This window comes from Sorex araneus, chromosome 4 (assembly GCF_027595985.1).
Source record: "Sorex araneus isolate mSorAra2 chromosome 4, mSorAra2.pri, whole genome shotgun sequence".
In the NCBI taxonomy this organism is placed as follows: domain Eukaryota; kingdom Metazoa; phylum Chordata; class Mammalia; order Eulipotyphla; family Soricidae; genus Sorex; species Sorex araneus.
In genome coordinates this window covers 94629948-94918305 of record NC_073305.1, presented here as the reverse complement: position 1 = coordinate 94918305, position 288358 = coordinate 94629948, and the positions used below count along the sequence as shown (strand labels likewise).

At 35.4% G+C, this 288358-nt stretch overlaps 2 pseudogenes; both read left to right on the top strand.

Annotated features, from left to right (window-relative positions):
- Positions 1 to 92284: 92284 nt before the first annotated feature.
- LOC105942855 (uncharacterized) lies at positions 92285 to 268902 on the top strand (annotated as a pseudogene).
- Positions 268903 to 276216: 7314 nt separating this feature from the next.
- LOC105942854 (craniofacial development protein 2-like) lies at positions 276217 to 277168 on the top strand (annotated as a pseudogene).
- Positions 277169 to 288358: the final 11190 nt, after the last annotated feature.

The window sequence follows — 288358 nt, the reverse complement described above, 5'->3', positions numbered from 1 at the left end:
CCTCTGTGGCAGGGAATTCCCATTTGCTCGCTCTTTTTTTTTGGGGTGTTGTGGTTTGCTGCAAAGGTATTAAGTAGGCATCATGTTCGGTCTATAGTCTATTTTCAGCCTGTATCTCCTATCCCTAGTGGGCCCACCTAGCACCCTTTGCTTGGTGATCCCGTCTCTATCAGAGCTGCTTCTTCACCTAGCATGTGAGGTCAGCTTCCAAACTGTGGAGTACTCCTCTTGGTACTTATCTCTACTATTCTTGGGTTAACACCCAACTCTCCCATTCTATTAGTTTATATTCCACAAATGAGTACAATCTTTCCATGTCTGCCCCTCTCTGACTCATTTCACTTAACATGATACTTTCCATGTTGATCCCCCTACATGCAAATTTCATGACTTCATCTTTTCTAACAGCTACATAGTATTCCATTGTTTAGATGCACCAGTTTCTTTAACCAGTCATCTGTTCTCAGGCATCTGGGTGTTTTCCAGATTCTGGCTATTGTGAACAGTGCTGCAATGCACATATTGGTGCAAATGTCACTTTTACTATACTTTTTTGCATCTCCGGGATCTATTCCCAGCAGTGGTATTGTTGGGTCAAATGGGAGCTCAATTTCTAATTTTTTGAGAAGAGTTCATTCTGTTTTCCAAAAGGGCTGAACCAGTCAGCATTCCCACTAGCAGTGAAAGAGGGTCCTTTTCTCCCCACATCCTGGCCAACACTGGTTGTTTTTGTTCTTTTGGATGTGGGCCAGTCTCTGTGCTGTGAGATGGTATCTCATTGTTGTTTTGATCTGCATCTACCTCCCTGATGATTAGTGATGATGATCACTTTTTCATGTGTCTTTTAGTCATTCAGATATCTTCCTTGAGAATGTTTCTGTTCATTTCATCACCCCATTTTCTGATGGGGTTGGGTGTTTTCTTCTTGTGGCATTCAACCAGTGCCTTGTAAATCCTTGATATCAACCCCTTATCCTATGGATATTGAGTGAATATCCTTTCCCATTCTGTAGACTGTCTCTGTATTCTGGTCGCTGTATATTTTGAGTTACAGAAGCTTCTCAGTTTAAGATAGTCCCATTTGTTTATCTGTTTCCATTTGCCTGGTCAGTGACAAGTCCTCTTTAAAGATATCTGTAGCTTCAATGTCGTGGAGGGTTTTGCCGACCTTGTCTTCAATGTATCTTATGGATGCTGGTCTAACGTTGAGGTCTTTCATCCATTTTGATCTGACTTTTGTGCATGTTGTTAGGTATAAGTCTGAGCCCATTTTTTTGCATATAGCTTTCCAGTGTTGCCAGCACCATTTGTTAAAGAGGCTTTCCTTGCTCCACTTTACATCTCTTGTTCCTTTTCAAAGATTAAATGATCATATATTTGAGGGTAAGTGCAAAGATATTCTACCCTGTTCTATTGGTCTACTTTTCTGCCTTTGTTTCAGTACCATGCAATTTTAATTATTACCGCTTTGTAGTAGAGCTTGAGGTTGGGGAAGGTGATGCCTCCCATCTTCTTTTTTTCCCAAATTGCTTTAGCTATTCGTGGCGGTTTGTTGCTCCATATGGATTTTAAGAGTGTTTGGTCCACTTCCTTGAAGAATGTGACTCTTCATTTTAAAAGTAATCCATAATCACAATAACATTTATTTCTATTTTGTCATGTATGTTTTTTTTAATTTTATTGAATCACCATGTGGAGGGTTACATAGTTCTCAGGATTATGTCGGTTATACAATTCTCAAACACCCTTCCCTTCACCAGTGCCCATCTTCCATGACCAACCCCCCAGTATACCTGCCGCCCCCTCCCACCTCCCCAGTCCCCACCCTTGTACATGATAAGTTTCACTTCGTTTACGCCTTATCTCGATTACATTCCATGTTTCAACACACGACTCACTACCGTTGTTGGGGTTTCCCCCCAAAAAGAAAAGCAGTCCTATTGCCAAGGAGGCCTTTGATAGTTCTCCACTGCTAAGAATATAGAGAAATTAAGTCCCGCTGTTTGTTACATAACTTTTCTTTTTCCCCCTTGCCCCGCGCCACCGAGTTCATGCCTGTTTAGTAATCGCCACGCTGCCTGACAAGGGAAAAAAACCCGAAAAGGATGGTTATTTCCCATCATAATCAGGCGTGGGGCTCTGGCTTAGTTGATAGACTAGTAGAGTGTCTGCAAGCAGTTTCTGGAACCGAAGGTCTTGCGCTGGTATCAGCTCCGGCTTGAGATTCCACCAGCGTCCCACTGTTCCATGTACATAATTTTTCCCCTTATATCCCATTCCCACGCCACCAGGTCTGTTTGCTTAATGGACATCACACTGTAGTTGACGACACGCCGTGTTTCTTCCTGAGAAAGAAGAAAATTTCTTCTCAGCCGGCGTGGGGATATAGCTTAGTTCAGTCTAGAGAGATGGCTACCACTTTGATTGCCTTCAATATTTCAGCAACAGACTTACTATTCTTGTTAGGATCTCCCACAAAAGTCCGACCTATTAAAAAGGAACCATTACATATTGCTGATGCTAAGATGACATTAGGTCGCGCGGCCGCGGCAGCAGCAGCGCGGTTTTGGGTTTCTGTATAAAGTCCAGGGAGAGTACAACCAGAAATAACATCACTACAAACTTTTACCCTTTTATGGTGCTCATAAGATGGAGAAACCTAGAGAGAGGCTCAGCGTCTCCATTTTGCGCTCAGGAAAACCGCGGACCCTGCGCTGTGCTCAGGGGGGAGGAGTGGAGAGAGAGAGAGGTTAAAAGAATTGGGGGATGCCCGGTTCCCACTGTTTCAGCGTGCCGTGGGGTCTCTGGTCCCATGCCGGAATTAGTTCAGTGGGCTGCTTGGAGTCCAAGGGCGCTCCCTTGGGCTCTTCCATCATGCTCGCTCCACAGCAGGGTCCAAAGGGTATTTTGTCATGTATGTTTAATACGAATTGTTATGAGTGGATTATGAATCAAGACACATTTTAGTGAAAGAGAAATCAGTCTGTTTATTACCCAAGGTTTTGTTAATTTCTTAATTCATTTTCTGTTATAATACCATCTTGGTAGTTTACCAATCATAAAACTTCAGGCATAGAATGTCTGTATATTAATTTTGCTTAATATTTTTCAAATTCACTGTAAATCATCTACAGAATATCAATATGTTATTTCAGGCACTTTGAAAAGCATATAGATACAATGCATTTGGAAACTATACTTCTTGTAACTAGATTACAATATTGGGCCTAATTGTATTCCTATTTATTTGGTTTTATATAAAATTATCTATGGGTGTACTCTAAACTAAAATGTCTACCAGTTTGTTTCCTCTTGAAATCACATTTAATATTTCCCAATTTCCTACAAATGTTAAGTCAAGTTCTGAGAGAAGCAGGTGCTGTAAACAGGATATTACATATAGCTTTCATTGATTTGATTTCTCTGACAGAACTTCTAATTACTTTCACAAGGCATTGATTGAAAATGCAATTTTTTTCTTTCAACATCAGATGTGCTCTTGCTGTTTTCATATTTTTGTAAGGGCAACAGATGATCATGTTCTTGTAAACTTCCCAACCATCCTGCCAAGGACATTTAAAGATGAAATGATTTTCATTTGTGTCAATTACTAATGTCAATCATTTTGTATAAAAAAATCTTTCTGTTCTTAATAAGGAGAGTATGTTAGTATAGATGATTTGAGCTTGATATATATGAATTTTTAAGAATGTCATATTTCTCATCAAGATGGTTATAACTATCAAGAAGGAAGATATTAATATAAAAACAAGTTAGGATATGTTTACTGTAGCTATTTTCATCCCATGCTGTAGAATCTATCAGAATGAATATTAACACAAATAGAGAAGTTTTCATTATTCACTGGTATGTATTTTGAATATGTAATACTTAATTCACATGTTGCTATCATTTTAATAACAATAGTTTAATACAACATAAGGATAATTGCTATTTCTATTGTTAATGAAGCTAATGAGGACCAGTTAAATTGTTTTATAAGTTTATTAACTGAAAAAATGATATTATGAACAGAGCCCCTAATCTGAACTGTTCTCTGAGGGTATAGGATAGTTTGAGGACATACAGGGAGTGTCTCCTCATGACTATGTCCTTTATACTTTGACATACAACATTATCTCTAGTCTATTAACCCCCAAATACACACAAAAACTTTACAAATTTTTGTAAATTCCCTTATCTCTTTATGTCACTGTTATTGTCATCCCGTTGCTCATCGATTTACTCAAGCAGGCACCAATAATATCTCCATTTTGAGACTTGTTGTTACTGTTTTTGGCATATCATATAGGCCATGGGTAGCTTGCCAGGCTCTGCCTGGTGGGCGAGATACTCTCAGTAGCTTGCCAGGCTCTCCGAGAGGGGTGGAGGAATCAAACTCGGGTCGGCCATGTGAAAGGCAAACACCCTACCGCTATGCTATTGCTCCAGCCCATCTCTTTATGTACATGATTTTATTGTTATTATAATACATTTAAGAATATGATGTACTATTTATACATTCATCAGTAGGTTGATATCAGTGTTGTGTATAATAGAAAAATGAAGAATTATATAGTAGATCTTCATTCGATGTTCATATCAAATTAAGAATGGATAGCACAGTGGGTAGGGCATTTGTCTTGCATGTGGCCAACCTGGGTTAATTCCTCTGTCCCTCTCTGAGATCCCAGCAAGCTACAAAAAGTATCCCACCACATGGCAGAGTCTGGCAAGCTACCTGTGACATATTTAATATGTCAAATACAGTAACAAGAAGTCTCACAATGGAGATGTTACTGGTGCCTACTTGAGCAAATCGATGAACAATGTGATGACAGTGCTACAGTGTTATGAAAATTACAAATTTTAGGTCTTTAAGTTTCCAAAGCACTAATACTATGAAAATTACAAATGTCTATGTCTCTAGGTTCCCTATCAGAAACTTATGACTTATCATACATATAATTAAAAAACAGTATTTTAAGATAGAGGTCTATAGTATATGTTAACATGAAAAACATAGCTTGCATTTAAATATTTATAAACATATAAATAATAGTGAAAGTGTGTCAAATGTTTCTTATAGTGCACAGACCTCTTAATTTCCTAACTTCAAATATATAGTATTTTGAATAATTACATGTACTTTAAAATATCATATTTTTCTTACTCAAATATAAATTGCTAAAAATCACCAAGACACACTTAAAAGAAGAATTGTGATAAAAAATGCCAATACTGTTCAGTAGAGCACTCAGGTCATATTGTAAGTGAGAAATTCTTAAAGATTAAAAGGATTCTGTACATTATCTATAAAAATATCTGATACACAACCAATATGAAACAATATACAATAAAAAATGAATGACTACTGTAAACAATGTTACAAAATAAAATTTTAAAAAATATATAGACTCATCCAATTCCTGTTTTAAATCAAATAAATAACATCCATATCTTTCAAAAATTATCAGATAAAGGTAAAACAACAAATAAAACAGGTAAAATGACTATATCTTGAGGAAACGTATAAATAGAAAAAAAACACAAACTTTAGAAAAAACTTATTTTATTTTTCTAATTACAGTCAAAATAACAATAAAACCAGCCACTAAATCACTGTCACTGTCATCCTGTTGCTCATCGATTTGCTCAAGCGGCCAGCAGTAACATATCCATTGTGAGACTTCTTGTTACTGTTCATGCCATATTGAATACACCATGGGTAGCTTGCGAGGCTCTGCCATGTAGGTGAGATACTCTCAGTAGCTTGCCATGCTCTCCAAGAGGGAGCCAATAAATATCTAACATTAAAAGTATTTTTAAACAGAGTTCTGAGAGATAATTATGGTATTTTCAAAATTAAAAAAAAACAAATTAATATAATCTAGATCGCACTGCACTGTTGCACTGTCATCCAGTTGTTCATCCATTTGCTCGAGTGGGCACCAGTAACGTCTCTTATTGTGAGATTTGTTGTTACTGTTTTTGGTGTATCAAATACAACAGGGATAGCTTGCCAGGCTCTGCCATTCAGGAGGGATACTCTTGGTAGCTTGCCGGGCTCTCGGAGAGGGACAAAGGAATCGAACCTGGGTCAGCCCCATGCAAGCCAAATGCCTTACCCACTGTGCTATCATTCCAGACCTTTTATCAGATCAGGTTACAAAAATTTTTTATAAAAAGCATTTTTATATTCATACACAGCAAAGTCAAAAACTATAAAATCATGAATCTAGAATGATAGTACATCAAATAGAGCACTTGGCTTGCCCATTTTCCACTCAAGTTCAATCCCCAGGCCCAATGTGGTCTCTTTAGCCTGCCAGGAGTGATCCCTGAGTTCAGAGCCAGGAGTAAGTATCAACCACAAAACAAACACACAAAATCCTGTAATCAGCCACAATTACATATTTATGAGTGAAGTGTGTACGGGTGCATTAGTAAAAACTAAATAATGGGAAAGTAGCTCTTTAACATATCTATGCAGCATGTATTTTGTCCTTTTACTTTTTTTTATGAGGTGACATTAGTATATACCACTCTTCTAAATAAATGTTACCAAACTACACATATCACCAAAGTGTCAATATCCTTCCACCAAAATTCATGAAACCCTTCAATTCTCTTCTTTCTCAGGAGTAACCTTACTTCTGAAATTACAGTCCTAGGGTTAGTTTCAATTTAACTTTGTTCTCTTGCTTTGCTTCTCTATATCTCACATAAGAATGAGATCATATTTTTCTTTCTCCTTATATGTTTTGCTTAAAATGGTCTCCTCCAGTTCTATGGTCTTACAAATGACAGTATTTCATAAATTCGTATAGATTAATCAATATATATCACATTTACTTTTTTTTTTCCTTTCAGGGGGAATGATGTGGGACTACAGAGCAGGCTTAGAGTTACTTCTGGTTCTATGCTCAGGGGTCAGTCAGGGAAATGCCCAGGGATCCAAAACCAGTGCTAAGGATCAAAACGGTGTCGGCCACAAAAATGGCAAGCAGTTAGCCATGTGCCATCTGTCTGGCCCAATATACCACGTTTTCTTTATCTACTCATCTGCTATTAGCTATCTGGATTGTTTCCAGATCTTAAATATTACATCTAGCACTGCAATGAACATACATCTGCATAGTTATTTTTAATTGACTGGTTTTATAGTTTTTAGGAGAATATCCACAGCATATAGACTTCTACATTTAATATTTAATATTCTGAGAAAAATAGGTACTATTTTCCATAAAAATTGACTCTATACAAAATTCCATAAACCTATACAAGGATTCTTTCTAATACACTAATGATTTTAATATCACCCGAAAGAATAGTATACTAGGAAAACATTTAGATAGACAAAAATAAGTCCAACAGTTCAACATTAAGTCCCTCACACCAAAGGTCAATATGTATTCTAATGTATTAAAAACACTAAAAATAAAATTATACTTGAGAAAAAAGTCATTTCCCATTGAAGTCAGGAAAGGGCTTCGAATAAAAAAGCAAATATAATAACCACATATTAAATAATTAGGAAAAAAATAAAGAAAACCTTTAAAAATCTATCTCTGAAAATATGCAAGCTTGTCTATAATAAATAGAAAAAAGACATGAAAAATGTCAATATTAACATTTTATAAAAATTAATAAACTATTCTGTTGTTTAAAATTATAATCAAGCTTTTATATAGATAATTTTCTTGGGTGTTTCTTACAGAAATGAATTTATTTGTTGTTAATACTTAGAAATCACATTCTTGTGCATTTTAACAATATTTGAGGATATTTGTTCTGCTGGGACATGTCCTAAGCTCATTTATTAATCATTTCCCACTGATTTTGGATTTCCTACTCAATTCAGCAAGAGTAGAGATGTCTTTAGGGATAAGACATCAAGGGTGGTGACAAATATGAATCACATTTTGTAAACTGTTAGAATTATGCATTATAAATTAGCAATTTGTAAATTACAATTTTATGACTGATAACAATTTTATGACTGATATTTTACACAGTGCATATTCTATTCCTAATTCTATTCTCATCAACTCAGCACTTCACATACAGTTCTAAAATATTTTTTTATTATAGGATGATTTTCTTTTCCACAATAAACAAATTTTTAAGTGTTACATCTTTTTTGTTAGTTTATTTTAACCTGAAATTATAAAGCTTGACTACTTCTTAAGTTTTAATGCATTCTTTATCAACAATGGCCACAAACATGTAATTGATGTTTGTGTAGAAATCCAGCTTTATGATGAGATTTTACTTTATCTTGCATGACAGTGAGTGAAAGATTGCATAACTCCCATTTGCTTTAAAAAGAACTCTGGCTTGCTGACACAGCTGTTATGATAATGGTAATTTGGTACAAAATGAGAAAGGAGCTATCCAGGGAGAGAATTTCCATAACTATTGCATCTTATATCAAATGTAAGAAGTAATTTTTTCCCATAAACTACATTCAAAATATCCTGCGAGTTCATGGCCAAGAACTACATTTTTACTCTACATACCCACCATTAGCTTCTAGGATTCTTTTGTTCATCTTGTACATTTCATGACAGAAAATTGTGATAGGAAATTGAAGTTTATAGAAAATTAAACCAAGGCATTTTGAATTCCATACATTTTCAAATATTTGAAACCAAACACATCAATACAGACAGATAATATAGACCAACTTATTATAGTATAAAAATAATTTCCCTTACCTTATTTATAAACAGGTAAGGGAATAAAATAATCTTCCTATCATTTTTCTTTACAAACTATAAAAATACTAGCACTGTATCACTATCATCCCATTGTTCATCTATTTGCTCGATCGGGTACCAGTAACTGTTGTGAGACTTGTTGTTACTGTTTTTGGCATATCGAATACACCATGGGTAGCTTGGCAGGCTTTGTCATGTGGGCAGAATACTCTCGGTAGCTTGCCAGGCTCTCCAAGAGTGATGGAGGAATCAAACCCGGGTTGGCCCTGTGCAAGGCAAAACGCCCTACCCGCTATTCTATTGCTCCAGCCCCACAAACTGAATAATTTTAAAACTAATGGGCTTTATTTGCATCTTTGTTTGTTTTTGTTTTGGGGGCCACAGATTCAGGGATTACTCTTGACCTCTGTGCTCAGGAAATATTCTTGGTAGAGCTCCAGGGACCGGATGTGGTGTCAGAGATGAAAAACAAGTTTGCTGGGGACAGAGCAATAGTACAGATGGTAAGTATTTTCCTTGCATGCAGCCAACCTGGGTTCAAACGCTGGAATCCCATATGATCCCTTGAGCACTGTCAGGATTAATTACGAAATGCAGAGCCAGTAGTAACCCTTGAGCATACCAGGTGTATGACCCCCCAAAAAAAACAAAAAATAAAACTAGGTTGGCTGTGTGCAAGACAACTTCCTTCCCTGCTGAAAGGATATTCACCCAATACTTATCCAATAAAGGATTGATATCAAGAGTATACAAAGCAATGGTTGAACTCTACAAGAAGAAAACATCCAGCCCCATCAGAAAATAGGCCGAAGAAGTGAACAGAAACTTTTCTAAGAAAGAGATACGAATGGCTAAAATGTACATGAACATATGCTCTGCATCACTAATCATCAGATCAAAACTACCATGAGATACCACCTCACACCACAGAGAATGGAACACATCCAAAGGAGGAAAAGCAACCCTGTTGGAGAGGATGTGGAAAGAAAGGGACCCTTCTACACTGCTGGTGTAATGCCAACTGGTCTAGCCCCTTTGGAAAACAATATGGACAATTCTCAAAAAATTAGAAATTGAGCTTCCAATTTATCCAGCAATACCACTTCTGGGAATATATCCTGGAGAAACAAAAAAGTATAGTCAAAATGACATCTGCACTTATATGTTCATCGCAGCACTGTTTACAATAGCCAAAATCTGGAAAACCCCCGAGTGCCTGAGAACAGATGACTGGTTGAAGAAACTTTGGTACATCTATACAATGGAATACTATGCTGCTGTTAGAAAAGATGAAGTCATGAACTTTGCATATAAGTGAATCAACATGGAAAATATCATGCTAAGTGAAATGTGTCAGAAAGAGAGAGACAGACATAGAAAGATTGCACTCATCTGTAGAATATAAAATAACAGAGTAGGAGACTTATATCCAAGAATAGTAGTATATAATGCCAGGAGGTTGGCTCCGGAGCTTGGAAGCGTGCTCACATGCTGGTGGAAAGTCAACCCAGATAGATAAGGGAACACCAAGTAAAATGTGATTGGAGATCCTGTGTGGGGAGGGAGATTCGTGCTGAAAATAGACTAGAAACTGAACACGATGGCCACTCAATGCCCCTGTTGCAAATCACTACACCCAAAAGGAGAGAGAGAACAAATTGGAATGCCCTGCCACAGAGGTGGGGTGGGATGGGGGGATGGGACGGGGGTGTGTGAGAGATACTGGCGTTATTGGTGGTGGAGAATGCACACTGGTGGAGGGATGGGCTCTTGAACATTGCATGAGGGAAAAAGAAGCACAAAAAGATGTGCATCTGTAGCTGTACCCTCACTGTGATTCACTAAAAAAAAGAAGAAATAAAAAAATAAAAAACATAAAAAAATAAAAAAAGGAAAAAAAATTAAATGTGGTGGTCTATTGCATGCCCTCTGCCCAGATAAGATCCGGAGCTTCCACACGAAAAACAGACCCTTTGCTCCTGAAGACTATGATCCAAGAGATCTTCTAACCCATTTTGACACCCAGACTGACTTCTTACAGAAATGCATCTAGACTGTGAATTGAGCTAAAATATCAGAAATCCAAAACCCCATGGCTGCTGTTGCGGCCATGCAATCTCATAGAGTCTTCACTCTCAACAATGAAAATAAATTATTAAATGATGCCTTTTCAGCATGCCTGATTGTCAGGGGAAAATTCCAAACAATAATAGTGAGTTCTCTATTAAAATATTGAATGTATTCAAAATATAGAGAGAATAAAGTGAAGATCATTAGCTACTTAGGTGGGGGCTGGGTGGGAGGGGGGTATATTTGGATTCTTTGGTGGTGGAACATGTGCACTGGTGAAGGGATGGGGGTTTAATCATTATATGACTGAGACTTAAACCTGAAAGCTTTGTATTTTCTTCACGGTGATTCAATAAAATAAAAACTTTTAAAAAATTAAAAAAAAAATTCCTTCTCTGCTGTCCTATAGATCTAGCCCTGATTTGATTTTTGTTTTTATTTTTAAGCAACACCCTTGTGGTGCTCAAGGATCCCTCTTAGCGAGACTCAGGTGACCATATGTGGTGCTGAGGATTGAACTCAGGTCAGCTGTGTGCAAAGCAAATGTCCTGCCCACTATACTATCTCTTCAGCTCCTAAAGAGAACATGATTTTGTTTGTTTGGTTTTGATTTAGGGACCACACCTGGTGGTGTTCAGGGATTACTCCCAGTGGACTTGGGTGTTCACCTTAGGTGCCAGGTATCAAACCTTGGTTGGCTATGGGCAAGATAAATGCTATGTCTCTTGTACTATCTCTTTGGCCCTAAAGATAACATTTTATGTCAAGTTAATAGTGATGACTACATATATGACTATATATATATATTCTTTTTAATTTTATTTATTTTATTTCTTTTTTTTTGCTTTTAGGGTGAAACCTGGCGATGCACAGGGGTTACTCCTAGCTCATGTATTCAGGAATTACTTCTGGTGGTGCTCGGGGGACCATATGGGATGCTGGGAATCGAACCCGGGTCGGCTGCATGCAAGGCAAATGCCCTACCTGCTGTGCTATCTCTCCAGCCCCGATATTCTTTTTTAACATTTATTTTGTTTATTATTATTTTGTTTGTTTTGAGGAGTCACAATCAGCAGTGCTAAGGGCTTATTCCTGAGTCTGCACTCAGGGATTAATCCTGGTAGGGCTCGAGGGACCCTATGTGGTGCCAGGGATCAAACTCTGGTCTGCTGCATACAAGGCAAGCCTTTTACCTACTGTAGTCACCCTAGTAATATGTACATGTCTCAACATTTGTCCTTCCTGCATTTGCCAGTTTGAAGAGCCAAGATCTTGATTATCTGGATACTTCTGACTTACTTTTTACTGTATGATAGAGGTATCTCTAATAGAGAAAATTATATTTTAAGAAAGATAATTTGAGAGGAGTTACCATTTGATTTTGTTCAACAATTTTGCTTTTCTTGTCTGTCATGTATTTTTAGCTTTCAGGAAGTCATACCTCTAACTCTTACCTAATCATATATTTGTATAGATGTATATACCTGTCCTCTTTTTACCAGTACTTTTGTTTGGATTTTGGGTTATAATGTTAGCAGTGATTTGGGTTGCTCCCATTTCAGTAGTTGGGGGTCCCTGGTGTGCTTGTGGTACATTGCAGTGCCAGAGATCTTACATGGGGCATCTGCATGCAAAGCCATCCTTCTAGCACACCCAACATTAGCTATGGAAGCATGAAAGTACACAACTCAAGGGGGTGTGCACATGTGGCCACATGTGGCCACATGTGGGCACAAGCAGCACATGTGCTCAGGCACCACATGTGCTCAGCCATGAGCCCACACATAAGCAGCACATGGGCTTGGGCAGCATATGTGTGCCCTTCCTTTGTTCAAGGTGGCTTTTATAGGGTTTTCCAACCTGCCTCCCTTGGGGGCTTCTACCTAGGCAAAAGTCCATTGCAAGGGAGGTTGCCAAAGGGTTAAGGTGGGAGTGATGATGGTCTTTTTTGAAATTCCTTTCTTGGCCTTTTGTTCCTTCTGGAGCTTCTGTCTGAGAGGGTGGGGGGCAGCCTTCCCTGGGTTGATAGATGGTCAGGTGAAAGTCTTATCAGCTTTTAGTTCCTGTTTTCTGCAAAATTGGCTTTTTGCAACTTCTGGTCTACTGATATTATTTCCCAGAAATTCATCGCCATTGCCTTGAAGGAGGGGACCTTCCCTATCTACCTGCCTGCCTACATCAATGCTCAGGGCTTCTCCTGGCTTTGCACTCAGGAATTAGTTCTGGCATTGTGACGCCAGGCTCCAACCTAAGGTTGGCCATGTGCAAGCCAAAGGCTCTACCCTCTGTAGTCTCTTCAGCTCCCACCCCCACTTTTTGTTAAGCCACATTTGACAGTGCTCTGGGCTTTCTCCTGTCTTTGCACCAGATCACCTCTGGCAGGCTCAGGGGACCAGACGGGATGTTGAGAATAAACCAGGCCAGCTGTATTGCCAGCAAGCATCTTACCTATGGAGCTATCTCTCCACTAGGGGTACTGTCACTATAGCACTGTAGCACTGTCGTCCCTGTTGATCATCAATTTGCTCGAGCAGGCACCAGTAATGTCTCCATTTTGACACTTGTTGTTACTGTTTTTGGCATATCAAATAGGCCATGGGTAGCTTGCCAGGCTCTGCCGTGCAGGCGGAATACTCTGTCTTATTACTGAGCAATAATTACAGTAAGAGTGAGATTTTTCTCCCAGACTATATATTTCTCAATGTCATTATTATCTCATAATTATATACTAAATTTCTGGTACAATGTCTATTGAACCACGAAACAGCACCTTAAGGCAATAGGATTTAAAAATTAGGCAGAGGGCCTGGAGTGATAGTACATTGGGTAGGGCATTTGCCTTGCAGGTTCTGACTTAGGTTCAATCCCTGGCATACCGAATGATCCCCCCAAGAACCATTAGAAGCTATTCCTGAGTGCAGAGCCAGGAGCAAGCGCTGCTGAGCATTGCCGGGTGTGGCATAAGAACAAAGAAGAAACTGTGGGGGGGAAGAGTTTGGGTGATAGTGCATAGAAATACTATGGAAAAAATAGTCTATGTAGTTAATATTTCTTAAAGAAATACAGAAGTAATTATTGTTTAATATACAATATTTTGAATACAGAACTCCATCACTAATTTCATACTGTACTGCCTATAGAACACATCTATAAAAGTTAAAAGGCCAAGTAAAATAAAGCTTTAAAGTTGTCAACTATTTTGAGATATTAAGATTTAAGGGGCAAAGATCATGGTGTTACAAAAATAACATCTATCCAAGTAATGTTTTCTGCATCATATTGTCTGAGTATTTGCTAATTCATACCTAGAGACATAGAAACGTCACAGAAAAATATCTATATAGCATTTTTAACAGCTTTAGTGGAATTGGGAACATACACACACACAAACACACAAAGAAAAGGAAAGAAAAGACCTCCCATAAATGAACCAAGCATAATAATACTGAAGATGTATGGCAATTATTACTTTGCACAGAAATTGCTGATATAGCAAACAGAAATTTTTGTGTTCTAGAAATATATCAAAAATAGATTTATTTTATTATTATTTTATTATTATAATACTGCCCCAGCAGCTGACCTCCACTACCCAAATGCTGCAATGCTCAGGCCGCTCACTTTCCACACACTCAGGCAGAGTCTTACGCATGAGTGAACATATTCCTGGACTGTGCAGCTGCTTTATAGTCATAAGACACTCCCTAACTATTTCCCATAAAAATCATAGATGGAAACATATATACGCATATATATATATGCCTCTTGGACAGCTCAGCAAGCCATCGAGAGTATCCCACTCACCACGGAGCCTGGTAAGCTCCCCATTTCATATTCGATATGTCAGAAGCAGTAACAATAACAGGTCTCATTCCCCTGATGCTAAAAGTGCCTCCAATCATTGGGAAATATGAGTAAGGAGAGGCTGCTAAAATCTCAGAGCTGGGACTAATGGAGATGCTACTGGCGCCTTCTCGAGTAAATTGATGAACAACGGGATAAAAGTGATACATGACAGTGATTATAATATTGAGAATTACTAACAGTTTAAATGTCACTTGTCACTTGTCATCCTGTTGATCTTCGATTTGCTAGAGCGGGCTACAGTTATTACGTGTCCATTTGTCCCTGTCAGGTGCTAGTGTAGCCCAATGGTATCTGCTTGCTCCAGGAAGGTGATTAGGTTCAAACCATTCGTTTACGGTTTTGACGAAGTCTGAGTATCTTGTAGGTGGGCAGCCACTCGGTCTTTTGACGTCTCAAGGAATCCAGTTGGTAACAGCCCTAGTCCAGCGGTTGTCTCTGAATTGCATTATGTGTCCAGCCCATCTGATTTTTGACGCCTTGGCAAAGGAGACAGCATCCTGATTCTTGACCATCTACTGAGGTCGAGACTCTGGATTCCTTCTCTCACTTGAGTGAAACGTGATATTCCAAGCATAGCCCTTTCGATTCCTCTTTGGGATACCAGAATAGCATTCTCGTCTTGTTTTCGTAGGGCCCAGGTCTCTGAGACATATGTTACTGCAGGAAGAACAGTGTAGTCAAAAAGCTGTGCCTGGAGCCGGAGTTTCTTCGTCCTCTTAACCACTTCTTTGACACTCTTGAAGGCGTTCCACGCTGCTCTTTTCGTCCTGCGCAGTTCTGGCACCAAGTCATTCCTCATGTTGAGTTCTCGACCCAAGTACACATAGCTGCTGCATTTGGAGATGTTCATTCTATTGAGAGCAAATGGAAGGTCAGGGACCAGTTCATTTTTCGTGAACATTGTCTTGGTGAGATTCAGCTGTAGTCCGACCTTTCCACACTTGTGGAAGTCAGCCAGCATCTGTGCCGCTTGGCTAATGTTTGGTGTTATTAGAACGATGTCATCAGACAAGCGGAGGTGGTGTAGTTGCCAACCATCTATCTTCACTCCCATTCCTTCAGTTTAAATACTGTTATTAATTAGAACTCTAGTAAATATTCTAAGCTTTAATTGACATATCTAAGATAAAAGATAGAAACTTAAAATATGGAAAAAAACTAATTAAATTATTTCAGATAATATTTAATATTAGTTCAAACACTATTTTTTTTTTTTTGCTTTTTGGGTCACACCCAGCGATGCTCAGGGGTTACTCCTGGTTTTGCACTCAGGAATTACTCCTGGCGGTGCTTGGGATGCCGGGGATCGAACCCGGGTCGGCCGCGTGCAAGGTGAACACCCTACCCGCTGTGCTATCGCTCCAGCCCCTCAAATACTAATATTTTTAAGATAATATTTAAGATAATATATCAGTATCCCTGGAACTGAGCCAGGGGTACCCTGAACACTGTTGGTATGCCTTCCAAAGCAAAAAATATATAAATAAACTTGAATTTTATTTCAATTTGAATTTTAATTTACTCCTGGAATTAACTGACTTTCATATGTGTATATTTGCATTTAATATATCTGACAACATTAATCTTTATTTTCTTCTAAGTAACTCTCTAACTTTTATGTGCAAGAACTCATCTAATTTTAACTTATTATACATAAAGGGGGGTGTTTTTGAATTCTCTTTTCTTAATTGTTTGCCAATAATATAATAATTAAGGTAATATTTTAGATAACTCTTGGGGAAATCAATTTTCCATTGCCGGTAGTTCTAACATTTTAGTGTGATTTTCTTGCCTTCTATTCATACTGAGATTCTTTGAATTCATTTCTGAGATACAGAATTGACTGGTTTGGTTTACCAATGCAGGTTAACACCTGCCTTAATCTTCTAGATAAATTTTCTCATTTTATAATCCTTAGCAACAGTCAAACTTCTCACCCAAAGTGAAATAGTTCCTTCAATGAAAGATTTTTATCATGACTAGAATTACTAGAGAGGCAAAGCACTTGCCCTGCCAGCAACTGACCCAAGTGTCATCCCCTGAACCTCATAGTTTTCCCTGAATATCATTATGGGTAATCCCTGAGCATCACTTTGTCTGGCCCCTGAAACAAACAAACTGCTACACCTTATCTTTTATCTTTTCTACCTTTTTCTAAGACTGTATTTTATTTGTTGAGGGGTCATTGTTTGTCCAATTTAGGTCTCCTCCCTTGTAAATCATTCCATATACAACTGTAAATTTGTTGTACGCTTTCAAAATAAATGAGTTTCCTGGAAAAAATAATTCTAAATGTGTTCCTTATAATCAAACTAACCGTGCAACACATATTAAGGGATCCTCTTTAAAATGAAATAAAATGGAAATGGTACGAAAGTCTTGAAACAAAAAAAAATAGGAAAAGATAAGATAAAGTATTACATTAATCACTTATAAAGCAAACATTAAGATTGAAAGTCATATTTTAAAAAGAACAAACAAATTAAGAACCATGCTACTTAATCAAGAGATGTAACTATGACATCAAAATTTCAAACTTCAGGATAGGAAGAAAACAATTTAAGTTTTGAAGTGTGTTTAAAGTTAAGAAGTTGACAACCCCAAATCAAATGCTATACACACATTATTAAACCAGTGCCAACCATGTTGAAGGCAAACATCTTAAAATTTGTATTCTCTCTTTGTTCTCTATTAAGCACATAAAATAGTAGTAATAGTAATACTACTACTATAGTAATAGTAGCAGTAGTAGTAGTAATAGTACTGGTAATAGTAATAGTAATAACAATAATAAAATAATAATAATAATATAACAAATCCAGAAAGTTTAGAAGTAAAAAAAATAAAATTATTAGTTTGCAATCCCATAAACCTTATACAGCAAATACTAAAATATATATTTATTTATGCTTACATTTTTATTTGCTTTGTTCTCATTTATTGTATATGAAGTACTTAATCAAAATATTGGATATCATGTATTCATTACTTTTACATTTTGTTTTAAGTTTTCAATATTTCATAATGGGAGAGCCTGGCAAGCTACTGAGAGTATCCCACCCACAGGGCAGAGCCTGGCAAGCTACCAGTGGTGTATTCCATATTCCAAAAACAGTAACAACAAGTCTCACAATGGAGAAGATACTGGTGCCTGCAGGAAAAAATTGATGAACATTGGGACAACAGTGCTACAGTGCTATTCTAAATTCTATTACACACAGCAGAAACTTATGTGATGTCATAAGTCACACTCCTTAAAAAAATAATAAAAATTAATAAACTACTCTTTACAATTCACCAACTTATTAGTAGTCATTAAACTTTATAGTTTATTTGTTGGGATGTTAATCAGCATATTGATTTCAGTGTTTTAAAATTTTTTGCACAGTGACAACAAAAATATTGTGAGGACTTTTATGACAGAAATGAAAAAATATAAGTTGCATAGTCTTATTTTAAAAATTATATAGCAGTATTACACATGCCCCAGACATACCATGTTTTACAAACAATATCTTATACTATACACAGAATAGTATGGTACACCATGTTTTTAAAATATATCCTAAAATTTTCCATATATTAATAATAAACATGGAAATAGTCTTAAGATATATACTAGTTTTATTTATTTATTTTTATTTTTATTTTATTTTTTCTTTGGAGGTCATGCATAGTGGTGCACAGGGGTTACTCCTGAAATTGTTTCCAAATATTCACATAATATTATCTACAATAATGACTTGTAATACAGAAAGTGATGTAGTTATAAATCTGTAATCATGTTTCCTTTTTCCAAATTTGATGGCATTCTTGATTTAAGAATATCTTGTTGATTAAACCTCATCTCTTCCATACTGTCATTAATCTCAGAGGTTGTTCCTAATTGCATTCAGATATTTGGAGAGTTTATAAAATGAGAAATAAAGTTTCTCATAAATACCTTAGTCTATTTTCATAATGTTTTCATTTAATGAAAAAATAAATTTAAAATTTGTAAAGCACAACTCCAAGCTGCCCAAGAATGGATCTTTCCTCTCCACCCTGTTTTTCTGCAAGGAAAATGGCGGCGGCAGCAATATCCACATGGCAGGAGCAACCTTCTAAGACTCCTAACCCAGAGGTATACAGTTTTTACACTTTGGGGCTCCTAGGAAATCATGGGAAGTGGGTGTTACCAGCACGCCCTCGGCCCAGATAAATCCAGAGCTGCTGAGAGTGAAACGGATCCTCTGCGCCTAAAGACTTTGATTCCAGAGACTTTTGAACCCATTTTAGCATCCAGAGCAGCTTCTTGCAGCAATGCAGTGGGACTGGGAGCTGGGCTATGCAATTCCTGGCAGAATTTTCCCTGGACTTTATTCAGAAATCCAAAACCGCTGCCACAACCACTCAACTTAACATCTCTTAATTGTCAGCAATGTGAAATGATTCCTTTTTAGCAGGTCTGACTTTGGGGGGAAACTCCAAACAATAACAGTGATTTTTTTGTTGAAATATTGAAGGTAATCAAAGTAGCAGCCATTTCTCTAGACTGTGAACTAAGCCATAGCCCCATGCTGGCTGAGAAGAGAAAATATCCCTCTTTCCCGGTTGTTTCCCATTTTCGGGGAGAAACTCAGTGTGGCATCCACCATACTATGAGGTGCGGGAAGGGGGATGAGAAAATAAAAAGGAAAAGGAAAAAGGAAAAAAAAAAACGTTATGTACTTGGAGCAGTGGGGCTACATATCTCTTCATTCTAAGCAATGGAAAACTAATTATCAAATGCTTCCTTGGCAGTAGGGCTGTCTTTCTTGGGGGGAAATTCCAACAACAATAGTGAGTTTTTTGTTGAAATATGGAATGTAATCAAGGTAAAGAGAAAATGAAGTGAAATTCATCAGTTATACAGTTGGGGGTGGGGGGGTGGGTTGCGCGAGGTATACTGGGGTTTTTGGTGGTGGAATATGGGCACTGGTGAAGGGATGGGTGTTTGAATATTGTATAACTGAGACATAAGCCTGAGAACTTTGTACCTTTTCACATGGTGATTCAATTAAAAAAACATAAATAAATAAAAATAAAATAAAATAAAATTTGTAAAGCATTATTTCCAGAGGGAGGGGATTTGTGAGAGGAATAAGCAATCTCCTACGGAAGTAGATCACAATAATTATTCTTCAAAGTAAACATAAACTATGTAGATGAGATTTTAAATAGTTATCTAATAATTACGCACCTACATTTTTTATTTATTTAAAATTTTACCTACATTTTTTAAATCTTATTTTGCTGTTGCTAACACATCAATGATAACTGTAGAAAACAAAAGCAATAATTAGGAGAATAACTTTGGGAATATTTCAAGTAGAATGACTACAGAGTATCATAATTTTTTATCAGCAAAATCACCACAATGCTAAATGTGACTAAATTTTTCAAATACTATAAATTTCTCCCAGTCCTCAATTATTTAACAGGTAACAAGCAAGCTGGAAAGGTATCATTTACCAGATGGGCCTTTTTGATCATGCAATAGGAAGGAAATATCAAGTGATAGAACCTAGTGCCTGAAGAAGAGAACAGTTTTGAAGCAAAGGAAAAGCATGTCCTATGCAGAAATAAGAAAAGATGAAATATTTCGTTTTGCTGTAACTTGGATAATACCTGAGGATTTCAGTGTAAATTAAATATATCAGAGAGAGAAAGGCAAAAAGAAAGCAAACAACAACAACAAAAGATTACTTCATTTATACATGATTACAGAGAAATAAAATAAGGGAAGCAGCAGTAGTATCAAATAATGACAACTCTTGTACTTTTATTATAAAACTGAGTTTAAACAATTCCATTTTCTTGGCATTTACCCTCAGAAAATAAAAACTCCCAATATAAAAATGTAAGTATATGTTTATATCAGAATACTATGCTGCTGTAAGAAAAAAAAAAGCACACATGTCCCCTCCCAACAGATTCTGTGGAGGGCTGGGTGTTTGATCATTGTGTGATTATAACTCAAACATGAAAGCTTGTAACTGCACCTCACTGGTGATTCAATAAAATGAATTTTTTTAAAGTTTTTATTAAATCACCATGTGGAAAGTTACAAAGTTCTCAGGTTTATATGTCAGTTATACAATATTCAAACACCCATCCCTTCACCAGTGCCCATATTCCACCACCAAAAACCCCAGTATACCCCCCGCCCCCACCCCCTACCCCCTACTGTATAACTAATGAATTTCACTTCATTTTTTCTTTACCTTGATTACATTCCATAATTCAACACAAAACTCACTATAGTTGTTGGAGTTTCCACCCAAGAGAGACAGACCTACTACATTTGATAATTAGTTTTTCATTTCTGGAAATGAAGAGATATGTAGCCCCACTGCTACAAGTACATAACTCTCTCTCTCTCTCTTTTTTTTTTCCTTTTTCCTTTTCCCTTTTTCCCCCTCATCCCCCTTCCCGCGCCTCATATTATGGTGTACGCCACGCCGCGTCATCCAGCGTGGAGCTTTTACTTAGTTCACAGTCCAGAGAGGTGGCTGCTACATTAAAAACCTTCAATATTTCAACAAAAATTTACTGTTATTATTTGGAGTTTCCCCACCAAGTCAGACCTGTTCAAAAGGAACCGTTTCACATTGCTGACAATTATAAATATTAAGTCGCACGGACGCTGCTGCGTCCACGCGGTTTTGGATTTCTGTATAAAGTCCAGGGAAAATTCTGCTAGAAATTACATAGCCCAGCTCACAGTCCCAGAGCATTTCTGTAAGAAGTCTCTGAATTCAAAGTCTTTAGGCGCAGAGGGTCTGATTCTCGATCAGTGGCTCCGGATTTAACTGGGCCCAGGGCATGCCGGTTACGCCCCCTTCCCATGAGTTCCTGGGAGCCCCAAAAGTAAAAACCGAATACCTCTGGGTTTGGAGTCTAGAAGATGGCGCCTGCCACGTGGGAGCCGCCAGCCCGCCGCTTTCCGTGCAGGAAGACAGGGTGGGGAGGAAACAAATCCACCCCCGGCAGCACAGAGTTGTAGCCCAGTTCGCAGTCCCAGTGCATTGCTATCGGATGCTGCGCTGGATGCCCAAATGTGTTAGATCTCTGGAATCAAAGTCTTTAGGTGCAGAGGGTCCGATTCGCGCTCAGCGGCTCCGGATTTATCTGGCTAAAATGAAAAAATTTTAAAAAAAGAAATTAATTCATGCAGTTCACTGAAATTTGGATGGGATGGTATGCTGAATAAAATAAGCCATGGGAGGACAAGCAAATTCATGATCTCATTCATTTTTGGAGTATAAGAATACAGAACAAGGGTATATATAAGGTCAATTATATATTAGGGTATAAACTAAGAATGCCAAATTGGGGGTACTTGAGGTGCTGAGGTTGCATAGTTAAGGGGTGGGTCTTTGGCACTTTGGTGATGATGAGGTGAGATATCTATGTGCATAAAAACCGTAAATATCCATACCGTCATAAATTCATTACATAAGTACACAAAATTTAATATAAGTATGGACCATGGCATGGAGCAATAGTTCAATAGGTTTGCCTTGCATGTGGTCAAATAGTGCTCAATCCTCAGGATCCCAAATGTCCTATATTTTTATTAATCACTGCAAGGAGTGGTTTGTAAGAACAAAGCCAGGAGTAAGCATGGAACACAGCCAGGTGTAACCCCCCTAGTCTAAACAAACAGAAGCATGGAGCAGAATATAAATAAATAAGCAAGTCTGATTTTAACAAGCAACAGAGGTTAGGGATGGCCAGGGGTGGGGGGGGGGTGCAGGTGGTCTAGAAACAACACAAACTCCGTGGTGGAGAATCTTTGGGCATTTGGTGGTGATTAAGGCACAGTAACTTTATACAGGAGAAATATAAATGTCACCACCACTGTTACTATGCTATCTAAACATAAATAAGAATAAAATAACAAAAGTCTATAACCAGATGACAATGAAAGAACAAAGGGTATTTTTTTTCCCCTCACACAGCAGTAAAGAACTCTGATTCCAAACAGTTTAACAGTCTGATTCCAAAGGAACAACCATGACAGCACTAGGATTACTTAGTGTTCTCGGAGATAAGACCAAATATAGCAAAGATTCTCAGAATTTCTAGGAACAATAATTGTACCTTCATTCTCTATTTGGTTAGTTAGAAATATTTATTATGATTATGTTCACTTGGCGTTCGCCTTTCACTCGGCCGACCTGAGTTCGATTCCTCCGCTCCTCTCGGAGAGCCCAGCAAGCTACCGAGAGTATTGAGTCTGCACTGCAGAGCCTGGCAAGCTACCCGTGTGTATTGGATATGTCAAAAACAGTAACAATAAGTCTCTCAATGAGAGACGCTACTGGTGCTTGCTCGAACAAATCGATGAGCAACGTGATGTCATTGACAGTGATGTTCACTTATATCACTTGTCATCCCATTGATCTTAGAGTTGCTAGAGCGGGTGCCAGTAATTTGTCCTTGCCTCCTGCTAGTGTAGCCCAAAGACTTCTGCTAGCTCCAGGAATAGGAAGAGCCTCAAATCATTCATTCAGGGTTTTGATGAAGAAGTCTGACCATCTCGTAGGTGGGCGGCCACTTGTTCTTTTGAAATCCCTTGGAATCCAGTCTGTAACAGCTCTAGTCCAGTGGTCATCTCTGAATTGCATTACGTGTCCAGCCCATCTGATTGTTGATGCCTTGGAAAAGGAGACAGCGTCCCTGATTCTTGACTATCGACGGAGGTTGGAACTCTGGATTCCTTCTCTCACTTGAGTGAAACGTGATACTCCTAGCATGGCTCTTTCTATTCCCCTTCGGGATACCCGAATAGCATTCTCATCCTGTTTGTGTAGGGGTCAGGTCTCTGAGGCATATGTCATTGCAGGAAGAACAGTGGAGTCGAAAAGAGGTGCCCAGAGTTGGAGGTTCTTCATACTCTTAACCACCTCTTTGACACTCTTGAAGGGGTTCCACGATGCTCTCTTCCTCCTGTGCATTTCTGGCTCCAAGTCATTCCTCATGTTGAGTTTTCGACCCAGGTAAACATAGCTGCTGCATTCGGAGATGTTCATTACATTGACAGCAAATGGAATGTCAGGGACTAGTTTGTTTTACATAAGCATCATTTTGCTTATATTCCCAATATAAGGCTCTCTTAATAAGCATATTCTTGATTATGGCAGATACATGAAGAAATTGAGGTGGAACTACAGCTGAGTAGTGTCTAAATTTCTGATTTACAGAACTTTAAGGGAATGAAATGGATCCTGCAAATTACTTAATATTAAGAGTATTTACATCAATCTTAACTGATATTACCATGAATGCTATTACCGAGAACTTTGTGTATTTTCAATGGAGGTCATGGAATTGAATGGAGATATTCACTAATAGCAAGTGGAATTATTTTTCTGTTAATATATCTTTATGAATTATCTTAAAAAAATATTCAGTGTCAGAAGATGACTAAAGCTGCTATGTTTTCAAATCTAACTTGTGGTATCGAGCAACTTAAACAATGGAAATAAATAGATGTTAATGCATTATATTATTTAAGTTATCATACACTTTAATTACAACATTTAATTATTATTCTAAGAGGAACAATTTATTCATATCCCTAATTACCTATGAATGATTATGACTTTTAGGCAACAAATTATATATATATATATATATTTCGGAAAGCCCAGCAAGCTACCGAGAGTATCCTGCCCACACAGGTTCTGGCAAGCTACTGTTGCATATTTGATATGCCAAAGACAGTAACAATACGTTTCATTCCCCTGACCTTGAAAGAGTCTCCAATCATTGTGAAAGATGAGTATGAAGAGATTGCTGAAATCTCAGGGCTGGGAGGAATAGAGACGTTACTGATGCCCGCTTGAGTATATCGACAAACAACAGGATGACAGTGATACAGTGATACAGTGATATTATGACTCATCTCCACTGTGAATTATAAAATAGTGGATATTAAATATATATTCTTTATTTATGGAAGAAATAGCTTATATCTATATCAATAGTATAATGACAAATGCTTAATATTATTTCTTAAAATAATTCTCCTAGCTCTGAAGTACTGAACCTAATGAAAACAAATAGAGAAAAATGTAACGAAAAAAGATTCTCAAGTTTAAGAGAAAAAGTCATATCCCTTTTAAAAAATAGTAATTCTCAGCATCTTTAGAGCAATCTGGCTATTAGCAATGTTCCAAAAATGTTTACTGAGTAAATAAACAGAAAACGTGATGTGCCCTTTCTTTGAATCTCACATTGGTGGAAGGAAAATATTAGTTTTAATAAGAAATATGGCCAGCCATCAAATCTATATAAATAGTAATTAATCATAGTCTTTTAAATTACTAACATACACAATTATTAAAATTTATTAATGTTATGCAATTATGTTAAGTGCCAGGTACTATGAAATATGTAGTATGTTATTTCTCCCTTTTTATAAATAATAAAACAGATTGGAATAGATTAATTTGTTTAAGAGCATTTAATTAGTTTTTCATGAAGTATAAAATCAGCCTATTTTTGTTTTTTTTTCCACATTATATCTAAATGATAAAATAAACTTTTTCTTAATAAATATCATGTAGTTTTTAATGTTGGCAAATGTTAGTATGTTGCTCACGCACTATTCCCATTGAAGATAAAATAGTTGTTATAATCTTGTGTTAAACAAAGATATCTAATATCCAGACCTCTTGCTTTGGAATGCAGTTTTTCTACAGTATATTTTGCTATAATTATCAGTATGTCTGTTGCGTAAACGTTCCTGCAGTTGGAGGCGCTGAGATAGGAACTCAGGAAGAAATGCATTGATTGGAGGACTAAGGCTCGCTCTGGCTCTTAGCAAAGGCAGAGGGCCTCAAGGATCTCCTTTTATTGATCATGGCACTTCCTAAGGGCGAAATACATTGACCAAATGGCACCAAAAGATGTTACAGAAAGAACATTGAGGCAACATTATTCTCTTGTATCTGCTGGCCAGTAATCTAGGCCTCCAGAAAGAAGATACAAAACCAAAACTGAAGCCTTCCTTGGGCTGAAAGCACTTGGATTTACATCCGAAAGACCGGGCTGGGCTGCCACATGAAATCTACATTGTCAATTACAAACTAGGCAGCACCTGAAATCTACATCCCAAATAGTAGGCTGGGCCAGAGCCAGGAATCTACAATGTCAAGTCAGGCCTGGCTAGCACCTAAGATCTGCATGTCAAAGACCAGCCAGGTTTCTGTGAGAAAAGGAAAACTGTCTCTGAAATTATTTCCAGAAGGCAGCTGAAAAAGGGGAAAATATTCCTGTCTGTTGTACAGTGTCCCCAACATATCAATTGGACCTTCTGTATTCTTGGTTTTCATTTGTAAAGTGAGCGGATAAGTTTTTTATACTTTGGTTTCTTCCATATAAGCTTATTTAAAAACAACATTTTATGAAGTACAAGTACTGTTTCCCTATTTGTAGGTGGGAATAAAGAAAGAATTTCTATATTATTGTTCCTCTGTTACTCAGGTGATGATTGTACATCTCCTTTTAACTAGGGTTCAGCTGGAACTCAGAAATGTTGAGACCTTGGCATCCTCCAACATTTTTCTTTTATGAGTTAATTATAGTTACTTAAAAATCCATTAGATCTAGCCTGGAGTGATAGTTTATTGTGTGGGGTGCTTCTTGCAGACAATTGATCTGGTCTCACAAATATCATTGTTCTAACTTCTGGCATAGGACTAAAGAACATGTTATTCATTAAATAAAATAGCTAAATTGAAATATAAATTTAGGGAATGTGACGCTCTTTTTGTTTGTTATTTTTTGTTGTTGTTTTGTTTTTGTTTTTTTTTCTTTTTGGGTCACACCTGGCGATACACACGGGTCACTCCTGGCTCTGCACTCAGGAATTACCCTGGTGGTGCTCAGGGGACCATATGGGATGCTGAGAATCGAACACGGCTCAGCCGAGTGCAAGGCAAAGGCCCTACCCGCTGTGCTATCGCTCCAGCCCCTCTGTTTGTTTGTTATTGCTTGCACTTTTGTTCCATTAAAAAGCACTTGGATTTGCAAGTGCTTTTTGTAAATCCAAAAAGCAAATTGAAAAAAGCTTTTAACAAATTGAAAAAAGCTCTTCCTTCAAAAAACTGTGACCCACATAAAAATACTCAGACTTTTCACATGTGAGGTCCTGAATTCAAGTCCAGTTATACATCAGTAGGGATCCCCAGCACTGGTAAGGCAATCCTTAGCAACAAAGAAATAAAGGTAATTACAGTTTGATTCTCCTTCTCTAATTTACATATATATGTAATATATATATACATATATGTGTGTATATATACATATATATATTTCTGATTCCTAAAGTCACAGACCTCCCGAATGGTTCTTTTTTAATACTTCTCAAATTTGCATTGACTTTGCTAACTTTATAGAAAAAATTCCATTTCCTAAGTAATTACCATTTCTCATGAACATGGTCAAATATATCTTTGTCTTAAGACTAAATGGGTGAAAGTAAAGTGTTTGCCTTACTCCTTTAACATGTATCTTTATTTTAAGTTTTCAAATATTCTATTTTTAAGTCTTTTAATTCAGAAAATTTGTATTTGTTCTTTGTTGAATTTCTATCATCTTCATTTTATAGAGATTTATTGTGTGACCCAATATGTGTTCTATTTAAATGTATGTCCATATGTACTGGAGACCTGTGTTCAGCATTTTAAAAACAAATGGACACTACATAAATCTAGGCCTATGTCTTCCTTTTCTACTTTTGTTAGGGGCAGCAGATCTCTGCCCAGGGGAGGCTCAGAGAGACAAAAGAACACAACCAAGACAACTCTTTCCGCAAATGCATGGGGTTTATTTAAGCCAATATAGCTATATTGGGACCTTCAACTGTGCCTCAATAGCGTGGCATAGCCAAGGCCCTGGACTCAAAAAGTGAGCTGTTTTTATACCCTTTTGGGGGAAAAGGGAAAATCACACATATTGCAGCATCAAAGGGGAATCACACCTATAGATCAAAGGGGATTACAGATAGGTCCCTTCATTTGCTTATCTCAACATTTATTGACTGTTAACTGTTTCCCTGCAAATGTTTGCATACATTTCCTAGGGCAGTTTGTTGACCCATTTGCTGACAGTTTTCTGCCCAGTGGTAGGTCTCTTTCAAAGCATCTTTCAAAGCATCTTTCAAAGCAGCTAAACAGTTACAATGGCAAATTTAACCCTTAACCTGCCCTCCTCTTCACTTTTAGGCCAGGGTTTCCTGTGTGAGATATTGCCAAGTTTATCTATTCAGCAGTCATAAAGGAATTTTTAGTTCTTCTATTACTGTTTCGCTGCTGCCAGTATCTTTATTCGGATCTATCCATCCTATTTCTTGATTGCTTTGCTTATTATTTATTTTTGTGACTTCTTTTAAGCTTAAGAAATGACTACAATTTGGCACAATAGGAATCTAATAAATTTTGCATGATGGTATAAAAACTTAAGTAGTGATAGCATCTTTGTATCTCTATTGCAAACCATAATGCCTAAAAGTTGAGAGAGAATATCTACATTTGAAGTACCAAAAATAATTAATGCTTTTATATAGATTTAACATGGCAGGGCTCCACAAGTAATGTCCAGAAGAATGTGATGTCCTTGAATCTTATCAGAAAAAGGTGGTCTGGGCTGAAAACTCTGGGGACTTCTTAGAATGGTGGTATGCAGACTCCCTTTCCTTCCAGAAGGCACAGCATCCCTTAACATCACTATATACAAAGGTCCCATATCCACAACCAAAGCTCATCAAGCCAGCAACCAAATCATAATAGTCTAGCTTCTTACCCTAAGGGTCACAGTGCTCAAATTGTTGCATTACTGGATGTAGGGACATGAACTAACTGGCAACGGTAGAAGAGATCTAAGCATGTGGTAAGGAAAACAATTCAAAGTCAGAAAAAAATTTAGGTATTGGCAACACTCATCCGAAAAAAGGCTAGCAGTGAGAATAAAGTTATGTTAAGATTTGGTTTCTAAGCTCTTTTAATATTATTGCAGATTGACTTTAGTAATATATATTAGATCAAAGTACTCCTATATTACAAAGCAATAGTAATAAAGACAGTGGGATAATCTTACTATGTCAAAAACTGTGTATTTAGTGTATTTTGATAAATAAATTTTATGAAAGAAAACATGAGATCATTTAATAGTATTTTAAAACCAAGGAATTTTTAAAGTCTATATTTTATGAATAACTGCAATTGAGTTAGATAAAATTTAACACCACAAACTCCATGTTTTGAAAATCATGAATGACCTCATCTGTAAAGGAACAGAATCAAAGTTAATTTAGCTTGTACTGGAGCGATAGCATAGCAGGTAGGCTGTGCACGCGCCCTACCTGGGTTTGATTCCTCTGTCCTTCTCGGAGAGGCCAGCAAGCTACCTAGAGTATCCCACCAGCACGACAGAACCTGGCAAGCTACTACCCGTTGTGTATTTGATGTGCCAAAAATAGTAACAACAAGTCTCACAGTGGAGATGTTACTGGTGCCCACTCGAGCAAATCGATGAACAATGGGACGACAGTGTTACAGTGCTAAACTGATGAGGAATCTCCATTAAATCAGTGCTAGTAACAGACTGGGCTTCTGTGAGAAAAGGCAAAACTGACTCTTTTAATATACTGAATTTTATGAAATTATTTACTGAAGGCAGCTTAAAGGAAAAAGATGTTCAGCTTCATCCAAACCAGTAAGGACATACAAAAAAAATCTTGCCCATTCAGGGTCCCTATGTTCTTGTCCATTGTATGGTATAGTCTACATGGGCTCACCCTGATGGTTCAGTCCAGCCTCAACAATCCTGACTCTCATAGATGAGTTTGGTAAGTGATGAAAGTGCTAAAAAAAAAAAAAAATATTACCTTAAGATCCGGGCCTGGATCGATAGCACAGCGGTTGGGATTTCACCTTTCACTTGGCCAACCCGTGTTCAATTCCTCCGCTTCTCTCAGAGAGCCTGGCAAGCTACTGAGTGTATTGAGCCCACAAAGCAGAGCCTGGCAAGCTACCCGTACGTATTAGATATGCCAAAAACAGTAACAATAAGTCTCTCAATGAGAGACATTACTGGTGCTTGCTTGAACAAATCGATGAGCCACAGGACGACAGTGACAGTGACAGTGACCCCAAGATCCACAAAATTGGTCTCTTCAAATCTCAGTTTATCGTGAGGGAATTTAAAGTTAAAATAATTGAGACCCTCAAGGAATATCCAAATGTCTGTGTATACCACATTTTTATTCACTCAGCTATCATTGACTTCCAGCCATGCTGCTAAGGGCAACAGATTCTGCACATGCTGGGTGTTGCCATGGGGCTCTGCTTTCTGGCTCTGTCAGAAGAGTTCTCTTCCCAGACACTTCCCTGTTTCACCCCCGGGTTGCCCCTTTGGTGTGTCTCATTCTTCTCAGCAGCCAGTGCTCTGAGATGGGCTGATCTTCCCATCTCTTTGCTGTTAGCACTCACACCAGCTGACTCTTCTCAAATAGGGCCCAGATCCATTGGGTTACCCTACAGAAACTCAGATGAGGTTGGTACTCTATTGCTACATGAAAGTTTTATTGTCCCAGAATGTGTCAGGAGTTCCTGTTTATTGGGAACATCATGGTCACTTCCCCTAATTTAACCTTTTTTCTGAAAGTTTTTGACAACTGAGAGGAATTAGTAAAAATAATTACTCATATTTCTTAGACTATTTTCTATATTGGTTTTATAGTCTTTATTTTTGCTATTTCAAGTTCTTTCTTTCCCTGTTTTTAGTAAATTTCCATATAAAATGACAAGATTAAATTTCTTAAATCACTGTTTTTGAGGTACACGGCAGAGTCTGGCAAGCTCCCCATGACATATTCGATATGCCAAAAACAGTAACAATGATGGGTCTCATTCCCCTGACCCTGAAAGAGCCTCCAATATGACACCATTTCGAAGGACAAGTAAGGAGAGGCTGCTAAAATCTCAGGGCTGGCTGGAATAAATGGAGATATTACTGGTGCCCGCTTGAGCAAATCGATGAACAACAGAATGACAGTGATATAGTGATACAGTGATATATGTGTGTATATGTGTGTATAATTAAACATAATACACTGTGAATACTGCACGCAGTATTTTATTCGAAATATTAACTCCTTGTTGATTCGGGGGGCCTCATCTGTCAGTGCTGAAAACGTTATTCTTTTTTTGTTTCAGGGATTACTCTTGATGGTGCTCATGTGAGATGACAGGTTTCAAATTTGGGTCATCTATATGCAAGGCAAGCAGTGTACACTATGTACCAACCCATTGCTATTTATTATTTCTTACAAAAACAACTATAAACTTAAAAATGCCCATATATTTTACACTTTTAATGTACTAATGTAATCTAATATTTTAGTCTTTTAATTTGTATATTAGTGTTGCAAAATAATTGTTGATTTATTTCTCACTATTATCATAGTGAAACATAGGAAAAAGTTTCTTAATAGAGTTTGAAGGGTAGCATAAGCTGAGACAAGTTGCTACCTAGAATACATTTAAAACATATATTTTCTTTGAACACATAATCTATAGAATGATAGATGCAGTTCTTATAGGATGAGATTAAACTGATATCATGTCAACATTTTATGTTTTATCTTACATTTTCTCAAGAAGTCATCCATATTGGTCCTTGAAAAATATGTGAGACATTTAGTGAAAGACATTTATATTGGCTAAACATATCAATTCAGTTATGAAACATGAGCTTTCTGACCATCATAGAGCATAAGAGAGATTAGAAATTTGGCACATGCTGGTTTCCATTACGTTGAATGATATGCTGAACACAGCAATTTGCTGTCCTAGAATTTTGTCAGAAAAATTCATATCTCTAGCACCATTTTTTTAATCCAAATAAACTCATACAAATATCTAAAATTTTACATAACCAGCTCTTTAGATTTTGAAAATCATCTAATTAAGGCCTCTATCTTTCAGGGGAAATTGTTTATGTCAGGATTAAATAAAGAATAGTAGTATAAAGATCTTCCTTCAGATGTTTAAATTCAATAACTTCACTCAGTTTCTCTGAGTTTGCCAAATTTGAAGTAAAAACAGTTTGCTTCTCATCATTGCAGCAAATGGCAAAAGATCCAATATTAAGTTTTGAAAATACTTGAAGATAGGTTTTTAAGGAAAAAAATCCAAAACCTGCGATGCCTAAAGTAGTTGGACAAAAACAAAAATTTAGCTACCAAAGTGGCAGATTTGACAGGATGAAAGCTACGAGGAAAATTCAAAATTTTTCACCTGGTGATTTTATATTTAACTTACCTTTAAATTCAAAGATAATCAGGTACATTTTTCTTTTAAAATTGTCAAAAACTGATACATTGGATAGTTACATACTCAAAATATATGTTCTCCAAAGAGTAAAGCCTTGTTTGGTTTAAAAAGAGAGGGCCAGAGAAAGACAAGAGTTTTGCTATTACCTCAGTGTTTCTCAATCATTTTCTAACCAGGATTCCTTTAAAACTTTGTTTCCTTCTCTCTCCTACTAATTTGTCCACTAGTCTGTGACATGGCTGTCATCTACATATATTCATATATGTCCCCTTAAACATTCCACTGGTCCACAGTGTGCCATGGATATTTCTGGTAGAGAAATGCTGATCCATATTATCAAGTTACTAAAAATATATGTATTTTTTACTGATTGTATATTCGAATATTATGTGGACTGGAGCAATAGCACAGTGGGTAGGGTGTTTGCCTTGCACTCGACTGACCCAGGTTTGATTTCTCTGTCCCTCTCGGAGAGCCTGGCAAGCAACCAAGAGTATCCTGCCCACACACAGTGCCTGGCAAGATACATGTTTCTTATTCGATATGCCAAAAACAGTAAGACAAAGTCTCATAATGGAGAAGTTATTGGTGCCTTCTCTAGCAAATCAATGAACAACAGGAAGACAGTGCTACAGTGCTACAGTTTCAATGAAACAGAGGCACAAAAGATGCTCTATGCTATACAACAGGACAATAATACTAATAAGAAGAAATGCACTGCATAATAATAAAAACATTGAAAGTTTCATATTTTTATACAGAACAGCTAAATATGTAGAAAAAATAAATAAAACTTATAAAAATTAAAAGATTTAAAGATTGGTAATAATAAATAGCATTTTAAAGTGAATTTGGGCAGAGACCACGAAGATGAGAAAAACATGGATTATCTTTTCCGAGAAACATATTTCCAGAGGAAAATGAAAAATAAAGATATGAAAAAGAAATGAGTTAGTGCATTCACAATTAAATATAGTTAGTCCTCTACAAGTGTGAAAGCAGTACTTGTACAAATAAGATGGGGCTGACTTAAGTGGGTTGTCTGTTTGGTTGGGGTTATGACTGGAGTTCGGCCTTGATACCTGTAAAGGCCAGTAATATCCAGAGAAGAGAGAGATCATACCTTCTGGCCTTTTCAAGGCTAAGTGGGAATAGTGGCAGTTGGCCCAAAAGAATTTTAAAGGGAACAGAGTTCCTCTGTTAATGGGGTTCACACTCACAACAGGGCAATTGGGATTTTCAAGGCAACAGGGGCTCCCTTTATCTATCTATATCACATTCCCCTAGAGATTTCACCACCTTTAATCCTTAAAAGGAAAATGGTCAAAGTTCCATCTTCTGGAGCTGCTTCCTGCTGACACAGGGATGCTGACCCTGCCTGCACAATGGGTGAAACCTCAAGCTACCTTTCTTCCTTCTTACAGCCAGGTCCAATCCTTTCAATATTTCACTCTATTATTCTAGGGATCTATAATTTTCAACTTCTCTTTAGATACCTCATCCCAATGCCCATTCTTCCTCTTCTGCAGAGTGTTCTGGCTTAGAGGAAACATTCTCTAAATGGGCTATTAATCCCATGATGGAACAAAAATTAAGAGCTGTTAAAAAAAAAAAAAACTCTGTTCTCTCTATATGTATTAACCAAGAATAGATACTTAGAACCAGTTTAGGTGTCCACTCTCAGTACTTCAGTCAATTTACAGGTTGGGGAAAGCAATTGATCCTGCACTTTAGGCTGAATTTCCCCCACTTTGGTAAAGCTCTCTCTTCCGCTTTTCTGGCCAGACTTGTGACAGCATGTACAACAATGAATATCTTTATAGACCAGACAGTTTACTTACTGAATGACCCAATTATTCAATCACTTTGTATAACTAGAATCTAATTGTCACAAAAGAGGCAGATTACAGAAACATGGTTTTCTCTCCTCCTCCATTTTAAATTTGCCGGACACCATAAAAAATCTGGCTTGTTCTTTTGCACAAACACAGGAAGATTGGAGAACTCTCCATTTGGGGTACCCTGTTATTTACTGAATATTCCTAGGGACTGGTCAAAGACAGAGCAGGAGACACACCAATCATGGCATTTAATGTTTTAACTCGTGTCAGGGATCTCAGGCTCGACCTTTAGTTCATCGTGGGGTCAAGTCCCATGATGAACTAAAGGTAGAGCCTTCAGGTTAAACTGGATGTGGCTTCAGGCCTCTCGCTCTCCATAGGAGTGTCCTGGCAGTCAGGAGTCCATCCCATGCACTGAGGGTGGGGCTCAGGCTGAGTCAGTCATTGCAAATAACCTTTCTTCAAAATCAGTTTTTCCAGCTTCCTCATATTCCATGGCACAGATGATGTCCACTCCTTCCTTGAGCCGGCTTGCCTTTAGGGTTTCCTGAGTTTTGTAGTGTACTTGAAACAATAACTGTTAAATATCTGCTCTTCTCATTTAACCAATCCCCTGACTCTTTTCCTTGAAGAGGGTTTTTTGGGTCCCATAGCTGGTTTTCCTGTCTGTACCTGGGCTACACTCTTTTGCAGGGAAAAAAAGTTTTTGTCTGGGTTTATGCAAACACACATAGTGCTTTAATGCTTCATGACACTGAGGAGAGAAAAGCAAACAACAAACTTATGATGAGATCTGCCCATTTACTATGGGTTCTAGTCAAATGAAGCATTATGTTCTGTAGAGAGAGAATATGCAGTTTAACAACATCATAACTAACTTATTTAGTTCCAAAATGGAAGCCTTGATTTTTAATTCTCTAAGAGCACTGTAACAGGAGCGTGTATACTAGACCAATTCTGCAGATAATTTAAAGAGTTTCTTATAAGAATACAGTTTGCTCACAGCTTTCTTTCTTAAAACACAACCTCAAACCTACACATATATTTCTTCAAATACTCTAGCCTTCTACACATTCCTTTAGCTGGATTCCTTTCCTTTTTCCCACTAATGATATCTTCGTTCGTCATCCTTTTTACTTAAAATACACACTTATATTCCTTCCTTATTGTCATGTCTCACCGGTTTTAACCTTATTTTTATTGAACTTAATATAGTTTGATCTACCAAGAAATTTGGGAACAAGTTGCTAATATATTATCTCAATTACCATAACTAAGCTGTCCTCTGCAGTACTCTTTTAAAAGCATTAGATCAGTCCCACAGATACCCAAAATGTTCATAATTAAAGATCTTATAACATAGAATTCCAAATTCTAGTTAAAATACTCGCAAGATTCATATATTTCATTTACCTACATTTTATCTTTTTTTTTTCCCCTCATCCCCCTTCCCGCGCCTCATAGTATGGTGTATGCCACACCGCGTTGGCAGCGTGGGGCTTTTGCTTAGTTCACAGTCCAGAGAGGTGGCTGCTACATTAATAACCTTCAATATTTCAACAAAAACTTACTGTTATTATTTGGAGTTTCCCCCCCAAGTCAGACCTATTCAAAAGGAACCGTTTCACGTTGCTGACAATTATAAATGTTAAATCGCGTCTGTGCGGTTTTGGATTTCTGTATAGTCCAGGGAAAATTCTGCCAGAAATTGCATAGCCCAGCTCACAGTCCCAGTGCATTGCTGTAAGAAGTCTCTGGAATCAAAGTCTTTAGGCACAGAGGGTCCGCTTCACGCTCAGCGGCTCCGGATTTATTTGGGCCGAGGGCGTGCCGGTTAAGCCCCCTTCCCATAAGTTCCTGGGAGCCCCACTGCTCAGAAGTCCTGAGAAGGACCCTCTGCGCCTAAAGTCTCACAGTGGAGATGTTACTGCTGCCTGCTCTAGAAAATTGATGAACAATGGGACAAGAGTGCTACAGTGCTACTTAATAATAATAGAATGTAGGATATTCTATTTGTAGTAGTAAGCTTATAGTTTGCATATTCTCTTTTTAAATCTGTATTGACTAAAGTATTGTGACTTAGAATCCTGTTAATGATGCTTTCCTGTGTACATAGTCCCAAGACCACACCAATCACCAGAATCCCCTCTTCCCTCTTTTGAAATTACCTGACCACTCCCCCATGAACTTGTTTATGTCTGCTTCTTTGTCTCTGGTCTTTTGTTACATTGTTGTGTTTCTCTCTGTCCCACAAATGTTCTCTTATTTTAAACTACAATAGTAGCAGTGTATGTCCTAGATAAAACTCCAAAGTAGGCACTTAAAATAGGGTTTATGCCATCCAGCTCATGCCTAATAAATGCTAGCCGGTTGATATCCCCGTAGACATAATTAGAAGTACAATGTTGTTCTGTGGGTCAGCTTTACTAATAATTCTAGAAAAATCTATACTGCTTTATATCACTGTCCATAAAAATCAGGACAACTACTAGCAAGACTTCCTAAGCCCGTCAAAAAATTAGTTAGTGAAGTCCACACAAAAACTCATGACATCACTTTTCCCAAAACGCCCATTCGTTTATTGTCATAGGTAACGAGCTCTCTTTCTGAGTCTAAAATAACCTAAATTCATTATAGTTATGAACATTATCCCATTATTTTTCCCCAGGCAACCAATTTGGCACCAAGAAACATCAGATAAAATAGAGAACTTAATTTTTTTTCAATAGAAAATGAAATGGAGGGGGCTGCAGAGATAGCATAGCAGGGTAGGGGCTTGTTTTATATGCCCAACTGGGTCAATCCCCCAGTCACACGGTCCCCAGAATCCAAAAAGTTGTGAACACTTTTCACGGAGCCAAGAAAAAGCCCTGTGCACAATCAGATATATTTGGGGGATCCCAAACATACAAACCAAAATCAAAATGACATAAATAAAATTATTGTCCAGATAATTCATGGAAAAGGTTTCTTATTTAACTAGAAATAGATCAAAGGTATTTAACTGATTTGAAATAAACTCAACTTTATTTAACAAGCAATTTTTCTTAAATTTCTTCACTTAGGATTTGAAGTTAACTGGAAAGATCAATGTACTTATCTATACTGTGTAGTCATATTAATATTTGCACTTTGTCATTTAATTTTACAATAAGATTTTAAATTAAAATTTAACCATTTCTTTTCATATTCATACACACCTTTTTGATATACTTTATACTTTATTCATTTAATATTAATGGGATAAGATACTATAGTACAAGGAACACTGCTCTAGACCTATATTTTATAGTAGATACAGAGCACATATTTGAGACCACATAGTCTATACTAATTTTAAAATGAAAAAATATAGGTAGTGAAAGGCTAAATAAGGTTTGGTGAGCACAGTATCGAACTCAATATGGTCAATATTTTTTTATTCTTTCAAAGTAAATTATTTTTTCAAAGCTTTTAGAAAAACATATATGTATATATATATATATATATATATATATGTTAAGGCTATCTTGAAAGTAAGTAATGATCTTTCCTCTATTACTAGAAATAGTGCACTGGAAATTCCAAAAATGCTGAATATACATTATTTTTATGTGCATGATTATTTAACTAAATATTGAAAGGAATTATAGAAGTCAAGATAAATTTTGTGGTTACACTTTTGTGATTTGTGAGTAATATTTGGAGATGTGTTAAAGATTGTAATATGCCAAAATGGTGGTGAGGGTTGGAGGTGAAGTTTGAGGTTTCTTTATCATCCCATAAGGAAAACTGAGTCAAAAATACCCATATAGGATATTAGCACTCAAAATATAAAAACTTGTGACATAAATTTCTGTCAGCCAAATTATCATTATTTCAAAATATAATTAGATGTTGTTTTAAAATGATTAACACACCAGACCAAGAAATCACAGGATACATTTTTCACAACTAAAGCAGCAATGGATATTTTTTTCCGAAGTTTTTTACGGTTCTTGATTCCTAATTAAAATACTTTACCACAACACAACCAATTTCACCACTATAGAAAATTAATGTTTGTTTTTTATGAAAAATTTAATTTTAGTTAAGTGACATCTTAACTAATAATTTAAAACTTTTAAGAAACTGATTATTATTTTATGACAAGCTAAAGCAATAATTACAGGTCACAAATTTTTTATTTAAGTTAAGCCAAAACGACAAACATCAAAACTATGCAATTTTAAATCTTACCTGTGTTTTATGTATACCAACATTTTTACTTTAATGAGATTCTATGAAAGGCCAGACCCGACTTTGTGCCTTTTTTTTTTTTTTTTTTGCTTTTGGGTCACACCCGGCGATGCACAGGAGTTACTCCTAGCTCTGCACTCAGGAATTACCCCTGGCTGAGCTCAGGAGACCATATGGGATGCTGGGAATCGAACCCGGGTCGGCCGCGTGCAAGGCAAATGCCCTACCCGCTGAGCTATCACTCCAGCCCCCAGCGACTTTGTGCCTTTTGATTGTTCTCTATGTTAATAATTTTAGTTTGTTTCTTAAAATGAGTTTCTCAAAAAGAATATCATTATTCTTTTTGTTGTTTGGGGCCAACTGGCACTGTCAGCTACCATTGTCTCCTTGCTGTCTACCAGTATACTCCATTGTTCAGTATGGCTGAAAGATGTCCTTAAAGCATTTCATTTGACCTCACTCCATTTCCTTAGTTCATTATGTTTACTTAAAGATTTTGATTGCCAAAAGTGTTCCACAATTTCATTATATATGACAATCTAAGTCTTAAGTGAATTTGACTCGGAAATATTTAGATTATTTATTAGTGTTATCATCTTCATGGCCACAGCCATGCTCAGGACCACTCTCCACACACTCTGAGGAGCCTCACACATGAAGGAACCAGTAAAGGAACCCAGGTGTGCGGGGGCCGGGGCTGAGATCTCCAAGCCTAGCAGACCAGGATTGAGGTTCCTCCACCCAGATCACCCACTCCCCAGTAGCTTCTCAGTCACACCCACAGACTGCCACCAGCGCCATCAAAGTCCAAGCAAGATCCAGAGACTATAAAACAAAGCTCCCAGAAGCGCATGTACCAAAAGCAGCACACATGTGTTTGGGTTTTAACATACTTGCTTGTATTCTCTTATATACATCCTCCGTCCCTCTCGAAGCGCCCAGCAAGCTACTTAGAGTATTGCGCCCACATGGCAGAGCCTGGCAAGTTCCCCATGTAGTATTCACTATGCCAAATACAGTAATAATAATGGGTCTAATTCCCCTGGCCCTGAAGCGCCTCCAATATGGCACCATTTGGAATGACAAGTAAGGAGAGGCTGCTGAAAATCTCAGGGCTGGGATGAATGGAGATGTTACTGGCACCCGCTTGAGCAAATTGATTAACAAGAGGATTACAGTGATACAGTGATCATCTTCAAGGATTTTTTTACTAACCCTAACAATAAATTTTCTAGCATAAAATATACTGTGGGTACATTTATTTAATTGTGTATTGTATTTAGACATGCATGAAAAAACTTGATCATTATAACCCCCAGAAATTAAATGAAAATAAAATAATCATGATCATAAATGTATTTTGAAGATACTTTTAGAATAAAAGAGGGTCTGCTAGTACTGTAAAATATTTATTGCTAAATGAAAATTATAATTCAACAGAAATTATATGGTATTATTAGGTGCTATGGTTCAAAACCATGTGGTCCATTATTTTCAAAAGTTATGTAGAATTGTAAAGCCATATTCAGAGTTTATAGTCATATCTGACAATTATTTAAAATAAGGTCATTGTTTAGATGTAAAGTTTAATACATTAAAATTAAGTTAATTTCTTACTGTAAGAAGATATAGCATATTCTATTTATTTATACAAATGGTTCAAATTCACAGACAAAAAAAAGGCACATTTAAGAGGTAAAATTTCTCTCACCAATTTTATTTTTCAGAATAATGTTTTTCTACCAAATCATGTAGAAAAACAGAATTTTCCTAAGGAGCTCTTTTAAATAATTGTATCTTTACTTAGAGATTCCTTTGGACAAATAATGCATGCATTATTAACATTTTTGATATACCTTGAGAAAAATTATCAAGGATTTTTTTTTTACCTAGAAATTCCTTTGGACAACTAATACATACATTATTAAAATTTTTTATCTTGAGCAAAAATATTGAGGTTGCTTTTTATCTACTGACTTATTAAATCTTTGTGTCTACTTGATTCCAAGTGTTATATAATTTATTAAAGTACACATACAAAATATTCATATTAATATTTTAATAATGTTGAAAAATTTAATTTTCAATTCCATAGTATATTATTTAAACTGATATTAGCCATTTATTTTTACAAAAACAAATATAAATATATACTATCTTGTTATTGAAGTTTTTATCTGAAATTATTAAAATAATTTCATAAATAATACATTTATACCGTGATAAATATACAAGTTCCAGATAGTATTTATTTTGCCAAATTTTGATAAATAACTGCAAATTAAATAAATTGAAAATAATCTATCTTTACCTTAAGGATTTGTTTTTTTAAGGGAAGACATAGTGATTCTAAAATTAATCTTTCCTTATTATGTATTGGTTTTTGTGCTCCATGTTTTGTGTTTCAGTGAGTCTGCAGTAAAACATGTTTATCAAAATACTTTTAAATTGAATCAATACCTATTTTAGAAAAAAAGATTTGTCTTGTAGTTTGTGTTCTCATTCCATAATGTATTTATATATAAAATATGTAGCATCATTATTTTAATTTTATAAGTCATTTTGTATGCATACCTAACATATTCCCTTCTATGTACACAGTGACTTCTTCTCTGCATTTTGCCTGTCACTCAGGAATTTCATCTATCTATCACTGACCTGTACTAATGCTCTGCACAAAATGTTTTAAAAGCTTCTCTGCCATTTTCTTAGAGAGAAGCATCCATCTGTTCAGAAATCACTAAGTTTAATCTGTTCTCTATGTTGTGTTAGCAAATGTCACTCCTCACCCCACTGGCTATACTAAACAGAGCTTCCTATGCATTTTTAGTTTGAAACAATTAAATTTAATACACATAGAATTGCATACTAAATTGCATGAGGATTAAAAGTGAAGTCATATATCCATTACACAAAATTCAAACAACTTGTGAAGTTAAGGAAATCAAGTTTCCTTAAAAAGCTGTTTTGAAAAAATAACCTTTCGCATAAAAAAATTATGTGCATTTCTTGTCATTTCTTTGTTTGAGTTTTGGCCTTTGCAGGCTATGTTTAGGGCATTTTCCATTTCAGAGATCACCAATTGTTACCGGAGGAGCTTAGGGAGCCATAAAGGGCTCTGAACATTGAACCGTGCTCAACTATATCAATGATTTATTCTTGTTATATCTATTCTATTTTTTGTGTGTGGTTTTGAGTATTTTCAGGAGCATATGCATGCATGTGAGGTGATCACTGTATCATTGTCATCCCGTTGTTCATCGATTTGCTTGAGCAGGTACCAGTAACATCTCCATTGTGAGACTTGTTACTGTTTTTGGCATATCAGATACACCATGGGTTGTGGAGAGCCTCCACGGGACCGTGTTTTGCAACAACAGTTGCACTGTGCTTGTAAATTGCACCTTTCTTGGTAAACAACACCTGTGTGCTTCGAAAACCATTCCTAATAAGGAACAGGATGTCTTGCCACGCCCATAAGCTGTAACTAACCTATCAGATGCAGACACGTGGGCGAAAACAGGCAGGGAGAGGTATATAAGGAGGGAAGCTGCCTAACTAGGGCGCCCCCCTGGTTCCTTTTCCTTAGTTCGTCCTTAGTCCATGCTTCGTTCGTCCTTTTTCCTGTTTGCATGAGAAGGTTTCTTAATAAATAGCTGGAAGAAGAATCTCCGGGTTGCGTGTTCTCTTACAATGGGTAGCTTGCCAGGCTTCGCCGTGCGGGCGAGATACTCTCGGTAGCTTGCCAGACTCCGAGAGGGACGGAGGAATTGAGCCCAGGTCGGCTGCATGCAAGGCAAACACCATACCCGCTGTGCTGTGATAAATTATTTAAAATTTTAATCGAGGGCCAAAGAGATAATGCATCTGGGAAAGGGCAACTGCTCTGGACCCTGCTTTCCTAGGACCTAGGAGGAGATTGGTATAGTCTGAAACTGGGGGAAGGTCTTCCTTCTCTGACAGTAGAATACGCCCTAAGCTGACAGTAAGTGCTGTTCCTCCCAAGCACAAGGAGGTCTGTGCCCTCAGCATTCTATAACAGTAATCTCTTTGCTTACCAAGTCCTCTACCTTGTCTCATAGGTTGAGCTCTTGGGCCACCACCTCATGCTGTTTCTTGAGCTCCCTTTGTTGTTAATTACCATCTAATTTGTTGTTATTATTGTGATGATATTTGCATACCATATATGCAAATACCATATACATGAAAAGAAGTTCTTGTCCCAAGTATACAAAGAATTAATGAAACTCAATAATAATCATAATATTATATGAAAGTGGGCAGAGAAACTGAATAGAGAAATTTCCAAGAATACAAACATATGCCTTGTTCTCCCTCTTGGTGAACCTGACAAGCTACCAAGAATCTATTCACCACAAGGGAGAGCATTGCAAGCTCTGCATGGCATATTCATAACTCAAATACAGTAAGAGACATATACATACCTCTCAGAGAGCCCGGCAAGCTACTGAGAATATCTCACCCGCACGGCAGAGCCTGGCAAGCCACCCATGGCATATTTGATATGCCAAAAACAGTAAGGATAGGTATCATTCCACTGACCCTGAAAGAGCCTCCAATCATTGGGAAAGACGAGTAAGGAGAGGCTGCTAAAATCTCAGGGCTGAGTGTAATAGAGACGTTAGTGATGCCCGCTCAACTAAATTGACAAACAATGGGATGACAGTGATACAATGATACATACATATGACTAACAAATTCTCATTATCTTATTATTAAATAAATGCCAAAAACCCACAAGGATATATTATTATATACCTATAAAATGGTGTTATCCATAAAAGAAGAAAATGTGTGGAAAGATTGGGGGAGGGAAGGGTATTATTCTGAAGTATGTATAAACACAGACTTGAAAAGATATATGGATCACGAGATACCACCTCACACCACAGAGACTAGCACACATCCAAAAGAACAAAAGCAACCGCTGTTGGAGAGGATGTGGGGAGAAAGGGACCCTTCTACACTGCTGGTGGGAATGCCGACTGGTTCAGCCCTTCTGGAAAACAATATGGACGACTCTCAAAAAATTAGAGGTTGAGCTCCCATTTGACCCAGCAATACCACTGCTGGGAATATATCCCAGAGAGGCAAAAAAGTATAATCGAAACAACATCTGCATATGTATGTTCATCGCAGCACTATTTACAATAGCCAGAATCTGGAAAAAAAACGAATGCCCTAGAACGGATGACTGGCTGAGGAAACTTTGGTACATCTATACAATGGAATACTATGCAGCTGTCAGAAAAAAGGAGGTCACGAATTTTGTAGTTAAGTGGATGGGCATGAAAAGTTTCATGCTGAGTGAAATGAGTCAGAAAGAGAGAGACAGACATAGAAAGATTGCACTCATCTAGGGTATATAGAATAACAGAGTGGGATACTAACACCCAAGAATTGTAGAAATAAGTACTAGGAGGTTAACTCCATGGCTTCGAGGCTGGCCTCACATTCTGGGGAAAGGGCAACTCAGAGAAGGGATCACCAACTATAATGTAGTCGAAGGCCATATGGGGGAAGGGAGTTGCGGGCTGAATGAGGGCTAGAGACTGAGCACAGTGGCCACTCAACACCTTTATTGCAAACCACAACAGCTAATTAGAGAGAGAGAACAGAAGGGAATGCCCTGCCACAGTGGCAGGGTGGGATGGGGGGAGATGGGATCGGGGAGGGTGGGAGGGATGCTGGGTTTACTGGTGGTGGAGAATGGGCACTGGTGAAGGGATGGATTCCCGAACTTTGTATGAGGGAAGCGTAAGCACAAAAGTGTATAAATCTGTAAATGTGCCCTCAGGGTGATTCACAAATTAAAAATAAATTAATTAATTAAAAAAAAAGAAAAGATATATGGATCTGCATTTCCAACACAGAATTATTGACTATAACCAAAAATTGAAAATAACTTTTATTTATCAACATTCAAATTGATAATTAAGGTGCAGAATATACCATTGGATATTACTTAGCCAGAAAACATTTGAATCTTGCCATTTTCAACAACATTGAACTATCGAATATGCCACGGGTGGCGATTGCCAGGCTCTGCTGTGCAGGCGGATTACTCTCGGTAGCTTGCCGGGCTCTTCGAGAGGGACAGAGGAATCAAATGCTGATAGCCATGTGCAAGGCAAATGCCCTACCTGCTGTACTATCGCTCCAGTCCTGTACTATTGCTCCAGTCCAGATCTCTCTCTATAAATGCATAAATATACATGTATATATTTGAATACTATAGTTATTACAGAATTATTGCAGGCCAATAATTTTGTAATAACTATGAAAGTGTCAATATTTTTAAAGATGTGTCTTAAATACTTTTGGAGGTATATCAGTTGTAGGATTATTGAATTATATGCTCTATGTTTAATTAAAGCATTTAATAGAATTAGCATTATATCATATTCAATATGCCAAAAACGCTTACAACAAGTCTCACAATGGAGATGTTATAATACATAATCTAAAGTTGGGATTTCTGACTGTTATCACAATTGCAGCAATGAGTGATAAGTTTACTTTCTCCAAGTGGATACACTAAAACAAAAAGAACTCAGAGTTCTTTCTAATGCCATGCATAAAAGTCATATCAAAATTCATTAAAAGACCACAGAGCAAACCAGAATACGTAAGGTATATGGAAGAAAACTTAGGCAAAATCCTCCACGACACTGAAGTTAAAAGTATCTTCAGAGATGAAACACCATTGACCAAGCAAGTGAAAGTAGAGATAAACAAATGGGACTACATTAAACTAGAAAACTACTGTACCTGAAAAGAAATGGTGGTTAAGATACAAAGACAGCCCATGGAATGGAAAGAATTTGAAAACAATACAGACTCTCATTATTTCCACATGACATGAAACTATACTTAGAAAATCATAAAGACATTACAAAACAAACAAAAATTTCCTAGAAACAATATTCTACAATAATGTGGCAAGCTACAAAGTCTATATGCATATGTAGCTTCCTTATCTGCAAACAATTAAACAGAAAAGATAAATAAAAGGATACCATTCATAAATGCACTTTAAAAATTCAAGTACAGAATAGAAGAAAGGTGTCTACAGAAAGCTATATTTCACTACTAAAATAAGATGTAAGCAAATAGGAAAGCATTCCCCTTTCGTGGATTGAAAAGATTAATATTGTCAAAAGACAATTTCACCCAAAGCTATTTGCAGATTAACTGCAGTACTTACAAATATACCCACAGCATTTATTATTTTTTACTAAAGGAACCACAATTTACAAACTTACTTATATTTTAGTATAGTGATATACTTTATTTTAGTATAGTGATAAACAGCACCAATCACACCACTGGTGTCAGTGTCAACTTTCCTCCATCAATGCCTCTGCTGTCCTCCCATACCCTGTATGCCTACCTAATTGTCAAATTTTCAAGTTTGTTTGCTCCAGTTTATATCTACTGACTACAGTATGTTGATCATGTGATTTATAAATACACATGTAAGACACCTCTATAACACCAATGTACCAGAGACTGTTGATCCCTGTCTCCGTGATCCACGATAATCTCTAAGAAAGATCAGACCAAATGCTACTGAAATTTATATGGTTTAATGAAGAAAAACCTTAATAGCTAAAGCAATTCTAGGAAAAAGAAGTGAAGCATCACTTTTCCCAACTTTAAAATATACTATAAAGCCATAGCAATAAAAATAATACAGCAATAGAATAAGGAGAGCCTCTTAGACCAATGGAACAGAATTGAGAGCACAGAGATAGACACTCACTTGTACTGCCATTTAATCTTTGACAAAGAAACTAGGATTATGAAGTACAGCCAGGACAGCCTCTTCAGCAAATGATGCTGGGAAAATCAGTGTTATAAAAAAAAGAAAAGAAGTTAGATGCTTTTCTCACACTATTCACAAAAGTAAATTCAACATGGAATGAAGGCCTTGATATGTGAACTGAATCCAAAAACCATATAGAGAAAATATAGGCAGAACCCTTCTGACAGCAAAGTTAGAGCCATCTTCAACAATACATTGCCATTGGCCAAGCAAACAAGCACAAAGATAAACAAAAAGAAGCACATCAAATTAAGAATCTTTACAGAGTGAAAGAAGTGATAATCAAAATTAAAAGATACCTTACAGATTGCACTAATCTTGAAACATATCTACAGATCTCATGGTATTGTTTAAACAATGAAGATCTTGATTCTAATTTATCCAATATCTCTGATTCCATTTAACACTTTCCGGCAAATTTCCACAAATGATTTAAAATTAGTATGTTGCAAGAGGGAATTAGTATAGTTCATTTGTGTTAATAGATTTTACCCACATTTTGCTTAGAATATAAACTGATACTCAAGTATAATTCACTGTCACTGTCACTGTCATCCCGTTGCTCATTGATTTGTTCGAGCGGGCACCAGTAACGTCTCTCATTGAGAGACTTATTGTTACTGTTTTTGGCATATCCAATACGCACGGGTGTCTTGCCAGGCTCTGCCACGAGGGCTTGATACTCTCAGTAGCTTGCCAGGCTCTCCGAGAAGGGCGGGGGAATCGCACTTGAGTCGGCCGCGTGAAAGGCAAACACCCAACCACTGTGCTATTGCTCCTGCCCAAATATTACATCGCACACATTTTAGAAAATTCTCTATCGTGTTGACATTTTGTTTTGGTTGGGAGAGTTGGCATACGTCTGGCTGTACTCAGGGTATACTACTGACTGTATGCTTAGAAATCAGCACTAACAATCACTGGAGGTGCCAGAATCAAACTGGGTTTGACTGACCCAAGGCAAGAACTCCTGTACTCTATTTCCAGCGTAATGGTAATAATTCTATCTGAATTTTATAGTTCATTATGACAGTCATTAATTTGTAATTTTCTTCATTCTGTTTTATATATCTTAATAGTATCCTTGATTTTCATAGATATAGTCATGATTGCAAATTATTTGCTCTGATTTATTTGATGAATTGTGTAAGAATAAATTAAAAGCATGTACAAAACAAAGTACATATTTATTTCAATTTTTTTTTATTACTGGGGACAGAAGGGTAGTAGTGCCTGCTCTGAATGTTGCCAACATGGGTTTGGCAAGTCTGATTCCCAGCACCCAATCTGGTCCCCTGATTCCCTTAGGAGTCACTCCTTGATGCAAAGCCAGAAGTAAGCACTGAACACCACCAAGTGTGGCCGAAAAACAAACAACAGGGAAATTGCAATAAATAGTAAGTTATCTAACTGGTGAACTGTAAGTGAATGTTGCTCATGATAAAAACACAAGAGTAATTTTCAATATAAAAGTAACTGAGACATCATTTTAAATCCTTACATTTCCCAATGTATGTTGTTATTTATAAATCAAAGTATTTTAGCAATTTAAAATGTCTCTCAAATGGAAGAACAAAAATTATGAAGTCTTTATAACTATTACTTTTCTAAAAATATACAATTAAAATTATAATGACTAGTATATTGCTTTACTTTTAAAATAAACAAATGCAAATAGGAGAGGCATGCCTTATAAGTTACAAAGTCACAAAAGATTATAAAGCAAAATCTTTTGAAGTGCAGAAAGAATATATTTGACATATATATTATACACATTAAATCAGTGAAGTTTGAATAAAATATACTTTATCCTTTTAGTTTTAAAAGTATTGTGATAATTAATTGCTAATAATTAAAATGATACATGAAAAAATCAATTTTTACAGTATATTTGTCATTATGAATAGCTACTTCATCATGTACTTAAGACATTTTTAAAACAATCTTTCACAAGCTAATGTGAATTTCATGTTAAATGCATTTTTACACCAAGGTGACTTTTACAGTAAGTTTTACCACAGGCATGTTTTATAATGTAGATGTGATCATCAGGGCTTCGGTGACTGATTGGGTTCTGATCTGTTATTGTGTTTATACAGGCAGTTTCTCAATATATCTGACATTGATCATATGTCAATATGATTTTCTAATCTTCTGAGACTCATTGTAAACAAAATAAGTAAATGTTTTCAAACCCAGTGAGAAAACACTACAGCTATTCATTTTACTTGTTTGACATAAGCATTCTTTTTCAGCAACTCTTAAAATAGAAGTACACAACAACAACATTTTTCTTTTGTGAGTTCTTACTTGTTGATTGTATTTCAGGTATTAAAAATTTGGAAGCAACAGAAAAACTGAAGAGCCTGAATTAGAAGTGATTAAAAGTAGGCAGAGAACTAATAATAAATATTTACCAATGAAAATGTAAAATCATTATGTCATTTCATCTCTCTTTGTTATAACCTGTCAATATTTCAGTGACTAATAAATTATATTCTTAGCCAAAGTTAGCAATGAAAAAATTTGTAACCAAAATTATGCCAATATTTGACATAGAAAAATTACAGAATTACTAACATTAGTGTGTTAATAATTAGTGTGATAAGTAACACACTCATTACACTTCACAAAGATCAGTTTAAAGGCACATGAGATCCCTGTGTAGAGTCATACAGTATCTATGCATGTTCACAATGAGTAGTTTTAAATGAGGTGTGAAAAGATCAGAGCAGTTTAAAAATATACAATTTCATACACATAGAGTTTCTGAAATGAATGTGGAGAGCAGTTACTAAATAAATTGTACAGGATTATCCATTTCCTTTTAAAGCTTTGAGTTTTTAAATAATTTTGGTTATCATAGATCAGAAGAGTAGATCTTGTTCATCAAGAGTTCAATACTGAAAGAGTTGAAATGACTGAAGAAGGGAGGACCAGCAACAGTAGATGGTATAATATGGCAAAGAATTACATGGTAATCAAAGATCAAACAACTATCATGTAATAACCAAATAGAGCTTGGATTTTACTCTTCAGACAGTGCAAAACATCAACAGAATTTTAGAAAGAAAATTAAGCACATCATCTGATGGAAAGATAGTACAGATTTATATCTGTGGGTGAGACCAGACATTATGAGACCAATTGGGAAAACTGCTGCAATTAATGCAAGGGAAGGACAATAAAGATTCAGAGTAAGAATTGCATCATAGATAAAGAAAAAGAAATGTTTTAGAATTAGCTATCATAAAATGAAATCTCTCAAGCACATTACAACTGGAAACCAGTTTTTTTTTTAATTTAAGCCAGTGCTATCCTAATATTAAGTGGGAAGATTGTGGTTACATATACATTGAATATCCCATGCAATATTTTAATTGTGAAAACATTGATTTTTTATGTTACTGTTAATAAAAAGATACTTAACTATTGATTTTACATTTCTAATTAAATGATTATGTATATTGTTTAAATTTAATATTTACTATACTCATACTTACTATGCTCATCAAATCTAGGGAACACTTTTTCACATAAGTCATTTTTGATTTTGGAATGCTTCTTGAATTTTTTCTTACTGTTACTCATCACAATCACAGCTCAGCAAGGCCTGCTTCAAATTCTATTTTGTCTCTTCTTTCCCAATTACTACTGCATTGTCTTTCACTTATGGGAAATGGGTGTTTGATATATGATCATACGCAAAGATGTATCCTTATAAAATATGGTGAGTTTTTGTGCAATTCCAGTTCCATTAAGGGATTTATAAATCCCACTTCTGCCTTAGTTTTCTCATACAGGCTTGTTTAGGGACCAATTCACATCACATATCTGGTTTATGACTTCTTATTTTTGTATTATATTTCATAGTTTGATTTACTACATTTTTATACATCTATTGATTCCACCTCTCTGTTGTCTTATAGAACATCCATATATAGGTTCATTGTGAGAATTAACCTACTACGTATAAAATTACACCTATATTTTTAAAAATATTTTTAAATATATATTTTTCTCAAAAAATTCTGAATAATGTCTTTTATTATGAATTTAAAAATCTGAAAATGAATACTGTTACTCAACAAATATCATAGAGGCATCAATTTAACATGTTAAAGATTATTAATGTTCTCTTTACACCAAAATAAATTCAGTATGGATGAATTTTAAGAATAAATATCATATTAACTAACTGAAAGAAAGCAGGAGAAATTTTTATAAAACTCTATATAATTTTCTATCCCCATATTATCTTTCTATATTCTTGTCCATCTGTCTGTAATCCATTCCACAATTTCCAGAGTAATAATTTTTAAGACTAAACCAATACTAAAACTCCTGTTAAAAATGATCTCTATAGGTTTATTTTGTCAATATCACATAACACAGATCTTCCACTACAGTTTAGCACAGGCTCTGACTCCTCTCTTCTCTTTAGATTTGCCAGCTCTGTTACAGCTGTACAGAAATCCTCTTTATGCCAAATTATTTTCTGCTTCAGGGTATTTATATTGCTTGTGCCATTTGCCTGGGGTTCTTATCCCGTTGCTATTTGGATAGCTGACAGATTTTCTTTCTATTATGATTACACTTTAAATATCAACTTTTAAAAACCCTTTCAGACCACACAAGCTAAAGTCTCTACCCAGGTCTTTATATGTGGATTTTTTTGTGTGTGTGTGCAATGCTTATTTTCTGTCTTATTTATATGTTGGTTTTACTGCTTCTCTTAAAAATGAAAGCTTAACAATATTAAGAACTTCAGGGGGTGGGGAGAAGAGCACTTTAAATCAGTGCTGATCCACCACTTTCAGCAATATTGAGCAAACTTGGAAGATTGCTGAAAGTTTGGGCCAGTGACACGATGATGCTCAAACCCGGTACTGCTAGAAGTCACCAGCGTACAAACAGTAGTGCTTAGGTGCAGAAGAAGGAACTCAGGACCTTGTACATTCCAAGTATACCCCACCCCACCACCGTCATTGAGTCATCTCCCTGGCCCCTGGAACTTTCCTTGTCAAAATGATTGCTTTTCAAATGAATCTAGAGAGATTAGGAATCATAATTGAACCTCAAGATTATTTGTTGGAACAAATAAATAAAATGTTATACATCTCTGACATTTTTTATCAGTAAATTTTGTGGTTTCACTGTAGTTTAGGTAGATTTTAAATATATTAGTTGCATTGCCTTTAAGCTTAAAGTGTTCTTTCTGCATCCAGTATAAATCTACAAAGAAAATATTGAACATCTATAAATGCAAGCTGAGGCAAAATTCAGATTTAACAAGCTAATCTAACATATTGTACCCTATCAGCTAAGGACTGGCATGTGTTTAAGAAGCCATAGTCTTCAGAGGTTAGTGAGGTGATTAGGAACAATTTTTTACCCATTATTTCATCAGTAATTCTCAGTTGTTGACTCTGTTCTAGAAGCAATGCTTTTCTATTTGTCTCTTTCATTTCTTCCAATAAAAGTTTTTTTTTTTCTCAAAGTGTTATTTTCTGGACCTACTCAATTTAATGCTAAATATCAAATAGTTTCAATATAATAAGGCACAGATAAAAATAATTAAATTACTGACATAGTATTTAAAATCATATGATATGACTGGCTCTTATTTCCTGAAAACTCAACATTAGTTTATCAATTGCATATCATAATACATATAAACACATAAATAAATTTATTTGCAGAGATACAACATAGATATACTTACATGTATGTAGATATTTATAATTGTTTAACTTGAAACTATATTTTCTAATTTAATGACAAGTTGATGAACTGCAAATTTGTATCTTGTTTGAAAATAATTAAATTGAATATTTTGATAATTTTGTTAATACAGTAAGTAAATAAATACTAGTTTTTCATATAGAAAAATAATAATCAAACAAATAAAAATATTGGTTATATATAATTATTGTATTGAGATAAAATTTATATTTTATTCATTAATATCTATTCTTTTTTAAAAATAAAAATGAACCCACTTGTTATCTCTGTTCACATTAGACATCATTCAATAATATCAGAGAGTCATTTTAGAAGTAGTAGAGAAATTCTCTATGTAAGTTCTAATGAATGTGTTAAGATAAATTTGTGAGAAACAGACATTTTCATGAATTAAGTAAGTTATTCATATTTGAAGACCCTAATATGTTCAATCTCTAACTTGTGAAGAGAATTAAAATAATTGTCTTACAAATATTAAAAACGAATCTATCATCTAATTAACTGAAAAGGAAATTCAAAGTCATTTTAGAGATTTAGCTCAAGGTTGTCACCTCTGACACACTGCAATATTTGCATATTGAAGAATAAAGGAGTAAATTGGAAGTTTGGGTCCTCAAGAAGTCCAAAAGAATCATAAAGGCAATCAAATTTTAAGGAGGGAAAAATCTTGCCATCAAAAACTTATCTGAAGGCCAGAAATTTGGCTCAGTGATGAGATTACACTTATCTTCATATGCAAAACATTGGGTTAGATTCCTTAAAGAAAAAAGGAAGGAAAGAAGGAAGGAAGGAAGGAAGGAAGGAAGGAAGGAAGGAAGGAAGGAAGGAAGGAAGGAAGGAAGGAAGGAAGGAAGGAAGGAAGGAAATAAGGAAGGAAGGAAGGAAGGAAGGAAATAAGGAAGGAAGGAAGGAAGGAAGGAAGGAAGGAAGGAAATAAGGAAGGAAGGAAGGAAGGAAATAAGGAAGGAAGGAAGGAAGGAAGGAAATAAGGAAGGAAGGAAGGAAGGAAATAAGGAAGGAAGGAAGGAAGGAAGGAAGGAAGGAAGGAAGGAAGGAAGGAAGGAAGGAAGGAAGGAAATAAGGAAGGAAGGAAGGAAGGAAGGAAGGAAGGAAGGAAGGAAGGAAGGAAATAAGGAAGGAAGGAAGGAAGGAAATAAGGAAGGAAGGAAGGAAATAAGGAAGGAAGGAAGGAAATAAGGAAGGAAGGAAGGAAGGAAGGAAGGAAGGAAGGAAGGAAGGAAGGAAGGAAGGAAGGAAGGAAGAAGCAAAAACAATATGCTAAAACTGCAGTATCAAATTTGATGCATATAGAAGCTTTGATCATTGTTTGTGTTCATATCATGCATATTATATGATTATTCATAACCTCTAACATTTACTGAGAACTCAATCTTGCTACACATATTTTAGATAACCCTTAAATCAAGCAAAGAGATATTCACTATTATTTCGATTTCATAAATAAGCAACATTATTTTTGCTTACACTGACAAAGTTAGAGATTGAGGCGTAAATAAGTTGTGTCTGACTTCAGAAGCCATGCTTCATTCATGATTAACTACTATGTCTCTTTTTCAGTTTCTAAATTTAAAAATTACTGTTAAAAATTTAAATCATGATTTTATTTTCTGAAGGTACAACATGTATATGATGGAGAATTTATATAACTCTTCAGATTCTGATTGTTTCCAATTGTAAGAAAATACATTGGCATATATTTATAATTTTACCTTGAACTATATTTTATTTGTGATTAGCTTTCAAAATACACTGTAAGATAAAAGGAATAATGTTTTCTATTTCTTTAAGAATTTGCCACTCTAAATTAAAATTACTCAATTATCAAATATACATTAATTAGGTAATACTACGGTCAATTCCCAATTTACACACTTGGCCACTGTGAAAGGTCACTGACTTACACAAAGATAAACTTTAAGATTATTGACCACTTCACTAAAATTAACTTAGCACATTTTCACCATCAGATGACAGTGGCAAAATTGCTGTCAAAACGCAAGCCCATATTCCCCTTTTGGGTAAAAAAGTATTAATTTCACACAAGAAACTCCAAAACAATTTCCTTATTTAGTTACTAGTCACTGTAAAACCTCTCACATGAAACCCCAAAGACATTATTCCTAACACGACTCCCTCAAAAAGGAATAATAACTCCCCCAAACTACATTAGAGAAAGATTTAGTTTTTGAGTCTCTCCTCTGTATCCCTCTCTCACAGTGCATCCTTTAACAAATATGCTTTTGCTCTCCCCTAGATGTCTTTTAAAAAGGTACATGTTTTTTACCAAGGCTATCTATGCTCATACCCTTAAACGTTGGGCTTGAGAAGCTCCCAATTCAGAAACTGCTCTTGGTTAAATAAGTATGTCCTAGGAAGTTTGATCACCATATGTTTACAAACTGGTTTTTGGTGAACAGCAGAAGGCCATTAAACTTTTCAAGAAAACAATACACTCCACACTTGCTTTTAAAAAATTCAATGTAAGGCTTGTATTATAATTTAATAACTCATTTTTCTATTTATTAAAAAACAATAGCTTCTTCATCACTGTTTTCAATAAAGGCTTTTAATAGCTGTTTTTTTGTTTATTTTTAAAATGTAATGTCCTTTTATATAGTGCTGATGACATGATTTATTTTCTTATTTTTAATATTTTAAATTTCATTACATTGATAAAGTAAAATAAGTTGAAATATTAAAAACTAAAATTATATTGAGATTGGAGTGATAGCACAGTGGGTAGGACGTTTGCCTTGCATGTGGCCGACCCGGGTTTGAGTCCCAGCATCCTCTATGGTCCCCTGAGTACCACCAGGAATGATTCCTGAGTGCAAAACCAGGAGTAATCTCTGAGCATCGCCGATGTGACCTAAAAAGTAAAGAATAAAATAAAATAAAATAATAAAGAATAAAATTATATATATATGATTAGACTAACTTTTTGAATAATGTTTGGACACTACTAAATAAAATTCTTTATGCTTTAACAAAGATATATAACTTGGCAGCGGCAGAGGGCATTCCACTCATTCTTCACCAACTGGGTCTTTGGCTCAATACAAGTTTTAATGAGGGTACAGAGATGTGCCTAGGCCCTCCTAAGCAATGGGAGGAGGGCTCTTGCCTTGCAGGTGAATGACCCAGGTTTAGTTTTAGGCACTCCAGATGATGCCCAAAATGACTTCAGGAGTGATCACTGAACACAGAGCCAGGGATAAGCCCTGAGCACCTCTAGGTGTGGCACTAAATTAAAAAATGAAAAAAATACAATAATCTTTATTAATTTTATTATGGAGTCATATCAAGCTGTGTTCAGGGCTTACTTCTTGCTCTTCACTCAGAAATTACACCTGGCATAATTCAGAAAATCATACATACATGGTGCTGTGTATCAAAACTGATGTCCTTGTGCAAGGCAAGCACTGTACCCACTATACTCTCTGTCCAGTTCCACAACTCTTTTTTGTGTTTTTAATACAAATAAAAAGAAATCCCTTAAGCAGTGTTTTAAAAATAACATTATGGACAGGTTTTGGGAAAAAATAGTAAAATTGCTTGGTTAGACAAATACTTATGATAACTAAAGATTTTGGCAAAAAAGGTAAAATTACTTGGTTAAACAAATACAATGACTATTAAAGACTGTTGCATTCATATTCATCTAAATTATCTTGTTATCTTGTTATCTCTTTATGGAAAATTAATATCAAACTGGAAGTAAGTACAACTTACCTCTGAGTTTTAACCATCAGGCAAAAAACTGACAACAAATTCTTGATTTCTGTTAATGTTTACACATATCTAACATACATTATTTGCTTTTCAGAATCCTCATCCAAAAAGGCTTCTCACTATGTGGTTTTGAAATGTATCACTAAAAACCCTAACCTGTTGCAGTAAAGTTAAACTTATTAAAGCCTTATGCAGGCTAGCATAAGGCTTGGCCTTATTTAGCAAATCTGAAGATAAATACAACAAACCACCATCTGGAACGCTGTATGATTTTATAAGCACCATATTTCTGTATAAGTCAATTATTTCCAATTTCCTTTGTAACTCAACATTTCACTGCTACCTTTATATGTTTTTGGGGATTATTAAAAATTGAATTAGAAAAAATCAGATGCAGACAGTGGGAGCAAAAAAGGCCTTGTGTTGCTAGGGTACTGATGCTGAAGACTTAGTGACAACCTCAGATGGTGTATAGCAAAGGCTGTCAGGATAAGAAAACAGAAAGAGAGCCTGCTGATGCGAAGAATGAATTTAGAGTGTTATTTATTGATTCTCTGATGATCTATATAAAAGAAGTACTGCAGATTCTGTCCTTTTCTAAAGAAGAATCATGGGACTATAATAAAGAAGGCCTCAAGGAATTTATATCATTGAAAGGTAGAATAAATAAAATTTCACCTCCATCTGTGAGTTTATATAGAGAGCAAGTATTACTGAATACTTAGCATTTGTCAAATTAAAATTCTATTAGCATATTCTGAGCAAGCCAGTTCTTTTTGAGTACTTGCTTTACTTTTATCTTTATTTTTAAAGTTACTGAATTAAGCATAAATAATTTATAGTATACTTGACTATGAAGCTTGTGGAAAATAAGTTTAATATTTCAATGCAATATGACAAATACTATTTTAAAACATAGATCCTCATGGTAAACAAAAGCTTATTCTGTTATAATAATATTATATGTTGCATATTTTCATGTAATTTGTATTTTATAGCATGCAATTTATATCACTGTATTTACAGTATGATCTTGAATTAAGATGCTATTAATTTTTCTAAATAGTGGAGATATTGTATTGAATAGAATAAATGAGTTACTAATAACTGTATGTCTTTTGTATATGGAAGCCTCCCTAGATACTAAGCCACTTATAAATAGAACATTAAGATGCTATAGACATTAAAATCTGGGAAAAAATCATCTATTATTTCTTAACCTTTCATGAGATTAGTAAAAAATTCCTTGAATAATATATATACCTTTATAAATTTATCTGTTTTATTGTCTTTTTTTCTCAGTTTATCTCTTCTGTGCTTCTCTCAGTGTCTCTGGATCTTTCCAACTCACACATTCCTTCTACTGATTTTCAGTCTTTCTTTCTTTCTTTTAAATTCTCAGAACACTCTGACAAGGTGACATTATAACAAAACCTAACGTTATGTTTGAGTAGTTCAATTAGGCAGATGTCTGTTGTGGAGATAAAAGAAGAGTTATAAGCGAATACCATACAGAAAGTTAGAAAAGTTAAAATAGAAAAAGTTTGGAAAGAAGAGATAATAAATGTGAATAATGTTAAAACACATATATTTTCAATGGTTATTTTATTGACTAAAAATGTGGAAAGCTCCTGGAAATTTTGAAAGAAGAAATGATAGAACATTGTATCAAATAACCTCTCTAATTATATGACTCAAAAGACAATGTGGATGAGATGACTTTAAACCAAAAAGGAGGCTTTTGTGGTCATTGAAATGCAGGTAAAGTAAATATAACATCCAACAGAACAAAAGGGAATGCCCTGCCACAGAAGCAAGATGGGGTGCTGGGGGTTGAGATGGGGATGGTGGGAGGGATACTCATATCATTGGTGGAGGAGAATGGGCACTGGTGGAGGAATGTAAACTAAATACAAACATGAAAGTCCATAAGTGTCTAACTGTACCCCAAAGTGATTCGCTAATAAAAAATTTAAAAAAAAAAGCAAAAAGTAGAAACAGGATCTACTGTATTAACCCTACTTATCTATCATGGTGATTTTGATCAGTAGAAACAAAGTAGAGTAGAGAGAACCAAAAGCTAACCTCTTTACTTTGTTTCTACTTTTTGCTTCTATTTTATCCATGTTTATTCTCAGTAGACTAGCCAGAGTTTTCCTTTCAAAACTTGAGACACATTGGGGCCAGAGACTTGATACAGAGAATTAAATGTTTACTTTACAAACTGCTGACCCAGTTTGATTCTTGTACCCACATCAGGTCCCCATTGTCAACAGTGTAATAAACCAGAAGGGATACTTGATGAAGAGCCTGGGCATAGCTGAGTATAACCCCCCTCAAGTCCCCCTCCACACACAAATTAAAATGATACAAATAAAATTTAAGATATGCATATTCCTTACCATTTTATTCAGAGTAAAAGATCATGATTGTTACAAAGAACCTACAGAATCTGTCACCTTTTCAGTTTTGTTTTCTTGGTGACCCTCTTTTATATACATTGCTTTTCTTGCTATTTTTCAAAGAAAACCATGTTACTCCTTTTCTCCTTTTATCTTAGATGACTTTTTTCTCAGTTTTCTTAATTCCCTCAGGTTTGTTTCACTGCCTGACTGTCTCACTGTGTAACCTTCTCAGTGAGGCCTATTTTAACTTTCTTGCTTACATTAAAATTGTTTTTCTTTCCCCAATATGCCTTTTCTAATCTTTTCTCTCCTTCCTCTCACCCCAAAGCACTTAGACATGTCAGCTTTTGTGACAGTGCATTATCTATTTATGAGTGTGAAGTGTGTGTGTGTGTGTGTTTATTACTATTCTGTGTATTTTCCACTTTATTGGGTAAGAAGATAGGGAAACTTTATTCCACTGTTGTACAGTTTAGTGTGTGGCACACATTTATTAATTGCCACACCATCAATATTTTTTCTGAATAAATTAAATAATGATGAATGCAGTTTATGACCTATTTAATTGGTGAAATAGAATTATTTGCCACTGGAGAAAGAATATGGCAAAAAAGCTCAGGGTGAGATAAAAACAGATAAAACATTAATTCCTCACACATTAAATTTAAGCGGACTCAAGCACACAAGCAAAAATATCCTTGAGAAGCCAAAATACCCATGACTGGAAGTCAAGAAATGTATCTAACTCAGTGACAAAACAGTAAGAGTTAATCACAGGCAAATTGTTCATAAAACAATGGGAGTAGATGAAAACTTTAATTCGAGTCATGGCAATATTTTGAAGGGTTGGAATTAGGAAAAATAGGAAAATGAAAATTCAGGTCTAAAAAGAATAGGAGGTAAAGTGCTTACCTTGAACATTCTTTGAACTCAGTCAACCCTAGTTCCATCCAGTCCTATGTATGTTCCCCCAAGCACTTCCAGAAGTGACCCTTGAGCACAGTAAGACATGAGCTTCATTGCATATGATCCCAAAAGGAAAAATAAAAGCCATATGAAGTGCACAGAAAACTTAGGGAGAAAAGTTCCAAAATACACATAAAATAATTTTATTAAATTGTATTTTAAGCGTAATGGCTTACAATTTTTTTGTTATAATTTCATACATAAAACTTCCAGCACTGCAACTAGAGCAATAGCACAGCGGGTAGGGCAATTGCCTTGAATGCAGCCGACCCAGGTTCAATTCCCAGCATCCCATATGGTCCCCTGAGCACCCCCAAGAGTAATTCCTGAGTGCAGAGCCAGGAGGTAACTCCTGTGTGTTGCCGTGTGTGACCTAATAAACAAAAAGTTCTGGCACTATAGCCATTACCAGTGTATATACTTACCCCCATCACTGTCCTAGTCCCCCCAAGCCCTGCCACCACACACATGCGAACACACAAACACACACACACATCACCCCCCCCTACACACACACACACACACACACACACTCCCTTGCTGTGGTAAGCTTCCTTCTGAAAATCATGTTCGGTTTCTGTTGCCTTGAGGCATTTGTTGTCTCTCCACTATGTTTCTTTATACCCTGTTTAAGAGTGAACATTCTGTATCCATCTCTTTTCTTTGAACTAACTTTACTCTGTATGATGCTCTCAAGAGTCATTCATGTAGCAGCAAAATAAATGGTTTCATCTTTTCTTGTAGCCAAGTATTATCTCAATATATATAGGTGTGTGTATGTGTGTATACATATATAAATGTGTTTGTGTGTGTTTGTATGTGTGTGTGTGAAATTCCAGATTTTGTCTATTATGAATAGTTCTGCAGTAAACAGGCAGAAAATGTATTTTTGAATATATTTTTGAGGTCCTTTTGAATATATTTCTGAGGTCCTTTTGAATATATTTTTGAGGTCGTTTTGAATATATTTTTGAGGTCCTTTTGAATATATTTTTTGAGGTCCTTGGGGTAATAAATATACCAAGGAGTGGCATTTCTAGGTTATATAAAAGCAAAATTTTTAGTTTATTAGAAGTGTCAATACATAGTTTTTGGATATATAAATCTAGTTTTGGATATATAAAACCTAGATTCAGTCTAGCCTTTCTAAAGCCCACATTTGTGAACCTTGGCTAGTTTTAAACAGATTATTTATAATCAGTATAAGTATCAGTATATAACTAACAGCATAGCAATGTTACAGGACTAAGATTTCTTTAGTTCTAGAGAAAAAGAATATTGCATAAGGCCACAACATTTTTAAGACAGTTTTACCAAGGACTGGTGCACATGCTGGGGCTAAGGAAATGTGGCATAAGAAAAGCATCCTATTTGATTCTCCAGAGAAGTCAGAATAAAGGCTTTCAAAGTAGCACTGTAGCACTGTCATCCCTTTGTTCATCGATTTGCTCAAACGAGCACCAGTAGCGGCTCCATTGTGAGACTTGTTACTGTTTTTGACACATTGAATATGCCACAGGTAGCTTGCCAGGCTCTGCCATTCGGGCAGGATACTTTTGGTAGCTTGCTGGGCTCTCTGAGGGGGACAGAGGAATCGAACCCAGGTTGGCCGCATACAAGGCAAACACCCTACCCGCTGTGCTATCACTCCAGTCCAGAGTACTGTGGAAAGTCTATGATTTCTGGTCAATAGGGTTCTTCTTCTGGTGCCAAATGTGTGCTGTCCTAGGTATTTCTGGGCTCTGTACCTGACAAAGGTTGACAGGAAAGGGCAACGTGATCTTATCACAGCTCTCCTCTTTCTCACTTAATACTTGGCAGTCGTCAACTATCTTTATTCTATGCCAAATAAAAATATAATTTCCAATTTGCAACTCTATATGTCTTATATAAAATGGTTAATCCTTATTAAAAATAAATTTTATATTTTTAAAAGTCTCAACACAAATCTTTATCCTGTCTCTTTCAGACTGTTTCTTCCCATAAAATAACACTAACAAAGATTGTCATTCTCTGATCACTATACAATATTACAGGACTCATTTTATATAATTTAAAAAAAACAGGATAAATTAAAATTCACATTAACACATCAATGCTTTCTTGAACCAACAGTGTCTCACATTTGAATGAGGCTAAACTAAAACAAACTGCATAACAGGCATCAATGTGTTAAAAAATATTCTGTTCAGTTCGCTTCTGATGCCAAAATATTCTATTTACTTGTAAGTTGAATGCTACTTGTATGAATAATTATCTGCTTTTTACTTTTTATTATGTTAAAATATTTTATATTATACCTTCAAGTAAACAAAATAAGTTAAAGATGTACACACAAGAGTTCATTTTCTAAATTATAATTTTAGTTACTAATATTATATTAAATTAATCATAATCCATTGTTTATATTCATAAATAAAGTACATTGTAAATGTTAAGTCTTTCTGATATACACTGTTATGGTTATGTGACATGCATCTGGAATGCACCCACTTTCAATATTCCAGGTTTGAAAACACCAAACATAGTATTTATAAGTTCCTGGGGAGAATATTTTCTTCTTAATGTTTCCTTCAATCAAAAAACTTGACAATTTCTATCTCTTCTATTAATAGTTAGGGAATTTACATTTCCTGGTAAGTCATGAAGTCATAGATTACACAGTCAGTCAGTCTTAATCAGTTTGATTAACTGCGTATCCTCTCTCAAAAAATACTCGGACAAAAAAATAAAGATGACTTAAACAAAACAGTAGTCTATGGTATCTGACTAAGGTTCTTTAGTGAGTCATAGCTATGATGCCTTTCTATGTTCTGCTTTGTAATTCATTTTAATCTGTGCAAAAGAAAAAAGTCCTTTGATGTCCTATGTAACAGGCATCCAAATTACTCCAAGTTACAAATTATTCTTTTCCCTAATGAACATGTAAACCCACAGCAAATTTCCATACTTTAAATCTTCTCCTACATTAATTTGCTACATATTGAACCTTCCATTATCTGTCAATGCTTAGTTTGTGGACATCTAATGAAACATAGAAAATATATTTATTTTTTAAAATATTATAATTTGTGATCAATTTTTTGTTATCTTAATACCATGAGAACATTTTTCAAATATTTTTAAAGTATTGTGAATAATAATGGGGATATTTATAATCAGGCTTCTAAGTACATCTTAAATAAAATTGCAATATTGCCAAAACCTAGCAAAATTCTTGTCTCAAAGATTTGCAAGGAAATAGAAGATCATGTGTAAGTTCTTCTAATTTTCCTAATCAGATATCTATATAATTAGCATTACTTTTATTATAGATCTGTTAAAACATATATTTATTGTGCCTTGAAATTTTCTTTATGATAGCAAGAATAATTTCTTTCTCTTATTAGTTATCTGGTATGATTTTTAAATGCTATTTCAACAAAGACCATACATTTTAAAGAATTTCCATGTTCACAACTTCTAAAGTGGGGTGTTCTGAGGACATATATATTTTAAAATGAAAAAAGAGAGACAGACTATGGGACATATGGAGGACATGACTCATTTATTATTCTGGGAGCAAAATGAGTTTCTCAGGTAAGGAGGATTGGTAAAACTGAAAGATATCTGAAAAATTCTACTGGGTCTGCCAGATAACTCAAATATCCAAGAGATCACTGGGAAGGTCTTGAGTCTGATCCACAGCACTTTATACTTTTAGCAATATGTTCCTCTCCAAGCTCAGAAGATGTAGCGCTGGTGGCCTCAGAACTTTCAAGTGTGAACTGTAAATTCAAAAGGAAATGATAACTGTTTCTTCTATTAGAGAAAGGTAAAAACACAAGAGAAGGGGCTTGAGCGATAGCACAGCAGGTAGGGCATTTGCCTTGCAGTCGGCCAACCCGGGTTCGATTCCCAGCATCCCATATGGTCCTCTGAGCACCGCCAGGGGTGATTCCTGAGTGCACAGCCAGGAGTAACCCCTGTGCATTGCCAGGTATGACCCCCCAAAAAGCAAAACAAAAACAAAACAAAACAAACACAAGAGAAGACTTTGTGTCCCTAGGATCTTCACCGCTCTTAACTTTATGTACATTTATTAGTATCATAATAGACTTCCCAAAAATTGTAGGGCCTTAACTGCTCTTGAGGCCACTTACTAAGGTAAAAGAGGCCAACTCTGGCATATTTTTAAAATCCCATCAACACTTGCAGGCAGAAATCAGTAAAAATATTTAGGTTTTTTTTTTGTAATTTAATTTACAATTAGGAGTTCACAGAAAAAGGTCACTGAAGTGAATACAAATTTATGACCAAATAAACATCAATCTTGGATTTTCAATCACCTGTCTGTAGACTGGCGCTGGAATACAGATGCAGAAAAGTCAAGAACAAGTGGTTCTAACTCTAAATTGTAGCTGCCGGTCCTTGGAGCAGTCTGCAGGAGAGATGCCAATTCTCAGGCATAAAAGACTTAAAGAGAATGTTTTTCTAACTAAATGTTATATTTCAATTTTTATCAGCTTTTTCTGATATTGTCACAGACAAATTAAATTCTAGTTATCATACTCAGGCAAATGCGGATCAATTCTCTATTTCTTTAGTAATATATGAGATAAGTAATTGAAATGACATAAATATCAATTAGATCTTAAGTTAATGATGTCAGCTGCTATTATCTTCTTTAATTCAGAAGGAGGAAATTGTGCTGCTGACTCTGTACTTGTGTATGTGTGTGTGTATGTGCGCGCGCATGCACGTGCTTCTTCACGCGCTTCTTCTTTTAGTGTAAATGTCAACTGGATTCTAGCTTTATAGGCTCACAAGACAAAGAATACTATTTTAAGTTTTTAAACATTTTTAAAAAGTAATTTTCTCTAACATTATTCATAAGGTATGAGTTACATTATTTTCTTCTTTCTCTAGAACTGTAGCACTGTTGTCCCATTGTTCTTCGATGTGCTTGAGCAGGTACCAGTAACGTCTCCATTGTGAGACTTGTTGTTACTGTTTTTGGCATAAAGAACACACTAGGGATAGCTTGCCAGGCTCTGCGGTGTGGGCAGATACTCTCGATAGCTTTCCAGAAGGGTCTCTGAAAGGGATAAAGGAATCGAACCCGAGTCTGCTGCATGCAAGACAAATACCCTATCCACTGTACTATTACATTCTCAAACTCACCCAAAGTACAAAGAATATGCTTTTTGTCTTTTGTGCTAAAAGAGACTAGTAGATGTAGTAATTTAATTCAAAATAGTGGACTGAATTTCTCCATTATTAAACTTATTAAACAAATAAATTGATTTTCAAATTAGCCCAGAATTCAGAAACAACTGCAATCCCAGACCTACACAATAAATTTCCAAAACGGTTTGGAAAATTTTGACATCAAATTAATCACTTAATTTTTTTCCATATAAGACTTTACATTCATTTAACTGCAAAGATTCTTCTCTATTAAAAAACACCTTTTAAGGCTTTTACTTTTTAATAAATTTTTAAAGTTATTTTAATAATTTTTTAAACCTTTCTTTCATTTTAGAGATTTCCCATTTTTTTACTTTTGCCTAGAAATATCATGTTAACTTATTATTGTTTCTATCACTTTCATTTAAAAATATATTTATATATTCACATAAAAATATTTCTTCACTGCTATGTTATTTATATTTAAGTTCTCCACAAAATTACATTTTTTGACATATCTATAAATAGTAGTATGAGTCTCATATATCTATGTCAAGGTGAAAATTGTACCAGATCCATCAACCCCCAAAAAAGAAAAAACTTTAGTTAGAATAGATCAAAATTGAAAAGAACAGAGTTTTTAAAATCAACTCTACTAAAAAGGAAGGGCAGGGAATTTACTGGTTTTCACTGTATCCTTGTTAGACCCTATTTTCAGTTAAGTAACTGAAATGAAGAAATTCAATAACTGGAACAATCAAAGAAAAAATAATAAAGAAACCCTAAAACGTGTGTTCCCAGAGACCCTCGTGGAAAATGTGGGCACCTGGTACTGCTGATACTTTGACTTCTAGTCCTTCCAGCAGTGTGAGAGAGCGGTACTCTGTCTCGCCCTCTTATGCCATCTCAGAAGTCTAGTTCCTCAAAACTGCAAGCACCTCACATAATCATAGTTCTGTTTCGAGGTCACAAGAGCTCTCTGCAAGCCCTACTTGTGCTCTGAGGGCTACCAACCTAAAAATTGTCAAATCCACCAATGACCACACCTTTATTGTGTCAAAATCTTGTTTTCCTGGCCAGACCCCATTGGAAGCTGGACCCTTTAATCTTGGGCAGGCATTGGCTAACTATAATGCACATCTTTGCCTGCAGCATTACTGCAGCATTCAGGTCAGGAGACCCGCCCACTCTTCATCAAAGCTTCTTTGTGCCACTCTGTCCTGCCTCTTCCTGTCCTATTATGGTACTTGAACTTATGACTCTGAGGGATAATGTCCCCATTGGTGAACATCAGTCAGGTGAGTTGTACCTATTTACCTAGAAGCTGCTTCATTTTGGGGATTGACAAGAACCATGTGGATTCGTGTGGTCTCGAACCTCACAGGACACATGCAAACCTCCCACAGTGACCTTGCAGGCTCAGATATAGCCCTGTCTATCCCAGGGACTGAATGCTAGTAGTAACTCATCACTAGTTTCATCCAGTAAGTAAATTGACAAGACTGTGCCAGGGCTGAAGCAGTAGCACAGTGGGTAGCTTGTTTGCCTTGCACGAGGCCAACCAGGGTTCGATTCCCAACATCCCATATGGTCCCCAGAGCATCACCAGGAGTAATTCCTGAGTGTATGAGCCAGCAGTAACCCCTGTGCATCACCAGGTGTGACCCAAAAAGAAAAAAAATGAAGGCTGTGCCAATAGTAATAATTCATAGCCCTAGTTGTATTGACCCTTAAAAATCAGCACTGTAATTTGTAGTAATCAATCAACAAACCAAAATCAATCAACAAATCAAAAGAGAAAAATTCTACTAAGTTACTGCAAACAGAGATGGAAAAGAGCAACATTCATAAAATCCACAGAGAGCTCCCTGGGGGAATATATCAAACCCTCCAGATCAAAGCAGACACAATGAGGAAGCCTCAAAACGGCTCACCAAGATTAGTAACTGAAGATAACAACCCAGAAGTCTCTCTTAGTATCAGTGCTCTTCCTGAGAGGAGCTAACCCTCACATTATTTTATCTCTGATGGAGTTAAAGCAAAATCATCCAAATAACTGTGCTGATAGAGTACAAATTATGAAATCATGAAATGTGTGGCAACGTGGTTAGAAAGGAAGATAGCAAGTTAAGTGGAGTAAGCCAGAAGAAGAAAGATAAAAGCAGGATGATCTCACTGTGGTATATAGAATACTGGATGAGGAAATGTACTACAGTAAAAGGGGTTGCCTAGGTAACCCTTGATCCCAGTGCTTAGAAAGACAAACAGAGAAGGAAATAAATTAAAAGTAGGGGCAAGAGCTATAGCAGAGTGGCGAGGGCATTTGCTTTGCATGCAGTCAATCTGTGTCCCATCTCCAGCATCCTATATTGTCCGTTAAGCACTGCCAGGAGTCATTCCTGAATGCCGAGCCAGGAATAACTCCTGAGCATTGCCAGGTGAGACTCAAAAAGCCATTAAAAAAAAGAAGAAGAAAGAAATCGTAAGAGGAAGAAGGCAACAGAAAGTCAACAGGAAGTAATATATAAACAGGCATAGGACATTAGTTATATTGGTGAGATTGGCAAATGACATAGCTTTGTACCGAATACACAGATTCATCAAAATCCAAAACATAAGATCTCAGCTGCAACCACTGAAACTAATGTGCCTGTCAAATAGACTGGTTGCGTGAGGAGGGGCTGGGGTGAATGGAATATGGGAACACTGGTGGAGAGAAGTTGACAATAGTGGTGGGATATTTGTTGAAATATATGCCTAAAACTCAACTACAAATACATTTTCAGTTATTTTATAAAAATAACTTAATTTTAAATAGTTCAGACTCCTGGGCAGGAAAATGATTTTTCACAGAGAACACATACTGGACCAATATCTACTTCTTCCTTCATTACCACACTAAAGGATAAAACCATGAGGATATTTCTCCAGAAATTTCTATACATTTTCTATATGGTTATGCACAGTTGTTACCATGGTTCAATTACAGAGACTGTTTTCCTTCAAAACTTTGCATATATTTCCCTGGAAATCTCCTCAATATGCACAGTCTATGACATCATGATATTTGGCCTCTGGTCAAATTTTCTCTTCTCTTCATCGGTTGTTCTACAGCATATGCTGGGCAGACTTGATTCATAATTTACAAACTTTTTTTGCCAATATATTTTCCATTCTCTATTCGACTTTTCCTGTGATATTTTCTGGTTCCCAATATTACCAGGTAGGAAATCTGGTGTTGAATTAAATTAAATAACTTCCATAAACGCACAGAGCCACTGAGTGTTGAAACAGATTTTATTGATGAAATCAGGTTTCATTCTGAGCATTTAAAAATTTCCCCAACCAAATATAACATTGTCTTCTTTGTTCATAGGGATCTTCACGATGTACATGTTTCCAATACTTTTATTTTCATCTCATTCAGTTCTCCTCTTAATCTAATATACTTTATCTCTAAGACAAATTTTAATAATCTCAAATATCAACTACTTTTTGTCTCTGCCCTTCATTTAAATACATCCTTTTGAGAAGACTTTATCTGTTACAGCCATCTCCATGACAAGTGACAAATTACAAATGAGATTTTCTTCATTTCTCAGACCTCAGTCTAAAGGTCTTCGCCTTATATCTAAAAGTATTCTCTTATTTATCCTCCCACTGTGCTTTTTTTTTCTTCTCATATATGTCCTTCATTTGTCTTATTACAACTAGAAATTACACATGTTTATCAATCTACTTGCACCTGGCTATCTTCACCAGGGCTCCTGGAAGGGAACAATTTGAGTTTCCCTCCCCTCCCCAAGCATATCCCTGGCAGCCGAAGACCTCCAGAACTCAGCCACAGCCATGCTCAAGGCCACTCTCCATACGCTCGGATGAACCTCATGCATGAAGGAAACTGCAGAAGAATCTAGGTGTGCGGGACCCGGGGCTGAGATCTCCAAGCCTGCTCGAATCGAGACTGGGCCTCCTCCACCCACATCCCCCCTTTTCTAGTAGCTAGGCAGTCACACCCACAAACTGTCCCCGGCGCTATGTAATTCCATCAACAGCCAAAATCCAGAGAGGATAAAACAAAGCTCCCAGAAGCATTTGTGGCCATGCAACCTCTTGTAATCTAGTTCTCCATCTCAGAGAAATTGGCAAATTACTGAGAGTATCCTGCCCACGCGACAGAGCCTGGCAAGCTGCCGTGCCATATTTGATATGCCAAAAATAGTAACAATGATGGGTCTCATTCCCCTGGCCCTGAAAGAGCCTCCATTCCGGCACAGTCGGGAAGGACGAGTAAAGAGAGGCTGCTAAAATCTCAGGGTTAGGACAAATGAAGGAAATTGATTAAGGAAATCAATTAAAGAAATTGATTCCTAGCAATATAGAACTGTAATATTTAATGTCAAAAATAATGAAAACACAAACCCAAGAGGAGTAAGTATGAATGCACCTAGACTTTATACTTAACCCAACTGAAAATTTGGCCTGCTTCAAAAGTGGAATTTAAACCAATCTGGAGATAAGTTGGTTGGTAGATGTAAGTGAACTAATCTGCACAAGCCCGCTTTGGTATCCCCTTAGGAAAAGTGGGAGCATAAAATGATCATTCTTTTGATGATAAGCATGCAGTGCTTAGGAGACCACTTGCGGTGGTGGTGAAGGGGGGTGGGGTGGCTGGGCGGTACTAAAATTTATGTCAAGACAATTACTTAAGCTCATGAGCTATTTCCCCAAGCCACAACTTTTAACATAGTTAATTACACATGATATGATGCCATTGATATACTTACACATTTATAGAGATAAAAATACATTAAATTCATATAAACTTAATAAGGAACAGAAAAAAGATTTAGTTCTGTTTTCTGTTGGGTTATAGGCTAAAGAGTTGAAGTGAAAAACAAATATATCCTTTCTACTACATTATGTTATTAGCTAGTATTTGTCTGGTACTACCTCCTAAAGCAGGGTGGGTATTGATATAAATTTAGAACCATTTCATCTCCATGTCCTCTTAGTTTCTAAGATGCATCAACAATGCAACAACTCCAAAGGACCTGAAGACAAAGCTTTGATGCTGCAACTACTAAGCATAAATACCACTATGTACTTGCTTTGAATGTGGCTGACCCTGGTTTGATCCTTAGTATCACATATGGCCCCTAGCATTGCCAGGTGTAATCTCTGAGCACAGGAGTATTAAGCCCTGAGCTTCACTGGGTGTAGAGCAAACTCGGCTCCACGAAGTAAGCAAACATGCCACATTGAAGAGACACTGCTGCCACAAATTTAATGCTTCTCCAGGACTTTTGTTGACATGACCACTATCGATCTCTGTATTAAAATTGCTCTCTATATTATAACATTCACCACTAATAGTGCATAGGGGTACACTGCCTCACACCCAGGGTGTATATGTACAATTTTGACACCACATCTTTCTCTTCCTTGTTTTTGTCCAACAAAGCAGAAATTGTTTTCACTGCTTTTGTTCTTTGTATCCTGAACCTCCAGACCAAAACCTTCCGAATCACTTAAATAATTCATGTCAGACAATATCTTACTTTAGCTCAAGGTTGTTTGTAGGGCTCTTTACTATCCTTCTCCTTTTAGCCCCGGAGGATTGACAGAAAGCACATTGATCCTCTTGCTTTTGTTTCTCAGTGAAGAAAAGCTGAGTGAGCTCTGAGAAGGGATGATCAGTCCAGGGTTTGCAATATCCCTTGCTGGAAGCATGACTTCTTACCCGACCTGTTTCTTGTTGGCTCTATAACCTTGAGTTTGACTGCCACGATTTAAAGGAATTATTTCCCTCTATCTTTAAACCTTTTGCTATAAATCATAAGCTAAATATTATAGGATTTTAAGAATAATTAATACCTAGAATGTGTAGAATTATTTGAAAGCAATAGATCTAAGAGAAAAAAGGGAGAGAAGAAAGTGAATTTGATTATAGAAATGAAGAAGCTTGAAATTTAAAAAAGAAAACAAAAGGTGTATTTGGTGGAAATAGAAGGAAGCAGAAGCAAATTATACATGGTAATCTAATTAATTTGTTCTTTTCAAAATGTAGCCTCTTTAACAGTTAGCCAATCAGAAAAACAATGGAAATAGCTAAAGGGCAGGAAAAGTAACATGTCAAAGAGAATACATGCCTTTGACCTCATGTGCACCCCTAGTGTACAGCCTGCTTTTGATTGTTTATTTGGTGTTTTGGGCCACAGCTAACAGTGCTTAGGGGTTTTCTCCTGGCTCTGAGCTCGGTGATCACATCTCAGGGTTCTTAGGAAACCTATGTTTTGCCAAATATTGAACTCAGGTTGATTGAGCTTCTTTGTGCTAAGATGGAAAGCAGGAGAGGAGCAATTCTCATCCACTTATACATGGTCAGAAAACAAAGTAATGACAAATGGTCAAAGACAAAGATCTTGAGAGGCAGCCCAAAAAACCCAAAACAGACAGCAGTCCAGCAGGCACCAGCAAGGAGATACATGTTATAAGGTTCCCATTACAGACCACATACATAGAAGAAAGCAGTACAGTGTAGGACAGCATCTAGTATTTCTACACAAGTAGAAATAACTTTATAAAGGTATTGGATCTTGCATTCAAATGACAGGATGGTGACAAAATGAGTACCATTGTGCACGGGTAAAAAAGAAAGATCATACTGCACAGACATTGGGGTGGGGCGTTAGAACCACATATATCATCAAAACAATAAACTATAATTTATAAATATACAGACTTCTGTATGCAATTTTTTCATACTCCCTCAAGGGCCCACAAACTCATGAGACAAATCACTTTCTGCTGACAAATCTGTACTAATTATTCAGCAGAGAGTATAAGAGAAACTGAAAAACATAAGGAATCAAGTAAAAATTTTGCATACAGAAAATAATAGTTATTGAACTTACTGGCTCAATTTTATTAAAACTTTTAAAAGTTTTAGTTATGTTGTCAAACTGCTTGAACTTGGATTTTTGACTTTGTGGTTAACTAGTTTCAACATAAGTATTTAGATCCCAATTTACATATTATTTGAAAACTTAAAATACTACAGAATTCACAGTCTCTAGCATTCCCCACCATTTCAATGGACATGACGAAGTGGGTTTCTAAGGTAATATAGGATAAAATTGGTCACAGAAATAAGAGAAAGTACATCTGATTCTCCACAAGAATATGACCAATTGGTTCATTTTGGGGTATTATTTAATTTTCAAATGAAATACTTATTGGCAACATAATGAAAAAAAATACACAAATTGAATTGGGGGGTTGAAATTGAGGGCCTTTGGAGTTTTTAGGGGGCAAAGGTAGGCACACTGACAACAGACATAATGTTGAAATTATGTGGATGAGAAATTTATTAGCAGTTTTGCAACTCACAGAATTTCAAATGATAATAAATAAATAAACTGTCTTCTGCATTTAATAGCTAAATGCCTTTTGGAAGTCCCAACTGTCTTTGTGACTTTGGCATTACATTCAATCTCTGTAAGTTGCAGCATACTTATGTTAGTAAAATCATACATGATGCACTACTTTATCTTAATATAAACACATGCCTAAATGATTCATTTTTTATTTGGTTCCCACTTATAGTTGCTGTCATTGTTATATTATCAAGATTGATATTTGGATTTTTTGTTTGTTTGTTTTTCTTTTTGGTTCACACCCGGTGATGCACAGGAGTCACTCCCAGCTCTGTTCTCAGGAATTACTCCTGGCAGTGCTCAGGGGACCATATGGGATGCTGGGAATCGAACCTGGGTCAGCCTCCTGCAAGGCAAATGCCCTACCCGCTGTGCTATTGCTTCAGCTCCAAGAATGATATTTGGGACAAAAAGAGAAGCAATGATATTTGACTGAAAAGGAAGAATAATCATCATGAAGATTTTAGGTATCAGAAATGCATCACATAACAAATAATTCAATGTGCATTTAAGGAATAAACAAAAGAAATTTGTAGAATATTGAAAAAAAAGACACTTGAAAAATTAAAAAACAGACTTTGACAAGCAAGACAAACACATTTCCCATCACATAAAATGTAAGAATCATAATCAGGATGTTGTGTTAAGCAGCAGTGTCATGAAATTAAACACACATTGGTAATCAACTTTCTGTCTAATCCCTTGACAGAAAAGTAAAGGAGTAAAATTTGAATATCTCTAAATATAGTACTTGCTTGTTATTTACAGTTCCCCTTAGTCATCATTTAATTAGAAAAGCCATATATTAAGAAGCCAAAATTCATAGTGTTGTCTCATTTTATCCAGTACTTTATATAAAGCAAACCTTTAACTGAGGAATAACCTGAGAATACCTTAACATTTTAAAGTTATGAAACAGTTATTCAGACTCATGGGCTTTATATTCTCTCAGCATAAACAGCTAAAAGAGACATTTCCCAAATTCAAAATTATAAAAAAAAAATGTCTGGGGAGCTGCTTCTCTAATTCTTTGATCTTAATCATATATATAGAGAGGGTAAACGGGGGAATAGCCTCAGATACTGACTGAAACAGACTGTAGCCTCTGCATGTTATACTGCTAGTATTACTTCTCTAGGTCTACCACACTAGGAATGCTTATTTTGAAGGCTAGAACAGTAAGTGCAAGCGGCCTTTGAAACTCTCTCCAAAGCATCCCCAGGCTCCCTGATTTAAGACCTCTCTGATTCTATCAGCAGGTAATTTTTCAGGGTTAAATTAGGGAATAGAATTAAGAGACAGCCATATCTTAAGAAGATTGTCATTAGAGTATGGCTGGAATAAAATGTTCCTTGCATGAACATAGGTTTATATGTCACATAATAATATCACCTTTTAATTTTTTAAACTATAAATTGAATATGAATTATTTGACCTTCATATCTTGCTTTTTTGCCCTAAGGAACTCAAATATTATGGACATTAGGTAGTAGAATATTTCTGTTAAGAAAAGAAGTAATTTTTCCCCTAAAGAAAACTGAGTTTGAATGACCCAAATTTTCTACAAGATCAAAAGGAATCCCCATGTAAAATTGATTTTAAACCGTAATAATTTTCATAATGAAAAGATTAGACTGGCTCTTGGGTATTACTATGAGTGTTCCCTCATGTGCCAGGTACAATACAGACCTTAAGGACCTACCCTTTATGTTTCAGCTTTTTTAGACTTCTCTTAAGATATTTTTACATTTTTATTTGGTTCCTGAAACTTTTCTCCATACATCTTATTGTCTTGGCTTCTCCATATGCAGATCTTTTTACAGCTTATGCTAGACCACACACTGAATTTATCAACATTTAAATGAAAGAGCATTAAAGTATTTGTTAACTCTTTTGGGTTGCTACCTCACAATAACGCTTTGCAACCATATTACCTATTCTTGGAGCATTATACTTGGTATTTGAAAATCAAGAACTTCAATTATTTTTACTTTTATGAGATGTTAATTGAAATTTTAATGTATAATTTTTAAATTAATAATAAAAGTTGATATATCTAAATAAATTTAAACTGCAATTTACATGATCGTGAACTCCAAGTAAACAGAATAATAAACATTTTATTTACAATTTCTTTTAAAAAACTGAACATAAAAATCTAAGAATATAATACAAGGTTAGAGGTTCAAACTAAAATTTAATCATGACTTGGGGTTTGAAAATTCATTGACTATTAACTTTGTTATAGTGACAAGTGCCTCAACTTATGCCCAATTGAGATATAGATCATGAAAAATAAAATCAATATATTTGAAGAATCATTGAAATGAAAATCTTCAAAGAGTTTCTGGTATATAACAAATATTCAAGAATACTAATCATAAATGACATAATTTAATATCTTTTGAGAAAGTACAATTCTACTGATTGAGTGGTTGTAGAAGAATGGCCATACACAGTTAACTTAGGCTGACATATTAGTGAACAGACCATCACTGGTACTATACTACATTCTGACAATGCAAATGAATTGTTAATATTTTCCTAAATGGTTTTAATCACTTCTAAAATCTGTGTGTGTGTCTGTCTGTGTTTGTGCATGTGTGTATGGGAGTGCAAGATAATTAGCTAGAAATTATTACAGTAGATTGCATATAATTTACATGACTGGGCTTTTAAGCTAAAGCTTCTGGCAGGCGATGAGTTACAAAAAATAAAAATTAACCAGAGCAAACAATTTCCTTCTAGGAACTATGAGTCACAACTAAAAATGTCAGATATTAATATAGGGCTGTGCAGGGTTGGAGGGATAACACAGTGGGCTGGGTCATATGCCATACATCCAAATGATGGGTTCAATCCCCTGCACTATCCTGGGCTTCACTGTGGGCAAATCCCCAGAACAGAAGCAGGAATAGACTCAGAATCAACAGAAGTGGAAAAACAAAACAAAATAACAACTATTATAATAATGTTATGTGAAATCATTGCATATATTTCAGTATCATTAGAGTAGAAATCTTTTGAAATATGCACAAAGAAAATAAATTTAATCTAAGTTGTAGAGACATTAATTCTGCAATGTTTCTGATTAAGAACTTGATTTTACTCTGTAAAGTATTGAACACTTTTATTGCATTGTCAAATAACAATTTAAATGTTTTAGAAGAAATTTTAAAAGCTATAAGAGTAAAAGAAGTATGACCATAAATGAACAAGTTAAACATTAAACATAAATATTCAGAAAAAAATTATGTCTTGTGTATCCTCAATATTTTTATTTAATGTTCCAGAATAGCTACTTAACACCACTGGAGATACATAATGAATTAAAACAGGTATAAAAAAGTATAGAAAATTAATTTTTGAATTTATCTATGAAGAAAATGTTTCTGTATATATGTAGACATATATGTTTGTGCTATATAAGATAGCATATATATGCATATACACATATGTATCTTGATGTCAAGAAGGTATGCAGGACTCTGGAAATGCCTGAAAATATGTATTAAAATAAGTTCAGTGAAAAGGATGCTAAGATGAATGTGGAGACAGAAAAGCAGTGGACAGGATCAAATATGGAGAACCACAATCTACTAAAATAAAGACAAATTTTATGTCTACAAAGGAAGAAACAAAATGGTCAAAAATTTAAATGAAGATACTAGTAAATGAGGAACAAAAACTAAAGGGAAGAAATCAATGCAGACACAAATTATAGATATATGAAATGATTCCAGCAATACAAAAACCTCTTATAGGAATTTTAAGTAGGAAGTAGATTCCTAGAGTTGATCTAGTAATATTAGTAGATTGTGGAGGTAGAAATCAAGTGAATTGTCTGAATTAGTAGGAACTGGTGTGGGAGAAGGATGAAATAAAAGAGTATAAAACTTGGTTTAGAAATCTTGTTAAAAATGGAAACTGCTATGTACAGGAAAAAAATCCTGCACTCCATGCAAATTCTTAAAATGGGCAAATTAGAATCAGAAAACTTAGTATAGAAAAAGCTAGCATTGATAACACATATAGAGAATTTATATGGCTGTATTTCTAAAACAAAGTGTAACAAAACAGGGACATCGATATTATTATATTTAGGAACTTGAAAATCAATGGGAAAGGAAAAGTAGATTTCATATGATAGGAAGGGTAAGACTGACTCTTTTACTCACAGAAACTCATGAGCTTCTTAAATGAGAGATCATTGATGAACATACTCGGTAATATTCATCTTCCACAACCTCACTTACTATTTCTAAATCATCAAAAAGGGTGAGTCTTAACTTATTTTCTTTGATTGGGAAAAGGAACAATGGCAAAAACAAAGATAAGTGTTCTCCAAATCTATGGACTAGAATGTTTTTTTTTTTAATTTATTCTTTTATTGAATCATCATGTGGAAAGTTACAAAGCTTTCAGGTTTAAGTCTCAGTTAAACAATGCTCGAACACCCATACCTTCACTAGTGCACATATTCCACCACCAAGAATCATGGACTAGAATGCTTTTAAGAGACAAAAAGCATTTCATCACCCACTGGGCCTCATTAATCTTAGTTTCCTATAGATACCAAGGTCACATTTATCTGATGAAATCTCCTTTGACCCTATCTGACTCCTGAGATTGATCACAGAGAGAGAGAGAAAAGGATATTGAAAAAAGACTGGTCCATGTTGATTATTGGAATTTAAAAGTTCATGAAAAGAAGATATTATAAGGGTACTAATATTAGTATAAAGGTACATGATGTCCTTTATGGAAATATCACTTTCATCCCACTGCTCATCGATTTGTTCAAGTGGGTGCCAGTAATGTCTCCATTTGTCCGAGTTGCATTAGGGTTAGGGGAATGAGACCCAATAATGTTACTGTTTTTTGGCATATCGAATATGCCACAGGTAGCTTGTCAGGCTCTGTCATGCGAGATTCTGTATCACTCTCTTCCAGGAGCTTTGTTTTATAGTCTCTGGATCTTAGCCCTTGATGAGATTACATGGTGTACAGGGCAGTTTATGGGTATGACTGCCAAGCAACTGGAAAATAGGGGATCTGGGTGGAGGAGACCTAGTCTCAATCTGAACAGGCTTGGAGATCTCAGCCATGGGTCCTTCATACCTGGATTCCTCAGTTGGTTCCTTCATGTATGAGGTTCATTTGAGCATGTGAAGAGGGGCTTTGAGCATGGCTGTGGCTGGGTTCTGGAGGTTTTCAGCTGCCAGGGCTCTGCTTGGTGCTGGGGAGAGAAACTCAACTCACCCTTCTCCGAAGGGACCTCCATGAAGAAAGCCTGTTTCTGGCTTATTATTTTTAAGACATAGCATAAATGTTCCAAAAAACTGAAGCTATACCTTTCCGAAGAGACCTTTATATGACTACAGAAAATGTTCATTGGTAAGAAGTCACCTTTCTTACATTAGAAAAAAAAAATAGAAACAACTAAATTTATCTCTTGCCCAGGGATACAGCAGCAAATTATGTTTGCATTTCAATTAAATCTGCATAAAAATCATACTTTTGTTTAAGGTGACTTTCCGGGAAACCTTTCTTTTATATGTTACATTTCTGGAGTGGCTGCTTCCAATCCTTTAACTTTAGCTGAAGAGGCTATCTACGGTAGGGATTTATGATTATTATATGGTTTTCTCAGTTTTCCTGTCCTTTTCATTTGTGTAACAGAGGCATACATAGTAGAACAACAGAATGTGTGACACCTAAAGGCACAGGCACATTTTGGAAGTGCTCTTCTTCATCCTTAGTTTCTTAAATTTACAATGGAAAATATAATATCTTTAGGCACAAAGCTATCATGAAAAATATCTCTTCACTTAAAAAAGTTCTAAGTGACAAAGCAAACTTTGTTTTCTCAAACCTATCCTAGGTTTATATGAATTGGCTTTTCTTTGCACCTTTAAGTACTTATATTTAACTCTATTTTCTGACATTTGAACTTCATATCTTTGGAATTCCTGTACTTAGAAAATTAGATTGATATTTTAACAGGTTAATCTGTTTTATATCAGTTTTGTTTCCAGTTTCAAAAGCTTAGAATGTAACATTTTCTTGATAAGATGTTATGAGAGCAATGTAAAGTCAAACAATCCAGTACTTCCATAAGTGGGTAGAATAGCTAAAATGGTAGCAAAAGAAGAGAGAAAATATTGAAAGAACCATGACCAAGACTATAGCAAAAACAATTGAGAGAGCAGAAATAAAAATGAAAAACAAAAAAATATATAAACACCCAGGAATAAGTAAAAGATAGATAGTACCCTTAAAATGTGTGTTATCAAGTGCTTAAAAGTTAAGGAACAATAAAATATCTGTAATATCTAGAGAAATTAAAATATGTATATTTTAATGCACTTACATATGAGGGTATCAAATCAAAATCTTCCATCTTACAACTAAGATACTTCTCAGTAAAAAAATAATTAGCAGCCTGTAACAAAGACATACAATAATAACAAAAATAAGATCATCTACTGTTCACAACTACCCCCACATTCTGAAGTCCTTTCTATGTTAACTTTTGCTGACCAATCAAAGATAGGTTGATAAACTTAAAAAGCAATTCAAAGGTTTCACACCAAAAGATTTTAATCCAAACTACTTTCCTACCCAGCTTGTCCCTATTCTCTGACCCTGACGGTATATGTCTTGAGAATACTCTTGGACCGGACCCTCTCCATGGTTCCTGTTCTCAAGTAAAACTCTTGATTATAGTACAGATGAACTATTTCTTAGTCAACAGAGATGAATTACATAATTGTTACTACACATTATCAGAAGCAGAAAGAAAGTAAATAGGATGAGGAAACAGTGATATAGCAAATCAAGTAAAAGTTATGGCAATTTATTTAAGGATGGAAGATAGTAATAATTTTTTCCAAAACAAATTTGAAATCTAAATGTTCTGCTTTATTATTTTTCACCATTCATGTTTTACTTCATATCAATTTTTATAATCTTATCCACAACATTATTAATGACTCAGTATCAGTTATCATCAGTCTTATGGTATTTCCTGTCCACACTTCTGTGTCATGTGTTTATTTTTGTTTTGTTTATTTGCTTTTTTGGGTCACACTGGGCAATGTACAGGGGTTACTCCTGGCTCTGCACTCATGAATTACTCCTGGTGGTGCCCGGGGGACCATATGGGATGCAGGGAATCGAACCAGGGTCGGCTTCTTGCAAGGAAAACCCCCTACCCACTGTGCTCTTGCTCCAGCCCTTGTGTCATGTGTTTAAATACTTATGTTGTCAGTGACTTGGGTGAAGCAGGGAGTGAGAAAGATAGCCTGGAGAATCCGATGCTTTTCCATACCTTGGCATCTGGAGAAATATCTTGCATGGTCAGAACTGGTAAAATCTCCCTTAAAAACATATGAGCACAGACACTCATATCCAACCAGCCTCACCAAGCAGCATCAAGCTGCACCTGAAGCCCATTTGCTATGCTTGGCTCAGGAACTGGTGCTACCACCTGAGTCTTAGGGGATCTGTGGATTCAAGCTAAAGTGCAGAATTGCTCTTGTAAAAATGGAAATGTTCTTTACTTGGCAGAGGCATTTCAGGTGTATTGCTTTTCCCTCACAGAAAAGAATTTCATGAAGCAAATAGTAAAGCAAAATAGTTTTATTAAAAGACAATTACTTCAAGGAATGTCAGTGGAGAGAGAGAGAGAGAGAGAGAGAGACAGGTTTAAAAGATAACACAGATTTCTCCACAGGGGAAAATTAAATGCTGAGAATGGCTTTCAGGAGAAGGTTATATACAATTTCTTTAAATTGTTTTGACCTGGATTTTTCTATATTCATAAAAGATAATCTGGGTGTTGTCACAGAGAAAGTTTTGGGCTCTTGCTGGTACTTTCATATTTTTATTATGACCTTTAGATTCTGTTGGATTTTTCTTTTTCTGAGGAGAGCTACCCTTTTCTGAGTGGTGTCTCAGTTCCTCTATCTTAAAAGAGGTCAGGTTTTTTTTGCTCGAAAATGGATGTGATCTTCATTGCTTTGGGCTACTTCTTCTGTGCATTTTATTCGGAAGTTTTAGCATGTAGGGTGGGGAATTTTTTCTCAAATTTTAGTATTTAAAAAAAAAACTCTTCACCACACTTTTCTATTTATCTACTTGCATTACTTTGATCATGATAAACCAGATTTTTTGCATATTCTATGTATGTGTTAGGTACATGGCCTCCTCCAAACCCGGTGCAAACTGTAGGTGTGAACTGTGCATGATTACAGCCACAGGAGTAGGGGTTGTTACCTCCTAAACATTCTTTCCTGAAAATAAGTTTTCCACAAAAAGAAAAAAAAACTACCGAGAGTACCCCGCCCACATGGCAGAGCCTGGCAAGCTACCCATGGCATATTTGATATGCCCAAAACAGTAACAACCAGTCTCACAATGGAGACATTACTGGTGCCCACTCGAGCAAATCTTTGAACAGTGGGACAATAGTACTCCTGTGCTAAAGACTAGACTGTGGGAGGGAAAGTTGTTTAAGACAAAGGGAACAGAACAGACAAGGACAGAACAGAACTGGACAGAACAAAACAGAGCAGAACAGAGCAGAACAGAATAGAAGAATAAGACTAGACGTTGGGGAAGGAAAACATAACTATGTTGGAATAAGACTCCGGGACTGGCCTCTGAGAAGGAGATGTTGGGAAGGAGATGAAAACTAGACACTGAGGACTAGATGTTGAGGATGAGAAGGTCATGGATAGGACATTTAAGTCAAGGAGGAGAACTGAGACTTTGGAGACCTTGAGGTCTGCGAGGGGACTAAGATGATGAAATCCTGATGACCGGGACTACAGAAAATGATGACTATGATAGTTTTCCAGGCTCTCTGAGAGGGACAGAGGAATCAAACCTGGGTAGGCTACATGCAAGGCAAATGCCCTACCCACTGTGCTATCACTCCTCATGCTGTAAGGGGCTAACACAGAGACTTGTAGGTTGACAAAGAGACTTGTGGCTGGTACAGAGATTTATAGCAGATAGACTAGAGTCATACATATCTCTCTGCCAGCCCCTTACAACATAGTTATATTGGAGTCATGTATGATTCATGTAGGATTCATACAAAGGTGGGGTTGAACATTAACATAACAAAGAGAGGCAAAGACCACTCCTTCCAGAGATTAACTCAAGGACAAAATCTCATCTAAGATTATTCAAGGTTACTAGGAGATCCTGCTCAAGGCCAGGATTTCATCCAGGGTGTATTGTTTTTTCCTTTCCTCAGCTAATAATCCATTTAAAAGATTATAGTAAATTTTCTTCTTATAATATTTCTAGCAATGTCATTTTTTATGAGTACATTAAGAGATATATTATGCTTAAAGATTGGCTCTTCCTGGGGACATCTTGCTATATATTCCAGACCACAATCTTCAGGCCAGGTTAGACCCCAGAAGGGTCTTTATTCAGTTACCTCTTTTTTGGGTCATAACAGAGTTTGCCTATGTTGTGCTTTTAACTATAAGTTAAGTATTATGTCACTTAGCCTGGTCCATTTTGATGCCAGGGTAATGCACAGCTTGCCCTGGATCCATCAGTCCCTCGTCAGGACCCTGCTCTTGGAGTGCTAGAAACTAAGAGAAACTGAGGCTTAAGTCAAGTAAATATGAATTCCCAGGAGTAAATATTATTTTGGAGTTAAGTAACTCCTATGTTGCATAGCATTGCATCAATCATCTTCCTATGTCTTAACAAAAAGGACATTACTAAATAAACCATGCAAATGATATAAAGGAAAGAGAAAAGAAATTTAGGATTATTAGTGCCTGGTGGAATTGGGTGTGCCTCTGTTGCACTGTTGTGGGAGTGGCTCAATACACCTTAAGCAGCCGGCAGAAACAGCAAGGACAACCCAGTGGTGGCCAACATATGCCTAAAATTGAAATTTAATATGCCTGGTTAAAAACAAATAAATAAATAAACCAAGCATTTTTAAGTGCCTTAACTTTAAACTTTAATAATGTTACCATGAAAAAGAATTTATTCTTGAGTGCATTTGTGTGTCATGTATAAAAGATTTGCATACAAAGCTTCAGATATTTAAGAAGTTATAAATATTTATTTCGTAGCTTCAAGAAGGTCATTTTGGGTTGCTCAGTGTTCTAGATCTCAGCGTCACAATAGTGTATGTGAGTCCTGTTGTTGTCCTTCTAAGCTCATGCTGCTTTCTGGAAGGTCACTCTAGAAGCCAACCACTGATATCTCACTGGTGTTCTATAGCCTTTCATCAGTGCTCTGAGCCTGTCACTGGAGAAACATGCCTATTTCTCCAGGACTATGACCCCGTGGCTCCTTGTCTCAACAATTCTAGTTTTCCAGTGATCACACGCTCATGAGTCAGAACCTTGCTGTCCTGTAGTTTGCTTTGATGTACACTCCCACTAGAAAACTGCACAAATCTTGAAAATACATGTTTCTTTCTTGAGGTATTTTTTTTTTTCTTACTATTACCGTGAAAGTACAATTCAAATGCTTCTTCATGGACAACCAAATGAAAGAGATGGTGATAGGTTGACAAAATGGGTTTTATAGACATTATACTGGCTGGTTAGAAGCTTGAAAATTTATGCCTCAAAACAAGCATTTTGTCTGCAAAACATAAGATTTGAGAGAAAAAGAACAAGGAAAAAAGGGTGGGTGGCAGATAGGTGGTTTCTAGAACAGTGGCTTGCTTCAAGATCTTGTCTCCTGAGGTATATTTCATCTTACCCGCAAGCTTAAACCCATAAGAACATACTGAAGAACATTATTCTTACTTTTAAGAACTTTAAACGAGTATGTTGAGCAGTTGCAGATAAATGGAAAAGGGGCATTCGTAATGCACTTTTGAGAAATAATAAAATGTACAGAAGACATTGCCTAGGGGCTGGAGATATAGTACAGTGGGTAGGGCATTTGCCTTGCATGTGGCCAACCTGGGTTAAATTCCAAGCATCTTATATGGTTCCCTGAGAATCTCGAGGAACCAGGAGTAATTCCTGAGTGCAAAGTCAGGAGTAACCCCTGTACATTGCCGGGTGTGACCCCAAATGCCAAAAAAAAAAAAAGAAAAAAGACAAGAAAACATTGTCTTACCTTAAAGTGGCTCCAAGGCATAAAGATCACATATGGCTTTTCCATGCAAATTCCAAGCATTTTGGAGAGAAGAAACTGAAGCATGATAAGATGCAGAAATCTAAGTTTTCACCCAGAGAAGGGTGGACATTTTGGAAAAGAAAAGTTAAGGAAGAATCTATGAGATTATGAAAAGCTGGAAGGCTGAAAAATATGGAATTATGAAACCACTAACAGTGCAAGGCTTTTCTTGCTATAAAGCCCAGAATAATTCAAGAAAAAATCCATTTGGAGAAAATATTTAATACTTTTCCTAAGAGCCATTTGGGTTCAACCCTGTGTTTTCCCTTGAAGATATATCTAGCTTCTTGCCACTTTGTTTCCTTTATTCACTCTGTTGAAGCCTAGGTTCTCTCTTGAGCACATACTTCCTGTCTTTTCCTCCTCCTTACATCTTTCTAAGTTTTGGACAATATAAAACTTCTTTGCTTCACTATCTTGTCTGCTCCTTAAATTATTTTCTGTGAGGAAAGGCTGAGGACCCAGCACATCAGGGCCATCATGAGGATTGTTTTTCCTTTCCTGCGAAGAGCAATTCCTCACCTCAATCTGAGGCCATGACTTCCAAAAATAAGGCTTAGAGTATCTCTGCTGGGCAGAACTAGTGAACTTCAGGCATAGGTGAACAGCTGCCTGCTGGGGCTGGTGGGAAAAGGCAATATGTCAATGTTTACAACTGACTTTACCTGTCCTGAGCAAAGTCAGGTATTTTATAAACTGCAGGTTGCTGAGTTGGGTAGCAGAAAAGTAAAGACACTCTTTCCTTGAATCTGCCTCCCTCTCTCCCCTCTTTATCAACTCACTATAACAAAGCCATTCACTCCTTTTTAGATTAACTTGATCACAAAGATATTATCCACTGCATAAGTGTGAGGTATACATATGCCCCTAAGCCAAAGAAAGCAGGTAAGCTAGAATTAAAGATTTATTTGGGGATATGTGAGATTGTGAGAAATATTTATGAGCCTACACTCATGCGGTGCATACATTTTCTTTTCAATTCCTGTGACGAAATCTTAATAAAGTTGGCCCATCTAGATGCAAAGCTTAAAAATAATGTCTATTCTTCTTTGGCAGATAATAATCTGTACAACTCCATAAACCTTAAATGTCTAGTCTATCTACCCACAGAATAGAGTAGGATTTCTGAGATTGAAATATCAGACTATGTACTGTTTGTATTGATACAGGCCGCCGCTTACTAAGAGTATTGAAGTTGGAAAAGAGCACCCCTAGTCATTCAGCACAGTCTGAAAGCTAATGATGGCATATCTATTATATGCACAGAAAATACTATTAATGACACTCTCCGTTTTAAAAAAAGACTAAAAAAACATTGAAATATTAAGGATGCATTTGAATTTTCATTTTCAATTAAAATAAATAGAATATAATTTTTGTAATATGGGGAAATAGTGATAGCAAAGCGGTTGGGCTTAAGCCTTTCACTCGGCAACCTGAGTTCGATTCCTCCGCCCCTCTCGGAGAGCCCGGCAAGCTACCGAGAGTATCAAGCCTGCGTGGCAGAGTCTGGCAAGCTACCCATGGTGTATTGGATATGCCAAAAACAGTAACAATATGTCTCTCAATGAGAGACGTTACTGGTGACTGCTCGAACAAATCGATGAGCAACGGGATGACAGTGACTGGTGACAGTGACTGGGGAAGTAGAAAGGTCATATGATATATTTCTAAAAAAGACTTACAGAAATGTTTTTCAAAGAATGAAAAACTATGAAATGAATATTAATTATTACATTCACACACATATATACTTCAAAATTACACAGGAATACAAGGGATGTCTAAAGCATCATTTCTTATAGAAAACAGTGTTAAATGACAATAAACATTAGTGAGGAGGATATGTATAATTTTTTTAAGTTATAAACCAGTCATCAGAACTCCTACCATAAACATATGGAATAGAGAATGATACAACGCAAGACAAGATAGAGCACAGATATCAGACTACAAGCTCATCTTTCAAAAGCTTTCACTATTTATTTTGCCATAGTATCAACAACAACAACAAAAATACTCCCACATATATGACCCTGTAGCACTACAACTGAATTTATTTTTTGTGGGGAGGTATAAGGGGTCATCATACACAGCAATGATGAGGGGTTATTCCTGGATCTGTACTCAAGGATTACTCCTAGTGGACTTCAGAGACCATATGAAATGTCAGAGATTGAACCCATGACTGTGTGCCACGCAAACACTCTACCCACTGTACTATTACTCTGGTCCCTACAACAAAAAATTTCTTAGTTGTTGAGGTTATATAGTGTTATTTTCTTGTCATCTCAAAAAAGGCAAACCTTTATAATTAGAGGGCAAATTGTTCCAATTTAAAATTGTAGTCACATTACACTTGATTTGTAATTGCTGATTTTTTTTTTAATTGAATCACTGTGAGAACAGTTACAAAGCTTTCAGGATTAAGTCTTAGTCATACAATGATCAAACACCCATCCCTTCACCAAAGCACATGTTCCACCACCAAGATCCCCAGTATACACCCCCGACCACCCCCAGTCCTGCCTGTGCGGCAGATGATTTTCACTTTACTCTCTCTTTACTTTGATTACATTCGATTTTTGACAGAAAACCCACTCTTATTAGTTGGAATTTTCCCACAAAAATCAGATCTGCTGAGAAGGCATCATTAAATCATTTGTTTTCTATTGCTGATAATAACGAGCGTATGATGTTGCACAGCCACAGGTATGGAATTCTGGTATTTTAGTAATTAAGTTCAGAGGTATTTTTACCAGCAGCTGCAGCATTCCGAGATTGGTTTGTGTGTCTCGGGAATCGTGGCTGTTAGGAGAAGAGGAGCTGTTCATGGGTGGCCACTTTGGATCTCATTTGAGCATGGGCTGGGATCTGGGCCGCTTCTGACCCCCTCCACCCACCTTATCGTAAGATTTCCTGTGTGTCCCATCCCTGCAAGTTCCTACCTCTCTTTCCAATTGGCTCTGAAAGGTGGCATTCGCCATGCTGCCACAAAGGGGAAAAGGCCGAGGGACAAAACCCTTCCCCTCCCAGGGCTGCATGGAGCCATAGCTTAGTTCACAGTCCAGGAGTATACCTGCCAGCCACGCTGCATTCTGAGATTGGTTTGTGTGCCTCTGGGATCATAGCCGTTCAGGAGGAGAGGAACTGTTCCTGACCGTTTTTTTGTATATCAGGAAAGGTTTGGAGAAATAGTACCGGTCCCCATATAGCAGAGGCATGTTAGTAGAAGTTCAGTGTCACCGGGATTCCATCTGGAGAAGGTGGGGAGACTGCACCTTCTCTGTCTGGTGGCCCCTGGTGTTATCGCTCATTTTGGGGTCCAGAGCATTCTCTGGATTTATTGTGGTGCCTGCGGGCCAGGGTTCTTCACTCCTGAGTCAGTTGCTGATAACTTTTATTTTCATGACATGTTCTCAAAACTAAATGTTTTAAAGCTTGAAATATATAATAATAATTTTCATATTGCCATATTTCATATAGCTTGCTGATTTTTATTTTATATAGATAGCAGGCAGAGCCTGTCAAGCTACCCGTGGCATATTCAATATGCCTAAAACAGTAACAACAAGTCTCACAATAAAGACATTACTGGTGCCCACTTGAGCAAATCGATGAACAACGGGATGACAGTGCAGTGCAGACAGTGCTTTATATAATATACATCTATAGGTATAAATTTAACATTTCCATAGATATGTAAATTCTGCTATATTTTTAAATTAGGTATATTAATTTACACAAAAATTACCTGTCAATTATATAGATATTAAAAGGTGTATAGAAAACAATAAATCGGTATTTAAAAATGATTTGTATAGTAATAATTGGGCTGATGAGGGAACCAAAATATTTTCACTAAAAGTCAAATACAATTAATTTATACTACAAAGATCCTTTCAACAAAAAGTTTAAACCCTAAGTTGTATGATGGAGAAATGTCAATTTTAAGATTTATAATTTCAAGTTTGGAAAGGATATTAAAAGGCATTTGATCTAAAGTTCAATTTGATGTTAAAATCCTTTCACTATCTTTGCAGAAATATTATACAATTTCTTATGGGTTAAAATTACAAAGTTACTCTAATCAATAACTGAAATCTTGCTAAAGAAAACCAATCTTTCTTTAATATTGGAAATTCTAAAAACTGCTTTCTTAAAGTTAATGTCTACCAATATTGTGCAAAGAGCTGTTTATCCTTCTGTATTGTTTCTGGTTCATGCATCATCTACCAGAAATATAGTTTTTAAAGCCTTACTCTTCTTCACCTTGAAATGCTCAGGTACTTGAAGATGCAATGACTCTACTTCCAAGCTGCGAGTCCTCAATGGAGACCATCTCAATACTATTCTCTTTCAGTTCTTGTAATGGTCTATTATGTAGTTATTTTAATGCTTCTGCATAATGAGTTTCACAAATTCTTAAGTTGTCATTAATTCAATTTGAGCAATGTCACTTGTTAAAACACTATCAACTTTAAGAAATAGTATTATCTGCCAATGATTAAATGTCAAATTAGTAATCATACTCTAAAAATACAATAATTTGAAGTGAATACAGAAAAGAATGTTTCTAGAGAATACATCATTGAATTATAAAAGGACTTAGGGCCCTTATTTTTCCTAATTTTCCAAAAATGAATCTAAATAATCACTTTTCAGTTCTGGTTCTATGTCACAGACTACCATAATGTATAATGTATGCCCCCAAAAAAGCAATTTCATTGAATCCAGGCAAATGAATGAGAGATTACAAATTCATGTATAAAAGATAAAAGATATAAACAACTTTTCCATATAAAAATGGACTTTATTTCTGCATAAGAGTTTCTGGCTGTCTTTGTTGTTCTTTGTCAAATCTCCAAAGACCTAGAAAAATGCCTGCAGCACAGTAAATTCTGAAAAGTAGATAACAGTAGAAATGACAAAGTTGGCTTGTCTACCACATATTTTATTATATGGTGTCAGAATCACATTCTTTTCCCATACACCCTGAGGCATAGTCAAAGGCTTTCTTAAAGAAGGAATTCTAAATGATAGAAGAAAACATTACTCTTAGAAGAAGGGCAATGGTGATGTCACAGTCTTAATGAACTCTATTCCTTAGAAGACTATTGTATTGTTGCTGGTTTCCAAAACGACTGCATTTTATTGACCAAGATAGCTCCTGGTTTCTTATTATTGCTTCTTTTCCTAAGAGTAAGCAACAGTTGCACTGTTTTGTGAAATATTACAACAGTTATTCAGGTAGAACATGGAGAATTTTTTGTTTTGTTTCAGTATCTTAATGTCAATTTTATATTTTATTATCATAAATATTATGTAACATTGTCATATTTTGTGTAATATAAATTTCTAGTTTCTGAAAATATGGGCTTTAAATAGGGCCCCCTATTATTTCTCTATATTTTAGAATTGGGGAGTGCTTTACAATTTATTGTATCAAGAACATAAAGATAGAGAATTGCTCTTCAGATCAGTTATGAAGTGTGGAAAAATGATGCAATTTCTATTGGTGCTCCTAGTAAGCTTTTAAGAGCTATATCATCTCTAGTTCACATAAGAGCCTTTCACTGCCAAAACATGGAAAAAACATAAGGTGACAATGAAGTATTTTGTGAGAATGGATGCTGGCAGTAGCAACTGAAGCATCATGTTTAAAGTTCTTCAAGGATAGAGAATCTATGACTCTAATAGAGTCCATTTAAAATACTTTACTAAGACTTGTTTGAAATATTATTCTATTCATAATGTACCATCCTGCTGCACAGCAGGAATTTGATTTCTGCTTTCTGAAAATAATCACCTGATATGCAGCATAAGTCTTTATACTTTAAAAATTGTTTTACCACTTGTCTCCTGGATGCTTATTTTATAATCCAATATAAATATAATAATCTGTATATGAATTTATGGAGCTCTCAAAATTTAGAAACAAGAACTCATAGGTGTATTATTTCACTAATATTAATGTTATAATTCTTTCAGTATTGCATACAACAACATTTTAGTAGTACAGAAATATGTGGTATCTCATTTTTCTTTAACACGCAACATTTCATGAGATTCTCTGTGTCATAACCCATGGAGGACATATAAGTTTTATAATGGAAAAAGTTCAGCAAAACTGCAATCACCAGAATGCCTACATAAGTAACACCAATGTTGAAATTCAACCAATAATTCACACTTCTTCAGTGCCACTGAATCACAGTAGAAATAAGCATTGTATAAGGACTTACTCAAACATGTAAATTAGAAATAGTCATACCCAAACATGATTCATGTTATGTTCTCTCCCTCTTTCTCATACCATGTGTAAGAGATGCTACTGCTTTCTTTCTCATACTAAATTCTGAGAAAACAAAGCAGTGTCACATACTGGAACTTCAGTATTAGAAAAATGTGCATGCTTTAAAATGGCATCTCAGAAATATTTAAAACTGAAACATTCATTTGAAGTATTGAAATAGGTGCTATTTTAATAATATCACTTTCCAACTTGTTTATATCCAAATATTTCCCCTAACATCATGGAAAATTTCTTTTGACAGTGCCTGAAAACTTGTATTCTTTTTGTTTTATTGCCAGGTCAAAAAAATAAGATGTTAACTTTGGCTTACAAATCTTTAATATGTCCTTTTGTTACATGTTCCTCACACAACGTGATGTTGATATTCTTTTCACTGAGAGAATGTATGTAATAATGTATTCTTCCACTTAAATGTTCAGGGTTTTCTTTCATAAAAAGGGTACATTGCTAACTTCCAAGGATAACATAAAAAGTGATTCCTTTTATTCTTAAAATCTTTTAATGTCATGTTAACAGTTCAACTTCCCTGAGGTCAACTACCTCTGGACAAGTCCAAAACTATTCCACGGAGACTACAGTTGCTTAGAACTATATCCAAGTAATCCTTGGTCTTTCAGTCCTTCCACTTGTTTCAGCTCTAGTCACATCTGACAGGAATTATCTTATTATGGGAGTGAAAATGTGTCAGCTACCATCCAGTATTTTAAAATATAAATATTTTTTCTGTAATTGCCACTGGGGCAATTACAGAACAAATTAATTGAAATAATGGACAACAACAACAAAAATAGGAGACTCATGCCCAAACTCAGGATATGTATTATCTTATTGACCACCTATAGAAATAGAAGGCAATATAAATTAAAGAACAATCACAAAAAATTAGTAGAATTATGCCAATTACAGGAATGTATTCTCATACCCCAGTCTCTAGAAATTCCAAAACATTTATCACCACATTTCTTGTCTATAACTTTATTGGTTCCTAGTAACTGTCAAATGAAGACAAGAGGCGTGATATTAAAACCTTTATATTTGAAAATCAGACTGATTATCCAACTTTTTATATAATTATTTTAAATAATCCATTGCTAGAGAGTAAAAAAAGAAATAAAAACATAAAAGGCCCCAAATCGGGACTGGAGTGATAGCACAGGGGTTAGGGCATTTGCCTTGCACGAGGCCAACCCAGGATGGATTCCCAGCATCCCATATGGTCCCCCAGCACTGCTAGATGTGATTCCTGAGTGCAGAGCCAGGAGTGACCCCTTTGCATTACCGGGTGTGACCCAAAAAGGAAAGAAAGAAAGAAAGAAAGAAAGAAAGAAAGAAAGAAAGAAAGAAAGAAAGAAAGAAAGAAAGAAAGAAAGAAAGAAAGAAAGAAAGAAAGAAAGAAAGAAAGAAAGAAAGAAAGAAAGAAAGAAAGAAAGAAAGAAAGAAAGAAAGAAAGAAAGAAAGAAAGAAAGAAAGAAAGAGAAGGAGGGAGGGAGGGAGGGGAGTGAGGGAGGAAGGAAGGAAGGAAGGAAGGAAGGAAGGAAGGAAGGAAGGAAGGAAGGAAGGAAGGAAGGAAGGAAGGAAGGAAGGAAGGAAGGAAGGAAGGAAGGAAGAGGGGGCTGGAGTGATAGCACAGCAGTTAGGGTGTTTGCCTTTCACGTGGCCAACCCGGGTTCGATTCCCAGCATCCCATATGGTCCCCTGAGCACAGCCAGGAGTAATTCCTGAGTGCAGAGCCAGGAATAACCCCTGTGCATCGCCAGGTGTGACCCAAAAAGAAAAGAAAGAAAGAAAGAAAGAAAGAAAGAAAGAAAGAAAGAAAGAAAGAAAGAAAGAAAGAAAGAAAGAAAGAAAGAAAGAAAGAAAGAAAGAAAGAAAGAAAGAAAGCCCTAAATCCCCCCAATTCTTTCATTCTTCAGGTTGGGGGGGTACAATGTTATTCACACACTGTTAATTTCCAATGCATCAATAAAGTATAGTTCAGTGTTTCCCATATATGCACTGTATTAGATTTTAAATTCAATTCTGTTGCAGAACTTAATGACTATGGCTAAATTATACCTATCACTGGTATAATAAATTACTATAACCTTAGAGGTTTTTAACAACTAAATTGATATTTTCCACCTATATGTATCAGAAGTATGACAAGGGTCTCATGTAGCTAAAATCAGAAATCAGAGAGTAGAGATACATTTCTCTCCGAAGATTTTTTTAACTGTATTAAAGCACCATGATTCACAATAATATTTATCATTTATTTTTAGATACACTATCTCCTGCATCAATCTTACCACTAAAGTCTTTTTTCTTCTACCAGGTTCCCAGGTTCCCTCACAGTCCACCCCTCCTATTAGTCAGCTCCTGTTAGTCACCCTAACAGGCAACTTAAGAAAGAATCCTTCAAAGTCTTCAACTCATTCCTTTTGCCAATGTATCTTTCTCTGATTTTCTCTTCCAGGAAACTTTCTTAATTTTCATGACATTAGACTCATTTTGATAATTCATTTAACAATATCAAAATTGTTAATATTTACTGTGTCTTTGAATACTTTCTTGCTATGTAAGATAGTATACCCATAGAAATCTGTGTATATTTGAATGAGCATTATTAATATGACTTATAATTATAATTTGAGTGAAATGCCATCTTTTATTCTAGGAAGAGACAGTGGTCAGGGTCACACTACTCTGTGATGCACTGTGATGAGCAGAGGGTGTGATGTGGCATTTATCTTTGAGGACCACTGCATCACCACCAGGCAGAAGGTGGGATTAGGATCATGTGAAGTGCACAGTCTGCTGCTAAAATGTGCAAGTTAACTGGCATTCACTCTTATTTAAACTGGTCTTGGTTGCTATTGACTTACATAGGAACATGGAAGAAGCAGAAGTCAGCAAAAGAAACTCATCCCCCCACAATGGCCACTGAGCAGATAGGTCATTTAAGGTTAAAAAAAAACTGACAGTAGAGGTGAGGTGCTTATTACTGACTTGGCTAGGTTTGACTTCATCCATAAAGTCTCTAGTAAGTAGCAAACTGGGATTTTCTGAATAATTTCTAGCTCAGTTTGCCCTCCCACTATTGTCACTTGGCTTTCTTAGGGCACTTGTGGCTTAGATTATCAGCCAAACTGATGACCCCACAATCATCAGAGGTCGCTTAAAGGATATTAGGGGTACTGGCCAAGGGATACAGTCCTCCTGACAAGGAGGGTTAGCTGACGTGTGTGTGCATCCCCAAGTTTACTATCCAGATGTTTGGTGATAACTGATTATGGTGCCAATATGAGGGACCCCAGTTTCTTTCTCTGTATCATCTACTAAGACCACTTTCCTTGAGGCAGAAGTAGAACAGTGGGACAAGGCTTCTTGATCGACAATGGTAGTTGTCTTTGTCCCAGGTGCCCCTAATATGGCCTGGTGTTCCGACCTGCTCTTCTTAAATCTGCCTCAGAACACAAACATCAGTGCCATGGGCATGGCTTTAGGGAATAAACTCACAGGGCAACGCTACCAGTGGTTCTGGGGAAGCATGGAGCTATAAAGTGGAAGATCATTGGGGCATGAGGAGGGTTATCAAACCACAAGTTTAAGTTCTTGGGGACCCTTTTCCAATGAGGGGGCCTCCTGGCAGGGTATATCTGGACCTCTATTGGGCTTAGGTCCCCGCCTTCTGAACAATCAATTTTTTAACACTGAGCAGAGCAGAGTGCCCCCCGGCCAACTCCTGTGCTCAACTTTGCATTCTTAGGATTAGGAGGACTGTTATCCTTTATGATCCCTTGATGTTCCTCAAAGCACTCTTAAAAGGGACTTGCAGTTCTCATCTGGCTCTTTCCTCTCCAGTGTTCATGAAATGCAGGTGATCCCTACTATGATATTTCTGAAGTCCCACCAGACAGAAGGAGCTCCTAAAAGTCGCTTACAAATGTCTCAAAGGTGGCAAAGAGTGACACATGCACTGCCACACCAACAGTGTATGCTAAAAGGCCATGGGGAGTAATCCTAGGCCAAAGATAGATGTGACATATCCCATCCAGAAGGGCGACACACGTAGTGTGAAAGAACAGAATGGTTTCCACCCATAGTACCACTTTTTTTCAGGTGACCAGCCTGAATACCTAGGCCCGAAGAACTATGCACCAGCTGGCATCAAGGAACAGACCACCTTTGTCAGGTAAGCTGAGCTCACAGAGTATGTCATGTAGAGTCCCTTCAAGGCATCCTTCTCAGAGCACATGGCCAAGCTGCGGAGAGAGGCAAAGGTGAGTTACCCAACTTGCCGTCTGCCTACTTTGATGCCACACTGGCTTCCAGATACTCGATTTTGAGTCCAAGCGTAGTTAAACAGTGTGATGGAGCTGCTGTCTGTGAGAAGGCATCTTCAGCAAGGAGGCTGGGAACCGGCAGCTGCTGAGGGATGTGCCTGAAGAGGTCTAAGATCCAGATAGCCCAAACACCTTTCTAAGGCTATCTACTTGAAGAATAATAGTGTTTGCCCTTACTGGCCCACTCTTGCTTGCTCTCTGCCCAGTATGGGAAGCATGAATCAGGTGCTGATTTGGTGATTGGTAACATCGTTTTGCATCCATAGAGTTTGGACACATGTTTTTATCTCTTAGAAGAGGTTTACCACAGGTTGTGTGTGAGGGGGGGTTCATTTGTACTTCTACTTCACATCATTACTTTTGCATCTCTTTTTCCCTTGTTCCCCACATAGCATCTTAACTGTCTACATGTGGGGCTTGTTTCCACAAGTCATAGCTATTGAGATCATACTGCTAATTGGAGAGAATTGACTCATCACTATTCAGGGGTGGGAGAGCAGCACACCCTCTTTTTTATTGCACAAATAGTTGGCCATTGACAATTCTGCTTCTGATAAATATACACAAAAATCACTGAACAGGTCAAGAATGTCTTTTTAAATTTTTTTTTCCCAAATCTTGTCTTATAGTTTATATAACCACTGTGATCTACAAAGCTATTCATGATAATTTGTTACAGGCATTTAGTATTCTAACACCAATTCCACCACCTTTACACCTTCTTTCCACCGCTGTCTCTAATTTTTCCAACCACCCCTTAAGTATACCCCTATAGATGGCCCTCAATAATTTACTTAATATTGCTTGTTGTTAATCATTTCCTAAGAGAATTATCAAAAACTGTTTCCTTAGAAGATCATGAAGATTATATCTCATCAGGCAAAGAGTTTCTTGGTTAAAAAAAATTGAAATGATTTAGAACACAGGATCTAATTTATCAGATATCATATCAGCTTTCCATGGACTCTCTCATTCCTATTGCACGTCTTTATTTGCTTCCTTAGTAAAGTAAGCTGTTAGAAACCACATACTAGTCCAAGGCAGTAAAAATCCTTCCTATGCAGTGACTATTTATGGCACTTTAGATTCCCCCAGGGAAATTTACTACAGCATTTTGAATTCACAAAGTTGATATGATATTAAATGGCCACAACCACTTATGAAAAGATACCTTTATCCAGATAAAGACTACAGATAATGCATTTGGGATTGCATAAAGATATTATAAAATATATGAAGGATGGAGATGCTGAAATATTTCAGTATTTAGTCGAGTAGATTAACTCTGTGTAAATAGAGAACTTACATTATTATTTTTTTGCATTTAACAGTGCATTAAATACTAAGACATATGATAAATAATATAGAAACAGCTTGAAGAATAGGCACAAAAGGGAAAATATGGAAGGCGTTTTACACAGGAGCATCTAATGCTGCGGGTTTGGAACGCGACCTTCTTCCAGCAAGGTATTTTTCCATCACAGCATCTCTAGGATATTTAAACAACTGGGAATTTTAGCAGGGCGGGGGTGTTGTCCCATAGGCATAGCTGATTTTTAGTTACAATTACAGACCCTACTTTCTTTCTGGTGAATGGGAAAATGCATTCTCAGCATCTCATATGATCACCCAAACTCCTTCAGGAGTAATTCCTGACTGCAGAGCCAGGAATAACTCCTGGGCATTGCTGGATACAACCTCCAAACAAAACAAAACAAAACAAAACAAAACAAAACAAAACAAAACAAAAAGAATAGTAGTCTTTCCAACTATCCCTATTTATGAGGCTTCTAGGTACTGAATCAGCAATCCTGGGAAGTGACCAATATGTATATTTTGTACTAGGGTTATAAATCTGTGTTTGTGAGCCAGAGACTGAGTCTAAGGGTTCAGATGCATCTCTTGCACGTGGTCTAGCCGAGTTTGATTCCCGAAACTCCATAAGGTCACTCAAGCATCACGAGAAATGGCCCCTGAGCACAAGGAAAGGAGTGATCCCTGCTCACTATCTGGTATGGCCCCCAAACAAAATGATCAAAAGGTATCCCTGCTTTTCTCTCACCTGTCACTTCAACATCACCTCTTCCCTCATCAGACCACTTCTCTAGTTATGCCAAGAATCTGCAACTGAGATTTTCTAGAAACCAAAGCTCCCCTGGGAAGAGGCAGCCCCAGGAGATTTGTATTCATTTTAATTAATTTAAATCTACCAATTTGGGAATTTAGAAAATACTCCTTTGTTATTTAACAGTCCCCTAAGTAAAAAGTTAGACAGACTTGTCTATGCTCTTCATGTAGTCTTACCAGTTAAAAAGCAAGTAGCCAGAGGCACACCTAGTGCCAATCTTGGTTTCTATCATCCATTAACAAACATTTCCAGCACTGGTTGGTTTTGACTCCATCCTGGAAGAGAAAACATGCAACATTACTGTACTAAAATAATTTTTCCCTGATTTCTTATTGCTATACTTTAAACCTTGTCCCCCGAGGTCTTAGAAGGGTAAAGAATATTTACTATAAAGATAAAGAATATTCACTTTCATTCTTCCCTTAAACTAGCCATATGCAACATGCAATAGAGGAGACATTACTTATTTTGTTAATAAATAAGTTCATTGATTCCCTTTAATACCCATTCTTTTTTCCAAAGATGCAGTTAGAAGCATTGAGACAGCCTCCAGTGGCACGAGTGAAGAAAACAGATTCATTGTCTTATAAATTTACATTCTACTTTGAGAGAAAAAAAGGTAACCATTAAAGATAAAATGGTATAGGTATCTCTTGATTTATTTTTTTAGTTCATGTTAGAATACTTCTCTTTTACAATGTTTATGACATTCCTGCTTGAGAGAAAGTAGAATGTCACCAAAATATAGATGGCTAATAAGTGTCTTCTTTTTTTGTGACCAACTAATGTTCAGGCTTGAAAGATTTGTGCAGAACAAAGTGTTCACTAAGGGATAGGAGAAAAATGATAGATAAGTAATGAGAAAGACTGGTAGTATGTTAGTATTTAGAGAGTTAATATGTGGGACCTCCTGTAAGACTGGGGTGCAATGTTAAAAATGGTGATCATTCCTCAGTGCATATTAGCTCCTGGTGAAACCTGACATTTGACTGTGGTTCTATTATTTGGTGTCACCTGATAATTGGAGGTTATTATAGAAGAATATTTCAAGGAGGATAAACTCTAAGTATTAAGAACATGCTACCACTATCTGAGAAGTATTAAAAGTCACCTTGACAAAGGATTTTTTTCTACTGCAAAAAGGGGCAACTTTATATTGTCAATATGCTTTATCCTGGTTTTCAAGAGAGATTAGAGGTAAGAGAGTTGAAAAGTTGTTAACTTGGCTTAGAATGTTGACAAAAGCACAGTAATTTCTGTTAATTGAACTGAATCCAAGTGTGAGCCACTAGTGGTACTCACGGGTGTCAGTTGGTTAAGGTTGTCAGATGAAACATTTATGCATAATACTATTGAGAATTGCAATATTCCCTTACAAGCTCTCAAAGTGCTTTGATTTAATATAATATAATAAAATATATAAATTTCATTATGCATGATTTATTTTAGCAGTTACATCTACTTAGGCATGAAAAACTAGTATATCTCACTGTGTATCTATACACTAGCGCTTATTCATTTATTACATTTCTGTGACAAAGAAATTATCTACCTGTATTTAAATCTTTACTGTATTGGATACTTTACTTTCATATGGGCTGATTTTACTCCAGTAATTATGAAAGTTGGTCTTTTTCATACTATGCTTTGTGGTAAATGTGTGTAGGGAAATGGTGGAAACTTTGCAAGTTTAGAAAAAATTGCTTTGCAAATATAAAAAAATATTTTAACACTATAGCACTGTAGCACCGTTGTTCATCAATTTGCTCCAGTGGGTACCAGTAATGTCTCCATTTTGAGACTTGTTACTGTTTTTGGCATGTAAAATACTCCATGGGGAGCTTGCCAAACTCTACCATGTGGGTGGGATACTCTCAATAGCTTGCTGTGCTTTCCGAGAGGGACTGAGGAATTGAACCCAGGTCGTGTGTGCAAGGCAAATGCCCTACACACTGTGCTATCGCTCTCGTCCATTTTTAAGAGTAAATTAAACAAATGAAGTTATGGGTAACTTAAATCAAGTGGAGCATAATACAAAATATAGACAAATGACAGAGTGACTGGAACAGGTTGTTAATAATTCTTGTTTATATGTATATGTATATGTACATATACTTCTTCACAGAATGCTATTTCTGATTACTGTATTTATAGTAGACTGGAGCAATAACACAGTTCTTGCCACATTTCCTCTCTTAGAAATCATTGAATCAGACATAATTCAAGACAATTTTCTATCGAAAATAAATTTCATGAAGTCATTTAATTATTTCACTTGGTCCAATTATATCACAGTTGATGTAAATTATAAAATAAACCAGGAATAAGGGCTGTAGAACAGTGGCAGAGAATAATTTGTTTATATGAGGCCTAGATCAGATACCTGCTACCTCCTTGATGTAAAGAATGAATAAAATATTAAAGTCAGAGGCCAGAGAGAGAGTTCAGCTGGAAGGGCATTTACTTTGCACATGGCTGACCTAGGTACAATCCCTAGAACCTAATATGTTGCCTCAGGCACTTCAAGGAATAGTTCTTTATGCACAGCCAAGAATTATACCTGAGTATTTCTAGGTATGACCCCAAAACAAGACACTATAAAAAATTTAAGTCAGCTCAGCTTTTTTTATGTAATGAGTTTTTTTCATGTAATACTCCCTCTTGATTTTCATGAACTATATTAGAAGATGTTAATGTGCGTGTACTTTTTGAGAAGTACATAATAATGACATATTGATCTAAAATGAGAAGGTTGTGGGAAAAACCTCTTAAGAGTTATAGTCATTGGTGCAATATGGTTAATATGGTTAACAGCATATTTAGTTTTTGTCATATGATATTGCTATTAAAATGTATGGAATAATATATATATAATAATTTTACAAAAACATTGGGTTGATCTTATTTTAACGTAAAAAACTTGAAATTTATATACCTATATATATAAAATGATATGTATTTATGAGGATAGCTGTTAACCATCAAGGAATCAGATACTTAGATGAATTAACTCCTGACTAGCTAGATCAGATATACAGTGACAAGAAAATGTATAAATGCAACATTTTCCCTTATACATATTAAAATCCTATTTAATTTGTCTTTGGAAGAATCACACATATTTTTTAATTTATTTTTTTAATTTATTTTATTGAATCACCATGTGAAAGTTACAAAGCTTTCAGGCTTAAGTCTCAGTTATACAATGCTCGAGCACCTGTCCCTTCACCAGTGCACATATTCCACCACCAAGAACCACAGTAAACCTACCCCCCGCAACCTCCCACCCCCTCAACCCCCCACCCCTTCTGTGTAGCTGATAAATTTCACTTTACTTTCATTTTACTTTGATGACATTTAATTTTTCAACCAAAAACTCATTGTTTGGCATTTCCCCCTCAAAATCAGACCTGCTGAAAAAGAAGCATTTGCAACCTCATATCTCTATTCTCAGCAATGGAAAACAAAGAATCACACATATTTTTTATCATAATTTGGATTGCCTTATGCTACTAAGAAATGCTTGATACAGTAACTATTAATATAACAAAATTTTAAAAAAAATACATAATCTATTTTTTCCAAAGTCTGATTACCAGTAATAAATAATTTTGCCTACTAAGTTTACAAGACACATGGGGCTGAAGCAATAGCACAGGGCATAGGGTGTTTGTCCTGCATGCAGCTGACCTGGGTTCAATTCCCAGCATTCCATATGATTCCCCAGCACTGCCAGGAGTAATTCCTTAGTGCACGAGCCAGAAGTAACCCCTGTGCAATGCTGGGTGTGACCCAAAAGCAAAAAGAAAAAGAAAAAACAAGATCACAGGATAAGTACATATATTATGCCATTAAAAAGGTGATAAATCTAAGACAGAACTTATCCGAAGAACTTATAGAAAGTTATGTGGCTATAAAATTATGGGATACAGACTAGATTTGCTTAATTTACAAACTAAGGCATATGCTTTCTTAACTATTTGTAATACAGGATGTTTATATCTTTTATGTAAAATGTCATGTTCTTTTGAATTTTTAATAGGCCTTTTAGCATTAAAAATAAAAAAAAATTTAAAAAGGGGCCGGAGCGATAGCACAGCAGTTCGGGCGTTTGCCTTGCACGCGGCCGACCCGGGTTCGATCCCCGGCATCCCATATTGTCCCCCAAGCACTGCCAGGAGTCATTTCTGAGTGCAAAGCCAGGAGCAACCCCTGAGCATTGCTGGGTGTGACCCAAAAAGCAAAAAATAAATAAATAAATAAATAAAATTTAAAATAGTGGGCCTGGAGGGATAGCACAGTAGGTAGGGTGTTTGCCTTGCATGCGGCCAACCTGGGTTCGATCCCCAGTACCCTATATGTTCCCCCAGGCACCGCCAGGAGTAATTCCTGAGTGCATGAACCAGGAGTAACCCCTGTGCATCTCCCCTTGTGACCCAAAAAGCAAAATAATGATAATAAAAATAATAATAATTTTTTTAGAAAGTTTGTCATTTGTCATGAGAGCTCTGTAGTCAACCCCATACTCAGTATTCTAAACTATTTTTTTTCAATTAAAAATGTCTCTTAAAAGTTCTAAATTGTTAAAGTCTATTTATCACTATTTCTGGCAATAATAAAATTGGGTATTTTTTGTGTGTATACATAAAATAGGAGAGATTTTGCCAGGAGAAGGTAAAACAGATAAGAATAAATGGAAAATCATCCAAATAAATTGAAAAAATATTTTTATATAATGACCAACTAATGCATCCCCAAATATCCTACTAATTGTTCTCATAGCACTTATTTCAAAATTAAGATGTTATTGGCACATGGCTATGTTTATTTTTATTTTTATGTGACTATTGTCTATGGCTGCTTTGACTCTATAGTCCTGTTTGTGCAGTTATAAAAGATAATCTCTGGCCAAGAAAGACTAAAACATTAATGATTTGGCCCTTTACCAAAAACAAAATTGGTAAGTTGGACCTTAAATAATGTATTTACTTATTTTGCCTCTTTTCTGCTTCCTCTCAATAGATTTAATTTCTTGGCATGAAAAATTTGTCTGATTTTATTTTTTTTTTATCATTTCTGCATCCACATTCTACATAAAACTGGCATGCAGCAGATATTTTTAAAATGTTCTAATTGGTGTTTGGAGGGCTGTTTATACAAAAATAATGCAATACTGATAACTTTTATATATACTGACTTTTCATTAATAAATTGAAATATTTTAAAAGTGTAATGTTTCAAAAACAATAGTAATTAAACTTAAAGGATATAAATAAAACCATATATAAAATAGTTTGCAGCAAGTATCATGAACTGTGACCATTTGAATCTCTTAACGTAACTAAAATAATTATAATTTTTGTTTGTTTTTTTGGTCACACTCAGCAGTATTCAGGTATGACTTCTGGCAATGCTCTCAGGGATTACTCCTAGCAGGATGAGTGGACCACACAGGGCCTTGGAAATGTAACCCATGATGGCTATGTGCAAGCCAAATTCCATCCACTCTACTATTGTTCTGACCCCTGTTTATAATTTTTGAACATTGCAAGTTAGTTGCAAATTAAAATGTTTATATTGAAAGTCATAATCCATAATAAAAAGGAATACTGAAGTACTATTACCTCCTTGAACATTTGAATCAAGATACATTAGCACTGTCACTATCACTGTCATCCCATTTCTTAAATTCAACGGGATGAATTTGCTCAAGTTGGCACCAGTAACATCTCCATTTTGGGACTTGATACTGTTTTTGGCATATCAAATACACCACGGGGTGCTTGTCAGGCTCCGCTGTGGGGGCAAAATATTTATCGGTAGCTTGTCGGGCTCTCCCAGAATGGCAGAGGAATCAAACCCAGGTTGGCCACTTGCAAGGCAAACACCTTGCCACTGAAGTATCATGTCTGACTATGGATCAGAAGATATATTGTACTTTAGATTTTTAATGTGATCCAAATAAAAGCTGTATTTATTATATTGAAGTACATAAGATATTGTGCCTGTTTAATCTGAGTTTTCATTACAGACAAGATAAAGTGTGATGAATGGTTAGGCTTGAATAAAAGTCATTAAGAAATAAATTAATTAGGTGAGTTTTACAAATACCACATACACACACAAAGTAGCATATAATCCAAACAGCCTTCAGGTAGGAATATAGCTAATATAGCTTAAAATGAAAGGCACTGGCATAAGGAAACTGTGATAACAATGAGGCATAGTCAGTGAGGAAGAAAGAAATGAAGTACCTAAGTATTCTGTGTACTTTTTCAATACACTGGTTTTGCCAGTATATATTTATGTACACTTACATACTTGTAAACCTATGTACATAAAATTTTCAAATGTTACAGTCAGGAAAAACAAAGATGAACTGATTCTCAAAAAAAAAATAATGGTTAGGAATAAAATCCAGATTGTTATGTCTAAAATCTAACAATAAAAATCACAAAGATTATGTAATTTTTAGCTACAGTGGTAGAAACACTTTCACCATTTAGGATGATCTGTTGGAGTCTGCAGTTATTATTTTGATACTGTTAACTTAGCACTGTACCACTGTTGTACTGTTGTCCTGTCGTTCATCAATTTGCTTGAGTGGGAACCAGTAACATCTCCATTGTGAGACTTTTTTTACTGGTTTTGGCATATCAAATACACCACAGGTACCTTGCCAGGCTCTGCTGTGTGAGTAGGATACTCTCGGTAGCTTGTCGGGCTCTCTGAGGGGGATGGAGGAATTGAACCCCGGTCAGCCACATGCAAGGCAAATACCCTACCTGCTGTGCTAGATATTGTTAATGTAGGGTATTCATTTAACAAAAGTTGGGTAGTATTTAAAATGTTTTATTTTTGTTTTTCATTATTTTGGCTACTTTCAAGGAACCACTTATTTCAAATTGTTGTATATAGATTGTATGTAGGCTTATAGACCAAGTTCATATTTTTCAAAGTAATACTGAAGAGGTATGAAATGCAGATTTTTTTGTTCTGTTGTACTAAATTTCATAGAGGATCATTTACATTTTTTCTCCCTATATGTTTAAGGAGCAATCTTCTATTAGTTATTTGTTATTTAAAATGTGTTAGCTTCATTGTGAGGAGGATGAATTAAGTCTGTGTTTAAATATGTTGTAGGCATATGCTATAACACTATCCCATTATTAATGCTTATTTTCCCCTCTCTCTTCGGTGATTATGTTTGTGAGCAAAGTTTAGTTCCCCTTTTTCTAGGATCTAATTTCTTTTCATCCTTTTTTTTTTCCAACAACGCTATTTTTAGGGGGAGGTAGGGGGATATGGGGGAATTACCAGGGCTTCCAAGCAGTGCTTAAGAAGCACAGGAACCCCTCACTTTAATTTTCAGGCCAGTAAACCAAGGATTATATGCTTCTCTACTCCTGTGGTGCTAGGGATTACCTGAACTACTCCATGACACTCTGAGGCTTCAGTGCTCTTAGTGATGCTTAAGAGACCATATGTGTAGAGAAAGTCATGAAATTTGACTATAAGCGGATCAACACGGAAAGAATCATGCTAAGTGAAATGAATCAGAGAGAGAGGGATGGACATAAAATGACTGCATTCATTTGTGGAATATAAAGTAATGGAATGGGAGACTAACACCCAAGGATAATAGAGATAAGGGCCAGGAGGATCGATCCATGGCTTGGAAGCCAGCCTCATAGGGTGGGGGAAAATTCAGCTGGGATAGAGAAGGACCACTGAGTGAATGATACTTGGAGGGCTCACTCAAGATGGGAGACACATGCTTAAAATAGACTATAGACCAAAGATGATGGCTACTTACTACATGTATTGCAAGCCATAACACCCAAAGAGAGAGAATAAAGGAAATTTGCCTGCCACAGAGGCAGGGGGGTTGGGATAGGGGTAGCAGGAGTGATCCTGGGGACGTTGGTGGTGGAGAATGGGCACTGGTGGAGGGATAAGTACTCAATCATTGTATGACTAAACGTTAATCACAAAAGTTTGTAAGTATGTAACTGTATCTCATGGGAACATGTGTGCTGGGATCTAACTCAGGTAGACCACATGTACTCCAACCCTGCACTATCCTTGTCCTGTGTAAAACTAGACATGGAATGAGCTTTTACCAGTGTCTTAAGATCAGTGATGGACTGTGGCCTTAAAATCATATGTTAATGTTTATAATGGTTGAGTGGAGAATTGGGTGATACTTGTATACATTTTGCATGCTTACTTTTCGTCAGTCCCATATTTGTACTTAAATACCTCAATTAAAACCTTTTTTCATAATTTTAGGTGAATATTCAGTGTAGTGTGTGGAAACAGACAAAAAATATGTGCAGTTTATTTCAAATTATAACAGATTTATACCATTTTTGTTTGAAGACCATATCAATATTTTGCCAATTTTTCAATTCTATTGTCCACTTCTGTCTGTCTCAAATAAAAAAGTTAAACTCTATTTTTTGTTTGGATATCTATCCCAATAGAAATACTATAACCTTAGAATTTAGTCAGTGGTTGTTAGGTAACCAGTTGTAGTTATACAATGAGCTTGAAATCAAGCTAATACATTTGAAGTTTTTAAAAAAAGTGTTTTATTTTTATTTTTACTATAAAATGAGTGTGGCATTCATTTCAGTTACTGCTTTCTCAATTCAGGACTAAAGGTTTGACTAGTATACAATCACTGAAGCCATAGACAAACAGGGTGTTCAAACTAAATACATCAGGATCCTCCATGAGCTGTATTACAGATTCACCACCAGGATCTCACCATTCTACAAGGAAGTGATCATCGATAAAAATAGGGGTGTTTGGCAGGATAATAAAATTTCACTGAAACTCTTCAGTGTCACCCTCGAGAACGTCATGCAACGAATGGAATGCGAAGAAATGAGAGTGAAGATAGACGGTTGGCAACTAAACTACACCACCTCCGCTTCACTGATAACATCATTCTAATAACACCAAACATCAGCCAAGCGGCACAAATGCTGGCCAACTTCAACCATGACTGTGGAAAGGTCAGACCTCAGCTGAATCTCATGAAGACAATGTTCATGAGAAACAGACTACTCCCTGAGGTTCCATTTGCTCTCAACGGAACGAACATCCCCGAATGCAGCAGTTATGTGTACCTGGGTCGAGAACTCAACATGACAAAGGACTTGGCACCCAAGCTGCAGAGGAGGAATGAAACGACATGGAATGCCTTCAAAAGCATCGAAGAAGTTTTTCCCTCGGGCTCCAGGCACCTCCTTTTGACTACATCATTCTTCCTGCACTAACATATGCCTCAGTCACCTGGGCCCTACGAAAACAGGATAAGAACGCCATTCAAGTATCCCAAAGAGGAATCTAAAGAGCTATACATGGAGTATCACATTTCACTCAAGTCAGAGAAGAAATCTGGAGTTCTGACCTCCATCAACAAACAAGAATCAGGGATGCTGTCTTATTTTCCAAGGTGTCTAAAATCAGATGAACCAGACTCATAATGTGATTTAGAGATGTCTACTGGACTAGAGCCATTGCTAACTGGATTCCAAGGGGCGTCAAAAGAACACCTGGTCGTTCATCTAGGAGATGGTCGGACTTCTTCTTTAAGACCCTGAATGAATGGTTTTGTGCTCTTCATGTTCCTGGAGTGAGCAGACACCATTGTCTGCTCACTAGCATGCGGCAGGGACGAATGAAGATGTTACTGGCATTCATTTGAGCAAATCGATGAATAATGGGATGAAAGTGACAAGTGATTACAAGTGATGTTAAAGCATATAAATTACCCTTCAAATATATTCTCCTATAGCTGCTACTTCTCTAGATTTCTCTGTATGTCCCACCAAATCCTGTGATACCTTTGCACATGTGGGGTAGATAAAGTAATGCAATTGAAATAATGGCTTTAAGTGATTCCACTGTGACTTCTGGCATTATTATGGCAAATGAGGGATGTCCTAATTTGGGACTAGACAGACTTCAAATTTCTTAACAGTAGATTTTTGGAAACTGTTTCTTAGAGTCAAAAGTATAACACTGAGAAAAGTAGGAATTGATAATATTCAGCATGAGAAGAAATAAAATCTTCATTCTAGACCAGATATAGGCAGCACAATATAGTATCTGTCACACTTACAAGATATTTTTATTTTGACTTTCAAGAAAACATATCCTACTGTTAAAATAGTCACATTAATCATAGTTCTAAAATTAAAATACTCATTTCCAGTTCTTCCGTGTCCACTAAGGAGTTGAGGAGAAATAGAAGTTTACAATAAAGATACCTTGGCATGAACATACACAATATCATTTGACTTGCACCCTTTCTTTCCTAACAAACTTATCCACTTCCCCTAGTTTATAAATAGAAGCACCTGTGTCAATGAAACGTAAATATTTGTTTCAAGAAATCTTAACCCAGGAAGGTAAGATTGAAAAGCGATAAATAACTTCAGAGTTTGCTTCAGGAAATTGCAAAAACAAAAGTATTTGAGAAAACAATTTACTCACCTGTGCAAGCAGTTATCAGCAACATTTTTTTCCCCACAACTTGAGAAATAGTTCACTTATCATGACAATGTTTCATCAAATTTTACCTCAAGATCCCAGTTCCAGTTTGCCTATCTAGCCTTAGTGCAAAACTAAGCAAAGCAAACAAAAATGCAACAATAGTTCAAATGTGCAAGTTTTGTTCCCACCTGAAAAACCCACCTTAAGTCACTTGAGTTGAGGCTTATGATTCTATGTCTACCACTTACAATCTTCCTCAAGCTGAGGCATCCATAAGAGTGTGTGAAGGTACTACATTATGCTTTTGCAGCAAACTGAATAAATTAGGTATGCTTAGTTAATTTTCTGGTTTTTAGGGGAGACTATAATTGTCAGTTCTGAAGTTCATCCTAAGGGCCTCCTGATACTTTCTTGCTGGTGTGATTAATGATTATGTACTTAGATATAGTACATTCTCGAATAAGACTACAACCCATCAAGGGATCTCTCTGATCATAATATTAAGTTACATATATCCTACATTTGTTCTGAGTTATGATTTCTGTCTTTCTAGATTGTCTTCACTCTTGTCGAGTTATGGACTGAAGACTGTAATTCCTCATTTATGTCTATACCATCTTTCTTGAAGCAACACACTTCTAAGTTTGGGAATGAGCTAATACAGTTCCCATAGCTGTAAAATATTTGCTGTGTTTTATAGCTCAAGATTACTAGATCCCAATATCTTGTCTTAAAAATATTAGTTAACAGTATATTTTGAAGTTAAAATTATTCTTTTAAAAATAAATTTGTTAATTAGTATAAAATACTGATATGTAGTGAAAATATGTCTTTAATTAACAATGCTATATAATTTTTGGTTTATCCTTACCCAATTATCTTTTGAGTTTCCAAGAGAGGGTTCCTAAGACACTATGGATGTAAGTTAAAGAGGTCTGTACTTCACAATGGTTCTAAAGAATAAAATAATATATATATGTAACTTTATAGGATAAATTTTGTTGTGATCAGTTTTTTATAATAATGTGGTTTTCTGTTTAAAATCACATATTGCCATATTAACTCTGACAGACCATTCCTGTTCAAGTTATATATGTAATTTAGAATTCCTTATTAGAACCCTAACTTTACTCTAGTAATAACTATATTTAATGCATCACAATTGGAATTGGGTTGTTATTTTTGTTAGCTTTTGAAAATACTGCTTTTGTCAGCATCATTTTTAACCAACCACTGCAGTTATTTTAAGGGTTTATTCATTGGGCATAAAGACAAACATGATTTTTTCATGTTGCAATTTAATATATGTATCCTTATAACAGCATGCTTCTTCAGGGGCAATTTGGAAATACATTAGCAATTTTATCAATATTTTTACCTGAATATGTGATCATGGCTGTTCAACTTAGAAAAAAATAAAGACCTATATTCAGCATTTCCTCCTTTTCTTCCTCCTCTTCCTCTTCTCCTTCTCCTCAGGAAATACCATTTGTTTCCATACTACAGAGATTACTAGTTTGTCATATTATACTGCTTTTATTCACTATTTTACTTCTTCATTTTATTTTTGTTAGACTAAGTTTCTAGAATATAAACAAATAAGTTAGTAACTATTAAATCCACATAGCCCTAGTTATTAGTATCGCTTTTTAAAATTGTACTAAATTATTGGTAAAATTATAATATCTGCCTAAAATTAGTTTATGATTTTGCTAAAGTATACAACCTCAGTGACTATGTTGCCTCTTGAATGGATAATCTGTATATGTGACTAACCTAAATTGCTAAAACAGACTTATATTGTTTAATTCACAACAGATCAGATCTCTGTTTAAGTACAATGAAAGATCTCTTATATCCCATTTCCCCCTCCCCCAAAATAAATAGAAATAAATTATAAAAAGGAACTACAGAACAGATGTTTAATCTGTAGACCTTTATAGGACTTAAAGAAAATATTGACTACAAATGAATCTTCTATTCCCATCTGTTTCTATTTCAAGCTCAAGGTCTCCTTTTTCCCACAACTCAGATTTCCCGCACACGCTTACCTCAGAAACATAAGAGCATTTGATTATTCTTATTCAACAGTATAGAAAGAAATTATTATTCATCAAAAGAAAAGGGTAGTTCGTGCCAACTAGTCATACCCTCTTGATTTGATGAATAAAAAATAGATTAATCATGAAGATATGGACATTTATAAATATTTCTATTTCTAAATAAAATTATGGCAGAGTCTTTTGCCCCTGCACCTGGCTGTTTTCATCTGGGCCCCTCAGAGCAGGCAAGTTGAGTTTCCCTCCCCACCTCAAGCAGATCCCCGGCAGCCGAAGACCTCCAGAACTCCAGAACCCAGCCAAAGCCATGCTCAAGGCCCCTCTCCACACGTTCTGAAGAGCCTCACACATGAAGGAACCGGCAGAGGAACCCAGGTGTGCAGGACCCGGGACTGAGATCTCTAAGCCTGCTCAGATCAGAACTGGGCCTATTCCACCCAGACCCCACATTTTCTAGTAGCTTGGCAGCCACACCAACATATTGTCCCCCTGCTCCCCCTTCTCAGTGCCGTGTAATCTCATCATTGGCAAAGATCCAGAGACTATAAAACAAAGCTCCCAAACCTCTTATAATCAAGTTCTCTCTGTCAGAGAATCTGGCAAGATACCGAGAGCATCTAGCCCGAATGACAGCTTAGCAAGCTCTCCGTGGTGTATTTGATATGCCAAATACAGTAACAATGATGGGTCTCATTTCCCTTACCCTGAGAGAGCCTTCAATGCGGCACCACTGGGAAGAATGAGTAAAGAGAAGCTGCTAAAATTGCAGGGTTAGGACCAATGGAGACATTACCGGTGCCTGCTCAAGAAAATCGATGATCAACGGGATGACAGTGATACAGTGATACAGTGAAATAGAATTATGGATAGTATCTAAGTATTTTATAGGTGTTCATAAAGTACTTTATGTTCATGAACTAAATGATTTAAAGGATTATTAGATATTTTTAATAATGTTTTCATTTCCCTGTTCATACAGATATTATTCTATCTTCAAAACCAAGTTCTATTAAAAGAAAACTCCTTCTTTTTCTATCTGAATATTACCATCAACATTCCATAATAGGGTTGACCTCAAGTGTGAGAAAAACTTCAAATAAACAATGGTTGAAACATCCTTAGGAACTTGAAACCAGACACAGACTATGAAACAAGATTCAACAACAGGAAAGAACTTCCCAGAGGAATTATAAAGATGTACAAATGGAAAATAGGTTTGAATGTACAATAACTGATACAAGTAGAAGAGAATCATAATGTTGTAGTTTGTAAGTTACTGGGTAACTTTGCAAGATGTCTTTCTCAGGTGAATTAAAGTTTCATGCCACTATTGACTCTTTCTCTTTCTTTCTAGAGACTCTTATTCGATATATCTTGTTATCCATAAGATCACTTAAATATAAGTTCTATCAAGACAGGTGGCTCAGCAGAATCCAAACTCACTAAATTTGTGCATGATAAATTGTACAGTGATTAAGGCACTTGCCTTCTATATGCTCAACCCAGGTTTTATCCTTGGTACTGCAAATGCTCCCCGAGGAATTTCAGGAATAATTTTTGAGCACTGAGCCATAATTAAGCCTGAGCAGCACTCAACACGGGTGCCCCCCCTTTAGAAAAATAGTCATCAAACTTATCTTCCTTTTAGTGGATTATGGTCTGCACTGCTCAATACATTTTCATGACTGGACTTTTTTTCCCTGTATCTATTGAGATTATCAAATGCTGATAATTCACATCTGAGACTCTGGACAATTTCTTCAACCAAAGTAAAATGCGGTACTCTACCTAATAAATTATTTCCTGTTCAAGTCATTTTTTGTAATTGGTTAATGCATATGTCTAAAATTTTGGGCTTCCATATGTAAAGAATTTCTCTAAAGGACTATTCAAGGTTTACAGTTGAGACTTGCTAAGACATTTGTTGTCACTGAATAAAATAACAGATTCATTCATCATTCGGATTATACTTTCATAAATCTCCAAGAGTAATCCTAATCCATATTCTATGTATCTTATTTACCTTACTAACTGCTTCTGAACACATTTGATTTAAGATATTATGTTTGCAAAAGATAATATTTAAACATTTTAATTTTAAAACGTTCTGCTATTCATTTCACGAAGAGGAAAGAGATAAAAAGAGTTATAAATTATAGCACCTTACTCATGATCTCTATCAATAGCCATAGTAGTTCAGCAACTCATCTTTAATGAGCACATAGTACATGCAATGCAATTTATTCACATATCTACATGCAAAAAAGCAATTTACTCCTATTAACTCTTAAACTCTTATATTTCTAAATTATATGTCAAAGCACTCCAAGTACCATAGCCTACTCATAGTAGGCACTCTGTTGCATTTTATAATTTTTAAAAACATCAATGGACTCTATTTGTTAAAGACCTTGTGAAACTAAAATATACTAAGATAATTTATTTTATTTTATACGTTTGAATAACTATGGATTGAACCCTGCACCTAATATATACAAAACAACTACTCTACACTACTGAGCTACATCTCAAGTCCCTTCATATTATTTTATAAAATGGTTGAAACTATTCACATGATTTTAAAGGACAGTGAATGGTCAAAATAAGATTCATGACTTATCAGTGACCCATCATTCTAACAACAACAAAAAAACCCAGAACATATGATGTACAATTTTATAGTTTAGAATGGAAAATGATAGCTCTGTGCATAATCTAGAAAAATTACTCTTTTTAATAATTTAAAATGTTATAAATTGCTATCACAGTCCTATGTCTGGGGTCTTTGTGCTGTTTTTTAATAGAAAAGCATTGTAAAATATAGTTTCTTTCTTCTCTCCTGTTACTAAACTTATTACACATAATAATCTTTACAGAAATAACTGACAGGACAGTTTGATTACCATGGCTGTCTTTTATCTTCCTATTTGTAAAGAGATATACATTTCTATTGGAATTGCTCTATTGTATTACAAATGAAAGTGCTCTGGAAAAAGCAGGGATATTTAATTTGCTTAACAATCCTACATTTCAAGTATTACAACAATCAGAAGAGGAATAATTTTATACTGCTATTTGCCAACTATTTTTATCTTTTAATATTCTGTCTAATACTATTAAGGATAGAAATAAATATATTTGAGTTATTAGCCCCTTAAAATAAAAATGCTATTAAGTTTTAATAGTCTATCAAACATTGTTAATTTATGAGGAGGCCATTTCAGATGGGGTTTTTGGCACAGTTAGATGATGGAATTTTGATAATCCATTTTATCTATATTCATTTCTGGCTGTGATGTCGTCATATATAGACATGTACATATGTGTGCATATATATATATATAATACAAATAGCTGTATAATGCAAAATGCATCAACTTGCTGCACAAAAACCATATTTTGTACTTGTAGACAAATATGCATTTTTAAATATTTTAACTGAAACATATTTACATATTTGCAATATATACATATGTATATATATATATTTTTTCTCTTCATCCATTGTTGCCTTCAGAACAAAAGAAGTCTTCACAAAGTAGGTTGATACATTTTGCATTATACAGCTATGGAGTTTATAACATTTTGTAAAGATTGCTAAAATATATGATCAAGATAAAATGGAAACTTTCATGGTTGTAAAATCTTAGCATATTTTACTCCTATCAAAGTTATGTTTGTTAATAAATAAGATACAAAGTAATGCTTCAAAACTTATCTTTTACAATTTCTTTGTGTCTTTTTTTTTAAGCAACACCCATTGTTTTTTCCAAAACTTTTGTTTTACATATTCAACTGTAAATAAAACATAGGAAGATGAGAACGAAAAGCAAGCAGGTAAGGTGATTGCCTTGCACGTGGCCCACCTGAGTTCAGTTCCTAGGAATAAATATGCTTCCTCGAGCACCTACAGGGGTGCTATAGCAAAGACGCACAGGTAAGCCCTTAACACAGCTTGCTGTGATTCCCTCACATTTCCATACAGGCCCCCCAAAAAGAACTTCATTATGTGACTTTTTTTTTTCTTTTTAATTTAAGGCCACACCCAGCAGTGCTCATTGATTACTACTGGCTCTTCCATTCAGGGTTCTCTCCTGGTGGGCTTAGGGAACCATATGGGATGCCAGGGATTAAATCTGTTTTGGCACGTGCAAGTCAAGGGTTCTACCTGCTGATTTAAATCTTTAACTTGAAAATAATTTCAAGCACATTATAGATACAGGAACTAGTGATATATATGTAACTTATATATAACTTATAACTTATATGTAACTTATATATAAGTTATACATGTATAACTTTAAAATAATGTATCTGATCTCAAGAATAATGTTGACATAGTCAAAAATGCTATTTAAATTAGAATATAATAGCACAAAGTTGAAGATTTCTTAAATTACCTATTTTACAAATTAAAATTTCAAGAAAGTTTTTTTTTTTTTTTTTTTTTTTTGCTTTTCGGGTCAAACCTGTCAAAGCACAGAGTTTACTCCTGGCTCTGCACTCAGGAATTACTCCTGGCAGTGTTCGGGGGACCATATGGGATGGTGGGAATCGAACCCAGGTCAGCCGCATGCAAGGCAAACACCCTACCCGCTGTGCTGTTGCTCCAGTCCTCAAGTAACAGTTTTTAAATTAATAGAAATATTTGACTTGAGGCATAAAAATGTTCTGGTATAACTTCATGAAAACGGAGAGAATTTAATTAGGTCTTATAAAATGTACAGAGTTTGAAGAATTAAATTAAATGATGACAATATGACATGACAAAATTGTTAAAGAGCGTACATATATAAAGTTAAAGGAGTGCAAGATATTTTGGAAATTTTACCAAAATATTGATTAAATTTAATTGAGTATATGACTTAAGATATTGTGGAACAAAATTGTAGTGTTTTCTAAATTAGACATCAAATATAACTTAGACAGAAAGTAGAAGCAACAAAAAATGCTTGAATAAGTTTGTGATATGGTAAACTAGATTACCTTAAATAAATTAAAATGGACTACTTGCATTTTGAATAATTAATTCCTCTAAAGACTGGAGCAATAGCACAGCAGGTTGGGTGTTTGCCTTGCACATGGCTGACCAGGATCCAATTCCTCTGTCCCTCTCGGAGAACCCGGAAAGGTACTGAGAGTATCATGCCCACATGCCAGAGCCTGGCAAGCTACCCGTAGCATATTTGATATGCCCTAAAAAGTAACAAGAAGACTCACAATGGAGATGTTATTTGGGCCCGCTGGAGGAAATTGATGAACAATGGATGATAGTGCTACCGTGTTACAATTCCTATAAATGTTCTTTAAATTAGCAGCAAAATATTTTCATTTTGCATACTGTCATTCATAAATTGTCATATTTCATATTATCTGAGACTAGCCTGAAATTATGCAACTATTGGCAAAAACCCAGCACAAGTAAGATATGGTAAATTAGTTTAAAATTTTTTTAACCTTCCCAGACATTTTTATAAGAGTTATAAATATGATTTTTTTTGCTATTTTTGGGGGGGTCACACCCAGTGATGCACAGGGGTTACTCGTGGCTCTTCACTCAGTAATTACTCCTGGCAGTGTTGGGGGACCATATGGGATGCTGGGAATCGAACCCAAGTGGGCTGTGTGCAAGTCAAATGCCCTACCCGCTGTGCTATCTCTCCAGGCACAACATGAATTTTAAATGAATTTTTTCATTCATTTTCTGACTGGTAAATAGTTTAATAATATTTAGAAGGTTGTGGAAGCAATTTAAAATGTTATAAATTAAAATGTTAATTAATGGTAGGATTGTGATTAAGAGCATATAAATAAGAGATGCTGCTGAGATTTGGAGTAGAATATTGAAATGCGGCTAAAGTAAAGGGGTGGCAGTAGTATATGAATTAGAAATGACAATAGTGATCTACCATGATTAGAAGATTGAATATCTGTGCTACCAAAAGAGAGGTCAATTATTATTGGAAAAGAAGTTATAGAACAAATTTATTTTGAGTTTGTTGTGCTTTATATGCATTGTGGAAAGAAGAAAATTATGGGAACTGTCAATAGTTAAGGGGTAATTTTTTAAAAAAGGAATAAACCATGAAAAGACTAAGAAGAATAGAAAATTGTGAGGAGGAAATGACTTAAACACACAGGCAAGAAAAACATGTTTTTCAAAGAATGAGCAATGATGTCAAATATGGCATAGATGCCCTACAAGCATAAAGTCTGCCAAGCAAATGAAGCATTCTAGTAAAATGTTAATCTAATGAGGCCCTTAGGTACAGTTTATAAGGATTCGGTGAATGTTTTTCTTTAAGAAAAAAAAAAGCATTGATTTATATTCATTACAATGCACTGCAAGGATAGCATGCTCTATTTATTGTAATAAATTGTCTCTAGAGCACATTGAACTTCCCACTTAATTAAATAATACCATAATTTTTTTTCTATTTATGTTTTAGTATTTTCCCCTAGTGGAATCTAAAACATCCTTAATTTCTTGAGTTAGAATGTATAGTGCATTTTGGAGCTATATTAACTTTTCCCGTCGTCATTCAATTTATTGGACAAATATACTTGACAAACATGCCATATCCCTACAATTGTTGATAAATTGAGTCTTTATATCAAAATGACAGTTTCACAGTAATCTTAAAAATCTCCCGATATTTATCTTAATTTAAATTATTTCTTGTGAAAAATCAAATTTTGAGCTAACATTAATATTTTTATGCCATGATTAGCTACTGGTATTGTTTATAAAATAGTCACAAAAGATATTAAAAACAAAAATATTGTGTTTCTTTAATTTATATAGTCATGAAATCATGAATAATGTACACATAAATATGTGAACAGATGTAATTAAATATAAGATAATATTCGAATTTATTTTCCTTTTCTCTGAACAAGTCCTTTTCTTGGCTATTTGAGTAGGAGACAAATTGAACTAATTAATATTCAATGATTTAAAACTACCCTAGAGAACATAGTAATTTTTTTCTTTTTATCACGAGACAGTGACAGAGGGCATAAATAACAAGTAAAATTAATAACTTATTAAAAATATAAGTAAATGGCATAAAGAGCTGGAAAAAAAAGTAACTGGAAAGAAAGTGATGCATTAGGAATGTCTACAAAGAGATATATTTGGAAGGTCCATCTATCCTCTATTCTTTTCTTTTTCTCTCTGAACAAATTCTAGTCATTATGTATTCAACTCTTTGACTATTTAAAAGCTGATCATAGGGCAAAAATTATGCAGAGAAGAACATTAAGGCGACCAACAATAATTAATTGGGAATTGTTCAGAGCTTCAATATGAATCTTATGTAATTATAGTCACTCAAAGCACGTAGAACTCTGATGATTCTACCGGTCTCATGGTGATCACATTACCTTTATTTGTCTAGTCCAATGGAAAGGATACAATTTCCTGGAGAAACAAAAGGTTGAAAGGTTCTTTCTTTCTACAAGGATGAACAGAAAAACTTTTTTTTTTTAATTTCTGGAACCTGTCTTCCTACAAAGGAAATCAGTGCAGAGATTATACCATTGGGTCCATGGTCCATGGCGGAGTGGAATTATGAGATAGATAGATAGATAGATAGATAGATAGATAGATAGATAGATAGATAGATAGATAGATAGATACTGATGTATCAATTTGACAAACCATTCTCTATTTGAAGATCTGTTTTTAATTAAGACACATACGAGGTGAATGCTATTTGTGTAGCATACAATAATATGAATACATGACAAAATACTAATGATAGGAAGATCTCATATTATAAGATGAGGAAGATCTCATTTTAAGAAGGTCGGGAAGGAGGCAATCATACAAATTCAACCAGTAGAAATATTCTATGTAGTGGAGAAATGCAAAAATATAATGAAGAAATAAACTCAAAATTTCAGAGAGCAGCAGAGAGAGTACCGATGCGGATGAAGTGATTAAAAAAGAACAGAGTTTGGTAAATAATAAAAGAAAGCTTGAGTTCTGAGAAGATAGTGTAAAATCTCTGGCGAGAAAGTGCAGGTAGCAGCGCTCTCTTGTGGTAGACTGCATGCCTAGCAGCTATAAACTCCTAAGTTTAGTGCATCTTGGCATGGGGCCCCCACACCAGAACCTTCTTGTTGAACATTACACTGCTTGGCCAAATTCCTGCAGGAGAGACTGCGGTTCCTCCACCCTTCCCAGCAACACTGGGCATTGTGCAAGCTGCAGCCCTAGAGTCTTCCAGAACTGAACCAGTGGTGGTTATGGGGCCCCGTAAATATGCCCAGAGACATAGGGGTCAAGAGGACCCCTAAGCCTCTTGAGCATCTCCTGGGAAATCGCCCCCAACTAAAAAGGGGTGCTCGTGAAAATACTCAAATTTTTAGAGTATATGTAAGGGTTTTAGTTTAATCCTTGGCAGAATATTGCACCACTGGACCCCAGCTCTTGTTGGCCCTGTTTGGCTTAGCATTGTGGGGAATGCCCCCCTGCTCCCAGCTGCACCTCTAGGTGTCACAAAAGAGGAGGAAAAAGGGGGATAAGACCATGTAAACATTTGTATAATTCTAAATGGATCAAAAATATTGATATAAACACACTGTGAGAAGTTTTCTACATTGCATATCGAACACCGTTGAGAATTAAAGTATTAAACTCATGAGGCTGTTTTTTCTTTTTAATAGGAAAACATCACATGTAGAATCAAGACCATTTTTGTCACTTTTTTTATTTGCTAATTTTGGTTTGGATTTTGAGCCACACCAAGCAGTGCTTGATACTTACACCTAGATCCTCACTCCCTATGGGATTTAGGGATCGTATGGGGTGCTGGGATTGTAAGTAGATAGATCACTTGAAAAGCAAACATGGTGCCAGCATCACTAGCTCTCTAGTCCTGTCATTTTTTTACTTTGAATCATTAATGAAACACTGAAAAAGAAAAAAAATAGGGCAAGTTGACGTTTTGTTTCATATTTAGATTTATAAATACAAGGTAGGTTGGATTGGAAATCTAATATATATTTTAAAGGGTAACTATTTGATATTTTTGTTGTTTTCTTTTTCATTTTATTTTCTTTTTGAATCTTAGGTTGCACCCAACAATATTAAGGGCTTTCTCCTGGCTCTGCACTGAATGATTTCGCCTTTCAGTATTCAGTGGACCATATCGGAATTGTACCATAAGCGGTGCTGGGATTTCAACATGGGTAAAATGCATGAAAAGCAACTGCCTTAATCACTGTAATATTTCTATAGCCCTTATTTGATCTTATTTCTGAAAGAAGTATGAAATTTCTTTTTACTGTCCTTCTCTATAAATATAAATATTTGTGTCTAATTTTCATAATTCATATATACTTTTAAAATTGATATTATTTTACATAATATAACAGTGCATATTGCTAACAATAGTTATATTTATCACTTAATTGCTATGCTAGACATTTTTATGTTCTATCTTGACTGTTTTACCTTCATCAAAATTTGTTTTGTCAATATTTTCATCATCTGAATATTCTGAAAATGGGTAACTAAATCAGAGAAACTCATGAACTTGTTTTTTTTCACATGTTAAGTACAGAATATTGAGAGAAAATGAGATGCCTTAACTTACAGAAAATCTATACTGATAACAAGTATATTTTTTCTAACGCAGGCAGAACTCTATAACAATAACTAATGGAGTTATTTTTATTTATGTATCTTAAAAATAGGAAAATCATTGTAAAATGTTAGACTAATAAGCACTCTATATATACTAAAATTATATAGAAATGTATACAAACATAAACGTTTTTCCAAACATATATAGCAGAGCTAAGTTTAAAATCAATATTTTACACTAAGAAGCTTTAGTACACATTTCTATTTTTATAAGTGATACTGATACCTACTTGTTTTTCTACATTGAAGTATCCCCTGGCATTCTGTTTCTCAAGTTCAATTTATTGTGTTGGTAATATTTTACGTATTTTATTGAGCACATATTTATTGGTTGCATAATATTACTCAGAAATAATGAGATCACATATTGTTAAAATTAATCCTATTGTATTGTTATAGCATCTATCCAGTAAGAAATACTAACAGTAATAATTGAGTAAAGAAAGCCCCCCCACTACCACCCCACTCTGTGGCTAGAAAGCTTTAGTTTTTTTCACTTGTTCTTTCTTATTATCTATATTCTCTGCAAGCTCTTTAATTTTAGCGAGAAGTGTAACTTCCATTTTCAGTCAGATATATAGATATGTATATATATATGTATATATATATGAACTCTACATCTTCTTTTGGGTAGTATGTTCAATATTTTTTTCTAACTGCAGAAGGTGTGGACATGTGATTTACTCATTTCTAATTCCATACAGTGTACCATTATGCTTAACAGTGATGAGGTGAGTTGAGAATGAGGCAGCGGTACACTTCCTCAAACTTTAGCATCAGTGTGACTCTCTTCTTTAAAGATGTTAGAGGGATGTTGTTAAACCTGTCTGTAAAACTAAGTCTTTCTTTTAAATTTACAGATTTACTTTGGTGTGTGGTGCTGTTAGTATTAAGTTCTATAGAGCTCTCTTTGCTTTTGTCTTCTGATAACAGACCACAAAGGTGAACATGAATCTCAGTGAAGACATTTATTGTTCCCTGGAGTCTATTGCATTACTTGCCCCAAACCTTTACCTCTTACTGATCTATATCTGTCATGTGGCCTCTACTTCTGTTAGAGGAATCTTGAAGATGTATGTTAGTTAGGTTACTTAAGCTATATGCATTGTTTGGATCAGTAAAATGAGGAAGAAGGTATCTGTACTGCATCTAAACCAAGGATCAAATAAGTCTTTTCTCTTTTTCTTGTTTTCTGTGTATCTGTCTGTATAATGTAATAGGCATGGTTAGCCTGGAAGGAAGATAAGAAATATATGGAACAGAGTTGGTCTGACCAAACTAGAGGAGTTGGCTATTAGGCCTGAAAGTTAAATACATGTTTGCGAGAATTTTTTGAGTGCACAATTATTTGTATTAAAAGATAGGGTAACATTTTCCTGACAGAAAAATTTGCCTGTGAAATATTCTATATAAAAACATTGAATATTATCTTTCATAATCTTGGAATCCATAAAAACAATCTAAAATACACATTTTAATTTTTACTGACAGAAAGCAAAGTACCCACGGTCACACACAGTCACGGTTACAGTCATCCCATTACTTATTGATTTGCTCAAGCAGGCACCAGTAACGTTTCATTGTGAGACTTATTGTTACTGTTTTTGGCATATCGAATATACCACGGGTAGCTTGCCAGGCTCTGCCATGCCGGCTCGAGATTCTCAGTAGCTTGCTAAGCTCTCCAAGTGGGGGGGAGGAATCGAACATGGGTCGGCCATGTCAAGGGGAACACCTTACCTCTGTGGTATCGCTCCAGCCAATGGTACTAAAAAATATTGCTGACACAAAGGGTATTAAACATTAAAGACTAAAGAAAGAGTTCTTATAGTTCTTTAAACCTTGGAGTTTGATATTCTTAATATCACCTCCAAAATCTTTTTTTTTTCTAATGACAGAAATGTTTGAGAAATATTATAATAGGCACTCCATAATTTGAAATTGATTATATTGAGACACAGATTGCAGGGACATGGAGTTTGAAAGAAATATTCTTTTCTATGAACTGGTAAATAACTTTCTTATTTTCTTTTTCCCCCAAGAACTTCACACTATTGACTGCATGGGTTAATCTATGCTACCTTCTTTTATAATATAACATTGGATTTATATATTTAAAAAAAGAATGATTTATATACAATATTTAATTCAAATTTTATTTTCCAAGTAATTTTACAATTATTCTAAGTCTCTTACTCTGTCTTAACTTTGAAATGGGGATTTAATATATAATAAAGTTTAATAGCAAATATTATGTATTTTTGAATGTGTTTTTCTTCTGTAATCTGTTTCATTATTTGCCTTTCCATCAATTAATTTCAGTTGTTTTAAAGTATATTTAACTTTTTTTTCTTTTTTTCTTTTTTGTTTTTTTGGTCACACCCAGCGATGCTCAGGGGTTACTCCTGGCTTTGCACTCAAGAATTGCTCCTGGCAGTGCTTGGGGGACCGTATGGGATGCCGGGGATCAAACCTGGGTCGGCCACGTGCAAGGCAAATGACATACCCGCTGTGCTATCGCTCCGGCCACAAAGTATATTTTAACTTGATGTGCATTTATATATGCATTTTATATAATGTGGCCCCATACAATATCCCTCCAGCATTATTTTTCATGGTTTTTTACATTCTTAAAATTTTATCTTCTAACTTAATTTTAGAGTTAGGTTAGCAATTTCTTTAAAGTATATTCCATGTTAAATTTATGAATTAATATACAAGAATATAAAATGTCTTTATAAAAACATGGCTGCTAAGGAGTATGACTTTTCTTTCCATTTCTTCAGTTAATTTATTATTTTTAGGAGGAGAACTTCAAAGATTTATTTGCCAGTTTTGTAGAAGGACATGTGTTTAAAAGCCTTACTAGAAAAGTGTACATTTATTGAATTTCATTTCCTACTTTTTTGTGAGCGGCAGCAATATGCTATAGAAATACAATGGACTGCACACTAAGAAAGCACATGAAATAAAAAAATGAGAGTGATGTAGTCTTCTTAACAAAATGTCTATATATACCTCAGTGCTTCTATGCAGCTGACAAGTGGGTAAACTTGACAAGGTGATTTTTGAGAAATCCAGACAGATAAGTTATTTCTTCCAGACTTTTACATTAAATTTCTTATGAATTCCTAGGAAGAAAAAGGTACTTAGAGAAATTCCATGAACCCTAAATCGTCCCCCACACCCTTTTAAGAGTGATCTCTGAGCACAGAGCAAGAAGTAAGCCCTGAGTATCACTTTGTGCTCCAAAACTATAAATAAATAACACTAAATGTTTCTAACTCATACACTAGTAAATATTCATCTCAAGAGTTCCACTTTCAAAATAAGAATGAGTTTACTCGATATACTATCATTTGAAATACATGGATGAAAAGACAAGATTCCTGGTTAATAAAACCAAAATAAAACAGAATTATAAGCTTTGGGGCTCTCTCTACCTATGTAACCATGATTAAAACAGTGGATATAGTCTCACTTCTCTGATGTCAAGTGTATAAAATTTGTTTCCTAGTGCTGATTAGTGTATATGTAATATTTTTCATTCTTCATTTGACACTTAAAATTTTTTGTTAGTTAAGATTGCATTTTGCTGTTGAAATTTTTGTCATGTATGAAATACCTTTCAATTATCAAAAACAAAACAAAATCACACCAACATGTGGATCTGAAGTTAGAGTGCTGAGAAAAAGTTTCATTAATAGGCAGAAAGCTCAGATTGCAGTATGTAAACTGAGACTAAAAGATAGGAAAGGAAGTTTGTTTTATTCTGGGGGGTCATACCCAGTGATCTACAAGGTCCACCTGTGGCTGTGCACTCACAAAATACTCCTGGCATTGCTTAGGGGTTCACATGGGATGTTGAGGATCAAACCAAGGTAAAATGCCCAACCCACTGTACTATCACTTCAGTCCCAATGCCCATCTGTCACTGTCACTATCATCCCATTGTTCATCGATTTTTTCGAGCGGGCACCAGTAACGTCTCTCAATGTAAGACTTATTGTTACTGTTTTTGGCATATCCAATACACCACGGGTAGCTTGCCAGGCTCTCCAGTGTGAGCGCAATACTCTCTGTAGCTTGCCGGGCTTTCCGAGAGGGGAGGAGGAATCGAACACAGGTTGGCGGCGTGTAAGGCAAACACCCTACCCACTGTGCTATTGCTCCAGCCCCTGATGCCCATATTTTCAATGTGAAATTTGATGAAATAGTGATCCTGATTGACTGATTATAACTGGCCAAATTGCTAAGCATGTTCTCTTTTTGATTTTGATATTTCTAGAAAATAGATTTCACAACTTACATGATAGATTTCACAACTTACATGATAAACCTAATCCAGATTTCTGGATCTCTGCTTGTTATTTTAATAACATTCTGGATTGCAGTGTTATAATAACATTAGACACCCATGTCACAATCATTAGCTATGCTATAAAATAACACATTTAAATTCAATTGAGTAGAAAGCTTTTCAGGAAAAGTTTTTTTTTTTCTCAGATCTATACATAGTAGCTAGAAATGGGTGTACCTTCTGGGCATGTGAGAAAATTATTTGCAGTTTTATGTAGGGCTGTTATCAAAAGTGAAATGTTGAGGTATTTGGAGGGCAACAAGTAACAAGTCTCACAATGGAGACGTTACTGGTGCCCGCTCGAGCAAATTCATGAGCAATGGGATGACAGTGACAGTGACAGTGATTTGGGTGCTATGTATTATTTTCTATGTAATTATATCCCAACATAGTAACATAATAACAATATAATAAATAGAATGCTTGCTAGTTTGCATTTTTGTTTCTAACCATTCGGAACATTGTCTTAAATCGGTGCTTTTCTAAACTTAAGAACACAGCAATGACTGAATGAGATTTTTAAAAATCATGGGTCTGGGAAATAAGAATGCTTTTAGAGTATGGCTGATTGCCTTAATTTCTTATACCATATGATCATCACAGTATCATAGGGTACTGCCCAGATATGGCTTTGGTATCCCCAGAAGCACAGGGCCAGAGAAGTATTGCATATCTGGATAGAGACATTCAATGACCAATGACCTGTAAACTGAGAATCACTGGAGGAGACTTTGTCCTCTTGAAAACTGCTTTGGACCCGCAACCAAAAAAATTTACCTACGGAGATCTTATATGTCTATGCCATGTGCAGTTATTAATTATATTCAATTTAAATAATTCAGCACATTTAGTTGTACTATGCAAAATATATTATAGAGAGTCAAATATTTATAGAGAAAATACAATAATAAAAAACATAAAATAGGAAAAAGATTCAGTACCCCTTAGGAACAGGATAGATGCAACATTAAGCGGCAAAAATATAAATAAAACTTTGAAACAAGATACTCTATGGATGTTTGACCTGGTTGAAATAAAACATTCTTCCTCTGTGTTATCAAGAAGAGAGATGGTTGGGCCAGAGAGACAATAAGGGGTTCAGGTACTTGTCTTGATTCCAAGTACTCCTGACTTGAGCCCCTGGTACTGTATATGGTATCCCGAGTAACTCCTGAGCACTCACCATCAGGTCTCAAATTCTCTTTCTTCAAATCTAAAACAGATTCAATACACACTAAAACAAATCCAACACATGCTGGTTCTGAGAATATTCCATATTTTAAAGCTAATATGTCTGTTAGCAGTCCTGTGATCAATAGTAAAATGTGTAGGACTATGAGGCACTTACAAAAAAGCAACTTATTAAAGCGGTAGCGATAGTCAAAATAGCTACCACTTTAATAAATTGCTTATTCTGGAGATGTAATCTTTGACAAAAGCATCTGGTTTTTCTGCTTTTCTTGTTCCAGGAAGAAGAAGCCTAGGTCACTCAGAAGGTCACAAAGCCAGTCATGGCAGTTCTCCAGCTAAGTGGGTCCTAACAGCCCTATAATGGGAAGGGTAATATAGTTCTCTAGTCAAGGCAAAATTCTGAGATTTTTGTACCTTGTTAGGATCAATGGTGCACATAGACATAATAGCACTAAGAAAATGATGAGACAATTATTATGTATTTAAAATCACAGTTAATTGCACAGATTATACTTATTATGTGAAAGAGAATTAACCATTCACTTTATGTTTGCCTATTTATAACAATAGGTTCGGCCTGATGACTATAAGAAAACAAGGGATTAAAAAAGAATACCCATTTTCTTAAGAACATCACAAGAAACAGAACAATATTTTTTGATCCCTATTATCCTTTGCATACCTAATCTCCTGTTTGCTTAAAGGAAAAGAAGTAGGTGACCATAAACAAAATAAATTAAGTTATAATCATTGTACTAAATTTTAAATGTAATAAAGCACACACACTTTTACTCCATATCTTATATGTGAATTTATTTATTTTGCTTTTGGGGTCACACCCGGTGGTGCACAGGGGTCACTCCTGGGTCTGCACTCAGGAATTATCCCTGGCAGTGCTCAAGGGACCATATGGGATGCTGGGAATCAAACCTGGGTCAGCCATGTGCAAGGCAAATGCCCTACCCACTGTGCTATCACTCCAGCCCCACTCCATATCTTTAAAGTCAAATAATTTATGCTGAATTAATTTTCTGATATTTGTAAATGATGATAAGCTATTTATTGATATATATTATAGATTTTACCTCTGAAATAACAAAAATTGAAAAGAAATAGTACAAAGTTATCAAAAGTTTTAATGTTACAATGAGAATATAAATATAGATAGTCTGAAAAATTTTAACTTGATAGATAAGGAGAAAAAATAACATTTTAGCTTTAGAAATTATTCTATTTAGGGACTGGAGCGATAGCACTGTGGGTAGGGCGTTTGCCTTGCATGCAGCCAACCTGGGTTTGATTCCCAGCATCCCATATGGTCCCCTGAGCACCGCCAGCGGTAATTCCTGAGTGCAGAGCCAAGAGTAACCCATGTGCATTGCCGGGTGTGACCCAAAACAGAAAGAAAAAAAAGAAATTATTCTACTTATTACAAATGTTAATAAATTATTCTATTTATTACAGAGAGACATTACATCAACAGCCAACATCCAGAGAGACTTAAAAGCAAGCTCTCAGAAGAGAGAGATGCAGAGAGTCTCTTGCCCGCATGCCCGGCTGTCTTCCCCGGGGACCCTCGGAGGGGATGGACTCCAGCTTCCCTCCCCACTCCGAGCAGAGCTCCCGGCAGCTGAAGACCACGGGAACCTAGCTACAGCCATGCTGGAGGCTCCTATCTACACGTTTGGACAGGCCTCATGCATGAAGGTATCAGCAGAGGAACCAAGGTGTGTGTAATCCCATCAACGGCCAACATCCAAAGAGACTTAAAAGCAAGCTCTCAGAAGCACGCAGCCGCTTTGCAGCTTCACAATATCTTTAGCTTACTTCTCCCTCTAGGAGAAACTGGCAATCTTCTGAGAGTTTCCTGCCCACATGGGGCAGCTTTGCAAGCTTCCCATGGTGTATTCATATGCAAAATCCAGTAACAAGCTGGATCTCATTCCCCTGACCCTGAAGAGCCCCCAGTGCAACATCTTTAGGAGGGCCAAGTCCAGATAGCCTTTTAAGATCTCAGGGAAAGGATGAAATGAGATGTTACTGAGCCTGCCCAAGAAATCGGTGATTAATGGGATATTGTGATTGTGTGTGTGATATATATACACACATATATATATGAATATATTATATATATACATATATATACCTTTAAAGTGTTTTATACACAATGTTAAGTTTTCAAATTTTTCCTATTCCTTGAAAATCAGCATATTTTGTCTCCCGGATTTTCTGAGTAAAAGTCTTATATACATAAAAATAGAAGTAAGAAGCCCCAGTGGCCTATTGGATAAGGCATTGGCCTCCTAAAAATAGAAGTAGGGTGCCATAGACATGAAATCATGAAATTTTAAAAAGAAGTAATATACCTTAACTAATTTTTTAACTATAATTTCATCTTCTGGACATGATAGCATTTGTCATTTATTTCCACTTAGTGACTTAAGGCATTTTTCAGTATTAGTGAACTAAACAGGGTCTTTTGCTTTTACTATAACTGGTTGTTCCCTGTTACAAAATCTCATCACTATTAATTGAAATTATTTCATTTGCCATGTAAGCCAACAAAACTTCAATTTTTAAATTTTTTTGTATAAAAATTTATATAAAAATCTATATAGCATGTTAGTATCTCTCATTGTTAACAAAATATGCCAAATGTTTCCAGCTCACCTTTGCAGAGATTATTCTTCCTTCTAAAATATACAATTAATTTTCTTTCTTTTTTACTGCTCTTTACCACTCAGCATTGAGACCTGTTCAAATCAACCTGAATAAAACAGGAAGCCATTTCTTTCTGTATATTATCTTTACCTTTTATTTTTCTCTACAGAACTATTAACATTTGAGTCATTATATATTTACCTCTGATACCAGTTAACTTGCAGAAGGGTCGATATGTTGTATGTTTTGATCACCACTATAAGCACTAGTATTTAAAACATCTTTAATATCTGTGTTAAGCAAATAAAAAACCAGAAGAATTAGTGAATATTTTGTGTTTGTATTTTCCCTGCATTCTTTACTAAAATTTAATTTAGTATAATTATGTTTGTAATTATTTCAGCTAACCACTGAACAAGCAGTAGCTTATTACTATGTGCTTAATATAAAGGGTAGTCTTGACTAAAATGTTTTACTATGCTTCCACAAGATTTTCAGGGACTCAAAACCTGCCTTTGATGACCTTTGATATAATTATTATTATGTGCTAAGCTGAGATTAATTGAAGCCCTACAAATTCATAAGAAACTATTAGCTCATCCCTAATTGGGTAGAATACATAATTTTTCTATTGAAAAAAATGACTGGGCAAACATAATGGCAGATCATCTAATCATAATAATATAAATCACTCTTAATTAATCATCTGTGTGCTCTATCTTTTTGAAGACTCAATTTTTTTTATTTCATTCCTCACTTGAATACATATCCTCGATTTGCCCTTTGGTCTCTAGAATAATCCAAATCTATGTAGATTATCCCTATATGTGTTATTAAATTTGTTCCTTCCTTGATATTTATCTCGTTACACTACTAACCTTAGAGAGATTGGTAAAAATGTTTTCTCCTTCACATTAGTTAAAACTTGAATGTTTCACATAGAAATGGTTGTAATTTAATAAGGAGCAGAGTGAAAGAATAAATGGCTTAGCTACATTTCAGATGTTTTGAATGAAAATAACTCTAGGCTTTAAAATAGAAAGAACAATAGGAAGATAAGGAATTTTGAGGGTAGAAGCCTATATTGTAGTCTAATTGATTAGCAATTTGCAATTAACACTTAATGAGATCCAATAGATGTTACGCTAAACGTTATGTGAGGACTTGGGAATATAATGAGAAGAAAAACATTATCTCCACTTCTCTAAGCTCACAGCCAATTAAGGAAATAGAAAACTAGTCATGTGACTATGATATTTTCTGTACCCTGAATATAGATAATTAAGTCTGGATAACACAGAAGAGGAATTATTTAGATATGAATTTAGACATGAAGATAAAAGAGATGTCATGCAAATTACTATACAACTTAAAAGTGAATTGCAAGGATTTATTTAGGCATGACATACAAGCTTAATGCAATTTCACTAAGATGAAATTTTAAAAGGAAACTTGTGTGAGGTGATAGCAGAGTGAAGGATAGTGTTGTAAAGGGTAATGTTTTATTTTCTATAAAGAAAGATAAGAGAGAATAAACTAAATTTAACACTAAGACAGGGACTGGAGAAATATGAAAGTGGGTGGCGTGCTTGCCTTGCAAGGAGCTGACCCAGGTTCAATCCCTGGCATCTCATGTGGGCTCTGGTCTTCCAGGTGTTAACCCTGAGTGCAGAGCCAGGAATAAATCCTGAACACCATCAGGTGTGGCCCTTGAAAACAAAAAAAAGAGAGGATTAAATGAAAATCTGCTTATTAAGTAATCAGTAATCAATTTTCCAATCTTGATTCTGAGAACACTATTGACTGGGTTTATTCTATGCAGGGATTTTATTGTTTACTTTTTTCGGAAAAAATATTGGCAAACAACTATATACTACAGCACTAACTGGAAAAATCAATTTAAAAAAGTTTAATTAGCCAACTGTAGTGACCAACAATAAAGTCATTGACTCAGAAATCCTTTTTAACAATGGCAATGAGGTAGCTGTAGTAAACATATCTTCACAACTCAAGATAAAATATGTCATCCGTAAAATTATACCTTTAACATAATCATGGATGATAGTAGAAGCATATTTTAAGGAAGAGTAGTAAAAAACTAACCCAAAATTGCATGACTGGAAATTTAGGTGCTTTCTACCAAAATGAGAGTGATACCTTAGAAATAAGATCTGTGATCCGTGAAATAATGGCTCTAAGTCAGTAAACAGATAAAAGAAATCCTTATAATAATTAAAGGTTAAGGAAAGTCCAAGAATAATATCTGTACAGCAGGTTGGTACAAATCATAATCAATATTGGTACAGGACAAAAATACTTTGAAGAAATTAAATTGAGATGATCTAATAGATTTCAGTATCTTCATGATTTGCAGAAATCATAATTTCTATGGCCAATGAAAATGAACAAATAAAATATTGTATAAATTTTAGAAAAAGTTATTTAGTATAAAATAAAATATAAATTCCATGAGTCATATTATATATGATAATTTCATAATGTAATGATTGATTAATTTTCATCTTAATTATTGGACTTGGAAGTTTTAAATGAAGGAAGTGGAGGAGAAATACTTTTCTTTGATTATAAGTTCATAAACGATAACTGAATTTTAAATTAAGTAAATAACCTCAATTGTGTACTTCTTGTTTTGTTCTTGTATTGCAGTTTCAGTAGTCTTTCCAAATATACTTAGAATTTTCCTCTACTCGCTAAATGGATATGCTTTAAGAACTTGTTATACTATTGCTAGGAATATTTATTGAGGATGAAATTTTTGTTGTTGTTTGATTTCAAAAGCCATTCCATTTTCTAGACAATTCAGAGTGCCTGAAGCTAATGTCCTCAGAAGCTACCATCAAATAGTGATGGATGGGGAATTGATAACCCAGTTTACTGGTCTATTGCAAACGATCCACCCATCATCCATTCAATGACCCTTGTCTCCCAGTATGCTCATTTTCACGAGGTTCAGTTCTTAAGTTTAGCTAGATAAACTCAGCTTTCTAGCTCTTGCTAACCATGAAGTAGAAATGACAAAGTAGAAGAAATGGCCATCTGAATCTAATCAACTTGAAGAATGTGAGAGAAAATAAAAATCCTATGATTCTCTATTTTTTATGATAATTATAGGGCAATAGATTGCTAAAATATATTTTTATCTCTACTTCTTAGCAATAATTTCAAGAGCATTCTACATTGTATTTAAGTTTCCCAGGAAGATTAATCTCTAGTTTTATGCATTATTAATAGTTTTAACAGAATCTTTATTAGGTTATCTCCTTTCTGCAGCTAACTACATTAGCTTATTGGAATAATCTCCCAACTATGCTGCTCGTATATAAATCCTTGTTTCAAGTTGAGATTCTGAAAGAATTCAAATAAAGATAAAGAGAATTTTTGAAATGTTATATTAGGATAGAATCATAATTTAATGTTTTATAAAACTTAGTGTCAACTAAAGAATATGGTTCAAATGAGTCATATAGAAACCAAGTATAAAGCTTTCATAATAATATTGATGAGAAAGGAAGCTATACTGAAGTATGAGAAGATCATGGAAGGAGGTAACTAGAGAAATTTGAAAGCTAATTCAACATAGATCTAAGGAATTTACTGGGAGAAATTACAGGAGGTATGATGTTCTTTTGTATGTAACTGGTTTGAGCAACTTCTGGGGTAACTCCTGGGCACAAAGTCAGGAATAGCCCCTGACAATCAATGACTTTGAGCCAACCCTCCCTACCCTCCAAAAAATTAAATAAATAATAATTTACTTGTTATTAACTGTTTGTGTGGGAAGTTGCTAGAGGTCACTAAACATAGGGAAAATTGTATAGAAAGTCAATATTTATGGAGAAATTTTATAAATAATTGAATTTGTTTATACAGAACATATTCATTTGAATTACCAATGGAATTCCCAGTAAGCATATACACATGTGACATCTGCTACTAGGATTACAGGCAGTCATATAAATACTTTGGAACTAAAATACTACATCAAAATGTACTAGAATTTAAGATATTAATAACTTATATGTATAGTAAATTATAATTTTGTTCTTTCACATACAAATTTTTACTATGTCACTCAATAGAACAATTGGGGTTAAACTCCTTTAGTATAGAATATTAGAAGTCAATGTTTAACCCTATTATTCTATGGGAACTGCCTATTATTCTAAATCCAAATTGCCTCAGTAATCTTATAACTTCTTGTTTTTATGATGATTATTTTTTTTAGCTTCTTAAAAATATAAAACACTTTGTAAATAGAATGAACATCTTGCACAAGGTCTATGCTAATCTTCTAATGATCCAATTTTAGTTTATGTGCCATCAAAATGAGTATAATTATTCATCTCAATATTACTGAGTAAGTAAAATCTATATTAATCCAGAGGAAAATATAGAAAATTTTTTAAAAATTATAGGAACAAATTAAAATATAATAGTAACAGGACAGAGATACACCACCATTATGAATTTGAATAGTGATGTTTTAAGTACTAAACTAGGAGTACTTAGACATTTTGACTTAACAGTGCTATTTCTGCCTGAAAATAAACTACAATCACCTAAGAAAATTTGCCTTCTCTCAGAAGAGCGACTAGGGTTCATATGATGTCACTTTCAACTATGAATTTTCCTGAAAAAAGCCTCTACTGAGTATAAAAGTCACCAATGGAAACAAAGATTTCTGAGCTGCCATCTTCCATTTCCGTCTTTCAAATCAGAAAATTGGGACTCTTCCTGGAGCATGGCTAGCTGGTTCAAATCAGTTCGGACACAGAATGTTCCTGTAGATCACGACCCTAATTTTGTATAGTCACTTTGAAAAGAATGGACTCTCCCTGAATTTGACTGAGCAATGTCTTTTTGTTGAACTGCTTTGAAAGCTACTTCTATGTGTAGCACATTTTCCACAATAGAAATTCAAGGATCTTTTCTATCTCAATACTGTCAGACCAAATGACTTCAAGTAGTTTCAGTTCGGCTATCTGTAAGAGATGAATTTGTTCAATCAAGTTAAATCACTGCACCAGCTCAGTCAGTTCACCAGAAAACAGTGCAGTTTTATCTAACTGTTTTTATCCCAAGGTTAAATTATTATCTGAAGTTCCACATTTTGCCTCAATCCAGTCATATATTCGTGACAAAAGAACTGACATAGGTTATGATATATGTTTACATTTTCACTATACAAGTGCACATTGATTATTCTAATTTGAAAGAAATAATATGGGACATATGAAGAAAACTCAAGCTCAGCTCCCTGTTAAAATTTGCTCACTTGTTTAACTTATTTAACTTACCTCAAAACATTTTACTCATTCAATTTTCTTCAGTTTAGTTTTGTTTTCTCTAGTTCAACTAACTATATATAGGTAATAACCTACATCTAGGTACTCATTTTTCTTTCTTGATTTTATTGTTCTAACCATTTCCCTCCAGGTCCAGTGTCTAATTATTTTTTGATGCACTGATAACATATTGAGATGAGTAAAATTTTTCAGAACAGGGAATTTAAAATAGCTATTTGGAAATAGATATTTTAATAATCACCATTCTTTGTAAGAATACTCATAATAGAGCATGCCATATGTGAAAGTAATCCTCTTGATTTCCTCATGTCTATTTTTATGGTTGAGTTAGTTCTATTATTCTTGCATTTAGTTCTTTGTACCTTTTATTCTCTTCAGGTGCAATATGGCTTCTATAGTCTCTCCCCATACCTTTAACTTATTCCTAAATCAGGGTTCAATTCTCAAATCTTAATACTGGTTCAAATCTTAAAATATGCTTCAAATGTTTGTACTGGTTAAGTGACCATACTATGTGATTTCTTTGTAATCTTCTAACTGAACTTTTTTCTCATTCTTCTTGAATAATTTACCATTAATTCATATCACTCTATTTCATTATTTTTGATGCAACTGATTTAAAGTTAGTTTCACTTTATCATACGCAAAATATACACTCTAGCAAACTTTGTAAAAGCATTTAAAAAACTAAAGTCTCTTAGTCATTTTCTTTCTTTTTTTTTCTCTTTTTCCCTTAGGCCCAGAAGTGAATTTGTAATCAGTGTGCATAGAAACAGATATAACAGAAATAACCTTGAAAATGGAAATAAGTTTGCTGATTTGAAATTATAAAATGCATATTCTTGTATTCTCTTATTTAAAAATATAGCATTTCAGTTAGATGGTTTAATTAATTTTCAATAATCAATATCCTTTGTAAGAATTATTTGCTAAATTCAATTAGTTCTTCTGTTTCCCACTCAAAACTGTATACTGAAGAAAGGATGACATAACTGACAATCCGTGGGTAAGACTACTATTCCTATATTTCAAATGAAGATACATTTATTATATAAAGTCAATGGCATTGCTAATTAAAAAAACAATAATTCAATTTATAGTTTTATATTCCTGAATAATTTATATTAATTCTAAGTTATATAAAAATCATTAACACTCTGCTTGGGAAACAAGTGTTCATTTATTATCAGTGATTTTCTTTGTTTTTTCTTATTTTAAAAAGTTAGAGATGTTTTTACTATGTGCGAAACCTTTCTGAGTTTGACACATGGAAATAAAAATTTGCCAGATTGTTTTGATTTTTTATAGACACAAACTAAAATACTTATAAACATAAAGATCTTATGATACCTGAATTTGCTTAAAAACTTCTAGCAAAATAATGTGAGAAGGAAGGTAAATATCAGAAAAGAAAGCAGACTGTAAATAAGTGATAAGTTCTGAAATGATTACTTGAAAGTGCTTTACACTCTCTCTACTATGTATATGTTTGAAATTTTCTAAAATAAAAAGCCAAATTTATATGTACATATATAATCTGGAACAACTAAATTTTATTTTCAGAGTTATAAGCAATAATATACAAGCCCACTTTTGAAAAGGGAATAATGGGAAGAATCCATATGTCAATTTCATTGTATATCTGTGATATACTTAATGAAAAAAAAATTAAAGTTTTCCTTTTGGAAGGAAACTAAGTGCTTAAGCTCATGCACCAAGCAGAGGATTATTATACAATTAGTAAAAACTGGAATAGCATAAGTTATATTATCTCAAAAAGCATTAAACACATATAGTTGCTGACATAATTTTTAAAACTTCTTTGAGGTACTCAAGAAAGTCTATTTTTTTAGTTAAAATTATAGGAATCTGACCTTAATTAAAAAAATAGGTAAAAAATGTAATAACTTAAGGTTTATCTTCCACTATAACTAACTTTCTTAAATGCCATTTTATAATAAATAGAATTAACACTTGAAATTTATCAATTCATTCGTTAACATTTTTATACTCGCACAGCAAAGCCTGGAAAGCTACCCGTAGCAAGCTTACAAGCCTGACAAGCTTTTGATACGCCAAAAACAGTAATAATAATGTTTTTGACCCTGAACACAACAGGGACAAATGGAGATGTTACTGCAGCCTACTCGAACAAATCAATGAATAACGGGACGACAGTGATACAGTGATACAGCGAATATACTCTAGATAAAACATGCTCAACTAAATATCCTCCCTGCCCATATACGCATTAAAATGTGTTGAAGAAAATAAATTTAACAATAAATTGAAAATTAAATGCATAATTACTAATTATTTTAGTACATTGAGATAAAATTCAAAGAAAATTATAATTAAAGTGTGTAGAGGAGTGCTTAGGCATGAATTCAGTGAGAAAATCACATTGGTTTTTATTAGAATTAACTAGAAAGGTAAAAATATATATATATTCAATAGCCAATGAATTAGGCTAGCCTAGTAATGCGTATTGTGTTCTGTCACCGTTTAAAACAGGCTATCAACTGGACCAGAGCTATATCACAGCATCTACCTTGCAAGTGATCACCTGAGTACAGTTTTTGGCATCACATATGATCACCTGAGCAGCTCCAAGAGTCTTCCGTGAGCACAGAGACTGTAATAAGAGACTGTAATAAATCCTGAGCACAGCAGGGTGTCTCTCCAAAAAAGAAAAGGCTACAGATTGTCATATTAAATATAGACAAAACCTCTAAAAGAATTTTGGAAGCCAAATAACTTTGATTTATATTCATTTGCAATCACCTTCCTGAGGAGTAAGGAGAAATGTTCAGCTCTTTTTGAGAAAGTATGTGGCTACAATATAAGCAGATTTGAAATTGACTGGGGATGAAATTATTAAGATCCAGTAATGAACTGAAGAAGTTTTAAAAAGCTTTATAAGATGGCAGCCACTGTGGTTATTTTGTGGTGTTCACAGTTGTAGCACTGTAGTATTGTCTTCCTGCTACTCATTGATTTGCTTGAGCGGGCACCAGTAACATCTCCATTGTGAGACTTGTTGTTACTGTTTTTGGCATATCAAATATGCCATGGGTAGCTTGCCAGGCTCTGCCATGTGGGCTGGATATTTTCGTTAGCTTTCTGGGTTATTTAGGAAAAATAGCACCTTTACTCAAAATAAAGTAGCCTTCAAGAGGAGCAGCTCTCTGTGTGTGTGTGTGTGTGTGTGTGTGTGTGTGTGTGTGTGTGTGTGTGTGTGTGGTGGTTGGTAGTGGTAGTGGTTGGGGGTGGGGCAGGGGGTGGGGTGCAGGGGACTGTCAATGTTAGAAGTAATTTTTTAGATAATTGTCATCGATCTATATTTTATGATATCAAAAAAAAGCAGCTTATACTTAACCCTAGGGGCAAATCCAACATTAAAGAAGGTTTCTACCCGTTTTCTCTCTCCTGCAGGAGTATTAGATCTTTGTTTCTTTACTGCCTGGCACAGACCTCTCTTTTCATTTAGAATTAGTTGGTATGAAAATGAGCTTAGACCACAGAAGGAGAGATTTCAACTAGGAAAAAAAATATCTCTCATATGGCAGAGGAGTGAATATTATTAAAGACAAAAGAAGTTACAATATTACACCTTTATCAGAAAATGACATTCAAAACATCTGAAGTTTTCAGTGTCGATTAACCTGTTTGTTCAGTGTCATTAACAATTATCATTTTCTAATAAATTCTCATTTTTCACTTGGAACATTTCTTTATATAGCCCCTAAGAATTGTGAATCAGCATGTCACTTTGCCCCACTAGACACCATGGAAACAAGGAGAATCAGGCTAAAAAAAATTTAACACTGCCTCTAAACATAAAAATTCTGTATTAAAGTTTCCTCTTTTCTTCCCCTTTCTCTTCTTTAAAGTAACTAAAAAAATGTTGTTTTCCTCTTAATTTTTTCCCATTTTAAATAATTATCATTTAAAGTCTGAACAGTATTTGTAGTAAGAATCTAACATAATACTTAGATTTAAATTAAGCATGGATCACTTTATCTTATATTTAATACTTTAAATTCTACAAACTTTGCCTGTTCTCCTAATTCTAGCTGCTGTTTATTCTCAGATTCTGTACCGCAAAAACCAAGGAACAAAGAAAAGAAATTCTAATGACAAGAAGTCAATGACTAAATGGCATAATTTTGATGTTGTTGTTTTTTCTCAGATGTCAAGAAATTAGCTGTCTTGGAAAATAGCTGACAATACTATGCTTTACCTATTTTAGGAAGCTTTTCATGTCTCTGTCTATAAAGAGACAAGATCTGTTTTTATGAGTAATGAATTTAAATGTAGGATTAAGCTTGCCATAAAAACTTGGATTCTGTTCTTTCCTTCCTTGTTTGTTTTGTTTGTTTGTTTTCTTTTATTTGGAGGTCATACCTGATTGTTCCCAGGGCTTACTCCTTCCCTGTGTTCAATAATAACTTCTGGCACAGCTCAGGGGATTGTACTGTGGAGGTCGATGTGGAGATGTGGAGGTCTTGTCCTGTTCAGCAGGGAGAACCTTTCCTAGGGCTGAGAAGGGGACACAGCTGAATGAACGGACGCAGAGCCTGGAGGAGGGAGAAAAGGCGTTTATTCTATGGCAGTTACAGTATTTATACCTCCCTGCTGGGAGGAGGTGTTATAGTATGCATGCCTGGACCCCCAATAGAAATGCAGGGTGTGGCATGGGCATGGGCTTTAGCTAGTGATAAACAAATGGTGATAGAATAAGATCAGTAGGGTAAAATGGCTCTCTACATTGTACAAGATACTTGGGTTGGAATTAGGTTTGGCACATGCCAGTCACATGTCAGAATTCCTAAACTATCTCTCCAGCCCCAACATAGAATCTGAGTGGGAATGTATTTTTAAAGATTTGGGAAATATATGTTCTAGGAGTTACACATGATCTTTGCTAGATTAATATTATGCCAGTCAATACTGTAATTGTAGATTGATTTCCAGGAGTCTGCCTATATAAATTGTACAATTCAAAGATACTTTAAGTATGGGATTTGTCCTGATAGTTGAAACTTCTGCATTAGAGCATAGAAATAGGTGATATCAATGCCTAATGCTCCCACTAGTTGTATTAAATATTTTAACTGCAATTCCTAATGTGGGCAATATTATTGCCCTAAAACTTTCACCCACACTGAATACTTTCATTTTGCTGATAAAGGCCAAATAAGTTTTGGTATGTTTATACTATAAGATGAATTATTAATTTAGCCTTGGAAGATCTGATCTATAAGTATATATTAAGTTGGATTGCACACTTTCAATGACTCTACTATAGTCATAATTACCATCTTGTATTAAGATTGAAGAGGCAATTTTAATTGTAATTATGTCCTTCTTATGAGTTATGCTACTAATTTTAACTTTAGAAAGGCATATGCTCATTCAAAATAGGGCATAATATCACATGTATGCCAACACTTATTTTATATTATCCTTCCTTAAGCCATAAAAGTTATAGATATAATGCTGTATAATGCATTCATGTGATTTATCTAAGCAAAAATAAGTGAGTTTTCATGTCTGGCTAAATCAGAAGATAATTAGGAAAAAATTCAGGGGGGATTATATGTTGTAGAGAAAAGAGAATTTATTAATCTAGGTTGCTGATTTAACATTAAAATATGCTTTACATAAGAAGGGATAAAATATCTTTGATAGCTCTGATATCTTGGAGTTGATCTGCTTTTCAGAGTTAATTTATTCCTTGAGTGACAGTATATCCATAGAGTTAATACCTACTTATTTTGTAATGATAAAAAAGTGTGAATTTAATGAGTAAAGGGTCATATTTATTATACTCATCTATAGAAATTTCAAATATCACATTAAAAACAAGTATTTATATGTAGTGGTCCTGAAGATCAAAGTAAAAAGTTTGTAAATTCATATCATTCATAATTTACCATTCAAGGTGTTAATTGATGTTGAAAACCTGGAAGGATATGCAATTTGCCCTGTTTGTGAGTCTACACAGCTACGGTTTCATGAATGTTGGCGGAAGCCTTGACACTGTCTCAGAATCAAAGGAATTTACTAATCATGGCAGGCATGCATTTCTTGGTTGCTCCTTTCTGTTAGATTGCTCTCAGGTTCTTGTGTTTATGCAGTCAAATTTGGAAGCACAGACAACACTTAATGGCATGAGTTCAGTGGTTATTTTACTTCAAAGTCTCTAAAGGAGCAGAGTGGCGGAGGCGGGGAAGGGAAGGAGGTGTCCTGTGCTAAGATAGGAGGAAACTCTTAAGCAAGAGTGCAGAGAAAAGTAGAAACCTTTCTGGTTCTATATTTTCTTAACTTGTGCCACTTTTCATTGGATTTGAAGTGTGCAGGGCAGTAAGACAAAAGCTGAGGAAGAACAAGATATAGAAAGTTATCTTCTGTTTTTTTCTGGGTAGGGGGTCCATTATAATCTGGCTCTGACTCATTTTCCCCTTACCCTATTTGTTCTACTAACAGCCTCTCCACTCCCGATCTCATGGAGCAGTGCAGAGTCAGGTGAATGCTATAGAAGTCATGAATTTGTATCCTGGCTAAGAAAACCTGAGGTATAAGCAATCTATTCTCGAATTATAGAGCAAGTAAACCTCTTCCCAACTTTTGAGAGGGACACTCTATCTATCTTGTAAGAATGCTATGCAAGCATCCTGAAAAGTATATCCCAGAGAAAGAGTTCTGAAAATGCTGCTGTATGGAAGCATGTTTGAAACAAAAGATCTAAGACATTTGTATCCCATCAATGAACAAAATATTATTAGGAAGCGGGCTTTCTTCCAGTTATTTGCAAACTATGAAAATCCAACAAGTATAATTTATGTTACCACTTACACTGTTGACAATTCTTCATTGTGGCATTATAATATTTGTGACATTATAATAATTTCATGATTAATATATATTTAACCATTAAAACTATGTATTATTTTAATAGACAGTAACCATAGAACAAAGTCAGAGAATTATGAATATGCCAGACTGAGGCTAGAAAAGAATAGAGAAGAGTGAGAAAATGATACTGTCCAGAATAGTCCTGTTGTCAGTGAAGTGAGGACCTGAGGATTTTCTGGCATAGACACTAAATTCTTGTCAACTTCACTGAGGTAATCATCAAGCTAACCCTACATTAGACACACCTAATCTCCACAGAGCTGGAACTATCCAACTATCCAAACCAAGTTGTTTTGTTTTTCTTTTTTTTTTTTAGAATTGCAGTTCTGTGGCTGAAAAAAGATTATGCTTGTGACAGGACAAGGATAAGCAAGTTAAGTCTCCACTTAGTTTCTCCATCTCTTTCACAAAAAAGAGTTTCAAAAAACAGGCAATAAAGCATCATAACAGTTCTTATTTTTATTTATTTGGGAGGGGGGTTGGGCCACACCTAGCGTGCTTAAGGCATTGTGCTTACTCATGACACTTTGCTCAGGGATGATCTCTCTTGGAGGTACTTAGGGAATCAAATCAGGTGCTTAGGATGTAACTCAGACTGGTGGAACCTGGGGTGAGTGCCCTACCTTCTGTTCTGGATGTCCAGCCCTGAGGCAGAATCTCTCTCTCTCTCTCTCTCTCTCTCTCTCTCTCTCTCTCTCTCTCTCTCTCTCTCTGATCTCTGTAATATGAAGGAAAGGGGATTTGAACTCTGCTAGTCTGTCAACCCTGAGTTTTATCAGGGTCTATAGTCCTGATAAATTGATACTGAAGGAATTGCCATCTGATTTTGAGCTGGTGGCAGGATAACTCCCATTTAGATAAGACCTTGTCTCTCCAGATATTTCTTAGTTCCATGGCTTATTGAAATTCACACTATTTGAATATAAGAGCTTAACAAGAGCTATGAGGTTGGTCTCTATAAAATATCTGTGTAAGCTTTTTATATACATAATTTATTTATTGAATCACCGTGAGAACAGAGAACAGTTACAAAGCTTTCAGGTTTAAGTCTGGGTCATACAATGATGAAACACCCATCCCTTCATCAGTGCACATTTTCCATCATAAAATAATAAAAAAAACTATACCCCCCATCCCACACCCTCTCCTTACCTTTGTGGTTGGTTATTTCCACATTTCTCTCTCTTCCTTGATTACACTCAATATTTAGACACCAGACCAACCATTATTATTACTTGGGATTTTCTCCCAACCCTCAGATCTGCCAAAAAGGCAACATTAGACAATTTGTTTTCTATTGCTGTCTATGAATAGCATACAATGTTGCGTGGCCATGGTTTTGGAATTCTAAAATTTTAATAATTAAATCTGGAGGGTTTTCTGCCAAAAGACTCTGGGTTCCGAGATTCATTGTGTGTCTCTGGAATCATGGCTGTTAAGCAGCTTAATCAGTAGCCAGAGGGGCTGTCCATGGGTGGCAACTCAGGGTCTCACTGGGGCAGGGGAGGACGAGGGCCAGCTCCACCCCCACCCCACAAGGCCCCACGTGTCTTGTCACTTTGGGCCAATACCTGAGTGTCCAATGGCTTCTGGAAGATGGTGGCCACCGAGCCACCCGGGGGAATAGGTGGAGGGATGACACCTTTTCCTACCTGGGGTGGCCTGGCACCAGTAACCTAATTCAAAGTAGACACATTTCTGCCAAAAGCCACTGGGTTTTGAGATGCGTTCATGTGTCTATTTGTGAAAGTTTTGATGGTTTGATATTTGGCTACAACTGAAGCAGAGCAGAATCAGTAAAAGTAGGATTTGATTTTGATTTTAGTTTAAATGTTTAACTTTTGTTCATGTTGGACATGTTCATGTAGGCTTTTTATTTATAATTTTATTTGAGTGCTCTTTTATTCCCTTATAGAGTTTATAATTAATTTTATTTATTTGAAAAAGTTACTCCCTTATGCTATTATTTCCTTTTCTATATAATTTATTTATAATCTCATCTTATTATCTCCTATCTAATAACTGGTTACTCTTTTTTTTTGATTAGTTGACTTGTAAAGTTAGATGTTCTATTTGAGATTTTTTTTCCTTAATGTTGCATTTAATGCAATGTAACTTTTTTCTACTTTTATTCATAAATTTTAATTTGTCTTTCTTTTATTTTAAAATATATATATACATGTGTATATATACATATACATATATGCATATGTTTTAAATCCATCCTTTTGACTTTTTCTTTGAAATCATTTTTTGTGTAGGAATGTGCTGTGTATTTGTTGTTATTTAGGGGAGTGTACACATGGTGGCATTCAGGGGTTGCTCTGCACTCAGGAATCACTCCTGGCAGGGTTGAAGGGAACAATATAGGGGGATTGATCCTGTAATAGCCACATGCAAGGCAAGTACCATACCCACTGTACATACTGTTTCTCTGGTCCAAGGACATGCTTAATTCCATACTTTAATTCCATATGTTTAATTCCACAGATTTGGGAATATTCTAGGTTTTCTACCATTACTGATTACATTTATTTACATTTTCTAAGATGTGTTTTGTGAGGTACTATTCAACTTACAACAATTCCAAGAATTGTTTGCCTATTACTGCTGTGCACATCTAAATGGCCACTCTTAGAATCTTTTGGACTCTTCTTAGTTTTATTGAATTTTAGACATGTTGAAATTTACAGGGTACCATTGTCTGTTATTTGGCCCAACCCTCATTTCAGCATTGTTTAGTGTAAAGTTTGCCTGAGTTTATTTTAAATATTTTCATCGTAGTAACAATGTGGTATTCATGTGATATAAAGAGCACTAACCATATTGTGTTAAATACAATGTTTTATATATATGTATATTAGCTTATCACATTGTACTCTGTAAGTATATATGATGTTTTACATCTCTATAAATACGGAAAAACAAAGCTGAAAAATCCAAGGTGATAAAACAGTACAAGTGTTAAGAATCAATTCCCTAAGCTAATAAACCTTGCAAAAGCTAATGCAAAGCATTTGTAGTTATGGTGATTCAGAATTTGAAAATGAAATCAAATGGCTAGTAAATGTTTATTTGAAAAACCATTTACTTAGAAAATTTTATTTACAAATTTATTTGGAATAAATTGGTCATTTGGTGAATTTGATGTTTCTGCCAATTGCCAGACCTAGAAAAAAAATCTATTAAGCATTTACATTCTGTAGTCTCAAGAGAGTGCTGATTCTTCTTTTGAAAAATAGGCTGCAAATGTTCATTAACAACACAGGATGGAAAACTGTTAGTAAATATTAAAGAGATTATTCAAACAGCTTTTAGATTTTTTTAAAGTCAGTTTATGTTCAAACAGATTAGTTTCAAGCAATTCTTTTGATATTAATTCTAGCACTGTAGCACTGTTGTCCCGTTTTTTATCCACTTGCTATAGAAGGAACCAGTAAAGTCTCCATTGTTGTTGCTGCTTTTGGCATATCAAATACACCATGGGTAGCTTGCCAGGCTCTGCTGTGCTGACAGGATACTCTTGGTAGCTTGCTGGGCTCTTAGAGAGGGACAGAGGAATCCAACCCAGGTCTGCCGTGTGAAAGGCAAATGCCCTACCCACTGTGCTATCGCTGCAGCCACAGCTCTTTGATATTAACAATTTGTTTAAATAATCCGAAAGAAATATTAGGCGCAAGTGTGTATATCTTTTAAAATATAAAAAATAAAAATAAAAAGTATGCACATAGAATTGTGTGGATTGCATCGCTGGATATCTTGACTGTACACATCATTGAGAAAATAGTAATACACTTTTATATTTTGCTCCATGCACTAGCATAATTCCTAGAAAGTAAAATTAAAATGCACATTGAAAACATATGAATATTAAATCTTCTAAGTAGGAAATCACTAATATAATTCACGGCATATTCAATTAAAATATGGTTTATATTTTATTTAAATGATAAATAAAATGTGGGCAGAGAGACTCTTGCCCGCATGCCTGGCTGTTTTCCCCGAGGCCCCTCAAAGGGGATGTTGCGCCAGCTTCCCTCCCCGCCCTGAGCTGAGCACCCGGCGCCTGGAACCTAGCCACAGCCATGCTCAAGGCCCCTCTCCACATGTTCTGAAGAGCCTTACGCATGAAGGTATCAGGTGTGTGTAATCTCATCAATGGCCAACATCCAGAGACTTAAAAGCAACTCCCAGAAGCACGCAGCCACTTTTCGGCCAAGCGATATCTTATAGCCTACTTCTCCCTCTGGGAGAAACAGGCAAGCTTCTGAGAGTTTCCTGCCCACATGGGACAGCCTTGCAAGCTTCCCATGGAAGCATATTCATATGCTAAAGCATGGATCTCATTCCCCTGACCCTGAAAGAGCCTCCAGTGCAACACCCTTTGGAGGGCTGAGTCGAGAGAGACTTCTAAGATCTCAGGGAAAGGATTAATGGAGAAGTTACTGAGCCGGCTCGAGAAATCGATGATTAACAGGATTTCATGATTCGTGTGATTACATTTTATTTAAATGAATGGAAGAATAATATTATAAATAAAAATTATACTATTAGATTACAAAATTGACTCAAATCAATTCGTTATACATTCCTTCATACATTGTCACATAGAGAACAATTGAAAATGCTTTATTTTTGCAATTAATAAATTTAATATTTAAAATATCAAATAATATATTAAAGAATATAGTATATGCTTTGTGGTCTATTTATGTTACTATTTTAAGACTATAGTATACATTTTGTATGTACTTTCTTTTTAAATCTGAAAAACTAATTAGTATTTCAATATAAATTCTTAATCCTCTAGGTACTGCTAACAGCTCATTACATTACAAAACAGAAATAATGCAGTCATTTTAATTATTTCTAAATCTACTGAGTGCTATTACGATTATTTTTAAATAAGCCACATGACAATATGTAATTGTCCTGAGAAATGCAGGCTCATTAATTTGAGTGAATGAAGTTAAACAGTTTACTCTTTCTTGCCACATAGAGCAAATCAGGAAAGTTTTATAAAAATGACTCATATTCCATAATATTCATAAGATATTTGTAATCATACCAAGATATTAAAGTTTTGTTTTATAAATTTCTTTTTTTTTGCTTTTTTTTGGGTCACACCCGGCGATGCACAGGGGTCACTCCTGGCTCATGTACTCAGGAATCACCCCTGGCAGTGCTCAGGGGACCATATGGGATGCTGGGATTCGAACCCGGGTCGGCCGCGTGCAAGGCAAACGCCCTACCCGCTGTGCTATCACTCCAGCCCCTTGTTTCATAAATTTCTAAGAATGCACTTCAATATCATTTATGTTTTGAATCCTAAAATTGTATGACATTTTATCTGCAAATAATTTTTCATCATTTCTCAATTTTTTCCCTTGGATAGAAGTATAATTTCCTTATGTATTAATTTAAATTATTTAAAATGATATAAAAGGCAGTAAATGTTATGTTTAATGATAAATAAATCATTTACAGTATACATATTTTATAATAAAACTTATGTGACATAAAGACTCAACCTTATGACAAATGTTTTATCTTAATATCTAAAAATGATAAGGAAGATAATTTTTTAAAAAGCTATGCTAGAGTACCATACAACACAGTTATGATAATAATGATGTACATGATATTAACATATGTTATGTGTAATATCTGATGTTGAACCAACTACTACTTTAGTCTACTAAAATGTGATATACTTTTTTAGCATAGAGCATGTAGTCAATAAATGGTTGTTGGTGAGTCACTGCAATACTATTACTTAGAAAAGAATTTTACTGGGTTTTGAAATTTTTATTAGCTTCAGTAGATTAATAATTATACTAATTAATGTAAATTCTATATGAAATTATTAAAATATATAAATGGGATATTTTGTTTAGCTTTATTTTTTATGTTCGTGTCTAGTAGTGCTATAATCATAGTGTACTGTATGCTCTAAAAAAGGTTCAATGGCATATTCTAAATTTCAAAAGAATTTGTACCTTTGATACAGACTTCTCTTTATATGTTCCTAAAACGTATGCCCAGATTTTCTGATCATTTGGTATAAACTAGTTTTACTTTTGAAGTTTTCCCAGTATATTTACTGCTTGCAGTCTTACAGAATGTCGTGACTTAAATAGTGGTACTAGCAAAACAGACCTTATGAAATATAGTATAGAATACATGAGAAGATGAGAAAATTGCAGTGGAAGTTTGTTTTTCTTAAGCCAGTCAATTGGCACCTTCGACCTCTGACCAGCAGAGGTGAGTGGCAGAGAATGAGACAAAAACAGAAGGATATAAAAAAAAGGCACATGGTTTGCCCTCTAAGTCTGGCAAACAATCAGTGGTCTCACAAAAAGGCTGTTTTTAGTCTGACAGATAAGGCATTCTTTTGATACAGTATTCTCCATCACTCAAGCTGCCAACAGGTGAGTCAGTGTTGACAAAGGTATAAAAGATAGTTAGTAAGCACACCAATGTTCAAATAGGTACATAAAGATCAGAGGCTAGGGTATTTTGCATACATAGCAGAAGACACCCTTAAAATGCAGAATTCTTGGCAGTTTCATATTCTATTTTTGCTCATGTCACCTCTACATCTAAAATACCCTAAAACAGTTGGATTATAGTTGCCTGGCTCAGTTTTACAGGGGCAGTTACTTGTTGCTATTCTTCCTTGCTCTACTATGCTCTTCTGGGTGCATTTTTGCAAACTCTTTACAATCTAATACTAAGCTTTCTTACCTAGGGATCTCTCATATATTTTTCATTGTTATTAGGGTGACAAATTGTCAAAATTGTTTCATAGAAAACAAAAAAGGTTTTACTTTTTTATAATTTAGGTAGTAGCAAACTTGTAAAATTCAAAACATAAATTATCATCTATCATTTCTTTGTCACAAGTATGATCAATTTCTCTGTCACAAGAGTACTCTATAATTCTACTTTTCTATCTGCTTAGGAGCACAGTGTTGGAGAAATTCAGAAGAGAATAAGTTCAAGCCCCTTTGTGATATTATGGTGTGATAAGGTAACCTGCTTCAGTGGAAATAACACAAGCTTTGGCATCAGATATATTTCTGAATCCTAACTTAGATAACTGTCTTCAAGATACTCAATTATAAGTGGAATGATTTTAAATTAGTTTAACCATGCTAAAGTGCATTGCTACACTGAGGGCAAATTTATGGGAAGGACACTGAAATATTTCAAAGGTTAAAAATATTGGTCAGTTAAGAATTAATAAATGGAGAAGAAAAGGCAGATAAGCTATGACGATTCTTTAATGCATATGACACTGATCTATAATCATTTTTCAGGTCTCAAAATTTGGACAATAAAACGATAGATTTTACTTTTATTTACATCCATCAAGTCATCAATAACTGCTTGCATTCTGCATGGATGACTTTTGATAGCACAGAAAATAAGAAACTAACTTATCATGACCAAATATTTAAGTCGTGCCATCTTATTACATCAATGACTAAATATGTGTTCCTGCCTTTCTGTATTTATGTCACTGTTTGCATGACTTTGATTACATTTAAAAGTGAGTTTTGTCTAGAGAGATAGTACAGAGATAAAGGGTTTTGCATTGTATGCGATGGATCCTGGTTTAGTACCCATCACCAAATTTGGTCACCTAAGCACCACCAGGGTTCTCTCCTGAGTACAGAGTCATGAGTAAGCCCTGAACACAGTCTGGTGTGCCATTCACAAAAATAAATCACAGAGATAATTCTTATTCCCTCATTTGAATGTAGCATTGGGCTATGATTTGATTTTGCTGCTTACAGTTAGCAAAGATGACATAGGAATGACCTTGAAATGCTACTTTATACTGGTATATGCTTTCACTCCCTTATAAACCAATACATGCTAGGAGATTGACAAATAATTAATACTTTTCAATACTCAGGTTTCTACCCCCATAGACTTGTTACTCAGGTATGGTGGGTATCTGAACTCGCTAGAAACAGGCCAGAGAAGTAACAATGGCTATATATAATGGTTAAATAATAAATGTTTGTGTTTTATATACTTAATCCTGTCATTTAATTTTTAACAAAAATGATAAAGATAAAACTACTAGGTGAGGTGCTGAATTAAAAAAAATTGTCAATGAATTACTGAAAAAGCTGAATTCCAATGAGTAAAATCAGAAAAGACTAGAAAATCTGCAAGATCTGTGAGTTAAGGTGTAAAACTGTAAGTTAACTAAATAGAAGTTTAAAAATAGTGTGTAATATTAAGTAGTAGAGGCACTATTAAAAAAAATGTTCCCAGTAGGTAACATGGGAGATGTAAAATCATAGCTAGTGGCCTATGAATTTAGTGATTGCTATTTCTAGGCATCACATTGACATTTTAGTTTTAGGTTTGGTATTTATGATACAAAATGGAAAAAGAAAATTAATTATAGGCTAATATGCCAAATGAATTTAGAGTAAATTTGGAGGAGACAGGCTCTACCCACTTAAAGAATAAAATTCTTTGTGCCTTTAGTTTTTCCTAAAGAAAAATATTTTTAGAGTTAGAAAATACAAGACAAGGATGAATTCAAGAAGTATTTCTACATTCTTTCAAAATTAGCATTGTTTTCTAAAAAGGTAGGGAAAAGACAAGAAGGGAACCTTGGGTCATTGGTGGAGGCACACTGACACAGGTGATGGGTTTGAAGTTGGGACATTGAATGCCTTAAATTCTGTTATCAACAGCTATATAAATCACAGGGCTACATTAAAAAATAAATATGATACTTTATTTTAGCATTAAAAGACACTTACAATATAAAACAATCAAATAAATAAAATACATGCATAACCCTGTTTAGTGCACAAGCCATAAAGTCAACAGATTTGGCCAAACACCCCATTGTGCTCACTGACAGATGAGTGGAATTAAAAAAAAAAGTGACATATTCACACTATCTATTTTGACTCAGCTGGATAAAAAGTTATCTCTTTTTGCAACAACATGGATGAAACTAGATGGGGTCATTTTATGTGAAATAAGTCAGGAAAAGGAAGGTAATTACATTCCCTTTAACATATAGAGAAGCAAAGCTAGGAAACAATGACAAATAAACATGAATACTGATACTCTGACCACAGAACAGAGGTTTCAATAAGAGGAAGGATATGAGTTGATAAGTAGAAAACTGATAGAATTTTCTGCTGCATATGGTTTGGTAATAAATATTTCTGAAGATGTGAATTACCACCATAAGTAATATAAACCTTGGGTTAGAGTATGCTTTAACATTATAGCATCTACCCTATGTTTAGTCTCTGGCACTGCAATTAATCAATCAATTATGCACACGAATCTTGTAAATTAATGTTATCTCAATTAAAAAATAGTTTAATACTTTAAACAATTTAAGAGGTGCATTACAGTTTCTTTAAGCTAGAAAAAAAGCTTCCAAGAATTTCAAAGAATCTTAATAATCATATAACAGATGCACATATATTAATCATATAAAGTATATGAGTAATAGAATTCATAAATTTTATTTTAATTAATTGTCATACCTGTTTTTTCTCAGGACTTACCTCTGTAGCTGAATCTCACCAAAATAATGCTCATGAAAAACAAAGTAGTCCCTGACATTCTATTTGCTCTCAATGGTACAAACATCTCCAAATGCAGCAGCTATGTGTACCTGGCTTGAGAGCTCAACATGAGGAACAACTTGGTGCTAGAAGTGCGCAGGAGGAAGAGAACAGCGTGGAATGCCTTCAAGAGCATCAAAGAAGTGGTTAAGAGGACAAAGAACCTCCGACTCTGGGCACATCTTTTCTACTCCACCATTCTTCCTACACTAACATACGCCTCAGAAACCTGGGCCCTACACAAACAGGATGAGAATGCTATTCAGGAATCCCAAAGAGGAATTGAAAGAGCTCTGCTTGGAGTATCTCATTTCACTCAAGTGAGAGAAGGAATCTGGAGTTCCAAGCTTTGTCAAAGATCAAGAATCAGGAACGCTGTCTTATTTGCCAACGCGTCAAAAATCAGATGGGCTGGATAAGTAATGCGATTCAGAGACAACCGCTGGACTAGAGCTATTACCAAATGGATTCCACGGTACACCAAAAGACCGAGTGGCCGCCCACCTATGAGATGGCCAGACTTCTTCGTCAAAACTCTGAATGAATGGTTTGAGGTTCTTCCTTTTCCTTGAACGAGTAGATAAAATTGGGATACACTAGCACGAAACAGGGAAAAAATGGAGACATTACTGGCACCTGTTCAAGAAAATCAAAGATCAACGGGATGACAACTGATACAAGTGATACCTCTGGCTACATACTCAGGAGAAGCTCCTGGCAGAGATCCAGGGAACATATATGGTGCCCGGAATTTAACCTGTGTCAGTTGTGTTTAAAGCATAAGTAGAAGTTAAAAATTATTTATAAAGGAATAAGGTAAATTGAGGACATTGATTAAATTGTAAGATAACTATAAGATAATTCTAGACCATTATTCAGTACAAACCATAATCCTATATGTTTGTCTATACATATAGTCCTATATGCATATCTATCTATCTATCTATCTATCTATCTATCTATCCATCTATCTATCTATCTATCTATCTATCTATCTATCTATGTCTGGATATCAACTTATTCTGTATATCAACTTACACTAAACCTTGCATAATGTATCCATACATTTATTTCACTCTTTTGAGGGAGAAGCATGTTGAACGAGTTATCTAGAATCTTATCAATGTTCCTACCTAGAATCTTTCACTAAATTAAAGTTAGAAATTTATATAACCTTAATTTTGGTCTTATGAATCGAGAACTAATGTATGTTTCTGGAATGTTTATGCAGAATTAGTGCTATTTTTCCCTATATATTTGCATTAACTTTCTTATGGAGTCATCTGAATCTGAAACTTTTTATGTGTGAATACTCAGAATAAAATTTTTTTTTAATATATGTAGTTTTATGCAGGGCTGGAGCTATAGCACAGCGGTTGGGCATTCACCTTTCACCCGGAAGACCAGAGTTCGATTCCTCTGCCCCTCTCGGAGAGCTCGGCAAGCTACCGAGAGTATCGAGCCTGCGCAGCACAGCCTGGCAAGCCCGTGCGTATTGGATATGCCAGAAACAGTAACAATAAGTCTCTCAATGAGAGACATTACTGGTGCCCGCTCGAACAAATCGATGAGCAACTGGATGACAGTGACAATTTTATGCAGGTTACATATATTATTATCAAGTAGATTTGAAAGATTTTCACAGATCTGTTTATTTATTCTAAGCTGTATTTATTAAAAGAAAAGTTTTATATAATATTCTTTCATTAGCCATTTACTATCCATTAACAACTTTGAGATTCCACTTCTCTTTTTCACACACTTACTACCCCTTGCATTCTTCTTTATTTTTTTACCTTAATACTTCTTGCCAGAAGTTTATAAGTTTTAATCTTTTGTTATTTTTTTCTCTTTGTATTGTTCACTAGTTTTATGTGTTGTTTCTTTTCTACTTGGTTGATTTATGTTATTTTTATTTCTTTTACTTTAGAACATTTAACTTGTTATGTTCAGCTTGTTTACTTATAATGAGGTATCTGTCATAATTCTTTCTTTTCTTTTGCTGTAGCTAATGTACTTTATCAATTATGGCTGCTGTGAAAATCTCTTCTCACTTATTTTCAACAATTTGACGTGTAAATTACCACAACATAGTTTTCCTTAATTTTGTTCTGTTTTAAAAATCGATCATATTTTTAAATGTTCTTGAAAGAGAAAAAAACTTTGAGCATTTCTTTTTTTCATCTTTCCTTTTCCCTTTTTTTTTTCTTTCTCTTCTCTTCCTTTACTTCCTTTTCTTTTATCTTTTCTGTTTTGTTTTGTTGGTTTTGGTTTTGTTGTTTGTTTGTATTTCAGTCACTCTCAGTGGTTATCAGGGATTAAATACATCAGGCTCTGCACTCAGGAATTACCCCTGGCATTGCTCAGGAGACCATTTACGTGGTGCCAGGAATGGAGACTGGGTCAACTGATCGCATTCAGGGCAAGCCTCATAACAGTTATACTTTTCCTCCAGGTCCCAATTTTCTCTTTCTTGTATGGTGCTCAGCCTTATGCCTGACTTTGCACTCAGGGGCCACTCCTGGAAATGCTGTCCTAACCAGGCAGAGTTGGTTGTGTGTACGACCAGCATCTTACTGCTTATTCTGTCTCTCTGGCCTATGAATATTTCTTCTAAAATTCTTCGTGGCCCCATATTCCTCTTCTTTTGTTCTCACTGACTTGTATACAAGATGTTTTGAAATTTTCTTGGATCACTTATGCTTTCTTTTTTTTTCTTCCCCATATTTTTTATTTTGAATATTTTTAAGCCCACTCTCTCCTGCTGCAGCATATAATTTAACATTAATCCCATTCAACATATTTTATTTTCATGCTTTATAGTTTTAATACTAGAAACTCAAATTTCCATCCTTTATTGCATTTTTTTATTGAATCACCATGAGCTATATTTACAAAAATTTTCTGTTTTGAATTTCAGTCATACAATGATCAAACACCAGTCCCTGCCACCCTTGTACATATTCTGCCAACAATGTCCCCCATATCCCTCCTCCTGCCTGTCCCGCCCTTCTCCCTACCTCTATGGCAAACAATTACCCTCTTACTCTCTCTACTTATGGGTATTGTGGTTTGCAATACAAATAGTAAGATTGGTCCATTATTTTAAGTACGCATTTATTTTCAATATACTCCAATTTATTAAGATTAAATATTGAGCAAATGGAATTCACTTACAATATTTAAAATATTATATAGTAATTCTCATTTCTGGATTGATAATTGGTGTTTTTCCTACTTGTTATAAATTGTATTATTCTGCTAATGCTTATGAAAGCATTTATAACTATTTAGTATACTTTACTTTCACAAAACTCATAGTGTTTTATTGTTAAGTTAAGCCTGTAATGATGTTATGAAAATTTTATCCTATAAAGCAAAATCATGTGATAGATTTCCCATTTTAAAGAAGACAATCTGAGAAGCATAATCATAGCATTAATAATGATAAGTCACAATACTTTGTTACATTGGTAAATTATTAGTAAAATCCATTCTGTCTTTATAATAAAACCACATGTTAATATGATTATAATAAAAAAGCCAGTTCCCACACTGCAATGGTAAGTAATATTTCTATTTTTAGATAAGTGAAAACTATCTTAACACCCTTTAATGCTTGCCATGTACATATATCTGTCATTTTCAATTTTTTTAAATTCTTATTATACAAATTGAGTTTTAATAGTCATATACATTATATTTATAGACATCTCTTAAGCATAATGTTAATTTTCTTTCTTGATTGGATTACATCAGTGTTTAAAAAATATTTACTACTATTTTCTGGTATACTATAATGCACTGAAAAATCATATAGATATATTGCAAATTCAAATACTGGTCCCATACTAAAATAGTTTTGTAGTTTATATCATTGTCACTGTCATTGCAATCCTGTTGTTCATCTATTTGCTCGAGTGAGCACCAGTAATGTCTCCATTGTGAGACTTGTTACTGTTTTAGGCATATCAAATATGCCACGGGTAGCTTGCCACGCTCTGCCGTGTGGGCGGGAAACACTTGGTAGCTTGCCTGGCTCTCCGAGAGGGACACAGGAATCAAACTCGGGTCGGCCTTGTGCAAGGCCTACTCTCTGTGCTATTGCATCTCATTTAGAAGAAATATTCCTTTTTTTTTCTGTTTTTTGGCCCCACACAGTGGTATTCAGGTTTGACTCTTGTCTCTGCACTCAGGGATCACTCCTTTCAGGTTCAGGGGACCATATGAGATGTTGAGGATTGAACCCAGGCAAGTGCTCTACCTGATGTACTATTGTTCTGTCCACGATGTTTTCGCCCTAGGTTTCTTTTTAAAAATAAATAAATAAAAACTTGCATGATCTAACAGACAAGCATATAATGAATTAGTGTATTCTCTTAATAATGGCTATATTTTCCTTCTTTATTTTTCTATTTGAAAAGTTCAAATTATCTCAAAATATATTTCAAAGAAAATGTCTGCCATTAAATCATGCCATTAAAATGACAAGTACTAAAAGGTTTTTAACTTCTTGCTGAAACTTTATATTTGTTTTCTATTGATATGAACAACACAAAAGAGTAGGATATTTTCCCTACATTTAGAAACCTCTAAATTCAATTCCTAAAGTTTAATTTATTGCCTTTTAATTATATTTTATTCGCTGTGATTTACACGAGTGTCAATGATAGGGCTTAATTCTGCCCACATTGTAACAATACATTCCCCACTGTAGTGTCCATTTCCATCCATGTTAAAGTGGTTCATTCTGCTCCCCCTTATTTTCCTTTTCTCCTCATTTTAGTATACTCAGTTTTATAGATCAATTCACATATTTTGTTGCTTTGAACCATTTGTTATGCCCATGCTATTCTTCATTATATCCTACACATGAGAGATAATTCCCTGTAGTACTTTTTCCTCTGACTGACTTAACAGAATATTACCCTCCAATTCCAAGCACGCAGTGAAAAATTGCATGGTTTCATTTTTCCTTATAGCTGACAGCTGAGTAGTATTCCATTGTGTCTGTGGGGGGGGGGAAGGGAGGGTGTATCCTAGCTGGTTTTTATTTTAATGAAGTCATCGTTTCTTGGACACTTAGGGTGTTTCCAGATGTTGGCTGTTGTGAATAGCGTGTCGTTGAACATGAGAACAAAGTCTGGTAGTTTAAAAACTTTTTGGTTTGATTTTCTTTCTTTCTTTCTTTCTTTCTTTCTTTCTTTCTTTCTTTCTTTCTTTCTTTCTTTCTTTCTTTCTTTCTTTCTTTCTTTCTTTCTTGTCTATTTTCCCACATGGCAGAGCTTGGCAAGCTACCCATGACATATTTAATATGCCAAAAATAGTAACAAAAACATGCTCTTCATGTTCCTGGAGCAAGCAGATACCATTAGACTACAATAGCATGCAACAGGGACAAATGAAAATGTTACTGGAGCTCATTTGAGCAAATTGATGAAAAATGGGATGACAGTGATGCACTGATATTATTTCCACATATGCCATTGTTTTGTTCTGATTCTCACTATCAACAGTTTTTAACATATGACCCAAATGGCTGGACTGATAGCAGAGCAGGTAGGGTGTTTGCCTTCCACGCGGCTGACTGAGTTTGATACCTCCGTTCCTCTCAGAGAGGCTAGCAAGCTACCAAGGGTATCCCATCTAACAGGAGAGTCTGGCAAGCTATCCGTGGCATATTCAATATGCCAAAAACAGTAATAAGTTTCACAATGGAGATATTACTTGTGCCCACTTGAGCAAATCATGAGCAACGGGATGACAGTGATACAGTGATACAGTGACCCAAAGCTTTAGGATTCCTCAAAACTTTTTTTTTTAATCTGTAAAATAAATATATTTTTATGAATAATAGTACAGTGTTATTTGTCTCTCTTGCTTCAATCTTTTAATGGCTATAAGATGCGCAGTATTGATTACTAATTGATATGCATTTTTTAATGTCACTCATTAAGAAAATTTGTAGAAAAATTAAACAGTTCAAATGTATAAAGAAATTCTCATTTACTATATTTTGTTTGTTTCTATCTTTTACTATCTATTTAATGTCTATGTCATTTATGTTAACAGCTAATGTAGTACTGTCATTTAATATTAATGCTAGGACAAATTTATAGCATTTTAACCCAAAACCAATTACTGGTGTTGGGGAAGAGGAAAAAAGGCCAGACTGGGGGCCGGAGCGATAGCACAGCGGGTAGGGTGTTTGCCTTGCACGCGGCCAACCCGGGTTCAATCCCCGACATCCCATATGGTCCCCCAAGCACTGCCAGGAGTAATTCCTGAATGCAAAGCCGGAGTAACCCCTGAGCATCGCTGGGTTACCCAAAAAGCAAAAAAAAAAAAAAAAAAAAAAGGCCAGACTATGAGAGATAAAACAGTCTGCAGTTATTGTAACAAACCATAAGAGAAAAATAAATATATAGATGTATAGATGTATATTTAAAGAACTATAATAGTTCTCTGATAGAAATAATATCCAATGATATATAAATATATTAGTTCCGTAAATATAAAATGTGTGTTGTATGTAACTTATGAAATATCTTTTCTTTTAGAGATACTGCTGTTTTCTAAATATTTATATTGAAATCAAGTAATTTTATGGCCTTACATACCTATAACTAATAACTAGTATGAGGATGTGTAAGTCCCTAAGTATAGCATAGATTTTTTTATTATAAAGTTATCAGTTTAGGTAAAATTGCAGTCAATTTTCTAGTTCATCTTAATAAATATTATTAAAATATTTTTTGTTAAATAAAAAAACTTAAAGAAAAAGTTTTCAATATTCTTTAAAACTGGTATTAATCAGAAACTGGTTTTTGCAGGGATATGTAGGTTCAGTAAATGTTGAACTTAGGAGCAAATCAGTTTGCCCTAGAATATTTTCTTTTTGAAAAAGAGCAATTTGAATTATGGAAATTTTATATTTTGAGATGGCAAAAATAATGTATTTAAAAATATTAAGCTAGCATTTACAACAGTTTCCATAGAAAGCTCATTTTTCATACGATGACAGGAGAGAAAATTGAAATCTGCTTCTCATTTTATAGCTGAGCAAACTTCAAAAAGATAAACATATTTATATATTTCATAGATTACTTGTGTAAATAACTTGTTTAAACATGTGGGATTAAGGAATTCCTATATCAATGGATACATATATACACATCATTTGTGAAGTGTTATTTTTACTATTATGACTCAAATATTACTTTATTTTAAACTGCAATTCATTCCTGTGTTATTAAAGTACAGTTAATTTTAACTACTGACAAATGCTTAGAAAAGGATTAAAATGTCATCAAAATTATATTGTTGCAATATTTATTGTCAAACATGTAAATTAACATTACATGCTTCATAAATATTTTATTTTTACAAATATATATTGGTGTTTTTTTTATGATTCTTCCTTTATCTTAGGCTTTAACTTTTCTGTGAAAGCTTATTTGATTTGAAATTGAATAAGAAGGATTCCCACATATATAAGCGAAAGTAATAATTAGAAATAATTTCATCTATCATGATCATGTATACATAGCATTACACATAATATACGCTTCTACTACTGTTGCAAAAATAACATATTTGCTTCCTTGTTAGTCCTAAAACATTGAAAAGTGTCTGACTTCTTAAATTTGATATTTGATGTGAAACTTTTACCCTTGCTTTGTCTTTGGGCCAATGTTTAAATAAGATTTATAAAACTTTAGAAAAATAGTGATAAAAAATACAGTTATCCAACAACAATCCATTTGACCTGAATGGCTAATATTTTATGGACTTATATTTTATGGTAGAGTCATAATTAATTTTATAAATGGATTTTCACCATTATAAGTAAGTCCTTTAATAGTGGAAATACACTTGAATTAGATTGAAGCAATGCTTGTTTCTCTAGCATACTTATAATTTTATAACAGTCTTATAGTCATTATTATTTATATTACATTGATTACAGCCTCTTTCCTTTAACAGTATTGCTGCCAGTTACTCCAACACTTCAGTTTATTAATTAGTCTGCCCTATCCATTCATCTCTTCCTCACCCTCCTATTCAATTGCTATTTTGTAGAGTGCACATTAATGATCTGTGAACCATTATGGATTATACATCACAGTGTTACTTTTGTCCTTGTTAATAATGCTGCTGTGAATAAAGACTTAAATGTGCTAAAAATTATTGATCATAGATTTGTCAGACTTTTCTGGCTTCAGAGATCACAGTGCTCATAATTTTCTATTTAAGTTTTATTTACAATATTTTTTAAGTGTAAAGCATAAAATTAAGTCCTAAAGGATGATTTTTATTAAGTCCATGTTGAGAGACAACGTATTCAATTTACCTACCTAGTAGTTAGATCCATTAATGCTACATATGTAAAGTTTATGGAAAATAATTTACTAAGGAATTTACTATTTCTTCAAAACATGTTTCAAGGTTAAAGTAGGTGTTTATTTGATTTATTATAAATATAGTATACATAACACAGATTTTTTAATTATACATTATAAAATTTAGCTCTTACCATTAGTTTTAAAAGTTATTTCGGACTAAGAATGTAATTCAAGAGGTTGAACACATAAGGATATTATTTAGCTGTAGAGTACTATAGCACTTACCTTGCTTGCATGAAGTCTTGAGTCCAATTACCAGAACAAACAGACACAGACACAGACACACACACACACACACACACAAAAAAAAAAAAAAAAAAAAAAAACGAATACACCTCTAGTGAACAGGGAATAGGGAAGATAGTACACAAGTTAGGATGCATGATTTGGGAATGACTGACATGGGTGTGTATGTGTCCTGTGTGGCTGATTAACTTTTGATTTTTTCTATGCTATTCACCAAAAGGCTGAGGTTCAAAAGTTCTGTGGTTGATTTATTATTCTTATCTTACCTATCTTTCCGTTAACTTCATCATATAGATGATGAATTGATCAAGTCTAGATTTTTTTTTCTTTTTTATACGTATGTGTATGTATCTGCTTGCTTGTGTTTGAGAGGAAGAGAGAATAAATACGACTCAAAACTTCTTGGTTTCTTTTGTGAGAGGATGTATAATCATTTTGATATATTAATTTTTATGTGAGCAGTATTTGATATACAATATCTGGATCCATTAATCTGCTGGAGGTTATAGAATAATGACAATCAAATTCTGTTACCCTTTCTTAAATTCATTAGCTATAATTATTCTATGCAGAAAATATTCTCTCCTCAAATATTTACATAAATAGTGACAGTTTTATAAGAAACATAGGATACATACTTGATTGTGTTTTCAGTCTAATATTGCTTTTAATAGTTGGTTCACCAGTACATTTCAAAATTGTTTAAATGGTTTAAAATCTTACTAAAATTTTATTATAAAAATTTTAAATTTGAAGCTAGTGCATACATTTGATATGTTTTGATATACTACATTATTATACCTACTAATTATTATAAAAATTATAAAAAATATTATTATACCTACTAATGTCCCTATTCATGTGCCTAAATTTGGGTACTCTGGATTCAGACGTTGATATGTGACTTAAGATACATAGTGAAAAATACTTTTTAAGTAATGGAAAAAATATAGAATGGGAAAAATTTTGTAATGCAGGGACACCAAAGCTTTTTCAATACAATAGGAGTGTTTAAAGTAAATATTTGATTCATGTGAAAGTCTATCAGATTGAAATAAAAAAGGAGAAATAATGACCCTCTTCTCATCAAATCATGAAGATTGTCTTAGATAAGCCTAGTGTGATGAAAATTTGAAGGCAAAACTCTGGTTTTAATTAATATTGTAAAAGATCTAGTATATTTCTAATAACACCGGATGAAGCCTGGGGATAAATATTTTTATTGATGAAAGATATAGTTAAGTCAAATGCATAATAAATGTTGTGTTACCTTCTCTAAATTAATTGTTTGTTAATGAATTTGAGAGAAATTTTTTCAGTAATATATTCCAAATTAGAATTCTGATGTGAAAAATAGCAGTGGATACTTTAGAAATTTAGAAATTTAAGAAAGGACAATTCTCAGTACATAAGTTGTTAGTTCATTATTTTCTCTACATCTCTAATTGTTTGATAATTAAATATAGCTTATTATTTAACTTAATAGAAAACATACAAAAACCCTAATATTTTCTACTAGAGTCTTAAATACTTTCTTCTTATCTATGAGTTTAGAAGTGTGGCATAAATCTATTGATAATTTTTGTTAATATTATAAATTAATCTAGACCATGAGGCTATTTAACTAACTTTCACATGAATGACAATTCTTTTCATATGTTTTTAAGTAGTATCTCTTAGAGGTTTGCAAACACATGTCTAATACAAATTCTGTAACATTTTTAACAGTGTTAATAAACTTGATTTCAGAAAGAGTTCTCCAAATAGTCACCACAAAATTCTGCATAAAGTTAGTCATGAAATCTACCACAATCAGTTGAAAAGTTGAATTAAGAATAACCCTCAAGCTACTGAGAATTTTCCCACATTCACTGTTTTGTTATTTTTTGTATTTATATAGTTAAAAGTCATCTATAGTATCTTCACACAATTTCTCTAAGTAGTGAATTTTAATTTTCACTCAAAAAATTATACACACACCCTTTAACTTATAACACCACATACTGTAAAAAGAAAATTCTTCTTAGACTTGAGTCTGTGTATTAAGTGCTTCCAGTTAATTATAACTTAAGATGTTGAGAACAGAAGTGAGAGTGCTTAGACTTCTGTGTTTTATATGAGAAATCATAGACAGTTCCTTTATCTCCTATCCCCATCCTACAAGAGTATTCATGTATTCCAATGCCACCTTTTTAAAGATCTAGAAAACAACTATGGTTGTTATAGCTAATTATGAAACTTTGGATTTTTGTTTGTGGGTGTGTTTGTGTGTGTGTGTGTGTTAACAGTTCCCTTGGTAGCCTTCTCTTTCCCACCTTCCTATTTGTTGTGTGATTGGGAATGATCCCAGCATAAAATCAACTGCTCTAGGAATCTAATTATGGTGGCTTTCTTAAATTTCCTTTGCTTAAAATATCCAAATTTATTTCTATTACTAGAAATCTTTCTAAATCCTTATTGCTGAACAAACTATTGTGAATAAAAAGAGTCAAAGAAAACAAGATAAGAATATCCAAACTCCATTGAGAGAACAATAGATAACTGTATTACAAAAGACAACTACTATTCCAAACAGATGCCAATATGCTAAAAAAATAAGTATGAGTTCACAAGTGAGTGCATGATGTGCACATATGGTGGCTGAGAACTGCCTCCCCAAGCCTTCCCAGCAGAGGCAAAAAGAGCTGGGGTATCACAAACTGATAGACAAAATGGCCCATTTAATGTAAAGCTGCTGTCATACTGAGGGGATTTGAGGTATAGGACTGCACGTAAGTGTGATTGATGATTTACAAAAGTAAAGAGGTAATTCTGTTGGGGTATTAACTCAAAGAGACACTTTGTCTTCCAGGTACATCTATATTGCTTTGCTCTTTCCCTTTAATTGAACATATCAAAGAAATTTGCTTCTTGTTAATACTTGCAGCTATTTGGATAAACACAGTAAGAGATATAGATTCAAAAACTTAGTTCCCTGGGCCCCAAGAGCAAACAAGTCTCCTACTGTAAATCACAGACTAAAATCTGTAGGTCAGTTTATCTTTTCCATTTCTATGGGGGTCCTGTCTCTTAAGTCATAATGGCTTGCATCAAGACCATACTTTTATGCTTTCTAGGCTATCCCATTTCAAAGCCAGTGAAGCTTTGCTGCTTGCTCTTGGTCCAGCCAAGTCCCATCCTGAGGACTCCCCCTTTGGGGTTGTTAAGAACTACAGCAACTGTGATTCTTCCTGGTAGAATATGTGCACTGGTGAAGGGATGGGTGTTCGAGCATTGTATAACTGAGTCTTAAACCTGAAAGCTTTGTAGCTTTCCATATGGAGATTCAATAAAAGAATAAATTAAAAATAAAAAAAAAGAACAGCAGCAACTGATGTCTGAGTCAGTAATTATGACAAAACCCTTGGAATAAATATATTTTAGAGTCAATCAAGTCTCAAATATTAGGAGCATAGCAGCAATGGTCTTTTTGTGTTTAAGCAAAGAACATTATTCTATGGTAAAATGTGAAAAGGCTATATGGGAAATAGAAAAATCAAATAATTCACTACAAATACAAGCACAAAGGAAAGATTAAAGATGAACTCATGAAATTAGGGGTGCTCATAAGAGTTCTCTGGGAAAGGAAAATTCACTGATGAAGCCTAAAGTACTTAGGGTTGATATCCAACATCAAGAAAACAATAGATAACTATATTACAAAAGTCAACTACCATTCAAGACAGATGCCAATATGCTAAAAAGCATAACACTGAGATCAAAGTATACACAGACTCCTGTGAAAAATGATTTTCTATTCTTATAATTGTCTATTCTTATGCCAGAGCATGTAAATATTGCATTTTGAACTACCCAGACAGGCAATTTACATAGTTTGTTAGAGAAAAATCTATGTAAGTATAACTGGTGTAGGTGAGTTTTAGAGTTGATGGGTGATCAGTTTATTGATCTGTGAATTAAGAAGAGGACCTAGACCCATACAAGGCAAAAGCTTTTATTAAAGAATAGATAATTAAAGAATAGGTAAAAGATCTGGGAGATAGTTCAGCGGGCAGGGTGCTTGCCTTGCAAGTGTTTGACTGAGAATCAATCCCCTTCTTCCCCCCAATTGTCCTCCTGAACCTGCCAAAAGTAATCCCTGATCTCAGAGCCAGGACTAAGTGCTTTTTGTGCTTTTTGACCAAGCACAGCCTGGCTTGGTCAAAAAGCATAAATAAATAAATAAACAAATAAATAAATAACAGGATAGATAACTTCTAAAGTAGCAAGACAGGAGGTAGAGAGGGTACTGTCAAAGAGATGCTGAATGAGATCTCTTATAAACAATGCTTGGATGGCATCATGGATTGGATAATAGTATGCAAAAAAGTCATCATTGTTTTTTGTGTGAGCCCTTCTGTAGGCAAATATGCTGTGCATATTGTACAGGAAACCTTCCACTGTGGCAGAATATTCCATGGGGGCTTACAATTCGCTACTTTAAGGGAGGCTGCTTGCTTGTCTATCCCTGCCTATCCATCCTGGCTCTTAAGCATCAATAAAACTAGATACCTCACAAGTTTGTCTCCTTTTGTTTTGTTTTGGCCACACCCACTGGGCTCAGTGCTGACTTTTGACTCTGAACTCAGGGATCATTTTGGGAGGACTCAGAGAACTTTATAGTGTGTCCGGGATTAAATCAAGTCAGCCATATTCTTGGAAAATGCCTTACATAATGTGATGTCTCTGTCCATGGGTTTTATTAAACCAGTACTTAGTTCTCTTTTCTTTTGCAGTTACCCAGTAACTGTATCTATTTCATTTTATATATTTAATATTACACTGACATCTTTCACAACAATGACATGAAATGGGAAAAATTACTTTCCCTTGGACAGATTTTGTGGAATTTAAGTTTAAAATCACATCAATCATTTATAAATAATACATATAATTTTAATAAGCATACATTTAAATTTTTCCCCATTATGCATATTGATACTTGTAAATATACATGCATATCAAAAAATTAAAAATAGGGTAACTTTTAAAAACACATGCCTAAGCCTTTAAATAATTTTAAAATTAATATATTCATATTTTTCCTGGAAACAATTACCTTTGGTTATGGGAAAATAAAATAGTGATCAAATATTAAAAATAAAAATGTTTCAACCTCTTACAAGTTTCTCTGACCCCGATATGTACTGAAATTATTTACGTTTTCCCACTATAATTTACTTCAGCATATATCATAGTTAAAACTAAATTTCCAACTGGACTACTATGTTTATAGAGATTTATATCATATTAAATTGACCTTTTTCCATTCACAGTGATCTTGCAAAAACTTTGGTAAGTTATTTATTTCCCTCAATATGCGTTATATTCTTTCTAAGTAGTCTCAGGGCTAATGCTCATAAATGATTTAGTTGTAATTTTAATGTTTAAATGTGTATAAACAGAAATCTTAATATCCTCTCTCTCAAAATAACAAAAGAAAAAAATATATGTAATGCATCATTTATAATTTTTCTAAGATACCAGCTTCGGTAGAAATATGTGGCTAAGGAATAATGATCTCTTTTATTCCCATAGCATAAGTGTGCTCATAATATTTTGATTAGAGTAATATGTTATCTGATTTTATCTTATATTAACATTTTATAACTGACAATATTATTTACTATTTTCTGTTTTCTCAAAATTACACCAAACCTAGCTTCCAAATGTTTAGAATTAAACTCTCTTAACATCTATAACAATATCCTGCTTTTGATAGTCATTGTTTTTCAATCAACCTGTAGTAAGTTTCTGACTGTGCTTTGTATGTACTACTGTAGCTAATTTTTGAATAACCTTTAAAATACTAATTCTTCTGCCTTTAAGCATGTCATATTACCTAAAGTATAAGTTAATATTTCTTAAAACAAACTTTTAATAATTTTGAATGGGACAATCATATATTTCCAGTTTATTCCTTAGGCCATGAATTCTTCATTTACAGATGCAGTTTCATGCCTGTTTGTCTGTACAAGCACAAGCACATGTGGACATGCCAATTTATTCACACTTTTTACTAAACAGATTTCTCACCATATGAACAAAAGTCATTAGAAAACCAGAAGAAATGGGTAAGAGAGTTAGTTCAGTGTGTAGGATGCTTGTCTTGCATGTGAAGACGTAGGTTTGATTCTTAGCAATCCATTTGGTCCCCAAGCCTACCAGGAGTGACCCCAGAACATAAAGTTAGAAATAAGGCCTGAGCACTGCCAGATATGGTCCCAAAATCAAAACTAAAAAATAATAAAACTGCAAGACAGATTAAATATTATTCATTATAACATATTGCATTTAATGATTCCTTATCTTGAGTGAAAATTCAATCTAAATAATTTTCTATCACATATTGAATTCCTCAAGAGTTGGAAGTATACATTTGTCTTAACTAAGGGCTCTTCAGATTAATCCCTGTGAAAAATCAATGTTGGAAGCATAATTGGGTAAAAGATAAGATGGGCTTTGATGCAGTCAAAATGTCCTTTAAAGATAGCCTTTAAGATTATTTCAAGTAGATGACAGTGTACCAGGACTTTTATTTTTAAATTTTAACCCACCTATAATTAGATGCAGGAAGCTACTTGGTAGAGTAATTTGTCAAGCAAAACTCTTTGACCAGAAAAAAAAATTGAAGTTGCATAAGAGTTCTTGATATCTCTTTAAATATAACTTGAAATTAGAGGAATAAGTAGTTCTAATGGGTGATCAGGGAAGCAAGAAAAGTTAGCTACATAAAAAATTAATCACCATGATATACACAGTTACAAAACTGCTCTTGATCAGGTTACAGTCATATAGTGTTCCATCACCTATCTCTTTACTAGTGCACAATTCCCACTACCACTGTCCCCAGTTTCCCTCTGCCCATCCTTCCCTGGGGACTTTTCTTCTCTCTGTCTCTCTCTTGCTTTGTCTCTTTCTCCCTCACCTTCCTCCCTCTCCTTCTCTCTCTCCTCTGAGACATTATGGCTTGCAATACAGATACTGAGAAGCAATCGTGTTTTTTCCTTTACCTAATTTCAGCACCTAGTTCTTATTCAGATTGATCATTTCCAAGTATAGTTTCCACAGTGGTCCCAACTGCTATTCTCCCTCAGCACTTGAGGCAGGCTTACAACTGTGGAACAATCTCCTGGAACTTGCTTCTACAGCCCTTGCTTATTACTCTCATACTATTTTCTTATATCCTACAAATGAGTGCAATCATTTGCACTCATGGCTCTCTCTCTCTCCTGCTCACTAATTTTACTCAGCATGATACTCTCCATGACCATCCATTTATAAAAAAAAAAGCATTTATTTTTATAATATTCACTTACCCTAACAGCTTCACAGTATTCCACTGTGTAGATGTACTATAGTTGAAAGATACCTACTTCTAACTCACAGTATGACCCTAAACATTCATTTAAAAATTTTTAAATACAATTCAAAGAAATATTAAATATATAATGTACTACATATACTTTGTAGAATACAAATTATTTATTCAGTGCACGAAGAATATAGGACAGATTGAGTAATTACCTAAAAATGTAGCCATTATAAAATATCAACTGCCTCATTTTCATTGATTCAGGTACGCATATAATTCTGATATAATAAACATTAATGTTATATATAATCAGAGTAAAAATATTTGAAGTAAACATGCAAAATGACTAATAACCTAGTGGTTGGTTTATTGGCTGTAAGGGCTACACGATATAAGTAGGAAACAATGTTTACTCATCTAAATTCTGCCTGAATCATACTTTATTAAACTATGTATTACGCTATCCAATAATATTTCAATGAATTTTAATTATTAAAAAATATAAAAAATATATTTGAGGGACTGGAGCAATAGCACAGTGGGTAGGGCATTTGCCTTGCATGTAGCCAACCCGGGTTCGATTCCCAGCATCCCATATAGTCCCCCAGCACCATCAGGAATAATTCCTGAGTGCAGAGCCAGGAGTAACCCCTGTGCATCCCTGGGTGTGACCCGAAAATAAAAAAAAAATAATATTGGAGCTGGAAAAACAGTAAATTAGATAGGGTACTTGCCTTGCATATAGCCTATCTGAGTTCAATCTCGGATATTCCATATGATTCTCCAAACCTCCCTAGGCATGCACCCTGAGAACAGTGTCAGGATTAAGCTCTGACCATCACCTCTGTGATCCAAAATTTTAACAACAAACAGTAGCAAACGAACATCAAAATGGTACTAAGGTAACTCTGTAGTCTTTTTTGCTGTTATAAAAATGAACATCATTTAAAGAAATTCCCAGCCCCATTTCATACTCACATTCTCCTTCTCTCTGCATGGAATTGATCCTTGATTCTACGTATAGGGGCAAGCAGAGAAGAGGAATAAAAAGCAGGAGACATAGAAGTTATGTAATGGATGCTGTTCAAACTAGATGAACTTTATTGAGTCCTTTCTGTCCACACCTAACTGGAAACTTTGTTCAAAGGATGATGCTATTTGGGAAGTGGCAGAAAAACTTCGTCTCCCATAGTTGACTGGGCTAGGTAATCTCTTCAGCTGGTGACCTATAAAAGAGTCCAACTTCATATCACATTATTTCCATTCATACCTCAATATTAGCAGTACAACTTTGAGTACACACACATGCACACCCACACATGCACACACACCATCATCATTTGTAATCTATATGGGATATTTAAAAATCTTATGTGACCCTCGTAAGGAACATAAAGAAATTTGTTTAACTACAGACTGCTCCTTAGAACCCTGTGCTTAGGCACGTCCAGCAGAGAATCTTGAAGCCCATATACATAATAAAATATTCCAGTGTATGTAGTATAGATAGAGATATTTCTCTCAGAGTCCTTTACAATCTCCCATATTCCTGTGAATTATAGGGGCTATAAATTACATAAATTACTGCATTTGTGCATGTACTTGATGAGAAAGATAGTTTAATTTCAAGTAACTTTATTCTCTACAGGTAATTTATATTATATTTTTTATTAGTTTTATTTGTAGCACTGTGATTTACTTTACTGTGCATAATTAGGTTTCATGCTTACAGCATTTCAACACACACTCTTCACCAATGTATGCTTCCCTCCATTATTGCTTCAGTGTCCCCTCCCAATGGCAAACCCATTTCCTCTGCCCTTGATAAGTCTAATACTATAAACTATTCCTGAATATCTATTATGTTTGACAATTTGTTATTCCCATTTTATGTATCTTTATATTTCACATATTAGAGAGCTAATTTTGTAGCTGTCTTTTTCTTTCTCGATTCACTCATCGTGATATGCTCTAGTTCTCTCCACACAGTGTCAGGTTGCATGGCTTTATTTTATTTTTGTATAAACAAAAACAATTCCATTATGTATATCCACCACGGTTTCTATATCTTATATATATATATATCTATATTGGACACCTTGACTGTTTCCAGATATTCCTCTGTTAGTTACTCTAAGTGAAGTTGCAATGAGCATAGCAGTTTAAATATATTTTTAAAATATTAATTGGGCTTTTAAGGTTAATAATAAAATATACCTTTGTGGTTGATGCTGGAATTACTGCGTCATAAAACTTCAAATATTAATTTTCTGGAAGTGTCCATATTGTTACAAAAAAGGATGAACTAGGTGATATTTCCACCACCAAAGATTCAATATCTACCCACCATCGGCCACTGGATTAGTCTCTCCATTCCTCTCCTGCTCTGAACCTCCAGTTCTCTGACCAGGGAAGGGGGGTTTTATGATCATTTGGTTTTGTCTGTCCATTTGCTTTGTTTCCCAATGAGTGTAATAAATCAGCAGTTTTCTTTTATTTCATGACTTATTTAGTCTGACCCTTCCAATTCTATCCATGTTTCAAAAGGCAAGGTTTTTTTTCATAACTGAGTAACATTCCATTATATATTTTTTTCTATTTGCATTTGACTTAACTGCATTCGAATTTACACAGTAAAGAGAGATTGGACAAATGCATATATTGTCTAATATTATTTGGATGTCTATCTTATTGTCCCAGATTCATTGAATCAAGGAAGAATATGTGATATCCTATTTCTTCAGTACTTCTCAGTTCTAGCTGTTTCTTATAGTGAGTGAATGTGTCTCAGTAGTGAATGTGCACTCATCTTTTAAAACACTAAACCTATTTTACTGAAATTTAGAACCTAACATAAAACATTGGTTAATCTAAGATATTGTTGAGGAAATAGTACTCCAACATAGAGACAAAAAATATCATTCAAGTTTTAAAGACAAAATGTAGCCTTGCAAACTGGTACCTCTCCCAGAAATTGAAACGCTTAAATTTGACATTCAGTTATTTTTTGTAAGAATGCTCACTTTGAAACTATAATCTACTAAGATATAGTACCATTGTACAATCTTTTATTGGAAATCAATTTGACATGCAAATATATTTTCTTTGTGAGTGTACATTGAAAAAAGTATATTGGAATTTACATGCTCTAGAGTTATTTGAAGACGATGAAAGTTTTTATTTAGAATCTCTGCTAAGTTGATACTGGGGTCAATGTCTGAGATGTGTAGATGTCCAGGCAGAGGATGACTGTCTGACCTCATATATATGTAACTTCATGGCACACTTCAGGGTGATTTATATATTTGAGGATAGTTAATGTTTTACAGAGAAATGTGAAGAGGTCATTCTAAAAGATTATCAAATTTAGGGCAGTGCTAGTGCCCTAAATTTTATCTGCCCCTTCTGGAAAAAAAGAATTTATAATTCTAAATTACTTTCTCTTTTGTTGTTATGCAATTTTTGGAAAGACTCATTCCACCATATAAATAAAATAACTGGTCAGTTCTGTCACAAGAAAAAAATAGAATGTTTGCTAAGAGTATTAAATCTTGATAATCCTATTAATTGAACAGTCAGGTAATTTTTCTGAGGTCTTATCCAGTAACAAATCTAACGGTGATATATTACTGCTTAAACACTCTCATGTACAAATAAAGCCACAGATTCCTTAGGGTGACAATATTTTTCTTACTATTTGACACTGCTCACTTTTTATAGCACTCAGCCCCTGCCACATAGTGTTTTTTATATTGCCAGATATACAATATGAAATTATTTTAGCTTTTTTCCTTTATTCTCCTTTATTGTAATGCTCCCCCTCTATTTTTCATTTCACACTTAACTTAATCTATGAAATTTTGTGCTCTTTTCCATTCCTGTTATATGTATAACTGGGATAATATTTACTAAGTAAATTTTTTAGTAACTATGCAATTCCTCAGGAGCATAAATTTGCTATGTTATAATCACTCTGGGTTAGTATATATAACAGATGTTAGATAATCAAGATATACTTTCAGAATACATGACTGAAATAAACATTAATGGAATGGAATAATAAAATTAACACAATTTAAATTAGTACATCTTAATCTTTTCATATTATTCCTTTGAAATGGTCAAATGAATTAACTATCAGTTTTATGAGCATCATGAGTATTATAGCTTACACATGAAATTGTTTCCCATATGTTTATTAGAATAACAAGAGCTTCAAGAGGTGAAGATAGGGCTTCTTCTCTGCAGTGAATGTGTCTCCCTACATATTTTGGAAAAACAATTCAGCATATTTCCTTATAATTCTTCTAAATGTTTAAAAATGATTTCATAAACAATGAATTAAATGGTAATACAAAATCCACTCATGCATATCCTAATGACTTTCAAGGATTTCAGAAGTAGTGGAGAAAAATGGTTTATTTTTTTTTTAATAAGAATTTTATTTTATTGAATCACCATGTGGAAAATTACAGTCTCAGTTTTACAATGCTAAAACAACCGTCCCTTCACCAGTGCCCATATCCCAAACACACACAAAAAAAAGCCCACACAGTACACCTCCCATCCAGCCAGCCCCCCATCCCCCCCGCCTTGTAACTGATAAGTTTCACTTTACTTTCTGTTTACTTAGGTTACATTCAATATTTCAACACAAACTTCACTATTATTTTTAGGAGTACCCCACTAGAGTCAGACCTGTTGTGAAGAGAAATGAGGTCTACGGTTTTGGATTTCTGTACTTTAACAATTAAGTCCAGGGAGATTTCTTCCAGATATTGGATCATTGCAAACTTGTAAACCCCATCTGTGGTCGTCATAATATGGCTGTCACCACGCCCTTCACCCCCGGCAAGCAAGAGGCCAGAGAGAGAAATACCTTTCCCCTCCTGGATGGGCATGGGGCCGTGGCATAGTTCTCAGTCTGGAGACATTCTGCGAGGAGCTGCCCATGCCGAAAGTAGTTTAGCTGGTCTGGATTCACGCTCATGCAGCTGCAGAGAGGCCACACTCACGTGCGGCTCCCGGGTTCACATCTTGGTGGCCTAGTGGAGAAAAATTGTACCGGCTGAAGTTAAATAGTTAAGAATAACTTTACTTTAATTATTATTATTATGAGGTCAAGACTTGAAATTTAGGTCAAGACTGGTTTGAACAAGTGGAAAAAAACCTGTAGAAGGTTAGTGGGAGTTGTTGGTCAGTCCATTTCTATTTTCTAATGGTGTTTGTTATTCTAATGGTGCTTATCAAAATTAAGCTCCTAGACTCTCAGAAAATGCTAGAAAATAGGATTACAATACTTTGGATGATTAAATTTCAAAGAGATGGCTTCTGGGTCTTTGAGAAAGATATTTCTTAGTACTACTACTAACAATAAACTGAGGAAATAAACTGAAATAGGCAGAGAAACCATTTATAATTGTAAGTTTTCTAAAGTAATTGATTTTCTTCCATTTTAAAATCTAAAGTCAGTGTTTTCATCTTTTTAGGCCTTTGTACTAGAACCAATTTATAGATATCAGAACCAGTATGTATATTGATCAGATGTAGTCTATTGACCAGCAATTGTAAACCAATAGAAAGTTCTGTCAACTTGAGAGGCATATTAAGTCTTTGTTGATCACAATTACACTATATCCCTTACCCCATGACCTGTCTTTAAACATCATGTATCACTGTATTACTGTCATCCCATTGATCATCAATTTGGCAGCCTCTCTTTACTCATTCTTACCAGTGGTGCCGCATTGGAGGCTCTTTCAAGGTAAAGTGAATACGACCCATCATTATTACTGTATTTGGTATATTGAATATACCACAAAGAGCTTGCCAGGCTCTGCTGTGCAGACAGGATGCTCTAGGTACCTTGACAGGTTCTCTGAGAGGGAGAACTAGGCCATGAGAGGTGCTTCCGGGAGATTTGTTTTATAGTTTCTGGATCTTGGGCATTGATGGGATTACACAGCTTTTGGTGGGGGGCAGTTTGTGGGTGAGGTTGCCAAGCTACTGGAAAATGGGGGATCTTAGTGGAGGAGACCCAGTCCTCATCTGAACAGGCTTGGAGATCTCAGCCCCAGGTCCCTCACACCTGGGTTTTTCTGCTGGTTCCTTCATGCGTGAGGCTTGTCAGAATGTATGAAGAATAGCCTTGAGGGTGGCTGTGGCTGCGTTCCAGAGGTCTTTGGCTGCTGGGGTTCTGCTTGGGGTGAGGTGGGAAACTCCACCCCCCCCTCTCCAAGGGGCCCCAGTGAAGACAGCCAGGCATGGGAGCAAGAGACTCTGCATCTTTAAACATCCAATCCCAAATAAACTCTAGAGACCAGAGGGAAACGTGGCACCAGTGGAGCTCAGAATTGCTGGGTGGAGCTTTGAATGGCGGTCCTGCTCACTGCTCTCGTGAGACCAGTGATCAAGCAATACTACATTCTCAGTCCTAATATTCAACTCATGGTACCAGCTGCCCTTAAATACCACTGGGAGTGGTTCCTTGACTCCTTGAGCATAGCTTATCATGACTTTCACTCCATATAATATGAGGGAAAATGTCTAATATGACCTTAATTATATGTAGCTTTAACAAGTACCATTTGCTGTTTTGTAAGAAAATTTGGTAGTTTAACTAATAAAATATAAAGACAAACTTTCATATAAACCAGTGATATTTCAGGTTTTTGTATCATGAATTTGGTAGACAACTTAAAATATCGCTTATTGGAATTTCTCTGTCATGCCTTTGGTTCAGTATTTCTAGAGATATTTCCTAAAAATATAACTTTTTTATTCTGAGGGAAGGATAGTTTAGAACAGAAATTTGGTAGAGACATGGTAAAATGTATAACATGACTATTAAATGGGACTGAATATCAGACTATATGTCTACAAATAATTTGCATTATTTGTATGCAATAATGTATTTCAGTATCTATCTTCCTTTACTTCAGTTAATTTCTTTCTAACTAGGAAAGAACATGAACCAAAATTTACAAAGAAGATTTTTTCAAACCAATATATGTATTTTTAATCTCTCATTCTACTTCTCTCCAAACTAATTCAGAGAGATTTTCTTAGAGTATTTTTCTGCACAATTATCATAGATTTTATACCAATGAATTTTGAAAAAATGGTGGGTGTGACCATTATGTTCATTTTTTTTAAATGGTTTTAATATTGCTATAGAAAAGATCCACTATGAGGCTATTGTATATTGAATTTTGGTAAAAAAATTAGGCATGGAGGGGCTGGAGAGATAGCACAGCGGGTAGGGCGTTTGCCTTGCAAACCCGGCCGACCCGGGTTCAAATCCCAGCATCCCATATGGTCCCCTGAGCACAGCCAGGGGTAATTCCTGAGTGCAGAGCCAGGAGTAACCCCTGTGCGTTGCCAGGTGTGACCCAAAAAAAAGCAAAAAAAAAAATTAGGCGTGGAATTGGGCATAAAAACACATTATTTTTTATATTTTTACCTTTCAGTCATCTCTCAATCTCTAATACATAAACATCTGGTCCATCTTAGGGCAAGTGTTTTGCTGTTGTTTTCATTTTGTGGCTTTTTATTTATTTTTTTAGTGCAGGAAATTAGACTATGACATCAAAATAATTTTGTAATATAAAGAAAAAGTAATTCGAAGTGAGTACAGACTTGTTATAATTTTTTTATGTTTTCTTTCTGAATTCTCTTCTACAAATAGTCATGATAACTTTAATCTTGTATAATCCTCTCTACCTAAAGAGATATGTAGATTTGCTGTGAAACTTTTTATGTTACTTTGGCTTTGTGCAGCCATGCAGACAACTATGGCAACTTTTCCATTAGGCATAAAGGGAGTGCTAGCCCTCTGTTAATCTCTGGATATAAAACAAAGTAAATTATTTGCTGTGGACATCCAATGGCATAGTGAAGAAAAGAATGGTCCGTTTTATTCTATTATTTATACAGCCTACTGAAGGCTATTGTTCACACATTGGCATAATATGCCTCAAGTTAGCTGTACTGTATTTTGTAATTTAATAGTTTATTATTAGAATATCACAGTGAAAATTGGACAATTTATTACAAGATCAAAGCATCAAGATATAATGACTCCCAGGTTGCTAGCAATGGAGTTAGAATTCAGTTTTCCTAATGCTCAGTTATATATTTTTAGATTTATTTTGTAATTTACTTCTAAGAAATCAGACTTTCTTTTAAGGCTTTTGGACTGTTGTTATAAAAAGATATTTACTAATAATTTCAGTTTGAGAGTCTGGTGGCACCTTAAGGTTTTTCTTTAAATAAGTCATCTCTAAATTTAAATGTGCAGCTTCTTTATAGGAGACGTTCTCTTGGTTTATTTTTTCAGCAGCTTGTAATCATTTGCTTCTTATGGTGTCTGTCTACAGTATTTGAGGTTCTTAGGATCTGCATTGTCAACACAAATTTTAAATTTTATTAGTATCACTGGCTGGAGAGATAGCACAGTGTATAGGGCATTTGCCTTGCATGTGGCCGACATGGGTTCAATTCCTCCATCCCTCTCGGAGAGCCCAGCAAGCTATCAAGAGTATCCCGCCCTCACAGCAGAGCCTGGCAAGCTACCTGTGTCGAATTTGATATGCCAAAAACAGTAACAACAAGTCTCACAGTGGAAAAGTTACTGGTGCCTGCTCAAGCAAATCAATGAACAATGGGATGACAGTGATACAGTGCAATAATTGTTATTATTATTCTAAGTGATACCAGACTTTTAGATTATTTTGGGTTACAGTTGTGTTCTGAGATAGGCAAGACAAAAAACAATTCCTCAGGCAGTATACCAGAGATCTGAAACACTGGATATGATATTCATCCTCCCTGTTTCTTGTGGAGATGCCAAAAATTATACAGGGTTTTGTCGACTGTATGGGAGTCTCTGAGAATTTTATGTGTGTTCATAGATAACGAACTCAAAATTTTGCTCGGTCTTATCAATGGTCCCAGCTGAATAATACACAATATATTCAGTCATCAAGCTGACTGACAATTTTAACCAGTTTGTTCTCAGCTCTACTATTTTGGTATCCTATCCCATAGTGGTTAGATTTGTAAAGTACAGATAATCTTTCAAATGTTTGACTGTTCATTGTAGGTATAAACTTCCATAATGAGATTTGGGAGTATCTTTACAATTGTGGCTTAATGAGTGATGGTGAGGCTCTAGCAAATGTGCACAACAGATTTTTATACTAGGTGTAAAATGGTTACTTATGTGCTCACTTGTTACATAGCAAATTCTTAACTAATTTCTAAATTTCTAACCATATGAAATGATGTGTGTATTACTAAATTGTTATATGGTTGCGGAATATGGGATTTCCTAATCCACCATTTTAGGGTTTATTATCCTCCAAATAGGAGCAATATTTCCTGGATTATTAATTTATTTTTGTGTGTTGTAAAAAGCTACTAACTTTTAGGCGCTGGAGCGATAGTACAATGGGTAGGGTGTTTGCCTTGCATGTGGCCAACCCAGGTTTGATTCTCAGCATCCCATATGGTTCCTTGAGCACAGCCAGGACTGATTCCTGAGCATCACTGGGTGTGACCAAAAACAACAACAACAGCAACAACAAAAAAGGCTGCTACATTTTAATAAGTTATGTGAAATATAATATTTGTATATTCTATGTATTTTGTATAGAAGATAGATTGTTGTTTGTACCTCACTTTATGTGCTAATCTGAAAAATATTAGGCAATAATATTTTAGAAATTAATGTGTTTTATGAAGGAAAATACTTTAAGTTACAGACATCACCAATTCTTAAAAGTAGAAATCTTTGTTCAGCTAAAAATAGTAACAGTAATGGAAACATTTACAAATTTGATCATTCTGTTTCATAATTGAAACAGAAAAGAAATTGGTCTGAATTTAATGATCATACAGCCATCTGGAACTTGCAAATTTGCAATTTCCACAGATGCCATCGGATGTGGGAAGGAGAAATAGGAAAATAGAAAATAGATGCATACGATTAAAATATAATATGACATTGAATCTTACTTTTTAAGTATGTAATTACTACAATAAGTACCAACCCATGATGCAATCATCAGACAAAATGTTTTTTTAGCAACGTTTGAAAATGTTTTCTAAGATTTATGCCTTCAGTATGCTTGAAAAGACAAGTTGTTAAATATGTTTAAGTGAAAAGAAATATAGATGCCTCTGATATTTAATGTGATTTCCCCTCTGTTAAACAACTGTAACTATGGTCAGTGAAGCAAAGAGAATAATTTTTTTCTTCCACTTCAATGTTGAATACATGGTGTTTCTAAATATGATATGTAATATCAAAAGAGAAAACATCTAGCTTTGATGGAAACGTGGAATTGGAAAGTGTATTAACTTTGTTTCAAATTCACCTTTTTAATTATATATTTTTTATGTGCCCATATCCTCTGTGATAGGTAGGGAAAACTCCTAAATGAATATATTTTCAGAAAATAAAGTTGTTGTTGTTTTTTTCAGCAGAGAAAGTGTTGGTGTTATATCTTTACGCATTCAGGGGTCTGCTCTGGGGGTAACTGCAGATGGTGTTGAAAAATCATTTGGCACCAGGGACTCTACATGCAAAACATGATACTAAACCTTTGAGCAATTTCTGAAGCTTAGATAAATGTTTAAGATGAATAGTAAGCTTCTTTTCATGAAATAAAGTTATTATTATATTTCTCATGTGAGTAGTTAGTTACCAGTACTGTTAATTACTCTAATATCTCATAGAATCTAAAATTACAAAAAAATAAATACATTACAACGTTATGTTGTCTTGAAATTTCTAGCGTAGAGAAACTTTTCACCTCAGAAAGTTCACAGGAATTTGTATTATTTGTAATTCTAATATAAAACCAAAGCAGACAAAGGTGTTTAAATATGATGTTTTAATTATTGACCACATTTTTATTTAGAGAAATGTGTTAATGAGGTTAGGAAATATATGTATGCCCAGAAGTATCCAATCATTATCAAAGAGCATAAAACTCACTTTTTTTGTTTGTTTGTTTTGTTTTGTTTGGGGGCCACATTTGACATTGTTTGGAATTATTCTTGGTGGTGCTTGGGAAACGTATAGAACCCTTGGGATGGAAACCAACCAGCTACCTACAAGTCAAATGCCCTACACTCTGTGTTATATTTATGTCCCTAGATTCACTTTGTTTTTATAAGGCTCACTTTATCTTGATTTATATTGAGATTTACTTTACTATGTAAATTAAGATGTTAGAGTTGGATTTGACATGTAAATTCAAAAGCCTAACATATTATCTTTGTGATCGCTAAGATTTTAATTTTTATATTGATAAAAAAGACACAAAAATGTCAAAATATATTTTTAAAAAAGGAAAAAAAGAAAGTTAGAAATATCCGTTGATAGTAAAGAAATAAGTATAATTTGTAATCAGGACAAAGTGTAGTTCAAAGTAACTGAGCTATTATTACAAATCTAGTCAAAAATCTTTGCAACACGCCAAAAGTAAAAGTCAGTAGCTAAAAATACATGTATAAATCATGTATTATGTTCTCTTATGTGCATTCTTCGAATATTTTGTTTTTCACTAATTATAAATTTGTGGCACTTTCTACAACTGTTCAAGTCGATCAGCACCATTTTCTTAACAACATGTGCTTGCTTTGTGACTCGGTGTCATATTTTATCAATTTTCACAATGTGTCAGACTTTTCAATTGTTTTTTCTTTTTGGATGATATTTGATGAGTAATCTTCAAAATTAGCATTGCAGTTGTTCTTGAGTGCCATAAACCACACACATCCAAAATGGCAAACTTGATAATTGTCATATGTGTTCAAAGAGAAAAAAAGAAGTGTGGGAGAAATAATTCAATGAGCTGGGTCCATTCTTTGCATGGAAGACACGCTCAATCATGAGGACCAAATGGTCCTCTGAGCACCACAAAAAGTGAGCTTCTATCCCGTAACTTAAAGTAGGTTCTGAGCATTGGCAGTATGTCTTCAAAACAATATGGAAGGAAAAACCATCCATCTCCTCTATTAAAACAGAAGAACAAGGGAAACCATATGTAGAGGTAAGCTTTGTTGAATACATGCTATTTTCTTAGGTGAGATAGTGGGAAATGGTTTAGGGAAGTAAGAGGTAGAGTCTATGCCTACCTGCCCTACCTCTACCCCACTGCCACATTACCTGTGTTGCAAAGACTGGGATGTGTGCATCAGAGGAGTTAGCTGCTAGTCTCTTCTGCTATTCAGTTTTAAAATGTAATTACCTTTGAAAAACAAAAATTTTATTGGAAAAATGAAGCAAGTTGTCTTATAGCAAGTACTCACTTGACAGGAATAACCATGAGTTTAATACTAAATTGATATACCTAGCTCTAAGTTTTGTACTTATAACCCAGAGCCTGTCAGTAGGTAACAACAAACTTCGGGTAAACTTGAAGAGCTTGAAGAGAGCAGTACTTGAAGAAGAGAGTCCAGCATGGTCTCGCTATTAACACCATGTACGGTGTGATCTTATGAAACTGACATGATTTTTCTCTGATCCAAAGTCTCAACAGACAGTTTTGAAGGACAAAGCATTCCAAGACCTTATAACAGAAAAGAAAATATCTGCCTTTTATAATCCCTACTGGCAAGAAAATTTGAAATCTTTAAATTGGAGAAAAAAGTATATCTCCAAGTGGATAAATTCTATGTCTCTAAAAAAATGTTCTTAGTTCAAAGTCAAATATATTTTCAGATAACAATCCATTACTTTTGTTTTTTTATGGGGATTCCCCATTGAGTCTACAATTTTATCATCTACAAGTACAATTTGGAATAAGATATTTCAAGAGTATATCTTGATATGGGTTACAAAAATTAAAACTTCCTTCACTGATGATAACTTTTATTATGACGACACAGGGATCTGATAATAAAGTAATACTGAGTATATTTCAAATAAATTATCAAAATTTAATTTCTATTGTATTATGACTGGAAATTTTCTTATAATTTACAATTATTTTTAAGTATACAGCAAGTCAACAGCCTATGAATTACTGCAGTATTCCACAAACTAAAGTTTTTTCTCCCAAAGTAAAAGGTTTGTTTAGCAATGGCAGTAATTTTTTACCCCTTTAGAGAAACTAATTGTATATTTGAAAGCTTAAAATTCTATAATTTACTGATTTCAACTGTGGCTTATTGGCTTCCTGCTGAACAAGGTAACATGTCAATAAACAGTTTTCTTAAGAAGCTAGTCAAATTGAAGCAATGTTGCTTTGCCAATGTCATCACGGTTTAAAGGCAGATCAGTGATCTGAGAAGTAATCTCTATGTATCTTGAAAGAAAGAGATGTGTATATCTTTATACAGCTGCTTCAGGAAAACGATTTGAAGTCTGTACAGATTTTAATCTGCAAAGCAGTGAAATGATGACACTTTTGTGAAAGAAGGGGCAGATAATGCATCCTTTTTACATTGTAGACCTTACAGTCTCTTGCAACTATTTGGTAATCTTATTTCTAAAGCATCCAGATCTGATACATAAACAACTGGGTCTGGATGTGATTGAAGAAAATTTTATTCTAAAACAAAAGTAAAAGGCCAACAAGGCAGAGAGATATTTCAGCAGGTAAGGTACTTACCTTGCACTATGCTGATCAGAGTTTCATCCTTTGCACTACATATGCTCCCAAAAGTACTCCCAGGTGTGATTCCTGAACAGAAGCCAGACATTAACACTGAGCATTGTCAGTCTGTCCTCTAAACCAAAAATTAAAAAAATCAAACAAAAACAAAAAAACCCACTGAATTTAATTCAGGTGCCATGGTTTATGAATCTCTGTTTTCTGCTTGTTTGTTTTTAATCTTTTTTATTATTTTGTTGTTGTTGTTTTGGGGGGAGAAGTAGGGGATGGCTCCAGTAATACTCAGAGAATTGCATAGGGAATTAAAGGAAGGGCTTTGAATCAAAGGGCAATTGGTCAAATGTAAACGAATTGCCTATACCCCTGTCCTATCTAAACTGTGTTTGAAATTCTCAGCTGTAATAACCATTGTGAAAATCATCTGGAGGTGGGCCACAGGAGAGCCCCGAGGTGGCTCTCCCTGTCAGCCGTCCCTGGTTCGAGGGTTCGGGCATTCGGTCCCAGGCCGCTAGCCCAGCGGGACGGCCGGGCCATGGGGCACATGGAGGAGGAAGTGAGGGTCAAATTGGTTGATTAATCAGTTTCCCTTTATTCCATTCTCTTCAAGCGCCTGTTCCAGTTTCTCTGAGCTCCCCATTTCTCCTCTCTCCTCTCTTTCCCCCAGCATTCTTCCTTCCTAGCTCCTCATTCCTCTTCTTCACTAGTCTCTCCCTACTTGTCTCTCTCCACCTTGCCCTCTAGGATACACACAGTCTAGTAGCAAAATCAACATAAGAAAGTCCTTCCTGAAGGCCACCAGGTTCAAAGGAAGCACCATCTAGGGGTATTCCAAAGCCCCTCCTGACTGCCAGCAGGCAAAATACCTCTTAAGGTGTTTTTCTACTTTCCTCAGACCAAAAACTCCATCAACATCTCAATACTGGTTATTTTTGTGTGGACAGAGTAAGAGATACATTGAGGCTTATAGGGCAGCTCTCCTGGCAACATCATGCCACAGACTCAGACTGCAGAGCTCAGGCCAGATAAATCATTCCTAACCCTAGCAGGGTCAGAATCTAGTTATTACTTGTTGGATCATGACAGCATTTGTTCATGACCAAGCTCTTAACTTGTAGTTAAGCATTAGGCACTTTGGCCAGACCCATCTCGATGTCAGGGTAGCACATAACTCACCGCTTGCCCTGGGTCCGTCCCATCCCTCATCAGGATCCTGCTTTGGGGGGTACTAGGAAGTTAGGGCTGCTGAGGCTTAGGTCAAGAGAACAGATGCCCAGGAGGAAAATATCATGTAGAGGAAAATATCATGTAGACTCCTAGGTTATGAAAGCATAGCATTTGCTACACAGTCTTCCTGTGCCCATACAAGAGGACATGGCTCTGAATAAACTAGACAAAGGACTCAAGGAGAACAGAAAAACAATATTTACAAGTCAACAGCACACAAAGAAAGAAGTTACAAATAAACGCACAGGAAAGTTTCCAATAAAACTAAACTACCTGAGGCTATGTTATCATACAAACCATTAAGCTAATTTCACTTTAGTGTTATTCTGTACTTCTCATTTTTAAATAATTTAAAAGTGAAGTGAGGGTTTCACTTTTTAAATTTTGATTTTACAGAATTATACATACAAATGACCATGGGTGTTAAAAATACAGCAGAGTGAGGCTCATCCTTGAAGAAGTTGAGTAATATTCATATTTTAAATATATTACCTACAGAGAGAACAAGGGAAAATGCTGAGCGCCTAAATATAAAGGAAATCTCAAAGAATGGCAAACTGCAATCTCATTGATCAGCATTAAAGTCTGTACACAATTTAGGAATGACTTGGTTGTGAATGTTATTTGTATTTCTTCAGTGATGTATTTATTGCTTTTCTATAATTTTATCTATATTTAAATTGCTGCCTTATATTTCAACTTGTAAAAATTGAGATATTTTGGGGGGCTGGAGGTAGGGCACAGAAGGTAGGGCATTTGCCTTATATGTGGCCAACTCGGGTTTGATTCCCAGCATCCCATATGGTCCTCTGAGCACCGCCAGGATTAATTTCTGAATGCAGAGCCAAGAGTAACCCCTGAGCAATGCTGAGTGTGACCCCCCCAAAAAAAAGAATTGAGATATTTTTTCCTTGGCCACTAACATTAAATATTTTCTCAACTGTTTTCTTATTTCAAATTTACTGATAAGATCCTGTAAATACTCTCCTAGATATTCTCAATATGTTTTTCTCAGCAATAAAATTATTCAGTGTTTTTTAAATAAGTCATAATATTCTGGGTGCTAGAAACACAACAGTTGGAAGAGTCAATAAACTTGGTCTCAAGAATTATTAGGCAGAAAAAATAATGAGTGAATAGAAATTCCAGATAGCAATAAGAACAAGATGATGCAAGTGTGAATTGATTGACAGCTGAAATTAGTGATAGAATATGAGTCTAAACTATTTTTGATTTTTAGTTGAGGAAGGTCTCTAAAAGGTGACATTATTCAGTTAAAATCAATTTTTGATCCAGAGACTTTTACATAGAGAGGAAATGACAATAACAAGCTGTCTTTTTTGGGAATGAACATGATTATATTCTAAGAAAATATATATATATATATATATATGTTAAATCCATTGAACTAAGATTAGAGTGGTATGGACTTACGGTTAGACAATGAATAGATCACAGGGACCTTATGAACTAGGTTGAATAATTTAGATATTTACTTTAAGTGTAATCAAATATGTTACAGTTCAAGATGAACATTCACATTCAGTTTCATGTTTTGTATAAAGCATTTGAGCTGCTGTAGTGAGAATAGAGTTTAAAAGAGAAAAAACAGAAATAGGACTAAAATTAGGAAATGTGGCAGTAGTCCACATTTTATATAGGACTAATGTTTTATATTTTTAAATATAAAAATCTTATATTTTTCATCATCACTGTCACCGTCATCCCATTGCTCATTGATTTGCTCGAGCGGGCGCCAGGAACGTCTCCATTGTGAGACTTGTTGCTACTGTTTTTGGGATATCGAATGCACCACCGGAAGCTTGCCAGTTTCTACGAGATACTCCTGGTAGCTTGCTGGGCTCTCCAAGACGGGTGGAGGAATCGAAACTGGTTGGCAATGTGCAAAGCAAACATCTTACCCGCTGTGCTATCAATTTTTTTAATTTATTCAGTTTGGTTTAGAGCCACACCCAGATGTATTAAGGGTTTATTAATGGTTCTGTGTGAACCCAGATTAGGCATTTTAAAGGATAAACCTTGCCGTTGTACTGTCTCTCTAACACATAATCACCACTTTTTGATTTTTCTTAGATAAATGAAATAAAATGCAATACATATAGGTCATCTTGATTTGGGGATTGTAGAAGTAAATAGCAAAGGAATATTGAAATTGCTTTGGGGAGGGGGCAGCGGTGGTGATGCTGGCTCTATCCATCTGTGTTAGGGCTTCCCTCTAGCTGTGGGCTCAGGAATCCCTCCTGGAAGTCTCAGTGGACCATATGGAGTGTGGGGGACTGATCCAGGTCAATGCATGCAAGGCAAGGGCTGAGTGCACTAGTTACCTGTATTACACCTCTGACCCCACAATTTCTTTATTTTTGTGAATATTTTTACATTGATATTATATTATGAACCTTCTCATTTAGGTTATTTTAATATATTGGAAGAAATAAAATTTTAAATATTCCAAATATTCTATGAAGGCAACATCCAAAGAAAGCAATGGGAACATCACTGTCATTGTCATCCCATTGCTCATTGGTTTGCTCAAGTGGGTACCAATAACATCTCCATTGTGAGACTTGTTGTTATTGATTTGGATATATCGAATACACCATGGTAGTTTGCCAGGTGGGATTCTCTCAGTAGGTTGCCAGACTCTCTGAGAGGGGTGGAGGACTCGAACCCGGGTTGGCCTCGTGCAAGGAAAATGCCCTACCTGCTGTGCTATTGTTCCAGCTAAATGGGAACATATTATTGAAAATCTTAGTATTAACAGAGATAATTTGGGGATGGCTGTGAGTACCATCTGGTGTTGCTCGGGGCCTTCTCCTGCCTCTGTGCTTAGGAATCACTCCTGAAGGTGCTGATGTTAGGAAGCCACATGTGAGCCATGATGGGCTACATGGAAGCCAAATGACTTATCCTATCTTCCAGCCCTAATAATTACAATTTAAGGAGTATGAACTATGTGACAGTGATTTTTATACAAATTTCAATTATACTAACTGATTTGCTTTTTAAAACAACTATATGCTATACATAATTGCATAAAGTATATGTATTTTCTGATTTTGTTTCAATTTTTGGGTTTGGGATCACACCCAGAATTGCTCAGGTGGTACTCTAGGCTCTACACCTTAATAACCCAGCACCTTGGTTTCTCCATTATCTCTTCAACTTCGGAATGCTTATTTCTTTGAATGAAAACACTAAAATATTCACAGACTGTAAAAAACAAGTTGTAAAAATAACAAATTTGTATTGTTTATTGATTCTGTACCTTTTATTTTATAGCACTCTTTAACCTTTGTAGCTCAGTTATTTTTTTTTCTGTGATATCCTTCCTTAGACATACTTTTTAATTTTTTTTAATTTTTTTTAAATTTTTTTATTGAGTCACCATGTGGAAAGTTACAAAGTTTTCAGATTTAAATCTCAGTTATACAATGCTCGAATACCCATCCCTTCACCAGTGCTCATATTCCACCACCAAGAATCCCAGTATAGCTCCACCCCGCCCCCCACACCCCTAACCCCCCCCACGCCCCTAGCCCCCCCACCCTTAGCTCTCCCCGCCTGTGTAACTAATACATTTCACTTTACTTTCACTTTGATTGCATACAATATTTCAACAAAACTCATTCGACCTCATACCTCTTCATCCTCAGCAATGGAAAACAAATTATCTAATGCTTTCTTTTCAGCAGGTCTGACTTTAGGGGAGAGACTCTCAGTTATTTTTTTAATTTTCACTCTATTATTATATGCAAGGTCATAGCATTCAAGATCAAATAAAGTAAAATAGTCCACTCTTTGGGTCTATTATCAATCTGCTTCTTTTCTGCTCTTCAGTTCGAGTACGTAAATATCTATGTAATATATCTACTCTTAGTTTGTCTTTATAGGCTCAGTTTGCTTTGGGACTATGATCCAATTCTTTGCAGATACTGAGCTATCTTTTCTCCTCTTTGTTTAATCAAAACTGTTTCTCTGATGAGTGCAAAAACTATAAACCTAACAAAAGTATTCTCAGTGAAATTTGCTACTTTTTTGTCTTCTATTGAGTTTTAACTTATCATAATTTTGCTATATATTCTGCTCATTTAATAAAGAGAAGTACTTTTATTGTAGTTTACTTTTCTTTTCTGTTTCCTGAAACACTATTGAAATCCCTGTGTTAATAATCAATTCTTATAGAGTGAATCCCAGGTCTTACATTTTTAGAACTAATGTCTCTCCTGAGCACTGTATCCAAATTTCTCTTTCTTTAGGTACTTGGCATGCTCTTAAGAATATCAGTATGAATCTTTCAGAGCTTCTAAGCACTGAAAATTAAATTCCTTCCCACCATGCTATTTATAAATTTTACCATGGATTTATGGAAGTAAGATACATGGTAATTATGCTGTATATAATTACTTTACTGCTTCAATGAACTATTAAAAATAATTCCAAGTACCATTAATTGTTTTCTTCTATTCTACTTCCTGTCTCTTATTAAATACTAATCATAAACTTAGGCTATAATTCTGTTTCAGAAAGATTAATTTTTCCCATGTTGGCATTGTGTTTATGAAGAATAAAAATATTATGTTCATCTTTATCTTCTCACTTTATCAGTTATCTTTACTTCTCACTTCAGCTAGACCGTTTTTATCTGTTTCATCTCTCTTCTCTTTTAGTTCTTTTCAAAATATGGGTGTTAAATACTGAAAATATGGCTCTTGTATACTGGAATTGAAGTATTAGCACAAAGTGTAAGGTACCTGCCTCACACAGTTTATCTGGGTTTGATTCTGTTCATCCATATGGTCCTCCAAACTTCTGGAGGAATGATAGTTGAGCAGAGAACAAGAACGATGTCTCAGGAACAATAAAACATGTGGCTGAACCCCCACAAAAGGCTACCATACATTAAAGATAAATTCCAAATCTTAGTGTTCAAATGAACAAAAAATGGGTCACTGACTGCTTAACATTTTAATGTTTTAAAATTGGTGAGAAAAAAAAGCAGTACATTTAAAAATACTTTCATTTCCAGAAGTGCATTTTTATTTGGCCGTCCTATATTAATATTGGGTTATGGATATAAAGCTAGAGCTTAAATAATAAATCTGATGGAATATTAATATTTTATGAAGACTTTTTTACAAATCACTCTAATAAATATTAAATTGGAAATACGTATTAAATTCCAACATTATAAACATTACATATTGGAAATTCATTGTTATAAATTTCTTTTACAAATTTAATTTTTATTCAGCTTGTATGCTTCCCTTGTATTGGGAGAAAGCATTCCATTATAAGACATTTCTTTTTTAATTTGAAAAATCTGTAGTAATCATGCTATGTTTAGAGTCACTCTTCAACTTATGCTAAATTAAATACTGTCTGGAGGGAGGTATTTTATTAAGACATAATGGCCTTCTCTCTTCATTAACATTTTTAGTTTATGAACACTATGATGAATTTGGTAGGGTATTCAGAATGAGTCTTATTTATTTCTACATTTTTTTCGGGGGGTTATATGCCTGCCAATTACATATTTTTTTATGTTTCCTCACTATCCTCTATTTTTGTTTCCCAAAGTATTATTTTTAAATATTTTCATAAATATGGTCCAATTTTGTACCAAGTATAATCTATTCCAGCAACCCTGAGCACTGAATCAGGAGTTACTAAAACTATGTCAATTATGTAAAACTTATTTACTGATATACAGAAGAAAAATAAATTGGTTTGAGAAATTTTAGAGAAGTTCCTATAGTACTGCTATATTTAAGGCACTTATTAACTTTTTTTTTCAGTAAATGCTCAATGCCTTTAATAACACCATTGTGAGATATCAGTGTTCAGTGTTCAAGCACCAATCCTACTACCGATGTGACCTTCCCTCTGCCATTGTCCCCAGGTTCCTACATACTTCCCAAGCCTACTCTCTTAGCACACACAGGCACTTATTAACTTTTGCCTTTAGTTTAATCTTCAAATAATCTCTGTGCTCATCCAACATTCATTATGCTTTTATCCTCAGTACTACAGAGATCCTATTTACATAAATGAAATTTAAGTGTTTTAAAATTAACCTAATACACATTTTTCAGGGTTAGTTCCAGTCATATCTACCTTGTATTCTATACTTTAATAAAACTAGCCTATTTATTATTTCTTCTGCATGTGCAAAAAAATCACTATCTTTGTGATTTTGAGCATATATATATTTTAAGTTTTTAATAAAACCGCGAGATACAATTAAAGACTTACACGCTTTCGTGATTATGTTTAAGTCATACAATGGTCGAGTACCCATCCCTCTAGCAGTGCCCATTCTCTACCACCAATGTTCCCAGTATCCCTCCCACCAACCCCACCCCAGCCCACCCCAACCCCTCTTTGGGGCAGGCACATTTCCTTTTTCTTTCTCTCTCTCCTTTTGGGTGTTATGGTTTGCAATACAGGTATTAGGTGGCCGTAATGTTTGGTCTATAGTCTACTTTCAGCACACATCCAGAGTGAGTCCTCCAATCATCCTTTCCTTGGTGAATCCTTCTCTATCTCAGCTATCATTGCACCCCACAGATGAGGCTAGCTTCCAAGATGTGGAGGAATTATACTGGTCCTTTGCCCTACTATCCTTGGGTGCTACTCTCCCAATATATTGCTTTATATTCCACAAATGAGTGCATTCATTCTATGCCCTCATTTTCTGACTCATTTCACTTAACATGATGCTCTCCATGTCAATCCACTTGTATGCAAATTTCTTGACTTTATCTTTTCTAACAGCTGCATAGTTTTCCATCATGAAAATGCACCAGATATTCTTTAACCAGTTACCTGTTCTCAGGCACTTGGGTTTATTCCAGACTCTGGCTATTGCAAATAGTGCTGCAATAAACATACAAGTGCAGATATCATTTCTACTGTACTTTTTTGAATGTCTGGGATTATTCCCAGAACCGTATTGCTGGGTCAAATGGAAGCTCAATTTCTAATTTTTTGAGAAATGTCCATATTGTTTTCCAAAAGGAATAAACCAGTTGGCACTCCCACCTGCAATGAAAGAGAGTCCCCTTCTCCTCACATCCATGCCAACACCCGTTGCTTTTGTTCTTTTGGGGGGTTGGATGTTTTCTTCTTATACAGTTCAACCAGTGCCTTTTATATCCTTAGTATTCCCTTATTACAAGGGAATTGAGTGAATATCCTTTTTCATTTTGTAGACTGTCTTCATTTTCTGGTTATAGTTTCTTTTGAGGTTCCAAAGCTTCTAAGTTTAAGATAGTCCCATTTGTTTATCTGTTTCAACTTGATTGGTCAGTGGCATTTTGTCCTTGAAGATACCTCTCACTTCACTGTCATAGAGGGTTTTGCCAAACTTTTCTTCAATGTACCTTGTGGATTCTGGCATGAGGTTGAGGTCTTTAATCCATTATTTTTTTATTAGTGAATTACCGTGAGGTACAGTTACAGACTTACAAACTTCCATGCTTACATTTCAGTCATATAATGGTCAAGTATCCATCCCTCCAACAGTGCCATTTTCCACCACCAATGGTCCCAGCATCCCTCCCATCATCCCCACACCGTCTCCCCTCCCCCTGCCCCACTTCTGTAACAGGGAATTCTCTTTTACTCTCTCTCTCTCCTTGTGGGTGTTGTGGTTTGCAATAGAGGTATTAAGTGACCATCATGTTCGGACTATAGTGTGTTTTCAAGGTGTGTCTCTCATCTTGAGCGGATCCTTTTAGCACCATTTACTTGGCGATGCCTTCTCTAACTGAACTGCCTTTTCCCCCAGTATGTGAGGCCAGCTTCTAAGCTGTGGAATAATCCTCCCAGTACTTATCTTTAATAATCTTGGGTCTTAGTCTCCCATTCTGTTACTTTATTGTGCACTCGGCTGACCGGGTTCAATTCCTCCATCCCTTTCAAAGAGCCTGGCAAGCTACCAAGACTATCCCTCCTGCACGGCAGAGCCTGGCAAGCTACCCATGGCATATCTGATATGCCAAAAACAGTAATGGCAAGTCTCAAAATTGAGACATTTCTGGTGCCCGCTTGAACAAATCGATGAACAACAGGACGACAGTGCTACGACAGTGCTATATTCTACAAATGAGCACATTTTTTCTGTTGGCCCCTCTCTTTCTGACTCATTTAACTTAATATGATACTTTCCATGTTATCCATCTATATGCAAATTTCATAAGTTCATCTTTTCTTACAGCTGCATAGTTCCACTGTGTAGATGTACCAGAGTTTCTTTAGCCAGTCATCTGTTCTCGGGCACTCAAGTTTTTCCAGATTCTGGTTATTGTAAACCGTGTTGCAATGAACATACAAGTGCAGATGTCATTTTTAATTATACTTTTTTTGCATCCCCGGGATATATTCTAAGAAGTCGTATTGCTGAGTCAAATAGGAGCTCAATTTCTAATCTTTTGAGAATCATTCATATTATTTTCCAAAACATCTGAATCAGTTGGCATTCCCACCAGCAGTGGAGGAGAATCCCTTTGATCCATTTTGATCTGAGTTTTGTGCATGATGTTAGGTAGAGGTCTGAGCCCATTTTTTTTGCATGTAGCTGTCCAATTTTGCCAGCACCATTTGTTAAAAAGGCTTCCCTGGTTCCACTTCATATTTCTTGCTCCCTTATCAAAGATTAGATGATCATATATGTGAATATGATATTCAACACTGTTCCATTGGTCTGCGGCTCTGCCTTTGTTCCAATATCATGCTGTTTTACTTACTACCTCTTTGTAGTACTGTTTGAGGTTGGGAAAGTGATGCCTCTCATCTTCTTTTTCCCAAAAATTGCTTTAGCTATAGTAGGTGTTTGTTGTTCCATATGAATTTCCAGAGTGTTTGATCCATTATTTGAACAATTTCATGGGTATCATTACTGGGCCGCATTATATCTGTATAATGCTTTGGGGAGTATTGCCATTTTGACAAAGTCAATTCTCCTAATCTATGAGCAGGGATGTGTTTCCATTTCCTTGTCTCTGCTTTTATTTCTTGAAGTAGCATTTTGTAGTTTTCTTTGAAGAGGTCCTTTAAATCCTTAGTTAAGCTGGTTCTGAGGTACTTGATTTTCTAAGGCATTATTGTATATGGGATTGATCTTTTTCATGTCGCTTTCCTGTCTTTCATTATTTGCATACTGGAAAGCCATGTACTATTAGCTATTGACTTTATAGCCTGTGTCTTTACTATACAAGTCTATTGTTTATACAAGCAGCTTGGTAAAGGCTTTAGGTTCTCTAAATAGAGTCTCAGATCATCTGTAAATAGTGAGAGCTTGATTTTTTCTATCCTATATTGATGTCCTTAATATTTTTAATATTTTTTCTTGCTCAAGCACTATTGCAAGTACTTCCAGTACTATATTTAATAGAACTTGTGAGAATGAGCATACTTGTTGTGTCTCTGATCTTAGAGGGAAGGCTCTTAGTTTTTCCCTATTGAGGGTAAAGCTTTTCATAGGCTTATGGGAGATGGCTTTGATTATATTCAATATCCATTTTGCTGAGAGTATTCATGATAAATGGGTGCTGGAACTTGTTGAATGTTTTCTCTGCGTCTATTGGTATTATCATATGGTTTTTATCTTTTCTTTTATCGATACGATGGATTCTGTTGTTTGACTTTCAAATGTTTAACCGTCCTTGCATACCCAGTATGAATCCCACTTGGTTGTGGTGTATGATATTTCTGATGAGTTGTTGAACTCTGTTTGCTAGCATTTTGTTGAGGATCTTCACATCCGTCTTCATCAGCGATATCAGCCTGTAATTTTATCTCATTTTTTTCGAGTCTCTGTTTGCTTTTGCTTTTAGATGAAATGTGCCTCATAGAAACTGTTTGTGAGTATTTCTGTTTCTTCATCTCCTGTAAAACCTTGAAAAGAACAAGCAATATGTCCCCTGTAAGTGTTTGGAAGAATTCACAAGTAAATCCATCTGAATCTGGGCTTTTGTTTTTAGGAAGACTTTTGATTACTTGTTTCAGTTTCCTTGATAGTGATAGGTCTGTTCAGGTATTCCAAATCTTCTTAGTTCAGTTTTGCAAGAATATAGGAATCCAGGAATTTATCCATTTCTTCTAGGTTCTCTTGTTTCATGGCATACAGACTTTCAAAGTAATCTCTGATGATCTTTCAAACTTTTTTGGCTTCTCTTGTGATGTCCCCATTTTAATTTCTGAATCGTTTTATTTGGGTTCTCTATTTCTCTTTCTCTGTGAGTCTTGCTAGTGGCATATCTGTCTGTTTTTTTTTACTCAAAGTACCAGCTCATGGTTTCATTGATCTTTTTGGTTGAGTTTTGGGTTCCATGCCGTTAATTTCTGCTCTAAGTTTTGTTATTTCTTTCCTTCTCCCTGGTTTGTGCTCCTTTTGTTTGTTCTTTTCTAAAATCTTGTTTTGTGAAATCAAGTTCTTTATGTGGGTCCTTTATTCCTTCCTAAGAAATGCTTTTAGAGCTATAAATTTTCCCCTTAATACTGCATTAGATGTGTCCCACAGGTTCTGGTAGCTTTTGTGTTCATTCTCATTTGTTTACAGGTATCATTTTTTTGGGGGGGTCACATCCGGCTGTGCACAGGGGTTACTCCTGGCTCTGCACTCAGGAATTACTCCTGGAGGTGCTCAGAGGACAATATGGGATGCGGGGAATCGAATCCGGGTCGGCCGTGTGCAAACGCCTTACCCGCTGTGCTATCGCTCCAGCCCCCTCCCCCTTTTTTTGTTTCCAGGTATCTTTTGATTTCTTCCTTGATTACCTCCCTGACCCACTCATTGTTCAATATCGAGTTGTTTAATTTCTTGATGTCTGATTTAATTCTCCATATCTGCATGTGATTAACTTCTATCTTCAGTGCATCATGGTCTGAAAAGATAATTGATGCAATTTCCATCGTCCTGATTCTATTGAGGTATGGTTTTTGACCCAGCATGTGGTATGTCTTGGAAAATGTTCCGTGTGCAATGGAAAAAAATGTGTATTCAGTTTGGGGGGGGGGGAATGGATGGCCCTATATACATCTATTCGCCCTCTGTATTCCGTTTCTTCTTCAAAGCCTTGCTGAGTTTTATTCTTATTGATCTTTCCAAAGGTGATAGGGTGGTGTTGAAATCTTCAACTACTATTGTGTTGCTACCGATGTCCTCATTGAAGTCTTTTTTAAGTTGTTGCTGGCCCCTCCTAAGTACATATATGTTTAGTAGTGTGATTTCTTCCTGATAGACATATCCCTTGATTATTAAAAAATGCTCTTCAGTTCCATTCTAATCGTTTTCAGCCTAAAATCTATGTTGTCAGATCTAGTATAGCCACCCCAGCTTTTTTGAGGGAGTTGTTACTTGAAGGATTGTTTTCCATTCACTGATTTTGAGTCTGTTTTCTCTGACTGTTCAGATTTGTTTCTTTTAGGCAGCAGAATGTTAGTTTCATTTTTTTTAATCCACTTTGGCACTCTGTGTCTCTTAATTGGTGCATTAAGACTATTTACATTGAGAGAGATCATTGTCATGGGCTTTTGTACCATATTTCTGTAGAGATTTGTTGTGCTTGTAGCGGTCTTTCCTGTCCTACAGTATCCCCTCCAGTCCTTCTTTCAAGTTGGTTTTGAGTTTATGAAGTTCCTTTGCTGTTCTTTATCCATGAAATAGTGTATCATTCCTCCAAGTTTGAGTGAGAGTTTAGCTGGATAAAGTATTCTTGGTGAGGCATTCATTTCATTGAGTTTTTTCACTATATCCCACCACTGTCTTCAAGCTTGGAAGGTTCCCTCTGAGAAATCTGCTGTAAATCTAAGGGGTGGGTTCTCATTTTTATGTCATTTCCTCCTTTGACCTTCTGCTTGCAGTATTGTGTCTCAATCCATGGTATCCATCATTCTGATTCTGATATGTCTTGGAGTCTTTTTATTAGGGTCTCTTTTAGTTGGTACACTTTGCGCTTCTTGGATCTGAATGCCTGCATTCTCCAGCTCTGGGAACTTCTCAGCAGTGATATCATTAACTGTAGCGTTTTCAGTTAACCCCCTGGGTTAAGCCCCTGTCCTTCTGTACTCTGATGATTCTTTTTTATTATTATTATTTTTATTGAATTACCGTGAGATAGTTACAAGTTTGGGTTACAATCTCACAATGATCAAACACCCATCCGTCCACCAGTGCACATTCTCCACCCCCGATATTCAGGGTATACCCCCCCTTTCCCACCCTCCCCATGCCTCCTTGGCAGACAATATTCCCCATACTCTTTCTCTACTTTTGGGCATTATGGCTTGCAACAGAGACACTGAAAGGTCATCATGTTTGTTCCATTATCTATTTTCAGCATGCATCTCCCATCCCGACTGATTCATCCAGCCATCATTTTCTTAGTGATTCCTTCTCTATTCCATCTGCCTTCTCCCCTCTGCTGCTCATGAAGCAGTCTTCCAGCTATGGAGCATTCCTCCTGGCCCTTGTATCTACTGTCCTTGGGTGTCAGCCTCATGTGATGTTATTCTATACTCCACAAATGAGTGCAGTCCTTCTATGTCTATCTCTCTCTTCCTGACTCATTTAACTTAGCATGATACTCTCCATGTCTATCTGGTGGTTATACTCTGATGATTCTTATGTTGTTCCTCTTGAATTCTTCCCCTAGGTCTCTGACTCACCCCAGAGCTATTTTGAGGTCTTTTCCCACTGTATGTTGTTGCTTGTATGCTTTCTGCAGCTAATCTTCAATCTCACTGACTGTGACTTCAGCTGTAGTCATTCTACTATTGAGCGATGTAGGATAACTTTGGTTTGCACTACCTCCCTGTCCACTGGGAGCTTGTGTTTGTTGATTGCCCCCCAACCTGTCAATTACCTTTGTCTCTTGATTGGACTCTGGCTTGTAAATATTGTATTTCTCTTCTCCTTAATATCCTTTGTATGGTTAGTTATTTCAGAGCAATTGCTTTTTGGATGGATACAGGAAGACAGTTAAAAAGGCAAGCCTGTGACTTAGGAGTTGATTGACCCCAAATAATATACCTCTTGGACATCTGCTCTCTTGACTTAAGCCAAATTTGCCCTTACTTCCTAGATCCCCAAAAGCAGGGTCCCTATGAGGAACTAGATGGACCCAGGACAAGCAGTGAGTTATGAGCTGCCTTGGCATCGGAATGGGCCTAGCCAAAGTTCCCTAATGCTTAGCTATAAGTTAAGAGCATGGTTATTGACAATTTTTTATAAACCAAAAGTAATAACTATATTTGGACCCTGCTGGGGTTAGGGATGATTAATTTAACCTGAGCACTGTAGTCTGAGTCTATAGCAAGATGTCTCCAAGGGAATCACCTACAAGCCTAAAAGTGTCTATTATTGTGTCCATACAGAATGTTAAATATGACGGAGGAGAATTAAATATATTAATCAAGTTGCAGGCCTAGGGGGAAGAGAAACACATCTGAAGGGCTGTTTTGCCCTTGTGGTCGCAAAGTCTGGAATAAACATTTTTGATTGTGCTTCCCATGGGGAAGGGGTGTTTGGGGAGGCATGATGATAGGATAAAAAAGAATGGATTGGTTGATTGAAGGTTGCTGTGGATGGATATGGGTTGATTGAAGGAAAGGAGATTGAAGGACAGATGGTTACAGAGACAGCAGAGAGACAGCAAAGAGCAAGAGATAGAAGGGACGGATATAGCAGGAAGAAAAATATTGTGTGGTTAGAGAGAGATAGACAGAAAGAGAGAGAGAGAGACCTAGGAGAGACAAGAGATTAAATAAACGGCAAATAATTAGCAGCCAGCTTGGCCCTTGTTCTTCCTTCATCTGTCCAAAGCAACACCGTCTTGTATGGAAAAGCGGCTCAAGAGCAGCAAGCGTGTGCAGCAAGAGAGAGAGCCACCCGGAGAGCCCCCAGACATCCTTTCACGTCTAAACCCCATGTGCATGAGGGGCTTTCACAGTCAGAGAGGGGATTTACACAGTCCCTTTTGTGTGAAGGATTTTTACAGAAGGCACCGTCTGATTTTTTTCATTCATCTACTGAATTCTTTATTAGTGACACTTCTGCTTGTATTTCTGCTCTCATTTCTTCCTGTATTTTCCTGGCTGCCAGTTTCACTGTTTCTTTCATCTCCTCCTTTAATTTACTGAGTGTCTGTTTCACTGTTTCTTGTGAGTTAATTTACCATCCTCAGCATTTTATCTCTGAATTATTTATCAGAGAGATTGTACTTGTGGGTCATCCCTGTTGAGGCTTCTGGACTCTTTTCTTCATCCACTCTTCATGGTGGGGATTTGGCTGTTTCTTCATGTCGTTGTGGTAGTATGGAGGTGGGACCCCCCCAGTTCACTACCAATGTACCCCTTTCGCTGTGAGAAAGGATTCTGGATGAGTTCGGTTGATGGTGGTCACCTTTTTCCCTTTCTAGAATACAACCTTCCTATTTGGTGTCCTCTGTGATCTATGTGAGGCCTTTACTGAAGCTTCAAAGTGTATGTTCTTTTGTATTTGGTTTGTTCAGTTTCTTGTGTTCACTGTTTTTTGGAGAGATAAAAATAGGTACTGGACTATTGGCCTAATGTGATTGGGATAGCCAGGATGTTCTCCTCAGATTTAGGTAATGGGGGTTGAGATGTGAGTCTAGAGCACTGGGAACTGGGAAAATAACTGTGTGGTGTCTTGGAGGCTATTTCCTCACCCCCATCCCCTCCCCGATGCAGCCTTGTACTTGGGAGGGAGTTGGCCGAGTCAGTGCCCAAGCCGAATAAAAGTCCCACTTCTGTTACAGTCCTAATGGTTGCTATGGGAACCCTTCTGGTCTGAGTGTTGGGTGGCACCTTGGCTGGTACGGGCGGGGGTGGGGGGGTTGTGTTCTTGAAGTTCTCTGGGTCCGAAGTAGGGACAAACCACTTCTACAGGGGTTAAGGTATTTGTTTTTCACTTGGCCAAACAAGGTTCAATTCTCAGCACCCCATACTCTCTCCCAAACTTGTCAAAAGTCATCCCTGAACTCAGAGCTGGGAGCAATCCCTGTGCATCACTGGATGTGGCTCCACCCAAAATAATAAGTGACTCAAATGCCACTTATCTCAGGAATTGATGTTTTTCACAGACAATTTCTTTCCCTCCTTTTTGTTCTAAGGAATTTACTTTCATATTTCTTTTGGCTCCTCACTCCTTGATGATAAGGAGAATATCTCCCTAAAATTGTATTGTCATTAACACAACATGACTGTGAAATATGTTATATTTGACAAAATAGTAAGATAATCTGAAAATTATATCATGGCATATTTTATTGTATAGTATATTTATGTGAAAGTTTGCCTACTTACATAGACTCTTAAATTTTACTTTCCCCATTTGTGAGAACTCTGACAGTCACTGCCTTTGTGGTACATAGTTAAATGCGACATTTTTTATGCAGTCTGTGGGAAAGTTCTCAAAATATGTAACTGGCTATCTCTATAGGGTGGTTATGTATACTTAATTATTCTAGCCCTCAGGGTTCATGCATTCCCTATATCTGTGCTGAATTTTATTTTATTGACTAGGAAGACCACATTTTTATTATCAACATTATCCAAATGAAATTAACATATATTTAATAGCTTCAGTAAAGCCTGAAATGAAAGACTACTCATTTATAGAACATGAGTCTTTTCAAGTATTTAGCATTAATGTTCTGAGATGGTACTTAACTTTATCTTGTTTCAAGGTACAATTCATGTTATTAAATAGCTCTTCCACCCTCATTATTATCATCATAATCATCATAATACTGTTGCTTGATAAAAGAATATTAAAGTGATTAAACCAGAGAAGGGTGTTAACAAAGCAATAAAAGATACACAGTGAAATCTTGATGTTATTTCTAGTTGATATTGAGTTGTGAAACAAGTTTTACAAAGCTTCATAGATAGTGTTATCAGGAAGACAAATGTTATCAAGAAACCAAATTTTCCTCAATATCAGAAAATCAATATTAGTTTTTAAAAACATATAACTTTTATTCTTTTATGTTCTATTCAACCAAAGTATAGGATTTACTTAATAGATTATAATATATATTTGCATATGCATGAGGTATGTATGCTTACACACAGACCTTAACATTGGAAAATACTCCCACAGGTAGATTAAAATATCTATGTATATCTTACCACTGAAATTCTATAGACAATACTTAATGATACCTTACTTAAGGTGTCATTTATAATATAAAATAATACCTCCATTTGGCCATTATTATCATAATTATTATCATATAAAGCAATGTTTACTTATCAAATCTGCCAACAGTATTTAATAATTTGTGTGGAATTTCTCTATGGAAACATGTCATAATAGTATAGTTAGATAAACACCAATTTAAGGTGGGAAATAAAAACTATGTTTTCCATTCTTAGTTATGACTTTAATATCTATTTTAACTATCTCTTCTTCAATTTAATTTATGTTTATTCACTGGGGAAAAATAAATGGGATAGTCAGAAAATTTAAAACAAAACAATGCATAAAATGATAAGCAAATGCAGTGAAAGAAAATCTGAATTTATGGATGAAATATTTAAAGAAAACATTAGATGTTTTCTAATGGTATATAACTCAGTGATATAGATTTCAGTGATATAGATTTCTGGACTCATATGTGTAAAGACTTGGGTTCAATATTTATCTCTCTTTCTCTCTCTCACACACATGTGTAAACGCGCACACACATACACATTAATAATTTCTTTTTCGAAGAGGTCAGAAAATTACCAAAAGATAAACAATACTATTTCCTGAATTTCACTAGTTTCTCTATTCCCATATAGGTCCAGATTTGTGGGTCTACAGCCTATGAGTTCACAGGGCTCCAATTAGGAGATCTTCATTCTTTTCTTTTGGAAAAAGTTTTTTTTCTTTTTGGAATTACCTTAAAATACTGGGAAGATAAAAAAGTAGACTTGCATCAGACCTAAGCACACATATAAAAACCCAATTCTATTCCCAAGCATAGAAGATTCTTTTTGTGTGGCTAGTTAATACATAAAAATTACTAAATTTTCAACAAATTTTATGCTCAAGGTGGATGGTCCACAATCCTTGTATACAATGCATCTCCAACTCTCATAGCTTGAATTGATTGATCTCAACTCTGAGTGTATTATTTAATTAACCATGTAAGAAACACAAAGGAAAAATAGTATTCATTCTATTTTATTTTTGTTTTGAGGTCAAATCTAGCTGTATGCAGGGCTTACTCCTCACTTTCTCTGTGCTCAGACATGATTTCTGATAGGGCTTGGGGGACTAGATGAATGTACGGGATCATAATCTTAGTCAGCTCCTAGCAACGTTAACTGCCTGCTAACTATATCTCAACCTTCATAGATTGTCATTTTATAGAAGTATAATAAAACATATAGAATAATAACTAGAATAGAATCCAAACTACAATAAACAATGTTAAAAATGTGCCTATCTATATAAGGGATTGAAAATTGTGAATTATACATGGGGCTGACACCCAAGGAAGAAAACACAAGGGCTAGGAGGATTACCCCATATCTGAAAAACTGCTTCATGTGCGGAGGGGAGAAGGCAGATGGAATAGAGAAGGAATCACTAAGAAAATGATGGTTGGAGGAATCAGTCGTGATGGGAGATGCGTGCAGAAAGTAGATACTGGACAAAACATGATGACTTCTCAGTGTCTCTGTTGCAAGCCATAATGCCCAAAAGTAGACAGAGAGTATGGGGAATATTGTCTGTCAGGGAGGCAGGGGGAGGGTAGGAAAAGAGGTGTATACTGGGGATATCAGGGGTGGGGAATTTGCACTGGTGGAGGGATAGGTTTTTGATCATTTTGTGACTGTAACCCAAACAAACATGAAAGCTTATAACTATCTCATGGTGATTCAATAAAGTTATTTTTTAATTATGAATAATAAAATCAATTCATAAGAAAATGATTTATGCATATCATTAGTTAACAAAGTATAATAATTGAGAAGTACTAAACTATGTTTTTCCATTTTATATTAATTCAAGGACCTGGTTCTAGTTCTCATCATGGTCTTTTAACACTTTTATTTTTATTAAAAGTGCCAGATTTACAAAGTTCTTCATCAGGGGCTGGAGTGATAGCAAAGCAGGTAGGGTGTTTGCCTTGCACTCGGCCGACCTGGGTTCGATTCCCAGCATCCCATATTGTCCCCTGAGCACCGCCAGCAGTAATTCCTGAGTGCAGAGCCAGGAGTGACCCCTGTGCATTGCCAGGTGTGACCCAAAAAGCAAAAAAAAAAAAAATTCTTCATTATACACTTGTTTCAGGCATTTAGTGTTCCAACACTACCATTGTGACCTTCCCTCCTCCAACGTCCCCATTTTCCCATTCATCCACAAGCTGACACTTAAGCACATAACAAATATACTTTATATTACTTGTTAAAAAAAACTTTAAAAAATGGCAAATAGAATGATCAAAAAGTAAATCAGTATGAGCCAATTTATAATTGCTATATGATTTTAACCTATGTAAGTAAGGAAAGCTGAAAACCTTTAATACAGTATAATAAATGCTTATTATCATTTCCATAAGTAAGTTTTCATGTCTGGAATCTAAAGCGTATTGCATTAAATTTTATTTTATATTTGAATCTCATTATGGCAATAGTCATGCTTTATGTGTCTTGAATAAAAGTTTTAAAGAAATTCTGTGCTAATGTATTTTGGAGTTTACATGAAATAGGTAAAGCCTATTTATGCAAATCCTCCTCCCTAGACTTTATATAATCACTGTGCTTTGCGAAGTTGTTCAACATCATGATCTTTTGATACATAGACTCAGATATTTCCAAAAAAAATTTTAGTGGAAAAATATATTTGTATACCCTGGGTTTTAAAATTTTTAATAAAAAGTTTGGTTTATGACTCTGATCCTTAAGATCCCTGTCCCTCTTTCTCTAAGAAAGATACTGAAAGAAGAACACATCGTCTTACATTTCAACATTTTCTCTCTGGCAGTTTATTATGTTTTGTTTTGAATTTTTCTCACTGAGTGTACTGTTATCCAATTGTGATGTATCAAGATTTTAGATAAATTCCATATATCAAATAACATTTCTGTTCAATAAAGTGGAGTGCTGAAAGCAAAGTTTCTTTTGTTTTGTTTTTGAATGGAAAAAGTAAGAACAGATTGTAGAATAACTATGTTGCATATAAAAGAACAAAACAGGAAAAATTATATGTGTGCATATACATATATATATTTGCACAAATATCCTTCTATAAAAGACAATTGTAAAGGAACATTTTTAAGGTTTTCAGAAGCTTGATGACTCAGTGGCTGTTAAGTGAAAGAAATTAAGAAAGATTTAAATAAACTGTGACTGCAGTAATATCTAGGTGGATCATTAGTGAAAGGAAATTGCAACCAGATTGGATAAGGAGGAAAAATAAAAATGTGTCTGAAAATTGAGGATATTTTTCCTTAATAAATCTGTCTTGGGCAATCATATTTTAGTGTGAAATGTGTAGAAGTTTCTTTTTATTTACTTTCAGTATATTTCTTTAAGTAAAAGTAATCATAGTGCTGTGTGGGATGACCAGCAAGTTGGTCCCAGAAACTCTTTGTGTCTCAGTGTTGGAATCTGCATCAACACTTTCGGTGATGTGCTTTTCTCAGGAAGTTTTAATTTTTTTTCTCTCTTCCTTTTATTGAGCAATCCCTGACTCAATTTAATGAACAATAGCTGTGAGAACAGAATTGAGTGCCCTTTTCTAATAGACTCTTCCTTGATGTAGAGATGTTGCTATAACCTTTTGACACCCAGAGCTATGAAGCTCAGAATCTTTAACACTTTTGATAGAATCTGAAATCTATCAGTTGTGAGGAAAACTGAATCCAATTCTCTAAAGGCCAGTCACATAAATGAGGAAGTCTTTACCTGGAAAGTTGGAGAAAAGATTTTTAACAGTATAAATAAAGGAATAGTCTATTAATCAACAATCGGGGGGGGGGGTATTTTCAAACAATCTAAGGCCACTGTCTTTATCATTGTCATCCTGTTGCTCGTCAATTTGCTCCAGCGGGCACCAGTAACGTCTCTCATTGTGAGACTTATTGTTACTATTTTTGGCATATCCAATACATTATGGGATATTTGACATATCCAATACATAATGCCAGGCTCTGTCATGCAGGCGAGATACTCTCAGTAGCTTGCTGGGCTCTCCGAGAGGGGCAAGGAATCAAACATGGGTTGGCCACGTGCAAGTGAATGCCCTACCACTGTGCTATCGCTCCAGCCCATCTAAGACCAAGAGATATTTTCTTTTAATAAATGAAGTTTCATATAAAATATTTTATTGTAACTTACAAGATGGTTGATCACTAAAGTTTGGGTCTATATAATTTTTATAAGCAGTGAACAGCAACAGCACATATTCATCAAGATGCTATTAACTCTTCAAGAAATTCTATATGAAATAGTTTTCATATTGCTTTTTAAATTTAAGCTAAGTTACATTGGAATATAAATTTGAGAACCAGTAAATGAAGAAGATATAGTCAAATGGATACCCGGTCAATTTATATCAAAATTGTATCTTTGTAAAATGCTAAACCCAACGCTAATTAAAATTGCTTCTATTCATCTAACGGATTTTTACACAAAGGAAAGTTAAGTATCTTAATTTTCCAAGGCTATCATATGTCCATGTAGAAACTGAAGTTAAGAACTCTTGGATTTTCACAACTACAATTTACTATAGTCTGGAGTGATAGCACAGTGGGTAGGTCATTTGCCTTGCACGCGACCGACCCAAGTACAATTCCTCATCACTCTCGGACAGCCCAGCATGACATAGCCTGACAATCTACCACTGGCATATTTGATATGCCAAAAACAGTAACAAGTCTCACAATGGAGACATTACTGGTGCCCACTCAAACAAATCGATGAACAACCAACGGTATGACAGTGCTATAGTGCTACAATTTACTTCAAAGATGAGAGAAAAATTGAGAAACATATCGTTGTTTCTGGGGGTTATATTTCTTATTCTTGCAGGAGATATAGTGGAGACCAATGTGGGAGTTCTTTGATCAAAACATTAGAAATACTATAGTTGACTATTTACTAAATTGCTGTTTCAAATGGGTGGGTGTGGTAGTGTTGTGAATTTTTCATTCTTTGGCTATCTCAGAAATCCAACTGCATTACTCCATTCCTACTAAACTTCACTGTGCTTAAAATTAACTTGGAATAAGAAGAAAAATTCACCAAAGAAATTTAAGAGCAGATGACTCATGTAATTAGCCAGATTTAAATGTTGGACCTCAAAAGCAGCTTAATGAGTGGTGCAACAGTCATATGTAATCTGAGTTAAAATGGACACCCACATAGCATTGAATGCACTTCCTAATTCAATTTATTCAACAGAATTGACATTTATAAAAAGCTTTGAGATCAAAATGTACATCAGAAAAAAAAAATGCACATCAGTGTAAGTGCTAGAAAATATTGTATTGTGGCAGTGTCATCATATTTATTAATTTAGACATCTAGGATCTTATAAAGTTATTTAATGTTATTTAAATAACATTTAAAGTTAAATAACATTTAAATATTAAAGCTATTTAATTACTTCATAAACTGTGCCCAGCCTGGGTGGTTTGATGCATTATTTGTTATTTTTAGCTCTAGTCTGGATTCTTGAAATTGTAATCCATATTTACTAGGCAACCATCAACTGTTTCTGGGTGGGTTTTGGGAATGGAAAGCATATAGAGAAGAGAAAAGAAAAGAAGAGAAAAGAAAAGAAAAGAAAAGAAAAGAAGAGAAAAGAAAAGAAAAGAAGAGAAAAGAAAAGAAAAGAAAAGAAAAGAAAAGAAAAGAAAAGAAAAGAAAAGAAAAGAAAAGAAAAGAAAAGAAAAAGAAATAGAGAAGATAAGCCTCTCACTTCCCAAATATACCTTCTCTGTCTCATTGGAAGTAGGCATTATATGTCTATCTTCTTTGCTTCCTAAACTATCAGAATGTATTCACATAACTGTGGAATCTACTTAACTTTGTACTGTGTGTTGCATTAAAGGCTTTCTTCACTTTGTACTCTCTAATTAGGATAGTGCCTTTGTAAAATTCTATGGTAGATTCTATTTCATCTAAGTTACCAATTTAGAAGTTCTTTTGTTCAAAGTACTTGAAATGGCTTCCAATTTCTTGGTGAGTCATGAAAGATTCAAAACAGGGTGATATATCATAAGTAATAGTCTCATGAATCACTTAACTAGGGTCATGTTAATATACATAGCTGATAATTCATCTGCATTCTCCTGGTTTAAAGATAGGGATGACATTGGCTCAAAGTTTTACCTCCCTGCTAGGGGAAAATTCTTTATTCTACCTTTAATTTCTAAGGTTATCCTTGTGTAGTGACTTTTTGCTCAGAATTTCATCATTTCTAAATTATTTAAATGAATTAATTTGCCTCTACTGAACAGGTGCAGTGCATTTTTGTACTGAGTAATCAAAATGGAATAAACTATTTCTGTGAAATGCACATGAATTAAAATAAAAAACAAACTATTCTTAATAATAATAATTATATCAGGTCTCCCATTCCCAATATCATGTTTTTCTAGGAAATCTCCCTCTTTCTCTTGAAGAATAGGCCTTCTTTAAAGTTTCAGGTCAGTATTTCCTTGAGGTCCAGAATTGGTATGTCATATTGACATATGGATCATTTATCACTAAATTCAATTCAGGCTCTGTGAGCTTCAGGAGAATCTATTACCTAGAAAATGAGGATTAGGCATATTACCTAGATTGAGGATTATCTTAAAAATAAATTTTATCAGAGAAAATAATATCCCAGGGAAACATTCAGTTATAGCATATGATTTTTATTTTGTGACTTACTTTCATATTTCAATGAAGTTCCAGACCCATTTCCTACACATTAACTCAGAATAATAAAATTTGTTATGCCTTATTTGCTTTAGAATTTGTATCCATATAAATTCTTCATTTCTATGTAATCAAATGTGATATTTTATGCCTGCAATTATGGCTATTATTCTTTTAATTACTCAATTTAATAACCAAGAAGGAGGGAAATTTTTCTCCACTCTTACACATTTTATCTTCTGCTCCTTATTCCTTCTAGTTCAGATAAATTTCTCCTCAAATTTGCCTTTAATAAAATTTTAATTATTTTACTTCTATTTCTTCTAGATTTTAATAATCAAAACAATATACTTTGATGTCTGTATCTCAATGTTGTTCAGTTAGCAAAGAAAATATTTCATTTCATAATACCTACATTCTTCAGTAAAAAGTTCTGTTTACAAAAAAGTTTTTTTTCTTTTTCACATGATATTATTGTTTAATGACTTTATAAATATTCTCATTCTTCAAATGACTCAGTTATTTTCAGCTCAAGTCATGTATTTTTCCTAATTGTCGTAATTACTATTCTATTTTGTTTCACTTTTGTTTCTCTGAATTCTTCTACATCAGAATAAATGAAGATTATGCTTTACAAATTCTATGTAAGTGCTAGGGAGTTAATGTGAAATAAGATATCATATTTCTCTCCAGGAGTTTTCAATCAAATTAGTTATTATTATTCTATTATTATTCATAAAGAAATTATCAAACACCTTAAAAATAATGCCTTAAAAAATTTCAGAAGTCTTGAGAGATAGTATGGAGGATAGATTATTTGCCTTATAGACAGTTCATCCACATTTGATCACCAGTACCCCATAGGGTCACCTGAACGTAAACAGATGCCAATCATCAAAATTAAGGCTTAGCACTAGCTTGTGTGGCCCCTAAACCAAAAACAAAGGGCCAGAGAGATAATACAGGTATGAATTCACTTGTCTTACACTTGGTCAACCCAATTCTATCTACAGCAACACTCAAGGTCTCAAAGCTGAACTAGGAGTGATACTTGAGCACAGAGTGAGGGCTACATTCTATGGATCTCTGGTTATAGCCCCTCAAATATGAAGCATATAGTTATTATATATCAATTAATAAAGGTGCAGTTTATATATACTAATCTATTAATCTAGATGCACTTTAGATTCCCCTCCTATCTGAGGAACTTTTAATTAGATCACAATGTTCGAAGTTCTCAAATCTCAATTGATGTGAATCTGGTTTAAAGTCACCCAGGTGGTGATTGGTAGATTCATTTTCTCACATAATTTGGGATGGGGTTCTCAGTTGTTTACTGGCTGATCACTAAAAGTTTCTTTTCTTGAGTTTCTCCTTATTCAACCTTGTACATAGATTGTTTACACCATGGCAACGTTCTTTTTCAGAATGAGCAAACAGTGTAGGCAAGGGAAAATCAGTCCTCAAATTCTAAACACGTGGGTTGTAAAAGAGTTGATTCACAGAGGAAGGGAAAGGGAATAACCTGAGCTATCTGGGATGACCTCTCTTGACCTCAGGGAGCTGTGTGTGGTGGTTCCCTGCTGGCTTTGTTCTCCATTTCTTACAATGAATACCTGTCTCAAGTCATCTAGGGCAGTCCTCAGTGGACTCTGTGTCAGTGGCCATCAGGTGGCCACTCAGGCCGATCATTTCATCTCTCTACTTTCCTTCTTGCTACTGCAGTACGTTTTTGAGGTTGTGGGCACCACCCGCTTCTCTGTCTAGGTCACCCCAGTCACAAGTGCTACTTTATCATTGCACACTTTATCATTGCACACTTGGGTCACACATAACTTTTCTTTTTCTTTCACTGTACACATCTTCATTCCCAACTTGTTTTACGTTTTCAATTTAACATTATGCTTTCATAATACAAATAAATGTGGCATGTCATCATTTACCATACTCTATCTTTAGACATATACTACTGCAACCAGTCCGCATTCAAGGAGGTTATAACAAGCGAATATGAGTGTTAAATTAAACAAGGAGTTACATAACTTGGACTGATACGGTAAAAGTTGTAGCAACCTACACAAATTTAAGCCTGTAAGTGCCTGCTTCTTGCAAAATAAAGCTGCTGGGGCAATTAATCATAGTAGTAAATGAGATTTTAAACTATTGCTTAATAATATTTCTTAGTTTTGACACTTCTCTGTATGCTTTTTATCTTTACAAATATTTCTAACAACTTTTATTTTGGCCCAATTGAGTTTTGCTAAATACTTTTGATTTTTAAGTATGGCTCTCAGTGTGTCTTTTAACAATAAGAATCTGGAAAATTTGGGGGTGTTTTTGTAATAAATTTACTATGGAAAATATAATTAGGAGATCACAACATCACAATAATACAATGATATAATTCAAAAATAAGAAATTTAAGATAGCAAAGATATTGAGTACTGCAGAAAAACTGAAAATTGGGTCAAAAAAGAACATTCAGTTCACATTTGATTCATTTTTATAGTTGGTCACACGTCAACAAAATTTAATATTTTGTGAAATTAGAAAATGTCTAAATAATGTAATAATGGAAAGGATGTAATTAGAAGTGTGTCTAGAAAGATTATTCACAAGACTTTAATTTCTTATAACAATAGAGTGAAATTTGGCAATTTTTATGGAAAAGGAGAAAAATAGATATATTTTTCTTGGGAAAACCTTTATCAAGACTAAAATTGGTATCCTTTCCCAAGAGTCTAGTTTATTGACTTTACCACAGAAAGAATTCACAGATAGATCAATTAAATAAACTATTAAAGCATAGACCTAAGAAATTGAGATAAGGCATAAAAGTGAGCATAAATAGTGTAACATTGTTTCTCAGAAAATCAGGCAATTTACTAAAAGTAAGAGAACTGCAAAAAGATAGTGTAGGCATATTCTAGAGTATGCAGCACTATTTCTACACAAATTTATAGGTTATATAATTACAAATAATAAGGGGGATATATGTATGAGATTGGATGTCTGTGAAGAGGGAGGTGTGTGAGAAAATTTCTGTGAGTCAAAGTAGTATCTAGATACAAACAATCATATTTAGTCATTTTCAGGTATTGCCTAAGCAATTGTTAACTTGCAGGGTACAAGTAAGATATTTTACAATGTAAATGTAATAAAAAGAGTGATAATGAAATTAAGGTTTATCAAATGGTCACTGGTTCTTTCATCTGATTCTAAGTTGTTTAGGTCTTACTGATTTTCCTTATGGGGTTCAGTATTTGTTACTATTGTCCACTTTTGTCAGAAACGTAACAACACCCCGGGCTTTGTGTGCGGGCTTGCAAGGAAGACTTGATGGAGATAAGGGAGATAATTGATGCTTACCTGTAAAAAGGATAGGATAGCAGTCACCACTCATTATATAATAAAAGAGATGTTTGCTAAAGTCAATAATGGAATATTCTAGTTGTTAAAGTCTTGATAACACAAAAGAGCAAATTAGAAAATAAAGACTGATGAATTAAGGGGAAAATAAAACAAAACTTTGATGTTTCTATTTTGAATCCAGTGGTGGTTATCATACTATTTATTTGTATTTGAGCCAAAAATTGTAGATTTGGGACTAAAATAAAGCAATATTGCATTATACTTTTAATATATTTGTTTGAAACATTTATATATAGTAATGCAGATTGAAATAAGATACATATGGATGCAATATTCTAGACCTATATCATGGGAAAGAATGGCATACACATATACACAGAAATATTTTATACTTTTTAAAAACGTCTCTAGTGACAATCCAGTTTTTTATTCTATAAAACTAAATCATTCCGTTTTTAAAATCTATATTATTTTGTTGAGTGCATTTAAAAATAAAACATATTTTTGTGGATTCTTCTTTTTTAATTTAACATTCAAATAATGTTTTTAGGTAAAACACAATATTCATAAGGCTCTTACTTAGAAAATTATCAGCTAATCAAATTTTATGCAGTTAAAAGTGATTATCTTCTTATAGTTTCAAACTATTATGAAGGACTCAATGGATACTGGTTACATATATAAATATATATGTGTGTGTGCATGTGTGTAAACACACATATATACATATATATTTAATATTTAGTAATAGTAAAATAGAAGATATTTTACTATATAAAAGAGGGCACTTATATTTAAAATTGCTGAAAACTGTTATCATGAATTCCAGTAGTCTCATGGTGAAAATTTATTTGAACTTATTCTCATTTATTTGAGGCTCAACAGTGAAACAAAATGTGATGAAATGATACCTATAAGGGTGCTAATTAATGATAATGAAGTCAGTAACAACAACATTTAGGTATTATATTTGCATACTAATGCACTAAATTGAAATATATCTTACCCAAAAAGTGATGATAAAATAAGACAATAACTGAGACAACAGGGAAATGTGAAAGGAAACATAGATTACAGATTCTGAGATTCTCACATATGGAGATTCAGCATACTACCATGGACTTTGGCTTCTCACAGAAAATGTTCTCAGACTTCAATTTTTTATTTTTGTTTTGATAGACTGGTGCGATAGCACAGTGGGAAGGGCATTTATTTGCCTTGCACTTGGTCGACCCAGTTAGATTCCTCCGTCACTCTAGGAGAGCCCAGCAAGCTAACGAGAGTATCTCGCCTGCCTGGCAGAGCCTGGCAAGCTATCCGTGGCATATGCGATATGCCAAAAACAGTAACAAGTCTCACAATGAATATGTTACTGGTGCCCTCCCGAGCAAATCGATGAACAATGGGAGGACAGTGCAGACAGACATTGCTTTTTTTGATAATTGTGGGGACTGTGCCCAATGGTGCTTCAAAGGGGCCATTTATATATCCCTGGGGGTCTGGTCGAATATGGTTGCCAAATACGGAGACCAGGCACTACATATGGGAAAAAATAAAACAACTTGACCCACAACCTGATCGAAAACACAAAGTTAAACTTCAAAATAAACTGACTTAAAGTGCAAGAAAAGGGAATCTGATTTTTTATTAATGCTTATCTATTAATGACAATTGTTTTTTTTTGTTTTTTTTTTTTTTTGGTTTTTGGGTCACACCTGGCGATGCACAGGGGTTACTCCTGGCTCTTCACTCAGGAATTACCCCTGGCGGTGCTCAGGGGACCATATGGGATGCTGGGATTCGAACCCGGGTCGGCCGCGTGCAAGGCAAACGCCCTACCCGCTGTGCTATCGCTCCAGCCCCTATTAATGACAATTGTTAACTAGAATACCGATTATTGTTAGAATAATGATAGTGAAGTCCCACAAAGTACTTTGCAGTAATCCCAGCAATATTTTCAACTCATTTGAATCTGACAATACATGTCAGGTCTAGTATAAATGTTAAATAAAATAAATATGTGACTGCTCTTTTATAAACTAGTCTGGCATGCTAAATAGTGATGATTTCTTCAAGCCAAGGTATTGTTTTACTTGTGAGGTTGAATATAACATTAAATCTTTTAACCAAAAAAAGAAAAATTGTATAGGAAGTCAAAAGAAACAAACTTCCAGTTACAAAATAAATAAGTCTGGAGATTTATTAATATATAGCTTATTAATGAGAGTTAAATATTATACATTTAAAAGTTGCTAAAGAAATAGTACAGCATGTAGGGTGTTGGCCTTGCCCATAAAAGAAATCACTAAACCTTTTATGAATATAGCCTTAAATATTCTTAGCTTTAGAGACAGCATCTTTGCACTGAAGTAGAAAAACTATATTTGGTTCCTTTTTTCCAAATTCTAGATGTGCAAGACACATGTATACATGTACACAGTGAGTGATTCCCCTGTATTTTGCCTTCAAGTAAAATTACATAATCTATAAAAATATTTATATAAAAACACTGCAAAACATTATGCTATCTATTGAAAATAGATTCACTTCCATCTATTCAATATTATTTGAACTTTCTAAATATATTCTGTGTAACTTATTTCCTTATATCTCCAAATATATAAATTTGCTCTTAATTTAAATATCATTTATAGACATGACATTATGCTTGTATTTTAAATTATTTTTGCTTTCTTCATTGTTTAACAAACAAATTTAAAGCTCTGACTTGATTAAAAGATTCATCAATGTGGCACTATCTAGACTAGGAATCAGAATGATGTCATGACATTTGTACAACATGATATATTTTTTGTTTGTTTTTATTACAGAAATAGGGCTGGAGAAGGTTATTAGAAAAGGCAAAAATGATTATCTCAGTTTAAGCTACTTTACCTCTGGGGAAGACAGCAAGGATTTATCACACAGATCAGTTCTTCAATGGTGCGGATCTAGAAAATCTAGGTTGATTAATTGAAGAACCAACTTATTTATTTAAATACTTTTTCTTTTTTGTTTTCTAATATCATCAATAGACAATTTTGATCTATTTGTCTTTCTATCATTTTATTACTAATAGTGGCATGAGGCCCAGTATAGTGCTACATAAAAGCTATTAACAACTTCAATGTATAAACCACTGTTCCTTCATTCTGAATTCTTGAAATTTCACTAGGAGAAACTAAATACTTCTGATTTGGATGAAGGACAGAACACATCAATAGTATAATGAAAAAGAATGAGTTGCTATAAAAAAATCATAAAGTTCAATTTGCATGTATCAGCAGTTTATAGCTCAAATGCTATATCATGCTTGCCAAATGCTAGTAAGTAATCATTATATTTCCTGACAGTGCATATATTTTATGAAATACTTTTTTTTAATTTATAGTTCATATTTTATGATAATCTTGTATTTGGCAAAAAGTAAAAAGTTTCATTATGGGCCTGGTAATAAGCTTCTTTTAGCTTCTTTTAGCTTAATATACATATACATGTGTTTGGATATGTGTGTGTGTTTGTGCACATATATATAGATATTTCTGTTTAATGGCAAAGTGTTTTTCTAAAATGTGTCCAAACTCTACCCAAAAATAATCAGTTTATTAGTTGACTCTGATTATTGTTGATATTTTATTAACTTTTGTAGTCACTATGAAATTACAGTTAATCATGATTAGGTTTCATGCATGCAATTTTATAACACTGACCCCTTCACCAGTTTCAACTTTGCTTCACCAAAGTCCACCAAACAAAGCTGATTTTTTTAAAATTCTGTCTAATTTTATTATAGGTTGTTAGTCAAACCAGTACCTCAGTTTATTTCAATCATCCCTTTTTCTAACAACTTTTATTATTATGAAAAAAATTATATTCCAAAAAGTCTCGGGACCAGAGAGATAGTACAGCAGGTAGGGAACTCGCCTTCCACATATTGGCAGGTTCAATCCCTGGCACCCATATTATTTCCTGTATCCTGCAAAGTGTTTTCCCTGAACACTGAGTTAAGAGGAAGACCTAAGCACCAGCAGATAAGACCCCCAAGTCACTGTCACTGTAATCCCGTTACTCATTGATTTGTTTGAGCAGACACCAGTAACATCTCCATTTTGAGACTTTTACTGATTTTGCCATATTGAATACGCCACACGTAGCTTGCCAGGCTCTGCCGTGCGGGCGCAATACTCTCCTTAGCTTGCTGGGCTCTCCGAGAGGGGCGGAGGAATTGAAATAAGGTCAGCCGCATGAAAGGTGAATGCACAACCACTGTGCTATTGCTCCAGCCCCAAGACCCCCAAACAAAAAATAAATTACTTCTTAAAGAATTAAAATATGAAAGTTGAAGCTACTATGTTAAAACTGAAACGAAACTGGAACCTTAGACAGAATGTGCATAGCCAAGAGGAGTTTGTTGAATTGAGTATTTCTGTGATTTTAGCACCCCCAATTTTTGAGGGGGTCACATATTACATTAGTCAGGGCTTACTCCTGGCTCTGTGCTTAGGAACTACTTCTGGCAGGCTCAGGGATCATCTTGAGTGTCAGGGATCAAATCTTGGTTGTCTATATGCAAGACAAGTGCCCTCTCCATTGTACTGTTATGTCCCAGGAAGGGAGTTTTGCTGGAACATTGACCAAACTCCCAGGAAGGGAGTTTTGCTGGAACATTGACGTGAGGATGCAAATGCAAGGCCCCTTTATTTCCAGCTCAAGCTAGGCCCATCCAACACAGTGGACTCTTGACAAGGACCCCAACTCTGAATTCTAAGCAGTTTATGTAGGGTTTGGTTACATAACAGCATTTTTTTCCCTAGGAACTGGCAGTATGTTTCCAATTCTTGTCCCTGTCCAGTCCTGTAGGATAACATAGCCTCAGGTAATTTAGGTTTATTGGGTTACTCCCATCACAGTGCTCCCATTCCTCTGTGTTTATTGTAGCTTCTTTCTTAGTGTTCTGTTGACTTGTAAATATTATTTTTCTCTTCTCCTTGAGTCCTTTGCCTAGTTTATTCAGAGCCATGTCCTTTTTGTATGAACACAGGAAGACTTAGCAAATGCTATGCTTTTGTAACGTGGGAGTCATTTGACTCTACATGATATTTTCCTCCTGGGCATCTGTTCTCTCGACCTAAACCTCAACTGCCCTTACTTCCTAGCAACCCCAAAAGCAGGGTCCCAACTAGGGATGGCCCAGGCATCGAGATGGGCCTGGCCAAAGTGCCTAATGCTTAACTACAAGTTAAGAGCTTGGTCATGGACAAATGCTGTCATGATCCAAAAAGTAATAATTAGATTCTGACCCTGCTAGGTTTAGGAATGATTAATTTGGCCTGAGCTCTGCAGTCTGAGTCTGTGGCAAGATGTTGCCAGGAGAGCTGCCTTGCAAGCCTCAATGTATCTCTTGCTATGTCCATACAAAAATAACTAGTATTAAGATGTGAATAAGTTCTTGGACTAAGGAAAGGAGGAAAACCTTAAGAGGTATTTTACCTACTGGCAGTCAGGAAGGGCTTTGGAATGCCTGGCCCTCAGGAAGGACTTTCTCATGTTGATTTTGCTACCTGGCTGTGCATAGCCTAGAGGGCAAGTGAAGAGAGACAAGTAGGGGGAGAAACTAGTGAATGGGGAGAATCCAGAGCAGCAATAGATCCAGAGAGAAGACTGAGGTAGGTGAGAGGTAGGTGCGGGAGGTGAGAAAGATGGAAGATTGAATAAACGGTAACTAATCAGCTTGGTCCTCGTTATTCCTTCGCCTGTCCTTGGCCACCGGCCATCCCGATCCAGTCCAATCACAGTGGTTCTAGAGCACCAAACGTGGGCAGTGAGACAGAGCTCCCAGAGAGCCTGCAAATGCACACGCCCTTTGGCGTGCCTTAGTTTTTTATAGTCCCATGACTTCAGGGGTCAGCATTATGTTTCCAGTTCTTGTCCCTATCCGGTCCAGTGACTCCACTCCCTAGGCCCTCTCTATTTGGCTGGGCCACTGCCCGTGCTCCCTACTCTGATAGGCTGCTGCCACAGGGCAGTTTATCTGTCCAGGGTGATATTGTTCTCTGAAAAGTTGGGAATTTCTGATAGGGGAAAGTGGAACTTAGGCCTGCTGAGTTTTGGTCTTCAAGTGGATCCTGTCATAGCTCCACTTCAGCCTAACAGTACTCCCTCTCTGGGTCACGGAACTACCATTTTCTATCCATATTTCCCTGAGAAATTTGTAACTATAAATATATGGACATGGAAATAAGGGATAGAATGTGCATATCCAAGAGGAGTTTGTTGAACTGAGTATTTCTGTGATTTTAGCACCCCCAATTTTTGAGGGGGTCACATATTACAGTAATCAGGGCTTACTCCTGGCTCTGTGCTTAGGAACTACTTCTGAGAGGCTCAGAGATCATCTTGGCTGTCAGGGATCAAATCTTGGTTGTCTATATGAAGACAAGTGCCCTCTCCATTGTACTATTATGTCCCAGGAAGGGAGTTTCGCTCAAACATTGACCAGACCAGATGTGAGGATGCAAATGCAAGGCCCCTTTATTTCTAGCTTGAGCTAGGGTCCCTTATTTTCATGTCCATATATTTATAGTCATAGTTATAAATTTCTAAGAAGGTATGCTAGTGTCTCCAAGATGCAGACATCCATGTCTTGAGTGCATATGTGTGCATATTAGTAACCAACTAACTCTATTTTTCAGAATTGCTTCTGGGTTCTTTTCGGTGGTGAAGTCAAGAATGTTAACTCCTGGGGTAAGAATAGCATGTGATTATTTTCATTTGATTTTGTCTGGCTATTGTTTGCTTGTTTCAGGGCCATATCTGGCAGTGTTCAAGGATTATCCTGGTTCTGTGCTCAGAGTATACTCTTGGTTTTGTGCTCAGGAATAACATTTGGCAGACTACAGGGGATCATATATCATATATCATATATATATGATATATATCATACATCATATATCATATATGATGCCAGTGCATCAGGGGATCATATAGAACTGGGTAGACTGTGAGCAAGAAAAGTGTACAACCACAGTGCTATCTTACTAATCCTCTTTCTGAATGTGACAAAACAATGAATATTTTCTTAGAATCATTTGCCATTTATTTGCATTGCTTCAGTGTTGCTGCTATGTCTATTGAATGGACTATAGTTTGTACTCCTTGAACTATTTTTGCAACTCAAGTCCAGAAGTTACTGCAATTAAAATTATGTTTAATTGATTTAAAATTTCAAAGTTAAAATCTTGAAAACTGGGCTGAGTTCAAGACTTCAAGTATTATCACAGCAAGTGCCCAGCCCTGGTTGCATTCCTAATGCCAAATTACCTCCGAGCACCAACAGGTGTAGATTTGGAAGCCTCTGAGCACTCTGGGGATAACTCTACTGTTCCTGTTGCAACACAGACCTGAGCATTCAGTTGTCTAACTTGGTTGGCTGAGAATAACTGGGATTGGCTTCTGGGCCCCATGTTTACTGCTTGGGAGTCTGCCACCAAATCTTGACATTACACATTTGTTCTGTGCCTCATAGAAAATAACAAGTGTAAAAAAGTTTTGTTTTGGTTTATCCTTTTATCAATAAGAATTATTATCTTTCAATATCTAGAATTGAGTAAATATATAGTAAATATCTTTCAAAAATTCATTCAGCGATTTCTGTGCATAAAGTGTCTGGTTTTGTGAAGCTTAAATTTTAGTCATAAAGAAATAGGAATAATATGATAATAGTAGTAAATTGCATAATTTTATAGAAGAAATACGTGCTAGGGGGAAAATAAGACATAATGGTTAGAAGCAATATATTTTACATTATAGAAATAATGTTTACTTTAAATTAAAAATAGCTGTAATACACAAAAGAACTTATAGAATGTAAACAGAGTTGCTAGGTTCTATTAGTGGTAGATCGAGTGATTATTAATTAAAATGTTATACATAATAAATTAAGATTATTAATAAGTAATAATACCAGGGGTGTTTGAGCAGCAATTGAAATAAATAGGGGGTATAGTTATGTGACATTTGTGTTATGAATAACATAAGCCAAAAAAGAAGGTGTTTCTGAGGTAAGACAATTCAGGACATTTTCTGGAAGATCAGCAACCAGTACAGTCAGAAGAAGCTAAGTGTAGGAGAATATGAAGTAAAGTTAGGAAGTTAATGGACTATTTTGGAATAAGAGGTAGAATTTATTGGAAAGTATTGTGTGGATTACTTTAAGATTTATGTTGTTACTAAAGACAAACATCAAATCACTCAAGCCTTTTTTTTCTCCCTGAGAGCAAAGGTTTTTCTAAATTCTTAAACAACAAACCACTACACAAAAGTGTTCTGATTATGTTGTCGTGTTTGGGGGCTGGGATGGGGAGATGTTGAGGATGTTGGTCATTTCTGAAAGTGCCTGGGAATTACCACCAGAGCAGGACTAAACTGAACTCAGGCTTCCAGTGAGGAAGAGAAAGTGTGGAATGAGCTGGCCTTTCGTTGCTTCCCCTTTGCTCACCAAATGGTTCTCAGCATAGAATGAAATGTTGTTCTTAAAAGGATGGAGTCCCATGACCATGAATGCATGTGTGTGCTTGTGTATGTATACAGGGTCAAAACACAGGAATAATTTATGGGATGGTGGTCAATTTTATTAAAAGCTCTAGTAAGAGCTAAAAAAATTTAAATATATATCTGTATGTAGATGAGATTTTGTTATTTAGCAACTTGCATTTGTTTGTGGTGTGTGTGTGTGAGAGAGAGAGGGAGAGAGAGAGAGAGAGAGAGAGAGAGAGAGAGAGAGAGAGAGAGAGAGAAAGTGTTGCGTGTGCACTGCACAAGCTTTTTTTGTGAGTTATAATTATTTCCATAGCACAATAAGGACATTGGTGGTGGGAAATTTTCACTGAAACATTTTTTAGAATAAAAGTAGCATCATCTTTTCTTTCAGTGGGAAGCACTCCCTGCAGTGCTCAGGTTTTGATGGGGTGCTGGGCATTGAACTCAGGGAATGGCTTCTGCATGCAAAAGTTGTACTCAAGACCTTTGAATAATTGCCCTTGATCCACAATAACATTTTATGAAATAATTCTAGGTATGGAATAGAGAATATACTGAGATAAAGGTAGAAAAAGAAGAGCGAGGAGGTTACTGAAAGAGGTACAGGGACTTAGATGGTTATTGTTGGGATTGAGATTAAGACAATGCATTCTCATAGGTGTGAATTACACTCCAGAAAATATTGAATTTAGTGGGAAATGTGTTGAAGCTAACGCTGTTGATTTAAGTGACTGAAAATATATCATAACTATTATCTAGGAAGGCGTTCCTCAGAAATCTACAGGGATATAATTGCTGAACCTTAGATTGAGTATGTGGCCTTAACATACCAAACAATATTTTGAATCAGTAAGTATTAGTATACCCTTAAGGAAATATTTCCTTGCTAGAAACAAAGAACAAGCTAATAATATTTTAAAGTTATAAGGAATTCTGCTTCTGAAATTGCTCTGAGATCCTGGTAAGTAGTCAGACTTTTCTTCCTACTACCCAATTAGTGGTTTTTTGTTGCTTTACTGATATACAGTAGCTACTGAAATTTCAAGTATCTCTTAGGAAGAGGAATGTTCAGAAAAGGAATCAAACCTTTTAAGACATTTTCCAGTAACCCTTTCTAGAGATTTCTGCATACTGAAAAGTTAACAGCAAGACAGTTTGGAAATGTATTATACCTTTCCATGCTTTAGAGCATTTTCCAGCAAATTTTAATTTAAAGGGTCAGAAAATCAATACTGCAGATGTGGCAGGAAACAAGGTCTCTGTCTCACCTGCGTAACTTGTCGTTATAGGAGAAAGATGCCAAGTAGGTGCTATGCAAATGAATAGGTGTGGCTGTATTTTAATGACATCTATTCACAAAATAGAGCAGTCTTCTGAACTTAATCTATGAGGTGAAGTTTACTGATTACTGTAAACTTAATGAATAAAGACATAATGAATAAAGACATTGCAATATATATACATATGTATATATATATACATAAAATAGTACATATAATAACTTCACTCTGAAAAACAAATTTGTATTTCACTGAAATTTGGCTAGAACTAAGGGTGTAATGCTAAGTAAAACAAGTCACGAGGAAAAATATTGAATGATCTTCTCATACTTGGAGTATAAAAAACAAAATACAAGGGAATAGACATTGGCCAGGGAAACCATACTGTAAAAGTCAGCCTACAGAATTAAATCTGTTAATAAGGATGTAGTGGATTGGGTGAGTTAACAGACATACATAACAAGTAACCTTGAGCCAGTGATGGTGGAATGTTCTCACTTTGGTGGTGGGTTATGCCGAGTAACATTGTATGTATTAAACATTTATATGAATATTATTATAAATCATGATTACACAAAAAAGAAAATAGCTTAAAAGTATTCAGTAATACAAGTGAAAACTGAACTATCATTTTTTTAATGTTTATTTATGTATATGTATGTTGAGTATTATTTTATGTCTGTTGAACATTGCATTGTTTTCTTGTCTGGGGATTGCAACTTAAATGATTGACACTGTATTTTCTCATTATCCTGTTGAACTTATAATTAGTTTCTTTTGTTTTTAATATCATACCATTGTCTATAGAAAAGGGCCTGATGATGCTTCCCAAAGAATTTCCATGACATTGTTGATTTTCCGTTCCCCGAGCATATTTTGACTTCAGCACAGGAAAAAGGGGTCTTACTTCAGATATTAAATTATGGAAAGCCTGTGACTTTCTCATGTAATTTATCTCACTGGTTGTCAATCTCTTTTCTTTGAAACACGATATTGTGCAGGCTCTCCAGACTGAAAAGTTCTATGTAGCAGAGACCCTGGATTGAAAACATGGAAGAGACATGGGAGAAACTCAGTCAACTAAGCAGTGTATGGAGTGCAACACTTTGGTACTGGGTCAGTTCACTTCAAGTGAAGACATTTAGTGATAGCAATCCTGCTTATCAACTTGGGGGCAACCTCATGAGCGACCCTAGGCCATACTCATCTGGCTAAATTACTTCAATATTCCTAACTCATAGAAACTATGATAAATTAAATACTATTTTAAGCCACCAGGTTTTGGGATAATTTTTTTAGGTAGTATATGTTAATAATAATCTATCATTAGTAGATTTTGTAAATAATTTACCAGAAATCCTTAGTTTTTGTTTTTATGCACAATGTGTTTGTTGATATGAATTCAAAATGTTTATGGAGTCAGATTGATCATCTTGTTCTCTAGTAGCTCCTGTTACTTTTGATACAACTAAAATGATAATTGTCCAAATTCAGAAGATTTTCTTTATTAGCTTTTTTTTTTTTTTTGCTTTTTGGGTCACACCCAGCGATGCTCAGGGGTTACTCCTGGCTTTACACTCAGGAATTACTCCTGGCAGTGCTTGGGGGACCATATGGGATGCCGGGGATCGAACCCAGGTCGGCCGCGTGCAAGGCAAACGCCCTACCCACTGTGCTATCGCTCCGGCCCCTCTTTATTAGCTTTTAAAAGAGAAAACTATACTGTGTATATTATGGAAAACTATTGAGAATGAATGAGAATTTAATTTTACAAGTTTTTTCTCAAAAATATTGAGAATAGAGTATTGAGAAAAAATGAAAAATTTAAATATTTTATGCCTTCTTTTTAAGGCATTTTACCATATAGATATAAATTTTCACTGTATCACTGTCATCCTCTGTTCATAGTTTTGCTCGAGCAGACGCCAGTAACATCTCCATTGATCTCTGTTATGTTCAGGGTCAGAGGAATTAGGCCCATCATTGTTATTGTTTTTGGTATATCTAAAAAGGCCCTGTTTTCCAGTAGAGATAAATCTTACTTAAAAATATATTTTAGGACAGAATTGTAGATTTGTTCATAATTGAGCTTCCCTGGAGATAAAAGTGGATGGAATAGGTCTTTGGAACATTGGTTGAAAAGAAGATGCACTCCAGGAGTCATGGGAATGGTGTTGGGATGCTTTATGCACAAAAATGTCAGTGAAGATATTGTAAATCATGGTACCTCAAAAATAGAAAAATAGAAAAGAAAGAATATCACTCCACTGAGGGTTGTTCATATGAATTGCTTAACAGGTTTTAAATGTACTGCAATTTAAAAAAATTATGGGGAATAATTATTTTGTAACATACATTCTAGAATACTAATATTAAATCACATTAATGCTTTTGTAAGCTCTATTAAGGAAAGTACTAGATAGTAAAAATCTAGGTTATACTAAGATCCACTAATTAATACCAATGTTAACTTGTACAAGTAACTTTATCATTGAATATTAGCTTTTCCATAAATGAAAGGAAGGAAAGAAGATCTGTCATGGCTACCTTTACAGAAATAAGTGGAAATTAAAAAGGAGATTAAAATGCTTTGAGAAAGTGCCGTGTATTCACAAGTAAATCATATTTACTGGCTGGAAACAAAATTTATTTATTGAGTACATTGAGCTTTTCATTTTTAAATTGAAGTGAGATAGTTTTTTTTTTTTTAAGAAATTTACTTAGAAAGGGAGGAATATATGTTCAAGAGAGAACAGAGCTTCTGATTTTCTCCATTGTGGAAAATAAAACTGAGCTTTTACTTTTAAGTTTATTTTGTTCAATTACAAAACTAAATTTAACAAAGAGCTGGGAAGTAAAATGTTATCTTTGTAGCCTGCTGAGACCAGTGAGAACAGAAAAATGAATTGAGATGTGGATTATTGAATAAAAAATACATAAAAATACATAAAAATAAGAAATATAAGACTTATCCTGAATAGTTTAGAGAAAAAATAATCACAGCAATGTGATTGTTCTATTGTAGCATGAAAGACATATAATATGGTATCTTTAAACTACCAAATCATTTTCACCTCTCATACACTATAATAATTCATTATATACTTTTGTATAAACACATCACAAGAGACTTAATACTCATTTTCCACAATTTCTGAACCATATTTGATGAAGTTCAAATATGGTGTGAATGATAGGAATACCTATAAAGGCTATTAGAGGCCACACTAAAAGCCTCCATCCCTCTCAGAGAGAATATCCCACCTGCACAGCAAAGCCTGCCAAGCTACCCGTGGTATATTCGATATGCCCAAAATAGTAACAACAATGTGCTTCATTCCCCTGACAATGAAAGAGCTCCCAAAACAGCAGCGTAAAGAAGAATGAGCAAGGAGAGGCAATAAAATCTCAGGGATGAACTAGACTGCCAAAAGGAAGAAAAACTAAAATGACTGTTCTTTCAACACACGTACGCTGGCATCAGAAGCATTCATTGAGGACCTGATGGTATAAGCATGAAAGATCAAGTACGACAACATTGGTCTGACAAAAAATGAGAAGGCATTGATCACATCACTCCATTTTCGACACTAGAGAAGAACTGTTACTCAGAATATTCGAAAATAGAGGCGTCAGTGTTGTTGGTGTCCTTGTCAACACAAACTGGGCCATGAACATTAATTTATTCTAATGTCTAACAACCCGAATCGGATGATTACACTTGAACAGATGTGGCTCACTGCCTGCAGTTTCTATCTTTGTCATCTACACACCAACATCCAAGTACGATGAAGAAGAAATTGAGAAATTCTACATGGAGCTGGAGAATTTCTATAAAGAAGACCACACCTTCTACAAGATCATTGTCGCTGATTTCAATACCAAGATAGGAATAAGAAGGTCACCCTAACAAGTCCACATTGGGACCCATGACCTAGAATGGAATAAACAGGGAGAGAGACTGTCTGAGTTCATCATGTTGACCAAGACCATCCATGGTAACTCACAGTTCCAGAAGGCTGAATCTAAACATTGGACATGGGAATCTCCCTGTGGACAGTTCCACAATGAAATTGACCTTGCCATATTCAACCAATGGTTTTGCCTGGCCCACGTCGCTGTTGTCCCAAAACAACAAACAGGATCGGACCACCATCTCCTTCATGCAAAATTCTACTTCACAGAGCGGGGAGAAAGGACTGCAAAGTTTATGTTTAAGAAGAGAACTCCCAGAATAACCACCAACTGGGAGCTCTTTGGTACTATTGTGGCAACATGGGAAGATGCTGTCATTCCTCATGTTGAGTTCTCGACCAAGGTACACATAGTTGTTGCATTCGGGCATGGTCATTCCATTGAGAGCAAATGGAACGTCAGGGACTAGTTCATTTTTCATAAACATCATTTTGCTGAGATTCAACTGCAGTCTGACCTTTCCACACTCGTGGTTGAAGTTGGCAGCATTTGTGCTGCTTGGCTAATGTTAGCGTTATGAAAATAATGTCATCAGCGAAGTGGAGGTGGTGTAGTTGCCGACTGTCTATCTTCACTCCCATTCATTCCCATTCCAGGTGTCGAATGATATTCCCGAGCATGGCACTGAAGAGTTTTGTTGAAATGGTATCACCCTTCTGGACTCCCCTCTTTACTTCAATGATCGCTTCCTTGTAGAATGGTGAGATCCTGGTGGTGAATCCATAATACAGATCGACAGAATCGAAGGCCTCCTTTAAATATATTAATGTTAGACAGAGCGGCATCTTGAACTCTCGGGAAACTTCAATGAGTTTGGTCACTCTGTGGATATGGTCGATCGTTCTGAATCCTTTTCTGAACTGGGCTTGCTCACATGGTTGTCCTTCATCTATAGTTCTGCCTATTCTATTCAGAATGACATGAATGAGCAACTTGTAGATGATGGGGAACAGGCAGTTTGGGCAATAGTTGCTGATGTTGTGGATGTCTCCCTTCTTGTACAATAGAATTATCCTGCTGGTTTTCTATTGGAACAGAAACTTGCATTCAGACAGGTAGCGTGTGAAGTGCCTATCCAATATATTGATGAGTACTGGCAGCAGATTCTTCAGGTTTTCAAGTCTCACCTTGTCTGTACCGGGTGCTGTATGCATCTTTACTGATGAAACGGCATGTAGGATTTCTGAAGGGAGGACATTGGGAAAGATATATCCATCTTGTGGAATTTGGTATGTGGGCAGGTGGATGTAGCTAATTCTCTCTATCCATTGCCGACCGTAGAAGTTGCAGATAATCGTCTCTATCCATTGCCCTTCTAGAAGATGTGTTAGATCCATCAAGACATCGGAGGGCAATCATCTTGGTCTTGTAGTTGGCAAAGGACAGGCGAGTGTTGCAAATACTTTTCCCAGCTTCTGCCACACCGGCCAATACTACTGCTCTTCTCTCTTTGAGGTCTTCCTTTATCACTTCTCTGCACAGCTTTGTGAGCTGAGACATTAGCTTGTGTGTTTGCCTGAGCCTCGTGCCAAACCATGTTGGTAAATGAGCTTGAGAGTTTCTGAATACAGGTGTCTGTTTGTGGCTTTCTCACTGTCAGCATTTTTCGCTTAATCGTGGAGGTGCTGAACCAGTCTATCGTATTCCTCATGGATGTTGTCAAGGTGGCATCTTCCCACGTTGCTGCAATAGTGCCAAAGAGCTCCTAGTTGGTGGTCATTCTGGGAGTTGCCTTCTTAGACTTAAATTTTGCAGACTTTTCTCCCCACTCTGTGAAGTAGAATTTTGCATGAAGGAGACGGTGGTCCAATCCCATTTGGAATTTTGGACAACAGCGACATCGGTCAGGCTAACCCTTCAATTGAATATGATGTGGTCAATTTCATTGTGGAACTGTCCACTGGGAGACTCCCAGGTCTAGCGTTTAGATTCGGCCTTCTGGAATTGTGAGTTACCATGGATGGTAAAAAAAAAATCTAGAAACAATAGACTTGTAAAGTCATAGGCTATAAAATTAATACCCAAAGTCCATGGCTTTTCCATATGCAGAAAATGTGAGAGAAGAAAGTAATATGTAAAAAGCAATCCCATTCACAGTCATGCCTCAGAAAATCAAGATCTTCACAATCAGCTTAACTAAGGAGGAAAAGGAGCTGTACAAAGAAAACTACTAAATGCTACTTCAAAAAATAAAAGAGGACATGAGGAAATGGAAACACATCCCCTGATCATGGATTTGGAGAATTAACATTGTCAAACTGGCAATACCCCCAAGGCATTATACACATTCAATGAAATCTTATAAGTATACCCATGACATTCTTCAAATAAATTAATCACTCCTGATGTTCATATGGAACAACAAGTCTCAATGGATAGCTAAAGCAATTCTTGGGGGAAAAACTGGGAGGAGTCACATTCCCCAACCTCAAAGTGTATTACATAGAGGTTAGAATTAAAACAGCATGGTATTGGAACAAACACAGACCCACAGACTAGTGGAATATAGTTCAACATCCTTACAAACAACCTCAAATATATGATCAGCTAATTTTTCATAGCAAAGCAAGAAATATGAAGTGGAGCAAGGAAAGCCCGTTTAACAAATATTGCTAGCAAAACTGTACAGCTACATGCAAAAAATGGCCTCAGGCCTATACATAACACCATGCACAAAAGTCAGATCAAAATGGATTAAAGAGCTCAACATCAGACCACAAACCATAAGGTACATTGAAGAAATGGTCGACACAACTCTCCAGGACATTGATGCTAAAGGTATCTTCAAGGACAAAATTCTACTTACCAAGCAAGTGGAAACAGAAATAAACAAATGGGACTATCTTAAATTAAGAAGCTTCTGTTTCTCAAAAGAAAGCGCAACCAAAATATAAAAACAGTCTACAGAATGAAAAAGGGTATTCACCCAATACACCTCTGATAAGGTGTTGATATCGAGGATATACAAGGCACTGGTTTAACTCTACAAGAAGAAAATATCCAATCTCATCAGAAAATGGGGAGATGAAATGAATAGAAAATTTCTCATAGAAGAAATCTGAATGGACAAAAGGCACATGATTAAATGCTCTTTGTCACTAATCCTCAGGGAGATGCTATCAAAACAATAATGAGATATCATCTCACACCACAGAGACTGGCCCACATCCCAAAGAACAAAAGCAACAGGTGTTGGCATGCATGTGGGGAGAAGAGGACTCTCCTTCACTGCTGGTGGGAATGCCGACTGGTTCAGCCCTTTTGGAAAACAATGTGGACATTTCTAAAAAATTTAGAAATTGAGCTCCCATTTGACCCCTCAATACCACTTCTGGGAATATATCCCGGAGATGCAAAACAAATATAGTAGAAATGACATATGCACTTGTATGTTTATTGCAGCACTACTTACAATAGCCAGAATCAGTAAAAAACCCAAGTACCCAAGAACAGATGACTGGTTAAAGAAAATCTGGTACATGTACACAGTGGAATACTATAGAGATATTAGAACTGATGAAGTCATGATATTTGCATCTAATTGGATGGACATGGAGAGTTTCATGCTAAGTCAAATGTGTCTGAAAAAGAAAGACACACATAGAATGACTACACTCATTTATGGAATATAAAGTAACATAATAGGTGACTAACACCCATGGATAGTAGAGACAAGGGTCAGGAGGATCATTCCACGTCTTGGAAGCCAGTCTCACATCCTAGGGAAAAAAGCAGCTGGGATAGAGAAGGCACCACTAAGTTAATGATGGTTGGAGGGCTCGCTCAGGATAGCAGATGAGTGCTGAAAGTAGACTGCTGTGAACCAAACATGATGGCCACTTAGTATCTGTATTGAAAACCATAATGCCCAAAAAACAAGAGAGAAAAAGAGAGTATCAGGGAATGTTCCTGACACAGGCAGAAGGTGGAAAGGGATGGGGGTGGCAGGAGGGATATAAGAACATTGGTAGTGGAGAATGTGCATTTGTGGAGGGATGGATACTTAAACAGCATATGACTAAATTGCAATCACAAAAGTTTGTAAGTCTGTAACTGTAACTCATGGTGATTCATTAAAAAATATTTTTTAAAAAATGAAATGATAAAAAATGAAATAATAGAGACTGTGTGATTATCCATGAAAATTGTGCCTATTGAGTTAAATTTTTAAAAATATATTTTTTGTAGGGATAGTATAGGGGTTGTGCTTTTCTTACATGTGGCCAACCTGGTTTGCTTTGTGGCACCACAAGTAAAAAAAAATGTATTGGGCTACATTAGTTCTTAACAGTTGAGCACTTGACTTGAGTGTTTGAGACTCTGGATTCAGTCCTTGGAACCACAATAAAGTACAAAAAAGAAAAGAATGGAAGTGGCAAAAAAACAGAAATAAAATAAAAGAACAAAGGCAGTAAGGGAAGAAGGAAGAAAGGAAGGAAGGGACAGATCAAGGGAGGGAGGGAGGAAGGAAGGAAACAAATCCAGTGTCAATGTAGCATTAAGATCATAATTTTATCTACATGATATGAAAAATTGGACTAGAAAAAAATCAAGAAAGAAATTAGTTGAGAATAGGCATCGTGAGTTGGCTGTTGAGCAAGAGGCAGTTAGTTTCAATTATTTACTCTCAGGATAGAATTTAGGGGAATTTTAATTGATTGGGCATGGAAGTGGTCTGTTTGCCATTGCTAAGCGCTTTTGTATTCTTGTTTGTTTTTTCTGGGACTGCTCCAGGAAGTGATGGGCTCTGCTCAGGGATTACTTCCATATATCTTCTAGAAATATAAGCAGTGATGGAGATCAAACCTGGGTCGGTTGCATGCAAGTATCATATCTACTGTACTTTCTCCAACATTGGAACTTTGCATTGTTACTTAAATTATTTTCATACTTTGTAGGAAAATGTCTCTAGAGGGAAGGAGAAAAAGCAAAACTCTGATGTTATTACCTCCTATTTCTCACAGTTGCTATAAAGCTGTATTTGAAAATATGGAATAAAAACAAAGACTAACGTAATGGTTTTAGAATATTTTAAGAAGTTCAATAAACGTAAAACAGCTCTGGCAATTGTCAAATGTCAAGATTGCAAATAATTGCCATAGTATAGAATTCTAAAAACATTTTAAAATAGTCAAATGCCATATTCAGAGGAAGCATTAAGAATTTTTAGAAGAAGGTAATTTATCTAATAGTTTTAGCCTTATATGGAGACTCTCTCAGTCCAATTTTGTACTTAAACAAGAAGAAAATAAATTCAGCTAATAAAGCAAATTCTAAAAGTGCAATAAGAATTATGTTTGATTGTCAGAATTTAATTCTAATTCTTTAAATTTGATATATGCAACTACATAAATGGTGAATATGTTGTTATAATTATATAAGAATATTTTTCAACTTCCTTTTGCTTAAAAATGTGGTACTTACACCAGATTTTTAATTTTGTTAACTGAAAAAGTCACAGAGTTATAATATGTTTCTGCTATTCATATTTTAAGAATATGAAAGAATCCAAATTAAATATATAGAAATGTACAACTTTCCTTATATTGCTTTATGTCTTGCTTTCTGTAGGTCTGGGGTCATTATCAACCTCAAGATGCTAATAAAATCTCTAGTCCTTGGCCATTGCTTACATCTTGAAAACCATCAAAAGCAGCTTAAACCTTTTTCATGATGAGTCGTTCCTCTTTATCCCATTTATAAAACTTCTTCCCGTCTTAAATTGCAAAGGTCTTTCTCTATTTAAGAACTCATATAATTTGGTTAAAGTCATACAAATAAAATAATATTGGCTACTGTAATCTCTTGATTATTTTAAGGTCCTTAACTTTACTCACATTGGCCAAAACCTTTTGTGTGTAAGTAATATCCACAGGTGTAATATGGCGAAACAGGGAAATAAAAAAGACCAGTTGCTAATTATCACAGCACCAGTCACTAAATTATAGTGTGTGCTTAATTTACACATTATAATTACTGATAGTTGCTCTCAGAAGAACTTTTATTCCTTTAGTATGAGTTTAAGATGTCTGTAGAGCCATTTACTTTTCTCCTTATACCTAACCATCTTTGTTAACATTTTAATAGCAGCTATGCTCAGTAATGCTCAGATGTCTGGGGTCACCCTCAGTGAATCTTTCCAGCAAGTAACAATGATGCTGGGACCTACAATGCTCAGGATCCACTGATATGCACCCACCAGTGCTGAAGAGCTCCTGGAATATCACTGGGCAATGTTGAAGCCACCTGAGTGTCACACCCAGTCGTGCTTAAGATTACCTGTCTACTGGGGCATTACTTGGTGATGGTCAAGAGACAAACCATGTAGCATCAGGGATCAACCTAGAAGTGTTTCACATGCTAGATGTGTACTTGCCGCTTTACTCCTCATTCACATTAACTCCTATACTATTGTTCTGGTCCTCTTGTTTTGTTATTTGTTTACTTTGAGGACATTATTAAATATATATTCAGGAAGTAGAGGGATGTTTCTCAGATTATTGGTCTGCGGTTCAAAGTGAGATCCTAAGGATACAGTGCTGCTCCAGCCCTACATCGTTGGTCATTTTACCGGTGACCATGATGGTGCTGAGTTTGCTGCAGCGCTGCACCCTGCAATACTTGGAGGATCATATACCACTGGGGATCAAAACCAGTCAGTTGCTTATAATAATTATTATATAATATATTAAATAATAATAATGATAATAATAATAATGCATGGTGCTATACTCACTCCCTAGCCCCTCAAATTTGTAAACGTCTGATGAGGTATTGAACTAAATACATATTCTACTATGTGTAACAGAATTTTTAAATATTACCTAATTTAATTTTTAATATTTTTTAAATTCCATTATTTACTCACAGTTAAGATCTTTCAAATACTACTAATTCATTAGTGCAGACTACGGTTTTAAGTTGTTACTTCCTTTTATATTTTAATGTTTCTATCTTGAAGGAAAATAGATTATGCTAATTTAAAGTATATAGATGTCCAGAGATATGGCTCAAGGGTGGAGCTTTAGCTTTACGTGTGTGAGGCTTGGACTCAATTTCTATCATAACTTTTTCTAGGTATAAAAAACAAAGCACTCTTCTATAACATTCTATTCCAAAAGTAAATACACTAAAATCTGTACAAATTTATGATGAATCTCCACTAAGAAGTGCTGTTTTTACAATTTCATAATTCAAAACAAGCATCCTAAATATTCTTACTTTTCCAAAGTGATCTAACCTCATTTCATAAAACTGTTATATAGAATAAAAATGAGAGGTGCTTACCACTATAAACTAATAATTATAAGAAGCATTGGGTAGATTTAAATTTGCCAAAACCTGATATTCTTCTTATGTTTTCAATGTATAAGGCCAAACTAATAGGCTAACCAATTGTGGAAAGGAGATAGACTTAAAGAGAGTAAGTTGAAAGGACATTTTTTTTTTTGGTCTCATTATTCCCTCAGTGAGACATCTCAATATATCTTGTCAATATATTTCTTAAGGTCTATTCCTAAATCTTAGGAGGAAATAGTGCTATACTAAAACCTCTGAATCTTTGTAAAATTAGTCGTATAATTGGTCTAATTTACTGTCCATTACTTGAGGAGATAAGATTGATTCACATGTCAACTGTCTTACTGATGTGATTACTTTTCAAAGTAATACACATACAGAGAGTAGACAAATAACTAAGCAACATAAAACAAACTAAAGAAAACTAAAACAGTGTTTCACATTACTGAATACAATGATATTAGAAATATATGAATATTTCCACCATAAAAATGCTTTTATATTAGATAAAAAGGAAAATATATATATATATATTTTATTTTTGGGAATAAGTTTCTCCATTGTTTTAGGGTCACGTCTAGGGGAATTGAAAACTTGGTTCTGGCTTTATGCTTAGGGACCACATATATAGTACGAGGGATTCGAACTGGTGTCAGACACATGTAAAGTGAATGCTTCAACTCTTCTATCTCTGTGGTAAAAAATTGAATTTTTTAATTACATATTAAGCTTCCATATACAATTATATACATTTGTAAACTACTTAGTAATTATCATAATGCAAAAAGCAAATCATTAACTATTGTTGTTAACATGTTAACATTTTGGGAAGAAAGGGTTGGCTGATATGGACCCCAAGGCTTAGAGAGTCAAAGAAGCACACTTTTGAGTGACATACATATTTCCTTAACATGTCACTTTGAACATAGCACTGTCGTCCTGTTGTTCATCGATTTGCTCAAGCAGGCACCAGTAACGTCTCCATCGTGAGACTAGTTTTTACTGTTTTTGGCATATCAAATATGCCACGGGTAGCTTGCCAGGCTCTGCCATGCGAGTGGGGTACTCTAGATAGCTTGCTGGGCTCTCCAAGAGGGACGGAGGAATCAAACTCGGGTCGGCTGCGTGCAAGGCAAACACCCTACAAGCTGTGCTATCTCTCTAGATATCAAAAGAGTCAGGTCATAATTTCAATAATTTCTTGAGGTCTAAACTATCTTTTGATTAAAATAATAGTCATATACGTGTTTATTTTATATATTCTCATATTTTATATGTAGTTATCACTACTCTATAACTAGAATTGACTGTGATATTTCCATGCAATATAAAGTTGCATATATATAATTTTGTATAATTTTATAAAGTTGCATATATATAATTTATATATAAATTTGTCAGTTTCCCAGTCTTAGAGCTTATTACAAATTACTATATATAAATAGCTACATGTATGTTTTTCACGTAAAACTATAGCTAACACCATTCAAATAAACCTATCATCTAGGTTAAATCACATTTAATTAACTTGGAGTGCAGATGGCTGTCTATAGTACTGGAAGATACACCTATATATTTCAGTATATTTTATATCATCGTAAGTATTTCATTTTGCATTTTTTTTTGCCACACTTGGCCACCTTCAGAAATTAGTCCTGCTCTGCACAGGGATCCCTTCTGGTGGACTCAGAAGCCCATATGGGATGCGGGGGATTGAATCTGGGTTGGCTGTGTGCAAAGCAAATATCCTACCTGCTGTACTATCGCTTTGGTCACACTTTTGCATTTGTGAAATTGTTCACAATTAATTTAATCAGTACTTTTAGCATATTGTTCTAGATGTAATTATAAGGCTTTCTGTACCACAGAATGAATATGGCAAGTTAAATATGAGAAATATTAGTGTTAGTACTAGAACACATGCTTTGCCTACTTGAGGTCATTGGTTCAATCATTAAATAACGAATAAAATAAATGAATAAGAATATAGGAGTAATGCATCAAAGAAGTGAATAAAATATAGGTAATAACTGTTAAAATAATTAAATAAAAAGATAGAAATTTAGACTGTACTCTCTTTATATACATACCTCCTGAAATGTGTTTGCTAATTTTGTTTTCTATATTAGAATAACTGGAAAGTTTTTTACTAAATCACTGTCATTGTCATCCCATTGTTCATCGATTTGTTTGAGTGGGCACCAGTAATGTCTCCATTGTGAGACTTGTTGTTACTGTTTTTGACATATCAAATACGCCACGGGTAGCTTGCCAGGCTCTGCCATGAGGGCGAGATACTCTCGGTAGCTTGCCAGGCTCTCCGAGAGGGGCAGAGAAACCGAACCCGCGTCGGCCATGTGCAAGGCAAATGCCCTACCACTGTGCTAACTCTCCAGCCCTGGAAAGATTTAGCAATCCAAATTAATAGGCAATGTACTAGCTAACAAATCTGAGATTTTTGCTGTGGAGTGCTTTTGTATTATTTAAAGCTCAATAGACAAGGGATCTATAAGTAAATGCTATAGGAAAACACTTCGTAGTGATTTTGGCATTTTTCATCACTTTTAAATTATAATATTTTATGTGAGAAATAGGTTCACCAAAACTCATTGGAAGTATGTTCTCAAGAGGAAGTGGGACAAATATTGTATTTGAAAAATAATGCATTATTTTTTGGTATTAAAATGTTAAATTATTTAGTCAGAAACTGATGTGCTCTTTAGGTCAAAAAGCCACTTAAGCATTTAGTTAAATTTATATGAGTACATTGCTTGAAAGATAATTATAATGATATAAAATGATTCAGTTCAGTGATTCCAGTGTGACTTAAAGATAATGAATCTTTTGTATCATTTATCTTGGGAATTATAACATTATTGAGTCTTATGACTACTAATGAGTCTTTTGTTAGGGAAAGAATAAATTATGTAAAGACATATGTGATTCTTATAAACATGGTATTTAAAAAAGCAATTAGTGTGTTTGTGAGTAAATATCAGAATTGTGATCATAAAAAAGCTTCCTATCAAAACCACCACACAAATTTTGTGAAAACTAATCCCACAATATAACTAGGTATTATATAATTCTTAAACATTACATAGTTATAAATATTGAAGATACTCGTAGTTACCAAAATATATTAAATATGAATAGTATTGTTTTTTATATATCATATAGTATACATTGTACTTGATTATATTCAAAAGCATTTTTAGAAAATTTACAATGGAGAATGAATTTGATAGAAAAAAAAGGGAGAATATAAGGTCAATTGAAGCAAATTAGAATTATGAATAATGAATGATCTCACTATTGTATATAGCATAACAGGACAAAGGTATGCATTGTATCAAAGAAGAGATACCTAGATTACCCTTGACCTTAAATTAAAGAAATGAGGACTGGGAAGGAAAGAAATTGAATGGGAAGTAACAATATGTGGGCTGGGAGAAACAGGGGCAAATATATATATGTATATATATACTTATACATATATATACATACACACATATATATATATATATATATATATATATATAAACACTGTAAGCATGAGAACCAAAATACAAAAAGCAAACTTTAAATGTGTCTGTTAAGGAGGTAGGGAGGATACCTGGCAATGTTCATCGAGAAAAGTTGGCCCTGATGGTGGAAAACTATGCCTGATACTCTATGATGAACAAATTTGCATATCAGTGCCTTAAAAAAAAGAAAAAGGAAAAAGTACAAGACTGAGACTAATAAGTCTACAAGATGATCTTCATTTGAAATAGAATATAACAAATATATATATATATATATATATTAATTGTTCTAAATTATTCAATCTGCCTGGCTGTCTTCCCTGGGGCCCCTACAAAGGCATGGGGTGAGTTTCCCTCCCTACACCAAGCAGAGACCGGTTAGCCGAAGACCTCCGGAACCCAGCCACAGCCATGCTCATGGCCCCTCTTCACGCATTTGGACGAGCCTCATGCACGAAGGAACCGGCAGAGGAACCCAGGTGTGCGGGACCCAGGGCTGAGATCTCCAAGTCGCTCAGATCAAGACTGGGCCTCTCCTGTCCGTATCCCCCATTTTCCATTAGCTAGGCGGTCACACCCAGAAACTGCCCTCGGCACTATGTAATCCCATCAATGGCCAACATCCAGGGACTATAAAACCAAGATCCCAGAAGCAACACTTGTAGCCTAGTTTTCCCTCTCGGAGAACCTGGCAAGCTACCGAGAGATCCCTGCCCACATGGGAGAGCCTGGCAAGCTTTCCGGAGTGTATTCATATGCCAAAACCAGTAAAAATGATGGGTCCCATTCCCCTGACCCTGAAAGAGTCTCCAATGCAGCACCTTTGGGAAGGAAGGATGAGTAAATTGAAGCTTCTAAAATCTCTGGGTGGGCTAGGACAGGTGGAGACATTACTGAGACCGCTCGAGCAAATTGATGATCAACGGGATAATGATGATGATGATGATGATGATAATTTTCAGTATTAGATTATTCCATTAGAGGTTATTACTATTAAAGGTAAATAATTCCTGCACATTCAAATGTTTTTGAAAAATGAAGTCATTCCTGAATATCTGTGTACAGATCATAATATACAAAGATTTAGTTAGTAAAACTTGATTTCATGGGAATTTTAATGATGATTATTTTTAAAGTTTTAAGCAATACCATAGTCTTTGACATAATGTAAAGTACATAGTGCAAATTCAATTCAAGATGTCAGATATTAAGAATAAAAATTGATTTTAGAGTGTAGTGACAAACATTTATTTTATATAGTAGGTTTTAGTCATTCATTGATTTTTTGGATAAAACATATTGAATTTTTAAAAGAGCAATATTAATGAGAATAAATATGGGGAAAAGGCAGCATGTCACAGCTATACAAAATTAGATTATTTAGAAATGAATAGCTTAAATTTATGGCTAAAAATTTCCTTAATCTATAGAAAATAGATTTATATGGAGTACTGTGGGACAAATAAAGGCAAAATATAAGCCTATATAATAAGATGGTTGTAATAGACACTCTTGTACCCATCTAAATTCTTTGTGACCCCTGCATGTATCCATATTGTTGGTGGACTTATATGGGTTTGCACTTACTTTGGCTTTTTTGGCTTCTGTGTTTCACTCGTTGTCCTCTCTATGACTATTTCTAATGTGCAAAGAATCTTATCACAATTTTAGCTATAGGATGTGTGAGGGACAGGATCAAGTCAATAGGAACCCATGGTATCCTGTTTAGTACAAAAACTGCCTCGGATGGACTGGAGCAATAGCACAGTGGGTAGGGCATTTGCCTTGCACTTGGCCAATCCGGGTTTGATTCCTCCATTCCTCTAAGAGAGCCCAGTCAGCTACCGAGAGTATCCTGCCTGCACAGCAGACCCGGGCAAGCTACCTGTGGTATATTCGATATGCCAAAGACAGTAATAACCATTCTCACATTGGAGACCTTACTGGTGCCCGCTCAAGCAAATCGATGAACAGGGGACGACAGTGCTATAGTGCTACAGTGCCTCAGACAGAGATGTGGTTTAGGATCTTCATTCTGTTCTGTATTTGTGATTTTGAGAAAATTATTTTATTCGTTTAATAGGCAATTAGAGAATTCCGACTATTTTCCAAACTCTGGGGCAATGTTGTGACTAAGAGTAAGGGGTCAAGCTGTATATCAAACTAAATGTTTTCATTAAGAAAATACAAAGACACTGAGAGCAGAATGTTTTTAGTGTGTGAGGGAAAGTAACACTAGCATAGTGCATGTTAGAGTAGTGAGGCCGAAGCATGTATCACTGTGCTTTAATATTTTGCTACTTTTTCTCTCATTAGATCTTATGTTGGATATGCTTCTTCCTCTCCATTACATAATAGCCCTTGATATTTTTAGTGCTTTGGTTAGATTTGGGGGCCATACCTGGCAGTGCTCAGAGTTTACTGTTGGCTATGCATTTAAGGATCTCCCCTGGTAGTGCTCAGGAGACTATATATTGGGTGCCAGGGATCAAACCCAGGTCAGCTACATTCAGGGCAAGCACCCAACCTGTTATACTATGGCTTTGACCCAACTTTCATATTTCTAGAAGATGAAACTTTTTTTGTTTGTGTGAATGTACATCTCAAATGTTAAAATACAATGCATAAAATGATTAACGTAACTTATTTATAAAGTTTAATATATTTGGATTTCTCTTTGATTCAAAGATATGAGATATCACTGTGTCACTGTCATCCATTCTCATCGATTTGCTCAAGCAGGCACCAGTAACATCTTCATTGTGACACTTGTTCCTGTTTATTGCATATCAAATATGCTATGGTGAGTTTGCCAGGCTCTGCCATGCGGGCAAGATACTCTCGGTAGCTTACCAGGCTCTCCAAAAGGGGCAGAGGAATCAAACCTGTCTCGGCCATGTGCAAGGCAAAAGTCCTACCCACTCTGCTATTACTCCAGACCTAAATATGAGATATAGTGAAATATAGTGAGGGTATTCTCAACATTTATTTCTTAATAAACATAAGTTTCTGGCACTGTTATTTCCTCTGCAAAGAAATATGAATTTGAATTGGCCTACTATTAAATGATAAGAGTTGAAAAAAAATTAAAAACTACTGGGTGACAGTTCAAATTTTTCCATGATCATGAGGAAAGTGAATTTCATCCCAAAATGAAAAGCCATATTCTGTATAAATTATATTATACCAAATAAAAATCTTCTATTAAAATTTTAAAATATTGGACCATAGTAACTTAACTGTGAATAGGGAAACTATTAAGATATTCAAAGGAATGCAGGTATACCCTATTTAAGGGATTCACTTGTCTTAAAATTAATTATTGCGTTAAAATATCATTATTATATGTTTTCATTAATCCTAAATAGATTTGTCTTTCTACATAGTGAAGAGCATATGCCCTCCATAAAATCAAGTAATTAAAATTATATTGTGTTGTAATCTTTAGAAAAATAAATACATAAAATTAAATATTATGAGATAATTTAATATAATAAATAAATGAAAGTATAATTTCCAAATGTTTTTCTTTTGTTATCTTATGCAGAGAATGCTAGCTTTCATTTCTATGTTGGGCCAGATAATAATGTATTTTTTCTTTGATCATTGACATATAAGATTAGATATGATTCTAACAATTGTATTTCCTGATCAGATCTTAAAAATGTTATCTCCCAATGCACAGAAAGTGTGCATGATGTCTGTGTGTTTCAGTATCATCAGTTTTTACCTTATTCCTGTTTATGAATATAAACCTTAAAAATAAATTTTGTGCAAGTTTATTCTTAATAGACTAATTATCATAAAGAATAAGACATAATTTAGATTATGTATTCTAAAATAAATCTAAGATGGGTTTGATTCAATGAAACCTAAATATATAATCTTTAACTTTTAATGGTATGGAGGATAGCACAGTGGGTGGGGCATTTGCCTTGCACTAGACTGACCGGGGTTCAACTCCTCCACCTCTCTCGGAGAGCCTGGCAAGCTACAAGAGTATCTCACGAGCACAGCAGAGCCTGGCAAGCTACCCGTGGAGTATTCCACATGACAAAAATAGTGGCAACAACTCTCACAATGAAGATGTTAGTGGTGTCCGCTCGAGCAAATAGATGAGCAACAGGATGACAGTGATACAAGTGACAGAACTTTTAATAGGTGACCAAGAACAGGAATGCAGTAATATCATACATATCATGATTCTATACTTGAAAAAAATGCTGCTAAATAAACAGATGAAAATAAATAGACAGGATTGAGTAAAGTTAAGGCAGGAGGCTAGCAGCTGTTTGTATTTATTAACAAAGAAACTTCCAGAGAAGATGTCAAGAGCAAAGAGGGTGAAAAAGTTGAGAATGAGTAAGTTTAGAAAGAAGTAACTATTGTCCCTGTCAGTTGTGACAGTGCTTTAAAAAATGTATAAAAATGAAAAGGAATGCAGAGGAGCTATTTCACCTCAACAATTTTATGAAAATACTGTCAATTTCCTTGAGAAATAGAAAATCTGATACTGGAGGAAATCTCATAGAAGATTTTGAAAGCAAGTTTAAACAGCATTGATGCTCAATACATAATTAAATTAGAGTGAATAGAGAGAATTTGAAAATAACTCAAATCATTGACTTAAGCATATTTTAGTTGGGTCTCATGCTTTTGTTGTTTCTTTGGTTTAGATATACACATACAACACACCTCTTCACCACCTTTATACCACCTTGGAAGCCTGAGGCTCCTGGCCTCTGTCTTTGTTTCTTATTAGCCTGGTTGTGGTGATAAGGATGAGTTGGATCCTGGGGGCACTGGAGAAGGAAGTTGACACTGGTGGTGGGATTGGTGTTGGAATATTGTATGCTGAAAGTCCATTAAACAACATTATAAATTATGGCTTCCTGCCATAATTAAAAAGATAAAGGGAAAGAGAAGAATATAAAAAAAATTAACTTTAATAAAAGTTCTTAATGAATTGAACCATGCTATAAGCAAATATAAAACTACAAAGTAGGTACATTTGTTGAAACTATTTATCAATACTTATCATAAATGAGTCATATTTCAGAAATAGTTTGAGTATTATAAATTTCTATTCAGTTAAAATAATAAATTCAAAATCACTATGAAATGATTCTTAAGACCTTGATTTAATAGAGACTTTAGAAAATAGCACATAAAATGTTCTGCTTATTCATACCTTACTATGTGCTTATATTTTTGGGGGTGAAAGGGAAAACTCACAAATAGTAATGATGGTGAAAGGATCGCTTCAGTGTGCTGCTTAGGGGGCCCCAGAAAGATTCTCACCAAGACTCAGGACAGCAGGGTGAGCATAAATCTAACCTGTGCCCTCAGCATAAAATGTCGTCACTCTACCAAGAACTTCTAGCTTTTATGTTGCTTTAATTTGCAATTTGGAGGGTACAGGATGACTGTCTTAAACTGATTAAATTGTGGGTCAAATTTTTTTTCTTAAAATTCTCTCTCCATGTTCCAGTGGACGAACAAAAGGCTAATGTACATGCTTTGAGTGAGAGAGGCCAAGTTCAATCAGGCATTTTATGATCAAACAAACCTGGAGACCAGGCAGAGAGTGACTCCATAGAACCACGCCCAAAACAACAACAAAGCAAAATAAATGCTATTTCCTCACAGCAACTTTTTATATTTTTAATTTATTTTTTTGTCTGCAACCCATTGTTTGAAGCTATTCCTTTCTCTCTGCTCTGGTTTCACACCTAGCAAAGCTTTCCTGACAATTTGATGCCCTCAATAAAACATGGGATCAAATGTGGGGATCAAACCCGCAAATAAAACATGTACTCAAGACCTCACATAAACTTTAAATGTACCAAACCGTTTTATAATAAGGAATAAATTTTTTCTTATAAATTTATTTTTCTATACTTGAGTGATACAACATTCTATTAAGCATAATTAGTTTACAGTCCAGTATCAAAACTGATCTACATATGCACTGAAGAGAGAGAATTCTGTTTTGAAAGGCATTTAAAATGATAGTATTTAAAAACAATATTCAATAAATTCATCTCAGACTTTGACATATGGAAACAGCATCCTACTCATACAAATTTTTGTCCTTCTTTTAGACAATAACAAATGTCTTTATTAGTTTCCACAACAATTTTCAAAAAATGGCTATAAATTTCATTATAATTTGCATTACTATGATCACTTTCACACCGTAACATTAATTATCGTTCAGTGTAGCTCCAAATTTTTTTAATGTACTTGACTCTAGGTTCTAAACATTTTATCACTGTATCACTGTCATCCCATTGTTAGTAGATTTACTCTAGCAGGGACCAGTAACGTCTCTATTAGACTTAGACCTGAGATTTTGGCAGCCTCTCTTTACTCGTCTTGCCCAATGATTGGAGGCTCTTTCAGGGTCAGGTGAATGAGATCTGTTGTTAGTGTTTTGGGCATATCGAATACACCACAGGTAGCTTGCCAGGCTCTGTTGTGTGGGCGGGATACTCTCAGTAGCTTGCCGGGCTCTCCAAGAGGTCTGTATATATCTTTTACTGTATTTGGGGATTTAAATACACTTGGGGAACTTGCAAGGCTCTCCCATGTGGGCAATAGACTCTTAGTAGCTTGTCATGTTCTCCAAGAGGGAGAACAAGGTCATTATATGTCAAAAGCGGCCAAGAGCTTCTGGGAGCTTGGTTTTATAGTCTCTGGATATTGGCCATTGGTGGGATTACACGTTGCCGAGGGCAGTTTGTGGGTGTGGCTGCCCAGCTACTGGAAAATGTGGGGTCTGGGTGGAGAAGGTCCAGTCCCAATCCAAGCAGGCTTGCAGATCTCAGCCCCAAATCCCGCACACCTGTTTTTTTCTGCCCGTCCCTTCATGCGTGAGGCTGGTTCAAAGGTGTGGAGAGTGGCCTTGAAACATTAACCATAATGTCTAAACATTGTAAAGACAAAAAAATGTAATGTGTATTTTAATTTTTTTCCTCTTTTAACAAACAACTTAATAAATTTTTTTATGTCATTTCATTTTTTCAATTGTAAGAATTCAATTTGTATAAAGAATCTTAATTATATTTTATATGAGGCATTTCTGTTTTGTTCTTACTAAGGATCTATAAAAGAAAAAACTAAAAGTAAGCACTGCCAATTTTGTACCATACATAGATATCAAATTTTATCTCACTTTAAATTTTCAGACATACACATATGCAATTTTTTGTATGTATGCATTTTTATATATAAACATGTTATATATAAACATACATATATATGCCTTATATGCTTTACATAATTGTTCTGACTTTGCTTTTTTCAACCAAAATTAATGTGTATATACATCAATGTCAATAAGACATGTATAACAGTATATTTTCAATTGCTCATAAACTTGTTTTAATTATTTACCTAATTTATAAAACCAAATTATTTTATTGAATACATAGAATCCTTAATTTCAATTGTACAATTGCAACTTCAGGCTTGCATGTACTTAAGTTCATTTGATTTGTGAAAGTGAATTTCTGGAATTTTTACTACTAAATTTAAAATAATTTTATTAAATACAGTTGCTACTCAACAAAGAGGAGGACCTATATAAATATACATGTGCACCAGCATTGTACATATTTGCCAATGCCTAGACTGGAGCTTGCTCTTCACATTACCAACCCAAATTTGATCCCCTACATGCAGTATGGTAGCCTGAGCCAAGAGATACCTAAGCACAGACCCAGGATTAAGCCCTGAGTATGAACAGGTCTGGTCCCCAGAAAAGAAAAAAAAAATAGAACTATTTCCCAATGCCCTGTAATCAGATATACTATATATTATAACTTATATCTGACCAGGACAGCAAAATAGATATCAGCTTAAAGATGTATTTTTTCTTATTGATAATGAATATGCAAATTTTTCATGTTCTTGTTATTTTTCATTTTGCTTTTCTTTTTAACTTTTTTTACTGAAAACCTCCATTTTTATTGGCATTTAATTGTACTACAATATTTGTTAGAAATTATTAGAAAAAAATTCCAAATTCTAAGATAAGCCTTTTAATTCAATAGAAGTGAAGCTCTTTACAATGAAAATGCTTATATACCATTTAGATTATACTGTTAGTATTTTTCAAACCATGCTGCATAGCACAAGTTAATTCATAAAATCTTAATGTTATTTTTGCGTGTTCATTTATCTAGATTTTGGATACATTTATAAATAAATGGCTGGGAAGACTATATTTTCTCTATTAAGCATTTTTAATGAAATATTCAAGGTTTTTTTGCTGTTTAATTTAAAATTTATTATATATATAGCAATTTAAGTGTACATTTCAAGTTTTGACAACACATACATTTTAAACAAAAATCTTAAAAGGATTATGGTAATGGTTTGATTCATTTGTATTTTCTGTTGTCTTTCTATTTTCAGTTTCACTATGTTGAAATATTCTATGCATATGTATATATAAATCAAAGTGAGACACACAGTCACAAAGTTTTTTATGACTGGGTTTGAGTCATATAATGTTCCAGTAGTTGACCTTTCCCTTTTTCTTCATCAGTGTACATTTCCCACCACCAATATCCCCAGTTTCCCTCCCCTCAACACACCATCCTTTATAGCAAGCACTCTCTCTCTCTCTCTGTCTCTCTCTCTCTCTCTCTCTCTCCCTTTTGGGTATTATATTTTGCAATACCTATGCTGAAAGATTATCATGTATATCCATTTACCTATTTTCAACACTCAGTTCTCCTCAGTTCTTGTCCAGAGTTATCATTTCTAACTATTGTTGTCATACAGGTTCCTTCTCTATGCTAACTGCCCTTTGCCCCCCACCCCATACACTTGCCGCAAGCTTCCAACCATTCAGCAATCCTTCTGAGCAAAGTTCTTTCATGCCTTCAATATTAGGATCATACTTTTTTGTTTTTTAAATGAGTGCAGTCATTCTATACATGTCCCTCTCCTTCTGACTCATTTCAATTAGCACGATATACTCCATGTCTATCCATTTATAAGCAAATTTCATGACTTCATTTTTCCTAACAGCTACATTGTACTCTCCTTGTCCATCCATTTATAAACAAATTTCATGACTTCATTTTTCCTAATAACTGTGTAGTATTCCATTATGTAGATTTAGCATTTTTTCTTTATCCAACCTTTCACTTGGACACTTGGGTTGTTTCCCAATTCTATCTATGTAAATAGTAATGCAATTAACATAGAACCAGGGAATGGCATTATTACTTTGGGGACCCAAGGTATATTCCCAGAAGTGGTATTGTTTGTTCATATGGGAGTTCAATTTCTAGTTTTTTGAGAAATATCCATATTGTTTTATAAAAGACTGCACCAATTGGTATCCCTACCAACAATAAATGAGAGTCCCTTTCTCTGTGAGTCCATGCCAGCACTGCTTTTTCTTGTTTCTTTTGAATGTGTGCCAGTCTCTGTGGTGTGAGAGAGAGTATCTCATTGTTATTTTGATTTGTATCTCCCTGGTGATTAATGATTTTGAGCATTGTTCATGTTTCTTTTGGCTATTTGAGTTTCTTCTTTGAGGAAATTTCTGTTCATTTATTCTCCCTATTTTTTGATGGAGTCTGCTTTATTTTTTTTCTTGTAAAGTTCTACCAGTGCCTTATACATCTTGTATAGTAACCTCTTATCCAACTGGTCTTGGGTAAATATTTTTTCCCTTCCATGAGCTGTCTTTGTATCTTGGTGACCTTATGTATTTTTAAGTGGGACTAAATGAATAGGTATTTTCTTTATATGGCTTCTACCTTCTTATTCTTCCTTAGAATTGCCTAGAAACCAATGCTGTGAAATTATTGCTTTGTTTCTGGAAACTAGAATTCCACTGAAGTTGTATGTTAAATGAGATACTTCCTATATTAATCCTAAGATGAGTGACATAAACAATAATTCACTATATCACTGTATCATTGCCAGCCCGTTGTTCATCGATGTGCTCGGGCGGGTACCAGTAACATCTTCATTTGTCCTTGTTGCATGCTAGTGTAGCGCAACTGGGTCTGTTTGCTCCAGGAACATGAAGAGCACATTGTTGTTACTGTTTTTGGCATATCAAATACCTCACTGGTAGCTTGCCAGGCTCTGCCTAATAATAATTGTCTCCACTATTCTAGAATCCCAAATACACATTTTATAGCTATTAATTGAATATATACTCTGTCCTAATCAATATCTGTAGAAATTAAGCATTTGTTGATGTTTACTGAAGAGATGACTGAGTGCTTAGTACACATTAGATTATTTTTTTCTATCTGTTGCTTAAAGAGCACAGTATGAAAAGAATTCACATATAATTACCAATACCTATAATTACTATAATTGCTGTGAACTTTATATCCATTCAGCTTTCAAATTAGTCCTTGTCTTGGATGACATTTTGGGGAAGGACAAATCTAAAAGTTGAACAAATAAAAAGCTTAAGGGTGACATTCTATCTGACAGGTTTTTAACTTGCTTTAAATTAAATAAAAGAAACATAGGTAGCTTATTCAGGAAGTTAAAGAAAACAAAAATATATGACAAAACTAAAAAAATTTTCTCCTTTACATAAATGTATTTAGTAAGTTATTGTCACAAACTTTTTTTGAAATACTGGATAAAAGAAAGAAGTTTAAAATGTTACAACCATTCTTGGGTGTTAGTCTTATAGTCTATTATTCTATATTCCACAGATGAGTGCAATCTTTCTATGTCTGTCTCTCTCTTTCTGACTCATTTCACTTAGCATAATACTTTCCATGCTGATCCACTTATATGCAAACGTCATGACCTCATTCTTTCTAACAGGTGCATAGTATTCCATTGTATAGATGTACCAGAGTTTCTTCAACCAGTCATCTGTTCTAGGGCACTCTGGTTTTTTCCAGATTCTGGCTATTGTAAACAGTCTCCATGGCTTGGAGGCTGGTCTCTCATTCTGGGCAACTCAGAGAAGGGAACACCAAGTAAAATGTGGTTGGAGGTCATGTGGGGGAAAGATGATGCGGGCCCAATATAGACTAGAGACTGAACACAATGGCCACTCAACACCTTTATTGCAAACCACAACACCGAATCAGAGAGAGAGAACAAAAGGGAATACCCTGCCATAGTGGCAGTGTGGGGTGGGGGGAGACGGGACTGGGGAGGGGGGGAGGGATTCTGGGTTTACTGGTGGTGGAAATGGGCACTGGTGAAGGGATGGGTTATCAAACTTTGTAAGGGAGAAACATGAGCACAAAAATGTATAAATCTGTAACTGTAAAATAAATAAATAAAATTTAAAATAAAATAAAATAAAAAATGGTAGAAGAGAAAAAAATAAATAAAATGTTACAACCTATTTGGTAATTAACATGATAAGAAGTGTGGATAAAAAACTTTTACCAGGATTGTAAAAGTTTAAAATAAATTTTTGTTTCTTTATGTTATTTGTTTTGGGCCACACCCAGTGGTGCTCAGAATTTACTGCTGGCACTGCACTCAGAGATTGTTCCTGGTGGTGCTTCTGGGACCAGCAGTGGTGCCTGTGGAAACTGTGCTGGCCATTTGCTAGAAAAGAAACCCTACCTGCTGTGTGATCATGATAGCACAGTTAATATAAAATTTTAAAAAATTTATTTCTTTACAGTAACAGATATTCCTTGGTGTGCTATGTACTAAAATATTTTCAGAGTAATATGCAGCTGTTACATATTTTCATTTAAAATTCTGGTTATATTGAACATTAAAAAAATAATTCTTGGGGCTGGAGCGATAGCACAGCGGGTAGGGCATTTGCCTTGCACGTGGCCGACCGGGGTTCGATTCCCAGCATCTCATATGGTCCCCTGAGCACCACCAGGAGTAATTCCTGAGTTCAGAGCCAGGAGTAAACCCTGTGCATCGCCAGGTGTGACCCAAAAAGCAAAAAAAAATAATAATTCTTAAATTCCCCGATAAAGATTTAAGTATATTCTTTAAAACTATACATTTTATGCACTACCTAAAATTATCCATCCATGCAAAGACTCAATGTTAGTACGAGAGTGGATTTTCCTTGCTGATGAATTCTTGAGAATTGTATGAAAGATTTGTATACAAATATCAAAAGCTTTAAAGTTACTTTATTGTGCAGAAAAGGTAGATGGTTCCATGTCCCTCCGGAGACGTTCAGGCATCTCCTTTATCCAAGACCGATGACCAGGTCTTGTCCCCAATGCTCATGGGTGGGAGTCCTGTGTTCAGTACTTTGTCACCACCTAGGCGTTGAACCCTGCACGTACCTGAGCAATATCCGTTATCTGAGCCCTGGGTCGACCTGCCCCTGTCTGGACCTGAGTGGCCTGCCTGTACTGGTCCTAGTGTCTAGGTGTACAGCCCTTTCTGATTGGGGTAGGAGTGAGTCCAGAGAGCATATGCTCTAAGAGAGAAAGAGAGAGTGAGAGGAATGCCAGAGATGGGGCTTGAGGCTTTCTTTTATCTGCTGCCAAATCCCAACCCCAGCCATCCCACTCTACATTCTGATTGGCTATTTGTTCAATGGGTAGAGATTTAAAATCTCCACATTTCAGCTCTTGCTGTATCACTTGGATCATAAAAACATTAGACATTAAATAGCTTCATGTTTTGTTACATAGGTTGTTTCAATACTGCTATTATCATTTCCTCACCTGAACATTATACAGCCTATATGAAAGCAGAAAGCACAGCTAAGAAGATATTTTGTTCAATTAACCATTAAATTTTGTTTTGATACATTTTGTGGATAGTAAGCTGCCACTTATCCTTCACTCAATTGTTCTTATTGTTGAGAGTGAACTCCTAAGTGGTCAAGAAAATAAGTCTCACGTTGGACATTTTGCCACTTATTCCCTTTCCAAAGCTGAATTGTTACCAATCTATATTTTAAGGAAGATTAACAACAAAGTTCTATTTTTATTTCATGGAAATTTTTTTCCAAGGCATTGTTCCATCTTACTATTAAGGAATTTGAAAGCCTTATAGAGAAAAAAAAGGATAATAGTGTGACTTGGATTAAATTAGCATTTATCAAAAGTAGGGCGATCTATTTTAATAGGGCGATTTTAAAACATTAGCAAAAGACACAGCAAGAGGCAGAACAAACCATTATTTTTACTCATGTCGCTGTCAAAGAAAAAGCCTAATTGACAGTAACCATGGGATTCAAACAATAGTACAGAGTCTGATAACAGTTTTATACATTGTTTCATTTTGCAGCTCTATTAGTTTCTTTGTAGATATTATCTTTGTTAATTTCACTGTAATTTTGATATACCCAAATACATGGTTTATATATGGGAAAATATTAGTACAACTAATCATAAGTTGACCTCATGTATTAAGTTTTGCTGAATTTAGACATTTAAAAAGAACAAATAAATGTTTCTTTCTAGAAACTTTATAAATCTCATTATATAAGATTCCAAATTTCAACTGGAGTATGATTTTAAATTTAATTTTTTTCTTGTGCTTTGTCTTGGGGGCAAACTTAATTATACTCAGGGTTGATACCTGGCCCTGTGCTCAGAAGTCACCCAGGAATTTCTTTTGGGACTCTATGTCAGACAGATGATGCATATTGAATCAACCATATATAAGGCAAATTCTGGAACTCTTAGACTATCTCTCTGGAACTAAAGTGTGAATATATAACTCCCAAAAACTTAATTTTGCTACCCATAATTAAATACTAGTGTTTCAAGCATATTTGTTATTTTATTTAAATAATTAGTTGACTAATACCTATTCAAAATAAATAACAAAGTAATAAATGCAGATAAGCATAGAAACCAAATGAATTTTGCTAAAACCTGTTTAATTTATATTTGAAAAACATCCATTTATTTTATTTTTATAAAATTGTTCACAATATTTGATTACATTTAATATTTGAACACTAATCCTACCACCATTACACCTTCCCACCATCATATTTCAGATGTTTCCATCCTGAACCCAACTCTGACCTCAGGGCAGAACTGAAATAATTTATTTTGTATTACTTTTTATGAATAATCTGCTAAAACCAAGACAAAAAAGTTATCTTAGAGGAAAGTGTATAAAGATTGTTGTATTTTACACAGGAGCCAATAAGCCCTTCTATAAGAGATGAGTAACATATTGTTAAAGGTTAAGCCTTGTGTGCATATCTGTATAAACATACTTCTGCCTAAGTTTGGTTACCTTCTACTTTAAACCCCACCAAATGTGGCATGTTACTCTTGCTATATTAGTGATGTAAAGTATGAAATGTTCAGGAATAGATTCAGTCATGAATGAAGCTCATCCTAATGTGTGCAGAATGATCATATTGAAAAACATTCTTATATGTCATCCACAAGTAGAGAGTGATTTTTATAATATGTTCTTCAAAGGAAGATAGTACAACAGGAAGAATTTATCTACTGTTTGGTTAGCATGCTTTCTTTATGTATTTTTACAGTACTATATTTAGAGCAGACTTCATAAATTAACATGTTTTTATAATACAAATAAATTCCATTCTTTAATTTTAAAATAAGCAGCATGACTCAACTTACAGTATTGTTATGCTCTAAAAACTAGGTAGGTACACTCCCTCTCTCTAGACTGAAATGTCGCTGTGCCTATGAGCACAGCAACATTTTCAGGAACCAGATTGTCACATAGATAAAGGGATACTGTCATTTTATTATTTATTTTTGTGAAGACAAGTTCTGTCCTATTGTAGAGCTCTCATCTGCTTGCAAATAAAGTTAGGGACATAGTGCACAGAAGATACAGATTGGAAGACACAGACGATCCTGGAAATAATTCTTAATGGTTGACATTTAACTTAAGAATACAGAAGGATGAAAACATTGATATATTTGAGAAATGTTAGATGAACTGAACAAGTAATATTAACAGAAAATTTTGCCCAGTATAGAAGAGTTGGGGCTGGAGCGATAGCACAGTGGTAGGGCATTCGCCTTTCACGCAGCCGACCCGTGTTCGATTCCTCCGCCCCTCTCAGAGAGCCTGGCAAGCGACCCGTGGCATATTCGATATGCCAAAAACAGTAACAACAAGTTTCACAATGAGAGACTTTACTGGTGTGTGCTCAAACAAATCGATGAGCAACGGGATCTTTATGTATGTACAGAAGAGTTGAGGATATGGAATTATTGCATATTTACAAGAACAATTGAGCGGTGAACCAAAATTATTACATATACAGAATAGGCAAAGCTCTTTACATTTTATACACAATATCCTTGTATTCAGAGTGAGTTAATTAGAACCCAAATTTTTCACCAAGTGGCTTATGAAAGAATCATAGGAGGTCAGAAATATTTTTGTACAAGAGATTGTGGCATAATAACTCTCCCATGAGAGATGGGGGAAAAAATGACATTGGAGCCAGACCTCACAAGGGATATGACCAAATGACAAGAATGAAATACAGTTTAGGATAATTCAAGGTTTTTATTTTCTAAACTAAGAAATGTGTACCGTAAACAGTCTCAACAATTGTCTTAACAGTTGTTAACAAGACATAAGCAGTCTAGGGATATCACTTTTTTATTTAAATCAAGTTACCATGGTTAAATTACTAAAAATATTATTTTAGGCTTACACTGCTACTCTACCAGTTGCATTAACAGTAAATGAAGATCCATATATCAATGTGATCTCACAGCATGATTGCTTTTGGATTTTTTATTATAGGTCATTGTGTTTGGCATGAGGTGAAAGTTCATTGTCATTTTGAGTTACACTTTCCTAAGTGTACACTTCATCAGAGATGATGAACACTTTTGTGTGCCTGATATACCTCTTATTTTTCCTTTAAGGAAGTATCTAGTCATTCCTCTTCAAATTTTTAATGAAGCTATTTGTTTTCTACTATTGAGCTTTGTGCATTATATATATATATATATATATATATATATAGTGGAAATTAGTCCATTTTCAAATATATCATGTACATATATTTTCTTTCATTCCGTAGAGTGTATTTTAATTTGAACTGTTATGCATTTAACAGTGAATAGGCTTTTGAGTTTAATGTAAATTTGCTTGTATTCCTTTGTTTATTTTGCTGGTTTATTTTTGGTTTGTTCTTTAGACCCACTTTGAAGTGCTCATGGCTTACTCATGGCACTGTACTCAGTGCCTGAAAGTACTTAATGGGTCATATTGGCTACTGAGTACTGAAAACACATCCACCATGTGCAAGGCAAGAGTTTTGCCCTGTGTATAAATATCATATTCCTTTTTTTTTTTAACTTTTGTTTTCTTTAAAAATAGGGTCAAATCATTGAAGACAGATGGAAGCCTTCATCAAGGAGTATTCCTCCAATTTTACCTAATTAACTTTATGGATTTGAGTCTAATATTAAGGTATTTCATAAATTTTGAATTAAGTTTTCTATAGTGTAAGTAGAAGGGATTCAATTTCATTTTCTACATGTTTTCCAAACTTCCTAACCAGTTTCTCCTACACGATTGATTGAAAAGACTTTTGTTGTTTCACGTAGTAAACCACATTTTATGATTTTATTTTTGGACTCTAAATTTTTATTTCACTAGTCTGAGTACTAGGAATTGAAACACAGTTGACCACATACAAGATAAGCATTCTGCCTGCTGTACTATCTCCAGCCCTCCTCAATTTTTTTTTCTGATACAGAAAACTTCCCCATAATTTGACCTAAAGAGGCCTAAACCTTAACAAAAGGAAGTCAACGTTTTGATGTAGTTTTCTTTGTAGTTATCCCTAAATATAACTTTATATTTTACCTTCATCATTGGGCTGGAATGATAGCACAGTGGGTAGAGTGTTTGCCTTCCACGCGGCCAGCACAGGGTCGATTCTTCTGCCCCTCTTGGAGAACCTGACAAGCTACAGAGAGTATCTTGTCCAACGTGGCAGAGCCTGGCAAGCTCCCCGTGGCATATCTGATATGCCAAAAACAGTAAAAACAAGTCTCACAATGGGAGACATTACTGGTGCCTGCTTAAGCAAATCGATGAACAATGGGACGACAGTGCTACAGTGCTACTGTCTGAGAGTTGACTTTTTCTGTACTAGACAGTTTTTATTGCTATAGCTTTATAGTATAGTTTAAAGTCCAGGTTTGTAATATTTGTATTAGCTTTTTTTTTGCTTACAATTGTTTTGACTATTCAGGGAGTTTATTGTATCATGTACATTTCAGCAGTCATTTTTCTATTCATTTATAAAATGTCATGCAAAATTTTACGATACTTGCATCAAATCTATGTAGTTCTTTGTGTTGGGTGACCATTAAACATTAAGCAAGGCATACATTTCTATTTCCTTGTGTATTCTACTTATTAATTAATATCTAGGCTTTTTTACTATATAAAATGTTTAATTTCTAGGTACTTGATTATTTAATGTACTTGTAATTTTTAAACACTTCTTTCTCAGGGTCAGAGTGATGCAGCAGGTAGGGTCCTTTCCTTGTAAGCAGCTAACCTGGGCCACATATGGACCCAAGGTCACCAAAAGTGACCCCTTAGTGAATAACCAGACATAAGCCATGGAAATTGCTAGGTGTGGGCTAAATAAAAAACAAAATTAATTTTACAGCATTGCTTGCATATAAAAATACTATTATGTATGGCCACTGACCGCAGATTAGTACTTTGCTACATATGTTTATCATCTCTAAGAGATTTCTTAGAGATATTGGAGCCTTTAAGGTTTACTATGTATCATACTAGGTCATCTGTAAGTAGCTATGGTTTGACTTGTCTATCCGTTGAAATTTCTCTTTATTGCCTTATGTCATGTGGCTGGACCATGTTGAATAATAATATTGAGAGTCATTATCTTGGTCTTATTCATTTGCTTAAAAGAAAGACTTTGACTTTTTTCACCACCCATTATGTTTGTTTTAGGTTCATGGTATAGAGCATTTACTATATTGAGCTAAGTTCTATCAACTCCCACTTTATTGAGGGTTATACCACCCATGGAAATTCAGTCTAATCAAACTCTTTGAATCTATTGATATGTTCATATGGATTTTTATCATTGCCTTTTAATGTGCTGTGATAATATTATTTTACTTGAATTATTGAGCCATTCTTGTGTTTCTGTGATAAATTCAACTTGATTATGATGTGTTATCAATGTAATGAATTGCTGAAATCAATTTGTTAGTATTTTGTTGAGGAACTGTGCATATATGCTCATCAGAGAAAACTCACAGCAATACAGCCATTCATCAAGAAACAAACAAAACGGCTCACTCAGATTAAAGCATTATCCTCACAGCCAAAGAAACTAAAAAAAGAATCACAAAGGAAGCCCAAAGCAGTACACGGAGGAAAATAATAAAATTTAGAGTAGAAATCAATGTATAGAAATAAAAAAAATACTGAATGTCTATGAAACTGAAAGCTGGTTCTTTGAAAGACAAACAAAATTGACAAACTAACAGTTAAACTCTTGAAAAATTTAGAGAAAACAGGAATAGTATCAAATATTAGAGTGCATACATTGCCACAGACATTTGAGAATCCATGCTTCAACTCTTCTGAAAAGTATCCATCATTTATATCACTTTAGCATGTTAGTCCTGTGATTTTGTATCTATTGGGGTATATTAAGTTTTGATTTTGTAAATTATTCCATTTTGTTGGTCTTAGGGTGATGGTATTACCATTTCTCTATATCCTAGCCATAAGATGAAAGTTCTTTCACATGATCTTTGACATAAAGTAAAATGCAATACATAATGAAGATTATTCAAACTTAAATGTAACGTAAACAACTTTTGATTACACTGATTCTTGTCATTTTCTAATGCATTTCATTTTGAAATAGACTAAAAATTTCTATAGGTCAGAATCCCTATTCCTGTTTTGACCATTATTCAATTAGTTTAAAGACCATTTTGCTTATGTTTTTGATGTTTATAACTTATTTTTATTCATGTAAAAACATTAAAATGAAAGAGCTAATTTGTATAGTATAAAATGTATATAGTATAAAATATACATAGATCATCTTTAACAAGTAGGTATAAACTGTTTTTTGTTTATCAGATAAATATATTAAAAAGTTAGTGAAAATAGTCATTGTTTGAAATAAGACTATTATTGGAAATGATATTTGGTTAGTGGAGTTGGTTATTTTGGGCCATTTAAAGTTTTAGTTTAAATTTTTCTGTTGCAATTGTTAATTCAGTTTCTAAAGTGCATGGTGACTTGGAGAAATTTGCATTTCTGACATCACTGAGCACTGATTGATAGAGGGAATTATGCACATATTTTAGCAGCTGAAATATCCATATCAAAGGCTCAATTTTTTTTCTTTCTGGGTCACAGTCCAGTGATGCTCAGCGGTTTCTCCTGCCTCTGCACTCAGGAATTACTCCTGTTGGTGCTCGGGGGACCATATGGGATGCTATGCTGGGAATCAAACCAGGGTCAATCGTGTGCAAGGCAAACACCTTCCCTGCTGTACTATTGCTCCAGTCTCTTAATGGCTTATTATACAAAATTTTTAAAAAGGAGGGCTGGTAAAACGTTTGATAGTAATGAGGGAAAAGCTAAATAGGCCTAGATAACTAATGTAGTTAAGTAGATATTCAGGACATGAAACAGAAGATATTCACTTTAGACATGTTGACTTTGAGATAAATAACTGCTATCAGCAATTGGAAGAAAGAAGCTGTTTTCCAGAAGGCATAATTGGGAAAATGAGAAGTATTTATCAAGGAAAAAGTATTAAACAAAAACCCCCTATCCTTTTCTCATAAATTTGCATTCTTATATTTCTGATTTATATCACTAGAGTATCTATCTATCCACTTAATAATTTGCTAGCTACTGCCAGGAGTAATTCCTAAGTGCATGAGCCAGGAGTAACCCCTGTGCATTGCCAGGTGTGACCCAAATATAAAAATAAAATAAAATAAAATAATTTGTTAGTTAGATCTCTGTAGGTATAAGCATGGTACACATACTCTCCCTGTTGGAGAGGGTATGAAGTTGAGTCTTTACTCCTGTATCTTCCTATAAATTCTTCAATCAAAGAAGATTAAATATTCCTAATTTATCATTCAATAAAACATTTAGGTTAGAAAGTCTAATTGTCTAACTGTCACAAAAACTCCAAAGTTCAAAAAAATTTGAGGACTATTATATCTTGGTGGCCTCTTGGACAAATTAACTATCTATCTGTCTATCTATCTATCTATCTATCTATCTATCTATCTATCTATCTATCTATCTATCTATCTATCTACATATCTATCTATATATCTATCTAAGTGACTAAGGATCTGTAATGTTAATCAGTCTGTCATTCCAGATTATTTAGAATAAACCATTTAAAAATAACATAAGTACATTTCATTGGGTATAATAGCTGCTTAATATAAATTGATCTCTAATATGAAATTCATATGTATTATTGTATTTTGAATATCAGGTTCTTTGTGAATCTGTATAAAAATTTATTTCAGTCATCTATCTTACTGCTGAAAGCAAAAGCGCATCATTCTAATGATACTCTTGAAAGACTATTATTTCTCTAATTAATGACTATGTTCTGTTAAGGCTATTGAAACAAAAATCTTATCATCTCACTAAATAGTTAGAATGAGATCTTAACTATCCTCTTTCATCTGTGTCAGTCTTATCTGTAAAATCACATTAATGCATATTTCTAGTTACATAAAAAATAGGAAGACAATTATGTACTCTTCTGTATTCTTCTTGAAATGAACTATCTTTTCTGCCACTTTTAGGCTAATTGTCAAACATTTTTAGAAAAATTTGCTTTTTCTATTTTACCTTGAATATGCTCTGGAATTTTTCATACTCAGAGAAACAACTGTATATCAAAACATGTCATTTTCAGTGTCTGAATTTGTCTTTCATTTGGGGTTCAAAGTGCCCACCAATTGCTTTTGTCTGCATATGTGAGATAGTTATAGATAATCAAATCTTTCCTAATATTCATAAAAAAGGCATTTGTTCTATCCTAACCCTATGATTTATAATTATTTGAAGATTGTTTTATAGTTTCAAAAGTGAATTTTATATCTATTATAACAAATTAATACATTTTATGTTGCTATGTAATAATTTATTCTTAATTGTTTTAAAAGATAATCTTTTATAATCTCACAGTTTTTGAGTTAAGTTTACCTGGATTCTATTGGCTCAAGATCTCCCAGGAAGTGAGGGTATTAAAAGAAACTGAGAGAAAACAGTTTCTGGCTACTCCATAAGGGGTGAGAAGCAGAGATTGACTTTTTGGGAGAAAATTATATACAATTTCTCCAAATTGTCTTGGCCTAGAGCTCCCAGAGTACTTTAATGTTAATCTAGGTGTAGTCACAGGGAACTTGTGCATTCTGCTCAGGACCCTTAGGTTATCCTCTAGTTTTCTCCTTATCTTTTCTGTTATTCCACTCTTCTCTACTTGGCCTTTAGTTTCTGGTTTCTCCACTCCAAAGGAGCTCAGGATTAGCATCTCAAAGGGATGTGGCCTGCAGGCCTTTGGGCTACTTCTAGGTTGAGCAATTTCTTAAGTTTTTTTACTTCCCAAGAGGTTTTTTTTTTTTTTTTTTTTTTTTTTTTTTTTTTTTTTTTTTTTTTACCCAGGACTCTATCTGCCTGCATCAATCTCTCCTAGAAAATCACTCCCTTTAAGGGGTACATGGCTGATAGTTTTTCTAATGTAAATTTCTTCACCCTAGCAAATTTATGTAGACCCTAACTATGTAAGGAAGATATATTTAATACTAACTTGATATTAATGGGGTTCAGACAATGGTTTAATGAGTTTTAGGATTGGTAATAAATAAGAGTACATTTGACAAATCTGAGAAAGAAAAAAAAAAGTGACTCATAATTGTTTAAATCAGTGTATCCCAAGTTTGTTTCTGTAGAAAGACAAAAGGGTTCTTGCTGTTGTGTTTATTCTAGCAGGCAGGAGATTTTGCTTCAGGGGATGAAGGCAGAGGGCCTTGGTTGTTAGCACACTTCCTTGCTTGGTATAGCAGTGGAAGTAGAGGTTTCTAGGTACATTTTCTTTGCAATTCCCTGAATCTGCCATGCATCTGGTTTGACCAAAACTTTCAGAACCATGTTTTCTTAACAGCAAAGAGGAATGGAGGAAAAAAATAGACATTTGAATAAGCTTTAGGGTCTCTGCTTTGTGGTGCTATGGTTCTGGATTTGTTGGGCGAGCTAAACTTTCACATCACACTTTAGCGCACTTTGCCATATCTTTTCTTCAATCATATGATTTCTAAATTTTCTGTGTTACTTTTCAAAATCATACATTTCTAAAGTGGCATAATTTAATCTTAAGGCAGGTCATTTAGAAAAAACAGATTTTCATCCAGTGAAAGTTTCTTGGTTTCCGATATATTTGAAAGATTCTGGAAATAGTAAAATATTACATTAACAGAAAATGGGTCAGAGGGGAGATTTGAAATATGAGGAACACAATATTATCTTTGTTTAAAGTTTTAATTAAAAATTACATAGCGGGTTGGGTATTTGCCTTGCACACGATCAACCTGGGTTTGATTCCTCTGTCCCTCTCGGAGAGCCCAGCAAGCCACTAAGAATATCCTGCCCACATTCCAGAGCCTGGCAAGCTACTCGTGGCATATTCACATGCCAAAAATGGTAACAACAAGTCTCACAACGGAGATGTTACTGGTGCCCGCTCAAACAAATACATGAACAACAGCTACAGTGCTACAGTGCTATACCAGAGAAATAGTACAGGAATAAAACTTGCTTTGCACATATATCTAACCTATTTCAGTCACCAGCACTGCAAATGATCACCCAAATTCACTTTGAATGATCCTGGAATACAAAAGCAGGAATAAGTCCCAGGAGCAATCCCAGGTGTTACCCATCACCCCCAGCGTTCTGCCCAGCCAAAATTCAACGAGCAATATACTCTTTTTATTTCATGTGCATATATACTAAAAATGTACACAAATTAAATGATAATCTGGGTCTTTGATGCTAAAATTAATCCATATGTGGTTGATAATTAGGCTCTGAGAAATAATAGATATTTTTCAGAAACAAAGCAAAACCAAACTTACAGATAAAAATTAAGACATATTCTCAATAAATCTTAATAATAACAATAGTAATAATAATAATAATAATATACCTAAGTCAAAAGGAAACAGTAGACTTTAAAAGTTAAACTGTTCATGATTACAGAAATGATACAGGAATTAAGTATTTTCTTGTTTGCAGAAAACCTCTTTAAATTCTGGCCACTGCAGATGAGCCCTTGAGCATCACCTGGAATGATAATCAAGCACACAACCGGGAAGGAATAAGTCCTAATAGCCGGTGACTTTGACACCCAGACTCTTTTCCCCCACCACACATACACAAAGAGACATACAACAAAGTGAAATTACTTTTTAAAATATTAATAGTTGAAATATGTTATAATTATAGTGAAGGTCACTGCATGTAACGTATTAGATATGTATGTATATTTTTCTTAAATTATTTAAAATGTATGTGAAATTACATGTCATGGAGTTTATTAATTTGTTTGCTTCCAGAATTTAAAGGGTTTTTCTCTATCTTAATATATCAATCCCAAATGCAAGAAATGTTGTGATCTCCAGTAATTCAAGTAATAGATGACAGTTGTAGAAAAATAAATGCCAAAAGCAGCAATAATAATAGATATTCATAGAGTTAAACACATATTCAAATTCTATAAGGTGCATAAGTTTTACATGAGTAACCAAGACAGAACAGTACATTATTGCAGACAAAAATTCCCCAGCCTCTGCAGACATAGGATAATTCATATTGTTACTCAGAATATGTCATGGTGTATGATTGTTGCTTATTGGATGAATGCATTTTCATTCCCTAGTCAGTAACTAGAACTTTATTTTCCCATGTGTACAGTTAAAATAGCATTAAAAAAAAAAGTCTATCAGTGATTGAGACAAACATCCTCGTTGCTGGCTTGAGAATACAGAGAGGTGGAACAGCAGCAGCCACACAGATTTTTCAGTAATCAACCGATGTTCATGTCAAGTTGGAAGGAAGCAATGCTCCATACAAATATAATTCCAAATTATCTTTGTCTTCCTATAAATTTGGCTAATTTTAGGATATTTCAACAGTTTTATAATTAATAATAATTCTGATGCCTCATTAATTTAAGATGTTCTGATCAAACAGAAATTTATCTGATTATGACAATACTGGACTGGAGGGATAGCACAGCGGTAGGGTGTTCGATTCTTCCGCCCCTCTCGGAGAGCCCAGCAAGCTACCGAGAGTATCTCACCCATACCGTAGATCCTGGCAAGCTACCTGTGGCGTATTGGAAATGCCAAAAACAGTAACAATAAGTCTCAGAATAAGAGATGTTACTGGTGCCCGCTTGAACAAATCGATGAGCAACTGGATGACAGTGACAGTGATGACAATGTTGGACTGGAGCGATAGCACAGTGGGTAGGGCATTTGCCTTGCATGTGGCAGACCTGGGTTGGATTCCTCCACCCTTCTCCGAGAGCCCAGCAAGCTACCGAGAGTATCCCCCCCACACGGCAGAGCCTGGCGTATTTGATATGCCAAAAATAGTAACAATAAGTCTCAAAATGGAGATATTACTGGTGCCCACTTGAGAAAATCGATGAACAATGGACAACAGTACAGTGCTACAGTGCTATGACAAAGCTGGACTGGAGCAACATCACAGCAGGTAGGGCATTTGCCTTGCATGTGGCCGACCTGGGTTCGATTCCTTCGTCCCTCTCAGAGAGCCCAGCAAAGCTATGGAGAGTATTCTGTCTGCACTGCAGAGCCTGACAAGCTACCCATGGAATATTCGATATGCCAAAACAGTAACAACCAGTCTTACAATGGGGACATTACTGGTGCTTGCTCAAGCAAATTGATAAACAATGGGACGGCAGCGCTACAGTGCTATGGCAAAGCCGAACTGAAGAAGTCTAAGAAGAACCAAGGCAAGAGAGATGGGCATGGAGGAGACTTATAAGACATCTGAACATATATACACATATATTCAAAAAAATTAAAAATGTGGATTAGAGGTTTGGTGCTGAAGAGTACAGTAGATAGAGGTAGAGCACTTGAATTGCATGAAGTTAACCTGAGTTTATTCCACAGCACTGCAAATGGTCCCCCAGCCCTGCCAAGAATGTCTCCTGAGCGCTGAGCCAGGAGTTAAATCTGAGCACTGCAAGGTGGACCAAAAGCCAAAAGAAAGGAGGATTTGGATAGAAGAGAGATCGAAGACCTTTACACAGACCAATATCCATAACATTTATTGATGCAGATATTTAATGATTTGGGTCCCAAAGTGTTTTCAAAGATATGATTCCATTAACAATAACAACAGAAGTAAACGATTGGGCATACATGAAATTAAAGAGTGTCTATTTGGCAAAAGTAACACAGAAGAAACAACTAAAAGACCCCCAAAGGTGAAGATGAAGTAAGTCTGAAGAAGGACAAATATGATACAATCTCACTTGTCTGTAGTATCAAGAACTACAGGACAAAAAATAAAAAATGCAACATACCAAAGGTGAGGAGATATAGGTTGACCATCCTTGACCTTATATTATAGGATAGAGGACAAGGAAGGGAATAAAACAATTAAGGGAAATTAAAAGAGGTGGATTGGAGGTATCAAGTGACAGTGCTAGGGGTCTGGGGAACATGTTGGTACTTAGGTGTTGTATACCCAGCTCCTGATACCACAAAACTAGCAACACTGAAAGCAAGAGATCCAAACTAGAGCAGTCAAGGAAGCAGGTAAGGGGTTGTTGGGCAAGGGGGAACCTGGAGATTTTGGTGGAGAGAAGTTAATGCTGGTTGTCAGATTGGTATGGAAACTGGACTATGAATAACTTTGTAAATCACCGTGCCATTGATATGGTGGGATTGGAAGGGTGGATTCTGCCAGCAAATGATTCCAGTCACATGATGCTCTCTTTACCCCTTTATCCGCACCTAGACGGACAGCAAGACAGAAGGACAGCAGGAATCCCACCCATGCACACCTAACAACGGCTGGAAACTGAGGAATGCTGCTGCTGGACTACAGGCCTAAGGAAAAGCCCAGCAACAGGTTAGAGAGCTGCAAGTCCCAGTGAGGGGAAACAAAGTTTCAGGTTTACCTCTGCAGGTTTCAGACTAGGGAGTCATACACTGGATAGGGAATGGTGCAGATACAAGATCAAGTCATCATACACTGCAGGAGAGTAAATCATACACTGGATTTACAATGTTGACAGCAAGACAAGTGATATCATGCATGGGAAAAAGGAGAGGTCTGGACATTGGGGAGAGAACTGGAGCCATCTCCTTGTACTAAATATTATTACTATCATTATTATCTTAAGATGTCTTTTATCGAATCACTGTGATATAGACCCTTACAAAGCTGTTCACAATTAGTTTGCAGTCAGTGTTCCAACACCCATCACTCCATCAGTGTGTGTTTCCCACTACCAGTGTTCTTAGCTTCCCTCCCATCACCCTTTTCCACTCTGCTAGCCTCCAGCCTGCCTACTGTGCAATGATACCATATCACCAGCTTGGTTTACATCTCCCTGATTAGTTATGATTAGTGATGAAGAGCATCAAACAGAGTTTGAAGAGCATTTTTCCCATGTGCCTTCTGGCTTTTTGAATGTCTTCTTTGTGTTTTCTTCTAAAGTTCAAGCACTGTCTTGTGTATTTTTGATATTAACCCCTTATCAGAAGTATCGCTGTTATCACCGTCATCACGTTGTTCATAAATTTACTCAAGTGGGTGCTAGTAACGTCTCCATTAGTCCCAGCCCTGAGATTTTAGCAGCCTCTCCTTACTCATCTTCCCAATAATTGAAGAGTCTTTTCCGGGTCAGGGGAATGAGACTGTTATTGTTACTGTATTTGGCATGTTGAATACAGGGAGCTTGCCAGGCTCTTCTGTGAATATTACATAAATCTCATTAATATAGACAGTTTAGTCTTTTGTTTGCAATTCTAGAATGAGAAAATTAGGAAATCAGTATACTTTCCTTCCAAAATATTCTTCTAAATTAGTTTTATTAATGACATTATAGGCCAGATGTTTTCCCTGGACTTTAAGGCTATAGTAATAAAGTTTTGCCAGAAACTGGGGGAAAAACTTAAAAGATCACGCTGGCTGCTGTGCTGGGGTCATTCTATAGGCTGTCTTTGCATCTCGGTCACTGTTTTTTGGAGTTGCAGAAGCTTCTTATATTAATGTAATCACATTTGTTTATCTTTGCTTATAGTTGCTTGGTCAGTGGCATTTGATCTTTGAAGAAACCTTTAGTTTCAGTATTATGGAGGGTTTTGCCTACATTTTCTTCCATGTTCCTCTTGGAGAACCTGGCTAGATACTGAGAATTTCCTGCCCACATTGGAAAGACTGGCAAGCTCCCCGTGGCATATTCATATGCCAAAAACAGTAATAATGGTGGGCCTCATTCCCCTGACCCTGAAAGAGCCTACAATGTGGTACCATTGGGAAGGACGAGTAAAGAGAGGCTTCTAAAATCTCAGGGCTAGGACGAATGGAGACTTTAGTAAGACTTCTAGAGAAAATCGATGATCATTGTGATGATGATGATGGTGATGATGATTATTTCTTCCATGTACCTTATGGGTTTGGGTATGATATTGCTTTTGTCCATTTTGATCTGTCTTTTGTGCATGGCATTAGATAGAGGTCTGAGTCTATTTTTTTTTTGTATATAGCTGTCCAGTTTTTCCAGCACCACTTGTTAAAGAATTTTTCCTTCATGTATGTTTCTCCTTTATCAAATCACTGTATCGCTGTCATCCCACTGCTCATCTATTTGCTCGAGTGGGTGCCAATAACATCTTCATTTGTCCCTGTCATGTTCAGGGTCAGGGGAATGAGGCCCATTATTGTGACTGTTTTTGGCATATCAATTATGCCATGGGTAGCTTGCCGGGCTCTGCCATGCCATTTAAAAAATATTAAATGATAATATATTTGAGGGTATGTGTCAGGATACTCAACTCTTCTATTGGTCTGCAGGTCTTCTTTATTCCATTACTATGCTGTCTTAATTACGACCACTTTGTAGTATAGTTTGAAGATGGGGAAATAGATGTCTCCCATCTTTTTTTTCAAGGATTGCTTTAGTTATTCATGGGAGTTTATTGCTCCATATTAATTTCAGTAGTGTTTGATCAATTTCCTTGTAAAAGTCATAGTTATCTATAGGGACCACATTGAATCTATAAAATGCTTGCGAAGTATTGCCATTTCGACAATGCTAATTCTCCCAGTCCATGAGCAGGGGATGTGTCTCCATTTCCTTAAGTCCTCTTTTATTTCTGTAAGTTGTGTTTTGTAGTTTTCTTCACTTGTTTTATATGCAAATATTTCAAACAATTTTTAAGAATCCACGAGCTCAGAATAAATCCACTGTTTAGCTAACATATTAAGACAATAATTTTATATAGTACCGACTCCTTCACTTCTGCTCAAGACATGGCATGTAGTGCAGATGTGGGAATGACTGGCCTTTTGTCTGTGCTAACAAGAGCATATCCAAGTATGAGAATAGCTAACTGTCAAAGAGTAATGTATTGAACTAGAGAAGTTAAAAGTGAGATTTCAAACAGCTGAGAGAAGTTGTAAAAGACAATTGCGGGCTGAAAAAAGCAGTTATAGGAAGAATAATGAAAGTGTAATCTGGAGTAATTCAGAGCAAAATTCTCTGGTAAACTCGAGTCAAAAGGTGTAAAATGTTGACGGGTTAGGTGAGTGCCTAAGATACTCTGCTTTTGAGCTAGGGGTGAGAGAGAAGTAGTTATCCTGGAATGGTGGCCACTCTGAGAGAGTTTTGCTGAGAAGTTAAAGGCTCAGAGTAGGGCTGGAGCAATAGCACAGCGGGTAGGGCGTTTCCCTTGCACGCGGCCGACCCGGGTTCAAATCCCAGCATCCCATATGGTCCCCTAGCACCGCCAGGGATAATTCCTGAGTGCAAAGCCAGGAGTAACCCCTGTGCATCGCCAGGCGTGAAGCAAAAAAATAAATAAATAAATAAAGGGTGAGAGTAATAAGAAGAAAAAGGTACATTCTGCAGTTAAATGGGTCAGGCCATTCAAGTAATGTGATAGAGAAAAAAACTAAACTCTATCAGAAGGTTGAACAATGGAATGCATACTTTTATAGAAAAGTGATTTTATTTAAAACTTTCACATAAAACAAATAAAGTTCATTTAGGAATTTTAAAAATTGTGAAGAAATTTACTTAGCCATCCAAATTATATGTTTACTATAAAAGAAAGCTGAGTTCCTGAACTTTATTAAGCTATCAATGATATTAAATCTGTATAAGATCTCTCTTCTATATATCAACTTGCCGTCTACAAAATGTGAAGTCTAAGGGTTATTGAATCTGCACACAACACGTAATTATAATGAATTTTATTTCATTAATAATTATACATATGTGTCAATGTAGGTTTTAGAAAGGCTTCTTGGGACAACTCCTCACTTTACCATAAAATGCAGGGTTGTTATTTATTATAGCACATATTTTTAGAAAGAGTTTCATTATATTCATGTTAGCAAGTTTTTTTAAATACAATTCTGAGTATCTAGTAATATTACATTTTGAATACCAAGACACAATATTGACAAAAAATAAAAGAGTTGCGAAATAGTTTAAAAGAATTCAGTATAGAATACAGGCATTTAGGTGTAATTGATGCCAATTTTCTAGGACCTTGGAGGTATAAAACTGTTGCTACTAACTCCACAGTTGTGCAAGGCACAGAGCTATTCTCAAAATCAGATCATGGACCAAAGCCTAGACTTATCTCTAAGGAAAAAAATGACATTTCTTTTCCTATATTCTTAGATTCATTCAATTTCCTAGCACATGCAAAGAAAGAATAATGATTTTTTGAAGAAAAAAAATAAGTGAAAATGCATGCGAAGTAAATTGAGCAAAGGTCTATGGCATACAAATAAAATTGCTGAAAAATATATACATATATATGTAAGTTTAAAGTTTCAGGGTTATTGAATCTGCACTCTATATCAACATATATATTTAAAGAAACTAAAATGACTTATTAAGTATTCTTAATACCTGGGATATAAAGTAATTCATCTGATTTCATACTTTTCATTGATTTCTAAAATAAGAGATTTCATAATTTAATAACTAACACAAAATTACTCCTCTAAAACTATCTTTGATATTGAATTTTAAAACAATTTTCTCACTTTTCACTTTGGGTTGAGGGCAAGCAATCAGTTGAACATGATTTCCTAAATTATTTATATTTCAGAACTAAAATTTGTATGCTACCACTTAGTCATGAGTTAATATAAAATAATTAACTTTAGTTAATTATATTTATATTTAATTATGTTTATATAATATAATTAACTTTATTCATGAAACTCTGCTATTTCAAAGCTTAGAAACTTATTCAAATCTCTTAATTTAGGGAAATATAATTTAATAGTTTTGTCATATTTGACACAAACTTAAAGTCTACCTCAAATTGTATATTTGTATATGCAACATTTGTTAAACTGAGGTTTGGGGTTTCCCGCCCTACAGAGATACCAGTTCCACATGTGAAAATGCAAAGGCAAAGGACCTTTATTGCTAGCTCAAGCTAGGGTTCAACTCTCATCAACGCAGTGGAGTCTTGAAAAGGACCCCGAGCCCTTATGACAGCAGGTTTTTAATATCCTTAATTACATAAGGTGCCAACTTTGATCACGCAAGCATAGTTAGCAGGAGCCAAAGGTTATGCTTTTTGGGGTTTTCCAGTAACAGGCTACAGGACAGGACAACAGGATGTGTTGCTTGCGAATTAACTTAGGCGGGTAAGATGAGGGTCTTTCCGGTAACTCTAAGCTCAAACTTTTGGGGAAACAGGAACACCGGTCTTGGGGAAACAGAAACTTAGTCCTATTGCTTGCTTTGCTAAAGTGTAGCCTGTCATGGTTTCTTGTTTTACCTCATTCCAACCCTTCACATTAAAATAATATGCTTAGTTTCAATTTTGAATGAGGTTTCACACTAAAATTGCTGGCTCTCTCTTCTTGCTCCTGGTTCTGATGCTATTTCTGGTGTAACTCTATAGCAGGAGTAGGACAGAGTAGAAGAGATAGAACACTTGCTCTATCACTTGAACTCTGCTGATTGACCTGGAATGGCTTTTATACTTTTTATCTCTGGGTCACGTTTACACAATAGAAATGTATTTTTTATTATATACCCTTCCTAGTATTATTTTTGTTAGAACGTTTTATGACATATCAATAATGACCTATTCTAAAGTTTGTTTCGTGGGCAGATGATAATAACTGTAATTATTATATGACATATCAGCATGAGCTTTCCTATAGTGTAAGTTAGAGGAAATATTTAGTATTGAGAAACATTGATCTCAGAATCACTTTCTAAATGGCAGTAAATATGTGAAATATTTAATCCATGTTTCAACAAACATTCTACTAATCTTTATTTTTTATTTATTTTATTTATTTATTTTTTTTGCTTTTTGGGTCACACCCAGCGATGCTCAGGGGTTACTCCTGGCTTTGAACTAAGGAATTACTCCTGGTGATGCTTGGGGGACCATATGGGATGCCAGGGATCGAACCCGGGTCGGCCGCGTGCAAGGCAAATGCCCTACCCACTGTGCTATCGCTCCTGCCCCTAATCTTTATTTTTTTAAACTGAAAATTTTTAAACTGAAAATAGAAGGATGCATGTAGATAGAGTTATCCAAAACTTAAAGTTTTGTTCAGTTTTAATGTAGTAATATTAGTTTATGTCACTATGTGTTTTAGGATTACAGTTTGACTCCTTAAGAATGTGTTACTATAACTTCCAACCACCTAAGTTTAAATATATCTCCACTACATTCCATTGGATATCTATCCATTCTTTCTCCTCTGAGTTAGTCAGCAGAACTTGAATTTTAAACTATGTTTAAAACGTGCTTAATATAATTTCATAGAATGCATACAAATTTATCTCTTTTACAAGTTTCATATTTTTCTTGAAAAAAATAACTTTCATATCAGATCAATTAACTTTTAAAATACTTTTTTTCTTGTTTAACAGAAAGAAAATAAACATGCTTTACATATTTTTTAAGTTATTTTAATCTAACTATCCTTAAAAAAAGGATGTTAGTGCTTAAATGTACCAGAGTTCTTTAAAACCAGTCTTCTTTCTAATGGAGACACTGGTGAGTAAAGAATGGCAGTTATGTTCTACATTGAAAAGTGCAATTATTTTACTTTTGCTATCTTAAGATGGAATTGATTACTACCATATCTCAGAGTTTATGTGGTTTCAAAATTATTTATAAAATATAGTAAGTTTGGTTTAAAATTTTAATTCCTTTAATTAAACAATCTATCAAAATATCAATATATTATCATGCAGAATTCAACAATATCATTTTTTTAATTCTTTTTGAAGTCTTTTATGTAAAATAGAAATTGTTCTGATTAAAGTAGAGTTGAGGGGGCAGGGTTGGAGAGATAGAAAAGTGGGTAGGACACTTAGTTTACATTCAACTAACCCATGTTTGAACCTCAAACTCTTTTATGATTTCCAGAGCCATTCTAGGAGTGAGTCCTGAACACAGGGCCAGGAATAATGGCTGAGACTCACTGGGCATGGCCCCAAGCTAATATAGAAATAATAATAAAAACATAGGATAGTCATTTTGTATGCAACACATATATCTTTTTCTAGCCCATCCTGAAACAGATATTCCAGAAGAGTCAAGAAAATATAGTCCTTTTTAAAATTGAGGAAATTAGTGGATAATGGAGTGGTAAAACAACACTAACTTTTAAAATAAATGTTTATTCTCTTTCTGGTACAATATTTAAGAGCAAATTCAATTCCTATTAATTAGTTGTTAAATCATTTAGCATTCTCTATTAGTCAAGTATCAAATAAAATCAGCTTTTATCTCTTGAAACAGTAATTATAGAGACCTTCTGATATGGATTAATTTTATTAAAATGTTTATTTTATCTAGTTTACATTGATTCATCATTAAATTAAAACATGGCATGCATTCATATAAACGTATTTTTATTTGTGAACACTTTATTATTCTGGAAGGATGTTTAAAATTGGTCTCTCATCAAAAAGTAGCTATAGTGATTCTTCTTTGAAGTATATTTGAAATTGTCATGGGAAAAATGATGCTAAATGTTATTATTTATGTATTTGATACTTATGTGTCACTTCAATTTTTTATATAAAAGCAGATTTGCATTTAAAAATATTTTGATACTGTACTTTGCATATTTTCTTATTCTTAACATAGTCATTTTTTAATACATTGAACATTATTGAGACAAGTCCTAAATTCCTTCATAAATTCACCATGGATAAGAGTCAGTTTAATTATTCCATTTACCTATTCAATTTAATAAATAAGTATGTTTCTTTAGATGAATAAATTAGTAGTGATTATTTAAAAGAACTGTAGCCCTTTCAAAGACTGAAAATAATCAAAATAAATGGTTTATGTGAATGCCTATAAATTATTTTCTTGCCATGAGAGATTGAATGTATTTACAACTTATCAATTGAATTAGGAAAGCAATGTATTTTTTCTACCTTGTTTTCTAATTTAGTAAGAAATTAGAGGCTATTTTTCCTTTTCTTCATGCTTAAAACTTTAAAATTTCTAATTTCGGAAACAGCCGCAGGATACAGGGCCAGCCCCACCAGGGCCGGTGCTCGGCTCCGGCTGGCCAGGTTTTCGGCCCGGGTGCCCATGCCCCTGCAGAGCCGGTGGATGTGGAACGAGCGGGAACCAGAGACAGCTTTAGGAATTGGGGTTCCAGCAAGTGCTTGCACCCATGTATGGAGACTGTGAACTAACTTTGGCTACATGCTGTTCCAGGAAGGGAAATGATTCATTTTCAAACTTAAATCTTCGCGGACTTAATTACTATAATACAGAAATTGTAAACCGCTTGGCCGCAGACATTTTATCTCTTCATTCTCATCAGTGGAAAACTTATTATCAAATATTTCCCTGTTAATAGAGCTGTATTCTTAGGGGATAAATTCCAACAAAAATAGTGAGTCTGTTTTGAAACTCTAACAACAATAGTTATGTGTTGAAATCTGGAATATAATCAAGGTAAAGAGAAAAGGAAGTGAAATTATCACTCACGTACGGGGTGGGTTGTGGGGTGAGGGGTGGGATGTATACTGTTTTTTGTTTGTTTGTTTGTTTTGTTTTTGCTTTTGTTTCTGTTTTTATTGGTGGTGGAATATGGGCACTGGTGAAGGGATGGGTGTTTGAGCATTGTGTAACTGAGATATAAGCCTGAGAACTTTGTAACTTTCCACTTGGTGATTCAATAAAATAAATAAAAAAAAATTAAAAAAATAAAAATAAAAACGTCACAAACTTGAAAAAAATAAATAAAATTTCTAATTTAAATAAGAAAATAGCAAGATAATTTATTTCCAGTTTGAAAATTATTTAGTAAAACTGTGAGCAGAAACTTAACATTAAAGATAGAAGTAATACGAGGAATATTAGTGATAAGTTTATATGTTCTTAACAAATGTAACTCCATATATATATATGTGTGTGTGTGTGTGTGTTCCTATAGTGATAAAATTGTCTGTATTATTACATGTAGAAAAGATATAGAAAAAGGGGTATGGGTTGATAGTACTTTGTGTAGGGTGCTTGCCTTGCATGCTACTGACCTGGATTTGATCACAGCTTCCCTTATGGTCAGCCAAACACTCCAAAAGTTCTCTCTGAGCACTGATCCAGGAGTAAACCGTAAGCACAGCTGGATATTACTGAAAAGAATATACAGTAAGGTATTGATGAATAGTGTTCCTTTGTAAATTTGAAGTTGATCATATATGTATTTTATATGTAACATACTTATAATTTCTTCTTCCCCTCTCGGAGAGCCTGGAAAGCTACCAAGAGTATCTCGCCCACACGACAGAGCCTGGCAAGCTACCCGTGGCCTATTGGATATGCCAAAAACAGTAACAATAAGTCTCACAATGAGGGATGTTCTCACAATGAGAGAGAAAAATCGATGAGCAAAGGGATGACAGTGACAATACATATAATATAAATTTATAATAATATGGAGTTATGTCGCACAGTGTAAAATGTTTAGCTTTTTCTCTGGCTTCTATCTACTATGTGAAACTGTCCCTAATAATCTCTACCTAGTCCTGTTAAATCACAAAAATATATTCAGATTTCCCAGAGTGGCTGGGGCAGCATGATTTTGGAGAAAAGCCACTGACCTAATAAAAACTCCCTATTTCCAGATGGTAAATTCTTAGGTGGAAATCATGAGTTATTTGAATTTATAGAGCTAATAAGAGACAAATCAGCAAACAGAGATGCCAAGGTTTCCTTGCCCTTGATTCTTTCATCTCACTAACACAGCTGGGCTGAAATACACTACTTATTCATCCTTAGTATGTATCCAAAAATCCACATTTCTACTTTGGAAAATAAACTTCAGACACACAAAATGTGAAAAGCATAAAGTCAAGTGTAATACTGTTCACTTATGCAAGTGACGATGACTTGAAATCCACTTATAGTAAACAGAATTATTAAAAAATAATAATGAAGTCCAAACTGATCAATTGTTTTATTGAACATTTATTTGAACACTGAAGAATCATTACAGTAGTAGGTTCCTGAGAGAACATGTTTATTTATGAGTAGCTGAAGCATACTACTTTGATTTATTCATATTCATTTATATAATAAAGAAACTAGAATAATCAGAGACTAACATAAAAGGGCCTACAACCTCATCCAAGTATATTGATAACCACAGAATTAAATAGACTTTGAATATTAGATCAAGCTTTTTTTTCTTTTTATTAACTATCCTTTAGATAATTATGATAAAACAGCCTAGTATGAATAGGTAGAAGATAATTCATTTTAAAGAAAAACATAATGATTACTTTGCTGAAAATGCAACATTTTGTATATCATTGATGTAATAATCTCTGATTTTTATTTGTTTTGGGTTTGCAGGGTAATTGTCAGACCTGGCTGTGGTCAGGGCTTAGTCTTAGCTCTATGCTCAGGGATCATTAGTGGCGGTACTAAGGGAACTTTATATAGTGTCAAGGATTGAAACAGAGTTTGTTACATGCAAAAAAAGTGCCTAATCCCTGTAATATCTGTCTGCTCACTGAATATTGCTATTTAATATTCCTTTGTATGATTTCTTTATTACAAATTACTTCAAATAAAAGCTATAAAATTGATTTGAGCCTCAATTTTATTTATTTATTTTTTCTTTTTGGTCACACCCAGCAATGCACAGGGGCTACTCCTGGCTCTTTACTCAGGAATTACCCTTGGTGGTACTCAGGGGACCGTATGGGGTGCTGGGATTTGAACCCAAGTTGGCCACGTGCAAAGCAAATGCACTACTGCTTTGCTATCGCTCCAGCCCCTCAATTTTATTTCTGAACAATTTTAACATAAATATTGATCTACAGAGGAAGGATAAAGCAAACAGAAAAGGTGAGGTAGTATAACAGAGTAATCAAAATGATCATTTTTGAATTAGAGTCTTGTTTTCAAATTTATTTTCCTATCCACATGATGGCTAAATAAATTAAATTTAAAAATTTCTTATTTTTAAACTGTTAGCATTATACTATTAGTACTAGCATTCTATCCATTGTTATATTTAAGATAAAAGGTCTGCAAGTAAGTTATTGCAGCTATTGAATGATATTACTTGGAATAGTCCAGGCTTACGTTATATTAAGAAATGTCCAATATCAAGATAATGCTTCTTAGATATTTTTATTTATTATAAGTACATTATGTTTTTGGTTAGAATAATTATTATACAAACTTCTTAGTTGAAATATTCATAACACATGAAATCATTCTGTCAGAATAGCCCAGCAGAATTTTACTTGCTATAGAAACAATTAATCATTCTAGGAAAGCATATTTGCATTTTTGCAGGTGGAAAAATATGATTCTATCTTTTTCAATGGTAGCAGAGTACCATTTAGAGTGTGAGTTAACAGCAGAGGCTAGTTTTAAATATTTTCATTGCCTAAACTTGTATAGAGTTAATTTAATTATTATTTTGTTTTATTTTTGTTTTGCAGTCACATCTAGACGTGCTAAGGGCTTACTCCTCATTCTTTACTAAGGAATCACTCGTTACAATGTTCTTGAACCATATGGGATTCCCATGATCAAACTCAGGTTGGCCTTCTTATAAGGTGAGCATTCTGCCCACTATCTACTGCTCAAAGCCCTGGTCGCAGTTAATATAATAACTGAGCATTCTTTGTTGAGACTCATGTTACTAAAGCTTGTATAAAATTAACTGAAAGGGTATTTATAAAATCATTAGGCATTATTAAACCTGGGAATCTATAATGAATTCCTTGGTAGGAATTACTTGTGATTATGGTGATGACTTAGTCTATAACTATGCTAAAGTATTTCCTGTGAATAATACAAATACCTCTGTATGTTCAGCAAAATACTAAAGAAATGACAAATATTTTCAGAAAACTCCTGTATTTTAAAGTGCTTTCTAGAATTCACAAAGAGGTGACAGAACCATGGTACAATAGGTAAGGATCTTGCTTTGTATGCTGCTGACCTGGGTTCAATTTTCAGTGCCACATAAAGTTCCACAATCCCCACCAAGAATGATCCCTGAGTTCAAAGTCAGTAGTAAGCCATGAACACTGCTGAGTGTGACTCCAAAGCCAAATAATAAAAAATTAATATAATCAAGAGAAAGCATTGATAGTACATTAAATTCCTTAACGTGCACAAGAGTAGCACAGCCAGAGCAGGTAACACAGCAAGTAGGGTCCTTGCCTAGAACCTTGCTGACCTTGGTTCGATTCCTATGATGCCTCTAGCTCTCTAGGATTAATTTTTGAATGCAAAGCTGGAAATAAGTTTGAGAACCTCTGGGCATCACCCAAAAACAGACAAACAATCAAAAATACACAAGAATAGAGATATAAATATATAATGGGTCATTATTGAATATCAAATATGGCAAAATATCCCATATGCCAAAAACAGTAACAACAATGAGCCTCATTCATCTGACATGGAAAGAGCTCCCAATATGGCAGTGTTAAAAAAGATGAGCAAGGAGAGGCTGAAAAAATTCTTAGGGACAAACTAGACTGCCAAAACAAAGAAAGACTAAAGTGACTGTCTGCACCTTCAACACACGCACACTAGCATCAGAAGCATTCATCAAGGACCTGATGGTGCAAGCTCAGATCACGTACGCCATCATTGGTCTGATCGAAATGGAAGACATCGATCACATCACACCATTTTCAACACTGGAGAAGAATTGTTCCTCAGAACATGCGACAATAGAGGTGTCAGTGGCGTTGGTGTCCATGTCACCACGAACTTGGCCATGACCATTGATTCATTCGAATGCCTAACAACCCGAATCAGGCGATTACACTTGAATAGATGTGGTTTACTGCCGGAAGTATCTATCTTTGTCATCTAAGCACCAACATCCATCTACAATGAAGAAGAAATTGAGAAGTTTTATATGGAATTGGAGAGGTTCTACAAAGAAGACCACGCCTTCTACAAGATCATTGTTGGTGATTTTAATACCAAGATAGGACCAATAATGTCGCCTGAAGAACTCCACATTGGGACCCATGGCCTAGAATGGAAAGATCAGGGAAGAGACTGTCTGAGTTCTTCAAGCCAAACAAGACCATCCATGGTAACTCACAGTTGCAGAAGGCCAAATCTAAATGCTGGATATGGGAGTCTTGCAGTGGACAGTTCCACAATGAAATTGACCACATTGGGGCTGGAGTGATTGCACAGCAGGTTGGGCATTTGCCTTGCACGGGGCCGATCGGAGTTCGATTCCCAGCATACCACATAGTCCCCTGAGCATCGCCAGGAGTAATCCCTGACTGCAGAGCCAGGAGTTTCCCCTGTGCATCGCCAGGTGTGACCCAAAAAGAAAAAAAAAAGAAACTGACCACATCATATTTAATCGAATGTTTTGCCAGACCCATGTCACTGTTGTCCCCAAATTTTAAACAGGATCGGACAACTGTCTCCTTTGTGCAAAATTCTACCTCACAGAGCGGGGAGAAAGGTCTGCACAGTTTAAGTTTAAGGGAAAAACTTCCAGAATGACCAGAAACTGCGACCTCTTTAACACTATTTTGGCAACATGGGAAGATACAGTCCTTGGCAAGATAGACAAGGAATATGATTGACTGGTTCAGCACCTCCATAACTGTGCAAAGAATGCCGAGAGTGAGAAGGCCACAGATACCTGTCTTTGGAAACTCGAGTTCATTCTTCAACGTGGTTTGGCGCGAGTGACCACAATCTAACATCCAAGCTTGCAAAGCTGTGCAAAGAAGCAATAAAGGAAGACCTCAAAGAGATAAGAGTACCAGTATTGGCGGATGTGTGAGAAGCCGGGAAAAGTATTTGCAACACTCACCTGTACTTTGCCAACTACAATACCAAGATGACTGCCTTCCGATGTCCTGTTGGATCTATCACATCTTCCAGAAAGGCAATGGAGAGAATTATTCACAACTTCTACTTGGATCTCTTTGATAACCATGTCCACCTGCCCACATACCAAATTCCACAGGATGGATGTCATCCCCAACATCCTACCTTCCAAAATCCGACACCCCATTTCATAGGTAAAGACACATACAGTAAACGGTCCAGACAAGGTCAGATCCGAACACATGAAGAATCTTCCGCCACTACTCATCAATACACTGTTTCGGCTCATCACACGCTACCTGTCTGAATGCAAGGTCACATACCAGTGGAAAACCAGCAGGACCTTTCTGTTGTACAAGAAGGGAGACATCCACGACATTGGCAACTATCGCCCAATCTGCCTGCTGCCTGTCATCTACAAGTTGTTCACTCACGTCAACCTGAATAGAATAGGCAGAACACTAGATGAAGGACAACCTTGTGAGCAAGCTGGGTTCCTAAAAGGATTCAGCACAATTAACCATAGCCACACAGTGACCAAACTCATTGAAGTTTCGTGAGAGTTCAAGATGCCGCTCTGTCTAACATTCATTAAATTAAAGAAGGCCTTCAATTCTGTTGAGACTGAAGTGGTCATTGAAGCCCTAGCCAAACAGGACCTTCAAACTCAGTACATTAGGATCGTCCACGAGCTGTATTACAGATTCACCACCAGGATCTTACCTTTCTACAAGAAAGTGATCAATGATGTATAGAGAGGGGTTCGACAGGGTGATACCTTTATTTAAACTTTTCAGTGCCACCCTCAAGAATGTCATGCGACATCTGAAATGGGAAGGAATGGGGGTGAAGTTAGACGGTTGGCAACTACACCACCTACGCTTTGATGATGACATAACGATGTCATGACATTCTCATAATGCCAAACATTAGCTAAGCGGCACAAATGCTGGCCGACTTTGACCGCGAGTGGGAAAATGTCAGACTGCAGCTTAACCTCAACAAGATGATGCCCATGTAAAATGAACTACTCCCTGATGTTCCATTTGCTCTCAATGTAACAAACATCTCCGAATGCAGCAGCTATGTGTACCTGGGTCGAGAACTCAACATGAGGAATGACTTAGCGCCAGAACTGAACAGGAGGAAGAGAGCAGTATGGAATGCCTTCAAGAGCATCGAAGAAGTGGTGAAGAGGACGAAGGACCTCCGACTCCGGACACATCTTTTTGATTCCACAATTCTTCCTGTGCTAACGTATGCCTCAGAGACCTGGGCCCAAGGCAAACAGGATGAGAACGCTATTTGGGTATCCCAGACAGGAATCAAACGAGCTATGTTAGGAGTATCACGTCTCACTCAAGTGATAGAAGGAATCCAGAGTTCCGTCCTCCATTCATGATCAAGAATCAGGAATGCTGTCTCTTTTGCCAAGACATCAAAAATCAGATGGGCCGGACATGAAATACAATTCAGTTACAATGACAAAAAATTTGGCCGGATAAAGTATTCTTGGTGAAGTATTCATTTCATTGAGTTTTTTCGCTATATCCCACAGCTGCCTTCAAGCTTGAAGGGTTTCCTCCGATAGGTCTGCTGTGAACCTAAGGGATGCTCCATTGTATGTGATTTCCTTCTTCAACCTTGTGGCTTGCAGTAATGTGTCTCTCTCTGTTACGTCCATCATTCTAACTATGATATGTCATGGAGTTTTTCTGTTAGCATCTCTTTTAGCTGGCACCCTTCTGGCTCCTTGAATCTGGATGTATGCATTGTCCAGCTCTGCGAACTTTTCAGCAATGATTTTTTTGACTGTGGCTTTTTCATTGGGGTTGGTTCCCTGTCCTTCTGGTACTCCAATGATTCTAATGTTGTTCCTCTTGAAATCATCCCTTAAGACTCTAATTCTCCCTAGAGCTATTTTGAGGTCTCTCCCCATTGATTGTTGTTGCCTGTAGGCTGCCTGCAGCTGATCTTCAAGCTCACTGATTCTGTCTTCTGCTGCATTCATTCTATTCTTGAAGGCACCCACTGAGTTTTTAATTCATCTACCAAATCCTTTATTTGTGACATTTCCTTCTATAGTTTTTTTCTTTCTGTTCTCATTTCTTTCCGTAATTTCTCAGCTGTCTGTTGTATCGTTTCTGTCAGGTCCTCTTTTAATGTAACAAATACCTTGTCAATCTTTCCATTGAGTTCATTGAACATTTTGAGGATTTCACCTCTGAATTCTTTATCAGAGAGCTCCAGTTTGTAGGAAAGGTCTACTAAGGCATCTGGACTCTTTTCTTTGTCCTCTCCTTGTGGCAGGGATTTGCAATGTTTCTTCATATTGTTGTGGTGGTATAGAAGAGGGACCTTCAAGTTCACCTCTGTTTGTGAAAAAGGATTCTGAATGGGCTTGGTCAGTGGTGATCGATTTCTTATGTACCACCTCTAGAACATGTTCCTCTCTGATGTTCCTCTATTCTTTATGTGAGGCTTCAAGCAATGCTTTTTGAGAGTGGGGTCCTTTAGCTTTGGCTTGAATAGCTGCTTATATTCATTGGTAGTTTTCAAACTTGGAATTAGCTAGCAACCTATTTAGGAAGTATTTGAAGGACCGCTAAGATGATAATCAGGGATATAGGTGATGAATATTGAGAAGTACCGAATAAATGCTTGGTATTTGAAAAAAAAAATAAGTGCGGCCGTGTGAGTGTTGGCTGGCTCAGAAGGAGGCCACGCCCACTTTGTTGAAGACACGCCCACTTTGTTGAGGTCACACCCACTTTTGTTGCGGCCACGCCCACTAAAACAATGTGGCTGGGTGACCTCAGGGAGGGAGCAGACCAGCGGGACGGAGCTGGAAGGTGGCAAGGGGCTAGGTGGGCATTGCTCAGGCAGGGTGGATTCGGGGTCCGAAAGAAGACAGCATGGGGGGGGGGCGTTGAGGTGCAGGCGCAGATGAGATGCTGAGATGGCACCCATTCAGTCCACTAACCTGCAAGAGGGCTCAATATTTATTTCTATTTATGATTGTAGAGAAACAAAATTTAGTTTCTCTTTAGTGTCATTTTTCATATATGATGAAAATTGAATAATTTATTTTTAATTCAGTCACCTTGAGATACTTGAGATATGCAGTAACTCATGATTGAGTTTCAGTAAAATGATATTTCCACACCCAACCAGTGTACACTTCTTGCCACCAGTGTCCCAGTTTTTCTCCTTCCCTTTATCCCACGCATCCCCAGCCTGGCTCTCCGCCTTCTCTTTTATTTTCTCCTCTCTTCTCCTCCATCCTCTCTCCAACACCTTTTGTCTTTTAGGCATTGTGGTCTGTAATACTGTTACTGAAAGGGTATGTTATGTGTCACTTTACCACCTTTAAGCACACAGTTCTTCTCCAGAGTGATCATTTCCAACTATCATAGTCACAGTGGTCAAAATTAATCCATTTTAAAGCAAGAGATATGAGATGAAGCTATAAAATGTATTGTTTACTTATTCTCATATGGTTTTGACAAAGTATTGAAACTAGAGAGGCAAGCGAGATAATATACTTGGGAGAATGCTTGCCTTGTACACAGCTGAACCAGATTTGAGCCTAAGCACCTTATATTGTTTCCCAAGTCTGCACACATGCGTGTGTGTACACACAGACACACACACAGACACACAAATTTAGAAACATAGAAATAATATGGTCTAAGTGTTTAAGAAGCCATTTAAATGCTTTGTGACTAAAGTGAACTATGTATGTTAGATTCTTAATGAATCTTTAGTGCCAAGCATAGTCAGTTTTCAAGAATAGCCTAGAGAAGATTAATTAAATATTGTACTCTTAAATTTAAAATGAAGTTTCAATGTTAGAAATAAATTGATAACACAACCTACACAACTAATTAATCAATTATCATTTATAATTTAAAAATTTATATAATTTATATAACACTTTAGTACATTTCCAAAAAAAGTTGCCGTTCAAGAGTAATTTTTAAGTCTTCAATATCTTTATTAAAAGTATACATAAGGGAACACTTACAAAAGTCCAATGCACATGTTAAATCTTCAAGGTATCTATATATTATTCTCCTGAACACATTGAAGAAAATTGTTCATTATCTTGTTAACATTTTCCAGAATACAGATACATGCTCTATGGAGAAGCTTTTTTTTTTGGTGAAACATATATAATAGTTAATGTCTATTCATGTTCAATTAAACTGCCTACTAAAATGTTATTATAATTCCAAATAACCTAAATATCAATTTAAAGATAATTGATATATTTAATAGGCATATCCTATATAGTATAAATCTAACTTATTATTTCCTTTGGTCTATCTTTACACACAATTATTGTTCATGATCTACATTTATACTTAATATATATATATCTCAAAAGCACTTGTAAATTTGTATTATTTGTCTATTTTAAAATTTATAAAAATAATTAACTTTAGGATATTTTACTATTTACAAATATTCTTGCCAAGAATAAATCCTAAAACCATATATGTGTTTTCTCTTTATGATATTTTGTATAAAAATCATATAATCTGCTTATTTTCTTAAAAATTCACAAATATGTTTCTCTCATTCTTCCTTCTATGCTCTTCTATACTATTGTATATTGTTTCTTCTACATTTTTCTATTTTTCTCTCATTTTTCTCTTCTATATTGTGTACAAAATAGAGTTTTTAGTTGACATGATGGTAGTAGTTTCTTTTTTTAAGTATTCCACATATTAAGTAACCATTTTAAGATGGTTTACCATTAACAGTGCTATTGATGTGAGCTTTTATGTTTTTATTTATTAGTTGGTTGTGTGATTTTTGAGTTATACTCATTGGGTTCTCAGAGTTTACTACTGGATCTTTACACTTAGGAATCACTCCTGGCAGGGCTCAGGGGATCAAATGGGATGTAGAAGATCAAAATTGGATCAGCAGTGTACTGGGGAAGAATACATGTATACATACATACATGTATATGCATATATACATATGTGTATATATACATGCACATACACACATATATACATATATGTGTATATATATGTATAGCACTGTAGCACTGTCATCCCATTTTTTCAATGATTTGCTTGATCAGGCACTAGTAACATCTCCATTGTGAGACGCGTTACCATTTTTGGCATATTGAATATGCCATGGGTAGCTTGTCAGGCTCTAATTGCAGGTGGGATACTCTCAGTAGCTTGCCAGGCTCTCCGAGAGGGACAGAGGAATCAAACCTGGGTCAGCCATGTGCAAGGCAAACACCCTACCTGCTGTTCTATTGCTCCATACACATATAAATATATTGTTCACCAAATCTGCAAAAAATATTCCTGTAGAGCCTTAACAGAGGAAGGAGAAAGGCCTTAGCACACACACACCTGCCCCTAAATCATATATATCACATATATATATATACACGTATATATATTTAATTATTTGGAAAATTTAAAATATAATGCCATGAATGCGAAAGAAATAAATGAATCCAAGTAGAAATCAGTAGAAATCAACTTGATTGCTTGGGGGATGCCAGAGGTTACCCTTGATAATACTAGACAAGCATTGTACTTACTGTACTACCTCTCAAGCCCTTGCTGCAAGATTTTTAAAGATAATCTTTGTATCACTTGTATCACTTCTGTCATCCCATTGCTCAAAGATTTGCTTGAGTGGGCGCCAATAACATCTCCATTCGTACCTGTTGTGTGCTACTAGCTCAATGGCATCCGCATGATCCAGGAACAAAAAGAGCCTCAAACCGTTTATTCAGGGTCTTGTCAAAGAAGTCTGACCATTTCATAGGTGGGTGGCCAGCTGTTCTTTTGATGTCCCGTGGAATTCAGTTGGTAACAGCTCTAGTCCAGCGGTCATCTTCAAATCACATTATCTGTCCAGCCCATCTCATTGCCAATACCTTGGCAAATGAGACTGAGTCCCTGATAATCGATCATTGACGGAGGTTGGAACTCTGGATTCCTTCTCTCACTTGACTGAAATGTGATGTTTCAAGTATAGCTCTTTTGATTCCTCTTTGGGATACCTGAATAGCATTCTTGTCCAGTTTTCATAGGGCCCAGGTCTCTGAGGTGTATGTTAGTGCAGGAAGAACAGTGGAGTAGAAAAGATGTGTCCAGAGTCAGAGGTTCTTAAACCTCTTAACAACATCTTTGATGCTCTTGAAGGAGTTCCACACCACTGTGCACTTGCACAGCTCAAGTGCCAGGTCATTCGTCATGTTAAGTTCTACATACATGATTGTTTTATTCGGAGATGTTCATTCCATTGAGAGCAAATGGAACATCAGAAACTAGTTCATTTCTCATGAACAATGTCTTTGTGAGATTCAGCTGCAGTCCAACCTTTCCACAGTCACGGTCAAAGTCGGTCAGCATTCGTGCCACTCTGCAATTGTTTGTTGTTATTAGAATGATGTCATTAACAAAGTGGAGGTGGTGTAGTTGCTGACCATCTATCTTCACTCCCATTCCTTCCCATTCCAGTCATCGAATGAAGTTCTCGAGGGTGGCACTGAAGAGTTTCAGTGAAATGGTATTGCCCTGCTGAACCCCTCTCTTTACATCAATGATCACTTCTTTGTAGAATGGTGAGATCCTGGTGGTGAATCCGTAATACAGCTCGCGGAGGATCTTGATGTACTGAGTTTGAGCGCCCTATTTGGCTAGGCTTTGAAAACCATTTCAATCTCAACAGAATAAAAGGCCTTCTTTAAAGGACCCTGATGGTTCACCGCCTCATCATGGCGAAGGGGTGGCAATGGTGCCAAAAAGCGAAGAGCAAATGGTCAGGTGCTGCCCAGAGATGCAGGCAGGTGCAGCGCTGGACCCCTTGCATTGACTATGTCATTATGGCCAGTATGTGAGCAGCATGTCCATGCACAAGGAGTATAGTGTGTTAATGTGCAAATTGTTACAACATTCTACCTTCACAGTAGAGCCTAGCAAGCTACCTGTGGTGTATTCGATATGCCAAAAATAGTAAGAAAAAATGGGCTTCATTCCCCTGACCCTAGAAGAGCCCCCAATACGGCAACATTGAGAAGGATGATGTTCTTTTTGAAGAGCCCCAAATATGGCAACATTGAGAAGGACGATTTTAGCCAGGAGATGCTGCTAAAATCTCAGGGCCGAACTAGGCTGCCAAAATGAAGAAGGACTAAAATGACTGTCTGCTCTTTTAATGCGTATATGCTATAATCAGAAGCATCCATTGAGGACCTTGTAGATCCTTGCAGAAAATCAAGTACAATGTCCTGGGATTGACTGAGACAAGAAGGCGTTGAACACATCATGCCATTTTCGACACTGGAGAAGAATTGTTCCTTGGATCATGTGACAGTAGAGGCATTAGTGGTGTTGGTGTCCTCATAACATGAACTTGGCCATGAGCATTCATTTGTTTGATGCCTAACAATCAGAACCGAATGATTATGTTTGAATAGACGTGGCTTATTGCCGTCGGTTTCTATCTTTGTCATCTATGCACCAATATTCAGCTATGATGAAGAAATTGAAAAGTTCTACATGGAGCTGGATAAGTTCTACAAAGAAGACCACACCTTCTACAAGATCATTGTTGGTGATTTTAATGCCAAAATAAGACTGAGGTCACCCGAAGTACTCCACACTGGGACCCATGGCCTAGAATGGAACAAACAGGGTGAGAGACTGAGTTCATCATTTTGACTGAGACCATCCATGGTAACTCGCAGTTCCAGAAGGCCGAATCTAAACGTTGGACATGGGAGTTTCCCAGTGGACAGTTCCACAACGAAATTGACCACATCATATTCAATCTATGGTTTTGCCTGACCAATGTCACTGTTGTCTCAAAATTCCAAAAGGGATTAGACCACCATCTTTTTTGTGCAAAATTCCACTTCATGGAACAGGAGAAAGTGCTGCAAAATTTAAGATTATTTCCAGAAAGATCACCAACTGGGACTTCTTTGGCACTATTGCGGCAATATGGGAAGATGACATCGTTGAAAACATTGACGAAGAATACGATCAACTGGTTCGGCACCTCCATGACTACACAAGGAATGCTGAAAGTGGGAAAGCCACAAACAGATTCCTGTCCTCAGAAACTCTCAAGCTCATTCACCAATGAGCTTGCAAATCTGTGCGTAGAAGCGATAAAGGAAGAACTCTCGCAAAACCTCAACAAGCTTGGTTGGTCACCATGTGGTTATGGTCAATCGTGCTGAATCCTTTTCAGAACCCCAGCATCCCTGATGGTCCCCCAAGCAATGTCAGGAGTAATTCCTGAGTGCAGTTCCAGGAGTAGTTCCTGAGCATCGCTGAGTATGACCCAAAAACAAACAAAAATTTATTTGGACATTTTCAAATATGATATCATGATTGCAAAAGAAAAAAAAATGCATCAGGATAACAGTTATCTTAATTGCTTAGGGAAGGCCAGAGGGCATTCTTGCTAATACTTAAGACCAACAGTGTAGCTTTAACTATTCATTGCTTGGAACCAACCAAGTGATGCCATGTGCTCCAGAGAAGAGCAACGTACACACTGTGTTATTGATAACGATAGATGCAGTGAATGGAATGGAGATCCCTTGTAGGCATGATCTCCAGCTATTGGAGCCATTACTCCTCCTTATATTGTTAGTTTATATTTATATAGAATTATTTTATAGGAGATAAAATCCAAAACCTCTGTTTCAATTTATTATGAAAGTTTTGATTTTTTCTTTCTTGATAAATATATTTGTATAAAGTTTTATACATTACTTTGTCTTATTTTCTATGAATATATGTGTAGATGTATAATTATATGTATATGTATATGAAGCTTAGTGAGAAAATGTCTTTAAAATGTTAGAAAATATATCTTAGAAAAAGTTAGAAATACCATGAAATCATGGAGATATTTCAAAGCGTTTGTGTGCAGACTTGTGTCGGGGTCCTGGCCAGTCAACCCCGGCACACTAGAGTATGAGCCCCAAAGTCACCGGACTTACTCCCTATAGGAGAGGGAGTGGGAAGGGGAGAAGCCTTTGCCCTGGCCATCTGCTTGCTGCAGTATTCCTACTGCCGAGAAAGAAACCGACCAAGAAGGTCACCAAGCAGAACGGGGAAGCCTGGTGGTCAAGCAAACTCCGTTTATTGATTCTTACACAGCAGATATTATACACACAATTTAGGGTGGGGGGACATTCCAGGCATGTATCATGTTTACTCCGTGGAGCTCAGTACAGATGCCAGTTAATGATTTGTATCCCCCAATCTGAGGACCATGTTAACTAGCTCAGGTAAATGTTAACTGTTACACCCCTTATCCCATTGTCTCCTCAACCAGAATGCCTGTGTGTGGAATGCTGGAGTGTGTGGAATGCAGAGCCCCTGAGCCCCTGTAAACAGAGCAGGCTCTTGCTTTCAGGGGCAAAGGGTTTAGTCAAAGTCTCAGGCCAGCTACTGAGACCCCAACAGGCTTGAACTCAGGTTCAATTGTTCAAACCAAACCTTTCAATTTTAATGTACATAATGCATTTTTTAAAATTAAATTTTACAAAGTGTCTTAGTTATATTTTTAAGTGATCAGCTTCTTAATCTCATTGATTATTTTTAGGTTCACGTATTTTTTGAATTTGTACTTTTTTTTAAGGATTTGTGTTAGATTAATTATTGTAGACATCATTGGTTTGTCCTTTCTCCCTTGCCACAAAGGGTTTAGGCATATCTGGTAATAATCTCTAAACATTTTAAGACAACATTGGTATGTCCTGTTCTCCTTGCTACAGGGAGCTTAGATTTATTAGGTGACACCCATCAAAGTGCTCCTGAGTCACTCCCATTCCTTTGTCTATTTATAACCACTTCTATGCTCTCTTCCCCAACCAGTTATTCAGCTTTTTCCCTAATCAGACTCTATTATAATTTTTAAGGTCAGACTTTTGTAGGACACTGAACTTGCATTGTAAGTTAATATTGCCTTTCTCCCCTCCTCGTGTCTTTTGAATATTATACTTTAAAACAATGTCCTTTTTGTATGGACAAAGAAAGATAGTTATTAATATGTTTTGGTAACATGGGATTTAATTGGCTTCAAATATTATTCACTCCTGGGCATCTGCTTTCTCGACTTAAACCTCAGCTGCCCTTACTTCCTAGCACCCCCAAAAGCAGGATCCCAACGAGGGACGAAATGGACCCAGGGCAAGTGGTGAATTATGTGCTACCCTGGCATCGAGATGGGCCTGGCCAAAGTGCCTAATGCTTAACTACATGTTAAGAGCTTGGTCATGGAGATGTCATCTCATGATCCAAAAGCAACGACGAGACTAGGACCCTGCTAGGGATAGGAAAGATTAATCTGACCTGAGCACTGTAGTCTGAGATCGAGATGACCCCAGGAAAGCAATTCTATAAGCTTAATGCATCTCTTGCTATGTCCATACAAAATGATTAATATTATGAATGCTTATATGTTAGTTGGACAAGGAGAGGAGAAATACACCCATGGGATTCCGCTCTTGGGTGGGTGTCCTGCTGAAAGAGAATCTGTCCTAGAAGAAGCATCCCCTAAGGGAAAGAACTTTACCCCCATTGATTGTGACCACACCTATGTGTAAGCCCCAACCCCTCATGCTTTGGGATTTAACTAGGCTGAAAGGGTGGGCTGGGGCCCAGTTCCAGTGCCAGATCTGAAGAAGCTAGATCCAGACCCAGATCCAAAGCGAGAAAAATAATGAAGTAGCATGGGGGAGGAAGAAGCAGGAAGAGAATCAAAGGAGAATGGAGATGGGAATGGAATAAACTGCAACCAGCCTGGCTTGTTCCTCCTTCCTTCGTCTGCCTCATCATCGCCATCAACCTCCCCGGGGTGGGGGAAGTAGTTGGAGACTACTTAAAGTGGGAGGTGGGAGAGATAGAGTGCCACTGCCCTGTGCCCAGCAGTGTGGTGCGCCTTCTTGCTTCTTCTTTTGTGTGTGTTTACACAATTTATAACTTGTTTCTTTATGTTTTGGACCACACACAGATGCATTCATGGGTTATTCTGGAATACTACTTGGATATCAGTCTGACAATGTGTGGACATGAGGGGTTTGTGTGGAGGAAATTGTGCACCTCTAACTATAACTCCAAGGTTGGGTTAATTCTCATGGCCAAAACAACTTGGGTCTTATTAAAATGTGGGCTGCAAAAATAAACCCATGAAAGAATAGAATAAAATTGTTTATGATTTTCTGGATGAAGAGTGCACCAAAAAATAGAACCAGAAACTGTCATGATCTTACTCTGTACTTTCTGCCATTTGCTATGTGAAATATCCCAGTCTATACTTTTAATGTACACCATTGAATTTTGGTGTTTTTACAAACTGTTCTTAACGTTTTATAAAAACATGTTTCATTTAAAAAATAATTATATATTATTTTATATATTAATTATATATAAATAATTATATATAAATATAATATTTTATAAAAAAACCTATTTTTAATGTGGACTGGAGCGATAGCACAGTGTGCAGGGCATATACCTTGCACTCGGCAGACCGGGTTAGATCCTTCCGTCTCTCTTGGAGAGTTCGGCAAGCTACTGAGAATATCCCACCTGCACGGCAGAACGTGGCAAGCTACCATGGCATATTCAATATGCAAAAATCAGTAACAACAAGTCTCACAATGGAGACATTATTGATGCCTGCTTGAGCAAATAGATAAACAACAGGATGACAGTGCGACAGTGCAGTGCTACAGTTTTTAATGTATCTGTAAACTTAAGCAATAACCCAGGTGTTGGAAACAAAAGGAGGACAATATTTTACTGAATAAATGACCAGCCCTGGGGCTGTGGAGGAGACCAGAAAATTTGGACAGTCCATGTGCATGTATTGGACAAAAAATTTGAGCCTCGTCATGCGAAGCGTGCACATTTGCCCTTTGAGGTAGTTCTAACTTTTTCTCAAAACTATTTTCTAACATTTTAAAGAGATTTTTTAAATAAGATTTCAAATCATATTTCTCAATGTTATAAACATCTTAAATCAGATTTTTTTTCATCAGCACCAGTTTTACTGCTACCTACAAAATATAATACAGAAGTTTACTCTATTTAGGCCTACCTATGCATTTTGTAGTTTCCATAATAACTATTTTTGTTTATGGATTATTGAAATATGTTTAGTTTTTTTGAGAGTGAAGTTTTTATGTTTAACTTTGAATGGATTGTATGTGATTAGTGATGTTATACATCCAGAGCATTTGAAGTGTCTTAGAGAACAGTCAATTTTTGTATTAAATGCATGATTTTAAGGGATGGTTCTCAATGTGGGGCCTTAGAATATTCTAAGGGAAGATGTAAAATTTGTGTAAATGACAAACCATAATCAAAGACATGGGGGCCAACGAATAGGTCAGGGGGGAACAAGGCAGAAGGAACCATGGACAGATAAAGGTTGAGAAAATACTGTTTTCAGTATGATATAAGTAGCGCAGCAGAACACTTGTTTACTTTCATAAAGCTTGGTATTCATCCTCAGCATTAAAAAGCCAAAAAAAACTTACATAAGCATTAAATTTTGAATTGAGAGAAAAAAGATGAAAAAATAGAGCACTGTCAAAGCAAAAGTGATGGTACAAAAAGAAGAGAGGGTGTAACAGTTTGACGAAAATCAGAAGAGAAGAATCAGACAGCTCTTTTCAAGCTGTTTAACCACAAAGTAAAGAATACAGCTGTAGTGTATAATGTATGTAGTATATGATGTCAAAACAGATTCTGGGAGATATATGCATAATGATTAAATGTTGAGAAAAGGTGAATATAATACATGACAATTATCAGCATAGTGAAGGTATGGAACTGTAACCAGAACATGGGTTGTATTTTTGAGTATAAAAATTTAGCAATAATGAAGATGCACGTGGTGGCAGAAGAATCTTGGTGTTTCATAAAACCATGTTGATGGAATTATCATTTCCATGAAACAGAAAAGAAGACCATCATTTGGGGACAAGGAGAATATATACAGCCAATAATTCAAGAGTTAAAATAGCGTAAATTGATTAAGGTACATGACAGCAACTATTACATGTTTGGAATTTTTAGCTCTAAATCCAACTGGGGATTCTATCACTTGTATCACTTGCAATCACTTTGCTCATCGATTTGCTTAAGTGGGTGCCACTAATGTCTCCAACTGTCCCTGTCACATGCTAGTGTAGCCCAATGACATCTGCTGGTTCCAGGAACATGAAGAGCCTCAAACCATTCATTCAGGGTTCGACAAAGAATTCCAACCATCTTGTAGGTGCGCAGCCAAACGTTCTTTTGACATCCTGTGGAATCCAGTCGGTAACGGCTCTAGTCCAATGGGTCGTCTCCAAATTGCATTACGAGTCTGGCCCATCTGATTTTTGACCCCTTGGCAAATGAGACAGCGTCCCTGATTCTCGATCGTCGAAGGAAGTCAGAATTCCGGATTCCTTCCCTCACTTGAGTGAAATGTGAAATCCAAACATAGCTCTTTCAATTAAATCTTTGGGAGACCCGAATAGCATTCTTATCCCGTTTACATGGGGCCCAGGTCTCTGCGGCATATGTTAGTGCAGGAAGAATGGTGGAGTCTGGAGTCGAAAAGATGTGCCCAGAGTCAGAGGTTCTTTGTCCTGTTAACAACTTCTCCGATGATCTTGAAGGTGTTCCATGCCTCTCTCTTCCTCCTGCACAGTTCTGGTTCTAAGTCATTCGTCATTTTAAGTTCTTGACTTAGGTTCATATAACTGCTATGTTTGGAGATGTTCGTTCCGTTGAGAGCAAATGGAATGTCAGGAAGTAGTCAGTTTCTGATGAACATTGTCTTTGTCAGATTCAGCTGCAGTCCGACCTTTCCACACTGATGGTCAAAGTCGGCCAGAATTCGTGCTGCTTGGCTAATGTTTGGTGTTATTAGAACAATGTCATCAGTGAAGCAAAGATTACGTTTGTTTAATTGTTGGGAAATTTTCGATATAATTGCACAGACATAACTAAGATAAAATTTTGGAGAAAATGCCAGGAATGGACAGAGAGAAAACTAATGTGTCATTTGGCAAGCTCATCATATTCCAAGACCACCAGCTCAAATTCTTCAAGACTTACTTTATGGAAACATGTTCTTCCACAAAATAAACCCCATGGGATATAATTGATTAAAATTAAACTACATTGTTCTGCAAACATTTGGTCAAGATAATACTTAAATTGAGTCTATAATTACACATAAGAGCATACTTTTTGATAAGAATTGAATCAGGACCGTATGTGCAAGCAATGTAATCTTCAGAAGGTGATCTATCATTATGAGAAAAGGACTTCCAATTTATGTTCATCCTCTAGTATGTTCCTAAGCAATTGCTACTTAGGTAGTTCCCTTTCTTTTAAGGAAATTGATTGTTAATCAATTTCAGAGTGCAGAGATATTTTAGTTTACAGAAAATGATAGCTCACACAAATGTTCATGCTAAAAACTTTCTTTCTGCATTAAAACTGTTGTGATTTCTAGTATACCAGATCACAGGTCATCAAAACAAATTGCTATTGTATCTAAAAGATATGAAAACAAAATGCAATGTCAGTTATGGACAGTAAGATATTCAAATTATATTTTTATATAATTCTGATTTAGTAAGAATGGAACATTAAAAAAAAATTTAGGGATGGAGAAATAGCTCAAAGGACTGCACATGTATTTTTGCATGTGGAAGACCCAAGTTAAATTCTAGTCACCACATGGTCCCCTGAGTATTTCCAGAATGATACTCCAAACACAAAGTCGAGAAAAGTCCTTTAGTACTACCATGTGAAACTAATCTTCATAAATAATAATAATAATAATAATAATAATAATGATAATTTACTTGTAGCATATCCCTCTATACTTATTTTATCAATAGAGTCCTATATAACTACCCCAAATATATTCTTGAAATGAGAATCTAAACATTTAAAAAGATATCTATTTTATTCTTGCATGATAAACCTCTAAGCTTGGTTTAATCCCACCCACATTAAAACAATCATATTTAAAATTGCATTCCAAGACCATGATGAAAATACACATATTATCTGAGCATAGTAGTATAGAGAATGATATTAAATAAATAAAATAACTAATTAAAAGCTATTTTAAGCAAAATATATATTAAGACAAATATTCTCTTTTCACCTGCTAATTCTCTGAATTGATCTTTCTCTGACAATCCAAGCCATTTATAAGACAAAATTCAACATCCCATTATAATTTTGATTCATTAGAGATATTTTATTATTATTACTGTTACCCTTTGATTAATTATTCATTAAAATTTTATGTTCAAACCAGAGAATACTTATTCCACAATGAAGGTATTTAGCTCATTAATGAAAAAGGTAAAAAATGTGTTGTACATGTGAACTATTGTAAATGATTTTTGAGTAAAAATTGAGAGTTTGTGAGATCTTGAATTTTTGCTTTCTTGCTTATTTTATGTTTTGGGCTACATCCGGTATTACTTTTTGTAAATTGTTTCTGGGCCATAGTCTCTGTGCTCTGGGATCACTTCTGGCATTGCTCTGGCACCACAAACGGTTACCAAGATAGAACACAGGTCAGCCATTTACAAGCAAGCTCCCTATCATCTCTACTATTTATCCAGCCCAATTGTACATATATTTATGTCCCTTAAATGTTAATATATTTGTTTCTATTGTTATTTTCTATACAAATTTGTTTTCAAGACAATTTGAGTTATTTCTATGGTCCCATTGTTAATCAATTTGCTCCAGTGGACACCAGTAACATTTTCATTGTGAGACTTGTTGTTACTGTTTTTGGCATATCAAATATACCATGGGTAGCATGCCAGGCTCTGCCGTGCAGGTGAGATACTCTCAGAAACTTGCCAGGCTCTCCAAGAGGGGCAGAGAAATCGAACCTGGGTCGGCCAGCGTGCAAGGCTGGGTGGGATACTCTCGGTAGCTTGCCTGGTAACTAATGGATAATTTTTGTTTGTTTATACATATTTTAATTTGTTCTGATGTACACTTAGATCAATAGAAAAATAAGTCAAAATGGTTATTTACGGATATTGTGTTTAGGAGTATCGCAACAAGAAAAAATTAGTGGACTAATCAAACTTTTACTAGTATTACATTCCATGACAAATTAGTGAAGATTTTCCAATGAAGATTAAAAGGAAGATAATAATTTGTTACATTTTACCCAAACTATGTCTAGTACAATAAGAAAAAAATATATAACTTTAAGAATGACACCACTGTCACTGTCACTGTCATCGAGTTGCTTATCAATTTGCTCAAGCGGGCACCAGTAACATTTCCATTGGGAGACTTGTTGTAACTGTTTTTGGCATATGAAATAAACCATGGGTAGCTTGCCAGGCTCTGCCGTGCAGGTGAGATACTCTCAGAAACTTGCCAGGCTCTCCAAGAGGGGCAGAGGAATCGAACCTGGGTCGGCTAGCGTGCAAGGCAAATGCCCTACCCACTGTGCTATTGCTCCAGTCCAAGAATGACATAAAATTAATATTTTTTACATGTGAAAAGATTGTTTAGTTAGAATACCATAGGGGTTTAAAAATTTTGATAAAATATATACTTATAAGACTGTAAGTATAAGTATTCTTGTAAGCTAGTAGTGATACATTGAAATGAAATTTAGCAATCTATTTAGAGTATCATTAAATGTGAATTACTAACAAAAACTAACTAAAAGTAATTGCTAAAAGTAACACCATTGTGGTAGTGTTATACCTACCAGCTGCTTATATTCAGTTATTTTAACAAATATGTGGTGATAGGTTTATAAATTTTGTTTATTTAAACAGTTAATTTTACTTGTTTTTGTTCAGTTTGTGTAGTCTAATAAGATTTGAATGCCATTTACAAATCTGTTCACATAAATATGAAGAAATAAAAAGTTAAGAATGAGCATCAAAGAAGAAGTTCTTTTCATTAAAAAACTATTTTATTATTCAGATAAGAGAAATTAAGGGTAGCAACACTTATATGGACAGATATATTTATGATTTAATACATTCAAAACCTTTAGATGTCAGTTATTCCATGTTTATCTGTAGATCCAATATAGTCTAAATTTCAAGAGTTTTTTAGACATTAACATAGTAACTCAAAAATTTTGAGTCAAACATCTTTAGAATGGTTTATGAATTTTTCTAAAGTTTATCAAGACTATTAAATGGGATGTCTGAATTAGCAACAATAACAAGTGTTAAGTAGAGTTTTTAGGTATTACATAGTGAACATATATATGACAAAGGGAGTTTAAATAGAGAAGTTCATGCTCATTGATGCTAGATGTACAAAACACTTGAAAGGCCAAGCAGTGAAGTAAACAGAGGGTAAAATCAGAAAACAAAGTACCTGCAGAGACATGGAGCCAAGTTTTATTGGTGTCTATGAGTGGTATGCTTTGGGATTCTTGAGCTAAAACCCGATAACTCAAAGTAAATAAAAAGTAACAGATTTCTGGAAAGTTCTTGGGTATCCAAGTCACAAAAAGAAAAACTCCAGTTTTTGCAATATGACTTACCATAGGGTCTGTTGGGGAATATAATGTGAAAGTTCACTGGAAAATATAAATTTTCTGGTAGCTGTGGGTCGTTAACCTAGAGATTTGTTCTTAGGAAGAGGGATTCTTTTGTTAAGGACAGTGCATGCCTCTTGGGCACGCATGGATGCTGAATTACTCAGCAAATATAGGGCAAATTAGCTGAATTATCAGCAGTGGGAGAAAATCCACTTGTATGCATAACCATATATTATTTTCAGTACTGTTTCCACTAATATACAAACTGACTCTGTACTTGGAACTATTCTCTGATATGCTTTAAAAAGAAATAGCGGGCCACAGTGATAGTACAGTGGGTAGCGTGGTTGCTCTAAATGTGGGTAACCCAGTTTCCAAACAAGGTGCCCTATATTATCCTCTGAGAGTGCCATGAGGGTTTCCTGAGTGTTGAGCCAGGTGTAAGCCCTGTACACCTCTGGGTTTAGCCTCCAATCCCCCACCAAAGAAGCATTTGTGTGTTTGTGTGTGTGTGTGTGTGTGTGTGTGTATCAATATAGTTTTTATTGAATGAGCTTGCTTAGGAAGATTTGGGAGGAGTGAAAGAAGGTAAATGTGCTCAAGAGAGAAGACATCATGAGGTTTCTTTAGAGTGGAAACAGGAAAGCAAAGAACATAGAGACAAGCAAGTAAATTTAGTGTTTAAAGGAGTTGTTCATCGTCCTGAAGAGAAAGTTCCATGTGGCAAAAATCTCAACTTGTCTTTGTTCCCTCATCTAGCTTTGTTCTTTGACTAACTTACTCTTGTTTAATTTTCTGGAATTTTATCCCTTTTACTTTTACACTGATGTGTGTTACTTATACAATGATATCAAAATTATAAACTTAGAATAAAAATTATATTTCCTAAAAATAAAATGGAAAGCATTAGTTTTCCAGAAAAAAAATACTACTAAAAGGCAAGCTAAAATCTAGAAGAAGAAATTATAGAAATTATCTTGGAGTTGATTACCCCCACGACCATATGTTAAATATATTCCAATTATTTCTTCTTTATGCAACTTGATATTAATTTTTATGAAACAGCTACTTTAGCTTGTAAGCAATAATAATTTTTTAAATGTAGGAATTAGCTAAAATTACATTCAGAGCCAGACTCAACTCCTCTCCAAATAAGTCTGAAGTGCAGATCAGATCGATATTAATAAACCCTGTAAGAAACTAAATCTAGGCTACTAATATAAAAATATGTTAGTTAATATAGAGCCAGTTTTGTCGATAGAGTATTTCTAATGTATTATTTTGCCTTGAACTCCACTTAACTCACAAATCCACTCTCATTTTTTTTATTTATCATGATAAAAGACAAACTTATTTTCAGTAAAACTAAATATAGCCCAGACATTTAGAATAATCATTTCTGGACAATGGGCTTTTTATTTTAATTTTAATGAAGCTGTCCAAGTGATCTTGGAGTTTATATTTTTTAATGACAACACTGTCATATGACAGTGTAAAGCTCTCTCACTTAATACACAGACATATATACACTCTGTGCTGTATTACTTGGTGTTTATTCGTTTTCACATTACATCTAGTTGTGCTCAGGGCTTCTTCCTGGCTCTGTACTCAGGAATCACTCCTAGCAATTCTCAGGGAGCTTGGGGAACTGTGTTCAGTGCCAGGGATTGAATGCAGGACTGCCACAAGCAAGGCAAGCACCTTACCCACTTTATCTCTTCAGCCCAATGTTAAATTATTTTATGGTAAATT